The 241,318-nt window shown below is 40.0% G+C and overlaps 1 protein-coding gene across 1 annotated transcript; it reads right to left on the bottom strand.

Moving 5' to 3' along the window:
* Positions 1-2,291: 2,291 nt before the first annotated feature.
* RAPGEF5 (Rap guanine nucleotide exchange factor 5) lies at positions 2,292-181,391 on the bottom strand. Its single transcript, XM_060782104.2, has 26 exons — positions 180,991-181,391; positions 135,439-135,489; positions 135,005-135,111; positions 131,413-131,534; positions 129,230-129,398; positions 127,320-127,386; positions 114,402-114,450; positions 105,777-105,853; positions 101,520-101,645; positions 69,598-69,716; positions 69,074-69,162; positions 36,532-36,610; positions 36,017-36,161; positions 33,297-33,394; positions 31,676-31,706; positions 30,912-30,990; positions 29,608-29,757; positions 27,075-27,172; positions 25,942-26,064; positions 24,426-24,604; positions 19,109-19,199; positions 17,234-17,284; positions 16,868-16,955; positions 10,591-10,655; positions 8,208-8,262; positions 2,292-6,998 (listed from the first exon to the last, which is right to left on the bottom strand). The coding sequence occupies exons 1-26, from the start codon at positions 181,153-181,155 to the stop codon at positions 6,880-6,882; spliced, it is 2,592 nt and encodes an 863-aa protein (XP_060638087.2). The 5' UTR covers positions 181,156-181,391; the 3' UTR covers positions 2,292-6,879.
* Between the last annotated feature and the right edge of the window lie 59,927 nt (positions 181,392-241,318).

Genomic DNA, 241,318 nt, shown 5'->3' with positions numbered 1-241,318 from the left:
AAGCAGAAGTAGATCAGTTCTATGAGGATCTGCAGGACCTACTGGATAATACACCAAAAAGAGACATTATTTTCATTACAGGAGACTGGAATGCCAAGGTGGGAAGTCAAATGACAACTGGGATCACAGGCAAGCATGGTCTGGGAGAACAAAATGAAGCGGGACGCAGGCTGATAGAATTCTGCCAGGAAAACTCGCTGTGTATTACAAACACTCTCTTCCAACAACCTAAAAGACGGCTTTATACATGGACCTCACCAGATGGTCAGCACCGAAATCAGATTGACTACATCCTTTGCAGCCAAAGGTGGCGGACATCCATCCAGTCGGTGAAAACAAGACCTGGGGCTGACTGCAGCTCAGATCACGAACTTCTTATTGCCCAATTTAGAATAAAACTAAAGAGATCAGGGAAAATACACAGACCAGTTAGATATGATCTCACTAACATTCCTAGCGAATATACAGTGGAAGTGAAGAACAGATTTGAAGGACTAGATTTAGTAAACAGAGTCCCAGAAGAACTATGGACAGAAGTCCGAGACATTGTTCAGGAGGCGGCAATAAAGTACGTTCCAAAGAAAAAGAAAACCAAGAAGGCAAAATGGTTGTCTGCTGAGACACTGGAAGTAGCCCAAGAAAGGAGGAAAGCAAAAGGAAACAGGGATAATAAGGGGAGATATGCCCAGTTAAATGCGCAATTCCAGAGGTTAGCCAGAAGAGATACGGAACTATTTTTAAATAAGCAATGCATGGAAGTGGAAGAAGACAACAGAATAGGAAGGACAAGAGACCTCTTCCAGAAAATTAGAAACATTGGAGGTAAATTTCAGGCAAAAATTGGTATGATAAGAAACAAAGATGGCAGGGACCTAACAGAAGCTGAAGAGATCAAGAGAAGGTGGCGAGACTATACAGAAGATCTATATAGGAAGGATAACAATATCGAGGATAGCTTTGACGGTGTGGTGAATGAATTAGAACCAGACATCCTGAGGAGTGAGGTTGAATGAGCCTTAAGAAGCATTGCTAACAACAAGGCAGCAGGAGATGACGGGATCCCAGCTGAACTGTTTAAAATCTTAAAAGATGATGGTGTCAAGGTGATGCATGCCATTTGCCAGCAAATATGGAAAACACAAGAATGGCCATCAGACTTGAAAAAATCAACTTATATCCCCATACCAAAAAAGGGAAATGCGAAAGACTGCTCAAACTTCCGTACAGTGGCCCTTATTTCTCATGCCAGTAAGGTAATGCTCAAGATCCTGCAAGGAAGACTCCAGCAATACATGGAGCGAGAGTTGCCAGATGTTCAGGGTGGGTTTAGAAAAGGCAGAGGAACGAGAGACCAGATTGCCAATATCCGCTGGATAATGGAGAAAGGCAGGGAGTTTCAGAAAAACATCTACTTCTGCTTCATTGACTATTCTAAAGCCTTTGACTGTGTGGATCATAATAAATTGTGGCAAGTTCTTAGTGGGATGGGCATACCAAGCCACCTTATCTCTCTCCTGAGGAATCTGTACAAGGACCAAGTAGCAACAGTCAGAACTGACCACGGAACAACAGACTGGTTCAAGATTGGGAAAGGCGTACGGCAAGGCTGCATCCTCTCACCCAACCTTTTTAACTTGTATGCAGAACACATCATGCGATGTGCGGGGCTGGATGAATGCAAATCTGGGGTGAAAATTGCTGGAAGAAACATTAACAACCTCAGATATGCAGATGACACCACTCTGATGGCCGAAAGCGAGGAGGAGCTGAGGAGCCTTCTAATCAAGGTGAAAGAAGAAAGCGCAAAAGCCGGGTTGCAGCTAAACGTCAAAAAAACCAAGATTATGGCAACAAGAATGATTGACAACTGGAAAATAGAGGGAGAAACCGTGGAGGCCGTGACAGACTTTGTATTTCTAGGTGCAAAGATTACTGCAGATGCAGACTGTAGCCAGGAAATCAGAAGACGCTTACTTCTTGGGAGGAGAGCAATGTCCAGTCTCGATAAAATAGTGAAGAGTAGAGACATCAGACTGGCAACAAAGATCCGCCTAGTCAAAGCCATGGTACTCCCTGTAGTCACCTACGGATGTGAGAGCTGGACCTTAGGGAAGGCTGAGCGAAGGAAGATCGATGCTTTTGAGCTGTGGTGCTGGAGGAAAGTGCTGAGAGTGCCTTGGACTGCGAGAAGATCCAACCAGTCCATCCTCCAGGAAATAAAGCCCGACTGCTCACTGGAGGGAAAGATACTAGAGACAAAGTTGAAGTACTTTGGCCACATCATGAGGAGACAGGAAAGCCTAGAGAAGACAATTATGCTGGGGAAAGTGGAAGGCAAAAGGAAGAGGGGCCGACCAAGGGCAAGATGGATGGATGGCATCCTTGAAGTGACTGGACTGACCTTGAAGGAGCTGGGGGTGGTAACGGCCGACAGGGAGCTCTGGCGTAGGCTGGTCCATGAGGTCACGAAGAGTCGGAGACGACTGAACGAATGAACAACAACAGGTCATGTGGCCAGCATGAAGCGGTTTGCATGTTTTCGAACTGCTAGGTTGGCAGAAGCTGGGCCTAGCAGCAGGAGCTCACTTCATTCCCTGGATTCAAAATGGCAACCTTTCGGTCAGCCAATTCAGCAGCTCAGCGGTTTAATCAACTGAGCCACCGGGGGGCCCATAGGTATATTATCCATATGTTAATCAACCATCTTAATCTTTGCATTTGCTATGTCAAAGTTGTAATTTTAGTCCATCTCTGGCATCATAAAATAGTTTATAACTTAATTTTGATTAGTAGTTTTGGCCAAGTGGCTTCCGTATTACCTTTGGGATTTATCCATTGCTTCATTGAACTGCCTATGGAGTGTAGAAAAAAACTAGTAAAATGTGGAAAGAATGAGAAAATGGTCTAGGAATAACTGATTGGTTTTTCTGGTGGAATTTAGAACACAACTAATCAGGGAAACCAGTTGACTCACATTATTACCTTACCGGGTTTGTGAGGGCAAAGAATTGGTGCATTAGAGCTATTTTTAACTGTAGAAGAAACAACATATTTTACCAGCAAATATGTGCCAGTTAATGTACATGCAAGGGGGAGAAAGCACTTGCAGGTAAGACTGACTACATATGTATTGTCAAAGGCTTTCATGGCCGGAATCACTGGGTTGTTGTAAGTTTCTAGGGCTGTATGGCCATATTCTAGAAACATTCTCTCCTGACATTTCACCTCTGAGGATGCCTGCCATAGATGCAGGCAAAACATCAGGAGAGAATGCTTCTAGAACATGGCCATACAGCCTGAAAAACCTACAACAACCCAGTGACTACATATGTTTTTCTGTTCTTCTGTACCAAGCTCTCAATCAATTTTGGCCCGTAATTGAGCATATCATCTCTTGAGTCTGGAAAGGAGACGAACGTATTTTTCAAAAACACTTGGTACACTTTCTGGGGTAAACTGTAGGTTTGAGGAGTTTCTTATTATTTTTAGATTCCCACTTTCTAGAAAAACTTTCTTAAATTTGGTTTACAATGTTGTACAGGTTTAGCAACTGGCCTAATTGTCCCTGCAAACGTTACTCTGCACGAGGCAGGCATCATGCAATCCCTTCTTTTGCAATATTTACTTCTATTCTCTGAAGGTCTGGTTTGCTTCTATACTTTTTAAGAGTTATTTACAACAGTTTTTTAAATAAAAGTTTGTGTGTGAGAGCAGAAATCATGCATACAGCCAAAATGTATAGTTCATCCACTGCAAAGGATATGTGCTGCCATTCAATTAAAAATATCTTGCCCCTCCAGTTAGGTTGCAGTAGGATGTTTAACAGAAAGCTCCATTCATTTGCTAGAATAGTTTATCTAATTTCCTACCGAAAGATGCAAATATCTGAACAACAGATATTTATCAGTTTCCTCCCCTTTTTACCAGGTAAATGCTATTCAGAGAAATAATATAATATATCCATTACAGAATGTACAATAAATTACATTTCTGAAACATACATTGTCTTTACATTGTATACCTGTACAGTATTTTCACAATTTTCATATTGGTGAAGCCAATCTTCACTGCCCAAAAATTAAAAAAAAAATCTGCCAAACCCTACCACTTAAAGCTTCTTTTTAATATAACAACATTTATGAAGGTGATGCTCTAACAACCACAAATAACAAGGGGAAAGAGTTCAAATTATTCAGAAGATTTGTATTTTAGCTAAATCTTCTCTCCTGCAAAGCAATATACACACACTGCTGCTATAAAGGAGTATGTACAAAGTTACATATAAATAAATTCGGACCGTGAAATATATTGCCTTGCATCATATCTACCAATCATTCTGTGCAAAACTCAATGCTACAGCAATGAAGGTATTCTCAATTAAAATGGAAAATACATATATGATTTCAGGGAACATTAACATGTTGCTTTGATCTATAAAACTGAAAAAAGATGTCGAAGAAGGAGAATGATTCAGATGGGAATGTTCACTCCTGAGTCATGTTTTGAAATCCCAGGATTTACCTTTTGATACAAGCACCTGGACAAGGATTTGATATGTGTTGCATGGGAGCCAGGTGTCTCAAAGAGCTTTTGCTTTAACACTGTCATATTTTCCCAACTGGAAAAGTGTGCTGGTTGAAACGAAAGTGTCCAAAACCTAATGGCAGAACCCCTGAAATCACACGTGCCCTACCTCCCATGTTAGAATAATAGAAAATAGAGTTGGAAGAGACCATAGGAGCCATCTAGTCTAACTCCCTGCCATACAGGAAAAAAAATCAAAATACCACCAACAGATAGCCATCTAGCCTGTTTAAAAGCCTCTAAGGAGCTTCTGTCACATTGTATCATATTACTTTTGTTAACAGCAGCATCCGTCTTTCAAAAAACGCTGACCACTCTTCATGATGAAACCCTATCTCACATCAGATTAAGGTCCAGCAGTCATTCTTCAAATTATGTCTAAGTCATTAAGTTGCATCCTAATGAGAGAAATATGACAAAGACTTTACATCAGGCTTAACCCGGGGAGTGGTTCCAAAATCTTTCCCTTGAACATGCTCCCAATTTGGTTTTTGTTGGATTTTAGCTTTCGTAGTCTCAACATTTTACATGTTTTATCCTGGACTCCATATTCAGCATTCAATTAAGAGGAGCCCCCAGTGGTGCAATAGGTTAAACCATTGTGCCAGCAGGATTGCTGACCAAAAGGTCAGCAGTTCACATCCAGGGAGTGGGGTGAGTTCCAGTTTGTCAGCTCCAACTTCTCATACGGGGACATGAGAGAAGCCTCTCACAGGATGGTAAAACATCTGGGCATCCCCTGGACAACGTTCTTGCAGACAGCCAATTCTTTCACACCAGAAGCAGCTTGCGATTTCTCAAGTCACTCCTGACACACAGAAAAAAATAAATTAAATCGCTCCTAACCAGTAATACTATCTCCTTAAACTCTGAAGAGGAACTGGCGGAACACTCACACAAATGTTTAAAATCAGTAGGGTTGAGGCTTGAACTAAGCCCCTGAATAATCTCTGAGGTCTTTTGGTATTTCAAAATGGTAGAATATGTGCACAGCAGATTCAACATAGTAACACAGTAAAATATTACAGGCCACTTTCAGTGACTATTATGGAAACCACAGAGAAGCTTAACTGTCATGCAGTAAGTGTATATTCCAGTTTCGTATAGATGTTATTTTTTGAATGACTGCCATAGGACTTTTACAGTAAACTAGTTCCAAGGGTGCATTCCATGTATATCCTTGAAGGGCAAGGCATAGGTTAAACAGTCTGAAAACACTCTAGGACTGAGGGCAGACATTTTTCTTCTGTGAAATCATAAACTAAAGGTTGCTGCTATTTCATCTAATTACACCCTTACAGTAAACCCTCTGATATATTCTTGCCTATCTAGTTAGCCACTGTTATGAGACAAGCTGGCAGCCATATATAGGCATTGCAGTCGCTGCCTAACCACACAGTAATCAGAGAGCAAAACCTACAACATTTATTTTTCACAATGTTCACTTCTGATAGCAATGACACCTGAGAATGTGACCTCTAACAAAAGCTAGTGTCTCACTAAATTGAAGTGAAAATTGGATACCGGAATTAAAATAATTGAGCAAGGAGGTGGGAAAAGAGGATTCTGTAATTTAAATAGCACTCGCTATAAAAATGCTCAAAGCACTGTTTGACTCAATCCAGTATAAAAGCACTGTATGTATTACCACAATACTATGGGAAGTTTGCTGTAAATGTAAGGCATGCTAAAACAAATTATTAACTGGTGCTTAGCTATAATTTTACAATTCGTTTAAATTCTGTTAGTAAGCTGGTCTCCTACAAGTTGTTGTTTGTCAATATTTCAGTTGTGCAGTGGTTGACACATACATACCCAAGGGAAACTACTCAGAAGCTCCATTATTACTTTTTGGCAACAGTCAATACTTTGGCAGCTTAGAATCAGACAGGTGCTCATCCTTATGCAGAAAATCATCTGCACCTTTCTCACACAATGCTGCTTGTTGAAAAGTCCCTTCATAGCAATATGACATTTTATTTCAATTTAACACTGATGGAATCTGAACTGAAAGCTACTCTGGACCAAGATATATTTCCAAAGAAGCCATATGTCTGAAAGTGGAGAATGCTGTTCCTTTTTTTCTCTGTCCTGCAGTTGAATGTATTTGGCATTCCTTCCTCACAGAAGGCTGCTTCAAAGAGCTCCTCTTCTTACTTTCCAAGAGATGCATGCACATTATGGCATCAGTTACTGATAAAACTCAGTAAACCATCTCTCTCCTAGGGAAGCAACATGCTTGGCATAAACATTCACTTAATTGAAAGTGCATCAGTTAGGTGAGTCCGCCTGGGTTCACACACGAGGCTCTATCCTATGAGAAAGCTCAAACAACATCTGCTGGTTATCGATGATGTGCAAGTGATGGACGTATGACTTCAGCTCTTGATGCTCTTTTGCGGGCACTTCGTTTCCTGAAGTTTCAAAAAAAAGAAAAGAAAAGAAAAATTAATAAAATAGTAGCAACTTACAGTTTTCACACCTCAGAATACATACCTCAAATGCTAACCACCATAATTTGGAATATTCCTTTCATTTCCAGTGACATTGACTCCTATGTATTATTATAAAGTTTATTATGTACTAACTGATATACTCAGAGTTGTCAGGTATGCATTTTCTAATGCTGTTTATTAGAAATACTCGTTGTTAGCTTTATGATTTTACAAGCAGTCCTATTAGGAAATGTATACCGATATAATAGGATCTTTTCTAAAATTGTGTAGGTGATGGATTAAAATTCCCATTAGCCCAAGACATGGTCAAACTGCAACTTCCATCAGCTTGAGATTTGTCAGATAGAACGCCTATCAGTCCTAGATCCGGCCAGCTGCAAATCCAATCAGCCTCAGATCTGGTCAGCTGGAAATAGTCCAGACCCATGGTGTGTGGGATTCACAAAGCTCTCTGTGGATTCCCCAGGATGTTAAGTTGGTCATGATGGGCATGTGTGCCATGTTTGGTCCAGATCTGTTGTTGATGGGTTTCACACAATTATCTGGATGTGGGTGGACTATAAGTCCTATCATCCTCTGTCAATGCCCCTGAACCCCATTAGTATTTTAAGTTGATCAGGACGGGTATGTGTGCCAAGTTTGGTCTATTGTCGGTGGAATTCACATGGCTCTCTGGATGTCAGTGAACTATCAGTCCCCCACAAAACCTCATCAGTATTTCAAAATGGATCATGATGGGTCTTGTGTACCAAGTTTGGTCCAGATCCATCAAGCCATCTAGGAGCCATCCCAGAATATACTTATGTACATATAAGCATACACACATGTTTTCACTTTTATATATAATTGCATATTTATTATTATACATACATGTACATGTACTGTATGTTTTAAAACTGTTTAATGTATTTTAACTCTAATTAAATGTCTGTAATTGTACATATCCTATGGCTTCGTATGGTTGCCTACATGTAAGCCGCCTTGAGTCCCCTCCAGGGTAGAGAAAGGAGGGGTAGAATTGCCATAAATAAATAGATAAATAAAATCAATATTCTTCAGAGTTTTTATCATGAACTACCGGACAGAATATCTACAAAAACTAATATAAAAGTTGATCTCTTGGTTTTTCAAAGAACAAAAATATCCCTAAGAATGCAATTTACTCACCAAACTGGTTGCGCCTGCAATGTCTCAGTGATCGGACCGTGTCTGCAATCATGTGCTTTGGAAATGAAATATCAGAAAAAATATTATGTGCATGTGTGCCATAAGTATTGTTTTCAACAGTTGACTAACAATGCAGCCTTTATACATTTTGTTGATCATGAAACCGCCATTCAGATAAATAGATCTTCCATTTAATGTGGAACACACACATAACATTAAAAGGCAAAGGATTCTTAGAGTAAAAGAAAACACACCTTCTGTTATGCCTTAGGAATTGCAATGGCTTAGTATAAATAGCTGCTGAGAAAATATTTCCTTCCTATGCTGTTCTTTTCCTAGGCAATATAGGTCACAGATGGCTGCACCGATTAGAGAAAGAGGGAAACCTTTTCAATTTCACTGGATGTGTATAGTCAGATCTCAGGATGAGTTGAACTGGCACGACCCATAGAACTATATTGATTTATTCCTGTTGAGGGCTTGGTCTAATGTTTTTTCTGCAATTATTATTTGATCACAGTCGCAATCTAAGCAGTGGGTGCAATCAATTGGACCAAAACCATTTAACTTTCCAGAATAACTAAACTGAAGCAACCTATTCTGCAATTTTAGCCAAGGCACACTGGTGGAAAAGAAAGAAAAGGAGAGGTAAAACACTGCTTAATATCTTAAAAAAAATAAAATTACTTAGAAAATTGAAGTATGTTGTCGAAGGCTTTCATGGTCAGAATCACTGGGTTGCTGTGAGTTTTCTGGACTGTATGACCATGTTCCAGAACATGGCCATACAGCCCAGAAAACTCACAGCAACCCAAATTGAAGTATACATTGTTGTAAGTTAGCCATGTTGCAGAAGCATTCTGGAACAGTTTTTCGGGCCAAAAAACTTACAACAACCCAGTGATTCGGGTCACAAAAGCCTTCAAAAATACAAATTGAAGTATGTTTGGTTTACTGTAACATGATAATAGTTTATTCCACAGAAATAACATGAGTTACAAGAATGCTGTTGAATATAATAGCTGACAGTCCTGTGGAAATGTTTCTTCTGTGGAAATGTTTCTTCAACAAACATCAGATTTCAATTTAAGGTGAAACCTGATAATCACTTCATATAAATATTTTCAAATTGTTTGTTAAACCATGTTTCCACAATTGCAATATATACTATTTCCATTCACATGTTGAGATTCCTAATTTCTAAATTCAACAGAAAAATGAGGAGGGAATGACAAAGCTTATTGAAACCCTAATTCGTCAGCAGAAATACCAAAAAGGCCAACAGGACAGTGTGAGAATAAAGTCATAATAAGCAGTTCATCAAAGGTCACATACTTTAAAGAGGGGTTCAAGAATATTCATGTGGTTTTGTACATAATAGCTAAAGGTGACACTGTATTTGAACAGGGAAATGTTTAATTTAATGAACCCTTTTGTCAGCCTCATAACAAATTTCAGTGGCAACACAAAAATGTCTATTTAATGACTTCCTCATCTCTTCCAAACACAAATGCATAAACTCAAACTAAGAATAGCCTTTTCGTATTTGGTGCAGTTCAGATGCATTGAACTATTAGACACTTGGTCTAATTGAAGCAGGGTCCGCAGCAGTTTGGCAGGTTAAACTGCTAGCTGCAGAAAAGCTTGCTGATCGGAAGGTCAACACTTCGAAGCCATGTGTTGGGGTGAGCTCCCAATGTCAGCCCTTACTTTCTGCCTGCCTAGCAGTACAAAAACATGTAATGTGAGTAGATGAATAGGTACTGCCTCAGCAGGAAGGTAAAAGGAGCCCTGCAGCCATGCTGGCAAAACATGAACATGTCTATGGGCAATAGGCTCCTTGGAAGGGAAAATGGAACAAGAGCACCACCTCATGACCAGAGTTGAGCATTGCCTCCAGACACTGGAGTTAGAAAGAGAAACCTTTGCCTTGTTTGTGTATTGTATGCCATTGCTCACTGTATAAAAGGCATTGAATGTTTGCCTATATATGTATATACTGTAATATGCTGTGAGTCCCCTTGGGGTGATAGAGGGGAATACAAATAAAGTGTATTATGTATTACTATAAAGTTAATTAATCTGCCAGAGAGTTGGAGTGATGTAATAGTTTTAGGCGTCAGAGGAAGGCAAAGACAACCCCCTTTTAAGAAAACTTGCTAAGAAAATCCTATGACAGTTGCCTTAGGTCAAAAATTACTTGAAGCCACAAAGCAAGCAAAAGAATCTGCTAATACCGAATCACAATGAAACTCACACATGGACTGAACCATGGTTTTCAAGGGGAAAACGAAATAACATTACATGGATACAAAAGGAAGGAGGGGGTTAACATTATGGCAATAGCCTTCTTCCCCATTAATATATAGTTTTCAATACATACCAGTTTTTCAAAGTTAACAAGGTTATCCAGAAATGTTTTATTTCCTTCATGTATAAATGTTACATCTAAAAAGAAAACACATGTTTTTAGTTACATTTTTTCACTTTTATGCACTGTAGGATTACATGATGACAGGAATGAAGCACATTAGTTAATACTGTTAACTGATCTCCATCTAAATGAATGATACCTGTCTACTTTTATTATTTATTTATTATATTTATTTATTTATTTATTTATTTATTTATTTGGGACATTTCTATCCTGTCCTCCTCACCTCCGGATGGCTTACAGCAGGCAGCCAATTAGAGCCCCCCCCCCCCCCCAAAATACATTAAAACACACAGTAACAATTAACACAATCAAGCCAATTATAAACATTCAATTAAAACAGAAACATGCCATTTTTAAAAAAAGCATTTTTATGGGAGTAGACACTGGAAGTTCATTGTTTGTAAAATGATATAACTGTGTTCACTGAAATGCTCCACATTTCAATAAGTATAATTGATGTGTTTGTTATTATATCACTTGTTAAAATAATTCCCTCTGAAATCCACAATTCATGACCATCTGCTATTTCCCATTGGAGTGTTCCTCCCATCAAACATAATTCAGATTCTTTAGAAGATGGGCATCGTAGTACTATTTGAATGTTATTATTTGACACCACCCACATTCTTTAATCTTTAGTAACTTTATTTACGTCTTGGTTTTCTAGCCAAATCAGAATTCAAGGTAGAGCATTCAAACTAAAAGAAATAGAGTTGTCCCCAACAATAAAATTATCCTTAAGCAAGATGAATCCGTGACATATGTAGATTAAGTCTGGTAATTTGACCATGAGAAAGTATTATAAGAGCTGCAAAGGCTAAAACACAGTTACGATGACGTTAAGGAGACTCAAGTTAATTGTTTACTCAAGACAGAGATCAGCACCTGAAAGTCATGAGTAAAACCAGGTCGGTTAGATTATATCATTTTAGGCTAGATCTACACTGCCCTATATCCCAGGATCTGATTCCAGATTATCTGCTTTGAACTGGGTTATATTAGTCTACACTGCCAGATATCTGGGATAAACAGATAATCTGGGATCAGATCCTGGGATATGGGGCAGTGTAGATCCAGCCTAAGACTACCATTTGCCAGCCCATTAGTAGAAGACACCTGTAGTTATAGCTTTGTTAATACAAAGTATAAATATTTTCTTTACATGATCCTGCAATTCTCAAGCTGAATCCTAAGACCATGCATGTATGGCACCATTCCTCTGACCAGATTTTCAGTACCTTTATTAGACTACAATACCTTGTATCCTGTACTGAGTATATCTGATGGCTAGGAGATGCTAGAAGCATGGTGTCATGATTTGAATGTTGAACTATGGCTCTAGAAACTAGGGTTCAAATTTCTGCTCTGAGTGATCCTGGGCAAGTCATCCTCAGAAGAAGACAAAGACTCTCCTCTGAATGAGTCTTGCCCAGAAAATCCCATAGTAAGTTCACCTTATAGGATTCATAAGTTTGTAATGACTTTAAGGCACATGATGACAACAACAGTAGCAGTTCAAAAAAAAGTAAACATTGCAAATTTTGCTCCCAGATCAGTGTAAATGATGAATCTCTGGAAAATGCAGTTGTAAAGAAGACACTTTTCTTTCCACAAATGAATTAATCATAATGAATTCATCACCCCTTCCTGTTTTCCCCTTCCCCCCTTTTATCTTCTGCTTCCAGTGTTAGCTTCAATATGCTAGGCCATTGTATATAAAATGCAAATGTACTCTTCAACGCTTTTGCTTTCTCAAGTTCTTTCAGAGTTGGCTCCTGACAGATGGATACCTTGACTCCTGTTCACCCAATTCCTTCCTAATAGACTTTCTTCAGCCTTCACTCCCAAAACCATTTCATATAAGGCACCCCTATCACAATGGATCCTATGCGTTCTTATTACCAACCCCATCACTAAAACAAATGAAGGAGTCGAAACTGTTACTGTCAATGCTAATAAAGAAGGTTTTCTACTAAAAAGCCTGGGCAGGTTATTTTTCTGCTTGCTCTTTAAAGATAGCTCTGAGAGCCTTGCAAGCATTTCCAGAGGGGAGAAATGGGGGAGAGGGAAAAAGGAAATAAATTTTCTGCACTGCTGACAACTATGAAGCTAGATAAATTCAGTAGAGCAGAAAATTGCATACGAGCTACGCTGCATGAGCAAAACAGTGCTTTATTAAATATTTGAAAAATCAGCCAGGTTTTCAGAAGCATCATCGTAAAACATCAGGATTTGCTGTAGAAATTTTATAACCTTAAAGAGGACATTGCAGTTAAAAAGCATTATTTCGTATTTCTGTTGAAAGTCCATATCGCTTATTTATACTTGGGACATGTTAATTTCTCTCCTTTCTCCATCTCAGGTTTCTTTGGAGTCCCAACACAAGGCTAATCAACTATGGAACAGACTCAGTAATAGATACAATTCAAGGACAGAATCATGTTAGTCTGAAATATCAGTATGCAGAGGGGTCTTGTAGCATTATAGAGCAGTGTTTCTCAACCTTCCTAATGCCGCAACTCCTTAATACAGTTCTTCATGTTGTGGTGACCACCAACCATAAAATTATTTTTGTTGCTATTTCATAAGTGTAATTGCTATTTCATAACTGTCATGAATCGTAATGTAAACATCGGATATTCCGGATGTATTTTCATTCACACAATGGAATTTGGCACAAATACCCAATACAACCAAATTTGAATACTGGTGGGGTTGGGAGGATTTATTTTGTCATTTGGGAGATGTAGTTGCTGGGATTTATAGTTTCCCTACAATCGAAGAGCATTCTGAACTCCACCAATGATGGAGTTGAACCAACTTGGCACACAGAATTCCCATGACGAAGAGAAAATACTGGAAGGGTTTGGTGGGCATTGACCTTGAGTTTTGGAGTTGTAGTTTACCTACTTCCAGACAGCACTGTGGACTCAAACAATGATGGATCTGGACCAAACTTGGCAAGAATACTCAATATGCCCAGATGTGGAGTTTGAGGAAAATAAACCTTGACATTTGAGAGTTGTAGTTTTTGGGATTTATAGGTCACCTATAATCAAAGAGAACTCTGAACCCAGCCCACAATGGGTCTGCACCAAACTTGGCACACTACCTACATGACCAACATTAAATACTGGTGGGGTTGGGGGGGCTGTTTTTGAATTCTGGGAGTTGTAGTTCACCAACACCAAAAAGGAAGAGGACAGGTGGAGAGATCTTCATCCTCTCTGCCAAAAAGGTTCCTAAGACCATCAGAAATATGTGAATCCCTCATGACCCTCTGAATCCCTCATGACCCTCCCCCCGGGGTCCCTACCCCCAGGTTGAGAAACAGTGCTATAGAGAATGAGAGAATTAAGGTGGTAGCATAAGCTTTCATAGATGTACATCTACTTCCTGAGATGCAGATAGACACAAGACAGACATAAGAAATATAAGCTGTATAATCTCAAGTTATAACCTAAAAAGTAAGTAGCACAGAGCAAACTTTCTAAAGCTAAGAATGGTTCTGGTGAATGCATCGAAGCAAGGCTTCATTTAAATCCTAAGCATATCTGTAAATTCTTGAAGAATAGGTGGAAGTTAAACATAATAAAGGGAGATCTAAAATTGCCAGAAATGCTTCATGCATTTAGGGCAATGTCAAACATGATTTGAGTATACTGCACAGCAACAGCTGATATCCATTTCTGCACTGTGGAATCTCTATATTTTCTAAAGCACTGTCACATTGATCAGGCTATTCATGTAGAACAATTCCACACCAGCAGTGTCACTGCTACCTAGGGCTGCTGCCACAACATTTCCTCATGACAGGTCTTGAGCAGAAACTTTGGTGAAGAAGAAGTAAAGTATATAAAAAGCTATATTTAAATGTCTCCCTGGCCACTCACATGATACAAAATGCATCTGGATTTACTGTAAGTAGACAACACTCACAAAAAACCGACCAAAGCTTTGCAAAATCTGCTTTGCAACCCAGACTCACATGGAATCCAGAGACCTCCTGAGACCAATAACCATGATATGACATGTTAGGATAATAACAACTAGCTTTAATGCTATATTCTAATTATATTTCCACTTTGGTAAGTTTTTTGAATTCAGACTATAGCCAAAGTCTAGGTACATTGCCGGAGAACTTCTGGGATAGGCTACAGCTTAGATTCTTATATGAGATGAGACAAAAGGAGAATATAATGCAGCAGACCCCCTTTAAAGAATGCACTCTAGAGCTAAGGTGAAAAGATCTCTGTATATCCAGCAATTTTTATCACTTTGCAAACTGGTCCTGGTAAATTGCAAGGAAATCTTATATTTTTAAGGACATTGTGTTTGTATTTTATTCCTTTGCCCAAAGGAGAAAAAGATAAGAAAAGGAAGTGATTACAATATATGACCTTATACCACAGTCCTTTATTTCTCTTCCTTTTTCCCAATGCTTACTCATCATACAAAGATCTACATACATCTTGCCTTTTCCAACCCCCCAAAACTGTTAGGGAAGAACAAATAAAAGGGTTATTAAAACCATACAGTAAACCAGAACTATTGAGGGAAGCAGGATACTCTGTGGTAATACTGAAACTGCAATTTGGTGATGCCCTGTCAAATTGCTGGAAATCCTAGGACAGTCTTGCACAACATATGGCCCATGGGCTGCATGTGGTCCCCCAAGGGATTTTAGGTGGCATGCGGCAGCTAACAAATGGAACACGCTCTGGAAAACAACACTATGACCAATGCCAATGCCACCTCTCTCGTCGGGCGAGAATCAAGAGCAAGGCTAGTGCCTCCTCTTCCCCGCCTACAAATGGGGCTCCTCACCAGCTGCCCCCATTGTCATGCTTAATCCCTATGCTTAATCCCAACTACAAAGTTGCTGCTGGAGATGCTGAGCAGTCAAGCTGGCTGGCTGTTTGGCTGTCCCTCTTCTGCCTGGCAGCTCAGGCTCCTTTGGGCAGTGTGTACCACTCTGCAGTGCCGAGGATTGAACACTAGGGTACAAAGGGCAGGGTGGTGTGTGGGCTCAGAAAAGGTGGCTTTCCTAGTGGCCATGGAGAGCTTAGAGGGAGCTCTGTGCTCAGGATTGCAGCAGGAATGCCGAGGATTCTGTAGACAAGTTCCCCAAGTGCTCCCCTCAGCCCTGTCCTGGGTATGTGGCCCAAAGAAGTGTAGCCTATTTCAATTTTATCCTCTTACTTCTACTGAATTGTCCAGGCCTGTCCTGAATGTACAACCTTAGGCATGTCAAAGCACCTTGGACACATCTGGATCGGAGGCACACACAGAGCTACCCATTATTAGCCTCTATCATGGAGGAAAATAATATGAGAACAAGAACAAACAGGATTGAGTATGGCACATGATACAATAGCAGAAGACATGCAGAGAACATTGCTAAATCCCAAGTTCATTAGGGGAAAACAAGAGAGAACCCATGCAAAGACTCTTATTAGTAAAGGTAAAAAGGTAAAGGTAGTCCCCTGACATTAAGTCCAGTCATGTCTGACTCTGGGGTGTGATGCTCATCTCCATTTCTAAGCCGAAGAGCCAGCGTTGTCCGTAGACGCCTCCAAGGTCATGTGGCCGGCATGACTGCATGGAGCGCCGTTATTATTAGTAAAAGCTACCATATATTGATGTGCGCACAGTAGGATGACATTCAACTGTAGGGTACAATTTTCACTTAAACCTGGAAATCTAGCAATTCAAATACATGAACAAGGAAATTATTTTCTTCAGGCAAAACACAAAACACTGTGTCTATAATAGATTGTGATCAAACGAACAACCTTGCAGCTCAATAAACCTGTAGCTCAATTAAAAGCTTCTACAAAGGCAACTTAGTCCTTCTCATCTTTACAACATCCTGGTTCCATAATTGACCCTCCTGGTTAGCCAAGTACAAGACCTAGCAATGACCTACAACATGCGCCACATATTCATTCACAATATGTACACAGTTCTAGTATAAAATAAACTCTTAACAAAACAACAACAACATATAATAATAATAATAATAATAATAATAATAATATACAATCCTACCTACATCCACTGTGTTGAGTAGTTCTTAAAAAACATTTATCTCTTAAGTAACTAAGATTCTAATCCTAAACCTTTTTAATATGTCACGAACCAAACTACACATGAATCATCATGGGTATAGCCTTTGTACTGTAACTGCATTTAAGGAATTGATATGGGCAAGTAGTATTACCTTTCAGGAGTAAAGGCATGAAGGGAATTTTTGGAGACTTCATTTTCTTGAATGTATCCCTGTAGGCTTTATGATTCAAAGAAGGATCCTGTAAAAATTGGTTGCAATGAAAAGAATGAAGAAAACCAGTAAACTTTCTAAGAAGGGCTAGTTCAACTCTACTACATATTCATAAGCTTAACATAATTTAAATATAAAAAGTTTCACTGAAAAATGAGGGAGACAGGGAAAGAGGACTAATGTGCATTCATTCAGTTTTGGGATGAATCCACACAAAGACATGCACCATTTAAGATGATATGAAGCTAGGAATAAGATGACACAAGTAGGGAAATGGAGATCTTTTTCCATAGAAAGCCTACTTACTGTCAGACTTTCAAGTTCAGTGAAGAGCTTCTTAAACTTTCCAGGGATTCTCTGTGATATAAGGGGGGAAATGGAATAAATGTGAAAGAAATATTTAATATTTCTTTTAGTGACTCATATGTGGCACATCAAGTAAAATATAAAATCAAGAAGCTACTTCCTCTAGCAGTGCCTGCTTTTCTTAGTACTCAAATTCCCCATTATGAATAATGCTTAAGAGAGATGTAAACTTTTTGTCTTTGGGGATTCCCCCATTCACAATTTCTATGATCATTGTTTCATGACTTGTCTCCAACTTCTTTCCTCCCTGTGCCATTTGTCTTATAATTGTTTCGACGGCTGCAGTTTTAGCAGTGCATTTGCAAAAAAAGTATTAGAGACAACCTAAGTTTGCAATAGTAGGTCAATATACTTGAAGAAGAAGTACAAGTTGTGTTCCAGATGACATGGAAGACCTGTTTGATGGTAATTATGGAAGTTCTGATCTTCAGCTGTTTGGTGGGATTGCCTTCCAGGAGCTGGGAGTGCAGGAGAGATTGAGGCTAAAGTCCCGATTGCCAAGTCTTGCCACTGCTGTCTCGCCTGTCAATCCCTCAGTGAGATTGCTCTCCAAGAGACAAGGATGGTATGCAGCAGTAGCAGCATGTCCTAAGTGCCAGGTATTCATTCTTCCTCTTTCCTGCTAGAAATGTGTGGGCTGTGGCTCATTGTAGGAAGGAGGAAAGAGCAGAATCACCACTGCAGCTGAAGCAGAAGGAACGTGTGCCTGATGCTTGGGCTTTACCATTGCAGAGTGTGCTACTTATTACCCTGGGACCAATTCTTAGATATCCACAGTTTTTCTTATCTTCAGGGAACCAAACTCCTATGGATACTGAGGGCCCAATGTATAATATATTACCAATTAAAATTATCATTTACTTTGTCTAAATTAATTGTTACAAATTTTACATCAATTGCTTGCCCCTGTTCCTAGAAGGTTATAATAGCCCTGATTTAAATATACAGTGTTCCCTTGCTACTTTGCGGTTCACTTTTCGCAGACTCCCTGTTTTGTGGGTTTTTGCTTCCCAGTTTATGAATGGTTGCCGTTGCCAGAGCGGCACTCTAATCCCGCCTTCTGGATAAATGAGGGACCCGTAATAAATGAGGGAACACTGTATACTCCCCCTATCCAAATCTTGGATGCTGTGAGGACAATGTGCTGAACACGAGAATAGTCTATATGATTTTTATATGATGTTTTTATATGATGTGTTATGTGTTATGTATTGGTTGTTGATTGTTTTAACTGTGGTAATTGTTTTTAATTATGGTTTTGTATATTGTGTGTAATTTTGTATAGGCATCAAATCGTGCCTTTTCTGTAAGCCGCCCTGAGTCCTCCTTCGGGGGTTGAGAAGGGCGGGGTAAAAGTACCCGAAATAAATAATAAATAAATAAATCCAGGTGTAGCCCCGCTACATAGTTATGATAACAACCCTTATCAGAAAGGCCAGCCAAAACATCCTGCTTCGCCTGGCTTCTGGCGAGGAAAGAGGGAGCAGCGGGGAGCCAGTACAATATAAGAAGCCACCCATGTTGGGATGAAAGCATCCGGTGATGCGTTCATTCCGATTAGGGGTGGGGCCTACGCCAGAAGTCACACGATGCCGTGTGATGTCTGGCATCAGCCTCTGTCCACTAGATAGGGTGAAAGCATCCTAGGACACAGATTTCACCCTGTCTGATGAGGTCACAAGAGTGACTTAAGAGTGACTTAATTCCATTGTTTTCAGTGAATCCTTTTAATGGATTACTTAGTTTAAATACAATCCAAAATAACAAAAAAGAAATGTCGACCAATTAAAAACAATAATGAAATACTGTTATTACCTCCCATGTCTGAGAAAGTCGGCTGACTGATGCAGTGTTGAGACCCATAACAATGGCAAAAAATGAATTCAGGTTTCTTTGGGCTTTGCAGCTAAGAAATTAAAAAAAGAACATGGTTTCAGCTCCTTTTAATATAAAATCTTTAATTACTGAGTTGCAGAAATACACAAGATTAACGGATCTAATTATAATAACATTGATAGAAAGTTATTCGTTGTGGTGACTCATTTAGATGTGCTGATTTAAGTCCAATAAAGTTTCCTAAGATTTTTTTAAATTTCTTCAACTGGAATAACACTTTTATTAAACCAGCCTTTGTGTTGAAATAGTAATTTGCTTCTGACACATATACACTGACAGACATAGATCAAATAAAACTTCTTAGGCTTTTTAAATACAAAATTGAGTTTCACAATCTTTTTGGGATCTCTATGGAGCATATGGGCCTGTACCAGTGCTTTTTTGTGCCATTTGAGAGAAAATGGAAATGGGTTTGCACATTGTCCACCATGCCCACACAAATTTGAACTGAGAACTATTCATAGTCCCCCTTTCACCCACTGCTGTGAACATTTAAAAACCCAAGTTTGAAACCATAAATATGTCTATTTCTTTCCTTTTTTTTAAAGCTACCCGTCTATTTATAGAGATTTCTCACATTGTCTTTGTCAGTTGGAACTGGATTTCTTTTCCAGGTTCATTCTTGTAACACAACTGCATTTTTTTATATTTTCTCCTCCAAAATAGAAAGATTTTGGAAGGTCGGGGGAAAGTGTGTCTTCCACCGTACCAATTTACTATTGTAGTTCTTCCCTGTAAGTGCACCTCCAGTCACAACCATAATATTTTTTTCATCCAGCTTCTCTGCCCTATTATATGACAAGTATACACTAAAATACCCCATCTTATCTTTTTAAAAATATGTGCCCAAAGTGTGCAATTATAGCATTTCTCCATCATAGCACTCTTTAATATCCTTTCAGTCATGTGTGATAGCATCTATTTCTGAAAGAAGAAATAAAACAGGTGCCTCCAGTTATATATGTTGCTTTATTTAATTTTTTTAAGTGGCTGAAATGTGTTGTTACACCATGTCAACCGTAAGACAGCATGATAGATGGAGCCAAAAATTCAAAGGCACACAACTGCAGCACTTTGCCATGCTCCAACTGATTCCTGACTTTGGGAATTCAAAAGAAGTTTTTAATTTCTTATGGCTCTCTGAAAATCACAGTGATTTTCCCCAATAAGGCTAAGATCACTTCTTTTTCTACCAGTCAAGACGGCATAACACTTTGATGTAAAAGAAATTTCATGTAAGGAGCGACTTGAGAAACTGCAAGTCACTTCTGGTGTGAGATAATTGGCCATCTGCAAGAACATTGCCCAGGGGATGCCCAGATGTTTTACCATCCTAGGGGAAGCTTTTCTCATGTCCCCACATGAGAAGCTGGAGCTGACAGATGGGAGCTCACCCCACTCCCCAGATTCGAACCGCCGACCTTTCAGTCAGCAGTCCTGCTGGCACAAGGGTTTAACCCATTTCACCACTGGGAGCTTTTAATGGATCTAATTATAATGACATTGTTATAACATTACTATGAACGTAGACTTTTGGTAACCCTTGTGCTGTTGAATCATGCCAAACCAAACTGGGCACACACCAACACTAACTATGACTGTTTGTTTACCTCTCTGATTAGAAGTGAACTGAGAAACCTTTCATGGTATACAGTATGCATGTCCATCACATACACCACTCCCACTGAACACTCCCCAAACAACTATCAAATGAACCTGAAAGTGCTAAAAGTAGCATGGCTCATTGGCAAGAACTAAAGAAGCTGAGCTACAATTGACCTAACTTTGGTTCCTAAAATAATAATCTCCTTGGCTCCTGATTGAAGCCCAACACATTTGGCTCTTAAAATGATATAACAATTGCAGTTAACATATTATTGTCTCCTAAAATAATATTTTATTTTAAGAGTCTATAATAAGTTATTGTAATTATTTTAAGAGCCAAAAATGTTGTGTTTCAATCAGGAGCCAAGGAGATTGGTTTTGGGAGAAAGATAGCATGATATGAAAAACCTGGCTGGAGTTGATGACTGATGTCATAGACTTTTTCTGTAGAAAATGTTTTATATTAAGATAATTTGGTGTTGTTTTTTTAAAAAAAATGAATAATAGAGATAAACAAGTGAGAAGCTGGCAGGGCTGAGTGAGTGGTGATCCATGAATTAGTGAAATCACTGAAAAGTTCTGAATGGGGATTGGATTGAGAGAATTGGATTGAGAGAATTTGATGCAGTGAGTGGGGTGAATGAGTGAAGCTTGAAGTTAAATCAATCAGATTTAGGAATCAATGAGTGAGATTTAAAAGTCTGACTTTGTAGTTTTAAGAAAAGAATGAGAATGAGAGTGAATCATTTGCTTTAAATGTATTGAATTATTAATCTGCTTTGCTCAACTTCTGTTAAGAAAGTTTTTTTGTAACATGCTTTTGGCCTCTGGGAATATGAAAAATGTATGGGGTTCAGATACTGTGTCTGTATTGGATAGCAAAGGGCAGAGAGTTGGTGGGAATAGAAGTTGCATAGTCTTCACATGAACCTTGAGGATATCTAATAGGTGCCTTCAGTGGTGACCACAGATGTGGAGCTTGAGAATGTCTTTATGTTGGTAGTAGAGATGGGGATAAGGGAAAATGTTCTCATGGAGTGGTAGCAGTAAGGTTGTGGAGGGTTTCATATATGGTGGCAGCAGCAATTTGGCAGATTCTTACATTTAATGGGGTAAATAATGAAATAAAGTGCAGGGCTCTCACAATGCCATTTCAACCCACCAATACAAATATTTAATGAGTTTTTGGGTGTCTACTGGTCTCCCAAAAATTGCTGGAGTGCTTTTCAAATGGTGCTAAAATCCCTTCCTCCCTCATTCCATTTGGCATCAGTTGGTTCACTGACTGTTCAAATGTTTGGCAAACTTGCACGAAAAAGAACTCAGTCCTTATTTTATGTAATTAACACTCTTAAACATGAATCACAGACATAGAGGAAAGTATGAAGCATTCTTCTTTCTAACGCTTAATTTCTCCGTTATTAACACTTAAAGATCATTAATACACAATCTTGTTCCTCTTCCTTTACCCTATTTCTTTACCTTGCAATTAGTATTCCCTGGCTGCACAGCTTGGAGTTTATCTAAATTAAATCTTGCCTCACTGTTGCTTGCACATGCCCTTACAATCCTTAAATCACCCTTCATTTTGTTTTTCTACATTTTTCAATATATTATGCAGGGATTATTTTTACTGAAAATCTAATTAACATGAAATCTTTAGATTCTGTTGAGTAGTTATTAGATATACTTAGTCACTCACATAACAAGCATTATAAAAAGGTGTCTTTCTGATACTGACGCAGACAGTAGTCCACACAACAATTGTATTAACAACTGTAGTGTCATTTGATGAGATAATATTACTTTTCTATCAACATAAAATTTCAGTTTGTGTGCTTAGAAAGAGTACTATTCCTGTAGAAGTAGCAATACCTTATAAGAATCTGCATGGGTATCATAAGTCAAATAAATTTCATTTGAACATTATATTCAACCATAAAGTGACCATCTGAAAAAAATATTTACTTTAGCTTACCTACAAGGTTTAATTCTAGCAATAAGCTATTGAGATCTACATTTCTACTTCAAATATTTGTTCATACTATACACTTCAACACCGTCCAGGGAAAGGGTGTAAATGTAATATGTACTTCCATAATAGAAGGTATGCTTAAAACATTTTAAGTGAAGCACATAAACTGGTACAGGATAACTGTCAATATTGTATTTTCATAACTTTTAGTATCTGGACCTCTTGCTAATTATTTATTATTATTTTAAACAGTGTGAAAGTGAACATGAGATATGTGCATTCCCAATGAAAATTTTATTGCATCAGTTTCTATAACATTAATGAACAACATCAATATTACAACCTGAATGAATTATTAATTATGTATTAATGCCTACATTTATATTCTTAATATATTAGAAATATATGGAATACTCTGAATAAAACACAGAGAAAATGCAAGCATGCTTCATCATCTGGCTGACAACTGACCTCTTCCCTAAGAGACTAAGCTAACAAGGAATTTCTACTTTCACCAGACAAACTCTATCCATCTATTATCATTTATTTTTTTTAAATAATTGAGATATGAAATAATGTAATATAGCACTCTACAAAATCTGTATGCAAATGAATCAAACTTCCTATTTGATAAATATGGAAATGAATGTGCTGCTCAGTGGCATGTTCACAGACAATTGCATTTCTGAGTGATTTATCAGAAGGCTCTCCATGACAGATTTTACTTTTGATGACAGAACATTCAATAATTTTTAAGTACTATGCTGAAACAGATTATTAATAGATCTTGGCAGCAGGGAATATAATTCAACAAATGCATTTTATTTATTAATAATGCTTTAATGAGAAGAGGCTTTTTATCCAACTTCTGGCCTAAATTCATTTAGACTGATAAAATATATTGTTGTTCTAGTTCAGTGGTTCCCAACCTTTTTTTGATCGGAGATCATTTTGATCAGGGACCTCTCCAACATTAGTACCAAAGGGGTTACGAATCGGTTTTTGGTCAACTTTAGATTCGATTTGGGGTGCTGATTCAGAAAATTGCATTGGGTAGACCACATCAGCTCTAGTTTCTGATACAGAACATATGGCATCCAGTAGTTGCCATCTGCCCGCCCACAGGAAACCTTATTTAATAATCTAGTGCTGATGTGGCCTATCCAATGCAATTTTCTGAATCAGCACCCCAAATAATCCCAGGAACAGGTTTAAAAATGAAGACACCAAGGTGCCCCTTCTTCCAGGCGCCACATGGAATGGCTCCGCTCAAGGGAGGAAGAGAAGTAGTCAGGAGGCTTGTTGTTGTGCCTTTTGTGAGTAGTCAGCCTCTCCCCTCCCGATATCCCCATTGCCTTGGCACTATAAAAGGGTTTTGCAAGGCCAGTCACTCTCATTGCAACGGTGTAGTAACAATGAGGCCACGGACCATATTTTAGTTCTTGGGGACCGTTGCCGGGCCATGGACCACAGGCTGGGAACCAGTGTTCTAGTTGCTTGCTATATACAGTATAATATGAACCTTACAAGGCAAACAAAACATGTGGTATAACAATATATTTTCTTTTACTGTCTTCCAAATGCATTTTGAAAATATTAAATATTTTCAACAACGTAGCTTTGTGGCAACATTCATGGAGCTGTTGTTTTACTTACTGAGCAGCAATTTTAATGAACTTTTTCACAAGCTGTACACGTTTACAGAGCTGGTTGCAGAGCAATATTTCTGTGGCAACCCAGAGTTGAACTTCATTGCATCTTTGAAGGAGAAGACTAAGATTCACAGTGTTTTCCCCACTGCCCTGCCTGCTGAAGGTGAAGTATATCAGCTCTTGCTGGAAGACAGTTAAAGAGTAATTAGGCCTCTAAAATGCAAATAAGTATTTAACTATCTAAAAATTGTAACTGTTGATACTTGGTCAGACATCTCTTTTTAAATAATTTATGAAGATACCTCAAGCCATTCAGAAAGAGTTCATAATAACAAGTAATTTGGGGCATTTATCAGCAATTACTGCTCTAGTTGCAGCTATGAAAAAATCAAGAATATTTTGTTTCTGAATTGGCATCTATTGCCGTCTATATTCATGTAGAAGTCAACCTCATGCACAAATCAAGGACAGACTTGAGAGCCAATATTTTGTATTTTGCTATGACCAGTGAATGAGTTAATGATAAAACTTAGGAGCATGTGACAAACATATATTTTCTTCTCCTTTTAAAAATGTATAGAGGGATCATACTTAGAAAGAGCTAAAGGCAAGGAATCCATTTTATAGGCTATACAGTGGGTGTAAATTAAAATGTTTACTTATCTACAAAAAAAGATAGAGAAATGAATATACATAAGAAGAAAAACATGCTCCCATCCCATTATCCCTCCCTTGTCCAACCAGAGAAATAAATGCAACCCCCTCTTCTTCCCTTCTTCCTCACCTTCTCTTTCACCCCACACTACATTTAGCTGCAACCATCTAAACCCTTGAAGTAGAGTGGTGACGGCCATTTTTAATAGGACTTTTCTGTAATCTCTCTGCAAACAGCAAAAGGCTTGCAGTCAGACGGCAAAGCCTCATGAAATGTATACATGAAGACTCTATTAAAAATGGCCACAGACCTCACTTCAAGAGCCCAAAATAAGATGCAGCACAACACATTTCTAGCACTGACTCAGGTTTTTTGGATTATTTTGGTCATTTTATACACATTCATTCATTCCTTTTCACTTACACAATTGGGTTGAGTACAAATGTATCCATATTTACAACAGATTACAATGATTCCATTCTAAGCATGACTAATTCTTCATTCCACCCATCAATTCTAACATAAATGTTGGCATGCATTTCATTCTAAACAGAAGTCTAGAATAGGATCCCATTGGGTACATCTGCAGATACAACTGAGTATATCTATGTACACCAGACATTACACTTGCTTTCATTCCCTGCAGCCCACCATACCACATAAATCCCAAACCTGGAAGGTTTTTCAACCCTCCAAAAGAAGATGTGTGAAGGTTGTGCAGAGGAAGTAATCACCACTTCTTAAATCTACCTTCTGCCAGCAAATGTACCATATGCTAGTACATTATATCAAAATCAGCCCAAATTCAAAGAGAGTACTACTGAACAAAACTTAAGAGTAAGCATATGTAGTCAGTTCACCTCACCTCATGAACCAAGTTGAAAAGATTCCAGTCAAAATTTGTTAACTCCAGAGCAAGGTCCCAAGTGTTAATTCCCAGAATCCTCACTGAACGTTGCTGAGTTTCATCATTTTCAGCAAAAGGATTCTAAACCAATGGACAGATGGAAAGAGATCCCAAAGAGTCATGTACAACTGAATATCAGCCATAAAGCTAAGTAACTTACTTTCTCTAGCATTTTTGTCATGAAAGAATTATGGCCTCTCAAGACTGAAATAGTTTCATTATTAAAATGAATCAATGCATTCTTGTTACCTTAGGGAACACCACCACTCAAAGATCAATTATTTTTTTAAAGGCATCAACCAAAACCACAACAGCAAAAACCATAATAAAATTAACTTCTCAAACGGTTCATGGTTTTTCCAATGCATGTGCTCAATGTGCCTTCATTTACACACTTCATAAAACTGTCAATTCTATGATAAAAGTTGCTTGTTCCAAATACACTTGACAAGCAGAAATGAAAAATGAAAAATTATGCTTCCAAAGATATAAAGCATCTTAATACATTATTAGAAAGTGCAACAGTACTATTTAACAGTCTATTAATTTTGCTTCAGTCTCATCAGAGAGTTATAATTCTATAGAAAATGAAATGAATTTTGTATATTATTCAAACAAAAAATAATCTTCCAGTCCAAGCTATCCTATAGATCCCATTAACCTAAAATGTATGTATTCCTAGGTAAGCATGCATAGGATCATAGTTTTAATAGGCTACAAAATAATTTAGAAGTACTAGAGATATTTATGCAGATACATTTTGTTGAAAATGCAATGAAGTTATATGTTTTCCACACAGGAAATGTGGATTTTGCACAGAAACCTTTACATATTTTTATACACACACAAAAAAATAATCCTCCGGAACATTTTGAGATGTTCAAAGGAAAATGCTACAATAATTATTCATCTTCGTTTGCCAGGACTACATAGTTGAAGATGTACATCATTTGTTCATGCTGATGCTTGGTGAGATAAAATGATGATACAAAGAACCAAATATAGGTTACAGTGTCATTTTAGCAATTTGTGCCCCTCTAGGCTTTTCAGATGGAGCAAAAATCTGTAGAATTCATAACACGCATACTTACCAGAGTATCTGTCAGATCCTTTCGAAACACAAACATGCGAGCAGATAACTCAAGGGATTTGGAAATGGCATGGTCATTTGGTTGTAACTCATGTTTTTCTAAAACAACACAGAAAAATATGTTAATGTTTTTATGTTAATGTTTTAAATTGTATTTATAGTATTGTGGGCATTGAATTTTGCCCTTGAATCACCTGAGGGCTGAGAAAGGCGGTATACAAATACAGGAAGTAAATAAGTAAGTAAGTAAATAAATAAATAGTTTAAAAATCAAACGTTACTTAATCTATAGTTACTATCCAATTTCTGAAGCCATCAGGTCTCCTGGAGATCTATTAACACCTAATCTTACTCATTTCATCTTCTTTCTTCTACTGGTATAGATAAGCACTGCCTACCTAGAGAAGGAATGGACTGCATGGCATCAACACAACACATGGGCTCCATTCACTTTAACATGGGAGAAGACTGCTAAATGCAACATTGTCCCATGTTTAAAAAATAGTCCAAAGCTTCCCTGAAGCCCTGGAATTCATCTGTGGTTTTGGCCAATATAAACAGTTGGGCTGTTTCCTATTCAGAAGTGGTTGCAGTTGTTCACACTGCCACCCTGCTTTCCCTGGGCTCGAGCAGCATGGGGACAGGGGATGGCACTTTCCTTCCCCCATATTCTGGCCTTAGCAGCAACCATCTATCATGAAAATGACAGAGATTGCTGCTATAGTGATGATAGCCAGGGCAACAAAGGGATGAGAGAAGGGAGGGTGGAAAAGAGAGAGCAATTTGTCACTTCAGCTATTGTCACTACAGGCACTGAGTGGTGACTACTACTATTTTTGTGTCTGGTAGTCACTGTGAAGATCAGATTGACACGGGGAAGGTAAGGGTGGTGGTCCAGCAGTGCAAAACCAGTTCACCCCCCATGCTGTCTTAACCACTTGGAAGATGAACTGGCTGTGCAGGGAGCAGATCAGAAACTATATAGTTGAATCAAACAAGAATTTATTAACTGACAAGAAGTTTAGACTTTCTCTTCTCCTGAATCTTATGACAAAGTCTTTATGAGGAGAGGTAAAGTCTTTGAGAGATAGACACAGTTCTGGCCAAACTAAGGATCTTGAATCTTTATTTCTTCTTCTTATCTCTTTCATGTATAGTGTTCAACTGTCTCTAAGATGGTCTCAAAATTTAACTCCAACTGGATTTGCTATTCTGTAGACCTTCCAGCCTTCCTCTCTCTTCACCTTCCAGTCACGAAAAGGCGGACTCTTCCAAGAACCGGAAGTGCCTTGTCTGGGGCTCCGCCCCTGAGGGGATTCTTAAAGGGATAGGCCGACAGGCTTCAAATGCAAAGAGGCTGTCTAGACTGACCCCCAGAAATTGTAGATAAAATATTAATCCCTATAACTAAAAAGGGCTCATCTAGGGGTAAACAGTGAGGGTCTCCATGAGGCACGACAAACACTGCTGGGTCATATGGATGTCATTCAGCCACAGTATGGACACCTGCCAGCCTCTGAGATGGCTTAGTGGCTGGCAATGCGGGTGTCAATGGCACCAATCTGGAGTAACCTACTCTGGATCAGCACTGCCATTTCTGGCACATGTAGAAATGTACCTGTCCAACCTAGCCTCCACAGACCCCCAGGCTATAAGGAGATACAAATAATCCCTTCCCCAAAGCCAGGCATTGGAGAAATGGGCCACTGAATGCCAGCAGGCTTCCCTGCTGATGATAATAACCTTGGCTTCATCTTTGCTCTACTCAGAGCCTTTTTCATCCATCCCACAGCACCTCCATATATGCTGAAATAGTTATTTCAGCATAGTATCCCAGCAGAATTTCTGCCACAACCGTTTTCTCCTTGTTTAATATTTTGATGAAATAAAACAGCATTCTTGAGACTCTCACAGTGTTACAATAAAAAATGAGATCAGGCAGTTCAAAGAGATCAAGAGCAGAAGCACTGCATTACAAAGAGACAGGAGACTGAGCATTGCATTTTATTTAGTTTATAATCAAAGATTTAAAAACTATAAAATAGTATACAAGTTCCTGACTAAGAGTCTTTTATACTGAAAGAGGCATTACTTCCATTTCCTCCAATTTGACAGAATATATATATATATATATATATATATATATATATATATATATATATTCTAGTGATCCTATCTGGTTGCCTTGATATGTGACAGATATAGTCAAATGTATCTTCAATTAGCTTCACAGCTTATTTTAAAATTATGAGGTGGGTGGCATATCTGTGGTGGCAAGCCTTGCAACAGGAAAAGTCCCTCACGATCCAGACCTGAAGTGGAAACGCATTATCCAACAGTACTAAAGATTTAGAGGTTGTCATGGAAACTGCTCTGCTTAGCGGCTTCTTCTTGGAGCTCGGCCTTCCAGCTGCGGGTCTGTAAGAGAACGGCCCTCTCCTCCTCGCACTACAAAATGCCAGCCTTTCTCTAATAGATAAGATTCAGAAGGAGAGGAAGAAAGTGGGAAACAGAGATAGCCGAAAACCATTTACCTCCAGAGAACGAAAGCGCCACTAGAGCCAAGTCTTCCTGCGAACACTGGAGCTTTTCTGCCACTATTTTCAAGATCTCCTGCGCTGAAGTGGATACTTTAGTTTTTACGCTGACATAAGAATGTTCTGTTATATACACGCGGCAAAAAACTGCAAAAGGAGAAGAGGGAATGCCATCAAAAGAAGGAGCTAAACTTTACTGAAGTCTGAAAGGTCTGCATAGACCTGGCACATTTTTTTCTAACAGAAAAATATAAGCATAGCAATATACTCTTAATATTTTCAGATTCCAAAGTACAGTTGGTATGCCGTACATACAAGAAATAGCTTTTTAAGATCTACTAGCCGTCCTCTGCCACGCGTTGCTGTGGCCCAGTCTGTGTATATTTGTTTTGTGTATGTATGTCTGTATATATGTGTATGTATGTGGTTTTGTGCATGCATTGTAATGTATTTTTTAATTTTTGGCTTTTTAAGTCCCTTCTGCTATGTTTTCCAATGTTTTAATGAGTGATGGTCACTTGTTGGCCTGATAGGTGTATTGTGTCCAAATTTGTTTTCTTTTTGTCCAGTGGTTTTTGAGTTATGTTAATCCCAAAAATGAACATTACATTTTTATTTATATAGATAGGGATATTTAAAGGAACACCTCAGCAAGCGAGAGTCCAAAAGTGGCAGCCTAAAACCCAGAACCTCAACCCATGGTTGATACTGGATGAGAGACTCCCTGCCGGGCGCACAGAAGACTGGGCAACTTGGAAGGTACTGAACAGACTGTGCTCTGGCACCACGAGGTGCAGAGCCAACCTTAAGAAATGGGGCCACAATGTGGAGTCCATGACATAGGAGTGCAGAGAAAAGCAAACCACAGACCACCTATTACAATGCAGTCTGAGCCCTGCCACATGCACAATGCAGGAGCTTCTTATAGCAATACCAGAGGCACTCCAAGTAGCCAGCTACTGATCAAAGGACATTTAGCACAATGCCAAGTTTTTCAACTTTTTTTGTGTTTTTAAATACATTACAACTGTACCCTTGGTTCACTTCTGATACAATAAATATGCCATACATGCATACATGATGGTTACCCTTCTTCAAAGAAGACAGCTAATAGCTACTAGACACAGGCATGGGCAAACTTGGGCCCTCCAGGTGTTTTGGACACCAACTCTCACAATTCCTGGAGGGCCCAAGTTTGCCCATGCTTGCATTAGTGCAACTACCCGCCATTTTATTATTATTTGTATTATTTCCAATATGAACACACAGATTAATAGGTAATACAAGTATTATTTTCTTACCTTCTTCTGTTTCAGTCACAGTCCCTCTGTTCTGAAGCCAGTTCTCCTTTAGGCTGAACTGATGCAAAATGGCTTTATGCTATGGGAAAGAAACAGTAAATGCAATTCATTAGCTAACGAATATAAAATAAGTATTTCCTCCTGCCCTCTCAAATTGTTGCATAGGTTGAAAAAGAAAATGGAAAGGAAACCAACTGGGGAGTTGTATTTGAGGATAAAACAGATAGCGCATAGAGTAGACATGAAAAACAACTGTAAATACGTTCTGTAAAAAAATTACTTCTATCCTATTTTCTTGTATCTGTGTACCTGCATCCTATATTTTAAAGGTTAGTGTACCAATGTGCTTTAATTTAGTTATTTAAAAAAAATCACAACCTACATTTTTAAGGCAAGACATTTGCGTCGAAATTTTAAGGAACCATTTCCTCTGCATTACTTGTATATATGCTGTCTCTTTCTTTCTTGTCACTATCCAACATCCTTCACTCCAACTGAGTACTTGACATTTGCAATTAACATCTCTGCCCAGATTTGTTCAACCAAGTCTACTTGAATTCGAAGCTGTCTAACTAGATTGACAATGATATGCTGATTGATTTCTATGGGATCCTGGCATCTCAGAGCATACCTATTAAATACTAATAATGGCACAGACACTTTGGGTTAGTTTTATGAGGCTTGAAAGGGAGCTACAGTGACAAGAAAGAACAGTTGTAGCAATGCTATCAGCCTAACCCAGGTTTTGTTTTATGGTTACTTGCCTTTCTGTGAGGTGAATATTCATCAACAGTGCTGAAATAAAAAGACAATGTATTACTTTCTGTCACCCAAAACACTCTAAATGTAATAGGTACAGAGAGGAGATGACATTATATCCAAAAAACAAGTGTAGACTGGTGCTATATGTGTTTCTTGGGAAACAATTCCCACTGTATTCAATGGAATATATTCTAATATATGTATTGGGTTGCAGTCTTAGAAGTGTGGCTGAACATGACACTAGAAGTGACCTCAATTGTAGGTAATCCAGCAATGCATTGTATCAGCTCTCGCCCTGAAAGAGCAATTGTTGCTATCAAGCAGAAATGGTTATTTATTTATTTATTAGGAACATTTCTATCCCATCCTTCTTGCCTCCGAAGAGGGACTCAGGATGGCTACCAACAAGCACCATTCAGTGCCAAACAATAAAACAAGCATAATATACAATTAACGTACATTAAAAACAATTATAGATACATTAAAACAGTTTGCCATTTTGCGTTGCCTTCCAAATCAATCTAGAAACAACTTGAAGGCACACAACAACAAAACTATGTAATTGTGGATGGTGAAAGAAAAAGGAAATAAATCAGAAGGACTGATGTGTGGATGAAACAAAGAAGCAGCACTGCACAAAAGTTTAGGAACCACTAGTAGAGTTACAAGAGAATTAAAAAAAATAATGAGGAATATGACCTTAGTGGTTAATGGTTATCAAGCAGCTATCTCCTTTCAACAAAGGTTGGCAGTTTGAAGCCATGGGTCGGGGTGATCTCCCACTGTTAGCCCTAGCTCCTGCAAACCTAGCAGTTTGGAAACACATAAATGTGAGTAGATCAAGAGGTACCTTTTCAGCAGGTAGGTAATCTGTGGGAAGGTGTCTACAGACAACAGGCTCCTCAGCTTGGAAATGGAATAACACACCTCCCCATGGACAGAGTTGAGCACTGTCTCCAGAAAGCCAGAGATGAAAGGGGAAGCCTTTACCTTTGTTCTGTATATTTGTGTGTCATTGATATTCTACTGAATTAAAGGCATTTAATGTTTACCTATCTGTGTATGTTGTAATCTGCTCTGAGTCTCCTCAGGGAGATAGAGTGGAATATACACAAAGTGTTGTTGTTGCTGTTATGTGATTTCTTGGTTCATACATAATAATAACAACAACAATAAATGTTATTTATATTTCACCCTCTTTCCCCAAGGGGTGAGAGTAATAAATTTCAATTCTGATAAGAATCAAGCATTACAGTATTCTATGTGCAGAAATAAATTACAGCCAAATCCTTCTGTCTGGAAAATACTCCCTGTAAGTATTAATGTTTTAAAATGCAAGGACAACTAACTACAAATCTTCTGTTTATGGTAATAGCCATAGTGGAACATTAAATTATTGTTTCATGGTATATGAATACTCTTTCTGTCAGCACTGTGTGCATCAAAAGTGTCATTTCAAATAATTCCTTTGTGGATGTAGAAAAAAAGCTTATCTAAACAAATATTAAGTGCATGAAATTGTACTTCTACATTTGGCACCACTTCACTCAAATAAAAAGAAAACAAGTTGTCAACACAAAATTAATTATAACTTCCCAAAAATATTTTTAAAATAGAACTCACTGACGACGGTGCATTCCAAGTAATTTCTGGAATTCTTTCAGGTCCTTTTCAAGCATAGGGTATTCATATACATCATCTAACACATTCCTGTATATTGTCTTTAAAACAGAAAAAGAACAGAGAGAAAAAGAGATCAACCAACCTGATCTGAGGATAAAGTACAAAGAATCATACAACTGTCTTTCAAAAGTCTGTTGCTTCAAAATGGCTTTCAAGAAAAAAAATCTTGATACATATTTTCTGTTTTTAAAAATATACACCAGTCAGTAACAATTGATGCTTTAAGAGGCAGTCACTGCGTCATCCCTTCGTAAATTTGTCAATTCTTTTTCGTCTGTGCCAGTATTATAAAATAACATTACTTAAACCCTTCCATTAGCTTCTAACCATTTTTCCTTTTGACATGAATACACTAAAATCACCACATTACCCCAGTTCAGCAATTTGATGAGTTCAATGTCTGAAACTTAGGAATTAATTTTAAACCCTGATACCCTGATTTAGATTGTTTAGCCTTACAAGAACATGAAGAACAATACACCCACCCTAGCTTTAGTTTGTAAGACTTGTAGCTTTGTTTCCCGGGCAGAAATTAACTTTGCTCATGCTTCCTCCTCTTTATTGCTATAACCATGATGCTGTATGGCTCTACATAGCATGAAAAGCCACTCTAAGATGTATCCTATGACTTACTGAGGCTGGATCTACACTGCTATATAATCGAGATTATTAAACTAGATAATCCAGATTATCTGATTTGAAGTGTATTATATGAGTTTACACTGCCATATAATCCAGTTCAAAGCAGATTATTTGGATTTAATATGGTAGTGTAGGTGGGACCTGAATGGTCTCTGAAGCCTTCTTTCCCTACACAGCCATTCTATGATTTTTGAGAAGCAGTCTGAAAAGCCATAGTGGGGAAAATATGAAGCATATGGCTATGTTCTGTAGCCAGACAAAAATGATTACAGCAGCACTGAGATGTCCGGTGAATCTCAACACTCATGTCAACATTTCACATCTAGCTATGGGGATATACCTAGACACTTCTGCAATCTTGCCTATCCCTCATATGGTCATGTAGGGAGCTCCAGACATTGTTCAGTAAGTTAGCTAAAAAACTTGAGCATGACAGGAGGAGGAAGGGGACAGCAATCCACACAAGACTCAAGAAGGGACATACACTAATGTAGGGGAAACTTACATGAGCAATTTGAGCAGACATCCCTAACAGGATATCAGCAATGGGTGCTTACTCCCCCTACAAGAGGAAACGTCTCAATGTTTCACCTTATCAATTTTTCTTGGCTGTCTTTTAAAACTTAAGCAGAAATTTAGCCAACCATATAGTCCTGAAAAGCATCTGCTTCAAAGTCTGAGGGGAAAGGAAGTAGCAACTCTGAAAGGTCAGGAAAGGAAAGCGCACAACACAGTCCAGTCATTTGCCTTGAGACTACTATGTGGAGGACACACAAGCTTTAGGTTAATCACTTTGCTGAAACATAATGCCCTTAAAGGATTAAATGACAGAAAGATGGCATACATAATGTGACCACATGTTACAAAAACTGTAATGGACTGCTGAGGAAAGATTGTCCATATTCTCCCTTGAACACAGCCCTAACTTTATTCTTTGATCTGCAATCACTGGGAATGCAAAACTTCTCTTAAGTAGTTGATGTACACATAAAAAACATCAAATGTTTTATTCCACTTGGGTGGGTTTTCACACATTGTAAATGATTTCTCACATATCAGAACTACTTTTGTTATTGTTGCAAAAATATTCCAAATCCCACTTTGTGCAATTTGTTCAAAAGTCAGTATTTGGGGGGAGGGGGGACTCAAAGCACTGACATTCTTTTTCATTCTGGACTTTCCCACTCAGGACAAGATCATTTGAGGATATTCGTTATGCCTTTAGTTACCAGATAGTATAATATCTTAATCCAGGAAAGGCTTTAAGGCTAAGTGTTTCTACAAAATTAACTGGGCAATTTAAAAAAAATGGACACTTATTTTAATATGTTTCAGAATTGCCACAAGTTATTTTCTCACTGGGTTGCTGTGAGTTTTCCGGGCTGTATGCATTCTCTCCTGACGTTTCACCCATGTCTATGGCAGACATCCTCAGAGGTTGTGAGGTCTGTTGGAATCTAGGCAAGTGGAGTTTATATATCTGTGGAATGTCCAGGGTGGGAGAAAGAACTGTTGTCTGTTTGAGGTAAGTGTGAATGTTGAAACTGGCTACCTTGATTAGCATTCTGCCAGGCTGACAGGCAGGAAGCAACCAGTCTTTGAAGCTGCAAGGCGATTCAATGCTAATCAAGGTGGTCAATTGCAACATTCATACTTGCCTCAATCAGATAAGAGTTATTTCTCCCACCCTGGACATTCTACAGATATATAATCCCCACTTGCCTAGTTTCCAACAGACCTTGCAACCTCTGAGGACGCCTGCCATAGATGTGGATGAAACATCAGGAGAATGCTTCTGGAACATGGCCGTACAGCCTGGAAAACTCACAGCAACCCAGCGTTTCTGGCTATGAAAGCCTTCAGCAATACATATTTTATCACTTCCTAACTAAGTCGATCTGCAGATGTTTTGGCCAATCACACTTAAATGTTTTATTTTGCCACTACTTTTTCAAAACACACATATATGTAAATTTAAAAAAACCACACAGTACTGAAAGTAATTTGGGCATAATTACCTTTAGAAACTGCTTTAAATGCTCATCTTCATGTAACCAATCTTTGTAGAGCGAAGTCCACTGAGACACCAAATGTAAGACTTTTCGCTTTCTGCAGGGAACATCCGACCTTTCTTCTTTCCCTTGATGGTTCTTAGCACAATAAGTACACTAAGCTAAGGAACATGGAATCAGGACGAATGCTTCAAAGGTTACACTACAATTTTATTTTATTCTGTATTGGAGGCATAACATTCACTGGGTGAACGCAAACCAGTCTTATTCACTGCCTGACTACCACATGGGATTTAGAGGAAAGCCATATAACACTTTGAGTTCACTGAAAGATCAACAGGATACAACTTGATGCTAATGAAACCACTCAGCAAACACATACCCAAACTGAGGCACTTTTTCTAGTAATCAGAATAACCATGAAAACATTGTAATCAATTCTAACCAATAGAGCCCAGTAAACACAATGTTCCAAGACAGTAAGATTATGAATTCCACTTTATTGTACTATTGAAGGATATTGCCTCAAGAGAGCTTGGCACAAGTCATCCGTTGTCATGAAGACTGTGTATGTGAGAAGAAAGTCATCCAGGAGAGTGTCTGCAAAGAAAGTTACATGTTTGTTTGTTTGTTTGTTTAATTATTTATTTACTTCACTTGTATACTGCTTTTTCTCACCCCGGGAGGGAGGGAGAACTCAAAGCGGTTTCCAATATGTATGGCAAAATTTAATGCCTCACATACATATAAAACCTAACATAGAGCAACCATAACATATATCTTTGAATTAGAGCATAAAAATGTAACAACATTTAGACAATCAAAACATGGAGTAAAAAAAACATAGTAATATAAACATTAAAATCACATAATTCAGAAATCATGATCCAAGGCTGTTCCAAATGTCAAATATCAATGGCACGTAATCCCTGATCATTCCTTGTATTGCTTACTGCCCCACCCATAGCCAAGCTTTTACTTTTTTTCTGAAGGCCAGGAGGGAGGGCGATGATCTAATTTCCATGGTCAAGCAACCACCATTGAGGAGGCCCTGTCTCTCGCCCCCACCAGGTGTACCTGCGAGGGTGGTGGGACCAAGAGCAGGGCCTTTCCAGCTGATCTTAACCTCCAAGATGGTTCATAGAGGGAGATATGTTCCCTGTTCATTTGTTTTTAAAACGCATGATAACTAATTTGTCTATGATAGCAAACATGGCAATAACTAAAAAGAATATTCAGCACCATACATTGGAACAAATACACCTAGACTTTCAAGTACACTGATAAACCAAACTTAAGTGTTATTTCACAACCAAATTCATTCTCTTTGGTTACTCCAAGTCACAACATAAAGAACAACAGCCTAAATATGTAACACTGTATCTTCAACATTTTATGTAATTGCGAATTTGCACATGTACTTGATTTAATAAATTCAAGTTAAATATTCATTTTTTTAAAAAAAAATAGCTGGTTGACAGGCTTATGATAAAGGATTTAAGAGATTTGTGTGTGATCCTAGATTTACTGCTATTAAACAATGCACATAATGAAATTCCTCTGCATAATCAAAATGAGACTGAATGCCTTTTGAAATGTTGAATATATTAATACCTATAGCGTGGCCATCAATTCTACATACGATTTCAAACACTAAATCATCTAGCACTGTCTTTTTACCAGCTCAAATTCAGAAAAAGGTATATTAATTGAGGTTTCATTATTCTGGCAGCCTCTTCAATTCCAACAACTTCAAAGTAGAATTTTCTAGTTTAAACCATCTAAAAGCTTTTATGCTTTAGATAGAAAGAGTGCCATGTTAGAGCCATGAAACTCCATGGGTCCAATTTCCGCATCATTTGCACATTCCTGTTTTCACTGAACTCTACATGTGTGTGTGAAATTGACTGGATAATAAGACCTCAGGAGGTTTAACTTTCAGAATTCCCTAATCACTATTCTGAAGAAGAAGGGCATGTTCTTTTCCAGTCAGTGGGAGTGACCCTCAGCAGATAACAAGAATACTGGCTGCAAATGCTTCCACGGGAATTGAGAGAGTAAAGGAAGTAAGGAAGGACAATTTGAGGGATCACTTTTGATGCAGAGACGGAACAATCCTTATGGTAATCTTGCCCTTTTCTAATACTCTGACCTATGAACCCCAAAACCAATACATGGGCACCATATAGATGAGCTACTCCTTTATACAATCAAGCAAGTACTTCATCATTTAAACATAGCCTCCTTTTCAGATATAAACCTCTTCCAGTCTCAATTTCTTTGAGTTTCTCCAAAATCCTGCTTGAATTTTCTTGTCATTCTTCTTTCAAATTGGGTTGCAAGGCACCATATTTTCTTCCTAAATCAAAGTCCAATTGTCTTATTTATTTATTTGTGGTATTTATATATCACCCTTCTCAACCCTGAAGGGGACAAAGACACCATATTTTCTTCCTAAATCAAAGTCCAATTGTCTTATTTATTTATTTGTGGTATTTATATATCACCCTTCTCAACCCTGAAGGGGACTCAGGGCGGTTCACAGCAATAACTCAGTGCCATCGATAAAAACAGTATAAAACATCAAAATTTACCCTTCACACATCTTTCTGAGGTTGATCATTTTCCTAATGTCTGCACCTTTCTCCCATTACCTAAAGCATGTTTGTGTAGTTATTAAATTATTTCCATTGTAGCTGTTCTCATTTTAAACCATGCACCTTGCAAACATACCAGTAAACTATTACTGTGAACTACTTTTGTTGAGATTATGCAGTCTGACTAAATTTCCATCTATCCTTATTTTTCATCATTGTAAACTACAAAAATTGTTTACAAGTAAGCCCATGATTTATGAGCCAACTTTAAACCTAAACTCAACAATAGCAAATGCTTACTTATTTGTTGCTGGAAAAAAAGGATGACTTAATTGTGGTTTACAAGTGTAAGCCCTTGTCACAGGCAATAAAAGACCTAGCTTGGCAAGCCTTTCTTGTGTGAAAAGAGAAACAATGTTATAGGGAAAAGGTTGCATGTAGGTTCATTATTGTTGTGTTCCTTCAAGTCGTTTCTAGCTTATTGAGACCCTAAAGTGAACCTATCACAAGGGTTTTCTTGGCATGATTTGTTCAGTAGGGTTTATCCTTTGCCTTCCTCTGAAGCGAAGAGTGTCACTTCCTACCTAATAAGTTTTCATGGCCAAGCAGAGATTTGAACACTGTTCTCCAGACTGAAACAACTCCAACACTCAAACAACTACACCATGACCAGGAAAGAAAGCCCACTGGAGCATTGCAGCACACCAAAATACCTGGGAGTAACCCTGGAACATGCTCTGACTTACAAGAAGCACTGCTTGAATATCAAGCAAAAAGTGGGTGCTAGAAACAATATCATATGACTGGCACAACCTGGGGATCACAACCACATACAGTGAAGACATCTGCCTTTGCACTTTGCTACTCTGCTGCTGAGTACACATGCTCAGTGTAGAATACATCTTGTCACATTAAAACAGTGGATGTGGCTCTTAATTAGACATGCCACATTATCACAGGTTGTCTGTGATCTACACCACTGGAGAAATTATACTGTTTAGCTAGCATTGCACCACGTGACATCTGCTTGGAAGTAGCAGCTAATAATGAAAGGATCAAGGCAGTGACATCTCTAGCCCATTCCCTGCAGATATCAGTCAGCATGCCAACACCTTAAATAAAGAATAGTTTTATAAGATCTACAGAGATACTCACAGAAACCCCTCAGCAAGTGAGAGTCTAAAAGTGGTAGGCTAAAATCTGGAATCTCAAGCCATGACTGATACTGAATGAGAGACTCCCTCCTGGGCACACAGAAGACTGAGCAACTTGGAAGGCGCTGAACAGAATGCGCTCTGGCACCATGAGATGCAGAGCCAACCTTAAGAAATGGAACCACAAAGTGGAGTCCACGACATGTGAGTGTGGAGAAGAGCAAACCACAGACCACTTCCTACAATGCGGTCTGAGCCCTGCCACATGAACAATAGAGAACTTTCTCACAGCAACATCTGAGGCACTCCAATTGGCCAGCTTCTGGTCAAAGGACATTTAGGATAATGTCAAGTTTTTAACTTTTGTTTGTAGTTTTTTATACATTATAACTATATTCTCAATTAGCTTCTGACATGATAAATAAATATCCATGCTGGCTCTTAGATAGCATTTAGGTTCATGCCACTCTGTATATCCTAACTTATTCAGTCAAAACTTCTTGGTTTAGTTTTATCTCAAAACACGATAAGAAATATCTTTACTACACCAAGGTAATATGGAGGTTAAAAAAATTGGACCTGAATGGGGCAACTTCTAATGTTCCATGGTTCATTGTACTTTCCCTGAACAATGAAAAAGTTTTATATTTTATTCTGAGACCCTGATGAAAGTATAATATGGGACTTCCTGTAGACTGCTTCAAATACATCTGATGACAGCCTCAGGCTCTTTGCTTTTCTGCAAAGCTTCCACCTTAGCCAAAATAAAGAAGTGTGTTCGCTTATTAAATTTGGATCTGAACATATGCTACGCTTTCATACTTTTACTATTGCAGGAGCTTCTGGATTGTACGCAAAATATAGGAAGAATATTATCTACTTTCCTCAAAAGGGAACTAGATACTACAGTAGACATACAAGGAAAGAGCCAACTATAACTAGGATCTGTGGCTCCCTGAGTAGCAATAATACGGCTATTCATCTTTTTCTCTTTTTCTGTGATGAGGACAAAGAAGTGATGGAAAACCTAGGGGAGGTGGAGTAGTTACAACTAACAGGTGACAATGTCTGAAACCCTCATAAAATCCAGGGAATGAAATAAGGCCACAGTCTGATTAAAGTTATGTATAAAACTGTTCTTTGAATAGAAGATAAAATAATGATAAGACAATATAACATGACATTAAAGTAGAAATAAATATATGTCAAATATTTTGGATGCTTTTGAGGCTCAGCTATAAACATTCTACTGACAGATATTTCACAAGGGAAACTTTATTCATCACAAATTTGCAATTATCCATTCAGTTGCAAGCAATATTTCTACAAAGGAGCAACTTGGTTTCAACAAATAGGAACAGGATTCCAAGAACTGCAGTCTTAATCAGGTATGAAAATATATGCGGTGCCAACTAACAAGTACTTTATGCTCTCTTCTCTTCAGAAGGGAAATTGCATTGCAACAGTTACCATATATTATGGTAGATTTAAAAAGCCGCTTCTCTCTCTCCTCAGGTATGCATTTGTAATACATCATATTTAGAATACAATAAAACTGGAGATAAAATTCTTACCAAATTTGCAAAGCGAATAACATAAATTTAACGTCAATGCCTCACAGTATTTGAAGCTAGTTTTCAGATATACTGTCATGTCTTGCATATATCTTTTACTTTTACTTACATGTTTTAATACAGCGATTACTTGGGAAGGACATTCACATTTCTTCCTGATTTTCTTTATTTGTATGGATACAAATTGCAAAAATAAGGCTAATTTCTAAATATTTTTATTTTGAAGACTATATGAGGCTTTACTAAAATATGTAACAGAAATAATACTACTTAGATTAGTAAGAGGGCCTAAAGCCTAGTCTAACTTGTACCACAGGAAAAAATGAAACCATTTGAGATAAGTGGAAGTTATCCATCACACTTAACACATATATAAACAAAGCAAAAATAGACAAGCCTGTTGATTTATGGTGACATGCAAGAACATAAAAAGTCAAGCAGGATTAAAGAGCCTCAGTGCAAAATGTATTTAGAATAGTTTTATGCTACATATCTCATAAAACCTGCTTGAGAAATAATGTGTGAAAGTGGTAAGGAAAATGCATAACAGAATTTCACAATTTGCCAAATACGATTCAGGCCAAATTGGCAGCTGGGTTTGGGGATGGGTGAAAGTGACTCAGGATGATGTGATTCAATAAACTGAATTATTTACATTCTAGGTAAAGGTAAAGGTTTTCCCTTGACATTAAGTCCAGTCATCCGACTCTGATGGTTGGCGCTCATTTCCATTTCTAAACCAAGGAGCCGGCGTTGTCCATAGATACCTCCATGGTCATGTGGCCAGCATGACTGCATGGGGCACTGTTATCTTCCCATCTGAGCAGTACCTATTGATCTACTCACATTTGCATGTTTTCAAACTGCTAGGTTGGCAGAAGCTGGGGCTAACAGCAGGAGCTCATGCCTCTCCCTGGATTCGAACCTGTGGTTAGCAAGTTCAGCAACTTAGTGTTTTAACCCACTGCGCCACCGGAGGCTTACATTCTACAGGTGGAAAAATGAAACTATGTAATTTTGCTTTGGCTACTATCACACATTCTGTTTTTTAATAGGTTATTGGATCTGTAAGTTTCCAAGTAGAACTCCAACACATTATTCATTTTGTTTTCATATGTATTTTGATGGGACTCTATCTACACAATTTAGATAAGAAGCTTCTGCAAGCAATGACAATGGCTAATAGCCACTGATAGTCCTATCGTTGCTGAAATTACTTAAACCTTTGATTCTCCAGCTGTTTTGGTCTTTAGCTTCCACAATTCCTAACAGCTGTAAAATAGCTGGGATTTCTGGGAATTAAAGTCCAAAACAACTGGAGGACCAAAGGTTGGGAACCACTGCTCTAGTAGTTATTGCAGGTACTAAAGGGTAGTTACCACAGCTATCAAAGGGAACTACTCTCTATCAAGTTCATGAAAATTGTGTGATTTATGCAGTATTTCTTCTTTATGTCTGTCTCAAGTCTACAAATGATCCTATAGCGTGATCCTATAGAAAAAATACAATGTTTTCACTTTTTTAAACTGTGCAGGGAAGGGGTGAGATGAAAAACATGATACGTTTTATGTCCTGGAATTGCCTTGAGGAACCGTGCTGGGATTCCTTTTATGCTTGGCAGGTTTCAGGCATGTTTCTCTGCAAGAAGTATGTATATACATTTCAGTTGCAGCTTTAATCCTTTATGATGGATTGTGACAGAATTAAAGTTTAATGTAAAGAGGGGATAGCATGGCAGAACAGTAGCCAACTGACAGCACAGACATAAAAGAAGCAAAGCTTAGTATGCTGAGGTTTGAAGATTGCCATTTTACAAACATATCTCCTGTGACCCTTAAGTGGGACTGTAGATTGGATATAATTTATCACAAGAATCCCCCAGTCCCTTCCTTCCCTCGGTTGAGCATTTTTCCAGCTTGGACATCCTAATGTTCTACTCCCAATGTTATGAATTAAAAAGGAGTGCGGGAAGAATTCACAACTGGTTTTAGGTAGAGCCAAGCATAATCAGGATTGCTGTATTTTTCTGCTTCTGGGTGCAATTTCTGCCCATTACTACTACAGAGAGGTGGAGCAAATAGAAAACGTGGATGCTGCAGCAACACACAGCCATATGTTCCATTCAAGTTGTATTGGCAGGGCCAGCATCAAGTCTGGAAATGCCTTCTTACTTGGCTTCTTACTCTACATACGAATTAAGTAAAGTAGTGAAACTCCACAGCTTCAGTATAGAGTGGGGCAGCTAGGTCTAACCATCACTTTATTTTCTCAGAATGGAAATACATATATAAGTATTATGGGAAATTGAAATGGAAACTAGACCCAATCTCCTGCTTGGAACCCAAGCCAGTCATCACCTTAAGAGACCACAATACACTACCTTCAAGAAGTGAACACATTGGTTTAATTATATAATCAATGTATTCTCACCCTATTTTCTTTTACAGTGGTATATGGTCTCCACTACAGTTCATAGATGAAGAACAATCTCTACATCTAACTCAGCCACCTCTGCTGAAAGGTTGAAGTACTCTTAAACAGTTTCTGACAAAGTACATGTACATACATGCATCCAATCAAATACAGACTCCCCCCCCCCCCCCGGTTAATTAAGACATGCTTACTTTTGATTAAAATTGATATATAAGATCAATCTTTCCAGTGCTCATCAACCCATTTTTGCAAGACATCAAAAGCAAGACTACAGTCTTACACAGTATAGAGCTGGGCAGCTAGATTTCTGATGGAAATGCACTGATAAGTCACTTCATGCAGCATTTTTAGCAGTTCTGGTCAAAACCAAAATTACTGAAACTAAGTCTCAAGAATGAATTTCCTCTCAGGACAGCCTATATCTTTAAGAAAGAGCACTGACCCATCAACTGTGGTCAAGCAGCTGAATTATTTCCATATTAAGAAATAAGGTTCTGTGAAAGTTGAACATGCAGATCAAGCATTAAAAATAAGAATAGACAAGAGCTCACTTCTTTAGTTCCTCTGAAAAATATTACTTAAAACATGTTCTGAAACAGTCAAATTTCAAGAAACGCCATCATTAATATCAGTATTGGTTCACTGACTTTCAACCTACCAGAACTCTCGAAGTGATGTACAACAGAATAAAAACTGATAAAAACATTCTTTTAAAATACTATTTTTAAAGTTTTTTAAAAAACAAATTAAAAAGTGGTAGTAATAGTTACTACTAATTCAAAAGAAGTTTGGGATTTAAGTAGGTGACGTATTATTTTTCCACTCCATACAACTGCTTTTGCACTCTCCCACCCCTTTTAAAGTAAAAAAAAAAGATAAAAGAGAGGAAACATTCCTTTGAAAAAAGCCACTTAAAAGCTAATAGTAATCCCACTTGTCAATACAAAAGCATGTACTCTAGTTCCCTCTTCCTCTGGTGCTCTTCCTTGTCAGAATACTGCCTGTTATTCTTGTCATCAGATCTCAAAAAAGGGAGGAAGAAAGGAAAGGAGGAAAGAACAACAGAAAGGGAACATAAAAAGTGTTGGAAAAGGTTTTTTAAAAATGAAAAGAGAGTAACCAAAACTATTAGGGTTGAAGGACTTTCCTTGAAATGCTAAGACTACAAAATAGGTTTCTGGATACTAATCACTTACCCTTCCGCATTGACTCCCATATTAAAGCCATCTAAGCTCTTTTCAGAGCAGCTAAGCATAACTCCAACTTCTGGGAAACTAATTAGGAGTTGTTAGGGAGAGATTAAGTCTGTTAGCTTCATATCTTGTCAAGGTTTTCTAGAAGTATTTGATGGTCAACATGGGAAAAGACTTAGTAAAAAAATAAAAGGTTTATATAATTCAAAAAGAGACCAGAGTACAGTATATTACTTCTTATTTCTTCGGTAGAAGAAAAGGATTGGACTTTTTTTAAAACAACACTGCCTAATTTTGGATTTCCAATATGTTTTAAATAAATTAAAATTCTGTATCTGCAAAAGTAATGGAATTGAGAACTGGAAAGCGCAATGCTGACCAATCAATGGTTTCCTGTTTTAGCATCTATAATAAGTACAGTTATAGAAACTTCATTACATCTTATACAGCAAAAACTGTTGTTTGAAGTATACTGGCCACAAGAACATCTTTTGAATATAAGCTTGTCCAAATCAATGAAGAGCTGGAGATGTAATACTGCTAATACTTCTCTACTGAAATTATCCTCCAGTAGACTCATTTTAACAGATGTCATTACATGAATACATTTGATATTAGAAAGATCTTTGATATTTAGCATTATATACATTTTAAAATATGTATTTATTTATTTACCGTATTTATATACCACCTTTCTCAGCCCAAAGGCGACTTAAGGCGGTTTATACTCGGCACAATTCAATGCCCCCCAACATATAAAATACAATTAAAAATATAGCATATAAAATATAGTTTCATAAAAAGTCAATAAAATCATACATCCTTAACGTCTCCTTACTGAAATCACTATTCAATCGCATGTTAAGAGGGAGGGGACTGATCTAGTATCCCTAGGAAGGGTGTTCTACAACCAAGGGGCCACCACTGAGAAGCACATCTGAGACGGAGGCGGGACCGATAGCAGGCCCTCCTCAGACAATCTTAAAATCCTAGATGATTCATAAGGGAAGATTCGTTCGGACAGGTAAGCTGGGCAAGAACCATTTACATATATCTTGGAATTTATGCAAAGTCAAGGGAAATTCCAATAGTTTATAAAGCCCGAAACCAGAAACAACTCAACAACAGAGGTGATGGAACTCATTCTGAGAGAACAATATGAGATGGCCCTAACAGCTCCAAATTGAGGGTGAGTTCAGTGTGACTGACACAAGATTAGGAGGGAGCAATTATTCTCATAAAAACAAGATAAAAAGTTTCCAGTGGAAGCTGGGAAGAGTGTTGAACCTCTTGATTCCCAGGGACTAGTTAGGTCCTAATAGCAGGTGAAGGACCTAAACTGGAAGGAGGAGATAACCTCCCCAGGAAACACAACATCTCCTCCAAAGACTCTGAAAGACCCTCACAGATGGGAAATACAACAGGACGAGCTGACATCTTTGAGCCAAGAGCAATACAGAAAAACTGTTAATCTCTTTTACCTATAGCCTTGAAGGGCATGTAATAACAGACTGCCTTGTTATGGAATGCTCATAAGATGACATTTGGGAGCCTGTGCAGGCTAGGGGGAGTCTATCAGTTCCTATTAAGGTAAATACACAGGAAATGTGGGCTTTAATAGATACAGATTGCAGTAGGACACTGGTCCAAGAAACACTGGAGAAAACTATCCCGAGACCATATTAATCCATTGTGGCTTGGACACAAATGAACATAGGAGGACAAATGGATATTCTATGGATTTGAGTAGTGTTCTGCTTATGTCATAAAGCTGCAGTGGAAAGTAACTGGTCTCATTTAAGAGCTGTAAATGGGAGGGGACAGAGCCACGGTGGTATAAAGGGACAGCTTGCAAGTGGAGTGGACTTATATTTAGACATTACTTCTACTTATACTGAAATACATGAAAAAATCTTTTTCTTCCCATCTCTCTTTAATGTTAGAATATTATAATATATAAACAAGATCCTCATTGCATATTTACTGTATATACATTTAAAAAACATGTGCTAGACTAGATGGGGTCCTGATCTGATCCAGCACACCTCTGTGACTCATACGTTCATAGCAGTCTGGTCCAGGAATAGACTCTCACAAGTAACATTGAAAAAATGGATGGTAGGACACTGTAGCTGAGAAGACAAAAAGTGCTGGCCATGATGTATTATCACTACTGGAAGTTAAAAGAAGAAGAAGAAGCGAACTAGGAATTGGCAAAAATGAGGATGGAGTACTCCGGCATCTGAATTCCCTTTGTGCCAACTGTACTTCCAGTAGTTCCAACAAATAGAACACAAAGTCCTAAATTGAATTTTCTAGGATAGCTTTTTGATAATTGATAAATCTTAAGCATATGGATGCTCCTGCTTTCTATAATTCTATTTATCCATCCATTCCTAGAAATCCCGTTTATGTTTCTTAGATCTATTTGCATATTTTCATTTCAGTAAAAACAATTTCCAATATTAAGCAGCCATTTTGGCACATCCATATCTTAAGACCACCTGGACTGCTGGCAGATGAGAGCTTTATAGTATTTTTACATTCTGCAGAACAATAGCTCATGATAATCAGCTTTCTTTGAAACCTCAACAGCATTCTGAACCTAAGACAGTTTCACACCAGGTTTTCTAATTTCAATATGTAGATGTAATACAGAACTTATAATTCTCATTAAATCTACACAAAGCCATAGCCAGGGACTTAGGAGAGAATACTAACTTGTAATGCGACATATAACAGGCTAAATCAGAAGTATTCAGAAATCATACAAATGACCCAGAACTTCTAATTAAGAGTTTGCCTGAAATACTGGCATTTCCAGAAATACTGTGACTCTTTGAAGCCTATTGCATCTTTTCTTCTCAAGTTCTTGAATATATATTGACCTCCACGCTACCTTTATGCCTTAATACCCACTTATTTGAATAAAGGGAAGTTTTTAAAATCTGAATGAACTGTTAACAAGGAAATTGATGATGAGATTTAGAACAATGGAGCTTATTTTAAGGCATTCACAGCAGTAGATAGAATTAGCTGATATCTCACAAGTTGCTAAACATTTCTTTTGAACTATGTTGAAACTTTGAAATAAATACTTAAATGTATAATAATTTAACGGCATTTATAATATACTCAGGTTTTAGCACTATCCTTTAGAGACTAACAAAGGGGAAGACTGTTTAACTCTGAATGAAAGTCAGAAGGACATCTTTGCTTTGAAATGTGGAGATAGAATAGTGCATTAACATCCTGTGACATATACTGGTAATATTCAAGTGCATCAGTGTAGGTATCTCTCAGTTAATAAGGACTCTGACAAAGAAGCACATTTTTACAAAGTCTTTTGATACCTGCCCAGTCCCACTTCCTTGTTTTCTTCCTAGCTGGAAGTTATTTTAGCAGCACTATTATTGGGAGGATGGTGAAGGAGGGTTGGAGGCATACAGACTTGGGTTGTGGTGTTGGGTTTCAGAAGCATGTCTGCAATAAACAATACATTAAGCTTTAGCTGGGAAAGGGTTTTCAGTGATTACTGTGTGTTTTCCAGGCTGTATGGTCATGTTCCAGAAGTATTCTCTCCTGATGTTTTGCCCACATCTATGGCAAGCATCCTCATCGGTTGTGAGGTCTGTTGGAAACTAGGCAAGTGAAGTTTATATATCTGTGGAATGTCCAGGGTGGGAGAAAGAACTCTTGTCTGTTTGAGGCAAGTGTGAATGTTGCAATTGGCCACCTTGATTAGCATTTAATGGCCTTGTAGCTTCAAAGCCTGACTAGTTGCTGCATGGGGGGTCCTTTGTTGGGAGGTGTTAGCTGGCCCTGATTGATTCTTGTCTGGAATTTCCCTGTGTGTGTGGTTTTTTTTTTTAGTGTTGCTCTTTATTTACTGTCCCGAGTTTCTAAATACTATTTCTTAGGGACTTCACTGTAGCTAATTTTATGATAGCTGTGTGTGCCAGTTGCTCTTTAAAGCAGATAAGGTAATTTCAGATTTTCTCACTGAGCCTTCGTAAAAAGCTAAACAGAGAGAAAAGGAGAGAGCAGGTGTATATTTGGGTACTAATATTATAACAATTAAAGAGAAGGCTGGTAAAATATATATAAAAATCATCCCTTGCTGCATTTCAGAACAAGCTTTCAAATTATCAGTGACATTTCAAAATACTTTGATTTACTTATGCAATGCTCACATGACTTGGTTTTTTCAAGAGATTGATGGCAGAATGTGATAGTATCAAAGCATGTAACTATGTATTATTCTACAGCTACAGTATTAGTAACCTAGAAGGGAATCACATAAGACTTAAGCCAAATAACAACTAGAATATTAGTAAATGATTAGTAAATAATTAGGAAACTAGAAAGGAATAAAAAATTAATCCAAATAAGAACTAAACCTACACTGCAGCATGCAACTTGATACTGACACTGGTTACACTTTGGTCAGTATTAAATAAACCAATCTTCTAATGCTTTCTCATCCTTCACGCCTGTCAGAAATGAATTCCTCCATTTGCTAATAGGTTTTATGTTGGCACCCAGATTAAATAAAAATCAAATTAGCTTGAAGCATAATTAATCAAGATTTATACCCAGCTTGGTTTCAAATCCTTATAAGGCTGGGCTTCAAACCTAGAAGGAACTCTGAGTAGCTTTAATGCTCAGCCCTATCATGAAGATAGGAAAGCAAAATTTCCTTCAAAGATGATCAAGTGTACATCTGGACTGGACTTTCAACTATCACACAGTTATACTTCGTGTTATTTTATTTACAACAGTTTAGGTGCAGAAATGTTATTAGCATTTATACATTTTTGAATATTTGCATAATTATATAAGTACAGATTCTGTGTTTGGGAGAGAAAAAAGCACCCACAAAATTGAGAAAAGCCTATATACCTCTATCTGTGCACTGCTGTCTGTACTGTTAGTGTATAATGGCATTGAATGTTTGCCGTATATATGTTCTATGATCTGCTCTGAGTCCCCTTTGGGGTGAGAAGGGCATAATATAAATACTGCAAATAAAAATAAATAAAGTGAAACACTAGATTGTGATATAAAAAATGTGTGCATAACATAATGAAAAGATGAAAATGACACTGAGAGAAAGGCCAACAACAAAAGGACACCAATGTGTTGTGTGCTGATAACGCATGAAAGTAATTGTTTTATCTTTTAGCAACAAATCTCTATGCACCAAAAGAGCAAGTAATTTGTTTTAGACATTTGAGTATCAGAATGAAGTTAATTTAGTTTGTGTTGCCAAAAATATTTAACAGTAGAGAACACACTTCTGAGAATGCTTAAGAAGCTACTACTCAATGTTTCTGATATTACTTTGAAACCATCGTTTTGAAAAGGAGAATCAACGATCTTCAATAAAGTAATTGCTACTATTAAATACAGCTGCCCAATTCTCAATTCTGTCAACTTGAAAATACATTATCTAATGTTTTACACAACAGTGTAAGCAACATCTTATTATAATTCTTGAGGAGAATGAATACTAGATAAAATATTCTTCCTTAAATATATTCCGATTTTACTGTTTGAATTTTATTTTTATTAACCAAAATTAAATTTCCCAATCAAGGTCACAGTTGCCTGCAGACAACAAGAGAAATGAAAATCTACAGACTATATTTCAAAACTATCAACAGTTATTTAGTACACATATCTTGTAAATACTTCCTGACTAATTTTCACCATTTTGTTTTCATTAGTCATTATACAGGAAAAAATCCTTATTAGTAAAAGTAAAGGTTTTCCCCTGACATTAAGTCTAGTCATGTCCGGCTCTGGGGGTTAGTGCTCATCTCCATTTCTAAGCCATCGACATTGTCCATAGACACCTCCAAGGTCATGTGGCCGGCATGACTACATGGAGCGCCATTACCTTCCCACCAAAGCGGTACCTATTGATTATTTGTTTGTTTATTTATGATATTTGTATACCAACTTTCTCATCCCGAAGGCAACTCAAGGCGATGTACAAATATCGTACTCACATTTGCATGTTTTCGAACTGCCAGGTAGGCAGAAATTGGGGCTAACAGCAGGAGCTCACCCAGCTCCTCAGATCTGAACCGCTGACCTTTTGGTCAGCAAGTTCAGCAGCTCAGTGGTTTAACCTGCTGCGCCACTGCAGGCTCCTTTTTCTTATTACTTTTGAATTATTTCCACATTTCCCAATCATGGAGGAAAGCACCATCAAGTACAATACAAATGAATCACAATGAAAACATGCAATAAAAAGACCAAACAACAAAAAACTGTAAACAGTATACATAACAGTTAAACACTCAATTGTAGTATAATCAAAACCATGTTATTCAATGCCTTTAAGACTTAATGGTAAGCATAACTGGGTGATAGAGGTGAAAGTTTGCCCTCCAAGTGCCTATATGCAGAATGCCTACATATTAAAACTGTAACAGATACAACACAATCCAGATGAAATCCTCCCTAGATCTTAATATCTTGGCAGAAGTGTTAAAGGAGATGTCACTCCACTACGTGTGTAAGTCCTAAACCATTTTGGACTTTAAGCACCAATGCAAGCTTCTTAAGTGTGGCTTGCAATGTGCTGGGGTACAGGGAAACAGATTAGACTTGGAGGATGAGCAATTAAAAGGGCATAACGGTGGATATCACAAGCATTGTGATAACACTTTATTCCAAATCTCCTAATGACCAACTCCAGCACTTTCATATAGATATTGAATAACTTCAGGGCAGAACAGAATCTCTTGAATTTCCACTATTTAAGTGCCACAGAGCCAGGATTTGTCACTCAATGCAACACTCAGGACTTGGTCCAATATGCTGGATTGTAATCACTTTCATACTATGCTCCAAAATTCCAACACACAAGCTTAGAAGAATGGGACATTTAATATGGAAAACAGGAGGAATTTCTGACAATCTACCTCCTTAACAAGCATCTGAAGCTGTGTTGTCACCACATTCTTAAACCTCATCCCTAGTAAGAGGGTTCAAGCAAACAGGCAGCAGCTGTTAAGAGCTTCTTAGTCTCATGTGTATTTCTTAAGGCATCAGACACCTGCTCATCCTGAAATGACATGTTTAGCACATAAGAGACTCAACATATCAGTTGCCTCTGGCTGGTTCAGATGTGAGAACGGAAAATAGTTGAGAGGGCAAGTGGCTGGATTCAGAATCTCAAGCACTGTACCCATTTCCTGAAACTTCAAAAGCTGGAATAGATCCCACAAAACTGTTCTGCTGGAAACATTTAGGCATGCATCAAGTACAACATCTATATTGGAATAAAGAGAAACAAATTATCCACAAAATGCCTTGATCACACAGATAATGCATCACACAGATGTTTGCAAGTTCCAAGACCTTTATTTACCAAAGTGATGTTAGAAGAAGTAGTGATAGGTTGGTGACATATTGAAAAAAATGGCTATCATATCAGAGGTTGCAAGGCTACTAGGGTGGATGCTAAATCAGAAGTATCCCTATTCCGTCTCTATGGACCAACACTAGATACAAATTGAGACAGGAAGTGAGGTAGAGCATCAAGAAGAATTGTTTTTCTTACTGTGTAAAATAAGTTTGACACATCTCTTCTATACCAAAATGGGATTCATTTTATAACATTTGTTTAACTGTCCAGTAAGCTACCCAGAACTAATTCCTCTGCAGAACTTGGAGGGAAGCAACAGATTACATGTGTTAGAAAAAGCACAAAAGATTTGTCCATGTTTTTTACTTTTCTGCTGCAAGCTCTTGACTAGGTAATAAATAGGTTAGATTTTTATATGGCTCTGCTTTTGTTACATCTGGGCATAGCATGCAAAGGGGCCTTATAGGCTTCTTAGTGAAAAAGGTGCTCAGAAAACACTGCCCTGGTTTACCCCAAGCAAAACACACCTCCTAGCCTGTGTATGCTGAATGATTAATATTCTCTTACATCTCTGTAACAATAGAGAATTGTGTAGCCATATTTTGGATGCTCAAAACTTTCAGCCCTTGCTGACTACTGAATAATTCACTTCAGTCTTGTGAAGAGAACTGTATAACCAGGATTTTATTACTGTGCTACTTATGTCCCTTAATTCTGAGAAGGATGAAGTTATGTGTCTCAGATGTTGTCCTCTGACTCACTTGTAAGTAACAGACATCACTGAAAAACTTTCCCAGCAATCAATCATAAGCTTTTAAGTCCAGTCTAACATGAACATTTTATTACTGCCAAGGTTCGTGTGCATAAATATTGCAGTTTTGTGTATACTATTGTCAATATACTTATACTTACTCTATTCTATTCCTATCAAAAATTATCTTAAGTTTTTCATTCATCAGTTTAGAAATCATGAAAGATGAACTCAGATATAAATACAATACAATCCTAGTTTTATCTGAAAATAAAATAAAGGTAAAGGTTTTCCCTGACATTAAGTCCAGTCGTGTCCGACACCAGGGGTTGGTGCTCATCTCCATTTCTAAGCTGAAGAGCTGGCGTTGTCCACAGACACCTCCAAGGTCACGTGGCTAGCATGACTACATGGAACGCCGTTACCTTCCCCCTGTAGCGGTACTTATTGATCTACTCACATTTGCATGTTTTCAAACTGCCAGGTTGGCAGAAGCTGGGATTGACAGTGGAAGCTCATGCCGCTCCCAGGATCTGAACCTGCGACCTTTCAGTGAACAAGCTCAGCAGCTCAGTGGTTTAACCCACTGTGCCACCCTAAATTTGATGGAATTTATCTTAGTAATGCACTACAAGTTTCTTCCTTTTCCATATATTTTAGAAAAGCAGTGATGGTTTCTAAGTTTTTTTAAAAAAAAGACACTTAACAAAGCAGCTATATATTGGTTATATTTGCTTTCACAACTGAGACACACAAAATATTTAACTCTGTCCCACACTCACAAGACCTGCTTTTTGTCAACCAGTCCTACTTGTACTGAAAGCTCAGTTCATAGCAAATGACAGCAAAAGACATTGGCATATTGCTTTTCTTGAGCTGCTATTGACTCCATACTCATATTGACTCCATACTCATATTGATTTAAGACATGGGAGATATATCAGCCAAGAAGCCTTATAATTTAAGCATCTAAGCTTTACCAATTGTTTTGCTCACAGCTGGCAACTATATTCCTTTTCAGTGCAGAAATTTTAAACAGAATAAAGACACTAATGATATGCTGGACAGAACTACTGCCTACTTGTGCCAAAACTGACTTCCTTTAGTTCGAACAGAAGGCATCAACAGCTTATGCCAAAGCCAACAAACAGTGCATTAAAATAAGTAGTATTTGTGAGTCTGGCACTTACAAAATGAAATTTACCAAGTGGTTCCTTTTTGTTCAGCAGGCAGAAAATGATTAGCTCTTTCTTAGAAGAGAAAGCCGAAAGCACAAAACTATAAATAGTCTTTATATTAGACTTCTGGGGTCTATGCTTTGGAACTGAAGCTTTTAAAAATGAAGCTTTTAAAAACTGAAATTAGTAGAAATATGTTTGTTCAAAAGTATTTGGGGAAACCATGCTTTCATCAAGTTATACGAGATTAGGAAGGATGGGGGGAGAACAGGTGCTGAGCTACCCCACCCTGCTATAGTGATTTCTCTCACTGCAAAACCAACTGCAGTCATCTGACATGCTGTATTGTTTCTTTTGTGTTTCCCCAGATAGCCTTTCTTTATAGGGTTTGGGAGGAGAGACAGCACCTGAGACATACAGAAGAACTAAATTCTTTATGAATAGACCAGCTGGACAATGATGGCCAGATCAGTCCAATTACATTGGAATACTCCTGAAACAGCCTCAGGTAACAAAAAGTCAATGTATCCCTGTACACTTTGATGTATCCCTGTACCAATCTAAATCAATGTGATCTGAAGGAATCATCTGTACCACAATAACATTCGCCTCAAGAACTAGAATGGCTAGAAAGTTCACAACACTTTCCTCCATGTGTTCTATGTGTGCAAAGGTGTTCTGTGCAAAGAAAAGCATGGTGTGCCTGTCTCCACTTCAACAATGGCCATGTTTTGTGGAGAAAACCTGAAAGCCTGCATTAGACTTTGACACTTCATCTGAACCCAGCGCAAATTGGTTTCCTGATAGCATGAAGAGCTTCCACACACACAGAGTTGTCTGTACTGATCACCAGTATAGGTGAGCAAGTGAAAGATGAACAACGTAGCCCCATTGTTCCATTTAGATATTAAGAACCACACATAGCCATTATCAATGTGTAAAGTGGGATAAAAGTCTATCACATGAAATTACAAATTAGGATGACTTCAAACACTGGCGTAAGAATCATAGAACCATAGAGTTAGAAGAGACCTTGTGGGCCATCCAGTCCAACCCCTGCCAAGAAGCAGGGAAATCACATTCAAAGTACCTCGACAGATGGCCATCCAGCCTCTGTTTAAAAGCCTCCAAAGAAGAAGACTCCACCATACTCCAGCGCAGAGAGTTCCACTGCTGAACAGCTCTCACAGTTAGGAAGTTCTTCCTCATGTTCAGATGGAATCTCCTTTCCCATATTTTGAAGCCATTGTTCTGCATTCTAGTTTCATGGGCAGTAGAAAACAAGCTTTCTCCCTATGACGTCTTCTCACATATTTATACATGGCCATCATGTCTCCCCTCACTCTTCTTTTCTGCAGGCTAAACATGCCCAGCTCTTTAAGCCGCTCCTCATAGGGCCTGTTCCCCAGTCGCCCTCCTCTGGACACATACCAGCTTGTCAACATCTCCTTTCAATTGTGGTGCCCAAAATTGGAATATTAATTTTGAAAAGTAGTACTGCTACATAATAAACAACTTAAAAAATTGTTTCCCTGAATTACCTAGCTAGCTCCAAGCTAATTCTTAACCCTGGATGTCTATGTACTTGTCAAAGAAATCAATTCACATGAGTTAAAATACATAGGGTCCTGCTTTCCAAACAGATGTCTACATGGGTTAGGACCTGTATAACATGTATAACAAGCTAGAGTCAGTCAACAATATGGAGCTGCTTTCAAATTCTCCACAAAGAGTCTCTTCATATCTACAATGCCTGAAGCAGGTCCTGTATCATATTTTAAAATTAGACCACACTGAAATAACATCCAAAACTATTTTAATTTTCTTTTTAAAGGCCTTCTGGCCAAAGAAAATAATGCATTAGCTTAGCTTCTATAGTTATTCCAAGGAAAAAATGGTCTAGATCTAATCTAAATGAACATCAAACAATAACAACAAAGTAACTAAATTTCTATGTATGCTCTGATTATTCCAATTTAAATTTATTTTAAACCTTGTAAACATTAATGAAGGTATTACATGCATAGTTATTACAGGGGACATGAAACAGTATGGCACACAAATGCAAATATGCCATATCAATGCACGCTAATACATAATTAAAAAGACATCCTGCACTATTATTAATGACAAAGGCATGGAAATACACTGAGACATTTCCTTCCACACAAGAAATCTATGACAGCTTCAAACTATAGGCTAATGTTACAGCCATATACTGATACTGCAGCAAAAGGAATAATAAAGGTCTTTGCTTGTTCTGTTTAAAGATGATACACAGAGATGCAAGCAGGGCAAACATTATTTGTGTTTTACTTGCCTAAGGCTATTCACGACCACTGCCAAAGATACAATTTCAAAGAGAAAAAGCACAGTATTACTATGCAAAGATCCATTGTGCAGCCTTCATTGTTCCATTCAGCCATCTGCTCCACGCAACAGATTAATGCTACACCTTTATGAAAGAGCTCTTTTATTTTGATGCCGGTCAAGTTACATTTCAATCTTTAAAGAGATTTGACCTCAGTTGTATTCTAAACTGCACATCATTGATTTAGATCTCTTGTTGCTTATACAATGCTTTAAACTGTGGTGGGCTCAAATCAGGCAGGTCCAATTTTGGGACCAAAACAAAAAAATCAAAACTGGAAGTGGACAGAAGACCACCCCAGTTATAAAAAAGCATTGTTGTCATTTTATGGTAAACGGCATAGTTGCATACAAACTACTAAAATAGCTACCCAACATTCATGGAAGCTGCCCAGATATGCAATTTACTGAAGGAAAAAAGTGGTGATGGTGCTCATGACGATCTGATAAGTCAATCGTTACAAAACCCAACTACTTTAAATAGCTTATTGTGTCAGGTGAAGTTTCACTTCACTAGCACTTTATGTCTTAAGAATTCTTAATTTTAGAAGTTCCAAAATGCAAGAAATATATACAAATTCTTTCAATCTTGGGAAGGACACTTTAGAACTCTTTCATTCTTGCATGCAGGAATAAAATAAACAAAAATGTATATCCCTACAATATATGTTTTCATTTGCGATTTCTACAATCTTCCAAAGACCAACACTGTCCAAGTAGCACAGTATCTTTTGGAAATAGAATGAAAAATTATCCATCCCTTTCTTCATTGTATAGAAATTCCCTACTGCCTTTTATCCAAGAGGTACCTCTGGTTAAATGCTGAATTTAGAATGGAAAGACTTCAAGCAGGTAACCAGGACTGATTAGCAATAGTCAGAATAGTGACGAATCAAAGAAACAGAAGGAACTAGCAAAAGAAAAAGGATAGGCTGTATGATCCTATGTTGTATGCTGACTATAGTACAAAGATGAACATTTTATGTGTAGGCTTTTCCATCCAAGGATATCAAGAAAATGTCAATCAATGGCAATAACCTTTTAGATATTTCCATATGCAAATTTTGACAATTTTCACACACTGCTTCTAAATGAAGTGACACATGCAGTCTAGATTCCTGTTGGTTAAACCAAACTAGAGAAGACTCAACTGTTGTGTGGTGAGTCAACACATAGCTAAATCTAATTGATTCTACTCTAGTCGAGACTATCAGATTCAGGCCCTGGTCTATAAAGTGAGTAGCTATGATACTGGTCCAGTTATCATTTCTCAGCTCAATTAAACAATCTGAGGAGACATTTCCTGTCAGTGATTCTGAATGTGAAATAAAATATGACACACATAATAATAAGACATGAGAATCAGACCATTTTACCCATATCAACATAAACTCCTCTGTTATCTCGGGAGAAGTCTCACTAACTCATACAGAAGAAAAAATATCTTTTACTGCATAAATGCTGTTCATATTCTTTATTTATTGCATAATATATTTATCAATTCTCTGTTTACTTTCAGAAGCTCCAACCGGAATGGTGAAGGATAAGGAGCTGTAAGAAAACAAGGCTGAAACTAAGGAAGTAGCAGCAAAGTAATCCAATTTTACAACCAAATGCTATCCTGTTTTCATAGGGAGAGAATTCTGTGTGGCAAATGTTACAAAGCTGTGGCTGCTTTCAGAATTCGAACCCAATTCCCAGAGAGAATGGATAAAAATTCTGGTTGATGTTAATACACAAGTTGCAAAGGAGTGGTTTGTATTTAACTCTGCCATTCTTTGCATGCTATGGGAAGGGAATGAATATGCTCTTTTATATTTGACAGAAAACACTACAAACAAAAAACATCTTTGTACTAAAAACCTTTGAGCCTAGACAACACTGGAAACACTGAAATGAATGTACACAATGAACACAGTAACTTGGTTGTGCTGTCAGATTAAAAGTAAGGATTCTGATCTGTAGTTTTTGATGTATTCAGTATCCTTATATACTAAACATATCCTATAATATTCTTATATATATTGCACTAAATAAATGTGGATTCCTGGAACCCGTTCCGAATGAGGCTTTGCTTGATTCTCTGTATGGTGCTGGGTAATATCAGGACATAGATTTCATGTCTGCTTCATTTATAGAAGTCCAGCTGATTTGTGTGTTTTAAAACAGTTGCTGCCACAGTATGCCTAAAGGGTAGGGCAAGAGCAGAATGTTAAGAGATATAAATGACTACCACATGTCAGACGAGGGAATTTGTTTAAGATTAGCAGCAATAAAAAGACATTTTGCCCGCACATACAGCTGGTATTTCTCAATGGAAGAACCATAAGTGCAGGCAACCAGTTGCTGGCGAGATTACAACATCTCCAAAAAGTAATGGCTTGGATGCCTCAGGGGATGGCATTACCTTGCATTCTAGTGACTTTATTGTTGGGGGCCTGCAGATGGAATGCTTAAGGAAGCGCACTACTAAAAGGAAGAAACAGCTTCAAGGCAATCACCCAAGAGTTTGTCTCCACAACAGCAAACTGAATTGCTTGCTGCTCTTGACAACAGCAATCTGAATTTCAATTCACTTTCAATTTTCTTGTAGCACACAATTCAAGTCAAACTGAAGGAGACCTTTTTTAACTTTTAATAATTCAAGAGAGTTATTTCATGACACTGCTGTGACAAAGTATTATTGTTGTTGCTGTTGTTATTATTTCCCCCTCCTTATATCCATTCCAAAAGCTAGTGTGGTACAGTAGTTTAAGTGTTAGACTAGGACTTCAGTAAACCAAGGTTCAAATCCTCATCATGGGAACCTACTGTGTGACCTAAGGCCAGTCATACTCTTTGAGCCTCAGAGGAAGGCAATGGGAAACCCATTCTGAACAAATCTTGCTAAGAAAACACCATTATAGACTCACCTTAGGGTGATAAATCAGAAAAGACTTAAAGTCAACCAGCATCAACTGATATCCATTATGAGTTAACATTTGTACACAGCCTCCCTTTCCCTTCTTCCACGCTGCACTCCCTCTTCTTCATAGTACCACTCATGTTTCCACCTCCTGTACAACAGTGGTTCTCAAGCTTTTTTTTTAATCAGGGACCACTCTCCAAAATTAGTACCAGAAGGGTTATGAATCAGTTTTTGGTCAACTTTAGATTCAGTTTTAGATATTTGGGGTGCTAATTCAGAAAATTGCATTGGATAAACCACATCAGCTCTAGTTTCTGATACAGAACATATGCCATCCAGTAGTTGCCATCTGCTCGCCCACAGAAAACCATGTTGCCGTGGCACTAATAAGAGTGTTTCGCGAGACCAGTCGCTCTCATTGCAACAGTGTAGTAACGGTGAGGCTGTGGACCATATTTTAGTTCTTGTGGACCACTGGTGGCCCACAGACCACAGGTTGGGAACCACTGCTATACAACACTAGAGCTGAATTCCAATTTATCTGCTAACTCCCATTTTCCTCACCTTACAGTTTTCAGAATAATGGATTCTGAAACCTTTATTCAGACCAACATTCGGTTTGCACAGCAACTATTCTCTGAATCATGGGTTCTAACTGAGTTATACTAATTTAATGCTGCAGGCTATTATGATGAACTTATGGTTATAAAACTACTACTATGGATGCTCACTCTAAAGTTGCAAAATAAATGTTTTTACTGCTTCAGGAAATCTTTCAGGATACAAGAGTAGAAGTGGTATTTTCAATTACAGAGAGCAATTTCTTTTCCCAGAGCTAGACTGAAGATGAAATGTGAGAAAAAGAAACAGGGCTCATCATAATATTAGGACATGGAAATAAACTGCCTTTAGGTTGTATTTATAAGGTGCATATTAACATATTTAATTGGGTATATATGTATTTGCAAATGTAGGTATTCTAAAAAAAAAATCCATAATCCAAAAAACTTCTGGTCTCAAACACTTTGGAGAAGGCTTATTCAACCTGTATTGGAAAGAAGCATTTTTGATCAATACTTGGGTTAAAGTATACTACTGAATATAAAGATTACCTGCAAACACTATGTACAAGGGCAAAGTAGGCTGCCCTAAATGCAAAAGTTTTTTTTTTTTCATGTCAGGTCAAACTTGAGAAACTGCAAGTTACTACTGGTGAGAGAGAATTGGCCATCTGCAAGGACATTACCCAGGGGACGCCCAGATGCTTGATGTTTTGTCATCTTGTGGGAGGCTTCTCTAATGTCCCCACATGGGAAGCTAGAGCTGAGACGGGAGGTCATCCCACTCCCTGGATTCAAACCACCAACCTGTTGATCAGCAGTCCTGCCAACACAAGGGTTTAACCCATTGTGCAATCAGGGGCAATGCAAAAGATCAAGACAAGGTATCAGAGAGTCCTAACATTGCTGATCTGATGAGATCTTCACAACAGTGTCATCAATTTTTGGTTTGTTGAAGCCATCTCTACTTTAATGCAGCTAGTGTCTAGAGTTCTCTATAAATGCACATCCCTACATTTATGAAGCTACAATTATCACTGAAGACACCTATACATCTGATGCATAATTAATAATGCTGCTGTTGCCAAAACTAACTTCTGCATACACTTGTTGACATCCCTCAATAATATATATACATAACCCGGGGAGAGCATATGATTAGAATACAGAAGGAATCTAAATATAAGTTGATAAGCAGAGTCCCACTGAATCAGGTTAAAGACCTCTTTAGTCTTCATGGTGGATAAATAGGTCCCTGTAAAAAGTTCACAAAAAGGACACACGCAACATGAAGAAGCACCCTTACATGCATATTTTCCAACAGCTGTACCTTTTAACCTTGTCTAGGGTAGAGGGTTAGCCACCTTGAGTCCCCACGCAGAGAAAGGCGGGGTATCAATAATAATAATAATAATAATAATAATAACAACAACAACAACAACAACAGCTGATGCATAAAGGTGGACTGCAAATATACTATCATAGAAAAGCTTATCCTCACAAATTTGACAACAGAACAGCCTTGAAAGCACCTAATTTGGTGACCTTCACTACAGCATCACAAAGTAAATTCCACAACTCCTGCACTGAATAAAGTAGCATTTCCTTTAATCTGTGCTGAATCCACCATTCAACTTCATGGAATGAATCTGAATTCTAGAATTATAAGTAAAACATCTACCCATTTTCTTGACATCTGGTATATTATATAACTTTATCATATGCTCCCTTTTTTATTCATCCTTCTTATAAAGTAAATAGTTTGAAAACACTGAAATCTTTCTGCATATATTTTCTCCAACCTCTGGAGTATTTTAGTTGTCATTTCTAAATGTAGTAGAGGATAGCAGCAGTGAAGATGCTCAAACAGGAAGCCAAAAATAAGATATACTGCATGCCAAAGACGGACTCAAGATGACTATCAACTTCAACAAGAAAGGTGCTAGTGGGACTCATTGCTTGGGGATATAGAGGCATCATTGTGCCAGCCTGACAAGATAAATCAGGAAGTGTGCTGTCTTCCTCGAAGCACCTATCCAGGATGTCACTGACAACTTGTCAAAGCTCACCAAGAACACAGATCAGTTTCTCTTTCTACTTATTTATGTGGGCACCAATTAAACAGCTAAAAAGACTTTGAACAGATTACTTCTGACAATGAACAAAGATTCAGGTGTCTATAATACCATCACAAAGTTTGGGAAACAAACAAGATGAGCTTGAGGTCTTAGTACAGGAAGGTAAATATGGTTTTATCAGCATAACAGAGACTTGATGAGATTACTCCCATGATTGAAATATTACAATTGTAGGATATATTCAAATAGGTGTGGCAGAAAAAGTAAGAGAAAATAACTTTATATGTCAAAGGCAAATTTGTGCAGAAATCCATGAGAGGGATCAGAGTCAACCAATTTGAGAGCGTTTGGGGGAAAATAGAGAAATAAATAAATGCAATGTTGAGGTAGAGCCACCAAACCAAGCCAACAAACCAAGAAAAGGTGGATCATGCTTTTCAGAAACAAGCTTCAGAAATCTCAAAGGTGCAAGAATTAGAAGTTATAAGGGATTCTGATTAACCTGTTATCTGGTGGCAGACTAACTCTTCAAGAAATTCCTGATGTGCCCTCTAGATAATTGTGTCTTTCAAAAGACAGAGGAAGGAACAAGGAAGTTGACAACCCTGGACTTATTCCTGGTTGGAAGTGACCATGTAAAGCAAAAATTCACAATTGTGTGACAGTGCACAGCATCGTCAAATTATGGAACAGGGAACAACATAATGAAACACAGATTTTGGATTTCAGGAAAGCTATCTTTAAACAGTTCATTTAATTACTGAGTGGAATTCCATTGTTAAATATAATAAAACAGGCATCCAGCAAGGGTAGAAGATTTTGGGAAAAAAATAGTTGCAAAATGCACAATCAAAAACAATCCTATGGAAGAAGGGAAAAGGGAAACATCTGGAAAGGCCAATGTGGCAACACATTAAAATCAAGGAGGATGTGCAAAGAAAAAGAAGGATGGATGGATGGATGGAAGGAAGGAAGGAAGGAGACAAATACAAAGTTCCACATTTAAGCCACAAAAATCAAATGAAGACCTATAGGATGGAGGATATATGATTCAGCAGTACTGCATGCAAAAAATGACCTTGATATTGTTGTTGATCATATGCTGAACAGCAGCAAAAAGGAAGAATCCTGCATTAATATAATACTAGTTTCTGGGTTAAGTAAGATGTATACCATTGTATTCTCTACTGGTCAGTACCCATCCCTCATCTGGAGTATTGCCTCATATTAAGAAGGATATAGACCAGGCATGGGCAAACCCAGGCCTGCAGGCAGGGCGCAGCCATTTAGGGTCCAAATTATGGCCCCCGTCTCCCTCAGCACTCCTCTCAACACATGGAAGCGGTGACCTGATGTCCCCAGACTGAGAGGAGGGCCGAGGTAGAAATACATGGCTGGCGAGAACTCTCCGGAGCTCTCGCCAACCATGTTTCTCCCCCTCTCTGACTGAGAACACAGCAGGCTGCCATCTCCCCAGGCAGCAAAGAGTGCTGAGGAGGAGGCAGGCCACTGCCAGAGAGAACTCCAACAGCAATGGCCCATCTCCTTCTCCCCCCCTTCTCCACCTGTGAAAGTGGCGGGCCGCCATCTCACCAGTCGATAAAGAATGTCGAGGGAGAGGTAGGAGAGAACTCTGGCAGTTGCCTGTCCTCTCCTCCTCTTCACCTGTGAAAGTGGCGGGCCGCCATCTCACTAGTCGATAAAGAATGTCGAGGGGGAGGTAGGAGAGAACTCTGGCAGTTGCCTGTCTCCTCCTCCTCTTCACCTGTGAAAGTGGCGGACCGCCATCTCACCAGTCAAGAAAGAATGTCGAGGGGGAGGTAGGAGAGAACTCTGGCAGTTGCCTGTCTCCTCCTCCTCTTCACCTGTGAAAGTGGCGGACCGCCATCTCACCAGTCAAGAAAGAATGTCGAGGGGGAGGTAGGAGAGAACTCTGGCAGTTGCCTGTCTCCTCCTCCTCTTCACCTGTGAAAGTGGCGGGCCGCCATCTCACCAGTCAAGAAAGAATGTCGAGGGGGGAGGTAGGAGAGAACTCTGGCAGTTGCCTGTCTCCTCCTCCTCTTCACCTGTGAAAGTGGCGGGCCGCCATCTCACCAGTCAAGAAAGAATGTCGAGGGGGGAGGTAGGAGAGAACTCTGGCAGTTGCCTGTCTCCTCCTCCTCTTCACCTGTGAAAGTGGCGGGCCGCCATCTCACCAGTCAAGAAAGAATGTCGAGGGGGGAGGTAGGAGAGAACTCTGGCAGTTGCCTGTCTCCTCCTCCTCTTCACCTGTGAAAGTGGCGGACCGCCATCTCACCAGTCAAGAAAGAATGTCGAGGGGGAGGTAGGAGAGAACTCTGGCAGTTGCCTGTCTCCTCCTCCTCTTCACCTGTGAAAGTGGCGGGCCGCCATCTCACCAGTCAAGAAAGAATGTCGAGGGGGGAGGTAGGAGAGAACTCTGGCAGTTGCCTGTCTCCTCCTCCTCTTCACCTGTGAAAGTGGCGGGCCGCCATCTCACCAGTCAAGAAAGAATGTCGAGGGGGGAGGTAGGAGAGAACTCTGGCAGTTGCCTGTCTCCTCCTCCTCTTCACCTGTGAAAGTGGCGGACCGCCATCTCACCAGTCAAGAAAGAATGTCGAGGGGGAGGTAGGAGAGAACTCTGGCAGTTGCCTGTCTCCTCCTCCTCTTCACCTGTGAAAGTGGCGGACCGCCATCTCACCAGTCAAGAAAGAATGTCGAGAGGGAGGTAGGAGAGAACTCTGGCAGTTGCCTGTCTCCTCCTCCTCTTCACCTGTGAAAGTGGCGGGCCGCCATCTCACCAGTCAAGAAAGAATGTCGAGGGGGGAGGTAGGAGAGAACTCTGGCAGTTGCCTGTCTCCTCCTTCTCCTCCTCTTCACCTGGGAAAGTGGCAAGCTGACATCTCCCCAGGTGGAAAAGAGTGCCGAGGAAGAGGCAGGCCGCTTCTGGAGAGAACTCTGGCAATGGCCCATCTCCCGAGTGGGAGGAAGGGCAGGCCATTGCCGAGAGCTCTTTCTTGACAACAGCCTGTTTCCTCCTCTAAGTTGTGTCTCCTTGCCTTGCCCTTCACTCGGCAGAAGGAAGGGGAAGGCCTCCTCCTTCTCCAGAGATAATAGCTTGAGCCAGGAAGGCAAGCAGCATTTAAAAGGGCTGTGGAGCCCTTTCAGACACTGCGTGCCTCTCACTCCTCCCAGTATGGGGCGTGTAGCCCCATCGTTATGCTGGGAGGGCAGCCTGAGGATGCCCCACCCCTCCCACCACACCCGCCCTCCCTTCTGGCCCAACTCTCCCAGAACAAAAAGGTTTGCCCATGCTTGATATAGACAAACAAGTTCTTTGAAGAGCAACAAGGATAATAAAACATATGGAGAACAAAATATATGAGGGAAGGTTGAAGGAGCTAGGCTTGTTTAGCTTGGTGAAAAGAAGATGGAGGATGAATAATCAATCTTTAAGTACCTTAAGGGGGCAGACCTGTTCTCTGCTGCCCTAGAGAGTAGGGCCAAGTCTAATGGTTTAAGGGGATTTCAATAGAATATTTTTTACAGTAGATGTGGTTTGGCAATCGAACTAACTGCCTAGAGAGACGGTGAGTTTTCCTTTTCTGGGTGTCTTTAAAAGAGGTTGGTCAACTACCTACTGCTGGGGATGCTCTAGCTGGAGATTGCACTTAGCAATGAGTTGGACTAGCTGGTACATGGGGCTATTTCCAAATTGACAATTCTGACCCTAAGGCCCTGCCTAACTTCCAACACCACAGAGCCTGAATGTGACATGACATCAAGCTATATTACTTAATGGAAGACAGGACTCTGGGGAAATCCTAGCTATGATAGCTAGGAAATGATACAATTCAAAAAAGTAGATTTCTTGGAGTCTGGTGTTAACACTATTTTAAGGTAAATATAGCAAAAAGGTAACGGCACTCCATGCAGTCATGCTGGCCACATGACCTTGAAGGTGTCTATGAGCAACGCTGGCTCTTTGGCTTAGAAATGGAGATGAGCACCAACCCCCAAAGTTGGACACAACTGGACTTAATGTCGGGGGACAACCTTTACTTTTACCTAATAAAAGGTAAATACTAAATCAAAACTTCTCCAGGCAAAACCAAATGATTCCACAAAGTCTAGCAAGCAGCATAATTCAAACATTTTATGTGCTGGTTTTGAAATTGTATGTGACACTTTGGAACATGATTTCTCAAAGCAAACTGTAGCAAATTTCAAGGTGAGTAAAGCAATGAGAGCATTTGTTGGGATACTGCCAAAGTATCACTGGGCTCCCAGCCAGGGTTGGGTGACAACTGAAAAAATTGAAAGGCTTGTGGAGACTCAAGTCATTAGAGAAGAATCAGTTCTACATGATCAGTAATCAGGTGTCCTCTCCAACTGACTTCTGCCATGTAAGCAGAAAACAAGCACAGGAACAGGCATTCAGTTGGAAGTCCCTAATTTTTCTCAGAGGTCAAGCAGTGTAAGATATTGAAGCACATTCAGGGAATAGCTTTAAAGAGACTGCATCTGGTCATCACTGAATTACTTAGATCCATCAGCCTGTTTAAGCCAGATGAAGCCATGTCTGTCAAAGGGCTTGGGAAAGAGACACATTCACAGAGAGGCTTTACAAAATTTCATGGGCTCAATTGCCATCACTATTGGAAGCGCCTTTGCAGGTTCCAAAAGTTGCAAATAAGATTGCAGCAACCACCAAAGCCATAGTGCTTTACTTCTGCACATCTTCAAACTTCTTCTAATGTTTATATCTGCAATGTACCCCTGAAATATGCATCATGTTAGCTTCTTGGGCCACTTTAGTCAGTGTACTGTAAGCACAGTAATTAAAATAAAACAACTTACAGTTCTTTTACCGCTCTTACAAGCACACCAAGCTTAGGACAGCATTGACTGTCTGAGCTCTTGACAAACGCAATATGGATGGCAAAATGTAGAGGAAATGAACCAACCACTGAATGCATTATCATCGCTGCCAGTCATGCTCAGATAGCCATTTTTCACCTACAGTCCGTAACAATGAAATGTTAATGAACAGCTGGGCTTAAGTTTGAGAAACAAGGAAGAGAACAATGAATTACATGAGATTTGCTATACATTTAATGCTTAAATGTTTTGTCTTATGTCTATTATAACAGGCTGTGCTGTTTATTTAATTTTAGTTTGTTAAGTTATAATTTGTATTATATGTTGGGTTGTATACATTTTGTTAGTATTGATGTATTATTGTTGTATTGGGCATTGAATGTTTGCCTTTTATGTTTGGAATCTGCCCTGAGTGTCTTTGGGGAGATAGAGTGGAATATAAATAAAGTTTATTATCATTTAAAGGCAGCGAAACAATTTGAAGCAGACTTTCTGGAAGTTAAAGAGTATCTGAGAATAATATAGTACATTAAAAAGGAATCTATCCTTGTTCAATAAAATCCAAAATATATATCAATAAAGCAGGCAGCAGTTTACGTGAGAAGTGAACCATTTGGATACAGAAGACTTCAGAAGGGATACCTCCTGTTCTTTAGGTCCACATAACATAGCCAAAAGTATCCTGCCCTGAACCACCTCTGTTATATAGCCTATCATCTGGCATCAGTGAAATTATTATGATTCACCCTGAAGAACCACAGCAATCAGACAGCAGTGCTTCCTCTGCACAATATATTAATCTCTAGACATAGAGAAGCAGCTCTATGAGAAGCAGTGGAAGGAACAATAAGTGAGATACAGGGTCTTTCTTTTAGCTACACAAATGCTTTTAGCTTAACAGTATTGTACTGATTTGAAGACCAGAGAACCCAATTCAAGAATGCTAAAGGAATTCACAGATGTTATTTCTGCTTTTAATCCTTTTAATCCTGGTAAATGTGTTTATTTTTAGTAATCTCATTTAGAAAAGAGCACTAAGAATGTGCATTGTAGCTCCCCTCAGAACAGGCACAAAACCAATGTCAACCCTATGCAAACCTGCTATATATCACTGCTTTTCTGCAATTATACTAAAAACTCTTAAAGGAGAGCCACAGGACTGCTTTAATTAAAACTATGGATAAATTGCAAGTGATCCTGACAAACTACCAAAGGAGCTCCAGTGACAGCGAAGTGTGCATTAAAGCTGGGAATCAAGCTGAAAAATAACCTGCATGTCAAGCAGCCTGATCAATATAATAATTGCTCCAGGCTGGAACAAAATTACAATCCCAGGTTAAAGACAACCAAGCAATACAGAAGGTTATGATGCATATTGTGCTGTGGGGAAAGTCAAATGCTATACCAAATCACAGGCAATCTGATGGATAGAAAAATGTGAATATATGTGTGTATATATCTGCAAAATAAAATGGATATTAAGTCATCTGACAGATAGCATCACATATGAAGAATCATAAGTGAAGATACTTAATTTCATATTCAGTAAATTAGTTCATATACTAGGGTGCAATAGGTATGAAAAGCAAAATAAGAAGCAGAAACTGATACTGAACATATAAATGTAGACTACTTTAATTGTTGACATTCACATCCTACATCTATATATTTTAGTTCATTACTTCTTGCATGTTACACTGCTATTTCCATTACAGATTGGCCTGCTAGTGAACACATTTTGTTAAGGTTAACTTTTTCTGTCCTGATTTGAGCTCCTATCAAACACATATGAGACATTAACGTAAGATGATTTAAAAAATCAATATAACTGCAGCACGTATGAAGCAACAGTATCCCGAATTCACTCCAACTGTAATTGTTTAAAGTGCAAATGCTGGTATGAGAATGTCATAATACATCATATCTACACAGTAGTTGATCAACTATGTGCACTTAAAAACCCCATGGAGATGTCTGCTTTTCAGGAAATGGTGCAGTTGCAACTTACCTGTCTCTTTGTCCTGTACTTCTTCCAGGTGCAAGTCATTCAAGAGGTGCTCCAAAATCTTCTCGGGAGTCCCGGACACCACCACATATCTGTCAGAAAGGAGAGAGTCCACAGAGTCATCCTCTGTTGAAGACTGAGAGCGACTGCTCCATTCATCCTCTTCATCTTCTTCATCAATGTATTTAAAATAAGGCACATCAAAGGTAGGCAGAGGCAGCTCCCTGCCTACAAGCAAAGCAAAATCTTTCCTTTCTATGGGAGGGTCAAAGATCCTCAGCCTGGAACTTCCCATACTGTAGGGCAAATAACAAAGGCATTCCCTACATGCTGCTCTATCTTCCTCTCTCAGTTCTGTTGCCGGTGAGCGAGTTCATATAGCTGCCTAGTGCTCTGCAGTCGGCTTGTATGTGATAGAGAGAAAGACACACACACACACAGAGAGAGAGAGAGAGAGAGAGAGAGAGAGAGAGAGAGAGAGAGAGAAGGCTGTGGCTCAGCACCCAAGGAAAAAAACCCCTTCTTACCTCCAATCACTTTCGGCACTCCCTGTTGTGGGGGCTGGGCTATGTGACGACACCTTCTTAAGCACCAGCACATCTTGGTCCAGTTCCTTCACTTGAATAGTAGTCACTTCATCATCCAGCTTTAATTTGGAGAGGGGGACAAACAACAAAGAGGGGGGAAATGAGTAAAATCTCCAGGGGACTGAGGAAGGGAAGGGGTGGGAGGAAACCGTGATTAGGGCTACATTTTCTCTCTATCACTGTTGCCATATGCAGCCGCAGAAGCAGCAGCCGCTGCCCTTGATTTATATTCTGGAAATTTTCAATGCACCAGAATCTGAGCAGCTTTTTCAATTCCAGAGGATGTTATAAGCATGTTGTCAGTACAAGAGATGGCATTCAAATATATCAAAGGAGGGGCCAGAGTTAATAAAAGACAGCCTGTCTTTTCTGCTTTATCCACATTATGTTTTGCTGCTTCTGGTCTGGTTGCTTAGCTGTCACTAAACATACTGAATGCAAGCCAACAAGGACGTTGCAACCGTCACTGAGCACTTTATAACATTTCGACAGAAATGCACCTGCTACTATGCAAACAAAACATACCGTCCTGTAGAGCTACTCTCATTCTTGGAGAGAAACCAGTCAGAAAAAAGTATGACATTGTTTCTTGAATTTAAAACTTACTGCAATTAAAATTAGAAAAGAAAACCTTTATGGTTTGCCCCAACCTATTTTTAAAAAAGGTATCCCTAACAAGCTTTCACATGAACTAGCAAAACCTAACATGGTGAGTTTTTCCGACCAAAGCAGCGTAAACGAAAAGGAAGTAAATATAACTATTTTTGCACTTACTGTTAATACTGATCCTCTCAAAGAGTGACTATGCAGAGTATAGGTTACTGACTGAACACTTTGCCATAAAATATACTAACTGGTGACAAGGTCTCATTAGTTCCTTTCATGAGTCTTCAAGATAAATCCCAGTGGCAAGAGGCCTGGTAAACAACCGTAACCGGATAATATTCTAATTACGTCAAATGCTTAACAGTAATTTGATTTGCAATTGTACTGGCTAATATATAAGATGCTTCTTTGTACAGGCTGAAATGATACCAACAATAGATAATATCAAAGCAGTCTTAAATAATTAAACTGGTCTCAAGTAAGGGGGGGGGGACCCAAGTTAGATAGGAACAGCAATTTTGCACAGCAATGTCATTTGATGGTTAACTCTCTTCTTCTCCATTACATCTTAATGGCATGAAGGAATTCAGAAATTAATCAGCAGCAGAACCACGCTCTGTTAGACACGAGTAGAACCAGTACAAGGATATGGTTTTGCCCCAAAGAGCTTTCAATTCAGGAACTTGCCCTTTATTTATTTATTTTATTGCACAGATGTGCACGCACACACACACACACACTGAAATTATTAAATTTCTGCCATGTCAGACATACAGGTACTAAGCCAATTAACATAGGTTATTTGTTGAAAAATTCCCCGGGGACATTAGCGAGACATCATGTTGCAGGAATACTGATGCATAATTGTAATCTTCCATTTCACGGTATATGCATTTGCTGCCTACAATTTACAGCACAGCCATAAAAGAATGAGATAAGCACAGGCTATAACGTAAAATTATTCATTTATAAGAAGTTTCCGCACACAGTTTTCTCAATTTATTTTTTCAAAGTATCTGCATACTTATTGAGAATGAACTGTGATTTATCAATATTTTAGAAAGAAAGCCCTCATCTAAGTGACTGAACCTCTGGTCAAAAGGAAATCATGTTAATAAAGAGAACTGTTTAATCTGATGCTTGAAACAGCTTAACTTTTCCACTGCAGAACTCTTTTCTGTGCTACAAAGTTTGTCTTTTTATGTCTTAAAAATATGCAGAAAGGAAGGAATAGTTACTATTACAATCTGTTAAAAATATGCAGAAAGGAAAAGTAAGGAACTCTCATGATCCACCACCACCACCTTTTAGGTTCAATGACAGAGAAGTTTGACAGTCAGAAACTTCTGTACTATCTCTCCCTGTTTACAATGTTAATAACATCAATTTTCTGCACATAATTAATAAGAACCGAAAGGGCCCAATCCGGCTAAAGTTCCCACTGATGTCAATTGAAATCTAGGAATGTATTTAAATGTCACTCATTGACACTAGGTTGGCCATAGAAGTGATTAACATTGGCACGATCATATTTCCTAAATGAACTGAACTTTTCATAGGGCACAATTTAAATTTAGATAGATCTCATTTAAATAACTAGAAGGGATAATTGTTTCATGAGCTTTAAGCTGGTTGATGAACCAATGCATGAAGGAGGAAGAGAGAGAAGGAGAGAGTGTGTGGGCATATTCTTGAAACTGGGTGACTTTTGTCAGTATTCCAAGGATCCTGAAAATAGCATATGCTATTTTCTTTTCCTAGCACACTGCTTGCAAAAGAAAAAGTATTCTTTTCCTATTTATCTCAGTGAAAAGGATAGAATTCCAAGGTCAGAATTAACCCAGAACCTGAGATTTTAGAGCCCAAGCCTGAGATGATTCCTAGTGATGTTGCAAGAGTTGTGTACCGATGTTATAATTAAGCAGGATACATTAAGTCAGTGGCTCGCAACCTGTGAATCCCAGAAATCCCATCCTGTTTACCAGCTGTTAGGATTTCTGGGAGTTGAAGGCCAAAACATTTGGGGGCCCACAGGTTGACAACCACTGCATTAAGCATTAATCAGTTGTTCAAAGTAAATCATTCAAATCAAAAAATAAATCTAGCAAGTTGAATAAATGAAACAAATACACATGCACATGATTTTTCTAGGGAGTACTCTTGCCCTGAGATTCCTCTCCACTGCCCTGAACACCAGAGAAGGTCAACGCCCTGAGATATGCTAACATTACTGGAGAGTTAGAAGGACATTTCTAATCCTGATAGCCTACGAAGAGTCAGAGGAACAGATAAAGCTGTAACTCAAATGGCTAAATGAACTGAATAAAGCTATACAAGCTTGTAGATCAACTTTCTGAATCATGAGCAATGATTTCGAAATCCACAAAATGTCCTTCATAGCCAGAGGCACCCAACTGAAGTGTTTAGAACATACCAGCCTTATACTGTTGTCATTAGCAAAAGAAGCACCTTTAGCATATGCCAGACAGTATTTGAGACTTTTGTTTTCACAGCTGCATTTGTTGAAACTGATGCAGCCAGCTCAATATTGCTGATGCATCTCTTGCTGATCTGCTTTTCTAATCTTCCCATAATTTGATGCTGGTACCAACACATGACCTTGAGTGATAAAACAAAGAGTACATTCAGAGAAATACACCAGCATATTTGGAAGGTACTAATATGTACGGAGGGCCCCTATTAAAAAGCAGCATGCTCAAGAAAGATGACATATACTACTGGCTTGACATTTCTCTGAAATCTTTGTTATCTAATGATGATTAATACAGGAGTGGTAGTCTTGCGTCTGGAAGGCCTCACAAAATTACATGGTGGTCCAGATTCGGGCCATGGGACTTGAGTTTGATACATGTCTATTAGCACCTCTTTGCACAATGAAGAAAGACGCCATAATTTTCAGTGCCCTCCATTACATTTCAACTGGTGCAATATTTTTAGTATAGTGAGCAGAAATTTGTAGCTTGGTTTGGGGGGGGGGGGTAGAAAAAAAAACAGCAGAAGCATAACAGTATGTCCAAACCTAGATCTCTGGTTATTCCTTTCAAACATTCCAGGAACTTGAAACCAGAAAAAGAGGGCAGGAGTAAGAACAGCTTCAGACAAAGGCTTTCCAGGAAAACATGAAACAAGAAATTCTGTTTCAAACGTAACACTAAGCTTTTGATTTCTGGTTAGTTCAGCTCCTCACAGTGAAAAGAGGAGCAAAGTAGATGCAATCAAATCCACAGATATCCCCCCAACCAAACATTCTAAAACGTAAATCTTGATCTTACCGTTTTCTACAAGGGCTACTATTTTACTATGCCATTGTATACAGTAGACACCAAGGACCTACTGTGATGTGGCCTGATATGATTCTCCAAAATTTTGTATTGTTTTAGACAAAAATGATATATTTACATAGAATGGAAAATACAAACAGAAAGAATTACAACAGAAAAATGTCTGAGTGTGTGTAAAGACAAATGTAAGAGCTTTGGCCATCTTTTAAAAAATACTCATGTAATATAAAAGTTAAAATTTAGCAGAAAGAATTATGGCATGAATATAAAATGTGTGTGTGAATGTGTGCACATATGTAAAGGTATATAATAAATATGTCCGTAGGACATAAATCATTTGTTAAAATAAAAAAGAAGGCAAAGGTCTTTGCTTATTTAAACAGAAGCCAGACATGTTTTAACTTGCAGTCTTCATCAAAAGCTAATGTCAATCCTACACTGTACAATATTTTCTCCAGACAAAAGGTAACACCAGAGTCTCTTTTCCTTTTGTCTTATTATTTCAAATGGGGACATGTTCATTTTGGCACACATTCTAGAAATGTAGGGAACATTTTTATTTCAATTTATTGTTGTTGAAGACATTTTGTCTTTCATGCAATGCACCACAAGCCTGGAAATGTATGGATTTCTCACTGCAAAACTGCATCTCTTCCTATATTTGGCATAGAAGGTGAAGTTCAGGTGAATGCATTTTTTAAAACCCTGATGGAAAGAATTTCTCACACATCCCTAATTAGCATAGTATAAATTAACATCAGAGGAAGTAGGCTATAGCCTTAAAAAGTCGCAGTTAATTACGTTAGTTTTCAAAATAGCACACAACTTTTAAAATTTTTGCAGCAACAGAGAAATATAATGAATCTAATCATTCATCCTATTGGAAAGTTCCCAATTTAGTCTTTTGAATCAGAGGTCCACCAGTCAGTCTCATAAGAAAATTACCAATATACATGAGTACTAACATACACAGACATATCTCCCATACATATCCAGCTCCAATTATCACACCATAAAACTTTTTTCAGAAAACCACAAAACATTGGTTTGGCCCAGACACAGAGAGATCTACAGATAGCTATCACTTTGGCTATGCATGCAGAACTGCCAAAGTTGTGGTCTAGGAATCTACCGCCTGCTTAGTAATGACAGTTTGTTCAATTATAAATAACTAAATTATTACAAAACACTGCATTGTTCAGATCTAACGTTTCTGATCAAATTAACCATAGAAAAATGAGGAAGTGGCTCCTCCTTTTCCATCTTCTCATAAGGCGCCCACAAACATGCATGTTTTGCAATCCACCTTTGAGAGGAATAGTTTAGCACAGTCATGGGCAAACTTCCACCCTCCAGGTGTTTTGGACTTTCACAATTCCAAACAGCCTACCAGCTAGAAGGCCGAAGTTTGTGCTTGCCTGGTTGAGCAGGTTAAACGTTTTGCTCTGAAGTTGAGGACCTAAAAATGATTGTTCCAGTGTACCATGGATACCTTGCCAGGGGGCCAGAGAAAGCTGGAATTAGTGATACAGTCTTCATTGTGCAAGTAAGACTGTGGGGAAGACTGAATCTTCTCAACCAATCCCTCTATATAAAAATATAATTTGCTAGATTAAGGATACTGCTTCCCAGATACCAGTGGAAAATGTACACTACTTGTATTAAAGAGAAAGCTTGTCATGGGGGATATTTAACACCCTCATTGTCACCTTTTCCTTCTCAGTCCCAACATATATTTATAGCGGTCTGAGTCATGAAAAGGCCCGGGACTTTTGTACAAAAACTCCCAAGACTTTGAATATAGTATGAACCCTATTGTTATTTACAGATGTGTTGATTCAGTGTTCAACAAGAGTTTCAATGAGACTAACCAACAAGATCCAAGGCAATGAATTGGGATACACACAAGGGTACAATATTTATCAGGCTACATTTAAGGTTTCAGATGGGAGTGAGAAACACTGCCATCCACCTACTAAGTAGAGAAATACAACCAGCCCTCCATATACATGGCCCATCCTCCCCCTCCCCTCCACAATGATGCTGCCTCCCAAGAATGGGGCACCCAAAGAATACCTGAAAACACTGCCATCCTCAGGAAGGGATATATCACCTCCCTCATCAGTCAGTCATTCCCCATGGATGGGGGCATCTTTGGGACGTCCCAAAGATACCACCATCCCCAAGAGTTAGCAGCAGGGGATCTAGTACACATCCATGGGTGGGAGCATCTTTGGAATATTCCCAAGACACTCCTATCATCAGAAGAAGTTGGATGGGAGAGAACCACTCCAAACTGCCACCATTGATCTCCTGGTGGTGGAAGTAGCTTGGGAATGTCCCCATGCTTTCCTGTTGTCAGGAGGTGCCTGAGAGATGATTCCTCAACCTTCCAGCTCCTACTTCTGGGGGCCTGGCTATTTTATGAATTGTTATGAAAGTGGTCACATGACCTTGGAGGTGTCTACTGACAACGGAAATTAGCACAATTCCCCAGACTTAATGTCAGGGGAAACCTTTACCTTTATTTTACCTATGAATGTGGAGGGTCAGCTGTATACTAATTTGACTCTCCAACCACTTATGAAAAAATCATATGATTGAATCACTATATAATAAGGAGATCTGAGAAGTGAATCTGATATGAAGAAAAAACAAAAAGCTTCTACATAAGATCATATTTCCAAAATGAAGCTAGTTATCTGCAAGGCTGACTTCGGAGTAATCAGATAAAAACATAACCTAGCCTGCACACTCTCTTATCGCCAAAAGCATAGCATGACTCTGTAACTTTGGTTGGAACATAACCCAGTGTACTAAAAATTAGGACAGATATAAGAACTCTTTGAAAGCATGCAAAGAAATGTTTCAAAAGCAAACTCACTCCCAAGTCTGACACTATTTAATAACTACAAAACATACTTGAGTGCAGATAGATACATTACTTCAATTTAAAAAACCCTCATCTTATAACAGCAAAACCCAGCCACCATGAAATATCAACATTAATGAAAAACAATGGCAAGAGAAGAAAATCCTGCTTATCTAAAATAAGTCAAAACTGCTCCGTTGCCAAGATTTAAGGGGAAAAAAACCCTACAAGATCAAATGAGAAAATGTGCACACCAAGCACTTTCCCTTAAACTGCTGATATAATCACCTTGGTGGTTACTTTATAATAAAGGTATTATTAATGAAATCCTTTTAAAGAAAACAAGGACAAAGAGGCCACATCTTCTACACTAATACGTCACTCCAAACTTTTTCAGGAAGAAAAAACCCCTTCCAGTTTAAACACTGTCCACATTGGCTCAAGATGTCATGATATGAAATGAGGTAAACGTGAAGACTATGCCATTGCCCACACCTTAATAATTAATACATCAAAACAGTAATCAATCAATTTGCCAGATTTTGGAAGGGCACAGATAAATAAACACTGGGGCAGAGCTTTCGTGTGAAATCTTATTGACTAATTTATTTTATTTTATTTATATCCCACTTTCTCCCAAAATTGTATGATAACATAACAGTACATATTAGACATTTTAGAAACAATTAGCACATATTAGAGAATCCAGAAACAATGCATAAAGCATTTAACTGCAAATACTACATTGTATAAAACATGAGGATTTACATTTTGCTGAAACACTGACTGAGAATTTTAAAAACCTCACCAAAGTACAGTTCCTAGGATGCCAGAGCATAGAATCTTGGGGGTCAATCTGTTTTCTGAAGTGCTAAATGATTTACTTTTTACAGAAACTAGAAATTAGCATTCCATTGAACAATGGAATGTGGAGAATAATCAAAATTTAATTCATATGCACAGGTTTTTTAAAATGATCAAGAAGTCCCCAGTTTGAAAGTCACCTGTGCCATCCACTTAATAGCTGTGCTGACACAAGCCACTCTCTTAGCCTCATCTTCCATCCTCCATCTGCAATAGAAGGAATAATAACTCTGAAAGTGTTCCCTAAAGCAGGGGTCTCCAAACTAAGGCCCACTGGCCAGATGCAGCCTTCCAAGGTCAGCCCTCAGAATGAAGCCCTCCAAGACTAAAGATTTGAAGGCACACAACAACAACAATCCCAATGAGATTGACTATCTCATCAGACAAAAGTAGACCTACATTTACCATTGAAATATTAATAAGTTTATGTTAGTTAAAATTGCTCTTCATTTTAAATAGTGTACTGTTCTTTCAGGTTTTTTGGACTAACAATAAGATATGTGCAGTGTACATAGGAATCCAGTCATAATTTTTTTCAAACTATTTTCCTCCCAACAGTCTGGGGGGACCATGAACCGGTTCTCCGATTAAAATGTTTGAGGATTCCTGCCCTAAAGCTTTCAGGGGGATACAGGGAAATTTGGCCCCGGAAATCTCTGTTTTGCCTCTATTCATATCTTTAGATCACTGGCAGAATAGAAATGAAATAAACAGATACATTTTAGTTGGTTGTTATAGGTTTTTAGGGCTGCAGTGGTTCTCAATGTGTGGGTCCCCAGGTGTTTTGGCCTATAACTCCCAGAAATCCCCGCCAGTTTACCAGCTGTTAGTATTTCTAGCAGTTGAAGACCAAAGCTTCTGGGGATCCACAGGTCGAGCACCATTGCTATGCAATGACCTGCCTGGAAGCAATACTAACAATGCTATGCAACTTTTTGTGTGTGTCAGGAGCGACTAGAGAAACTGCAAGTAGATTCTGGTGTGAGAGAATAGGCTGTCTGCAAGGACATTGCCCAGGGGACACCCATACGTTTGATGTTTCACTATATTGTGGGAGGCTTCTCTCATGTCCTTGCATGGGAAGCTAGAGCTTGACAGGCGGGAGCTTACGCCACTCCCTGGATTCAATCCGCCAACCTTTCGGTCAACCTGTTCAGCTGGCACAAGGATTTAACTCATTGAGCCACCGGAGGATGCAGCATAATGCTACATGACTAGAAATTGTATAATTATATTAAGGAGAGAGACATAAACAAATTAACTTGGAAATACATCTTAGTGACCTCCATCTATCTTACTTCCAAGTACACATACTTGAGATGTTAACCTAAGGTACATGGGATACTATGAAATTCACTCACCCACCACCTGGACTTTGTTTATCAAGTATCTATGGAACAAAGATAGTTTTTTCACGATAAAGTGCTTAACAAACAATCGGATCACAGCTGGCCTTGGCCAAAGATAAATTCTTAAAATTAAAACATTGCTATTCCATGAAGTCTTTGTTTGCTCACAGCAGTTCCAACATCAATAAACTAGTGCATTCCCTTTCAAAGGAAGACATGATCTTAAAACCACAGTCTCTGAAAAAATGAAAACATCGTAATAAATGCAAAACTGAGCTAGGATCATTTAAAAGGTCCAATTACTTTAGAAACATCAAGGCAAGTTGTGGAGGTGATGGCAAGGGCCTTTTTGCAGCAACCAGTTCATCTCTCAAATACATATCTCTGTTTCCTTTATGTAAGAATGAAAGAAGGATCATGCTAGATAACAGCAAAGGTCTATCTTGTCTTTCAGCATTCTGTTCACAACATAACAAACTGGATCTCTACTGTAAGTCCAAAAGTGAGATGTGACAGAAACTTCTGTAGGAATATATTCCACTGCAGTCCAAAGGGTTCCAGGGTATACATGAACCGAAGGGTGACCTTCAAACCATAAAGACTATTTCTTCTTTAATGACCTTGTCCCACTACACTTTTTTGCACATGCAGGTTTGGAATAAAGGAGTGGGATGCAGCTTTTGACAATTTTACTCTGCTCACCTCACAAAAGCTACTGAAGAACAAGTTTGGCCTGCAATACCTTTGGTAGTAGACCACTTCAGGCTGTCAAAAATTGAAAGACTATGTGCATGGCACAGGAATAGGTAGCAAGAATTGAACATGGAAAGAAATTAGCATCCTGTTCTCATCACTGGGGACCACTCCATCATCTCTTAATCTGTGAAAAAAATGCTTGCTCATATCATTGTGTGATTTGGCATAGCAATGAGAGCTCTGTATCGCTTTCATTTTAGCAGGCACCATGAAGGATATGACACTGAGCTTTCCCCCTTCTTTTTCCTTTGAGAATTAAATGTCCATGCTATTGCATGTCAATCACACAGGCATAAATATGTCATGACAAAAGACTTACCGGATTCTATCATATATTCCTCCGATTTCTCCATTACTTCAGTAATGTAACAAAACATTCCCCTTACATGAGAGCAAAGAATATTTCAAGATTCCTTTAAAAAAAAAAAACACTACCACCATTTGCTATTTGGTGTTTTTTACATTCAGCTGTGCAAGAAATTATTTGTGAAACTGTACACTTCTCAGTTTTTATTTGGTTGTGGGGATTTGGAACTCCTTGTATATAAAACAATGTTAACAAGATTGATGCAATATGACATTACAAAGCTCAGCTCAATAAATCTGACTCCAGTATACCTGCAAAAAAAGGACAAACTGCATTTGTATCAGCTCTGCAATTTCAGCAGCTCTGGTATCCTTCTCCTCCACTAAGATCTGAACGAATTTTGATAGAAGACTACATGTTCATAAAAATTTGTAACACGTGCAAAAAAAAATAACAACTCTTATTTAAAATTAAAAAAACAAGTCCTACTCATTTGTTCACCATTTTCATAGTAGGTGAGATTAGGAAGAACTATTGCTGATGTTTGACACAGCAATCAGCACAGAAACTTTGCTCTCTATTGCCATGTTGTTGTTCATTCGTTCAGTTGCTTCTAACTCTTTGTGACCTCATTGACCAGCCCACACCAGAGCTCCCTATCAGCCATGGCCACCCCCAGCTCCTGCAAGGTCAAGCCAGTCACTTCAAGGATATCATCCATCTATCTTGCCCTTGGTCGGCCCCTCTTCCTTTTTCCTTCCATTTTCCCCAGCATCATTGTCTTCTCCAAGCTTTCCTGTCTTCTCATTAAGTAAGCCATCTTTGCCTCTAATATCCTTCCCTCCAGTGAGCAGTTGGGCTTTATTTCCTGGAGTATGGACTATCTTCTTGTGATCCAAGGCACTCTCACAATTTTCCTCCAACACCGCAGTTCAAAAGCATCTATCTTACTTCACACAGCCTCCATTGCCATGGCCTGCATTAAATGCAGATAGTGAGCAAAACTTCCTATATTTAATCCATACACTCCACTGTAATGGATGGAAATCAAGCACTCTATCCATGCCAGTAAAGAATGTGCACAAGACATTCTGGTGGGAATGAGAACATATGGGCATAAACTACAATTTGTTGTGACTTCTAAAATCCCTCCTGGGGAAAATTATAGTAGAGGAGGTAAATCTAATAATTCTATAACAATGCAATAGTATCTTACTTCTACTAGCATTGTTCCTAATGATTAAATGGAGACAACACTGCAACAAAATAATTTAAATTACTTTATATCTAACATAATTCTCTATCATTTGTAACCCTATCAGTTTAAACAGACCAAGTTTCTTCTCTCTCTGGGCACTGCATTCATTATCATTATGCTGCACAGTAGCATACAACTTCAAGAAGGGGATAAGTTATCCCAACAAGGGCAATCTGAGCATTTATGCAAGTTATGGAATGAAAAATGCATAGCTACCATGGAAACAACTAAGTCACATGGTAGCTGCCATGAATGCAAAGCATCTTAAGTAAACACTGGCATGTTTTGTTTTGTGCTGCTATCTCTGTGAATTTTATTTCCTTGAACAATGCAAAGAGCACTCTAATGAGAGCCAACCTTCCAGGGATTCATTCATATGCCTATAAAAGGATATTTTCCTCATTATTTTGGACAGCAAGAAAAACTTTATAGAATGGTTCACAGATAATCGTGGGCTGTACACATTTTGTCTATTCATTCTTTCATTCATTTAAAGTGTTTATACAGCATCCAACTGTCATTGCCGTCATATCTGTGATCACATTTTTATACTAAAAGCTTAAACAATAAGAACAATAATAAAACAATAATTACAGAAATTTCGCAGCATATCATCTACTGCTTGGGAGGGCATTCAACAGACTGCAGGGGGCAGGAGCAGGCAGTATGAAAAAGCCTTCTTTAGTAGTCATCTGCTGCGATCAGAGAAGATCCTTCAAAATTACCTGAATCCATTGGGCAAGAACACATCAGTATCTTAAATTGTATATGAGATCCCAATAGTAACCTATGTCCAAGAACAAAACAGTTGTTTGAGTGTTCTCTTCCTCTTCTTTTCCCTTATTTTATTCCCTTGTTTTATTTTGTTCCTAGTCTAGTTCAGTTCTGAAAAATTCAGAGCATTTCATATATAATTCCTTTTAGACTGCTTTCAGGACCATTGTCATCTAGCTGAAACACTAGAACTGTTCCATTGGCCTTAAAACCTCTACCTGAGGACAATTTTGGCCTCTTTCACCTTTGATATTATTCATTACTGCTGGTGTTGTGGAAACCACTACAGTATGACCCTCATATCAACAGGGAATATGTTCCTGAATTTACCATGAAAACAGAAAATTGTAGATAATAGCAAACTGTACTGAAATGAATGACTTCCACTGTAAGCTACTGTAGATTACTTTGGAGGACTTTAAAAAAAATCCTAGAAAGGTACCCTATCTAGAAATTTGCTAGGACTTCTCAGGAATTGTTCTCAAACTGTGGGTCCCCAGATGTTTTGACCTTCAATTATTATTATTATTACTTTATTTGTACCCTGCTAGCATCTCCCAAAGGATTCGATGCGGCTTACACAGGCCGAAGCCCCAAAACACAATACAACAATACAATATCTAAAGCAAATTAAAAACAGTTAAGCAGAGAACAGTAACAGTAACAATACCAATATATTCAACTCCCAGAAAGCCTAACAACTGGTAAATTGGATGGGATTTCTGGGAATTGTAGACCAAAACACTTGGGGACCCATAGGTTGAGAACCACTGCTCTATAGGAACTTCAGACAGAAGCATGGTATGGAATCATCTGGAGGATCTAGAAAACTCCTGGAGCAGACATATTTTGTTGAATACATGTAGTTTAAGCCACCAGATACAGTCCCACAAGTACAATAATTAGCAAAGCTAAACCTTGCTTACTTGTTTCCCATAATAAATTAAAATACTTTCTTTCATCAACTCTAAGATGCCAACAATTCTATGACAAGTTCTAATTTCAGTACTGCCAACAGAAAAAAAGTTATCTATATGTACATCGCACCCACAATTTCAAGACACTCACTGTTTTTCGCGATGTTTATTTAGAAGAATGGGTGCATTTTAGAATCGATGAAATACAGTAATTGCTTTCAGTAAACATTAAAACCCTTAGTAAACTAGATGATATTATCATGTGGGACAAAACTGACCAGTCCCCTGTTTCTTCTTCAACATCCACAATGGAACTAATGTTTTGAAAGACTTGCCTTTCACCATGTAGTGTGCTAACAAATATATATATATACACTTATACCACTAAAGTGAATTTATCATTTGTTAAGTCACAGTTGTCATGTAACGTAATTATACTTTTTTCGTTGGGAGAGAATAAGTAATCTGTTACTTTCACACATTGGTACTGACATATTGAGAATTTAAATACAAAACATACAAAGCCATAAAGTCTATTTACCATGTGTCGTCGAAGGCTTTCATGGCTGGAATCACTGGGTTGCTATGAGTTTTCCACACTGTATGGCCATGTTCCAGAAGCAGTCTCTCCTGATGTTTTGCCCACATCTAGGGCAGGCATCCTCAGAGCTTGTGAGGTCTGTTGGAAACTAAGCAAGTGATGTTTATATATCTGTGAAATGTCCAGGGTGGAAGAAAGAACTCTTGTCTTCTTGCTTACTTACTTAGGCGATCCCTCGTTGGACGAGTAAGATGGTCTTCCATTATGGATTTCCTTGTGGGTCCGTAGGTGGCTGTGGAGCCCTATTCTTGCTCTGCATCTTCTTCCACAGTGGGGGCATTGGTTTCCAGGTGGAAGGCGTTCCCGGTCGGGGTTGGCTTGACGCGCCTTCCTCCTGGCACGTTTCTCTCTTTCACCCTCCACTCGTGCCTCCTCGAATTCTGCAGCACTGCTGGTCACAGCTGTCCTCCAGCTGGAGCGCTCAAGGGCCAGGGCTTCCCAGTTCTCGGTGTCTATGCCAGAGTTTTTAAGGTTGGCTTTCAGCCCATCTTTAAATCTCTTTTCCTGTCCACCAACGTTCCGTTTTCCGTTCTTAAGTTCGGAGTAGAGCAACTGCTTTGGGAGACGGTGGTCAGGCATCCGGACAACGTGGCCGGCCCAGCGGAGTTGATGTTGGAGGACCATTGCTTCAATGCTGGTGGTCTTTGCTTCTTCCAGCACGCTGACGTTTGTCCGCTTGTCTTCCCAGGAGATTTGCAGGATTTTCCGGAGGCAGCGCTGATGGAATCGTTCCAGGAGTTGCATATGACGTCTGTAGACTGTCCACGTCTCACAGGCATATAGCAGGGTTGGGAGGACAATGACTTTATAGACAAGCACCTTGGTCTCCCTACGGATGTCCCGGTCCTCAAACACTCTTTGCTTCATTCTGGAAAATGCTGCACTTGCAGAGCTCAGGCGGTGTTGTATTTCGGCGTCGATGTTGACTTTGGTGGAGAGGTGGCTGCCAAGGTAGCGGAAATGGTCCACATTTTCTAATGTGACACCATTAAGCTGTATTACTGGCATTGGAGAGGGATTGGCTGGCGACTGCTGGAACAGCACCTTGGTTTTCTCAATGTTCAGTGACAGGCCGAGCTTCTTGTATGCTTCTGCGAAGGTGTTTAGAGTGGCTTGTAGATCTTCTTCTGAATGCGCACAGACGACATTGTCATCAGCATACTGGAGTTCTATAACAGATGTTGTTGTAACCTTGGTTTTGGCTTTCAGTCTGCTGAGGTTGAATAGCTTGCCATCTGTCCGATAGATTATTTCCACTCCGGTGGGAAGCTTCCCATCAACAAGGTGAAGTATCATAGCGATGAAGATGGAGAATAGAGTTGGGGCGATAACACATCCCTGTTTGACACCGGATTCCACTTTAAATGGGTCACTTTGGGAGCCACTGCTGTCCAAGACTGTTGCCATCATGTCATCGTGGAGGAGCCGCAGGATGTTCACAAATTTGCTTGGGCACCCGATTTTGTGGAGGATGGTCCAGAGAGCGCTGCGATTCACTGTGTCAAATGCCTTTGCAAGGTCGATGAATGCCATGTACAGGGGTTGGTTTTGTTCCCTGCATTTTTCTTGGAGTTGTCGTGCAGTGAAGATCATGTCCACGGTTCCTCTGGAGGGGCGGAAGCCGTTCTGGGATTCTGGGAGGGTGTCTTCTGAGAGGAGCAGAAGGCGGTTTGCAAGGATTCTTGCGAGGATTTTCCCAGCGGAGGTTAGAAGGGAGATACCTCGATAGTTTCCGCAGTCTGTTCTTTCCCCTTTTTTGAAGAGGGTGATGATGGTGGCGTCCTTGAAATCTGCTGGGATTTTCTCGGTCACCCACACTTTTTCTATGAGCTGGTGGAGTTGGTGTGTTAGCTCAGGTCCTCCCTCTTTAAAGATTTCAGCAGGGATCCCATCTGGTCCACTGGCTTTGTTATTCTTCTGTTGGCTGATGGCATTGCTGACTTCTTCCAAACTAGGCAGTGCTGCAAGCTCATCCCTGGTTTGTTGTTGTGGGATTTGTGAGAGGACCTCGTCGGCCACATTGGAGCTGCGGTTCAGGAGGCTTTGGTAGTGTTCTTTCCAACGTAGTGCAATTGAGTTTTGGTCCTTCAGGAGTTTGGTTCCATCTGATGAGCGTAGAGGCTGTATGCCATGGTTTCTTGGTCCATAGATGACCTTTGTGGCTTTGAAGAATCCCTGAGCATTATGGGTATCTGCCAGGTGTTGGATTTCTTCGGCCTTCTTTGTCCACCAGATGTTCTTGAGTTCTCTTGTCCTTCTTTGGACCTCAGCTTTTGCACTAGCATAGATCTTTTTCTTAGCAGCACAGTTGATGTCTCTCTGCCATGCTTGGAAGGCTTTCCTTTTCTTGTCAATTAGCTGTTGGATCTCGATGTCATTTTCATCAAACCAGTCTTGATGTTTCTTGGCTTGGTATCCAATAGTTTCTTCGCAGGCTTGGATGATGGAGGTCTTCAGTTTGTTCCAATGTTCCTCAACATTTTCGGGGTGTTCTGTGGGTAGATGGTCCTTGAGTGCTGTTTGGAGATGGGCTCGCCTGGAGGGCTCCTGAAGGGCTTGGGTGTTCATTTTGCGCCTTGTCTTCCTTCCTTGGAGTCTGCGCTTGGGGGCGATCTTGATAGCCATCGAGGATCGAATTAGCCTGTGGTCAGTCCAGCAGTCGTCAGCACCTATCATGGCTCTTGTGAGGAGCACGTCACGGCGGTCTCTGGCGCGTGTGATTACATAGTCTAAGAGGTGCCAATGCTTTGACCGGGGGTGCTTCCATGATGTCTTGAACTTGTTTTTCTGGCGGAAGAGCGTGTTGGTGATGACAAGGTTGTGCTCCGCACATTTGGTGAGAAGCAGGATGCCATTTGAGTTGCTGTTTCCAACCCCGTCTTTTCCTATGGTGCCTGGCCACAGGTCGAAGTCTCGCCCGACTCTTGCATTGAAGTCCCCCAGGAGAATGATTTTGTCCTCCTTAGGTATCCCCGATAGGACGGTGTCCAGCTGACAGTAGAATTTCTCCTTGATGTCTTCATCAGCGTCTAGTGTTGGTGCATAGGCACTTATGATGGTTGCCCGTTGGTTTTTGGCAAGATCAACTCGGAGGGTGGAGAGACGTTCGTTGATACCAGTGGGTGCTTCGGACAGATGTTTCATCAGATCATTTCTTATAGCGAAGCCAACTCCGTGCATTCTTTGGTCTTCTTTGGGCAGTCCCTTCCAGAAGAAGGTGTAGCCTCCTTTTTCTTCTTTCAGCTGTCCCTCTCCTGCTCTCCGGGTCTCCTGAAGGGCTGCTATGTCGATGTTGAAGCGTCCCAGCTCCCTTGCGATGATGGCAGTTCTGCGTTCGGGGCGTTCACTGCCACTGTTGTCCATCAGAGTCCGTACGTTCCACGTACCGAAGTTCATTTTTCTTTTTTGGCCGCAGGGTGGTGACCCCACTGGACGCGGCAGTCCAGTCAGGGATGAGTGAGGCAGACTATGTTTGGGGCACCTTTTCTAGCCCCCTCCCCATGTGGGGTGAGCAGAGTGGGTCCTCAATAGGGCTGCTCAGTCGTGGATACAGCTGCCGAACTACTCAACTGCCTCGGACCTTGAGGTAGAACGACTGAGTCCGTACCCACCGCCCATGTGCCAGTCTGTGACTAGGGGCTTCCAGATTTCACAGTCCTGCCCCCGTCTCCACTCGCTGATCGCCATGGGACTTTGGTTGGTTGGTTTTTATTTTCTGTGGAAGACGCCTGTGCGTGGATTTTTTTAATGTGTGGAGGTCGGTGCACAACTGATCAACACACAGACTTCACAGAGGGAGGTTCCACAGGTGATGTAGTTTAACACAATGACCGTGGCTTCTCAGTCTGTTGCAGCCTTCTTCCGCCTTCGCAGCCGTTGTAACATGTGCCATGTTATCCTCCGCCTGCTCCGCCGTTGAGGTCTTTGGGTCTTCGGACTGTGCTTGGTCTGGGACCTCCCCCGCAGCCACTCCTGGGAGTGCACGACTCCAGTTGTTGTGCCTACAGGTTCATCGGAACACGCAAGCCCCCTCACCACGACAAGGTGACAGTCCAATGCTAGTCAAGGTGGCCAATTGCAACATTCACACTTGCCTCAAGCAGATAAAGAGTTCTTTCTTCCACCCTGGATATTCCACAGATATATAAACCTCACTTGCCTGGTTTCCAATAGACCTCACAGCCTCTGTGGATGCATGTCACAGATGTGGGCAAAATGTCAGGAGAGAATGCTTCTGGAACATGGCCATACAGCCCGGAAAACTCACAGCAATCCATCTATTTACCATGTTTATTTAAATTTGACAGATTTCAGTATCTACACATACATAGTATCTCACACCAAATACGGCAGTTATAAACACAAGTGATAAGGTAAAGGTAAAGTTTTTCCCCTGACATTAAGTCCAGTCACTTCTAACTCTGGGGGTTGGTGCTCATCTCCATTTCTAAATGAAGAGGCAGCGTTGTCCGTAGACAACGTCATTTGGCTGGCATGACTCCAAGGTTATTTGGCCGGCATGACTGCATGGAGTGCCATTAAATATTTGAGTACAAATACAAATACTAGTCTCACATACAATTCTACAATTACAGACAGTTTTGAGTTATTATAAAGCTAGAAAAGAGTGCTCATTACTAGCATTTGTCTGCTGTAAAATATGCACTTGTACTACTGAATCTTACAAAAGACCTTCAGCTGACCTTCAGAACGGCTGTATCTCATCTGTCAAAAGATCCGAGAGCCCCTGATCTTATCACATCTTTAAGAAGAAGCAGCAGGGAAAGAATAAATATTCAGAAACAAGTAAATCAGAATGGGAAATGGTTTTTACTATTATTCTTTTCTGTTTGTTTGGCAATTATCTTGAACTCCAAATGCTCTGCGGAGGAATGAAAAGCCATCTTTAAAAAATAGACTGAGATGGTCTACTATTGAATGTTCAAGGAAAACATTCTGAAAACTGGAATTAAATCTCACTCCATTTAACTCTAATATATTTACTAAAAGACAATGGCACACAACTGACGGGAGCTTATTAAAGAAGGGCAAACTAATTCAACCAAAGATATTAAATACAGGTAGCAAAGCAAACAAAATCCCATAGTTTATACAATACATCTGCCAGGATGGTATGAGATCATGTGATATTGGCACTGATTCCCCATGATGAAGCATTTTCTCCTAGCTTTCATCTTCATAAAAGCCTTTGCTCATTTCACATTCATTTCCTCTCCTTAGCAGTGCAATACAGCTGATGAACATTAGGAACATTGCCTATGGAAGGAAGAGGGGAGCTTGCAAGGGAGAGCACTTAACATGTACATGGAAAATTGGAATTTGTGAGCTATAAAAAGGATTGGAACCATTAATTGTCCAAAAAAGAAGCAGTGACATGTGCACACTCTACATTCTGACTTTATACAATCCTGAAAAAGCTGGGCTAGTTTTTATTTAAGCATGTTCATGTTTTCATAGACTTTTCTAAGACTGACATGTTGTATCCTATACCCATGTCATACAATATTTATTTATTTATTTTTGCTGTAGTGGCACAATGGGTTAAACCCTTGTGCTGGTTTAACTGCTGACCTAAAGGTCGGCTTTCTGAATCCGTGAGATGGGGTGAGCTCCCATCTGTCAGCTCCAGCTTCCCATGCAGTAACATGAGAAAAGCCTCCCACAAGATGGCAAAAAACATCCAGGCGGCCCCTGGGCAATGTCCCTAAAAACGGCCAATTCTCTCACACCAGAAATGACTTGCAGTTTCTCAAGTTGCTACTGACATGATAAAAAAATACAAGAAACAAGTTTAATTTCCAAAAGAAAATATAATCATAGAATCATAGAATCAAAGAGTTGGAAGAGACCTCATGGGCCATCCAGTCCAACCCCCTGCCAAGAAGCAGGAATATTGCATTCAAATCACCCCTAATGTTCAACATGACAAAAATTATGCAGAGACCTTTAAAAAACAAAAACAAATGAAGACTTTGGTGAGCAATAACAGATGAATCCAGATTTTAATCTGAATTTTAACGAAGATACATAGAACCTATTTTGAGGACAGATTTTTGAAAAAGTTTGAATCATAACATATAGCAGATTGCTACCCCACTAACATTGGAGTAATCTCCCGCCACTGTCCGGTCCTAAGCCCCATGGAATTCCAGAAGGGTCCACAAGCCATATATGAGTTGCTAGAAACACATGTTTCAGGGCAAGTCTTCTTAAACTGTGGGTCTTGACCCCAAATAGGGTCTCCTTAGCTCAATCTTGGGGTCACAAAAAATTGGCAACAGTAAAATGATTCTGAATGCTGAATGTGTTTACGGTGGTTTCTACAGAAAATGCTTCAGCTGTACTTCATTCAAAGAAAAATCAGCCTGCTTAGCAAGCCTTGAAAATACTGGTTTGCTATCAGTAAATGATTGATTTTTAATACCTATTTTGTATACCTAAAGATCCGGTGTCACGTATAAAATTCTTGTGAGTGGAAAAAGTTTAAGAAGTCCTGTTCTAGGAGATATTTTTTGCCTAACTTTTCTCACTGGCCACTGCTATAACATGCTAATAGTCTTTAGATACAGCCTTGATTGAATGCAGCTGTTGTTAAATCTATAAAGAATGCTAAGAGCAGCTAAAGACTAGAAATTCTTCATGTATCAGAATATTTCACAGTAACCAGGATGTCAGAATTTGCTCCTTAATAATAATTTGTTCAGAGACAATCAAAAATGAAATCCATGTTTCTGAACTTTCATTGACTTGCACATGAGTTTTAAAACAAAGACACTGTGGGTGAGTCTGGAAGCAGTAATTAGAAAAGATGAAGAGAAATGTCCACGTTAATTCAATGTATGAAATCCCTGCTGACATCTAAGGACCAATTCTTTCACAATCTTGCACCTGGTGTCATAAAACTTTATAGCCATGCAACTGAAGTACAAAGCTGATTAAAACTGCTAATTGTTGCAAATGTGCTTCACAGATTGAGCACACTCTCAATCAAGGAGAGATAGCAAAAACCTTGGGGCTATAGCCATCTACATCACTGGTGAACCACCACATGATAGCAGCAAAAAATAGCATATTGCAAGGAGTAAGCAGATAGTAAATAGAGTGCCTGAGGATCCTAAATACTATTGAGACACCAAATCCATCTGATCTTGCAAGTTAAGCAGGGTCATCTTTGGTAAGTACTTGGATGGGAGATCACCAATGAGTACCAAATGCTGTAGGCTATATTTCAGAGGGGGGAAAACAATCACCTCTAAGCATTCCCTCCGTAAAGAAATGTGGTGAATTTCAGGTGACTTCCATAAGTCAACAGACAACTTGATGGCACATATACAAAAAAATTCTATTTGCTTACAAAAACTATTTCAGGTACTGTTCCATTATCTAGGTGGAGGCCACTAGGGGGTGCTAGAGAGAGAGAGAAGGATTGTCTATTTTATGGGGAGAGGAGTTGAAGGATGAAAATAATTTCCACTGTTTTTGCTGGGAATTCCCCCTCCCCCCATCACATATCATAACTGAAGGTTGTTTCCACCACAGGAACATGGGGGGGGGACAGGAAAACAGGGGGAAATGGTTTTTCTCATTCAATCCACCTTTCACCCCCGTAAAAAGGACTTTCTTTCTTTCTCTAGCACCCCCTAGTGGCCTCCGCCCAGATAATGAAACATTGCCATATTTCATATCTATACTATCATTTTATAGCTAGAGAGCAGAAGAAAGAAAACTGTTGCCTCCAAATACTGGACTGCAATTCCCATGAGCCCTAGCCAGCATGTGATGATGACTGAAGTCCAACAAACATGTGGGTTCATATACTGTCCACCTCTGCTATACAGTGTATACAGATGCTTATTCGAAGGGAAAAACTACAGATAATAATAATAAAATAATAAAATCTTTATTTATAGGCTGCTCTATCTCCCCAGAGGGGCTCATAACAGATATATTCCATTCCATGCAATTAACGGGAACATTTGGAGCAAATGCAGATCTCTGAAAATTCACATTTTTCTAAATCAGTGATTTGGATCCTCAGTCCCCATGAGTGAACAGTCCTTCTTCCAGAAGGTGGGTGGAAAAGGAATTTTCTCTTATTCTTTTTTTCAGCCCCTACAATACCCTTTCATATCTGCTCTGGATAACCAAGGAACCTTCCAAAATATTGGAGCACCTGCCTGGAAAAGAAGAGCTGGAAATCTGTGAGTTATGGGTTGTTCTACAGTGAGTCTTCCAATGTAGACATGAAATATTCTAATAGACATAGGAAAGCAAAAGCTTTTTCCTTTAGAGTGCCTGCAGAGAAAAGAGAATTTGCAAAAATGGTTTCCCTTGCAAAAAATCCAGTTGACACGTTTTTAACTTGGGGTGATTTAGCATAGGAAGAAAGGAAGGGGGACACAAGACAGAGGTGTATTAAATAATCCATGTTATGGAGACATTATAAAGGAAAAGGCTTTTCCGTTCTTATGTATACTAAACTATTTCACGTCTACATTGGAAGATCCACCATAGAATGAGCCATAACTCACAGATTTCCAGAACTCTTATCTGTTGGAGGCAGGTGTGAATGTTGCAATTGGCCACCTCGATTAGCATTGCATAGCTTTGCAGCTTCAAAGCCTGGGGAGATCCTTTGTTGGGAGGTATTAGCTGGCCCTGATTGTTTCCTGCCTGGAATTCCCCTGTTTTCTGAGTGTTGCTCTTTATTTACTGTCCTGACTTTGGAGTTTTTCAATACTGGTAACCAGATTTTGTTCATTTTCATGATTTCCTCCTTTCAGTTGAAATTGTCCACATGCTTGTTGGTTTCAATGGCTTCTCTGTGTAGTGTGACAAGGTGGTTTTCAGAGTGGTCCAGCATTTCTGTGTTCTAAAATAATATGCTATGTTCAGGTTGGTTCATCAAGTGCTCTGCTATGGCTGACTTCTCTGGTTGAATTAGTCTGCAGTGTCTTTCATGCTCCTTGATTCGTGTTCGGATGCTGTGTCTACCCTATGTAGTCTTGTCCACAGCTGCATGGTATACTGTAGATTCCTGCAGAAGAAGCCTTGGTTTGGACATTTCAGAGAACACAGGTCAACTTATCTCAGTAGCCTTAGCACCAGATCTTGCTGCTTCTCCTATCCTCACCAGAATTACTAAGAAAGCCAGATCTGTGCTTGGATGTTATCAGGATTTTAAAAAATTTACAACTACGTACAGTATGCAATTGCAGAAACAAAATATGTCATTCAAAAGTAACACAAAAATAAAATTAATCTTATATAAAATTGGTGTTATGTTATATGCTTAAAAGTGGTTTTTAACGGCAGGAAAGATGCAGTGAGTAGTCCAAGACCATTAAATCATGCTGATAGATATATATATATTTCTCCTCCTATAGCAAAGACACACAGCACAGACTTCACTGCTTCTCTTGGCAGAGTATTCACAAATGTTTCTAAGATTAAATAAATCATCACTGAACATGAGGGCTCCTTTTTTAACAGGAAAATGAGTCATTCCATCTTTAAAGATAGTCTGCCTGAAATATAATTCTGGTGGAATTTCCTTCTGTACTAGGTTGATGCTCCATATGGAATAACTTACTAATAGAAGCCCTTAAAAGAAGATTTTATTTTGTTTTATTTGAAGCATAGCAATCATCTGGAACAAATCTGAGAGAACAGTTTGATGTTGTAAAGGCAGTAGCTGGACTTGCCCATTTATTAACACTTCTCACATTCTTCAGCTCTCCAGTTATACTAATATCATTGTTAACATTTAATAACATATTTTCTGTTTGAGGTTCAATTTTACCAATAGAAAGAAATTACATAAAACCCTAAAATTTATTATGTTATGGTTCAGGCAATGGTTAGAAAAGACCTACTGTATATACATCTCTCACTGATTTCAGACCCATGTTTGAGTAAATCTTATAAAACCCCAATCAAATGTTGTATTTCTTGTCAAAAGCATGTATTGTCAAGTTTATATACAAAACATTGCTTTGAGAAAATTAAAAGAAGCTAACACAGTGAGATGAACAGAAAGGGGGATCTTTGGATGGTATAAGTAAGGAGTTCTGAGATGTGAACCTGTAGAATGTAGAAATATGTAGATTGCTGATAGCCAAAAATAAAATATTCAGTAAATCATCCTTACAGAATTTGTATAAGGCAATATATACAATTCTTAGGTCAAATGAATACATCAAAAGACAATATACGAGGGTTGAATGAAAAGTAATGCCTCCACCTTCGTAACTCCTCAACAGGTGTCAGTACTAGTATGCGATAGGTACTGGCTTGTTCAGTAGACTCTCCTCTACAGTTCCATTTTGGTAGGAAGTCTTAGCATTGAATGGTTGTGTTGTTAAAGTGTGAAGTATGGAACCCTGCACAGGCGGACGGTCAATGCAACTTAAGCAATGTGCAATCATTGAATTCTTGACAGCAAAAGGTGTCACACCAAAGGAGATTCATCAGAGAATGCAAGATGTTTATGGTGATTGTGTTGATGCGAGTACTGTGCGTCATTGGGCGAGTAAGTTTAAAGATGTTGAAGTGGAAACATCTGACTTGTGTGACAAAGAGTTAGATGTCCTGTGACAGCAACCACTGAGTTTCACAAGAAAAAGGTTGACATATTTGATTCAGGACGATCATCGTATCACTCAAGAGAGAAATTTCAAGCATAATCAGCATTTCACAAGAACATGTGGGTCACATTATTGCTCTGCTTGGCTATCAGAAGGTCTATGCACAATGGGTTGCCGAAACAGAGTGTCGACTTCTTCCATGACGGCTTCAGAAAATGTGTTCATCATTCGCAGAAATGTATCCAGTTGTCTGGTTATTTTGTCAAAAAGTGAATAGTGGTAGTTAAAGAGCACATTCTAGGGATTATTTCTGCATTTCATTTATTAAAATATTCTCATCCAAACCTCAACCCTCGTACTTGCAAATGATCTAAACAAAGTTTCAGTATTCCCAATCCCTGCCACTTACATTTGGATTGTGAGTAGACAATGAAAGAAGGGCAGAGGTCAAATGAGTGGAAAGGGGAGCGGAAGAATATTGCACTACTCTAAATTGAATGAACTTCATATTGTCCTCAAGGAAATGCACTCTTCAGCAATTACAAAGATAGTTGAAAAAAGCATATGCCAAACAAGAAACTGCAGGCTTCTAGAAGAAAGGTTTTTCAAAGGTTGAAAACAGATGCAGGTCCAAGCTGACATAAGATAAGAAAGTTGATTAATAATTTTAAAACAAAACAATTGGCATGAAACACTTTGTTACCGCTAACAGACCTATAAATATCCATGTTTGGGATGATCATATGTCCCCACTCTTTAGATGATGATGAATAAAATTTCACATGTAGTAATCCTGCCCTGCACATACTCAGCCATTCTGCTGAGCAGAACCCTGCATTTCTTCTGCCAAGCTCCATTCTGACAGGACAATGAAAGGTCAATAATGCCTGCAGTAACTGTCAGCTGCTCTTGAGAATTTCAGACAATTTTTCCCAGCCTTATCTAGTGAATTTATTAGGGCAAGGGGGCAGGAATAAACAAAGAAATGGAATAGGTTAGAAGCTATTATCTATTGTGTGTTTATGGGTACAAAAGTGCTGGCAAGCATTTCACATATACATCCAATCAGTGCCTTCAGCTCAGCACAGTGGAGTTTAAGGGAAAGTACAGGGAGGAAAGGACACATTTCCTCATCAGGAAGAAACTATCAAAAAGCCTCGAGAACCAACCTTCTGAATAATGAGACGTTCTGTTAAAAGGGAAATGGGTTACATCCAGTTATGGTTTAAATAGGTAATGGGAACACACAAGAAATGCTTGCTTTCAGTCTCTTTTGAAGTATGTTAACAGGCATCTGCTATTGCTTTAATAAAAACAAAAGAGATTTGATTGGTAAATATTTTACAAACATCAGGGGTTTGGGGCGTTTGTAAGTGTCAATGTGCTTTTTTTAAAAAAAAAACTGATGTTCTACTACCACTGAGCTGCTGAACTTGCTGACCAAAAGGTCAGCGGTTCAAATCTGGGGAGTGGGGTGAGCTCCTGCTGTTACCCCCAGTTTCTGTCAACCTAGCAGTTCGAAAACATGCAAATGTGAGTAGACCAATAGATCAATAGATCCCGCTTCGGAGGGAAGATAACAGGAATCCATGTAGTCATGCCGACCACATGACCTTGGAGGCGTCTACGGACAACGCCGGCTCTTTGACTTAGAAATAGAGATGTCCACTAGAGTTGGACACGACTAGACTTAATGTCAATGGGAAGCTTTTACTTTTTTACTACCCAATCTCTATTATGAATGATGAAATTTTACTGTAACTTTCATTATAATGATCAATAGTCATGCTGACTAGGAGATTCTGGGAAGCGTAGTCCAAAGAAAAGTCCAGGCTTCATTTGACTTCCTTTCTTATCAGATAATACATGCATTAATGCAGATTTTAAGGAGAAACTTTTCAAGCTAAACGTGAATACAAGTCGATGGAATACTGTGTTCCTTCTAACGCTATACATTTAATAACTTATGCAGATTGGGTACCATAACTCTTCTAACAGGCTTGTTTGAACCAGAAGGTACTAAGCAAGCAATATGTTCAACTAGTACAGGGAGTGTTATAATCTGCTGTTTTTCTTGGTAAACCACAAAAGAAAATGAATAATGCCTTTAAGGCACAATGTTTCTTTCAATTATGTTTGGTGTGGCAGAGTTTCTCACACCTCCAGCCTAAGGCAGAAGGTTTATGAAATCTACAGGATTTGAGGCTGGATATAACAAGCCATTCATCTTGATAAGACATCTAAAGTTACCTCAAAAACATCAACACTAAATGGCAAAAATTGCAATATAAGAAAAGAAAATATTTAACTTCTTTCACATTTCCAAGATCCAATTATTTTATATATACAGTACAATACAGAATTCAAAATTTAATAAAATGGCTGCAGGTAAAGCTATGTATTGTGCCAAAGACTGGCATCCTGTGCCAGAGAAACTCAAATTCCGTGACTAGACTTAATCATGTAAATTAAATAGAAGTGCATCCATATGACTATACTGCATAAATTACTCTGCTTGCAAAGCTTAACATATTACTTTTTTTAAATGTTTCCACTAAGTACTTCTATCACATCAGATCTGCATGGTTAACATTTTGTTTGAAGGCACTGTTATGCATGAATTGCTAGCATTTATCATGCTAGTACAAGCTTCACTCTCTGGTGTTTCCCTCTAGCTTGCAGAAAGGTCATATATTTGAATTATAGAAGGTAGTTGTCCGCTTGAAAGACCCATCAGGGGGCAGTTCTTTGTCTGAAGGCATCCTCCATATTAAGGGCTTTCTAGTTCAGGTCTGCACTGAGATACATATGTCTTCATGTGCCTTTAAGTCATCTGTCAATGTATTATGGTGCCATTAATTTCATCAGATTTTCTTGGGCCAGGGGGCAGTCACTCCCTGCAGCACATGGTATTCATTGGTGGTTTTCTATCCAAGTACTAAACAGGGCTGGCCCTCCTTAGATTTAAAGATCAGACTGGATCAGGTGCCTTTAGGATATTTAACACTTATAGACCAGTCGTTCCCAACCTTTGGGCTCCAGGTGTTTTGGACTTCAACTCCCAGAAATCCCAGCCATCTTACCAGCTGTTAGGATTTGTGGGAGCTGAAGTTCAAAATACTTGGAGGCCCAAAGGTTGAGAACCACTGCTATAGACTGACATAAAGAATCATATAAAAGGAGAGATGAGGCCTTAAAAACTGCCCACTAACAGTTAGCACCTCCACAGTAGAACGAATAGAACATAAATCATTTGCTTAGTCTTCCCCACTATGGTGACGTTATTCCTAATTTAATTTTATTGTTTTAAAAAGTAAGTTTATACATAAAAATGATCACATGAAATTTTATGCAAAGTAGTGTTTTCTGCATTTTTGTACCAATGCATTTTCTTTTTGTATCAGTGTTTAAATGACCATCCTTCCAACATATCATTACCCCCCTAGGAATGTACTTAAACATTGTCTGTGTTGCAGTGGGTTCATCAAAATGGCCTTTGCTGTGTCTTTCAGTATATGATTCTGCAATTCATCACTTGAATTAAATTAGTAAAATCACCATAAGGGGACTTAAGCAAATATGTACAAATATGCCTGCCTGGATTCCCTCCCTCCTTTCTCTGCCCCCCCCCCCTTCATCCCACTTTGCTGCCTTGTGTTTTCCAAAAAGGCTACCCTTCGCTGTGGCTCCTCCCTTGGAAAGAAAAGAGAAGTGCCAGATGGCAACTATAAGCTCCCCTGCCACAATCAAAGCAATTCCTGACAGATGGCCATGCCACCTCTGCTGAAAAACCTCCACTAGACTCTGAGGCAGGATATTCCACTGTCTGAAACAACTTGAAGGCACATAACAACAGAACTCCTAATTAATTTGACTCTATCATCAGTCAAAAGCAGGCCCACACTTCCCATTTAAAGACTGGGACTTTTACAATGGTTAAAATTGTTATTCATTTTATAGATTGTATTGTTCTTTCACGGGTGTGGCGGGGTGGGGTTTTGGTTTTGGGGGGTTGCACTATAAATAAGACATATGCTATCTGCATAGGAATTTGTTCATGCTTTTTTCAAACTATAGTCTGCCCCCCCCCCCCCCCAAGCTGAGGGACTGTGAACTGGCCCTTGACTTTAAAAGTTTGGACACCCCTGGTGGGAAGCCTGAGGACAGGGATTTTTTGGTTGAGCCTGGTGTTTCTGTGGGGGAAAGCGAAAGTGTTTTTTCAAGACAATGGGAATGTTTTGGGTAGATATGTTGTTGGGGAAACAGAAAGTGATTCTCATGAGAATTGACCGGGAATTGACTCTGAAAGACATGTGGAGGAGACAGGAGGGTTACTGATAACCCAGCATTTAAAGATCAGAAGGGATAGTGTGAAACAGAGACAAATATTAATGCATAATCAAGCTGGGAAGGGTCACAAGAAAGATAATTCAAACCTGCCATTAAGTTGGATACTAAGTTGTAAGCATTATATACGGTTTGACCCCAGTATCTGCAGGAGATGGATAAATAATAAAGTATGTTATTACTTTAAAAGGAAATAGTCCTTTATCATGCCTCCATTTTACAGAAACTTGTTAAGAGGCAGGCAACACAGGACAGATCATACTCAACTCTGCATGATTTGCAGATTTGCAAGTTTACTGTTTTGGTGGCAATTTGATCTCATAAATATCTATCCATTTTCTATTCATAATGATTTTACAGATGTTAAAAACTTCCGACATGAGAACTAATTTTAATGGCTCAGGAAAGAAGCTGTTGCAAGGATGTGGCCTGGCTAATTTCTTCCATTTTACAGACACCTTCCATACAGCCTTACAGTCCTTTTGAAAATATTACTGTAGTGCTCTTAAGCAATGTTTAATGTAGAGAAACTACAGGCTGATATGGGCAGGATACAAATGTTGCAAATAAATAAATAAACAGTTTTGTTCAGAGAATTGTTTTTCCAGCTTGCCACAAGAACTCCCTAAGACTAGACAGGCTTAAAGCAAATACTGCTGAACATTACTTACATTGCACATATTCAATTACACATCTTGCATTCCAGAATTCAAACAGACTTTGTGTTTGTTTGTTCCCAGGTGGTGAGAGTTGGGGGTCTAAAGTATCATGCAGCTAAGAGAAATAACTTTCAATTTTCCCATCCAAAAACTTTCATAAACATTTTAGAAGGGACAAAACAAGTTATCTAACAAAGCAAGTCTTTTATACAATCACAGTTTGAATAGATGCTATACTTAGGACAACATGTTCTTTCCTCAAGCAAACAAGATAATACAACTTTCATTTCCATTTTGTTTCCTTCATTAAGAACAAAGAAATAAAAATTTCCCCAGTTCTTATATAAACAAAGATTAAGGGCTTACATTAATATTTCTTTGGAGACATAACTGTCTTTCATGATAACTGAGACTGAAGTCTCACCTGCAAAATAATTCATCCTTATCTCAATCCGAATCCTGTATGAACACATGATGTTCTCCTGGTTTTGAAGTGAAAACATTGCTTTCAGATGCCAAAGAGGAATTTAAAAAAGAAAACAATGTCTTACATTCCGGAACAGAGATGAAAACAGGGCGTGTGAAGATGATTACCTTGTCCAGCAAGAGAGATGTCACCATTTTTTAAATGTTCTGAGTATTTATGCAGATAATTGTATATTTGAATGACTAAACAAAGTCTGCCTTTCAGAACTAAGATTCAATGTATGTATGGGTAGGAAGTGTGCAAAGTTCATGGTGGGAAGGGTTCCAAAGAGGTCTTACTTGGCACCCAGCCAGCAAGTGTGACTGAGACAGATAGATTTATTTTTTCAGTTCAGTGTGTGTGTGTGTGTATGCAGATCTCCACTGACTCAAATATCTAGGCACCTCCATTTCAGAATCCCTTCAATGATGTTTTCCATCTGTAAAGTGATCACCCATCTGCTCCCTTCAGGGCTTGACATTAACAAGTGCTTGCAAGGGAGGATGGACCACAACCCTTTCCTGTTTCCTTTCCAGCACTGGTCTCATTGGGTCTGGACTTAAAGACCCCTATTAAAGCCAGACTTATCAAGGTCAACACTGCAAGAGAAACAGGAAGGGGCTATAACAGTGGCTCTCTCCTATTTGCTCCCTCCATCTGCCAAATAGACACCCATCCTCTTCCCATTCCTCCCATCCCATCAGCTTTTGCCCTCCTGCCCAACTGAATGAGCCAGCAAGGATTAATAGGACAGCCAATACACCAGTATGATTTCCTCCCAGCAAGAAAGAAATATCAGGAGGACCAAGCTCTGATTTTTTTTCCCTGAAATGTGGCCACAGATTTACAAACCAGTAATTCCATTATGTAGGGTTTTTTTTAAAAAAAAATCTGGAAGCTCTAACTGTTGTATTGTTGCAAGCTTCATGATGAGGGTGTACAGACCTGCATCAAGGTAAAGAACACCTGAAACAAATTTTTGTACCCAGGGCAAAATCTGTCACCTTCTGATAGTATTCCTCCTCTTTAAAACTTATTTATTTTTTTGGTAACAAACAAGAATCAACAACAACTATCGAAGTGACATAAATAGATCTAAAAAAATAATTTTATAATATAGATATAATGTTTAGTTTTTCTCCCTCCCTGTTTTGAGAAGTAACTGAAGAGGTAATACCATCCAATTAATTCAGATGCTTGATTATTTCATTTTCCTTCTCATTTCAATAAACTTAAATTAAACATGTTACTTTTCTAAATTAATTTTCAATGTTTTAAAGAATTTGAAAAGGCCAGAGAAGAATCACCAATTATTCTCCTATCAGTCTCCCCCGCTCCCCACCCCTCGGTTCCATACCTGCTACATTGACCTGTGTTTTTGAATTGTGATTTCAAACTGTTTTGTAACCTGTTTTTATAACTGCGTTGTGCCCTCTTAGTGCTGGTCATGGACCATAATAAAGGTTGTTGTTGTTGTTGTTGTTGTTGTTGTTGTTGTTATCTCAGAATGACTTGAAAAGACAATTAAACAAAATAGTTCAGGTTGTTTGTTTTTTGTTTTTTTTTTTGAATGACACCTATGAAGTTCACATCAAGCCCATTAGCTTAGAGACTTAAACAATTATATTTTACAAGAGTGATCAACTTTCAAGAATGTTTTATCAAAGAAATCCATCTCTGAATCTTCAGAAGTTTAATTTTTGCTAATTTGTCAGATAGGTCTATTAGGCTTGAATAACCAGAGTGATTAAACCACAGCTGTTGTTTGAAAACCTAAGGCAACTCCTTTAGGATTTCATGGAAATTGCTGATAAGTCTGTTTGTGTTTTTAAACTATATTGAAATGCATTTTCATTTCGAGAAGGATGAATCTGATGCCTAGGGCAATATCCAGGAAAACTTAAGTCATAACTGTCCAATTAAAAGCTTTGGGTAGGAGGGGGAGTATAGAGTATAGGAGTATAGAGTATAGGAGTATGATTTATACAGTTGCATATCAATAAAAGTAGAAGAAAGTTCACTGAATGCAAAACAATATTACTTCCTAATAAACATGCAGAAGACTTCACTGTGAATTAAGTTTCAATGACTGGATGGGAACCAGTCATGATACACTTTGCAGGATTGCATCCAATGACTTTATTAAAAAAAACCACAAACTGGAAAAAATATCCTACCTGATCTGTCTTCTCTGGTTCTTTTTTGTCTCCATGTAGAAGATGGCTATTTTCTTTTGCCAGTTTCTGGACAAGTTCAAGGCGCCCGATATCCTCTCGTTCTTGAAGTTTGCACATAACTCCTGCCTTGAGAGTTGGAGGGAAAGTGAAGAGATACTTAAATCCACAATCCCAGGACATGACATTCACCAACTTGTAACTTTAAAATGAAAATATTGTCTCCATTGTTCTGCCTTAATTCTGCAGTTTTGCACTGAACAGAATGTTTAGGAATATGTCAATAAATGTTCTCAAAGATCCCTCTTTTTAAAGCTAGCCTATCTGCTTTGCAAAATGAGAACAACATGAACTAAAACAGCTACTATTGTGGGTGCAGCTGATATGCTAACTCTGTGTTTGTTCCCGTCAACCTATTTCCTGTTACATAAGAGAGCCATAGCAAGAGGTTAGAAATCCATGGGAAAGTTAGCCAAGAACAGCCCTGGAAAAGGATGGAGAGCAAGAGAGTCATCCCTAAAAATAACAGCACAAACTTCTGTTTCTCACACTCCACCCTTCTTTGTATGCATGGAATATAGTCAGTGAAATATGTTAAATACAAACATCGGCAGACACATACATATCATATTGATTTAGATGGATTACAGATCTCGAAAATATATCAGTGAATGCTTTGTTTTGTTGATATATCAAGCAAGAGAACCAATACAATGTTGTGACTTTAAAAAATCCTCTGCACACATTACCATAAATGTAAACAAATGACAGAATGGCCAGCAAGTTCAACATTTGTCTAGGCTACAAGAAGTCACAAACAGAGAAAGGGTAAATCAACTGAACACACAAAATAGCTAACCTACATAACTTCTCCATAAATTTCAATGTCTCGATCATACCTACAGCATCATGCACAGAAGGCCCCTCTTCTCTTCTACCCTTCATTTAAAGCAGAGTTATTTGTCTTTACTAATAGATTTAAATACAAGAAGGAGATTATAGGGAAAGATATCAGTCAATCTAATGAGGTATAAAAATTACTGTCTGACTAATTTTGTTATTGTGACAGCTTTTTAAAAATAATCCCCATCTCTATATGGTGAAATAGCACAAGTTATACACAGCCACTGTGTGAGCTGCACAAAATACGTGTTTTATACACAAACTGTACTGAAACACTCAGAACACTACAAGGAAAAAAACTACCTGCTACTTTCGTATTTAAAGTACTTGTGGTCCACAATTTGGACAATTCACTTCTAGCTGTACAGCCAGCCCTAGAAAAGACGTCCCTAGAGGAAAGCCATCACACTGATGTAAAAGGAAGTTAACAATGACATGGAGGTGAAATAGTGGATCCTTTGGGAAATAGAGAGCAACTGACTGTCACCACATTCAGCTCAAAATAATGCCAAACAAGATTTAGCCTCAGAGATATTCTAGCTCTGAGAAACTCCTGCTGACTGCTAAAGTAGAGCAAATACAATAATATGCACTTCCATAAACTTAAATCTTGTATTCGTTAACTACTCTATAGATGACCATTGATCATGTGTACAACTGTGACAAGTGTACAATTAACAAGTGTACATAAAAACACTTGGTAAGACAGTCATTTGTATCTGACTGTTAAGTGGAACAGGATCATTTTACATTTTGGCACCTGATCAGAAATCCAGGGAAGCAGAAAACTGTTCCACATTTGGAAATACTGCTGACTGGCTTCCTGCACACACTTACTGAGTTACCATTTGGTAAAAGACCATCAATATTCATCAAAAGTTTTGTCTTCAAGGAAGAAGAAAAAGCTCTATTAGCACTAACAAATGAGCAAATAGATAGTATTATCCTGGGCCATCTTTTTTGTTCCATTTAAATACCATAAATTATTTCCATGAAGTTAAGAAAGGAGAGAAGGGCAACAATGTTTGAGAAATTGTCAAAGTAGCTTCCAGACAAATTGAATGTCTGGATTCAGTTAAATTAAATTACTGTTGTTTTCTCTATTCCACCAATATAATCTTATTAGCAGGCTGCTTATTAGAGCAGATGAATACTTAATTAATTCTTTTGTCTTCAAATCTTGAACAACAAAACTTTGAACATTCATATAAACTAATTGTGATAGGAAGCAGAACCAGCCTGATGGCAATATTTACAGATGTTAAATGCAAAAAAAAATTATAATCATTGGTTATTTCAACTGTTCTCTGCTAAAAACATTTAAATGCAATATGTTCAGTTTGCTTGTGGATGAAATAGCATTCTTGTCATTGGGATGGTTTTTGTTTTTGTTTTGTGTGTGTGTCAGGAATGACACAAAAAGAAACAAAAACAAAAACCATTCCAATGACACTGCAAGTTACTTCTGGTGTGAGAGAATTGGCCATCTGTAAGGACATTGCCCAGGGGATGCCCAGATGTTTTGATATTTTTACTATCCTTGTGTGAGGTTTCTCTCATGTCCCCACATGTGGAGCTGGAACTGAAAGGAGGAGCTCATTCACACTCTCCTCGGATTCAAACTTATGACCTGTTGGTCTTCAGTCCTGCTGACACCAGGGTTTAACCCACTGCACCACTGGGGGCTCATTGGGATGGTGATTACTAATAATTACAGGGTTCCATTATGACATGTTTACATTCAGTTAATTTCGGCCCTCTTCTGAATCAGCTCATTGTTTTTTAAAATTTGTATCCAGTATACAACTGAATACAAAATGCTCCTAGATGATAGTCTATAGTTTCAATAATAAGTAGGATGTCTTTTCACCATGATATTCATTCATTAGTCAACAGCTAGCACAATGAAGGTGAAATTTGTGCTGCCAGATGCTTGTCAAGCACCTTGTCTACTGCATTCTGTACTTGATGCAGTTTTAACCAATTTCAAAAATATTAATGCACAGTTCCTGAGTTACAAACATTTGACTTACAAATGAGTCATAGTTAAGAACGTGGTGAGACAACAGGAAGTGAGAGGAATCTTCCCCTAGGAAGGGAAATTCACTCCTGAAAGTTATCATGGAGGAAAGGTGTCTCAACTGAAGCTTTATCACCAATCTTTGTTTCCACAACAAGCCAAAAGTAAAATAAAATCTGAACAGGGACATAGGGACATAGACAGCAAAACAAACACCACATAGGTGTTAACCCTTTCCTATACTATCCAAAGGTATCAATATCTGTGTGTGTGTATGGCTGGAGTTACAATTAATAATGTACCTATTTTGACTTACATCCAAATTGAACTTAAGAACAAACTTACAGAACCTACCTTGTTCGTAACTTGGGAACTGCCTGTAATTCACTACAATCCCTGTTCCCATAAAATGGTTACCTGTGGTTTCAAATACCAGGATGCAACAAAATATGTCTTTGCTAAGAAAAAGGTGGAAATCAAGAGAGTCAACTCAGGGAGACTCTGTAGTAACCGCTGATGGATGTCATTCACTTCAATAGGGTTCACTAATATCCATAATTTTGTTTTTCCATGATGTTGAGGTCCCCATATATACAGGGGGAGGGGGTCATATAGTACAAATATACCTCGTTCAACAAAGCTTCTGACAAAGCACCTCGTTTTTACAGTCTTTTTAACCACATCTTCATCCTCTTTTCCCCTCATCTTCTACCCCACAAATGTTTTAGCAGCATTGGAGAATGGTGACAGAATGGAAAGCAGCAATTGCCTCCCAAATCCCTTACTGAACAGGCATGAATAGCACAATAGAGAGAAAAGTGGGCAGCAGATAAGCCTGCCTCGCCAGCTACCAATGTTACATTAAGAAAGCATAGATCAATAAGCTTGAATACCAACAGGGGAATCATAAAGAAAATGGAGGTTGTGAAAAAAAATCAAACCATTCCTAGATGTATTTTGAAAGAAACTTTCAAGAGGTCTCTACAAGGTCCAAAAAGTTCAGTTTACTTTTACAAGGTTTACCACCTTGGTTGGTTCACTGTACATATTATTAGTCTGGTGAAACATGCTGAACTGCTTTTTTCTTTTTTGTGTGATATAGGAACCCAATTCTCTTCTTTCCATGCTATTTCTACCTCTAGTACCAACATTTCTATCAAAGAAGTAATACCCAGGAACACATCTACCTCATTAATTGAGGTATATTTATTCTCCAGACATAGTTACTAATGCATTAACCATCATGACCAAGCTATCTTCACAATCATGTTTTGTCAAATGTTTTATTACAAAAGAAGGTCCAATAATCTCAATATTTTATTAGTATTGTCTTCTACCTCTGCATCATGAACATTCTTCTGATCTTCTTGCCGGGTTGCTTCTTCACTGCCATGTTCATCATTATGACTCATTGCTAGTTAGAAGAAATGAGGAACATTTATAAGTTGAGCTTCAAAACACAACAGTGACACAAAACACAACTAGTTCTTTCCCAGAATGAAATTCACAGGTTAAAGTTTTGCAGCTAGTTAGGCATGCATGAGCATTACTAACTTTAAATGTGATTTTATCAGATTCTCCCATATTCAACAAAAGACAGAGCCCATGCATCCATTAGGAAAGTGTGTTTCTCCAGAGAGTGCTGGACAGCAACTCCCATCAGATCTCCCAGTTTGCAGTACAGCCATGTCTTAAAAAGACCTTGGTGTGCTTATCCCAGCTCTTTACTCCGAAATGCTTGCACCTGCAATGATGTACATATATTTACTTTTGTCAAATAAAAAAATAATTCTTTGTAATACTTAAATTTCTGTTATTTATTGCATACATGTGTCACCATTCCTCCAAATAATTCAAAGAGGGATATAGAGGCCTTTTCTCCTTTTATCTTCACTACAATTGTCTGTGGTAGATTAGACTTGAGAAATGCCCCCTGAACTGAGGCCCATCCCTGAGGCATTGGTTGTTGGTTTGTGTCAAATTTCCAGGAAAGAAACCAAAAACCCAGTAGGAACAAACTTAGTGCTGGTCCATGGAACATTAGGGGGGAAAAAATCAGATAGCCTAAGAATCTTTAACTATCAAAATTACTCAAGTGATGTTACCATAAAGTGATCTCCACAAGCTGAAGAAAGATCTCTTTGATTGTAATCCAACACTCTACATTAGAGGTGACTGTGCATATATCAATGAAGTGCAGCACTCAGTATTTCTGGTACATATGTTGGTTAGAGAGCGTGGAGCTGCAGTCTATAGGAAAGCCCATCCCTGTTCTATACTGTAAACAACGACTCCAATCTATCTTAGATATAAATTTACTGAAACTGGCAGCTCTATCTCAAGTGCACAAAGGGTACTAAGGAGAAAATCATTTCTGAAAAGAAATATGTATGTCCTTTTACTGAAAAAGAAAAGAAGAATATTACAAAACAAGTAGAACTGAAAATGAAGGTATATCAGTACCTAGCTAGGCCATCAAATAGAGCATTAACATTGTCAAATTGTCAATGTGCATCAAGTCAGACAAATCAAGCGTATTTCCTAAAATGTTAACAAGTAATTATAGTGCTTTTCACTTCTACCATTTCCCAGGTTTTATTTTGTGCACACACATACCTGTCTCTACATTTGAATAGATACAAGAAAAAAAAGTTTGTGTGAGCAAGCTTTCTTTTGCTCTTTTGATTTATATCACAGCTGGGGCAGCCATGAACACTATTTTGAATTCCTCTGGTTGCACAAGGAATTACGCAAGTTCCAACAGACACTTCTGGGAACACTCTGTGTGGTATAGATACTGAGACAACCCACATTGCAATGTTCTAAAAGAAGCATCAGTTACAGCCGTGAGAAAAATTGAATCAAGGGGGGGGAAAACTATATATGGTGTGTGCTTTTGACTGGAGTCTATCAAAGTATTACCATTTTAGCTTGGCAGAGGCCTGGACAAAAAGGACTGTAGTCAAAACAGAATGGAGGTGGGTGAAAACAGGATGGATAGAAAAAGAGTATTAAACTGAGATATTGGTCTAATAACCACCTTAGTGCAACTATAGGTCTCATTAGTTCTACTTTAAGACTGCAATTTTGCCTGTTCTTTCATATTCAAGTTCAAGTCTGGGAACCATTCAATCCTTCTGATGCTCCTGCACTGCAATCCCGATTATCCCTCATCATTAGCTATACAGGTCAGAGCTGCCTATGATTTGTAATTCAGAGGTTGGTCTGTTGCAAATGACAACCTTCTTCGAGCCTTCTCTAGTAATGTTTATGATCCTGTTGCTTACTGTTGAATGCATGTTCTGGTATGCAGTTTCCTTGATGGTTCCTGAAAAGTAACAAAAGGGGCTGCAGGCCACATGATCGCTTCATGACTACAGCAGACTAGTAGACTGACTGAAGACTACTATAGACTACTTTAGCCTCAGAGCACACACTTGCTTGCTGTTTTGCTGTAAGAAATGTCCTAGCCAGATGGCACAGAGAATTATCTCAAACATATCTGAAACTGGACTAATAAGATTTTGTACCTGTGTATGCTGAACACATGAAGGTTGTGAGTCAACCAAATATATTATTTTTATCAAAGTCCACTTCATTATTGTCTCTTGAGTGCATAATATAAAACAAGTTGTGTTGGGTTTCATCCCTGACTGCACAAGTCTCTAGCCCTCAATGAGTAACTAGCCTTGATAGATTAGAATGAGTGATTCCTTCCCATATTCCTCAAGCATGTTTATGTTAAGGAGGGGCTTAGAAGGCGCTTTGTCTTACTCATCCTGCATGCAACTATCTCATCCCCCTTTGAATACTTAGCAATGTGATCTCTTCAGGGAAAACACAACTTCCTCTTTAAAGGTATTTTATTGCCCTGGTGAGGGCATGTGGTCAATTCTCCATTTTGGCCTCGCTCTTCCCTTTATCTTCTCTAGAGTGAGGAGGCATCTTGCCATTGCCCAGGCAAGATGTAGTAGACATAGCCATTTTGTTATCTTTTTGCTTTTTTTCTTTCCTTAGAAGGTAGCCCAGTGTAGCTAGTTAGCTCTAAGAACCTTTCCTATCAAGAATGGATTTCTTTTATCTTTAATAAGCATATTATTCTGATCCTATGAAGTTGTGGATCTGAAATCCTGTTCCATCCTGTTGGATGGAAACCAATCTTTCCTCATTACATGAAAGTATCTGCTGGCTATGAACTGTGCTTCTGGCACTCTGCTATATTTTTATGAAATCACCCCAAAGTGGGGGTTATTTTGAGCCTAACAGCTCTTGATTCCCAACCAGTTGTTTTCTGGAAGAGTGTGTGTGTGTGTGTGTGTGTGTGTGTGTATAGGCACTGAAAAACACTTCTAAAGCTCTGCTGTTTTTATGCACTGGCAAATCTCTTGTTTTCCTAACAGATCAAAGAGTTACAATCTCCGAAAGGTGTTCTCCAAAATGTTATGAATACTATTTTCCCAAAAAATAATTGCCAGCCCTAAATTTATAGCCCCTGCTTTATTTTGAAGGTGCTGGCACTTAAAGTACTGTAAAGACTTTCGCAGCTTCGGGAGCTACAGCAGGAGCAAGAAGACACCTTCCCATATTACTATAACTCCAAAGAAACCCTTTTCAAAGTCAGAGAAGTAAAGAATGTCTGCTATACACAATGCAACTGAAACCATTGGATGATAGAAATGTACGTCTTTTCATACATTTATATCAAGAGGCATTCCAAGGTGGAAGGAGATTATTTCTTCTGTTTCCTTTAAACAAAGCAAAAAAAATAGCACCGAATAGAAGGATCAATTTATACAACATTCACAACAAAAAATCATAAAACAAAGCCAAAGAACATGGCCGTACAGCAACCCAGTGATTCCGGCCATGAAAGCCTTCCACAACAAAAAGCCAAAGCAGTTGACTTAGCACATAGTCTAAGCCTTGCATCCTCCTTTCTTATACTTCTTGAGAATCGGGATCATAAACCAGTGTTTGTTCTTGGCTTATAGATTCCGGGTTGTATAAAAGGGTGGGATGAGAAAATGCTAGTCGTTTCCTCAAATTCATCATAACTTACAGTCTTTGGGTGGTAGGCAGCAGGCTGAACAGTAGAAATTTCTACTAATTATGCCAACATCAACAGACTTCCTCTATTCATTCTCAAGATTAAAACAAAAGGCAATGCTTTTATTACTTAAACCAAAAAGCTATGCTCATTAGGACCACAAATCTGTTCAATGTGGCACATACAATGCAAGCAGAGTGAATAAGCCTGCAGTCGAAATTATTGCTACCACACACCCTTTCTATACTATTTCTCCTATTTTGTTCATTTAAAAGGTCACCGCGAATAAAAGAATGCAAAGATCTTAAATGGGCATTAGCTTGCTGAAGTGCAATTCCAAATGTGCCCATCTGCAAATGAACCTAAAGAGTTCAGGATGTCGATTTTTAAATGGTCACTTAAAGATCAGGAGGCTATGCCTTGATTTAATTTTCTTGCTCCCTTGTGGGCAACAAGAAGGATTTTTTCTTTCAAGATTCTTTATAAAACCAATAATAAAGTAGAGTCTTGCTTCAGCAGAGGCACTGCATGTACAAAGAGGATTACTGTTCTAGCCACACACAAAAAGGCTTATTAAATTATTTCAGAGATTCCTTAGAGACAGAAATAACCTACTCTAACCTTAATGAAACATTAATTTATGACGGACAGTATAAACATTAATTTATTATAACAAACAATAAGTCTGGTCCACAGTTTCCGCCATTAATCCCTACTTTCTCTTAGTCTACACTTTTCCAGTTTCTAAACAGTTATCTAGCAAATAGTAACAGCACAGTTTCCTGATAGCTTTAAGGAGGCTATGAGAGAAGAGCATGGACTGATATATCGATGTATACCAAACACATTACTAAAACTAAATAAATTCAATAAATTCAATAAATAAAACTAAATAAAATCAATAATAAATTTTCATACATTTCTGTTTCTCGGATTTTGAATAACCCTCTACCTTTTTCATGGGGTTGAAGAACTATATCAGAAATCATGGGTAATATAGCTACCTGACCAATAAAATGAAAGGCATAAAATTTAGCTCTTACCTAAGATAACAAGCTGAACATGAATTGAACCTAGTAGTTATCTTTGAATCCACTTAATAAAGAGTCATAAAACTCATGATATTTGGGTGTTCTACTGCACTGCACTGCACAGAAAAAAATTAAAAAATTACCACCTCTGGCTGAAGTGATAAACTGCTCAACATAAACTAATAAATTATGGGCAACACATTGTGCTGCCAAGCAAGCTGGAACAATAAAGCCAAGGAAGGTGTGAACTTCCTCCCTTTAGCTTTATAGTGTGTTAACAATTAACACTGACCATTCTGTGCTGAATGATTCAGTAGATACACAAAGCACAAGGCAGTTCCCTTGCTGGCAATGCTACTCGGTGAAAAGATCATCCAGTTCTATTGACCCACGCAAACACCAGAAGTATTTCGTCACAATGCAGGGAGGGGATCTCAAAGCATTTAAGACTAATAGGCTATAATGATTTGGAGCAAAGACAATGGACAGTGGGAGGCTCTTTCCTCCACAGCGCAGACTGTGGGGCCTCACAGGATAAAGATAAGGGGAATCATCTCATTTCCAACCAGATGCGACAGATGTTTAAAATATCTGCTAACATTACACAAGTCAGTAAATTTTATAACACCAAAATAAATTAGGATGTTAGCGATATTTCATTTTATAGCAAGGATTATAAAACTGCACAAAAAGAAAGACTCAAAAATTGCAAAGCAACAACTTAAAAATGACTGTCCAGAAGGCAGATCTGGAGTAACAACCTCGGATTTATGGGCCAGGCATTTTTTTCAAATGGTGACTACAGAGGAAAGAAATGTTCAACACTCAATACTATTACTCCTTTCCACCAAGTGCCAAGGATGCTGTTCTGGTCTTGAACCGGTGTCTGTCAGCAGTAATGGATTGGATGAGGACCAACATGTTGAGATACGCCTGGTCAGTTGTAAGGGGGATCAGGGTGTGGGACTTCAGCCTGTTTTGAATGGGATAACAGTCCCCTTGAAGATACAGGTTCACAGTCTGGGGTTAATCCTGGACTAATGGCTGACCCTGGAAACCCAGGTATCAGTGGTGGACAGGAGCACCTTCGCACAGTTAAAACCTGTGCGCCAGCTGTGCCCCTACTTGGAGATGCCAGATTCAGTCATGGTAGTCCACGCCTTAGTCACTTACTATTTGGACTACTGAAAGTTGTTTATACTTTGTAAGGCATTGAATGTTTCCTTTCCCTGTGGGTAAACAGCCCTTAGTCCTTTTTGGGAGAAAGGGGGGTCCAGAAATAAAGTTTTATATTTTATTATACTTATCTTGTATCTTGCCTTTCTCCCAAAATTGGGATTCCATGTAATTTGCTATCTTTAAAAAAGTACGTCAATGAATCAGCACAGTGTTGCCGATGTTGGAGTTCCAAGAGTATATTTTGAAATATAAGCATAAAAATACCCTCCTGCTAGATAGCACACAGGCCACTGGAAAAGTCTTCAGCTGAATTAAAATAATTACCAAACCAGGGATGGGTAATACTAAAAGGTGGATCACTCATTTATTGTGTATTTGCTAAAACACATAGATGGCAGCATCTATGTGTAAAATGTTATGGTTAAATGAATAAAAAATAGTACTTTTCAATGTACAGTATAATTAAAATCTTAATGTAAACTCGTACATAAATCATCTTGTAATAAATACCATTTTGGATTCAAAGATGTGAAATTTATAGGAAATATATGCACAGGGATCTTGTCACATCTGAGCCTGAGAGAAAGAAGTTGATAGCATAAGCTTTCATAGACTTCAGTCTACTTCAATGTGTTGCTAATGCAAAGACTGTGATAAGGTCTTCTACAGTTTGTAGAATGCTAGAATCTATATATGCATCCCTTCTGCATGTTCTTTGCCAGCAGGTATATCATTTCTTTTTATTTGTTTGATTGTTTATTACATCCAGCTGTCATCTCTAACTCTGTATCTTTTATCTGTAGGATAAATATTACAACAACTTCTTTGATGAAGCTGACAAATATCACTGAAGCAAGGGCATTTTTTCACCTTTGTTCTCTAGTATTCTCAATGACCATGGTGTGTAATTTAAATCAATTTAAATATAAATTACTTCAGTGTAATGTTATACTTTTAAATTGACAATATGAAATGTAATGCAATTTTCTATCTCTGGTGTGCAAATGGTCATTAACTTTATTTTGACCCGAGGTGTAAAGCTAATATTGAATTTGCAGAGAAGGCTACTCATTATGCTAGTTTGGTTTCCAGAGAGAAAGCTATTCCCAAAGGATCCATTTCTCAGAAATCAAATAGGAAATAGGATTTTATCTACCCATTCCCACAACTCTGCAAAACACACCTGCACCTTCCTATCACTTTGAGGTATATAGGAATAAGCATTTTATTACTGCTACAGCAGAACATTATGAAAGGCAACTTCCCATGTTGTTTTAAACCCTCAGCAACTGAAATTTAAAAATTTAGACTATCACCTACCTGACACTGTGTTACAAGGAGAGTTAATTAGTGTTCATTTTCTCTATTCTTGTTAATTGACCTCAAGAGAGATGAGCCACAAAATTAAGCACCAGAAACCAGACTTTTATTAGACAGCTAGAAGTATAATACTTTGTATACTGGATTATTATCTAGAATATGTTCTGACTTCTACAGATTTTATATTTATTGCCTGAACCTAGCTTAGAAACCCAGAAGTACTGATGATTTCCATAGTTAAATGCCTAAAAACCCATTATGACAATCAGTTGTGCATATATATACTATGCAATATCACATGCCATGATCATCAGGCATCATAAAATCGTGGAGTTGGAAGAGACCACAAGAGCCATCTAGTCGAACCCCCAGCCATGCAGGAATATACAAACAAAACACTCTTGACTGATGGTCATCCAACCTCTGTTTGAAAGCCTCCAGAAAATGAGGCTCTACCACACTCCAAGACAGCTTTTTTGCACTGTCAAAAAGCTCTTACTGTCCAGGTTTCAAAATCTGGTCTCTAGAGTCATAGTTCAACACTCAAACCACTAGATCACACTGGCTCTCCATATTTTACCTACTGCTCTAATTCCTATACCAACACAAAACACAGCCATTCTAGCATTGCTGTTCATTAATTGTAAAGGAATCCACCTTACTTTGGAAATAATGGTTTTCTAAGTACACAAAGAACAAAATAAAAATTTTACATGGTTCCTTGATAGGTCCTGCTTAATGTGAAGGTAGCCACAAACTATATCCGCATGATCTTTCTACGTACTGCTATAAATCTCAGAAAACCATGTGCAGAAATGGTGTAAATGCATACAAACTCAGAAAAGAAAGAAGAAAAGTTGAGCCTCTTTATATTCCACACAATCTATACATGGCACCCCTTCCTCAAATATACCTTATACCTATTCAGTGTTATGAAAAAGAACTGGCTAACAGGAGCTTGGCAACTGTTGTCCACATTTAATCGTCTTTTATTTTAATGGAATCCTTTGGCACTCTTGGAAAACATAATTCAAAAGCTCTCTGGTTATACAGAGACTCTTTAAAACAATGAAAAAATGACCTTCAAAATCACAACCAACATATTTCAAATAGAGAGAATGCGTATTAAAACATTAAAGCCTATTCAAAGAGGGAAGTAAACAGAACAGTTGATCTGTATAAGAAAGTGGTCGAAACGGCTAACTCGATTATGCTTATTCGACATCAAGACGACATTAACTGAGACAATACAAAAGGAACAATCAGACAGAAGAAGAGCATGCAAGCAAATATCTGTTACTTTCAATTTGCTTTTCATTTTCTGTGTCTGTCTACGGCACACAGTACAATAAGAAAATGCCAAATCAAATGTTTGGAGTACTCACCTGATTTTCTTGCCTTCATAGCAAGAACTGTAGCCAATTCTCTCTGCACCTAACATACCAAAAAGATAAAGTGTTACACTGGTTCTGATAAAACAAAATATTGCAACTGATGCAGTCTAACTTTTAAAACTATATATCGGAACTCGAGAAGAACTAACATTACTCACAATCTGTCACTCTCAAATGGAATTATGCAATCTCACCCTGATTTACCAGGATGCATACCCTTACTGAATGCAGTACTAGAGCACACATCTTAGTGAATGTGCACATAATCATGTTATTGCATCATATTATCTTCACAAAAATGTTTTACTTCTGAACTATCATGATGCATACCATAAATTCAACTGTTGTATTGCCAAAAGCAAAGACAGCTTTCATCAGCTGGAACCCACCTAGAACAATTCTATCATAATTGTTCTATCTGCTGTGATTTTATATATTTTTATGAATTTAACCTGAATGGTTTTTTAATATTAATGATGTTTAATACTGTTTTAATATTTGTATATTTTAAGTTGTATTGTAATGCTTTCAACTGTGAGCCGCTTTGAGTCTCCATATGAAGGGGAAAAGCAGGATATAAATAAACATAATAATAAATAACAAATACATTTTGTTCCAGAAGTATTACTATTTCCTTCTCAATCCTCAAAAGGTTTAAGGATAAGAACTGGATGCTTACTTAATACAATACAGACAAGGAAATTTTGTTTAATGTCCCATAGCACAACTATTGGCTTCCTTACCAATAACAATCACTGAAATGTAATCTGGTAACATGAATGTCCAGTGTTGATTGATACCTTTCAGTTTGTGCAGCCTGGGGATGGGGACAGGATCCTTGGAGAAGTGAGAGCTACCATATGTATTCTAGATCCTTGCCCTTCCTGGCTGATCCAACAGGCCAGAGGAGGACTGGCAAAGTAGGTGAAAGTGGTAGTCAGCGCCTCCTTGGAACAAGGCAAAGTTTCAACTTGCCTAAAGGAGGCAGTCATGGGCCCTATATTGAAAAGTATCCCTGAACCCCTCTATAATGGCCAGTGTCCAACCTTCTCTTCTGAGCAAAGTCTTGAAGCATATGGTAGACTCCAACTCCAGGGATTTCTGGATGAAACAGATTATCTAGATCAGGCATGGGCTAACTTTCTAACTTGGGGGCCACATGGTGGGCGGGCTGGGAGGAAGGGAGTTCTCCCGAAATTCCCTCCCTGCCCTTTCCTCCCCTTCCTCTTCTCTTTCGGAGGCAGAAAGTGAAGGAAAGACAGGAAACACCTGGATCCCAAAAGGGTTAACCTTGGTCAGGATGAGATGATGGATGGAAGAGAAAAAGTATATCCATTAGACCCCATATTGACTACTCCTGATATAGAATCCTAGAATCCCAAAGCTAGAAGAGACCCCCAAGGGCCATCCAGTCCAACCCCCTGCTATACAAGAAGGCACAATCAAAGCACTCCCAATAAACAGCCTCTGCAGAAAATCCTCCAGAGAAGGAGACTCCACCACACCCCCAGGCAGCCTACAACAGCTCTTACTCTCAGGAAGTTCTTCCTAATCTTTTCAGTTGAATCCCTTTCCCTGCCATTTGAAACCATTGCTCCCTTATGCCCTCGTCTCTAGAGCAGCAGAAAGTCAGTTTCCCCCCTCCTCCTCAATGGGACACCCTTTTAAATCTTGAAACATGGTTCTCATGTTCCCTCTCTACCTTCTCTTCTCCCAGCTAAACATCCTCCTGGAGGAAAGGAGGGAGGGAGAGAAGGTGGAAGAGTGGAAGGGAATAAAGAGTAATGGGGGAAAAGAGAGAGAGAGAAGGGGCGAGGAAAAGGAATGAGGGAAGGACAACAGGGTGGAAGGGAAGGAAGGAGGGAGGGGAATAGAGGGGTAAGGAATGAAGGGAGGGAAGGAAAAAGGAAAGAGAGAAGGATAGGATGGTGAGAGAGAGGAGAGCCTGAGAAAAAAGCCCAAGGGGCCGCACCTGCCCCCCAGGCCGGGGTTTGTCCATACCTGATCTAGAACCATTTCAATCTGGTTTCAGGCCTGGCTATGGAACAGAGACAGCTTGGTCACCTTGGTGGATGACCTATGAAGACGGGGGTTGTCCATTCCCTGTAGCCAGCCCCAGTGAGCAACCTGATTGCAGCTCTTTGGACCAGTTGAAGTTTTTAAGCACTCTTCAGAGGCAGCCTCATGTAGAGTGCATTACAGTAATCCAGATAGGATATGTGAACCACTGTGGTCAGATCTGGCTTCTCAAGTAATGAGTGCAAAATGTTTTTGCAATATTTTGTTTTCAATTATCAGTACTGATTCCCCACCCCCACCCCTTCACACACACACACACACACACTCCACTTCCTCAGGTAGGAAAAAAATTAATAATTCTGTAATAAACAAATGTACAAAATGTATTTGAAAATGAATTCAGGGGGTCTTTTGGAGGATATTTCTCCCTACTTTGACCTCTCTAAATCAAAGCAACATAAATTATAAACTGTTAAGGAATATGCTGGGGATTAATTTCTTATCAAAATCTGTGAATTCAAAGATTAGAGGAAACTTTTGTGAGCTTTTACCCTGGTCCCTTGATTCTATGACTACACAAAATAATGCAATTTCCAGAAATATACTCGATAGCCCAAAACTACCTTTTACTATAGAAAATGGAATTTACATATAGAGATTAATGTCAGGTCTCTCAATCATTTAGCACTTCCATATTTTACTTGCAGTCCTCTAAATCACTTCTTTGATATTATCACAATGAACCGCTTAATAATTAAAATACTACAGTTGAAACCTGGCTGGATAACCAAGGTAGAAAAGGTCAGATGCCATGTTTACAATATTAGAGCACACAACAAAGATTAATGTTATAGATCAAACATCCCTGAGGTATCATCTTGAGACTGCTGGGTTTATTAGACATCATTATGAAATCAATTGTCTCTCAAGCAGTTTCTGTTCAATTAATACTTTTAGGGCTGTCCCTGCATCAGCAAGCCACTTGGAGTTAAGGGATAAGAGATTAAATGTGTGTTTGGTCAGCCAGAGAATGTGAAACAGTTTTCTCTGTGATTGCAATTATTTAATTCCTAATTTGTGAAATGTGTAGTTCTCAAATCTTTATTATATCAGGAATTCTATTTAAAGAACAAGTCTGTTTTATTCTAGAAAGATATGAATAACTATATAGAAACAGATATTCAATTCAGAAATTGACTTTTGTTCCAAAAGAGCCCTCTGCAATGTTTCCAAATTTATTTAGAACTTTACAAATTGGGGGAGGGTGGCCAGATATCAAATTATATTAGAGATGGCAGTAGAGAAAGTATTGCAGACTGGTGAAGAAAAGAATTCATTGTTTGCATCCTAAGATATTTATTCAAATTGTTTGTAGATTTGCTTCTTAAAGTCTGCATATCCAAATATTTCCAAAAATCCAAATAATGTATAATGAAGTTATTTTTATGTTCGCTCGTTGCCTAGTTTTCTGAAGATCACTGTACATGCACGTTAGAGCCAGCACAAATGCTTTCAATTTCATTTCCACATTTCAATAGCTTACAATTTGTAGATTCTATTTACTCATACAACTTCCTATTTCTGCCTTATACATTTCAAGCAACTGTCTCATTAATAGGATTGCCATATTAATGTTTCATTCCAAATGTTGAGTCCAGATGTAAATTAAACGCTTTCATAACATCAGTGTTATCCAATAAGTGTCATCATTATGATATGGATGTTTGCTATGAGAAAGCAAATATGCCATCTAAATGACATCCCACTTTAGATAACAATGTCTATTTAAACATTTATATTCACAGGATGGCTTGTTATTATAATCCCATGTGTTTGGAAGGGTTCATCTTTTAAAAGACAATCCTTTCTGTAAACTAAGGTTTATAAGTAGGTGTCCAAGCTGTGATGGGCACACATCCAAACTATGGAAGAGGGAATGGAGTGCTTCCAATAGAACTTATTATTGACAGAGACACATCTTAAGATGTTTTCCCTTCATTCATGCACTCAGATAACACCATAAACCTATTCAGAGAAAACAACAAACCAGTCTTTCTTTACAAACTCAGGATTGTTGTGCTTAAATCTAGCCTATTCTGCCCTGGCCCACAATCACCTCTACTTGTATATGGAGTAGATGAACAAACTATTGGTTTATCATGTTGGGTGGAAGTTAATATCTCACATTCTCTATTTGTCCCCTCCAAACTAATTAAAAACCTGAAGCAAACCATGTAAGAAACAAATCAGAGTATAGAAGTTCTGGAAGCTAAAAGATACTATATCCAGTTGTGGAAAACGGCTTTGGGCCATGCTGATTTGGTCTCACCACAAGGGAGTATGTCTTGCGTGGTCCAAATACAGTAACTGTCTCAGAAATTAAAATACACACCAATAGGACCTCTTCAACTCCTGGGGCCATGCCACTCTTCTCGCAGTTTCAAGGTGTGCAGGGTGAGGCACTCCACATGCCCTACCTTCTTCCCCCTTCATATGGTGGGGACAGGACAAGGCACATTGGCATCCTGTCCCTATCATATGAGAGAAAGCTCAGCAATGTGCATTTCCCTGTCACCTTTCCCCTCATCACTATATTAGCTCTCATTAGACTACTTTAAAATTATCTATGCAAGGTTGCCCTTGAAATACAGGGTTAGTCAAAATGCATAGGCCAATAAGCCATTCAATTGAATGGCTTATTGGCCTATGCATTTTGACTAACCCTGTATTTTTGGAAGATTCAGATAGTGCAAAAGCACTACCAATTTGCTACTGGGTGTATACACCAGACACCACACATCACCAGTCTTATACCAACTGCACTGGTTTCCAATATGCTTCAGAGCTAAATTGATGGGGCTGGTTTTGACTTATGCAGCACTAAACAAGCCTGAAGACATAACTGAAGGACAAGTTTCTCTCAAGTGAGCTGAAAGGCTAGATTGGTGAATGCGCAAGACAGGGCTTTCTTAGTTATAGTAGTAGCTTTCCTTTTGTGGAAACATCTGATAAACCAGCATTTCTCAACCTGTGGGTTGGCACCCTTGGGGGGGTCATGAGGGATGTCAGAGGGGTTGCCAAAGACCATCAGAAAACTCAGTATTTTCTGTTGGTCATGGGGGTTCTGTGTAGGAAATTTGGCCCAATTCTCTCATTGGTGGGGTTCAGAATGCTCTTTGATTGTAGGTGAACTATAAATCCCAAATGTCAAGGTCTATTTTCCCCCAAACTCCATCAGTCTTCACATTTGAGCATATTGAATATTCATGCCAAGTTTGGTTCAGATCCATCATTGTTTGAGTCCACAGTGCTCTCTGGATGTAGATGAACTACAACTCCAAAAGTTGGGCGTATGGTGTATTTGTGCCCAATTTGGCCCAGTGAATGAAAATACATCCTGCATATCAGATATTTGCATGATGATGCATAACAGTAGCAAAATTATAGTTATGAAGTAGCAATGAAAATAATTGCATGGTTGGGGGTCACCACAACATGAGGAACTGTGTTAAGGGGTCACGGCATTTGGAAGGTTGAGAAACACTGTAATAAATAGTAGTAGCTTTCTTTTTGTGAAAACAGCTAGGTCCTTTCCTGCTTGGTAACTAAGATGGCACTGTTTTATATAATCTTCGGTCCTCAAAACCATGATTGACTATATAAATTGTTTTAATTGTATGTGTATGACAGACCAAAACCGTTAAAAATACTGTTTTGGTGTGTTTTATATCAGCTTATTGCTTTTTCTTTGCCATTCAGGGTGATAAATCATAAATAAATATTGTAATTCTTTTTTGGGCTTAAAACTGTATAACCTGATGAACTGTATCACAGAATAGTATCTATAGGCAAAATAAACTGCAGAATGGTGCGCCTTCCTGAAAATCTGACTAAGTAGGATGGGGATTCTCTGGAATAGATTTGGAGGGACATAGGCTGCGGGGGGAGAAAGGAGAAAGTTCTATGGTGCTTGTAATCACATGCATACACATTTTCATATTTCATAGCTAAAAAAGCTGCTGCAAGCAGATGTTAACCCCGTTCAGCATTAACTGCTTCCTTATCAGTTCCTTTGTGCAAAATTATATTTCATCAGGAGTGATGCCATCTTCATAGAGAGCCTGCCACAGTTGCTAGCAATCAAGAACAAAATTACATGGTGTCTGTGTACTAAAAATGGAGAAGTGTCTTTGAATAGATCTGAGAAGGAGTGACGGCAACTATGAAAATATTGGGACTCAAAGCAATGTGCCATAGTAGGCAGCATTAATATAACTGCTTCTGTATTGGGGTTTATGCTTGTGTGGTTTTTTTTGTTTAGTTTTTTGCAAGGATGTTAAGAGCTAATACTAGGCTGAGGGCAAGAAGCATGATAATGAGCCCCTATGTACATTTAGCAACATATAATATACAAGTCACTTACTGGGCTCCTGAGATAACCACATTTATGTTGTAATTTTTTCCTTGTTATTTTTTTTTTTACTGTCCTAGCTTCCAGGAAGCCTATGTTCACTTCTTGGCTCTTTTGGAATATGGGTGGTTCACTGCACAGGGCACCTTGCCTCCCAATTCTAGTGCTAGAGGCTGCTGTTGTAAGTTGCCCAAATACAATTATTGATCCAAACTACAGTAGACCCACTGAATCAAAAGGACCCACCATTCATGCATTGACTCACCAGTCAACAATAGATTCAGTGGGATCACTCTACTTAGAACTGCCAAATATGTTAACATATCTGCAACTGACCCTTGTCAAATGTCCACTCCCTTTGTCCTTTGGCAAAAGTCCACCATCATCCCCAATCCTTGCTTTCAGGATGATTGAGCGTGTCCTCTCAGCTACTCTACCCATTATGGGGATTAACTGTTATATTGGCTTTTTTGTGCTCTTTCTAGACCAAGGGTCCCCAAACTAAGGCCCACGGGCTGCATGTGGCCCTCCAATATCATTTACCTGGCCCACACTCTAAATTTTACACTTGGGGTCACCTAAGTCTGAAACAACTTGAAGGCACACAACAACAATCCTAATTAGCTTGACTATCCCATCAACCAAAAGCAGGTCCACACTTCCCACTGAAATACTGGTAAGTTTATGTTGGCTAGAATTGTTCTTCATTTTAAATATTGCATTGCTCTTTCAATTTTTTGCACTACAAATAAGATATGTGCAGTGTGAATAGAAATTCATTCATTTTTTTTCCAAATGATAATCAGCCCCCTCCCTTAACAGTCTGAGGGATGTGAACTGGCCCTCTGCTTAAAAAGTTTGAGGACCCCTGCTCTAGACATTAAAACCTCACAGGACTCTGACAGTACTATGTTCTATGGAGTCGCATTTCTCCTCTTTTACATACCCTGCCCCACAACAGTGTTTGTGAGGAGTACAGGATGATATGAACTCTCATTTGGAAGGGTGTTTGAGGTCTTGCAGTAGCAAACATACTACTGGCTGTTCCACAAGAATTTTGTGGGGTGGGAGCATTGTGGTGCTATCTTCTTGCATGTTGAGCATGATACAAGATATATGATGCTATCATGTTTGTTCCCTCTATATGTGGGCACTGGGACCACACAGTCCTCAATTATTTGCCACCACTGGTGTTCAGGGAAATGTGAGTACATCAGTTACTTTTATGTGACTTTAGAGATTTTTGTTTGTGTATCTTTTCCTTTCCACCCCCAACGATGTGCATGTATAGAAAGAGCATATCTTCCCTCCAGCAGCCTATAGGAGTATACAATGCTCTATCACTCCTGGGTTAATATTTATTCTCTCAGTGTATTTGAATCTTACATGTTTTATCTATCTATATATCTATATCTATATATATTCATCCAGAATTGCCAGGATGGGTATAAATGTCATAGAAAATGTAAAATGAAAGAAACAAGAATACACCTTTAATATATAGAAGCACCTTAAAAGAATGAGCAACCACAAAAACATATTAAAGCTGATTAGCAAAATAGACCAAAAGACCGCGCCTATCCTTGGCAGAAGAAGGGTGCCAGAAGTGCTTTTTTGACTATTATACTCTCCAACTGTGAAATGCCCTCACATTGCTGATCCAACTGGAATCAACATTGGTTTCTTTCCAGCATTTAGCCAAAAATATCACTTTTCATTAATAAATTATTAAATACTTTGGGGTCTAATTTATTTCAAAGATTACATATACTTGGTTTTAAATTTATTCGATTTTAAAGTGCTTCTAACTGTTGCTAACATAATATGATTTATGCTGATTAAATTATTCATGTATTTAACATAGAGCTGCTTCTATTTGAGTTCCCATGGCAAAGTGTGAGATAAAAATGATTTAAGAAATATTTAAATAAATAAATATTCCAGAATTGCAACACCATCATTGAAAACACCATTTTGGTCCACGGCAACATATTGCACCCCCATTAGCTGCTCCTCCTTCTTTTGGCGTCGGCCGTCATGTTGCGTGGCTTTGCTGCAGCTGGGCGGCGGGCGCTCCTCTGCGCAGGCCCAGCCAGGGAGACCCAACCTTGGCCTCCTTCACTCGGCAAGGCCTGGGCCTCGAATGAGGTGCTGTGGCGGCGGCTGCAGGTGGGCAGCACGTCTGTGGTGCCGAGCTTCCTCAGCGAGGAGGAGGAGGCCCTGCTGGTGGCGGAGCTGGAGCCGCAGCTGAGGCGCCGCCACTACGAAGAGGAGCATTGGGACAGGGCTATTCATAAGTACTGTGAGACAGAAAAATCACATTAGAGCAAAGAGAGCCATGAGATTTTGCAAAGGGTTCGGGATGCAGCTTTGCCACCAGGAGTACCACAACTCACTCAAGTTCATGTCCTCGATTTGGCTAAAACTGGCTACATAAAGCCACACGTGGACAGTGTCAAGTTCTGTGGCTGCACCATTGCAGGCCTTTCCCTACTGTCCTCAAGTGTGATGCGTTTGGTTCATGAACAGAATCCTCAGGACTGCCTGGATCTGCTGCTGGAACGCCGCTCTCTCTACATCCTCATGTATTAAGAAACGTAAAGATTGCATGATTGGGTCGAGTATGTCTATCAAGCTCAGCATCCTGGATCCAACATTTCATTGATGAGACCTGATGGATTTGTTATACTGATGTAGTGAAGTATTGATATTGATGTTTAATGATTTGTGATGCTATTGCTTTTAAATGCTTAATGATTTTGTATTGTGTATACCTAAATTCTTGTAAACCGCTCTGAGTCGCCTAAGGGCAGAGAAGAGCGGTATACAAATAAAGTAAATAAATAAATAATATGACACGGTGGGTCAAACCACTGAGCTGCTGAAGTCGCCTACTGAAAGGTTGTTGGTTCGAATTTGGGGAATAGGGTGAGCTTCCACTTTTAGCCCCAGCTTCTGCCAACCTAACAGAATACTGAGGTACCGCTCCAGCAGGAAGGTAATGGCACTCCATGCAGTCATTCTGGCCACATGACCTTGGAGGTGTCTACAGACAATGCCGGCTCTTTGGCTTAAAAATGGAAATGAGCACACACACACCCAGATTCGGACATGACTAGACTTGATGTCAAAGGGAAACCTTTAGCTTTAGCTACACATCACAGAAATAAACCTGATCACTGAACTAATGTAGGTATATCCTAACATTATTAAATATTAAAGTCAACTGCTCTTACAAATTAGCCCAGAAACAGACAAGCACCCACTACATCTGAAAAAGCACCAGAGCGGAAGATTTCCAATGTGTTCTCCATTTAGCAATCTTGTACCTGTATTATGAACAAGGAATAAAGTGTTACTGTACAGTTTTCAAAAGCAGCCCTAGATATAAAAAAAAACTATTCAGATTTTGCATTGAGTGTATATATACCAATATATACTTCGAAAAGGGATTTTGTACTTTTAAAAATAACACACATACATATACGTTAAAAAGCAAAGCCACTTTTGAAAAATCACAGCACTAAGTATAATGTTATGCTATTAAAATGTAATGCCTCTGAACAAAAGTGATCCCTTTGCAGTTGTGTCCTGCAATCCAACAAACTGAGCACGTTTCAGTAATGACTATTATCATTCGAAATGCTCTTGCCCTTCCATTGTATGTAACAAGCATGCATTTCCTTTGCTAACAAGTTCTGGTCTGAGTCATCCAAAACAATAAAAAAGGAATTGTTCAATTACTCCAAGAAAGTCCTTCCAAAAACTATATTATAGATATGGCAGCTATGTGGGAAACAAGCAGACCAAAGGCCAATGAAAAGCAGTGCCACATGACAATAATGCTGTATTAGAGATGTATGCATAATTAGTTCAGTATGCTTAGTATTTGTGTGCCAGACCAAGTATTCCTGCACCATTTAAGTTGGCAAATTATCTTTATGTGTGCATTTCAACACTGATAAAGACCTTCCTCTCCTTTTTTTTAGACATTTTGTATAGAATTACAACTTCTGTCCAAAAAAATCCATATCCATAAAGTCCAAATAGATAATTAATCATTATATTGCCCATTTCATTTCCCAATAAACAATGACACGGCCACATTTGTCAAGATCAGCTGGGACCTTAGGTCTTAGAGACTTGTGATTTATTTGTACCTTTCGTGGTGAAGCAATCAAGAAAAAAAAGACAATTCCAATCACAAACTGACTTTATCACCTCTCCCCATACACAACACTTGACCCAACAATAAATGTTATCACACTATCCTGTCTTTGTTCAGGCAATAAACAGATCCTCACCTTCCCTAATCTTATTCTAGGTCTATCTATCTAATAAGCTGCTTGATCCTCCAGTAAACTATAGGTCTGGTATATTTTCTGTCTGTGGCTATCCTGGAGGTTCTATGTTGCTTACAACATGTTACTGGCATCTGTGAATCATACAACAATATGAATGAACATTTAACATTTACCTTCAACAAATACTCTATCTTAAAGCCATATAAAATCAATTAGTCGTCACTTCAGGCTTATTCAAAAAAAGTAATGCTGTTACAAAATTTTGTCATAGTTAATGGGCTTGTCTTCAGTTGGGTCTCTCTCCAGGTCAGTTTCTATCAGAGTATATATAAAGCTGCTGTGATGTAAGTAAGCATTTCAAACTTACTTACATCTATTACAAGGTTTATTCCACCAAGATATTTTTCTGGAAGCTTCTTGCCATTTATTTTTGCTCTAACCTGAATACAGTTGTGCATGTTCGAGTCATTTTGATTTACATAAACTCTGATGTGGAATTTTTAAGCAGTGTTTTTATTTCAAAGGTCTGCCATTTATTTCCTCTGAGACTGACAGAATATCATTTGCCCAAGGTTTCCATGGCCTGTCAGGAATTTGAACCTTGGTCTCCAAGAATCCTAAGTCCAGTATTTATTATTTATTTATTTAAAACATTTATATTCCACCCTTCTCAAACATTCAATGCCAGGACAAAAAACCATAAATATACACAAACATTAAAATCATTTATATCCACTTTAAAATCAGTTGCTTAAAAGCCATCTCAGGACACCATTCTATTATTGGCTAATTGCACTGCCCCAAAGACTTGGCCCCACAGTCAAGTCTTCACCATCTTTCTGAAGGACATGGGGGGGGGGGCATTTAATATGGCCAGGAAAGGAGTTCCATAGTTGAGGGGCAATCACTGAGAAGGCCCTTTCTCTTATCCCCACCAAACGCACCTGTGACGGTGGCAGAACCAAGAACAGGGCCTCCTCGGAAGATCTCCATATCCAATCTAATGCTGGCTCTACCTAACCAAAATACTGCAACTCTCAGCAAACTTGACTACCACTTTGGAATCATAAGGTTGGAAGGGACCACAAAAGGCATCCAGTCCAAACTCCTGTCATAAAGGAACATACAATCAAAGCACTCCCAAGAGATGGCCATCTAGTCCAAAGGAGGAGAGTCCAAAGGAGGAGGGGCAGCATATTCCACTGTCAAACAGCTCTTACCACCAAGAAAGGTTCCCTAATGTTTAGGAGGGATCTCCTTTCTTGCTGTTTGAATCAATTGTTCCACATATTAGACAAGCTCCTCAACATGGCATCCCTTCAAATAACATGGTTATAATATGCTCTCTTGATACTCTCTTCTCCAAGCTAAACATACCTACCTCCATGTTAATCTTTGATTCCAGAGCATCACCACCACAAATATGATTCAAATTTGTAGCACACCTATTTCTACATGTGATCCATTTGTTGTGAAAGATTAATCACTTTCACATCATTAGATTTCTTGGCCCACAACCCACTTCTCAGGACCTTCTCAAATTATTTCAATGAGTAAGAGAAATCAAAATCGTATTTCAAGAATGCATAATTACAGTCACTTGGGTACATAAAAGATTTCCCCGCTGATATCTTCCTGCCACTAGAGAACTGACATGAATAACAGTGATTTCTACAGTTGAATAGCAGTGATTTCTACTGTAAATTTAATATTATGCTGGAGAAATTACTCCACCAACAGCATCCCCATGGAAGCCTGCATGTCTCCTGCACTATGGGATAAGACAGAAAATGACCAGATATCTTCCGAAGTGGCATCACAAATTCTAATAAATATCCTTCCAAAACAAGATTCCTTAACTGCCAAGTCAAGGACTTTGAATTTGTCCAGACTTCTTAGATGTTTGTACTATGTGTTTTTAACATTTTAATCTGGATTTATGTAGTTTTAATAACTACAGATATTTCAATATACCATTTTACACTTTACTGTGGATAATTACAACTTTAAATGTATTTTAGTGGTTTAAGGCCAGGATATAAATATACTAGTGATAATTTACTTTCATTCAGTTACTGCAAATACAAAATACTGGAACTAAATCATGAGACTACAGTCCATCTTTAATAAATAATTACTTGAAATAGACGAAGAAAACTGACATAAAAGACATACCGCAGCTGTGAGTCGAGCAAGAATTTCAGCATTTGTTTCAGTGGAGTCTTCTATTTTTCTGTTATTCCTTTGGCAGGGAAGAAGAGATTAAAATGTAAATAAAATGCCTCAAAGCTCCATGAAGTTCAGGAAGAAGAATTGTTCCAGTTCAATAATAGATTTATGTATAAGGTAAGTATGCTAAAAATATTGGCTTGAGATTGTGGTATGAGCCCCTAAACAACAACAGCAGCAGCAGAAATAGCACTATGTAACAAAATTTGGAGAGAGAGAAATCTGTTCCTGGTTTGCAAGTGTTATTTCCTGTTTAATTGTGTGATACTTACTTTGAAAGTAACTTCATTTTTATGGCTGCTACAAACTACGTTGAATTGGTTGAGACTAAGTGGGATATTCATTGAAAAACTATAGCAAATATGTGCTGCAGGATGTCCCAAAATATAACGTTTTTGCAGTTCAATTTAAAAAATTCCCATGTTTTTATAATAGAACCAATTAGGAAACAACATTTATAACAAATGTTATATGCACTTTTTCACTATAGGGCAGTGGTTCACAACCTGAGGGTCCCCAGATGTTTTGGTCTTCAACTCCCAGAAATCCTAACAGCGGGTAAACTGGCTGGGATTTCTGGGAGTTGTAGGCCAAAACGTCTGGGGACCCACACATTGAAATCCACTGCTATAGGGTCTCTTAAAATAATATATTAATATTATTTACATTTTGGGTATAGGGTCTCTTAAAGTATAATCCTATATCCACATGTGACACATTCCGGAACAGACCATGGTAAAAAGAAGCAATGTGTATCAACTTTCATAGGAAGTTATCATAGAATCATCCTGAAAGACTTAGAAAGTTCCTAGAGATGACATATTTTCTCCAATGCAAATACTTGTCCTGCAGATATGGGGGTCCTACTCAATTTAGGCCCTCAACAGACTTAATCTTATCCTGCTTTCACACTATTTATATAAATCTTCATACTGCAACCAAGGCGTGGCATAAGAAAGTGTTTCCAATATTACTACAAACAAGCACCTTTACTTTACCCAGTCATGTCCAGATCAAGGAGAAAACCAGACATAAATCTGAAAGCCAGAGAGTACAGACTCTTATCCGGGTTTATTAACTAATAGCTGCATGCAATAAGACAGAATAGCTACCTTTCCTTAGAAACTGTACTCAAAATAATCAAAGTGCTTTATTTTTAAGAATATAATCATTGACTGGTGGTCATATCTGAGCTAAAAACAGATCCACCTCAAGACTAACAGATAAACCCAGGAATAATTAATGCCCAGTCCAACCTCACTTTGACAGCTTCTTTACATAGTTCATTTGGCGAAGTCATGCAAACTGATTTGTGAGATGTATACCTTCTCTCAATATCTTTTGGCTTCCAGGTCTAAATCAGAGAAGATTTCTGGATTGCTGTTGTTTTTTACCATCTATGTATGTCACAGCCATATTCTCCCTTGATATATGAATTTCAAAAGCTACAGTAGCTGAGAGAATCTTTTCTATCAACTGCTGAGCTGCTCCTGTTGTTAGACCATGAAATTTCTTTACAATTCCATCTTTGCCTGTTTGTGCACTGTATAAACATTGTGTACTCAAGCCCTTGCTTTTTCATTTGTGAACGTTCCAAGGTATCATTTTTGCTCAAATATATACAGCAGGCTTTCATGAATTCTGCTCCCTGCAGATAATATGGGTGCAGTCCTTTCTTTCCAGCCTGATTTGGATAAGAAACAACAATAGCACCATTCCTCCTACAAAATGAATGGTATATTAAATGAATAAGTTTCACAAGCAACTGCCTATTTTATAAACTACATAAGGAACAAAGGTAGGTGGATGTTATCTGAAGAACATTCAGTAATAGTGATTACAACAGATGTACTTACAAATTACACGTGTTAATCCTTGTAGGAATAACAGGCACCAGCTGCAGTAAAAGTTTGACACCATTTTTCCATCCATCTTCTCCTTCATATTCACAGAAAAGATATGTACACTCATCAGCTGAGAACTGGTAGAAAACATACTTGTCCTGGAAGCAAACCTGCCTGTCCACTGTTTAAAGGGAAAGGAAATCGGTGAATTGGTGTATAATATTTTTCCATTGCAGAAGTTAAAGTCCCTACGTTAATTGATAAGGTAATGTTTAGTGATTCATTTGAAACCAGATCAAGCAACCAAATCAGCCATATTTTCTTCCTAACAGCTGTTTTGATTGGAGAAAACACACTGTAAACTGGACTGCAAGTGGATACAGTGGGCCCTTGGTATCGTCTGGACCTTCTAGGGATATCAAAATCTGTGGATGCTCAAATCCAATTATATACAATAGCAGAGTAAAATGATATCACTTATATAAAATGACAAATTTTTGAATTTGTTGGGTTTTTTTTTAATATTTTGAAGCTATGGTTGATTGAATCTGTGGGTGCGAATCTGTGGATGCAGAAGGCCAACTGTACAGTCCAAGGCAGTGGTTCTCAACCTGTGGGTCTCCAGACATTTTGACCTATAGCTTCCAGAAATCCCAGCCAGTTTACCAGCTGTTAGGATTTCTGGGAATTGAAGGCCAAAACGCCTGGGCACCCACAGGTTGAGAACCACTGGCTAGGGTGTCATTTTTACACAATTTGAACTATTTTTTAAAAGTGTGAAACTGTACAGAGTTCTTTTTTACATGGTATTCCAGACTCCACACAAATCCTTATGCCAAATCTTCTCTTCAACCTAAATCTATTACCACCCTTCAATAAGCCATCAGAAACCAAGTGTACTTAACTTTTCTTACAGTCGGACTCAGGCCCGTAGCCAGGATTTTGATTCGGGGGGGGGGGGGCTGAGTTTGATTCGGGGGGGGTGAGTCTGAGTGAAAGAGGGTCTACCCTAGCAAACCTTTTATATCGTTACCTCAATACCCCCATGCATATGGGATATATTGATCATGGTGATCAGATCATGATATGAATAAACATAACAGTTTAAATAATGTACCAGTATGGCCTTCTCGCAGACCACCATGAGACATGCCAGTCCAACATGCCTGGTCGGACTAAATTCTAGATTTTGAATATTCAAAGCAGAGCTTACTCTATGCACTCTGAAAAGCATTTTGCAGATGCATTTAGACATATGTTTCACACAGGCAAAATAACATGCAACTTTAGAAATGCCAATGCAAACAGTTACAACAAAAAACACTGTAGCATGGCTATAATTATACAAAAACCATTTTACACAAACAGCTTGTCGGAAGAGCAATCTTCATAAACTGCATTTTCAGACAACTACAAAGGTTATGAACAAATCAGTGATGAGGAAATAGGATGCCATAAATAAAAGTCCAAGACAATTGAATCGAATGCAGAAATTACACAAAGCCTTTAGGAATGGGACAGACATAGTCACTGCAATGAAAGCAAAAGATTACATTAGGCAGGCCATTCTGAGTTGTCTGAAGGCGAGATGTATGTCCAAAGGGAGACCTAACATGAAAAGAACTACAATAACATAGAAGAGAGATCACTGAGAGATTCTGCAGTAAATGAAGGCCTGCAGCTTGTCAAAGCAATGACAAGACAGGACTTGGCCATTGTTCAGATCTGGATATATAAATGATTATGACGATGGGAGATAACAAGAGAAAGGACAAAGCTGAAGCAGGACCATTCTGCAGTGCATTTATCAGGAACCAATGTATTTATAAATAAGATACGACCAAATTGTGGGGCACCTTGTCTGATCTGCAGAATGTATAACACAGAATTTGACACAAGGAAACAACAAAAGAAAGCAATGGAAGTGGAGACAGTTGTAAAAAAGAGAACAGTATGCACCCAACACCCAATAGCTTCACCATAAAAGGCCCATTGGCCGAAAACAGTAAAATGGATGGTGGACAAAACCTCTGAAGTATAACTACGAATTAAAGCACCAAAGAGAGAGCCTACTTTTAGAACAATACATATTTCCATCTTCTGTATATAAAAAAAATCGGGGGGGGGGGGGGGGAGGAGACCTTTTTCTTTACACCTTCCTAAAACAGAATGGACTTAATTTTCATAAAACTAACCTGATAATACAATTCCCATATTCAGCAGGAGCTGCCAAATACCCGCTGCTGCAGATCTGGCCTTAATGAAAGGACAGTGCTTTAACAGCCAATCTACAAGTTCAGATCCAATGCAGCTTCGCCTGACAAAACAAAACAGACAAAAGTAAAGACCAGGGAGTTTCTAATCACAAACATGTTTAAAATGAGGGTAAATCTCAGTACACACTTTTGAATAAACATATACAGAAATGCAATGGTGAATACCACATAAAATGAAAACCTCAGAAAAATACTTTCAAAATTAATGGAGATACAGAACACATTTGTAATTTTTCTGGCAGTGAGAAAAAGTTTAAAACATACAGAGGTATTGATTCAATATATAATTATGATGACATCCATGTTCAAGGTAAGTTCACCAAAGGGGAATCTTTACTTACTTTCTCATGTTGTTTTTCATAACCCCCCTTTATTTTTATTTTATTTTTACAGAGGCTATCCTATTTAGTCTCTGATAACTATTCTTGCTGTGAAGCAAGTTAAGCTAGGTACATTAAAGACCACAATATGCTATTCCAACATCAAGGCATATTAGCAGGCTTAGGAAGAAACAGGCCATCTAGGTTGCTTATTTAAAATATTTATATTATGTCCTTCAGCAAAATAAATTTTAAAATACAACATTCAGGTAGATCCAGGTATTTAGTGTATATAAAAATGCAAGAAATGAAAATGAACAAAATCTGACTACCAGTATTTTTTTTAAAAAAAAATTCTAAAATCAGGACAGTAAATAAAGAGCAACACTGAAAAAAACCAGGAGAATTCCATGCAAGAATCATTTAGGGCCAGCTAACACCTCCCAACAAGGGATCCCCAGGCAGCAATCATCCAGGCTTTGAAGCTACAAGGCCATTAAATGCTAATCAAGGTGGCCAATTGTGACATTCACACTTGCCTCAAACAAACAAAACTTATTTCTCCCACCCTGGACATTCCACAGATATAGCTCACTTGCCTAGTTTCCAACAGACCTCACAACCTCTGAGGATGCTTGTCATAGATGTGGGTGAAAAGTCAGGGGAGAATGCTACTGGAACATGGCCATATAGCCCAGAAAACTCACAGCAATCCAGTGATTCCAGCCATGAAAACCTTCAACAACACAAGATTTCTAAAACCAACTCCTGCTCCCAAAATGGTTTTGCCAGGCAGATTTCCTTACAGAAATATTTTCATTTATGGGATACCACAGCTAAAAAAGGGCTATCCCTGGGTTTCACCTCACATGGTATAGGGATATAGAATTGGACCTCGGTAGATGACTTTATCAATGGAGGAAAGATGACACATATGTATCCATTAAATACTTGGAATTTAAGATGTTCATTGGTTTAAGTGTTAAAGCACTCTGAAGAGACATCTGCCAAAAAGCAAACTGGCAGCAAGTGCTTGGTGATCCACTAAGGACTGGTGAAATATGGTCTGGATAATATATTTCAAACAACTGCCCTATGAATTCTTTTGAACATGCTTCAAAGGCAAGTCTTGCAGTACATAGAAATCCAAATGGAAGGCTATCAGAAAATGGGCAACAATGGAAGACAATTTCTATTCAAGCTGTAACTTGTGCCTCAGCTATAACTGGAAGACAAACTTTGTCATACAGAAGTCACTTGGGTCTCAATGCTATTTGTGAAGAAAGGAGAAGGTATAAACCTGATACCGCTGTTTCAAGCACAAGATTAACCTTGCGGTTCAACAGCTTGCATGCAGTCCTTCAATACTTGCCTGATCCTCATTATCTCAAGTGTATAAATCATTCCCCCCAGGCTAGCCTTCTACCTGCCTTTTTTGTCTGATCTGTATAGATAATTTGACTTATTTCATCTTTCTCTCTCTCATATACACAGACACATACACTATGCCCCAAACTGTTTAATGTCTCCTAGCTTTGAGCTCTAGTTTTCACACATTAACCACAATCTTCTTTACTAGACTGGGCGGATTATAAACTGCAAAGAAACTGTGGTTTCAGGGGAGGAAATTGATATTTAATCTAGGACTGCTATGTTTTGAAGATATGTCATACAAAATAATGAATTATTTTTTTCTTTCTAATGAAGCACACAATAGCCTGTGTTTTAAAGACATAAGAAATCTGTAAGTAATAAATCAGAAAATGCCAGTCTTTTCTATTTGTCAGGACATGTTCATTCAGTCCATGAAAGTGAAAAGTCACAAGAAGAGGGTTTTTCCCCACTTAAAAATACAATGAATCTGCATGCTATTATAAATGCAGCTAATACACAGTTAAAAGAAAAATAAAACCTAAAAGCATTTTCCTATATTTAAAAAATAGTCTAATTTGGTTGGTTAGCTATTTATCTATAGTTTTGCTCTCAGATTTTTTACTTTGCAACTAAATCTGTTTACATCACTGTGCAAGTGAAGTACACAAAATGTTATAAACTAGGATTAATTGTAACAACATTTATACAAACATATAAGACACATATAGCCACATGTACTGCTATACTGCCTCCCTGAGGGCAGATTCATGTGGACACTTTTCACTTCAATGGCTATTACTATAACATACAATAACTACATCTAAAATCCTGTAATAGGTCCCTTATTGATGCAGGAAACCCCTTCTTCGTCTTAACAAGGTATTTTACAGGAGAGAGGATCAACTCAATGTATTTATCTTTCGAAACACATGTGCATATTAGAGCCAATATAATTTATTGTACCAGACCGTAGGTTTTGACCAAATAATTCTATAAATACTATAGCACAGAAAAAATGGCAGAAGACCAAGAATGAATGCAATTAATAAGAAACACTAAATCCACATGGGCACGATCATATCAATAACTGCCATGAGAAAGAGGAAAGTAGAAAACAAGATCAATTTCTGAATAAATAGGTTGCTGTGAGTTTTCTGGGCTGTGTGGCCATGTTCCAGAAGCATTTGATGGCCTTGCAGCTTCAAAGCCTGGCTGATTGCTGCCATGTCAGACTATGCATATCAGACTATGCACAGAGAAGCAATTAAAATCCACAAGCATGTGGACAATTTCAACAGAAAGGAAGAAACCATGAAAATGAACAAAATCTGGCTACCAGTATTAAAAATAACCTCTAAAATCAAGACAGTAAATAAAGAACGGGGAAATTCCAGACAAGAATCAATCAGGGCCAGCTAATACCTCCCAACAAAGGATCCCCTGGCAGCAACCAGCCAGGCTTTGATGCTGCAAGGATATTAAATGCTAATCAAGGTGGCCAATAGCAACATTCACACCTACATCAAGCAGACAAGAGTTCTTTCTCCCACCTGTTTACAACAGACCCCTCAATCTCTGAGGATGCCTGCCATAGACATGGGCGAAATGTCAGGAGAGAATAATTCTGGAATATGGCCATACAATCCAGAAAACTCACAGCAATCCAGTGATTCTGGACCTATTTGCTGTTCTTTGCTCTCCAGAAAGAAATTTGCTACCTCTGAAACACATGGTAGCCAACCTACTCATCAACATGAGGGAAGGAAGAATGCAAATAGAAAGGCACAGTTTTGTTAAAACAAGGCGAACATGGTTACCTGCAAAGCCCCATGAGAGACATCCTGTCTTTCACCAGATCAGAAGCTTGTAGAACAAAAACATTTCTGAGAGCTCTCGCAGCACATGATGCACCCTCTCCATAAATCTAAAGGAAAAAAAGACAAATTGGGCAAACAATAAATTATTCAAGCATACAAGGCTATAGCATTAGTACAACATAAAAATTACAAGAACACAGCTTGCAAGTATCAGCATGATTTTGCTGAGCTTTTTCGTATCTAAATATGGAATTTCCTATCGGAAAAACTGCAACCTTTTTACTTTAGAATATCTTCACCCACATGACTGCGGTAAGTTCAAACACAAATAAATGTTCTCTGCTTCAGGGAGCATTTAGAAAATAGGACAAAATGATGAAGACAAAAAACAGAAGTTACAGGATGGGGTCAATTTTTAAAATATATATATATACCTTGCTGGGAGGGTTTTCCAGATAGGGATTTGAAATCCTTCTTGAGACAATCTGCAAGAGAAATGCATTATAATTACTTGTTGTCATTTAACTTGACTATAAAGCATATATAGTGCAGCCTCCCTGGTGGCAAAGTGGGTTAAACCACTGAGTTGCTGAACTTGCTAACCAAAAGGTTGGTGGTTCATATCTGGGGAGCGGGGTGAGCTTCTGCTTGTTAGCCCCAGCTTCTGCCAACCTAGCAGGTCAAAAACATGCAAATGCAAGTAGATCAATGGATACTGCTTCTGTGGAAAGGTAATGCAGTCATGCTGGCCACATGACCTTGGTGGTGTCTAAGGACAACATTGGCTCTTTGGCTTAGAAATGGAGATGAGCACCACCACCCCATCCCAGAGTCAGACATGACTAGACTTAATGTCAGGGGAAAACTTTACCTATAATGAAGAGATCATTCTTGTTGGACATTACTAAGGGAATTATAAACTCCTGCTATTAGTATTTTTCTGCATGGAATAATGTATTTCTTTTGATGTTGTTAATATATAAACAGGACCCCCCAGTGGTGCAATGAGTTAAACCCTTGCGCCAGCAGGACCACTGACCAAGAGGTCAGTGGTTTGAATCCAGGGAGAACAGGTTGAGCTCCCTCTGTCAGCTCCAGCTCCCCATGCGTGGACATGAGAGAAGCCACCCACAAAGATGGCAAAACATCAAATGATGCCCACACACATGCATGCACGCACGCACGCACGCACGCACACACACACATAACTGTTTTCTGCTCCTGATGCCCACATGTGCGCGCGCACACACACACACACACACATACACACACAACAGTTTTCTTCAGAAACATTCCCAGCAATTCAAATACTAAATAATAAAAATCTTGGAGAGTTCCTTATCTACAAAAAAAATATATGCTTGGATCTGTTGTCAATGTATTGTTTCCAACTTTCCCACTCAGCATTGCTCAAATTTGATGACAAGAGAGCCCACCTACATGGGCCAAATAAAACAGGGAAGAGGTGACACACACAGCCGATTCACCCTACATACTGGGAAAAACAACTTGGCACAGTCTTGATCAGAGTTAGTTAAAGTCAGGGAATGCCCAGGAACTTCCCCATACTTTAGGAACACATGAAAAGTTGGGCTTGTTGCAATTTGGAGTCAATCGTTGCTGTTTTATACAGCTATCTTCCTTTCCCAGGACTTGGGCAGAATAGGGACAGGGAACAACCTATTATTGCTGCCTTGTTGTTATTATAGTGGTGATCATGGAGCGCAAAACTGCTCCTGCTCATTGCTCGGACAGTAACGAGTCAGCGATGGTAGGAATGGGTGGTCAGTGGCCAGGTTCAGCACTGCTGGAAGGTGTGGACTCCTTCTCGTGACCAAGACATTATTGTGCTAGCTTCCTTCCACTCTGCCCAGGATGATCCAGAGTACTCCATCTACATTAGCCCTGGGTCAAGATCTGCATGGATACATCCTAGTCTCACACAATCTGGCCAGCTGGCATTACACTAGGAGCATTTGGGGGGGGGGGGGGCAATCATTTAATGGGCTGATAGGCAAAAGAAAGTTTACATTCAATCTAGTTCAACTATTTTTGAATCCAGGTTCTCTTACTCTACTTTTACCATTCAGAACTGTAAAACCAAATAATAAAAATAACTTAAAGTACCACAGAAACCTTTTAACTACATTGTTAGAAAAGTAGGTTATGTAGCATCAGCTAAAATTATAACAAAGTAATATTTGTGTTAAAATATAGATCCACAACTAACAAAGCCTCCTGAATTTTGAAATAAGTGGTGGGATCCAATAAAAGATTTTGCAGGGAGCAATGAGCAAGTGCATGCCCACCAAAGGCAGGATCTACTACCTCTTTGTTAGCCACCAACACCTAATTGCTCATCAGGAGGCAAATAGGATGCTTTATAAAAAAAATTGCCTTAACTAAAACAATAGGAGAGAGATATGGAATGCACAACCCATGGGACAAACTGTTCGAGAAACCATTTTACTGTAGAATGTATTGATTTACACAATTATAGTTGCACTTATAAATTGGCATATAACATTTAAAATTTAAAAAATTAAAAACTCTTTAGAATGAGTTGTTAAATAAGACTGTCAGCAGAATAACCCTTAAAGTGAATATGCATATAAATCAAACAGGAAATACTTTTTATATTTGAACTTTTTAGGCTGCTGAATGCTGCACTAACAGATGAGGGGTTAGAACTATAATGAGATATGACACTTACATTTTACACAACATTTCTGCTACGAGCCTTTTATGGAAGTTGGCAGGTTTTCTGAAGATAATTGCCTTTAGAAATTACCAAAGCAAAAGGAAAAATCTCTTTTATGTTTTTCTTTTTTCCCCCCCCTCCTTTTTTTTTTTTTTTTTTGTAAGAAAAGAATATGCATTGTATCCAAACTAGCCTAAGAACATAACTGGCTATTAAAAAGTCATCTGAGTCATATATTTTTAAAAGTCAGTCTGTTTGTTGGTCATTTGTTATAACTGGATTTCTTATAGAGCCAATCTGAGGTATATTGACTATGGCCTCACAACCATCTTATTCAAAGTCCCATCAACATAAACTGGGGAGTGGAGAGAGTAGTTATAGTAAGTTTTGATTACCTATGGCTTTTTTGTAAAATATATACACTCAGCTCCCTACATTAAAGCACAACAGCTGGAAACTGGCCATAGAATCATATTGAAGAACCAAGAGGTGTTCTCTCGGTCACACTGAAGGACCTAGAGATATCTAGAGATAATATTTTAGAGATATCTAGAGATAATATTTTAATCAGGCCTATGAATAATCAAATCCATACAAGTCAAACCCACAAATGTGGAGGTACAATTGTATAGTTAAAAGGTAAAGGTAAAGGTAGTCCCCTGACATCAAGTCCAGTCATGTCTGACTCTGGGGTGTGGTGCTCATCTCCATTTCTAAGCCGAAGAGCCAGCGTTGTCAGTAGACACCTCCAAGGTCATGTGGCCGGCATGACTGCATGGAGCGCTGTTAAACAAGGCAATTTAAGATTCCTGCTTCTATCCTTTAGAGGTCTGGAAGTACCATCTCCTTCTCTGCTCACACCTCTATCCTTGAATGCCAGTGTTTCCATTACTGACACCACCTTTCACTCAGGGAAGCTCCATTATGATATTATAATGACATTATAATAAACACCAATATCTTATATTAACCATGACTAGTTCAAACTATCATTTTCAGATTCATTTCTAAACTTGACAATATACCTTTCACGGTTGGTGGGGACAAGGGAGAGGACCTTCTCAGTGGTGCCCCCCAAGCTTTGGAACACCCTCCCCAGGGAGATTAGGCAGACCTCCACACCGTCCTCCTTCTGTAGGGAATTGAAGACTTGGATGTTTAGACAAGGCTTTGAGAATGTCTAGCTCAGTGGTCTGCAATTAATGATACAGCACTGCACTTTCATCCCATGCCCTTGTTCCTTAGCTACAACTTGCACTATCCCATTCCCTTGTTCTTGCTTACAGTTGGCCATGTTTTGCAACAGTTCTCACCATAGGTTATTGGGCACTGCCCTGAGTTTAAATTGTTTTATATGCTATTTGTTTTGTTTTTGTATTGTACTGGGTAGTTTTAGGTACTTTGTGCCATATGTAAACCGCCCCGAGTCCCGTTGGGGAGATGGAGATGAGGTACAAAAATAAAGTTATTATTATTATACAACAAGATGAGTCCACAGCAGACACTCTGCTGGCTGTTGTATTGGATCACACGTCGGACACTTCCCAAATGTCTAGGACTGTGTGATGTATCGGCGAATAATGCGTGCAGATCCCAATAAGGTAGCCTTTTGCAGCTGGCAGATGGTAATCTTGTCAGCGCTGATTGTGTTTAAGTGCAGGCCAAGGTCTTTAGGCACTGCACCCAGCATGCCGATCACCACTGGGACCACCTTTACAGGTTTGTGCCAGAGTCTTTGCAGTTCAATCTTTAAATTCTCATATCGTGTCATCTTTTCCTGGTGTTGTTGTTGTTGTTATTTCATTGGCATCAAAGGGAACTCTCTTTCTATGCTTAATGGCTGCATGGGGTAGATATTTGTCAACACAGCTAGAATATAAAGAGTTAAACCTCATAACTCTTTTCAGTGTGGCCTCAGCAACACATATCTGGTTGATAACAATACTATTAGAATAATCTCTTGTTTGGCCCCCAAGGCTTTGGTCTTGCCATACTATGCCAAAGTAGGTCCATCTTTTGGGCAAGAAAAGAGAACATATATGGCCCTGTTCGTTGACTAAGCCATGCTCCAAGTGGAACCAGTGCAGGGCAGGATGACCTGATTTGAGGCATTTGCCTGGTTACCTTAACAATGCAAGAACATGATCCATATCCTGTGACTGTGTGTGTCAACAGACCAACAGAACAACCAAACTACCTGATCAAAGTAAAACAGTGTGCTAACCTACTTGCCTCAGCCATAAGGACACCTACTTGGAGATCTCTGCAACTTTTTGAATGCCTCTTAATAAACCTGTCTGCTTTTTATGGATAAGAAAGCACACAATTCAGCTCTAGCTTTTTCTTTCCTTTTTATTATTTTATTCAGTTTCCTTTCACACAGCTCTAGTCTCTTACTCCCTGTACGCTTAGCTTTCTGATTCCCTTTGTTCTTTTGTCACATAATTCACAATTATGCCAAATGACTTTTCTTGCAATAGCAGCAGTTTTATTCATGCCAATGAAACATTATTCCTGAAACAGTTGAGAATGCCCAGAGCTTGAGAAAGTTACTTTTGAGGCAACAGCACCCAGAACCCACCAACCAACAATGACAACACTGCATGAAGGATTCTGGGTGTTGCAGAACAAAGACAATATTTTTCCCAAATTCTGAGACTGCGCAATTTTCTATCTGAAGTAGCAACTAAATGGGACAATTGTGTCAACAATTCCATTAAACTATATTTGAACGAATGCCACTTGAAATTGTAATTGGGTTCCAATACTCAATAATCACATCAGACCAGGAACGGCTTCACACACTGAAAGTCTATCTATGAACCAAACTGCTACATTTCTTTTTTGAATTTTGTTTTGTTTCAACCTAATTTGTTTATTTACCTACTCAATTCACTAATTGTGCTTGCACAAATGCCTCAATATTCTTAGAATTAAAGAATTAAAGGAGGGATTATATACAAGAACCTTCAGTTATTTTTGTTTTTTCTTTGGCACTGTGTTTTTTCATCCAACAGCACTATCATACAAACTAGGCAAATCCACCCACTGCATAAAATACTGGATTCATTAAAGAAAACCGTTAACAGTTGCCCTTTGATCCACTTTCATGGGTCACAGTGATTCATTCTTATATTTCCCATGCCTACTAGTATTTTCAGTACAGTCACAATTTATAATGGCAGCAAAGAAACAAATAAAAAGATCAATATCCAAGTTTCAACATGCTGTACAGGAACATACCTTTCAACTACACTATAAGGAGCACATCTGCTTCTGCAGCCCAATTATTTGCAGCTCCACCCATCCTACTCATGAACATTTAGTTTTGTTCGCCTGCACTTATTTAAATCAAGCAGCTTTGGTACTTCAGATCAAAGTCAATTTTCAAAACATTGCGTAAATCAAATCATATGAGGTTTTTTTTCAAAAGAACTGTTGGTAAGATAGATTGAAAATTAATGATACGACAAAATAGAGATATAGACTATGGTTCATAAATAATTTATATAGGATTTCCAAATAAACTTTTTATTTTAGCAAAGTGAACCAAACTACTACAAACATTACTAAATGAGATTATAGCCAACAGTAAGCATCTTCACCGCAGAACCAAAAGAAATAACTCAATAGTAAAGCATGTGACTTGCATGCAAAAGGTTCCTGGCTTGACATAGATATGAAAAGACTCAGAGTCAGACTCCATTATAGATCTCTGGAAAGCTGATGCCAGTCAGTATCCATCCTTGCCATTGGAGGCCCAGATAGACTCTGTGGCCTGGAATGCTTGATGCCAATTTTGATTGGTGCACCACCTATAGACAGCAGCAGTTCACAAAGTAATAACTTCCTGGTAATGATGTGTTCAGAGCCAATGTGGTGTAGTAATTTGAGCACTAGACTGAAGTGATAATCATGATGATGAAGATGATTGTTTATTTATACCCCATTTTATCTCTCCACAAAGGAGTCTCAAAGCGGCTAAATAGAGTTTAAATTTCCACTCAGCCATAGAAACCCACTAGGTGACCTCAGACAAGTCAAATTATTTCAGTCTCAAAGGAAAGTAAAAGTAAACCCCTGTGAACAAACCTTGTTAAGAAATACCCATGATAGGGTCACCACAAACTGGAAATAAATTGAAGACACACAACCGCAACAACAACCACATGGTCCTTGGGAGACTGATGGCTTAAAAGGTACAACTTAGGTCTAGTGACAAGAAGCTAGTGAAGGCTATTGGAAGCTGCACCTAACACACAAATATACCATACAAGTTATATTCTGTCAGGAAATTGATGCAATTTGCATTGGTTTCAGCTACATAGGTTGGCATTGAATAAGACATGGACCCAGTGACTGAACCAAATGATTCCAAGCATTCATCTCATATTGGACATCTAAGCCAAACTATGAATGAGCAAAGGAGATGGCAATTGATAAGCCATTCAGACATGTAGCCACTGTGTAGTTTTCTTCCATTTGAGACTGAGTACATTCACCACCAAGGAACATGTTACCTATAAGTCACCATCACCAAAGATCCCACAATGGGATCCCATCAATAGGGATTCTTGGTACCTGGGACTTGTCCCCATACCACATAAAACCCAGAGATTGTCAGAGAAGAGTGGTAAGTTGAATTATAAACCACTGAAAATGCCTTAGCAAAGGGAAATGTGACCATTACAAGAAAACCCTGGTAAGCCTATGGGAAGTAGAGAGTGGGCAGGAAGGCTGCCAACACTGGAATGCCTTACAAAATGGAGTATTTACTTGGTTAAATGTTTTTCAGGTGGACCTGAGGGGAAAATATACTCATCAAATTGGGCACAAAAGAGAGGCAGCTCAACCCTTGTAGGCCAAATGGCCACCTCACAGGCACACAAACGTCATGAAGAAACCTGGGGTGAAGACATAATGCCACGCAGATGACAATGGTGGCTTCCAAACACTGGCATGGACTGCAGTTTCCCCCATGGAAGTCTGAGGGAACCCTCATTCTGGACTGGACAATATATTGGTATAAATATACAATTTTGGCCAAAACTATCTAAAAAGCCTGTCTAAGTTTTATGGTCTTTAGAAATGGCTGAGAAACTTATCAGTGGCTCCTAGACTTCAGAGGAAGTATCAAACTGCTTTCTTTTCACCAGCAGACAAAGACCTTCTTGTTTAAGCAAGCCCTTTGACCTTGGCTGGTCAGGATACAGTGATGTGTAAACAGGTATGCTGTTTTAATATACATTGTGAATTTTAGGTGTTTAATTGTTTTGAATTTTAATGTCTTCAAAATAGTGTTTTCCTGTACTATTTAATGCTTTTTTTAAAAAAACATATGTACTTAATACTATTTTAATTGCTCTATTTCATACTTGAATCCTATTTGGGAGAAAGGTAGGATAGCTGTTGAGTGCCCTCAAATTATCTCTGACTTTTGGCAACCCTAAGACATTAGGGAGTTTTCTTGGCAAGTTTTGTTCAGAAGGAATTTGCCACTGCCTTCCTCTGAGGCTGAAAGAGTGTGACTTGCACAAGGTCACCTAGCAAATTTCCATGGCCAAGCAGAGATTCAAGTCTCCACAATCACAGCTCTATGTTCAAATCAGTACATTATGATGGGTCTACAAAAAAAATACGTAGAACTACAAATATGTATGTTGACATGATGTTACTAGTCAAATCATCAAATTTTTATCAGTGAAGTGGTTACAACTATTTTTGAAACATTACTGAAAAAGTGACGTGCATACCAAAGTACAATAGCAAGTTCCTTATTCTTTGTGTTAGCCACAACACATCACTAAAAGAAGGGATTAGTTACATTATCTTATTTCCTACGAGATTACATTGAAGTCATTTCTAGAACAAGGGAAACTTTGGAAGGAAATGCCTACATCAGGGAAGCAGGCAGGGAGGGAGGGAGGGAGGGAGGGAGAGACCAAAAGGAACGTCAGATTGCATTTAGCTAAGAACTGACCTCCAAAGGTTCATACAGAAATACCTCTATTTTTAACATCATGTTCTCTACATCCTATTATGGGCGAATTCATCCAATTCTTTTGACATAAAGAAAAATTAGTTGCAGCAAAATGCACAGGGAATTACTTTCATAAACCTTTTGTAATACAATATGAGAACATAACCGGAGAGAGCATAATCCATTGTAACATCCCTCATAAAGTACACCCAAGCTTTTAACAGGAAGAATCAAAATGGAGATAAAAGAACCAGCAATATTTTCACATTTCCCAATCTAATTTTAAAACCATAGCAATAAAGGCTTCTAAACCTCTGTCAAAGAAAAATGTGGAGTGCTGAAAGTTTTTTAAAAATATATTAGAACTTGATGCTCTCTGGAAGGTTAGTGGGGAGGGGAGATGCAGGAAGCAAGCCTATGCTAACTGTACTACTTACAGACAAAAATGAGTAGCTAAAAGCAAAAACCTCTGCAGTTCCAGAGGGGAAAGAAAACTGACATTTATAATGCCGCCCAGAGTGTACTGCGGGCAACAGAATGAGAAAATATGTATTCATAGAATCATAGAGTTGCAAGAGCCATCTAGTTCAACCCACTGCCATGCAGGAAAAGCACATGCAAAGTATTTATTTAATTTATTTATTTCGAGTACTTCTACCCCACCCTTCTAAACCCTCGGGGGGGGGGGGGGACTCAGGGCGGCTTACAAAAAGTACCCCTGCAAAGTACCCCTGATGCATGGCCATCCAACCTCTGTTTAAAAGGAGCTCCCACCACACTCCAAGGCAGAGAGTTCCACTGCTGAACAGCTCTTAAAATCAGGAAATTCTTCCTAATGTTCAGGTAGAATCTCCTTTTCTGTAATTTAAACCCACTGCTCCGAGTCCTAGTCTACAAGTCAACAGAAAACAAGCCTGCTCCCTCTTCCTTATGGCATGCTTTCATATATTTATGCATAGCTATCATGTCTCTTCTCAACCTTCTCTTCTGCAGGCTAAACATACCCAGTTCTTTAAGATGCTCCTCAGGGCATAGTCTCCAGATCTTTGACCATTTTAGTTGCCCTCCTCTGGACACCTTCCAGCTTGTCAATATCTCTTTTAAACTGTGGTGCTCAGAATTGGACACGGTGTTATTCCAGGTGAGGTCTGAGCAAAGCACAATAGAGAGGCACTATGACTTTCCCTGATCTAAACACTGTACTCCTTGTAATGTAGCCCAAAATTTGATAGCATTGTTATTTAATAACTCCCTTGTCCACAGATTCAATATCCACAGTTTAACATATCTACACTCCAAAAAATATACCACACCTCTAGAATTGTTTGTGGCTTTCGCTATGTCCTCCAGTCCAAGTACAGTGAAAATATAGGGTTCATTAGTTATCCATATTTTAATATTTTCATGTATCCACGGTGAGAAATTAAGCATGTTATTAATGGGAGACTCTGTTGGTTCCAGTTCAAGTATATGGTACATATATTCCATTCATAGTCTGCTAACCTTTTTTAAAAAAAATCCACTAATACTGCCTGATAAAGAGACATCTAACATAATAAGCTAGTCATTACATGTGCTCATTAAGCCAGGTTTCATTACTATAGACTTTTAAATACCACTGAATTCCTTTGGAGGAACTAGCGATGCCTAGGCAAGTGTGCCCTCTAGGCCTCCGAATCAATTATATGGTCAATTTCCACTGGAATTCCACTACAATGACCATACAATTGTGCTGAAGGTACAGAGTGAACACTTCTCTAGGCACTGCTATGTCCTCCAGAGCAATTTTGTGGTATGCTTCAAATAGAAGCCTAAGCTATCATTCATTTTAAGTAAGAAAATAGAGTCCCAGATTACACAAAAATTGCATTACATGAAGAGACCTAGAACAGAACCCTAATATAATAAATGGACCCTCACTATTTACCCCTAGCTAAGCACTTTTTAGCTAGAGGGATTAATATTTTATGTACAGTTTCTGGGGGTGGGTGACGGTCTAGACCAGTGGTTGTCAACCTGTGGTTTCCCAGATGTTTTGGCCTTCAACTCCCAGAAATCCTAACAGCTGGTAAACAAGGAACATGACAGGCACTGCAGACTACTTCAACCAGAGAAATCAGCCATAGCAGAGCACCTGATGAACCAACCTGGACACAGCATTTTATTTGAGAACACAGAAATGCTGGACCACTCTCACAACCACCATGTCAGACTACACAGAGAAGCCATTGAAATACACAAGCATGTGGACAATTTCAACAGAAAGGAGGAAACCATGAAAATGAACAAAATCTGGCTACCAGTATTAAAAAACTCTAAAATTGCAACAGCACAACAACAGAGAGGAAGCAGGCAGGGACATCTAATTACCTCTCAACAAAAGTTTGCTCCAGGCACAGTCAGCCCATTGTATGCTAATCAAGGTGATCAGTTGAAACATTTACACCTCGCCCCAGCAGAAAAGAGTCCTTTGTCTCACCCTGGTCATTCCACAGATATATAAACCCTTTTACCTAGTTCCAACAGACCTCACTACCTCTGAGGATGCTTGCCATAGATGCAGGCGAAACATCAGGAGAGAATGCCTCTAGACCATGGCCATACAGACCGAAAAAACCTACAACAACCCAGCTGGTAAACTGGCTGGGATCTCTGGGAGTTGTAGGCCAAAACACTTGGGGACCCACAGGTTGAGAACCACTGGTTTAGACAGCCTCTTTGCATTTGAAACCTCCATTGCCTTACCCCTTTAAGAATCCCCTCAGGGATGGAGCCTCAGGCAAGACACTCCAGCCTTTTTGTCACTGGAAAGTGAAGAGTTAGGAAAGTCAGAAAATCTACAAAATAGCATGTCCAGTTACAACTGTGTTCAAGTTCAGCTGGAGCTGTATTCAAGTCCATTCGGCGTTAAATTTTGAGACCATCTTAGAGACAGTTGAACATCATACAAGAAAAAGACAATAGAAGAAGAAAAGATTCAAGAGTCTCAGTTTGGCCAGAATTGTGTCTATCTCTCAAAGACTTTGCCTCTCCTCATAAAGACTTTGTAGTGTCACTCAGGAAGAGAGAAAGTCTAAACTTCTTGTCAGTTAATAAATTCTGGTTTGATTCAACTATATAGTTTCTGATATATTCCTTGCGCAGCCAGTTCACTTTCCAAGTAGTTAAGATAGCATGGGGGCAGAACAGGCCTATTGTAGATAAGTTTAATCACTGAAGTGATTAGTCTTATAGATAAAAAGTGTGCCGTTGCAGAACACTTGCACATTCTTAAATAATAGTTATCACTACAGGTTTGCCATGCAGTTGTATGACAGCAGCACACGTTTATGAAACGCACAACTGAAAAAGATGACAAGTCAAGACTGTTGTGAGATGGGAGTTCACAGTCATTTCACCCTTCATTTTAGCAATCTAATTTGTGGTAAGAGGAGAATTAATGTTAATCAATTAACACTTAAAAACCAAAAATCTCACCCAATCTGTTACAAATCAGACAACATTTTGTAGGCAAATCACAATGTACCTTCTGTCTGCTTTCATCCTGATCTTCCTTTTGCCTGCACAGACATCAATCTATGTGATCTTAACAAGGCCCAAAACACTCTATCACTCTAACACTCTTTCTTCATTCACATTCCAAGGCATACTGATATCATAAACCAGGAAGAACATCTGGCTTAAGGAAGCTAAAGCAGGTTATGTACTACTAAGCGTATCACATTTTGCAAAAACAAAAGAAAAGTCATTACATCTATGGGCATCTTTGATCTCATTACCTAAGATTCTTACTGACACTGCAGGCAAGATGAACCTGAAAAATGATCTTGTTTGATTATATCAACTTTTTTTGAAGTCCAGAATTCCATTTACCTTGTGAACTTCTACATAATTTTGTCTTCTTACAAACTTGACATGACAGTCCTCCATAGGTTTTCCCCTGTTGCTTCTCTACAGAACCATGACCAAATGTATATATATAATTTTTTTCCATGGCTAGATGGGTTGGACTTAGGGGACATTTGGTTCCAACAAGACAGTGAAACTCCACACACTTCAAGAGCATCGATGGCTGTTTTGAGGGAACACTTCCCAGAGCGCCTCATCTCAATTAGGGGGGATTTGGAGTGGCTGGCCCGCTCTCCAGATTTGGTCCCTTGTGATTTTTTTCTACGGGGTTTTTTAAAATCCTGTGTTTATGTGAACCGTCCAAGGACCCTACAAGATTTGAAGACCAACAGCCAGGAAGAAATTGCCAACATAATGCCTGCTGTGCTGGCAAGTCATGACAAACACCAGAAATTGGTTTACTCAGTGTATGGAGAATGGGGGACGTAACCTACCTAATTTGATCTTCAAAACTACGTAAAATTAACTTTAGGTATGCGCCTACATTATAAAAAAAATTCTGATTCATATAATGGGTTTTATTAAGTTTTGAAAAAAGGAAGTTATGCTGCTGTACCCTGTATTACTATGTTCATCACATGAGAATGGTTAATTATTTGTTGTTGAACTTTTAGCCTCAATGAAGTGGAAATAAACAAAATTCATCTGACATGGTGTATCTCAACAAAGTGTCTGCTTCCAAGTGGACAACTCTCTTGGATATCACCCAATATCCCTTTGCTTCTGAAGTTGCTAAAGAAACCAGGACGTTACATTTCAGTCGAAAGAAGCAGAGAGATGTCAGAGTCAGGTATAGGTGGGCATAAATGTGAACATAAATATGTGCTGCTATGGAAATGAAGCAAAAATTTTGCAGTTTTTATCCCATATCTGAATACTATTTTGTGCCTTTTAAGGTTTGGAAGGGAACTGAGCAGATCAAAGGACAACTTTTGGCAGTACAATATAAAAGCTTTAGAAAACAGTTTTCAAAAACTTGAAAGATAATGTATATTTTGTATCCCTTCACTGTATTTCGGATAACTGTTCTGCCTTTCAGATGACAGACCAAACTTTTATTTTATCTTTCAGCAGATAAGTACTGAAACCAGAAAACACAAGAACTATTCATTTGTCCTAATCAACAATATACATAGTAAGCATATTTACTCAGATGCCTGTCCATGAGGTTATGAGAACTTGTGCATGAGACATCAGCTTTTGATACACTCTAAACTACTATTATTTATTTATTTATTTAGAAGATTTCTATACCGGCCTTCTCAACCTTGGCGAGGGACTCAGGTCGGTTTACAGTGCATATCAAATACAATCATATAAAACAACAATTACAGGTCAATACATATTAAAATAGTACAACTCAGTACAATAAAAACATCATCATTACATCATTACAATATGCCAAATCGTCAATCCAGTCATAGTCAAAAACATATTCATAGTCACAGTTCATCATAGGTCATCAAAGGGAAGGTTCTAGGTTCAGTCTTCGAATGCCACCCTCCAGAGCCATGTTTTTAGCGATTTCCTGAACGTCAGGAGGGAGGGGGCAGATCTAACCTCTAGTGGGAGGGAGTTCCAAAGCCGGGGAGCCACCACAGAGAAGGCCCTGTCCCTCGTCCCCACCAACCTCGATTGTGAAGGTGGTGGGACCGAGAGCAGGGCCCCCCCAGAAGATCTTAGTAGCCTTGATGGTTCATAGGGGAGAATCCGTTCGGACAGGTACTACTACTATTATGCTGTCCTCTCTTAATCAAGACTCAAAGCAGATAACTAACACTATAACCAAACACAAACATATGGATATGCAAATTTGGGATCAACACTATTTTTAAATACAAAGTGTTCATTCTAGCTAAAAACAGTTCTACGTCTCACTGAAAGCTATTAACTTAGTCAATTAATAGCATCTCTTTTAACTTTTTCAGCCCGGAGCTATCAGTCATAATATCCCAATGAGTTCAAGGGGATTTGCTTCAAATTAATCTTGCATAGAATCATAACCTAGATCACAACTAACACCAACTGGATGGAGATCAAATATGTTATTGCCATCATACTCAACAATCAGCTCACATGTCTTCTAAACAGTTTTGTTGATGTCATTTCCAACTTATGGAGACACTTACCGCCTCATCTCAGTAGAGCATAGATCCACTTTAAATTCAATTGCTGTCTCCTGCAGAATTCTGGGGCTTGTAGTTTAGGGATGAGCCTTTAGACTGCTCAGCCAGAGAGGTCCTGAACATCACTAACCTACAAATCCCAGAATTCTAAAGGAAGCAGCAACTGGATTTAAAGTGGATGCATGCCCTACTGTGATGAGATCCTAAGACAAGCCTATCAGGAGGCTTTCTTGGTAAGATTTGTTCAGAGAGGGTTTGCTTTTACCTTTCTCTGAGACTGAGATAACATGGCTTATCCAAGGTCACCAAGTGAGTAGAGAAACACTGAAAACCAATCCAATCCAATCCCAAAATTGAAAACCATTAAATGTTGTTAAATAGATAAAATTAAAAACAAATAAATAGAAATTTGTTTATGCTCTGTTCAGAAATCATATACAAATTAGGGAAGTTATATAAAGAACTGAGGAGAAAAATTTTCAATCTTGTTTTAGAACTATTGAAATCCTAATGAACTCGGAAGATATTAAACACCATCAATTCTATCCTCCCACTTAAATGTAAGGGAAGACAACTTGCAAAGAGACATATCATACAGTCCAATACACATAAACCAGATACTAGTATAGAAACAGTAGAGACTTGTTAATAAGACAATTGAGCTCAAAGTGATCCAGTTTCCATGGAGGGAGTGGGATAGTCTGATATACAATAAACAAGTGACACCTCTAGATTTGACTAGTAAGTATATTCCCTAATATTGACACATTGCAGGTGACACTTCCGACAACATTACTCACACTGACAAGAGTTAAGTATTTTGATTTATTTTAAAATTAGGTCAGGATTTTTACCTTCAGTATGATTTATATTCTTTTAGCTTTAATAAAATACTAACAAGTAGCAACTATGTCAGCTATTCTTTGAAATGTATGTATTTTGGGGAGTGAAAGCTTATTAGAATTTAATTCTATTCCTGTCTAGCCTTGGCATCCTGGGAGAAACCAGCAAAAAAATCCTGACTTAACAAAAACTGTTTAAGTTTTGAAGGTGAAAGTGTTTTTACAGATGCTGAATCCAAGTTACACATTTACATTTTCTATAAATATTGGTGCACTCAATCATAAATCTCCAACTGAACTAATGAATTACAGTCTGCTTCCCATTTTTAAAAGGTAGGGTATGCGTCTGAAAATGAAATAGGTGTGTAACAGATATATAGTGTTGACAAAAGTTATGGTGATGAGGCATGAGAAGTCACTGAATAGTATCTATGGTGGAAAAGACATGTTCCCTGCAATGTAACATTTTGAGAAATCTTGAACTGATGATTTTGCTAGAAATCATGAACAGACCAAAATACGTTCAAGTGAAAACGTTTCTAATAATCACCACAGTTTATTTTAAGTATACATTTTGAAGGAAATGTTGTGTGTATATGAATAAGAAAAAGTGGGAAAGATTGGCACCGAGAGAGGAGAAGAGGAAGGTGTGTGCTGCACCGAGAAGAGGAAAGGAAGGTGTGTGCTGCGTTGAGAGAAGAGGAGAGGACAGAGAGCTGAATTGCTGTGCTGAAAGGTGAGGGTCCTGGCAGGAAGGCATGGGGCTAAAAGAAGTCTTTCCGCCAGGGCCCACTCCTGAGTATAAGCCAAGTGGGGCTTTTTCAGCCTTTAAAAAAGGCTAAAAAACAAGACTTATACTTAACTACATACAGTACATTGAATTATCATATTTAAATCAGCAGTCCATTGATCAGGGTGGGCAACTTCTGAACCTCCATATATACCATATTTGGACTACAATTCTCATCAGCCCTAGGCAATATAGGCAATGGAAATGGACACCAATAGTTGAGCTCTTCAAAAACCAAACAGTGAGCTCATGTGCTCTAGAAAGAGTGCCTATTTCCTGAGTAACAGAACAATCTAACCACACAAACACAAACCATTTATACAGGTTTTGGACAAAGCATGGCAGAAGGGAAATAGTGAGGACCAGCATTCACTACTCTTCCTCCTGTCATTTTAAAAGGTAGTTGCAAACCTTGACCTAGTTTGGGCTTGCCTTGAACTAAACTAAATTCTCAGCCATATCAAAGATATAGGGGGGGATGGGAAATTGTAGACTGCGCAGACCCAGACCATCCTATCCACTGGCAGCACAAATCCAGTTTCTAAAAGGTAATGGTCTGACATCTATAAACAGAAGGGGGTAGATTTCTCCACAGGACTGGGGTGGAGTTTCAAAGATCAGATCACTAATGTCTACCAAGTGGAAATCTAATTTCCAAATCCATTCCTACCCTGAAGGACTCTGCTGTCAAAACACCTTTTTTCTTCTCTGAAGTTGGTGAGAAATCTCAAAAATGAAGTCCCAACCTCTCACATGGCTCCTAAAATCCATGTATCAGGGATAGAGGATTGTAGCATATCATTCAAAATTGATCAAATTTTTAAAAGGCTGCCAATGAGCACTTATACAGACAAACAAGAAGGAAAGGTAAAGACAGTTACTACATTCCATTGTATACTGAGATGTGTTTATGCTGGCCCCTAAAGTGTGACCTAAAAGCTGAAAGGTACCATCCATATATCCATAATGACAGGATGTCAACGTTAATAGCACTAAGGAGTATATAATCAAAACTATGACTAAGAAAATAATTATGCCTTCATCATGTAATAAATGAAAAATGTATCTTCAAACGAGTTCAATTCAGATAGTCACAAGAATGTCTGAGAATACAATAGATTGATTGTTGCACATTTACTTACAAACGTCATCTCAACAGCAAAAACTTTTTCAATAAGACTCAAACTAAACAATGAATCTGTGTATCCACACTGCCATGCATTGTGCTCTATCTGTAGGTATTTGATTAACAAATAGAAGAGAAACTTTAATATTGGTTTCTTGTATTAAGATATAGTACAATTTTTCTAAGCACTGGAAAGATGTGATGCAGTTGATATAATTGTTATTTGTCACTGTTTCATTAAAGCTAAAGGAGCCAGCACAAAGTACTGGTTGAACCATTGGACTATGACTCTGGAGACCAGGGTTCAAATCCCAGCTCAACCATGGAAACCCATGAGGTGATCTTGGGCATGTCATCATATCTCATTCTCTGAGCAAAGAACAAATCTTGCCAAGAAAACCCTATAATAGGTTCACCTTAGGGTCACTGTACTTCAATGAATACAATAACAACTTTTCTAGAACAAAGCTTTGCAAATTGACTAGAAGAGGTATTTATACTAATCTAGTTGCAAGAAACCTCAGTGCTAACACCACAAATATAGAGTAAGAAATAGAAAAAAAGAAACAGATCAGATATGGAGAAAGCACATGAAATTGTCTCAAATTTTGAGCTCTTAGTCACAGGTGGAAGTGACGTCTTATCAAGTCGCTTTTAAAAAAAATAAATAATTGTTCCAACCCTATAGGAATACTAGTTCTAATTACTGTTATTATACACTTTCCTTTCAAAAACACTTGCTCCCATCCATTTCTTCCCCCTTGGTGCTGTCATTTGGGTGCTTTTCAAGACAGTGATTTGTATCCCCCCTTTGAAAGAAAGGGAATACTCATTATTTTAAAAATGCAGTGTCAAAATTCCAGTAATAACTAGGCTAGTATTTAACAGGCTACTTCGTTATTTTTGCTGCTTATCATTGCTATATTTTCAGCCAGTGTATATCTGGCTGAAAACAAGCTAAGTTCTATCCTAAGGCCTATGGTGGAGCAATAAATAGGCAACTTCAACTTATGACAACCCTACTTCAGCCATCATGGAATCCGCTCGCTATCAAATGGGACTGAGATTTTGGGAATCCCACAAAAGAGCAAATAACTAAGTTGTTGCTACCTACTACACCTGAAACTTAGGAGCCAACTCTAGAATATCTTACAGATGCCATGCCTTCTCAACTCCTTCCCATTTGTTTCATATGCTCAGATGCCAAAAGGAGATGACATGAGAAACAAATGTATACAGGACTTCTGATGCTGGGGAACTTCAACATCTATGCTGAGGCTCCCTATCAAAAATGGCCGCTCATGTTCTCCATGAGACTCAAATGGAATCTGCCCTTACCCATACTACTGAGCACAGTCTTCTAGACCTTGTTTTCTGTAGGAGAATGATGGGAATGAATGAGCTTTCTATTGTTCCATTGTCATGAAATGAACACTTCTTAATCAGGTTTAGACTTGTTGGGACATAGAGCCTCTGCATAGAGGTTGTCTGCCCTAGGAGGGTTATGAATGGATTTCTGATGGCTCATGGGAAATTTCCTATTGCCTTGGCAGGAAATCCTACCAAAACTCTGGTTGATCTCTGGAATTGGGAGATGACCAGGGTGGTGGACACACTCACTTCTCATGGAGTGAAACTAAACCAGCCTTTTGGTCTTCTAAAAAGGTAAAGGTTTCCCCCTGACATTAAGTCTAATCGTGTCCAACTCTGGGGGGTGGTGCTCATCTCCATTTCTAAGCTGAAGAGTTGGAGTTGTCCATAGGTACCTCCAAGGTCATGTGGCCAGCATGATTGCATGGAGCACTCTTGCCTTCCCACAGAAGCAGTACCTATTGACCAGCTCAATTTGCATGTTTTCAAACTGCTAGATTGGCAGAAGCTGGGTCTAACAGCAGGAGCTCACCTCGCTCCCTGGTTTCCAACTGCCAACCTTTCAGTCAGCAAGTTTAGCAGCGCAACAGTTTAGCCTGCTTCGCCCACAGGAGGCCCTATTTGGCCTTCTAAGGAGCTGGAATTAACAAAATAAAAAATTGAGGTGAGAACAAAAGTGGCAGAAATCTCAGTGAGTGTCTGGCTGAAAACATGCTAAGATCTATCCAAAGGCCTATGGTGGAGCAATAAAAAGGCCTTCCTGGCTAACACTATCGCACCCCCCACAGAACTATCAATGAAGATATTTCAAATGGATAGATGAGTGTGTTTCTGTTAGGTCCACGGTACCTCTCAGTGGCTTCTGATATCATCAACAATGGTATCCTTCAAAGACACTTATCTGGAATGGGCTCGAAGGTATTATTCTACATTGGCTCTGTTCTTTCCTGGAGGGGTGCTCTCAGAGAGTGGTGCTTGAGGATTCTGTTCAACACCTTGGCCATTGACTTATAGAGTCCCTCAGGGTTATATCTTCTCTCCAGGGTTTTATATTCTCTCAAATGTCACCAGTATGCTGATAATATCTAGCACTATTACTCCTTTTCCACAGAATTCCATGGAATATATTCCTGTGCTAAACTGATATCTGGCAACTGTAACGGATGGAGAAATGAAGCTAAATCCAGACAAAACCGAGGTACTCCTGATCATTCAAAAGACAGATCTAAGAACAGGGATTCAACTAGTGTTAGACGAAGTTGAAAATGAAGATTCACAGTTGGGGTTTTTCCTGGATTCAGCTGAGTGTGGAGTAATCATTTTCAGCAATGCCCAGGATTGTTTTCACACTGTTGTAACTAGGGCACAACTGCATCATTCATGGAGAAGTCAGATCTGCCACTGTGGTGCATGCCTTGGTTACATTCCACTTGGATTACTGTGCTGTGCTCTACTTGGGACTACCTTTGAAAAGTGCTCAGATAACAAAAGGAACAAAGTTCACAAAATGGCATGTCAACTCCATTCCACATGCCGAAGTTGATCAAACTAGCTTCAACACTGATGCCAAGTCATCACTCCATCAAATAGCTTCCTAGCTTTAGAATGTGCAGTGCATCCAAATCTGTTTTCCAACAATTCACTACATCTTCCCATCTCTCTAGCATCTACTGCCTAGGACTGATGTCCCTCCTTTCAAACAGAATGAATGGCTCTATAGCATGACAATGTTAAGATTTACAGATTGAATTGATTGGAGATGGCAGAGATGCAGACAGGAGCCTAATGAAACAATAACTATTTCACAATTAATAAACCTAGACCTTAACTTGTGTTATTTGGTAAACTGTATATGAAAATTAAGCAACATAATTAATATTGATATAAAGAAACCAGGGATACATGTTCATGTCATATGACAACCCATACTCAAAAATGAAGTGCTAAGATGCAACTACCTACACGATGAAATGAAGCAGCTGTTTATTATGTCTGTAAATGGCCATCATTTCTATCTGAAATGTCCAGGGAAATATTACATAGGCACATGTAATTAGTCAACCTGGAATTCTGCCAGAACTCTTTGGTTAAAAAAAATCCTGTTCAAAATGCCTTGACAATCTTTGGACTTCTCATTTTACAGCTAACAATCTTCTATTGTGTTCTCCACATTGTATCGATTTTGAATGCATTCAAACATTGCTTCTTATACTTTACAGAATAATTCTTTATAAGATAAAGATTTCCCTTTGACATTAAGTCCAGCTGCGTCCAACTCTGGGGGTTAGTGCTCATCTCCATTTCTAAGCCGAAGAACCGGCATTGTCCATAGACACCTCCTAGGTCATGTGGCCAGCATGACTGCATGGAGCACCGTTACCTTCCCACCGGTGAGTACCTATTGATCTACTCACAATTGTATATTTTCGAACTGTTATTTGGCAGAAGTTGGGCTGACAGCAGGAGCTCACACTGTTCCCCGGATTCAAACTTGCGACCTTTCGGTCAACAAGTTCAGCAGCTCAGTGTTTTATCCCATATGCTTTCCCCTGGGTTGTTTTTTTTTGTGTGTGTGTGTGTGTGTGTGTGTCAGGAGCAAGTCGCTTCTGGTGTGAGAGAATTGGCCGTCTGCAAGGACATTGCCCAGGGGACACCTGGATGATTTGATGTTTTTTTATCATCCTTGTGGGAGGCTTCTCACATGTCCCCGCATGAAGAGCTGGAGCTGATAGAGGGAGCTCATCCGCCTCTCCCCGGATTCGAACCTGCGACCTGTTGGTCTTCAGTCCTGCCGGCACAGGGGTTTAACCCACTGCGCCATTATATCCCCTGTAATTGGATATAAAGATGAGCCATTTGGTGACTTGTTCAAACAGACAAATTGTGGTTTGTGTTCACAAGAAAAAAGCCACCTTCAAACCATAGATTATGAACAACACTTACTTGAATAAAACATATACAGTATAAGGTTAGCTACAGTTTAGATTCAAACACACCCTTAGCCACAGTTTAACTAATATAAACATGGAATCTTTTCATTTAGTTGTGAACGATACAAACTCTTTGTATCTATAGATTTCAGAAGTAACACACATGAATAATAAAGTAAATCACAAAACAGAACCTTTACACCGCCCATGAAAAATGATGGTGGTATTCAGTCTCCTCCTCCCTGCCATGCCAAAGGAGATGGGAATGGCATATGCCCAAGGCTGCAGAGACCAAAATCCACTGATTGTGGTAATGTGGAAATAACTAAATTGATTTTTCTTTTTAATATGCCAAAGGCTGGCTTCAGCTCATCTTTAAAATAATATGTGTGGTTTAATATGTATGAAAGAAACATTTATTTCAAAGAGCCCCCAGTGGTGCAATGGGTTAAACTCTTCTGCGGGCAGGACTGCTGATTGAAATGTCAGTGGTTTGAATCCGAGGAACGGGGTGAGCTCCCGTCTGTGAACTCCAGCTTTTCATGCAAGAACATGAGAGAAGCCTCCCACAGGATGGTAAAACATCTGGGCCTACGGCCATACCACCCTGAACACACCCGATCCCATCTGATCTCAGAAGCTAAGCAGGGTCAGGCATGGTTAGTACTTGGGATGGGAGAGGATGGTAAAATATCCGGGCCTCCCTTTGCAACTTCCTTGCAGGTGGCCAATTCTCTCACACCAGAAGCAACTTGCAATTTCTCGTCACTTCTGACACAAAAAAAATATTAAAAGAGACATTCCAAAACTGTAATATTACATACTTATTATGCCTAGGCAACACCTAATCCTGGAGATTAAGACTAATTACTTTAATGAGGCTTGGCAAGATATTATTTTTGGTTCTAAGGAAAACCATACCCCGACCAGAGTAGAAAAGAGAGTCCCACCTCTGGAAGCAATGGATAAAAAAATCCTTTTGAATCTTGGCCACAGTTAAGAAGAAGACCACAATATAACACTACAGGTTAATTAACTAAGAGTGAAAAGAAGAAAGGAAATCCCCATGCCATGTGAGCAGACTGGAGTGGTTATCAGACTGACGCACAAACCAGAAAGCCCCTAATTTGAATCTTGTGTCTGCTGGGAATTCATATGGTTGTCTTTGTCATTATACTCTTATCCTCCAAATATTATTGAATGGCATATCCCAGCATTCAGAAAAGCCAACAGTGTTGAATGCTGTGAGTTGCAATCCTGCAGCATCTGGAGGAACACACATTTCTCTTCCAGCATTAACCATATGGGTAATAATATTTAAACAGCTGCTGCAAGGAGTGAAAAGACGCAACACATGCAAAGTGCTTAAATACATAAAAATGCTACATAACTGTATTATAATGCCAATAATGAGAATGCCTGTAATATGTAGGGCTGTAAAAGAACATTCACACAACAATACAGTGTTTGGATGCATAAAAGTAGATAAAGCATAGCCAGAATAAATACAGGTGTAAGCTCACAGCAGCCGCTCCCAGAAAAGACACAGGACGCCAATCCGTAATCAATCAGGAAACCTTTACTACTGGATGCATATACACAATGAAAGCCAGGATTGGCGCACAGACACAAGTCAACCCTTATATACCCTCCCCCACATTCGAATCCCCTCTTCCCGCCTGACAATTATCCCGCGCAATATTCCCCGCCAAACCACCAACGGCCCCTCCCAAGGTCACCAGCTGCAATCCCTTATCAGTTCTCCATGTCAGGGATCCGGTTTTGTGCGCCAACCTCCAAGGCCAGGAAACCGAGTCCTGACATAATGTCCCCCTCCACCTCTTCTTCTTCCTGGAAGGGAAATATACGTCACCATTATGTTCCTTCTTCATCTAGCGGACCTTGGTATTTTTTCAATAAACTACAATGAAACGTTGGGTGTATTTTCCCCAATACCTTAGGTAGTTTCAGGGTATATGTCACTTCATTCACCTTGTTAGAAATTCTAAAAGGACCGACGTATTTGGGAGACAACTTCCGAGAGGGGGTATTTAACTTAAGGTTTTTTGTGCTCAGCCACACTAAATCCCCTTCTTCCAATTTGTCACCTTCCCTCCTTTTCCGATCTGCAAACAACTTATATTTTCGTTGTGCCTCTCTCAGTGACTTTGCCACTCCCTCCCAGTTCGCTTTCATCTTGTCTGACCATCCTTCCTTTCCCTCCAGTTCTTCCCCCCAACTCGGCAGTTTGGGAAAAGGGGTTACTTCCATGCCGTATACTACCTCAAAGGGGGATTTCCCTGTGGATGCGTGACAGGCTCCATTGTACGCAATCTCTGCAAACGGGAGTAGATCGGCCCAGTCAGTTTGGCATTGGTTTGTGTATGTTCTTAGGAACATTCCCAAGGTCTGTTGTGTGCGCTCAACCCCCCCATTTGTCATGGGATGGAACGCTGAGCTCAAGGTTCTTTCCACCCCCATCAATTGCATGAAACCTTCCCAGAACCTGGCTGTAAATTGTACCCCTCGATCACTAATTACCTGGTCCGGACAACCATGCAACCGGTAGATATGTTTGATAAACAACTCAGCTAATTTCTCTGCAGATGGCAACTTAGGCAGCGCTATGAAATGTGCTTGTTTTGAGAATAAATCCATCACTGTCCATATATAGCGCTGACCCCTGCTGACTGGGAGTTCACCCACAAAGTCCATAGCAATCACCCTCCAAGGTCTTGATGGCTCTGCCACCTTTTGCAATAACCCCGTTGGCTTTTGTGTGGTTGCCTTATTTTGTGCACACGCATTACATTTGGATACATACACTTTGGTGTCACCCCTCATCCCGGGCCACCAACACTGTCGTGCCAACATTTTCAGGGTTTTCGTCACTCCCCAGTGCCCTGCCCCCTTGTTGCCATGGCATCTAATCATCATTTTTTCCCTTAGGTTGCCTGGGATATATAGCTTCCTGTGCACAAATCCCAATCCATCCTTCCATTCCACCTTTTCCTTATTTCTTTCCAGCCACTCATCCTCCCTGCATGCTTGTCTTATCTCCTCCTCCCATCCTCCGTCCTTGCTCTCAATCCCCACCAGCCTTTGACTGCGCTCCTTTTGCGCTCGGGTTTGTACTGCCATGCCCCACTGCTGTTCTGAGAATATGCTCCCCTTTGGGCCTCGTCCCCTCCCTCCATCCTCCGGCATTCTTGACAACGCGTCTGCGACCACATTTTGGTTCCCCTTTTGGAAACGCAGCTTGAAATCAAATCTGCTGAAATACTGCCCCCATCTTATTTGCTTCGCTGACAATTGCCTGGGTGAAGTGAGGTATTGTAAGTTTTTATGGTCGGTCCACACTTCAAAGGGGATGCCGCTTCCTTCTAATAAGTGCCTCCATGTCTCTAGGGCCCTCACTACCGACAGGGCCTCCTTTTCCCACACCGGCCAGTTTCGTTCAGTTTCGCTGAACTTTTTCGAGATGAACCCGCATGGCTTCAACCTCCCTTCTGGGTCCCTTTGCATCAGGGCCGCCCCGTACGCCCAATCTGATGCGTCACAATGGATCACGAATGGTTTGGTTAAATCGGGGTGGATTAATACTGGTTCTTCAGTGAACCTGCGCTTCAGTTCTTCAAAAGCCTTTTGGCATTCAATTGACCAATCTAACTTTGCTCCCGGGGATCGTACCTTTACTGTTTCCCCCCTTCCCTTCGTCTTTAGCAGTTCAGTTAAGGGCACCGTTATCTGAGCAAATTCCTTTATGAAACCCCGGTAGAAATTTGCAAACCCGAGGAATGATTGCAACTGTTTGCGCGTTTGGGGAGGGCTCCACCCCCTGACATCCTCCACTTTTGCTGGATCCATTGCTATCCCTCCCTTGGATATTCGGTATCCCAGGAAGTCTATCTGTTCTTTATTGAACTCACATTTTGGCAGTTTTGCAAACAGTTTTGCCTCCCTCAGTTTCTGGAGCACCTCCCTCACCAATTTGACATGAGATCGTTTATCACGGGTAAACACAATTACATCATCCACAAAGCAAAACACCCCGCGATACAATAGTGGGTGTAACACCTCATTAATCATTTGCATAAATGCTGATCCAGAGCCCCTTAGCCCGAAGGGACAGACACAGAATTCAAAATGGCCGAACGCGCAGGTGAACGCAGTTTTCCATCTGTCCTCGGGCCTTATGCGCAGTTTATGATAAGCTTCGATTAAGTCAATTTTCGTGAACACCCTCGCTTCCGACAATCTCGATAGTAAGTCCTTAGTCAATGGCATGGGGTAGTTGTTGGTGGTGCTCACTGCGTTCAGCCCCCTATAGTCCACGCACAGTCTCAATGAGCCATCCTTTTTGTGCCTAAATAACACTGGGGCTCCCAAGGGTGATTCGGAGGGCCTTATAAACCCTCGGGCCAAGTTTTTATCAATATATTTCCTCAGTTCCTCCATCTCCTTGACTGACATGGGGTACAACCTACTCCTGGGCAACTTAGCGTCCTCATTGAGTTCAATCTTTACTTCGACCCTCCTAGGAGGGGGAAGCTGGTCTGCCTCCTTCTCGTCAAACACATCCTCAAAGTCTCTGTATTCAGGGGGAATTTCCTGCACCCCACCTGCCGTGTTTTCTTCCCCCTTGCAACAATTTCCTCTTTCTCCGCTCTGGAATGTGATGCTGCCTTCCCTCCAATTGATCTGTGGGTTGGCTTCTCTTAACCATGGCATCCCCAGTATCACATTGTAAGTAGCCATAGGGGATACAACGAAGGTTATGCTGCCTTCCCAGCTCCCCACTTTACATCTCACTTCTCCCACTTCAAACCGTGCCGGGGCCCCAGCCGCCACTGACCCATCTAGCTGCGAAAACGCTATGGGGCTCTGCAAGGGGGTTTTCTCACATTTCAGTTCGTCTGCTAGCTCTGGGGCCATAATGTTTCTTGAGCAGCCGCAATCCATGAGAGCTTTGCAGCTGGCCCACTTCCCCTCCCCTTCTAGCCTGATTGGGAATACTAGCATTCCTGGGCTGTGACTCACCAGATCACCCACCGGGGCCCTAGAAGGGGGGCTCTCCTCCGCTCTCTTTCCTGCAGCCGGTTTGAACTTTGGGAAATGGGATTCTCCTCCTTTCCTTTGTCTGCATTCGGCAGCCCGATGGCCCAGGCGACCGCATACATAACAAGGGCCCCTCTGCTCCTTGGGCCCTCCGGTCGGGGCTTTTCCGACCGTGCTTCTCTCCGTTCTCCGACTCTCCTCCTTCGCCCTCGTCTGCTGCGGCGCTGCTCCTTGATGCCTCTTGATCTGTGCCAAGGTCGTCTCGATGCGGCCGGCCAGCTCGATCCATCCACCTATCTCCTCCGGGTCGTCGCGATGAAGCGCCCAGGTCAGGATTTCCTTCCGCAAGCCCTCCTTGAAGATCTGGACCTTGGTGGTGTTGGACCACTCTGGGACCTTCTCCGCCCTCAACCGGAATTCCTCCACGTACTCAGATACGGAACGATGTCCTTGGGTTATCGTTTGCAGCCTTTCCCTCGCCCGGACCCTCTCGAGCGGATCCCTGAAGCGCGCCTCCATCGCAGCCAGGAATCGCCTTGTAGATCCCAAACATGGGTCGTGCCTGGCGTGGAGCTGGACATACCATTCCGCTGCTCCCCCTCTCAGTGCTGCGCCCACTGCTCGCACTCTGCTTGCTTCCGATCCGAAGGTAAGGGCGTTATCTTCTAGATATCCCCTCACCATAGTCAGGAAGTATGCGAGGTTCCCGGCTTCTCCTCCGAACTCGATCCTCAGCTCCTCCCTCCTAGGTTGGTATGGAAGGAGCTGCCTTCCCCGGTTCTCCGCTCGCGGTGGCCCTCCCTGGAGCCCTCTCTGCTCCGGGGGCAATTCCTGACGCCCTGTGCCGCGCCCGGCTCCGGCCGGGGGCACCAGGAACGTCTGCTGGGGCGCCAGTCCCCGGGGTCGCTCCTCCTCCTCATCGCTCTCCGCCGCAGCCCTCCAGCTCGTCTGTGTTTTAGGACGTGCCCCGGGTTCCCGGTCACTCCTCTCCCCTGCGCTCCACATCGATTCCCCTCGGGGTGGTGGTTCCTCCAACAGGGGGGCCAGCCTCTCCATCACCTTTGACATCATCGCGAGGGTAGTCTCCATTGATGCCATCTTTTCCTCCAGGCAATCCAATCTCTGCGGGGAGGGAAACTCTAGCCCACTGCTTTCTCTCGTTGCTGCCCCTGCCCCCTTCACTCGCCTCTGTGTGACTCCGTTGGGCTGGGCATATGCAGTCGATGAAGCCAAGGCATTCACTCTCTCCAGCTCCTCTTCTGCATTTTCGAAAGGGGAGGCTGGTTCTCCCCCTTCCGTTGGATCTTCTTCCCGTTGCATAGGGGTACCTCACCACAGCCGTGGGATGGCACCGATGAATCCTGGCTTAATGTAAGCTCACAGCAGCCGCTCCCAGAAAAGACACAGGACGCCAATCCGTAATCAATCAGGAAACCTTTACTACTGGATGCATATACACAATGAAAGCCAGGATTGGCGCACAGACACAAGTCAACCCTTATATACCCTCCCCCACATTCGAATCCCCTCTTCCCGCCTGACAATTATCCCGCGCAATATTCCCCGCCAAACCACCAACGGCCCCTCCCAAGGTCACCAGCTGCAATCCCTTATCAGTTCTCCATGTCAGGGATCCGGTTTTGTGCGCCAACCTCCAAGGCCAGGAAACCGAGTCCTGACATACAGGCATGTCTATAAGATTTGCAAGTGGTCTGAAGCTTAAACAAAGAAAGGAAATTTTGGTGTCATAACATTGTTTTGGGGTTTTTTAAGCAGACATTCCTTGCTTTCTATGTTTTTGAAGTATGTTTGGGCATGAAGCCATAGCCTGCCAAATTGCTCCACTGTTGTTTGCTAATAATTACAAAGGGAAAGCTTGTGGTTATCCATGTCTGTGAATATGGTTCATCTCAAATTTTGAAAATGCATGACTGAAGTAACATCCCAATCCAACAAAAGATCATGTCTCAACTGCAGTAGCACCAATAAATCAAATTATACACATTACGCTTTGCACCAGAGATAGCAGGGAATTAGCTTGAAGCCACTATAGAGTGAATGCTGAGCAAGTCTAAACAAAGCATTGCATGCAAAGACACTGAATTTGGTGCAAAAGGTATAGAGTTGTTCGTGCCCTATCTTGCTTCTTAAAAATCAGGACAAGCGCACTGATCCAGTCAACCAACATCTAAAGGGGTGTACAGCCCTGACCCCTGCTAGTCTGCTGTCCTCAGATGCAGTGGAGGCCCTGCCTGTTGCCAGTTTTCAAACAGGATTCAACAGCCAGCCCAGTTAGGAAGTGTAATGCAAGATATTATGTCCTTTGCCCCAGGCAGCAAAATGTCCTAGGCTGCTTCTGCGATTATCTGTTTCTAATGTCAGGTCTTACGTTTGGAGTACATTTGATGAAAATGTGTCTAAAGACCTTCAGCAGAATTCATTCACCTCAGTATTAAACATCAGAATAAGGCTCAATATAATATGGGAAAATAATATGAAGAAGAATGAAGAAGAAACCAGTAAAGCAGTGCTTTCTAAATTTTTCATATTGCTACTACGCTTTTTAGACATGCATCCTTTTGTGACATGGTAATTCAGTTTTACTAGCAAGCTGGAGATTAAACCAACACCTTATAAAAGTTTCATACAATATATATTTATATACACATATAACTTTCATATAATCTTTACTATTTAAATTAGATTAGGATTTTTTTTTCCTTTACACTTATGCCCTACAGTTAATTCTTGTGTTGGTTCCTCTATAGCCACTCCATATGTTGACATCATAGACATCACTGTCAACATATTTTATTTTCTTAATTAGAAACTGATCCATTTTAGTGGTAATTACTGCAAGTCAATCATAAAATTGTGCAAATTATAAATGCTATCATAGTACCTACACTTGAACAGCATCAGCACTCCACTTATGTAGTGATTAAAACACTCTGGAGGTTTTAAAGCAGAGGCTGGATAGCCATCTATGGGTGCTTTGACTGTGTCTTCCTGCCTGGCTGAAGGGGGTTAGGCTGGATGCCCTTTTGGGGTCTGTTCCTGTGGAGTCTCCTCCTCTAGAGGTTTTTGAATTGAGGCTGAGTGGTTGTCTGTTGGGAGGGCTTTGACTGGCTTCCTTCCTGGCTAAAAGGGACTGGATTAGATGGCCTTTGGGAGTCCCTTCTTCCTCCTGCTCATTCTTTTTGGCACTACCTTTGTTTGTGGGGGCAGGAGTGAGAAGGAGCATTTTTCAGGCGACACACCTAGGGACTGCAGACAACCCACTAGTCCAGAGGTCCTTAAACTAAGGCCCGAGGGCCGCATACGGCCCTCCAAGGTCATTTACCCAGCCCTCGCTCAGGGTCAACCTAAGTCTGAAACAAATTGAAAGCACACAACAACAATCCTATCTCATCAGCCAAAAGCAGGCTTACATTCCCATTGAAATACCAATAAGTTTATATTTATTAAAAATTTCTTCATTTTAATTATTATATTGTTTTTAAGTGTTTTTTGCACTCCAAATAAGATATGTGCAGTATGCATAGCAATTCATTCATGGTTTTTTTTCAAATTATAATCCAGCCCTCCAACAGTTTGAGGGACTGTGACCTGGTCCTCTGTTTAAAACGTTTGAGGACCCCTGTATTAGTCTGTTCCGACACATAGTTTGGAAAGTTCTGCAGTAAAACTTCAAAAGCTTGCATGATGAAGTCTCTTCATTTTGGCACATTTTGTGGATTGTGTTGTATTTTCCCTATTAGAGACTATTTCTCAGTCAACAGACATCCCAATGCACCTTAAAAGGCTAAGCACTAGCATGATACCAATGAGAATCAGATAGATCCTTAAGAAGGGAACAAAAACAACCACCACTTAAAATGTGGATATTGCTGCTTGTTAAACACACAGACATTTAACAGTAGGGGGAAGCTTAGCTATTGAACAGTTAATAAATATATAATATTTAATCATTTATTCATATTCGCCTACCATTACTGCATAGGCCAGTTAGGAGGAGAAAGGAAAACTGGTAAAAAAAATGTTCATCTTCGTATATTTTATTTGTGGAGTATAAAAGTGGAGGATTACAATAGGAAAATCCCAGTATTATGTACTCGGTCTATTTTTAGTCACATAATGACACCTACTACAAATTACTGAAATTGAATCTCCATGGCAATAAATGCTCAGGCTTTAAAAAGCAAAGCCCACCATTATAAATTATAGCTTTTAAAAAAGTGCTGTGAACTATGCCACAAGTTTCAAATATTAATGGAATTATGGGGATTGGTCTAAATCCACTATCAAGATAGGTGCATATACATAGGTACAAAGTAAAGGAGTCCTCAGCCACATTAGTAAAATAGTGACTGTCACAGCACACCAAAGAACATAATATATTTCCCCCGTTGCTATTTATACTTTCTGTTTCATGTATTTCCAGATGTAATGTAGTTGCTGCAGAGCTACTGTAGTTATACACACTAATGAAGGCTCGTAGTGTGAAATATGAGTGTTAAAATAACCCATCAGCACAAATGAAAAGGTGTCTCTGCACTGTCCACAGTTCAGGAATAATGATCTCTCACTTTCACACAATTTGAGAGTAGACAGCATTTCTCTTAGGAATGTTACAGTAAACTTGATATACACTATCTAGACTTCTCTCCAATCGTTACTAAAAGTAGAAGAACAATAACAACCAGAGAGTTTCATTAGCAACATGCTCGTTACACTCAATTACAATGACATTTTTGTGCACTCCATCTATGAGCTATTATTATCCATTAAGCCTCATCTGATTACATTCCCAAATCATTAAATTGTACAGTCAAACCACAGTTGCATCACTACTGAGCAAGCTGGCATCCCATCTGTCCTATATCTTTTTTACAAGAGTTTGGCACCTGTACTCAATAGCAACTCTTTCCCACACCATGTCTAACAGCTCTAAGAATTACAGTATAAATGAATTATCAAGGAAGGAATTTTAGCAAGTAAACCAAGCTATATTTGTGTTGTTAATTGCTTCCAGGTCAGCTTTGACACTCAGTGTCCCTATTAATAAGAAACCTTCAAGAATCCTGTTCCTCAACAATCCTGGCCAGGTCTTGCAAAGTCAAGGCCATGGCTTCCTCGTTTGCATCTATCTACTGTAATGCCGTCTTCAAAAATTCCTGCCTTCGACTTTACCAGGCATTGTTATCAGGTCATCTCATGGATATGCCCAAAGTGGAAAGGTCTCCATTTGATCATTTTGGCTCCTCGTTCAGACTTGATTTGTTCTTGGACTCATATATATGCTCTTTTTGTGTGTGTCAGGGGCGACTTGAAAAACTGCAAGTCGCTTCTGGTGTGAGAGAACTGGCCATCTGAAAGGAAGTTGCCCAGGGGACAACTGGATATTTTACCATCCTGTGGGAGGCTTCTCTCATGTCCCCGCATGAGAAGCTGGAGCTGACAGAAGGTTCCTGAATTCAAACTGCTGACCTTTCAGTTAGCAGTCCTGCCAGCAAAGGCTTTAACCCATTGTGCCACCAGGGGCTCCATATATGCCCATGGTATCCACAGAACTGTTCTCAGGCATCACATTTAAACAACTTAATTGTCAACCTGTCAATTCTATTCATCTCAGCAGCTTTCACAATTACACAAAATAACCAGAAAGATGATGATTCTGACTTGACATATTTTTACACCTCAGCATCTCATTTACTTCTCTCACAGGAGCCTTTCCAAGTTGTAGAGTCCTGATTTTTTTTTTGGGCTACATCTCCATTTTAATTAATAAATGAGCAAAGAACAAAAAATCTTTTGATGTCTTTATCATCCACAGTAAAGTAAAATAAATCATCTGAGGTCATTATGTTTCCTTCATATTCAACTGTAACCCAGCTTTTATTGGAGAAAACACCAGTAAAACATTTCTGAAAGTCTTTTACCATGAAAGCCCAATAATGAGACAAACCAAAATGACAAGTTATACTTATCAAAATCCATCATGTACAGAGGTATTTGAAATTTGGTCACATTAACCATTCACTGAAACAGAGATTGCTGGCCTGGCACCATATATTCAGTGCCCCAAGGATGTACTTGTGGCAAGATGGTGTATTGCTGCTATGAACAGCTTCCAAGTATAACAATTTAAACACAGTGCCAGGCTTTCCTGTAATTCTTGACCTAATAAAATACACATTTTTGAAAGCCATGTGGACTTCTGGCCAATTTAGAGCCCCCAGAAGATACCAGGATGTAAAGTTGCCCAAATTATTCTATAGCAACCTAAACAATCCCCTCCACCTTCTTCACGTTTTCTTGGTTTTACTGTTTTCAAGTCAAAGTACCATTTCCTCCCATTTCAAATATTTATATTAGGGTAGGAATTACATGATGTTATAGATGTTGCTGGAAAGAAAGTCCTAACAGCCAAATTCAGCAAAGCTAATGTTCAGGAATGCTGGGAGCTGTAGCACAACATTTGGATTGCTGTATTATCTCCTGTCCAGCACTTCCAATGCTCTCGCTGCACGTGCCTACACAAGATAACAATTTCATACAGCAAAACATAATTATGATAAGCAGATCTCTATGAGGGTGTGCCCTTCCTGAAAATAACTCTTAAATAAGTAACCCACTAGAAGATCGTAATCTTGGAATACAGATTTTTTAAAAATATCTTAAATTTAAGATATTTTTGCATTAGTCCTAACTTTCACTGATTGCTCATGTTCTTGATGTGCTCTCAAGCAACATAAGTCTGACAATTCAAGTCTTTCAAAGGTATTCATTGCCCAGTGAATTAAGAAGCAAACTGTGCATACCATTAATATGTATGCACAGCTGCAAATACACACCAAACCCTGCCACCTATACATATCAAGCTTCCCATTTTACAATCTATTTGCATCATAGTTTAAGATACACAGAACAGAAGACGAATAATTAATAACTACTTTCTGAAATACATGACTGGGAGGCAAGGAAGTTGGGCTACATTTCCAGTTGTGTCACTTTTTCTGTCTTTGTGCGTGAATATATGCCTCAGAGTTTTTGTGTGTGTCTGTCTCATGTTGCAACATAAGACAAGCACAATAGTAATTACTATTTCACAACTTGTAGACTAATGAACAACTGTCTTTAACAAGGACTTGGCAAATGTTTTATTTGTGAGCAATCTAGTTCCAAAGCTTCCTGATGCCATACAAGTGTAATTTTCATAATTAATTACTGTTTGCATAAAGGTTTAGGAAGACACAGAATGCTTGAGAGAATTAAAGTGATGACACTTACTTACACCAGTGTTTAAACACTATGTGTAGTTTGTTCCTATAAGGTTTTCTCTGGGTATTTTGAACTACAAGTCCTTCAAATCTCAGGAAACATGACCAATGGCTAGGGATTATGGGAGCTTTAGGATAAATAAAATATTTAAGGACAATAGGTTTGGGAAAGCTACTGTAAGGCATCTAATTTTGAATCTGATTCATTATTCACATGTTCCCAAATGTCACAAGCCCAAGTCTTAACTATGAAGGACTTGTAGTTCAAAATACATTTGTAACATTTTGTAATGTTTCTGAACTTAATCATGATAATTTCTACCATTAAAGTTTCACAGTACCTAAATAAGCAAATTGTTTTAGTTCAGCAGACCACTAAAACAAATCCTTTAGTTAGTAATTATTTTGCTTGAAAACAATAGATCTATCAAGAGATTTCAAAAGAAAGCAGGGCCATTAATAACACTAGAGTGTTTAATTCCTATTTAAAACAAACACTTTAAACAGCCAAAAAGATGTACCTATTGAGTAGCTAAAGGGTTTCCCTTTTTTAAAAAAAAAATACTAGCGTTTATAAAAAACTGCTGATGACAAATACAAAATAAGTATTCTCCCTTCCCTTACAGGACAGGAGAATGCCTCCTCCAGTAAAAGTGAGTACATTATTTAGGAACAAGTGTGCCTCTTGTTTCAGAATCATGTTACCTTATGCAAGATTAGTAAATAGGGCAATCCTATACAAGGTTTTTAAGAATTAACTCTCACTTAAGATGAAGAGACTTGCTTCCATCTATAGGAATGCAATTTAAAACTTACATTGTTACACTTTCTGGAATCAAGCAGATTATAATTCATCAGTTAAGGAAACACTGAACACAAATCAAACAAAATATGATAGAACAAAGGATTAGCAACAAACAGTCCCAGTTATCCTGGAAAGTTCCTTGAAGAGAAGTTAAGAGCCAACATGGTAGCCATGTTTAAATATTTGAAAGGGTGTCACATTGAGAAGGGGGTAAGATTGTTTTCTGCTGCTTTAGAGCAGTGGTTCTCAACCTGCGAGTCCCCAGCCCATATGTTTTGGCCTTCAACTCCCAGAAATCCTAACAGCTGGTAGACTGGCTGGGATTTCTGGGAGTTGTAGGCCTAAACACCTGGGGACCCACAGGTTGAAAACCACTGGACTAGAGCAAGACATTCTACCTAAACATTAGGAAGAAACCATGACAGAGATGTCCAACAGATTAACATGCTGCCTCAGATTGTGGTGGAATCGCTTTCTCTTGAGATTTTAAAACAGAGACTGGATGCCCATCTCTTGGGAATACTTTAACTGGGTTCTTGAATGGCAGTGGGCTGAGCTGGATGGTCCTTGAGATACCTTCCAACTCTATACTACACTATAGAGTCAAGAGCAGTACTAGCCAAAGTAGTGCCAGTCTGTGAGATATGGGGTTCTGATCCATGGAGTGGTTCCCAATCTGTGGTTTGCAAGAACTAAAATATGGTCTCACTGTTACTACACCATTACAACAAGAGCAACTGGTCTTGTAAAACCCTCTTATTGTGCCGAGGCAACAGGGATGTCGGGAGGAGAGAGGTTGATTACCCACAAAAGGGATGACAACAAGCCTCCTATCTGCTGCTTCTCCTCCTCCCTCCCCCTGAACAGAGCCATGCCATGTGGTGCTTGGAAGTGGGGGCACCTTGATGTCTTCATTTTTAGGTCTGTTCTTGGGGTTATTTGGTGTGCTGATTCAGAAAATCACATTGGATAGACCCCATCAGCTCTAGATTATTAAATATTGTTTTCTGTAGTGGTGACTACAGGATGGAATATGCTCTGTATCAGAAACTAGAGCTGGTGAGGTCTATCCAGTGCAATTTTCTGAATCAGCACCCCAAATAACCAAACTGAATCTAAAGTTGACCAAAAACTGATTCGTAACCCTTTTGGTACTAATGTTGGAGAGTGGTCCCTGGTGAAAGTGGTCCCTGGTCAAAAAAAAGGTTGAGAACCACTTTTCTAGAAAATAAATAGCATTTATTTTCTAGAACATAAATATAGTTCAGGGTTGCAAGTTTGTTCCATCAAATAACTTAAGAAGCCGTGCTCTAGACAGCTTTTGCTTCCAATTACAGGTAGTGCCCGAGTTACAAACATCCATCTTACAAATGACTCATAATTAAAAATGGGAGTGAGGAAACTGGATGTGATAGAAATCTACCCCTAAGAAGGGAAATCCACTCCTGGAAGAGTTATCAGGGGAAAAGGTGTCTTCAGTGAAGCTTTATTGCCAATCTTTGTTTCCACAACAAGCCACATTTTTCAAAATCACAAGGACAGAAAGTGTGTTGAAATCTACTGAACGGGGCACAGACAACAAAACAAACACCATACAGTTGTTACCCTTCCCTATGATATCCAAAGTGGATACACACACACATGTACATACATACATACATACATATGACTGGAGTTACACTGAAAAAATGTACCTGTTCCGATTTACATACAAATTTAACTTAAGAAGAAATCTACAGAACCTATCTTGTTCACAACTTAGGGACTGCCTGTACAGGCTGTTTTTATTTTTGTGGATCGTTGATTTAGGGCTGACAATGCTCATACATTCAGCTACAATTTCCAACATTTCAAGACAAGAGAATTGCTGCATTATGTTGTATAGAAAATGTATTTTTTTCAGTGTCAGGAGCAATTTGAGAAAGTGCAAGTCGCTTCTGGTGTGAGAGAATTGGTCATCTGTGAGAACATTGCCCAGGGGACACCTGGATGTTTTACCATCCTGTGGGAAGCTTTTCTCATGTCCCTGCATGAGAAGCTGGAGCTGACAGATGAGAGCTCAATCCGCTCCCCAGATTCAAACTACAGATAGGGGTTCAATCTACTGGATTGGATCTTGGCAAATTGGCTCCCTCATGCTCTCTTTAAGATCCCATCTACACTAACTATTTAATGCAATTTCAAACCAATTTCAAAGAAAGTGTGCAGATGATTATATACGAAATCCTGGAACAGATTTAAGGCCTGGATGGTGACTACACAAACCACAGAGAACAGATGTGCATTAAGGGCTTTCTTTTGCATGCTTTAATGGGAGTTTGTTGGCTGGGTGCCACAGTTTGAAGCTAGTTTCATACTGCATTAAAAGGCCAGTGTAGATGGGGTTTGAATAAACTGACAAATTACGTGAATCAGAAGCCAGTACTGAAGCTTCTTTGCATGTTTGCTTGAAGTCTCATTGAATCCAATAGGATGTACAGCACAAGTAAGCAGCTACATTTACACAGTACATTTACAAAGCACTAATTCAATACTCGCAGACTAGGACTGGGTGATTTTTGTTTACACACATATATGCAAACCATGAAGCCACAACAGTTTTGATTTAGCTTACTTTCAGTTTTGAAACATTTTATCCATTTTAGTGGGCTGCAGACACAAATCAAATTGCACCATTTCGGTGTATTTTTGGTTTAAATAATTTTTAAGAAGTTTTTTGCCAGATTTTTTTAAAATGGTGGTTGCCGACTTTGGCTGTCATGGCAGGGTTGGAAGCGAAAAAAAGGAGTTTCAGCCTGTATGTGGCCTACAGGTTGAATGTTATTCACTGCTACAGTAAACAAACTAGTATTTTGAAGCACAGAGCAAAAAAAGTTGCATCAGATGGATGTGCCAACATTGTCTACCAAAAGCTTGCATTGAGATCAACCGCTAAGTCTCCAACATTTAGAAAAGTACCTCCAGGCCGCTCTTTCAGCAGGCCTCAAAACCAAACAGTTTTAATCTTTTTCACTGTCCATCTATGACAACCCCATGGATTTCATATTATTTTCCTAGGAAAGGTATCCTCAGAGATGGTTTTGCCTGTTCCTTCCTCTAAAATAAGCCTTACAGCACCTGTAATTAAAAGCCTCACTGATTTCTGTGTATTATTCCTCAGCAAACAAGGCTATAACTGGTCAGCAAGCCCCATCATTCTCCAATAAATAAATTTCAAAGGCACATGTGCCAAATTCAAAGCCCATGGGCCAAATTGGGCCCACAATGTCATTTTATATGGCCCTCCAGGTGCTAGATTATACATCCTATATCATTAGACAACTTTTTGTGTGTGTCAAAAATGACTCAAAAAACCGCAAGTCGTTGCGAGTGTGAGAGAATTGACCGTCTGCAAGGACAGTGCCCAGGGGGTGCCTGGATGTTTTACCATGCTGTGGGAGGCTTCTCTCATGTCCCTGCATGGAAAGCTGGAGCTGACAAATGGGAGCTCACCCCATCTCACAGATTCAAACTGCCAATCTTCAGGTCAGCAGTTCAGCCGGCACAAGGGTTTAACCAATTGTGCCACTGCAGCTCCTTGACTAGAGCTAATAGGAGTTGTGATAGAATAACATCTGGAAGGCTACTGTTTGTTCTGTTTAATCAGGATAGTGGGGTTTGTGGGTTATGTTTGACTTCAAGATGTCCTTTCACCAACCTCAGAACCACAAGTGCTGTTCAATTGCAGTCCCAATCCACATAGTGGATAATCAAAAGTGATGAGAGTTGTCATTCAATAACATCTGGGGACAAAAAAACTAAAGAGCAACAAATCACCATGTAAAAAAAATTATAGTTGGCTCCCTGCATTTGAGGATTCTCCGTTCATGGATTCAACAGCTCCTTAAAGGCAACTATAAGGCTGATGTAACCCTTGATGAAAATGACACCCCTGTGCTAAGGGAAATCAGTCGCTTCCTTCCTTTTACAGTCACTCACCCAGGAAATCCATGCAGCAAGGCCAGAGAACCACTGCTCTCTCTTTGCACAGGGGAATACACAAATCTTCCTTCAAGGATCTCAGGGACAGCAACTTCCTTGCCCTGGCACCCTGACTTTCCTGTGGGGTTTGGATGAGGCCATTAATTTGTATGTGGGGCTGATGACTGCAACTGGATCCCCACTACCATATAAAGGCAGTCCCCAAGTTACAAACATCCTGGGCAGGGAGTTCCAGAGTTGAGGGCAGCCACCAAGAAGGTTCCCATTAACGGAGCTTGAGATGGAAGTGGGACCGAGAAGGATGTCTCCTGAAGATCTCAGGGCCCAGGTAGGTTCAAACTCATACAAGGGGGTGCGGTCAGCCAAATAGCCTGGACTTGAACCATCTAGGGAAGTAGTTCTCCACCTTCCTAATGGCAAGACTCCTTAATATAGTTCATGTTGTAGTGACTCCCAACCATAAAATTATTTTTGTTGCCACTTCACAATTGTAATTTTGCTATTATTATGAATAGTAATTTAAATATCTGATATGCAGGATACATTTTCATTCGCTGGACAAAATTTGGCACAAATACGCAATATGCCCAAATTTGAATACTGGTGGGGTTGAGGGAAGGGATTGGTTTTGTAGTTGCCGAGATTTATAGTTAACCTACAATCAAAGAGAATTCCAAAATCCACCAATAATGGATTTGAACCAATCTTGGCACACAGAACTCCTATGACCAACAGAAAATACTAGAAAGGTTTGGTGGGGCATTGACCTTGATATCTGGAGTTGTAGTTCACCTACATTCAGAGAGCACTGTGGACTCAAATAATGATGGATCTGGACTAAACTTGGCACGAACCTTCAATATGCCCAAACGTGAACACTGATGGAGTTTGGGGAAAATAGACCTTGACATTTGGGAGTTGTAGTTGCTGGAATTTATAGTTCACCTATACTCAAAAGAGCATTCTGAACCCCACCAATGACAGAATTGGGCCAAACTTCCCACACAGAACCCCCATGACCAAAAGAAAATACTGTGTTTTCTGATGGTCTTTGGTGACCCCTCTGACACTTCCCTTGCAACCTCCATGGGGGCCTGACCCCCAGGTTGAGAAACACTGGCCTAGGGCTTTAAAGGTCATACACAGCACTTTAAATTGTGCCCATTTACAGACCTAAGAAGAGAAATCCACTCCTGAAAGAGTTATCATGGGGAAAAGGTGTCTTAAATGAAGCCTGAACACCAAACTTTGTTTCCATAACAAGCCACATATTTCAGAATCCAATTCACAGAGGGACAGAAAGTGAGGTGAAATCTTTTGAACAGGGACACAGGCAGCAAAACAAACATCACAGGAGTATTAACCCTATGCTGTCCAAAGTGCATATCTGGCTGGAGTTAAACTTAGAATCATCGAGTCATAGGATCATTGAGTTGGAAGAGACTTCATGGGCCAACCCCCTGCCAAGAAGCAGGAAAACCTCATGTAAAGCATCCCCGACAGATGGCCATCCAGTCTCTGCTTAAAAGCCTCCAAAGAAGGAGCCTCCAGCACAGAGGGCAGAGAGTTCCACTGCTGAACAGTTCTCACAGTAAGGAAGTTCTTCCTAATGTTCAGGTGGAATCTCCTTTCCTGTAGTTTGAAGCCATTGTTCCTTGTCCTAGTCTCCAGGGCAGCAAAAAACAAGCTTGCTCCCTCCTCCCTATGACTTTCCCTCACATCTTTATACATGGCCATCATGTCTCCTCTCAGCCTTCTCTTCTGAAGGCTAAACATGCCCAGCTTTTTAAGCCACTCCTCACAGGGCTTGTTCTCCAGACCCTTGATCATTTCGGTCGCCCTCCTCTGGACACATTCCAGCTTGTCAACATCTCCCTTCAAATGTGGTGCCCACAATTGAACACAGTATTCCAGGTGTGGTCTGACTAAGGCAGAATAGATGTATAGCATGACTTCCCTGAATCTAGACCCTAGAAACGTACCCTTTCCAACGTATATACAAATCCAACTTAAGAACAAACCTACAGATTCTATCTTGTTGGTAACTTGGGGATGGCTTGTAATGCAGTTTAAGAATGCAGACTGACAGAATGCAGAGTGTAGAGCAGGCATTGGCCAACTTTGGCCCTCCAGGTGTTTTAGACTTCAACTGTCACCTTTCCTAACACCCTCAGGCTTAAGCAGCTGAGGGGGAAAAGGAAGGGGCCTGAGGCTGTTAGGAATGATGGGAGTTAGTCCAAAACACCCGTGCCGCATTTTAGCTACTGTAGCTACCGTCCAATCAATATAGGGCACTTATTGCACTTTAGACCTAGCACTTTACTTGTGCACTTTATGAACTATTCGATTGGTGTGGCCGGAACATCGAACACCACCTGTATAGCTGTTATCCATGTGGTCCCCCATCCCCCTTTGTGTACTATCCTTGTTACTATTGTATAGTGTAAGGGACAAGAGAGGAGGTGGGTTGGACCCTGTAAATAAAAATGAGGTGGGGAGGGGGGTAGAGGGGAAGAAAGGATATGGCCAAGGACCGAAAAATCAAACAACGAACAAAGCAGAAAGCAAGATCTTGTCTTTAGATTGCGGCATGGAGGGGGGGAGGTGTTCCATTAGCCGAGGGGCCCCCATAGAGGTCGTGGTGGGAAGGAGGAGATGCGGGAAAAGGAGACCTCGAATTCGGCCTAATTCGGACCGCTTATCCACATTAACAACCCCCAACCGGTCTCCTAAGGTAAATTGGTGTAACCAGGTGAGCGGGCCCTCCGGTTTGAAGGTGGTGTTGTTGAACGCCAGATCTGTCAACGGAAAAACGACCTGGATCCAGGATTTAATCCTGGAGGAGCGGGCAGATCTGGCGTGCATCACGGAGACCTGGCTGGATGAAGCGGGGGGCGTAAATCTCTCCCAGCTTTGTCCTCCAGGTTTCTCCGTGCAACACCAACCAAGAGCCGGAGGACGGGGAGGCGGGGTCGCAGTGGTCTATAGAGATTCCATCCATCTGACCAGGAGTCCCATCCCGCAGACCACAAATTTCGAATGCGTCCACCTGAGGGTGGGTGACAGGGACAGAATAGGGATTCTTGTAGTGTACCGTCCACCTCGCTGCACTACAGTCTCCTTGCCTGAGCTAGCAGGGGTGGTCTCGAGCCTGGTGGTGGAGTCCCAACGGCTTCTTGTGCTGGGGGACTTCAACATCCATGCCGAGGCAACCCTCACAGGAGCGGCTCAGGACTTCATGTCTGCCATGGCAACCATGGGGCTGTCCCAACAAATAACTGGCCCCACCCACTGTGCTGGACACACATTGGACTTGGTCTTCTGCCAGGGATGGGAGCAAGGTGGCGGTGTGGAGGAGCTGTCTATCTCTCCGTTGCCATGGACCGACCACTTCCTGATCAGATTTAGGCTCACTGCGCCCCCTAACCTCCGCAAAGGTGGAGGACCCATTAAGATGGTCCGCCCCAGGAGGCTTATGGATCCGAACGGATTCCTGATGGCTCTTGGGGAGTTCCCCGCTACCTCGGTAGGTGACCATGTCGAGGCCTTGGTCGCTCTCTGGAATGGGGAGATGACCAGGGCAATTGACAGGATCGCTCCGGAACGTCCCCTCTCAAGTAACCGAGCTAAACCAGCTCCTTGGTTCACTGAGGAGCTGGCAGCGATGAAGCGAAGGAAGAGGGAACTAGAGAGCGTGTGGCGCTCGGACCCAAGCGAGCCAAATCGAGCACGGTTTGTGTCCTTTCTAAGGGCATATGCCGCGGCAATAAAAGCCGCAAAGAAAACTTTCTTTGCGGCCACTATTGCGTCTGCAAAAAACCGTCCGGCGGAGTTGTTTCGGATTGTCAGAGGTCTTTTAACTCCCCCTACCTCAGGTGGGAGCCCTGACAACTCGGCCACGCGCTGTGAAGCATTTGCTCGGTTCTTCGCAGACAAAGTCGCTTTGATCCGTTCTGGGCTGGACGCCACATTAAATGCAGTCTCGGTGGATGTGACACAAGCACCTGCTTGTCCTATTTTGATGGATTCTTTTCAGTTTGTGAAACCCGAGGATGTGGACAAGATACTTGGAGGAATGAGGCCTACCACGTCCATCCTAGACCCCTGCCCATCCTGGCTTCTGAAAGAGGCCAGAGGGGGATTGGCTGAGTGGGTAACGGTGGTGGTTAATGCCTCCCTTCGGGAAGGCACGATTCCAGCGAGCCTAAAACAGGCTATTATAAAGCCGCTGTTGAAGAAACCATCACTGGACCCCACCAAATTTGACAACTTTCGGCCTGTTTCCAATCTTCCCTTCTTGGGCAAAGTCATGGAAAGCGTGGTGGCCTCACAACTCCAGGTATTCTTGAGAGACACGGATTATCTGGATCCGGCACAGTCTGGCTTCAGACCGGGACATGGTACCGAGACGGTCTTGGTCGCCTTAGTGGATGATCTCCGCCGGGAGCTAGACAGGGGGAGTGTGTCCCTGTTGGTGCTCCTGGACCTCTCAGCGGCCTTCGATACCGTCGACCACGGTATTCTTCTGGGACGCCTTGCAGAGATGGGGCTTTGCGGTGGCTCCAGTCATTTCTGGAGGGTCGTACCCAGAAGGTGTTACTGGGGGACTCCTGTTCAACGCCACAGCCGTTGACCTGTGGTGTTCCTCAGGGCTCCATACTGTCCCCCATGCTGTTTAACATCTACATGAAGCCACTGGGTGAGATCATCCGGAGTTTCGGGGTGCGGTGTCATCTGTACGCAGATGACGTCCAACTCTGTCACTCCTTTCCACCTGCTACTAAGGAGGCTGTCGAAGTCCTGAACCGGTGCCTGGCCGCTGTGACGGTCTGGATGAGGGCGAACAAACTGAAATTAAATCCAGACAAGACAGAGGTACTCCTGGTCAGTCGCAAGGCCGAACAGGGTATAGGGTTACAGCCCGTGCTGGTCGGGGTCGCACTCCCCTTGAAGGCACAGGTTCGCAGCTTGGGTGTGACCCTGGACTCATCACTGAGCCTGGATCCCCAGGTTTCGGCGGTGACCAGGGGAGCATTTGCACAGCTTCGGCTCGTGCGCCAGCTGCGCCCGTATCTTGGGAAGTCTGACTTGGCCATGGTGGTACACGCTTTGGTCACATCCCGCCTCGACTACTGCAATGCTCTCTACGTGGGGCTGCCCTTGAAGACGGCCCGGAAGCTCCAGCTAGTCCAGCGTGCGGCAGCCATGTTGTTAACCGGAGCGGGACGCAGGGAGCACACAACGCCCTTGCTGTCCCAGCTCCACTGGCTGCCAATTAGCTACCGGGCCCAATTTAAGGTGCTGGTGTTATCCTACAAAGCCCTAAACGGTTCCGGCCCAAAATACCTTGAGAACCGCATCTCGGCCTACGAGCCCACGAGGACCTTAAGATCATCTGGGGAGGCCCTTCTCTCGGTCCCGCCTGCCTCACAGGCACGCCTGGCGGGGACAAGAGAGCGGGCCTTCTCGGTGGTGGCCCCCCGGCTGTGGAACTCCCTCCCTGCTGAAATCAGACAGGCACCTTCCCTCATGGCCTTCCGCAAGGGCCTGAAAACCTGGCTCTTTGAGAAGGCCTTCAACTAAGTGCTATGTTTTTGGAATGACCACCGGAATGGACCATGACTACGAGATTGATTATGACCCTAAACAAGACGAAGCGGATTTTTAGTTAAGTAGCTGTGTATTAGTAAGATGTGTGTTGTGGTCCTGATTTATTGTAACCTGTTGTCCTTTGTGTTCTATGTTCTGTACACCGCCACGAGTCGCCTTCGGGCTTGAGAGTGGCGGTTAACAAGTGCAAATAATAAATAAATAAATAAATAAATAATAAATAAAGGGGCCGTGTTTGCTTACACCTGATGTAGTCATAGAACCCAGTTCAATACCATCCACCTGCATGGTGTGGCAGTGGAGATCCAGTCTGGGGCTGTTAGGAATGATAGGATTTGAAGTCCAAAACACCCAGAGGGCCCAAGTTTTCCCATGCCTGGTGTAGTCACAGAACCAAGCTCAATGCCATCCACCTGCATGGTGTGGCAGTGGAGATCCAGCCCGTGGCTGTTAGGAATGGTGGGAGTTGAAGTCCAAAACACCTGGAGGGCCCAAGTTTGCTCACTCCTGGTGTAGTAATAGAACCCAGATCAATGTTGTTCACCTGCATGGTGTGGCAGTGGAGATCCAGACTGAGGCTGTAAGGAATGGTGGGAGTTGAAATCCAAAACACCCAGAGGGCCAAAGTGTACTCATACCTGGTATAGTCATAGACCCCAGCTCAATGCTGTTCACCTATATGGTGTAGCAGTGGGGATCCAGCCTGAGGCTGTTAGGAATGATGGGAGTTGAAATCCAAAGCACCTGGAGGGCCCAAGTTTGCTCACACCTGGTGTAGAGTCATAGAACCCAGTTCTATGGGTTTCTGGAAGGCCCAAGTTTGCTCATACCTGGTGTCATCATAGAACCCTGTTTAATGCCATTCACCTGCATGGTGTGGCAGTGGAGCTCCAGCCTGAGGCTGTAAGGAATGGTGGGAGTTGAAGTCCAAAGCACCTGGAGGGCCCAAGTTTGTTCACACCTGGTGGAGAGTCATAGAACCCAGTTCTATTGGAACCCAGTTCCAATTACTCAGTTATTGGAAGGCCCAAGTAACGCCGTTCACCTGCATGGTGTGGCAGTGGAGATCCAGCCTGAGGCTGTTAGGAATGGTGGGAGTTGAAGTTCAAAGCACCTGGAGGGCCCAAGTTTGCTCACACCTGGTGTAGTCATAGAGCCCAGGTCAATGGCGTTCACCTGTATGGTGTGGCAGTGAGATCGAGCCTGAGATGCTTCCATCCCTCCGGTTCCTATTCCCGCATCCTGCCTGCTGGTGCTGAGCAGAAGACCCAACCCTCTCTTCCTTCCCTCCCTCCGGCTGCAAAACCCCTTTTTGGGCCTGGCTGGGAAGGCGGGAGGTCTTGGCTGCGCAATACGCCTTCGGAGCCGGGTCTAAGAGGCAGGGGCCCAAGAGGCAGGGGCCCAAGAGGCGCCCCTTCCCTCCCTCGCTCCTTCCATCTCTCCCTCCCACTCACTCACTCACTCACTCACTCACCCGTCCTCCGCCGGTGGAGTTTTTCCTCCGCAGCGTGAGCCCACTCCGGAGCAGCGCCGGCAATTCCCTCAGCTTTTGCCGCAGCTGCACTTGCTGCTGCTGCTGCTGTTGTTGTTCGTGGTCTCGGGCTCCGGCGTGGCTCTGACCGAGGAGCGCGGGCTGCATCTTAACGGAGGAGCAACCCGGAGGGAAGGCGGCATCCCTTCTCCTCCTCCTCCTTCCCTTGCAGCCCCCTCTTCCTCCTCACAGGAGCACCCCGCCACCTTTCCTTTCCTTGCCTTTCCCTCCTCCTGCTGCAGTGGCAAGGGAAGGGCCCACCTCTCCTGCCGTCCACCTTCCCTTCCTCTGCGCCTCGGCCTGAGGGAAGCAGGGAGGGGAGGGGCCCGCGGAGTTGGAATTGCGCGGGGAGGAGGGGCCGGGGAGGGAAAAAAGGCCTCCTTCCCCTTCCACGCCACGCGGAGAGAGAAGGAGGCGGCCCTCCCACAGGTGCGCCCTACCTTGGCCTTCTCCCTCAGGAGAGAAAGGCCGCAATGGCCAGAATGGCGCGCCAAGCCTGCCTCAGGAGCGGGAAGGGGGTCCAGATAATAGCAAGGTGAACTTCTGAAGGCAGCCTCCGTTTGCTTAAAAGGCTCCCGCCTGCTTCCCTCCCCGCCTCCATGCGCTGTTGACTTTCTCTCTCAGTTCCTCTGCTTGCAAAACAAACAAAGCCAAAGCCTGCCCAGGTGAGAAGCTCTGCTCACCACTAGAATTCTTAAAAGACAGGAGTCTCCAGAAAGAGGATTCCCCCCTCTTGCATTCTAGGCCTTGCAATGTTGCAACTGATAATTTGAAGGAGTTCTCAGAATCATAATACAGCAGAGTCTCGCTTATCCAACATAACCAGAACGTTGGATAAGCAAAAATGTTGGATAGTAAGGAGGGATTAAGAGAAATTTATTTATTTGAAACATTTATATAGGGTTGAATTAAAAGTAATGCCTCCACCTTCGTTACTTGGGCTTGAATGGGAATATTTTAATAAATCAAATACAGAACTTGTCGAAGGCTTTCATGGCCGGAATCACTGGGTTGCTGTAGGTTTTTTCGGGATATATGGCCATGTTCTAAAGGCATTTTCTCCTGACGTTTTGCCTGCATCTATGGCAGTAGTTCTCAACCTTCCTAATGCGTGACCCCTTAATACAGTTCCTCATGTTGTGGTGACACCCAACCATAAAATTATTTTTGTTGCTACTTCATAACTGTAATTTTGCTGCTGTTATGAATCATAATGTAAATATCTGATATGAAGGATATATTTTCATTCGCTGGACCAAATTTGGCACAAATACCCCAAATTTGAGTACTGTCGCGGTGGGGATGAGATTGAGTTATAGTTTCTGGGATTTATAGTTAACCTGAACTCCACCAACGATGGAATTGGACCAAACTTGGTACACAGAACTCCCATGACCAACAGAAAATACTGGAAGGGTTTGGTGTGCGTTGACCTTGAGTTGTAATTAACCTACTTCCAGAGAGCATTGTGGACTCAAACAATGATGATCTGGATCAAACCTGGCACAAATACTCAATATGCCCAAATGTGAACACTGCTGGAGTTTGGGGAAAATAGACTTGACATTTGGGAGCTGTAGTTGCTGGAATTTATAGTTCACCTACAATCAATGAGCATTCTGAACCCCACCAACAATAGAACTGGGCCAAACTTCCCATACAAAACTCCCATGACTAACAGAAAGTACTGTATTTTCTGATGGTCTTTGGTGACCCCTCTGAAACCCCCTCACGACCCCCCAAGGGGTCCCCCCCCCAGACTGAGAAATGCTGATCTATGGCAAGCATCCTCACTACCTCTGAGGATGCTTGCTATAGATGCAGGCGAAACGTCAGGAGAAAATGCCTTTACCCTTTAGAACATGGCCATATAGCCCGAAAAAACCTACAACAACCCAAACACAGAACTAATTCTTAGAATGTGCTCTTTAACTACCACTATTCACTTTTCCACATAATCACAAGACAATTGGATACATTTCTGCTAACGATGAACTAGTTTTCTGAAGCCATCATGGAAGAAGTCGATAGTCTTCTTTAGAATATGGCTATATAGCCTGAAAAAATGCCTCTAGATCATGGCCATATAGCCCGAAAAACCAACAACAACACAGTCGACAGTCTGTTTCCTCAACCAGTGTCTCACAGTTCTCTCATCCTGAGTACCCATCATGCACAGATCTTCCAATAGCCAAGCAAAGCAATAATGTGAGCCCCACGTTCTTGCAAAATGCCGATTATGCTTGAAATTTCTCTCTGAGTGATACGACAATCATCCCGAATCAATTTGTCAACCTTTTGCTTGTGAAACTCGGTGATTGCTGTCACACGATGTCCAACTCTTTGTTTGTCATGCAAGTCAGATGTTTCCACCTCTACATCTTTAAACTTTCTCACCCAACGACGCACTGTTCTCACATCAACACAATCACCATAAACAGCTTGCATTCTCTGATGAATCTCCTTTGGGGTGACACCTACTGCTGTCAAGAATTCAATGACTGCGCATTGCTTAAGTCACATTGACTGACTGTCTGCGCAGGGTTTCATACTTTGCACTTTAACAACACAACCGTTCAATGCTAAGGCTTCCTACCAAAATGGAACTGTAGAGGAGAGTCTACTGAACAAGCCAAAACCTGTTGCATACCAGTACTGCCATCTGTTGAGTAGTTACAAAGGTGGAGCATTATAGAATCGTAGAGCTGGAACATACGTCGTGGGCCATCCAGTCCAACCCCCTGCCAAGAAGCAGGAAAATCTCATTCAAAGCACCCCCGACAGATAGCCACCCAGCCTCTGTTTAAAAGCCCCCAAAGAAGAAGCCTCCACCATACTCTGGGGCACAGAGTTCCACTGCTGAACAGTTCTCACAGTCAGGAAATTCTTCCAAATGTTCAGATGGAATCTCCTTTCTTGTACTTTGAAGCCATTGTTCTGTGTCCTGGTCTCCAGGGCAGCAGTAAACAAACTTGCTCCCTCCCCCCTATGACTTCCTCTCACATAATTATAAACGGCCATCATGTCTCCTCTGCGTTCTCTTTCTCAAGCTAAACATGCCCAGCTCTTTAAGCCACTCCTCATAGGGCTTGTTCTTCCGACCCTTGATCATTTGAGTTGCCCTCCTCTGGACACATTCCAGCTTGTCAACATTGACCTTCAGTTGTGGTGCCCAGAATTAGACACAATATTCCAGGTGTGGTCTGACTAAGGCAGAATAGAGGGGTAGCAAGACTTCCCTGTTTCTCAAACTGTGCTTCTCCAGGTGTTTTGAACTTCAGCTAACAGAAATCCCAGCCAGCTTACCAGATGTTAGGAATTGTGGGAGCTGAAGTCCAAAACACCTGGAGGAGCAGAGTCTGGGGAACTCTGGATTAGAGAAAGTGTGAATGTTGCACTTGGCAAGCTTAAATAGCATTGAGTAGCCATAAATGTGCAAAGTAAGTCAGTGAGGGTATCTGTATAGAGGTAGCCTGGACTCTTGCCTGGAGGCATCCTCTGTTGGGGAGGTGTTAACTGACCCTTGATTGCTTGCTGTCTGGAGTTCTTCTGTTTCTGAATGGTGTTCATTATTTACTGTCTTGATTCTGGTGTGTTTTAATACTCGTAACCAGTATTCATTTTCATAGTTTCTTCCTTTATGTTGAAATTGTCTGTGTGCTTGTGGATTTCAATGGCTTCTCTGTGTAGTCTGAAATAGTGGTTGTCAGAGTGGTCCAGAATTTCTGTGTTCTGAAATAATATTCTGTGTCTAGGCCGGTTCATCTGCTGTAGCTTTCATGTCTGCCGTGGCTTTCATGTTCTTTGCGTCATGTCTGGGTGCTGAGTTTGGTGGTCCCTATGTAGACTTGTCCACAGCTGCACGGTACTGTTATATTAAATTGAAATGCTTAGAATACAAGCTGGGGATTTTTTTTCTAGATATAAATGTCTTTTTAAAAAACACTTCTTTTGCTCACACTTTCTTTCTTGACACTTCCAGAGGAGAAATGTGACCAGAGCTTTGCACTTGGGCAAGCTTTGGCTTTCGGCTGTTTGTTTTTCAAACAGAGGCGATTAAAAATAAAGACATTTCTGGCCTGAAAGAAAGACTTCCCAGCTTGTATTCTAGTCATTCCAATTTCACAAATTATAATTTTGGGAGTTCTCAGAATTATTATTAGAAGTAATTGTACTACCCCACTTTTGTCTCTGAGATACAGAAGCTTCAAGCCAACATTGGGTTTTTGTATTGTTGTTGAGCAAAAGAAGCGTTAAAAATAAAGACAATTCTAGGCAGGAAAAAAGAATTGCCCAGCTTGTGTTATAAGCAATGGGCTTCTAATTCTAGCAGTCTTGTTAATTGGCAGGCCTCAAAATAGCTCTGTAAGCTAGGGGCTCCCCACCCGTACTTGCCCTAAAATTGTCTAATGTGCTATAAGTCACCTAAGAGATCTTATCACTGCTGAGTGGGGATTTGAACCCTCGCAAAACTATCTTTTCAAAATTCCAATGGAATTGGTGCTCCTGTTTTGCTAAACAAAAGAAGAAAAGATCTGTTCTTCTATCCACATTCATGGACAAAGGCGGCATCTTCGTTTATTTCACATCTATGAGCTTGGATTTGGCTTATTAGTTGGTAAGACATATAAGTGGAAGAGGTTTCCATGCAGTCCATGATATCTGCAGTTCCCACAGGGCTTCAAGGCCATTCCACATTTTTATGATGACACAGATTTGTTCAGCATGCATTGTTACCAAAATGAGCATGCATTGTTACCAAAACAGTTCTCTTCTGATAAATAGGTGATAAAGCTTCAGTGGAGACACTTTTCCCCATGATAATTCTTGCAGGAGTGAATTTCCCTTTCTGGGGGTAGATTTCTCTCACTTCCTGCTGTCTCACCCCTGTTCTTAACTATGAGTCACTTATAAGTCAGTTGTATTGTTGAAGGCTTTCATGGCTGGAATCACTGGGTTGCTGTTAGTTTTCCGGGCTGTATGGCCATGTTCCAGAAGCATTCTCTTCTAACATTTCAGCTACATCTATGGCAGGCATCCTCAGAGGTTATGAGGTCAGTTGAAAACTAAGAAAATGGGGTTTATATATCTGTGGAATGTCCAGGATGGGAGAAAAAACATTGTCTGTTTGAGGCAGCTGTCAACGTTGCAATTGGCCAACTTATTAGCATTTAATGGCATTGCAGCTTCAAGGTCTGGCTGCTCACTGTCTGGGGGAATCCTTTGTTGGTGGCGATTGGCTTGCCCTGACTGATTCTTATCCGGAATTCCTCTGTTTTTGAGTGTTGTTCTTTATTTACAGTTTGGATTTTAGGGTTTTTTTTTTTAAAAAAAATACTGGTAGCCAGATTTTGTTCATTTTCATGGTTTCCTCCTTTCTGTTGAAATTATCCACATGCTTGTGGATTTCAGCGGCTTCTCTGTGTAGTCTGACATGGTAGTTGTTAGAGTGGTTCATAATTTCTGTGTTCTCAAATAATATGCTGTGTCCAGGTTGGTTCAGCAGGTGCTCTGATGTAGCTGACTTCTCTGGTTGAATTAGTCTGCAGTACCTTTTATGTTCCTTGATTCGTGTTTGGTCAATGCTGCATTTGGTGGTCCCTATTGTAGACTTGTCCACAGCTGAACTGTATACAGTAAACTCCTGAAGAGGTAAGAGGATCCCTCTTGTCCTTTGCTGAAGGTAGCATTTGTAGTATTTCCTTAGTGGGTCCGTAAAGTTTGTATTTTGTATTTCTTCATCAGCTTCCCTATGTGGTCTGTGGTTCCCTTGATGTATGGTAAGAACACTTTTCCTCTGAATTGATCTTTTGTCTTTACTCTCATGGCTTGCTCTTGGCCTTGAAGCTCTTCTGATTTCTGTGGTGGAGTATCCATTGGCCTGTTCACACATGCCTGCAACAGACAAGATTTCTTTCTCCCACCCTGGACATTCCACAGATATATAAACCCCACTTGCCTAATTTTCTAAATGCATCATTTTCTATACCATTTATACCAGTTTTGGTGTATATATAGTAAATATAGAATAACCTATTAAATGCTATCTTTGAATTGGTTATCTGCCATTTTTAACTGAAAGATTTAATCTAAATTTATAGAATTGTTTTCTGAGAGCGCTTGACCTCTACTAACCATGGTGCAGAAATACGTTTGCATTTTAATATATCTAAAACATTGGTCTAAACAGGAAAACTGCTTTGGACCACAATTTTCAATGCCTCAGCTACAAATATTGGCTCATACCACCAATAATATTGTCATTTTAACATATTAGAGGAAGAGGTTTGGGTTGTTATGACCCTTCAGGGAAATTAAATCTGTTAACAATTTTATTGGGAGTCTCTGCCTCTGTGTCATAAAAATGCCATTGCTAATATACTGCACTTGCCCTACAGATCAAGGTTGAATTGCAGAAGAGCATTGCATTGATGACATATTTTACCATTTCTTTTTCAAACACAATTTGTTTTAAGAAAAAAAAATGTAGCATGTACAGCATATACAAAATGCTTAGAAATAAATCAGAGATTTATGACCCACATGATTCCATGTCAATATGTTAAATACATAGGCAATACAAGTGCAATATTAAGGCTTTTTGGGGGGGACTTCAACTCCCACAATTCCTAACAGCCTGCCGGCTGTTGTGGGAGTTGAAGTCCAAAACACCTGGAGGGCCGAAGTTTGCCCATGCCTGTCTTAGAATCATCTCTCCGATCAAGTTGCAAATAGGTTATCAGGTATTACTGATTACACCCCCCACCCACCCCCTTACAAACCTTGTCTGGCAATTAACATATGAATGGCCAATATAGAGTGCATCTACATGTAATGCAAGGTACATAAGGAAAAGGCAGATAGAGGTAAATAACAAGTACGTAATAGAGCTAAAGGATGAACATATTATAGGAGTCAAGAGATGCATATTTCTGTATTACAAATCTGTTATGGAAAATTGGTATGTATAAGAATTTTAAAATACTGAATATGTAACTCTCATAAATTACTTAAATAAATAAATAAACAAATAATGCAGTTCCACACCACTTTAATGCTATGGAATAATGGAAGCTCTAGTTTTACAAAATCTTTAGCCTCTTTTGCCAAAGAACCCTGATGTCTCACCAAACTATAAATCCCAGATACCATAGCATTGAGCATGGCAGTTAACATGGCATCAAACTGCATCAGTTCTACAATGAAGATGCAACCATTAAAAATGGAAGATTTATTTACTCGATGTTTTGTTTTCTTTATCTCACATCCTAAAAAGTTGGGCCAAACAGGGGCCGGGGGCTGCAAATATGTGCAGTTCTGTTCCACTTTGAAGTCATTCCCACCTGCATCCTGGTCTAGAAGTAATCAAAAATATGAAACAGATTTAGAAACCATGAGATCTGACAGCATATAAAAATAGACTTACATTTTACACTTTCTTTTTTAAGTACCTGTAAAGGAAATTGGTGTTTTAAAAGCTTTTCTTACTAGTGTAAATTATATAACGGCATCCAATGTTTGCCATATATGTATCCTGTAATCCATCCTGAGTCCCCTCGGGGAGGTGAAGCGAAATATAAATAAAGTTTATTATTACTATATAGTTTATTATTGCTGGAGATGATGAATTGAAAAAGACACATTTTCAATAAATAAACCCATGGTGGCTAGAATTTTTTCTGTTTTAGATGAAAGAATTAGAACTCCAAAACTCGTATACGTAGCCATAACAAAAGTGATAAACCACCCCAAGTCCCTCCAAGGAGAGAGGGCAGTCTACAAATAAAGTTTTTATTATTATTATGACAATCTCATAATACATATTGTCAAAGGCTTTCATGGCCAGAATCACTGGTTTTTCAGGCTGTATGGCCATGTGCCAGAAGCATTATCTCCTGAAGTTTTTCCTGCATCTGTGGCAGGCAACCTCTGAGGATACCTGCCATAGATGCAGGTGAAACGTCAAGAAATACTTCTGGAACATGGCCATACAGCCTGGAAAACTTGCGACAAACCTCATAATACATAGGCTGTTATTATTTGATACACAACAATTTTAGAACACAGCAAACAAGATCATTATGCTAGCTTTTGTATTCAGTCACACGTCAGACACTTCCCAAGTGTCTAAGACTGTGTGATGTATCGGCGAATAATGCATGCAGATCCAAGTAGGGTGGCCTTTTGCAGCTGACAGATGGTAATTTTGTCAGCACCTATTGTTTTTAAGTGCAGGCCAATGTCTTTAGGCACTGTACCCAGTGTGACAATCACTACTGGGACCACCTTAACTAGCTTGTGCCAGCGTCTTTGCAGTTCTGTCTTTAAATCCTCATGTTGTATAAGCTTTTCCAGTTGCTTCTCGTCAATTCTGCTGTCACCTGGGATTGCAACATCAACAATCCATACTTTGGTTTTTCCCCCATGATTGTGAGGTCAGGAGTATTGTGTTCCAAAACTCTGTCTGTATAAATTCAGAAGTCCCAGAGTAGTTTGACGTATTCATTTTGTGTAACTTTTTCAGGCTTGTGATCCCACCAGTTTTTTGTCGCAGGCAGATGGTATTTGTAGCACAAGTTCCAGTGGATCATCTGAGCAACAGTATTATGCCTCTGCTTATAGTCTGTCTGTGTGATCTTCATGCAGCAGTTGAGTATGTGATCCATCTATTATTATTATTATTATTATTATTATTATTATTATTATTATTATTGTGGTAGTTTTCCATGTTGCTGGCACAAATCTTTTTTAAAGTTATACTAAAGTTATACTTGCAAGTATTGAATTGCTTGCAATTTTGCAGTAAGTCATGTTTGTATGCATACCTCAGTTTAAAATAGCCTAAAAAGAGTTATTGGCAATGCAGCTCATAAAAGGACAATATTTAGACATATTTGTTACTAACCTTCCCCGAAGCAAAAGAAGCACAAAAAAAAAATTCATGCCTCCCTCGGATACACATTAACACCCTGTTTCCTTAGAAGGATTCCAATTTGACAGTCTGCCTTCAGGAAAGCATTGAAGTAGACTCAGCTGGATTCCCTGGGAATTTCAGGTAGCTCAAGCATGTGCGAGAGAAGCTTTCCTAAATGGTAGCTGTGTTTAATAATACAAAAACTGTAGAAGCTCCATCCAAATATTTGTGTTATCACCTTCTATCCAAATCAGGCGCTGTGCAAACAGTCTTCCGTCATCTGCCTATATTTTTGCTTTGTCTTTGCATCTCTGCTCTTGCAAATAATTATATTTCTGAATAATTAACTCATCTTTATACAAGAAGCAATGCAAGAGGGAAAGGACATAGGTGTTGCATTTTTAAAGACAGTCCAGAAAATCCACTTGGTGTGCACTGCAGATATAGCCAGCTAGATCACATACACACAAAAACCTCTGTGCTAACTACACTGTTTGTTAGTTCATTTTGAAACCAAGTTTAAATTGCTAGTTTAGATCTTTCAAAGCAGAAAAAAAGTTTGGATGCCTAACTATAGGCTATTTTTCACCTATATCAGGCTGCTTCCATTCCAAGGTGAGCAATTGAGACCCTTTGTGCTTACATAGTGGTAATAAAAATCAGAGTCTAGTATTACTAAAAACGAACATGTTATTAATGTTAACATTGTGTTATTGAAGGCTTTCATGGCTGGAATCACTGGGTTGCTGTGAGTTTTCCGGGTTGTATGGCCATGCTCCAGAAGCATTCTCTTCTGTCATTTCACCTGCATCTATGGCAGAGGTTGTGAGGTCTGTTGGAAACTAGGTAAGTGTGGTTTATATATCTATGGAATGTCCAGGTGAGAGAAAGAATTATTGTCTGTTTAAGATAGGTGTGAATGTTGCAGTTGGACACTTTGATTAGCATTAGCCATGGCTTTAATAATTTAATTCTTGGCTCTAGTCCTGAAAAACAAAGAAACAACCTAAAATGACTAAAGGAAATATCAATGAAAACAATCCCCCAGTAGCATTAAACCTTGTAAAAATAACACACTGAGCTTCATAACAAAGTTTTCAAGCGAGGCCATTCTCTTAACACTTTATTGTTATGTTCTGATAAAAACACTTGGGTTGACAAGCAAGAGGGAAAATGCTTTTTCCAGGATTGTGAGATGCTCTTCCTGGGGTTCAACAGGCTCCCTTCTATCATGCTTCTAGATGTGCGTTAAAGATCTATTTGGTTCTCCGAGGTTTTTTTTTTTTTTTGAAAAAACAGAGAGTGTTATTACACTGCTATTGGCTGTTTTATCTCTATTTGCTTAGTTTCTTCAAATCTTTTTTTTTTCTGGGTTAAATTGTCTGTTTTAGCATTGATGCTCATTTATGTTTTATCGTGTTGATGTTTTGTTGTTTGAAAAGTAAAGGTAAGTTTCCCTTTGACATTAAGTCTAGTCGTGTCCGACTCTGGGGGATGGTGCTCATCTCCATTTCTAAGCCAAAGAGCCGGTGTTGTCCATAGACACCTCCAAGGTCATGTGGCCAGCATGGCTATATGGAGCGCCATTACCTTCCCACCAAAGCAGTACGTATTGATCTACTCACATTTGCATGTTTTCAAACTTCAAAAGATTGCCAGAAGCTGGGGCTAACAGTGGGAGCTCACCCTGCTCTCTGGATTCAAACCGCCAACCTTTTAGTCAGAAAGTTCAGCAGCTGAGGGGTTTGTGTGTACCCACAGATATCAATTATAAAACCTTTTAATAAGCTGAAATGGTTTATCTGGTTCTCTTTGGAAACTCTACAACAGGCACTGGAGTCTGCGGAACAATTTCCAGCAAGTCACACCAATTTTAGTCCAGTTTTATTTTTGTCGCTTGGGTATTGGTTTAAGTTAATTTGGGGGCATATTTTAATTTATATTCCAGAGATGTGGAAAGTGGAAGCCCTCAAGTCTGTTTGGTGGACCACAGAGTTCCCACAGATACAAAAGAAAATTTCTAGAACTACTACAGTGTATTTAATGCACCTTCACAGTTACAAGGCAGTACAGTGCTTAAATCTGACTCATAGAAGAGTAGTGTTATCTTGACTACAGGACTCATCTGCTGAAGCAGAATGAGGCTAAATGCAAGGTAACTATAGTCTAGAATTAACATCTCAAAACTGCTGCCTTAGTACTTAGCACTTAAGAAGTATGTTTGCTAAAATATTTATGAGAGAGTATGACTGAAAAAATATGCTCGAGTTTTATGAGAGTATGAGGCTGCCTTATGTTGAATTTCAGCTTTGTATACTTTTTCTAAGATCCTTGGCAAAGGGTCATTCCCATCACCTATTCCTTTTCATTAGAAATGTTAGGAACTGACTTACTGCATGACAAGCATGTACATCTGAGGACCTCTGGCTCTACCCTCAAAGTGTAGCTTGTAGCAATCCCAGGCAGTTCCCTAAGTATTGCATCTTGGGGCTGTTAAGCATCTTATAGTAAGGGCTTTTCTGCTCTCTTAATCCAGGTACATTCTTCAGTTAATGAAGTAGATCTGCTCCTGGGTGTCCCTTCTTTAATAGAAACTTTGATACACAGATAGAAATATCATAAAATAGGTGCCTGTGCCACAGAAAAGAATGTTTCAGCAAACTATTTCTCAAAAAATACCCATGTGTGAAATGGAAAACAGGCCAAAGAAGCCATGCGTACATGAATGAAAGCATTTGGGCCTTATGGGGGTCACTCTCAAGAGCTTCTTCCAAATACACATAAGGATTACTTTTTAGTTTACCAGTCTCTACTGTTTGTACAATTTTCATTTTACTAACCAGAGTGAGAGATAGTCAACTTTTACACTGAGAGTTGAAGGGGTCAAAGAAATCAATTTTAAGATCCACTTCATGGACTTTTTCCGCCCTGAGTCCCTTTGGTGAGATAGAGCGGAATTTAAATAAAGTATTATTACTATCATTATCATTATTATACCTTCCCACTTGATACAGTTTACCTTCTCTGTTGCCCCAAATATAAGGTCTTCTACACAATGGTGTTGCTCCAAGTTCTTATATTGCAAACATTTTCCTCTACAGGCAGTCCTTGAGTTACAAACATCTGACTTACAAATGACTCATAGTTAAGAATGGATGTGAGGTAGAAGAAATGAGAGAAATGTACCCCTAAGAGGGGAAATTCACTCCTGAAAATGTGTCTCCGCTGAAGTTTTATCACCAATCCTTGGTTCCACAACAAACCATTTTTTAAAAAATCCAATTATCACAGGAACAGAAAGTGAGGGGAAATCTTCTGAACAGGGGGCCAGACAGCAAAACAAACGCCATAGGGCATTAACCCTTCCTTATGCTATCTCAAGATACATACATACATGCATATACATATATTGACTGGAGTTACACTTTAAAATGCACCTGTTCCCACTTGCAAATAAATTCAACTTAGGAACAAAACTACAGAACCAATCTTGTTTGGAACTTGAGGACTGCCTGTATTGGTAAATCTGACTTCCATTTGTCTTATCCTCCTTTTAACCCAATCAATCTAATGGTCATCAATATTATAATAGCTGGGAAGCCTAATGTAGGGGTTGCTTGCCGTATGACAGTGGAGCAGCTCATCTTTCATTGTATGTTATCAACCTTGGCTAGTTTAGGAATATAAATAACTTCTTTGCCAATTGCAGATGAGTGAATGTGACCTTTTGAACTTTTATGAGTATGTTAATTCCAAGAACATTCACAAGTCGAACTGCACCAGGCTTTCTAGTAAATGAAAGACTATATCATTATCTACAGCATTCTGAGAAATAATTCTGTTCTATTATTTGAAGAAATCTTTCATTTTTTGTTTTTATGATGTGGAAACTGAGTGAATATTTTCAGTTACATATTATAGGAGTTAGGAGTAAACCACTTTTTCTGGGGCAATCCTGTATATGTCTACTCAAAAGTAAGCACCAACTGGTTAAATGAGAATTTCTTTTCTGTATGCATAGAACTGTAATTGTAAGTGCCTTTGCTGCTCCTGTCTCCCAACCAAATTCATGGTCTATTTTTACCTTTGCTATTTTTTGACTCAGTTGTGAAATCTCATTTCCTTCCGTCAGATTTGACACCAGTAATAAAAAAGATACTTTTCAAAATCTATTGTGCCTTGCAGGCAGCCTAGAGTTATTCAACTTTCTGTCTTCTGTTGTTTAATCAAGACTATGACTTTTTTTTCATTTGGCAGATTCCCTGGCTTTTTAAAAATGACTGCCAGAATGCTATATGATCTGGTATATTGCATAACTTTGCATATATCTAGTACCTTTACATATACCTCCTTTATTGAATTGCAAAGGAGCATAACAGGACACCAGGAAGATAGTCCAATGTGCACTGGTGCATAATGTACCCTGGTGCATAATGTGGACAAAGACAAATCATGCATGGAGGTGTATTGTATACTGAAGCACTTTGGACACATTGCCACCTCTAATATATAGTAATGCAATAGCTGCCGTCTACAAGCGTTGAATGTTATGCAACTGTGAGATTCTAATTCCTGCACAAGTAAGTCTACTTACGAAGATGTAAAGTCCCAAAAGCATTATGGTGATTGTGCATTAAGCTCTCTTTCCAAAATCTACTCTCTCTTTTACAAAACCTAATTAGTTTATACATAAACCAATGCATTTTCCTCTCCACATCCTCACCAAAGAGTAGTAAACAGAATTAAAGTAATATTTCTTACCTCCCTTGTCAAAAGGGGAAGCAAAAAATGTGTAGTGCATTCCAAACAATTGGGTTCCAGCCTCTACCTGCTCTCCTAATAGCGTTGGTATCTAGTTGCTTAACCATGAAGTGATAAATCCACTTTGGGTTTTAGTCAAACTTTACCTTTGGAGGGTGTAGAGTTCAGCACTAGATCCTTTAAATTCTGAACAAAAGAACTGGAGCAAATTTGCCAACTGTTAACATAGAAGTCATCAGCTGCCCTTCCTCCCCAATTTCTCTTGCTTCGGGTAATTGGAACCCCTTGGTTTTGCTTTTTCACTTTGTTGTGATTATTGTTAACTGCCATCAAGTCAAGTTCAATTTATGGCAGCCTTATAAATGAGGGATTTCCAAGTCACCCTATTATTAACAACCAGATCTTGGAGACTCAGGAATAAAGCTTTCTTGATTGAGTTCACCTAGAATGAACCTTACCTACCTTACCAAACATTATTGTATTTTCCAGTGAGCAATGTTGTCTTATGATGTGACAAAAGTACAACAATCTCAGTTTAGACCTCTTGCTATCTAGGAGGAGTTCAGGCTTGATTTACTTTTCTTGATATTGCTTGGCTTCAAAAATTTTTTGACTTAGGGCAAATCTACGTTGACTTTACCACTGGGTTATCTTGGAAAGATTTGGTCAGAAGGGTCTTGCCTTTCTCTGAGAATGAGAAAATACGATTTGCCCAAAGTCACTCAGCAATTTTCCATGGCTGATTCAAACCCCGATCTCTAGAGTCCTAGTCCAGCACTCAAACCACTGCTCATTTATTTGTTTTGGTTTCCACAAAACTCTTCTCCAGCAACACATTTCATATGAGTTGTTTTTCTTTCTACCAGTTTTCTTCATTGCCCAGTTTTCACAACCATGCAATAGAAATTGGAAACAGAATGATATGGACAATTCAAGTGTAGTATTCAAGTATATAAACTTTATACTTCAGGATCTTGTCTAGTTTCTTCATTTCTGTCCTTCCAAGACCTAGCCTTTTTCTGGTCTCTTAACTACAGTGTTAATTCTGATTGCTGACTGAGCCAAGTTATGAAAAATGTTGACCTGTTTCAATGTTGTCATCTACTTTACAGCTCTGTAAATAATTTGTGGTTGTTATTTTTGTTTTCTTAATGGACAACTGTAAACCTGTCTTTGCTATTTTCTGCTAGTAGTATGGGGTCATCTGCAATTGCATCTGAAAGTGTTAATATTCCTTCCTCCAATTTTCATACCTTTGTCTGCTTTACATATGTGTTCAGCTCACAAATTACCTTTCATGATGTGCATTACTGGGTATTATGCACAAGCCATTGTGGAAAGAAGGTATGTTGGAGCATTAATTTTCCCATTAAATCCTCTTTGATCTAGGACCCTGTTTGCTTCTATAAAATTGGGCAATGTTTATTAAGCAAAGCAAGAATTTCAGGGGATGCCTATGTAGACCAAAGGAGAACAACTTAAGAATATCTGGTTGGATAAACTCTTTCCTCATCATTAGCTATGCTGGGTAGGGTTGATGGGAGTGATAAGATAACAGTATATTGAAAGCCACAGATGGCATACACCCTTCTATAGACCTCTTCTGGATTGGGCTAATAGCTTGCATATCTACATCAATACACTAATACTCAACTGTTAGTGATATTAAATAGTAATGAGTTTATTCATATATTTGCATAACACTGGACAAGAATGTAAAAAACAGTCTTTATTATCTGATCTTGCTTTCATTTATGAAATGACTGTTGCTAGATTTTTCTTTTCTGATTCTTATAAAGAATATTATAAAACAGGTCAGTGCATGCTGTAAATGACAGTTTCTTCTTACTCAGTTGTGCCTCTCTTTCAATTGAAATGTAACCATAGCAGCATCAAAGAAATTCTACACCTTCGAAGTTTGACGTAAGACCCACAATGCATTCACCACTCCATAGACACATATGTCACCAGCCACTCACAAGAGGTAAAGTCAATGATTTGAGTTTACTATGACAGTGAACTGTCATTTATTTTTAAACCCGTTGAAATTTCAGATCCTTTCACATTAAACAATGGAAACGAACAGATGAAAAAATGGCATTAAGACTATTTATGCCATTAAAAGCTTGGAAACCATATCTAAATGTTTTAAACACATTATTCTAATTAACAAATTAGTTATAATTCATTTTTGTGAGAAGTCCCATATAACTGAAAGTAGCTGCTTTAGTAACTTTTGCACTTACAGAGTATGTGTGATCTTATTACTTATATGTGTTTTATATCACAAACCATTGGCTTGTAACATGATAATGCTTTTAAAATAACTGAAGAGGAAACATTGTTGCGATTTTTACTAATAAGCGTCTGTTTTCCACGTTGCTGCTATTAGGGCGATGACTTTGGGAGGCCTTGAAGCAGCAACAAATGATTACTTTTTGAAAGTAATTTTCCAAGTTCTGTGTGAAACATACACTTCCCAGCAGAATGATCTTCAGTATTTTCTCACATTCTGGCTACGTATTAGGAAAACAATGTAGTTGATAACGGCAGCAACAATGTGGCCTGGAGTTCTGAATAGATTAAAATTTTACCGGGAACAATTCACAGAAGAAGGCTGTCAAGTTGCATTTCCTGTTCTATGCTGGCTGTTTGAATACGACCCAGTTAAGGCAGTAATCTAGAACAGGATGCGAATAGCCCTCAAGGTCAAAGACGCTTACTGGGAGACAACCCACCATCAGCTTCCGACAGCTGTGTCAGTCTCACTCGATCCAGCAATTGTTAAAGCCACACCAATCAGCAAGATACTTGTGTTTCTACTGTGAGCAGGCAGCATACGTTCAGCCCAGCAGAGCCCCAGGCACTCCTGGGTGATTAATTTCAGTGTAAAACCAAAGCTGTAACATAAGGAACAATAGGTCTTTCAGGTCTGTGTGACAAATGAAAAGATGGTGCAGGACCTCCCCTGCCCTTCTGCTCCCCATGTAACAAAAGCGAGTTTGCTGAATGCACACACATTTTGTGTGCATAGCTGTAATTGTAGAAACCTGACAGGTGTGCAACAGCAAATCGGCACCCCCTAAGCCCCAGAACATTTAGTAAAACATATAAATAAACCTTTTGCCCTTGGCTAATTTTATTCCTCACCTCTTTATTGCTTGTCTTGCCTATTGATGTATACTGATTTCACTTTTAACTCAATATCTGGCATATTTTTGGATAAAAGTAAGCTTCTATTATAACTATTGCAAAACAATTAGAATATTTGGATCCATTGTCATGCAAAACAGGCAATGCAACATTGCAAGAATAATAATTATTCAAACAACACTTGTTTATATTTTTATCAACCCTTCTTTCATGTTGTTTAGGGCAGCATACATGGTTCCCAAAGCCTCCAGCATTTCATGGGTGAAAACCAGGACCCATGTGATCAAGTCACATCAGTAAATGGTTAAAATGGCACATAAAATATCAGGAACATCTGCAGCAATTCGATTTTGTCTGAAGCTAATAGAAAGGACTAATTCTCCCATCTTCTTCTCTTCCTGCTGCCAATTGAGAGCAATTCAATTTTTGCACTTCAAACTAGGTTCCAATAACTGTGTTTGCTAGTACAAAAACACTGGCTATACTAGCTAGGAATTGTTATTACAGTTATTAGAATTTTCTAGCTAGCATAGCCAGTGCCGTTAAAAGTGTCGTTTTATAAATTTATTTCTATAGTGGCATCATTTACATACTTTGTCCCCTGGCTCAAAAAGAGAAATTGGAGGAGGTGAGAGAAACTGGAACATTTTGAAACAAAGCAGCTGAAAAAGTAGGATAAGAGAGGATGAATCAGGATTGCCCCTGTTCGATTTGGATAATTGAAGAGTATGGGTTCTTGACTCCATTTTTTAAACCTCCCAGATAACTAATCACTTCATCACATGGGCAAAATTGCCTGTCCTAGGAAAGTTTGACCTCACTTCAGGCACAGAGCCAACTGGATCCCATCACACGACATCGACCTACTTCCAACAGTGCTCCATGACTGAAATGAGGTAAAACCATCGCAAGTGGCATCAGTGAGAACATGGGAAACTTCCCGTGTTCTATAGAAAAGAACAAGGGGAAGCCGGGTGGTGACACTTCCCCATGGGATGAGGTGAGGGACAATGTAGAGGGTTTGGGACGCTGGGTTCCATGATCCATGTGCCACATTTCCTTTTAACATACAGTTAGTTTGTGCATGGAATTAGTGCTTTTAAGACAAATGCAGTACTGAATCCACCTTTAGACTAATACCAGCCTTTCGGTAGACCAAGAAAGCCGGATTTTGCTGATTCCCAGCAATATGATAATATCCTGAAAGACTGCATGATGCCCATTTCAGCACCCTCCTTCAGTGGACGGCCATTTTACATTTGTAAGTTCCTTCTACATTGTGCAGACCTTCTATAGCAATGGTTCTCAACCTGTGGGTCCCCAGGTGTTTTGGTCTACAATTCCCAGAAATCCCAGCCAGTTTACCAGCTGTTAGGATTTCTGGGAGTTGAAGGCCAAAACATCTAGGGATCTACAGGCTGAGAACCACTGTCCTATAGAAACCTTGAGCCTTGTCTGATGCTCGGGTAGAACTGAGGAAACAGCTTTCTATATTAGGTTGGGCCACCTAGTCTAATTTTCAAAATCTTAGGCAGACAAAACAATTTTCTGTGCTGCCTACTTGATTTTTCCATTGGCAATACCAGTGTCTGGATGTGGGACCTCCTAGATGTAAAGCATGTGAGCTTTAGGACCTTTAGATGGGCAGAGGAAATAGGGAGCTGTTCTCCTTCATTCCCTACCATATTTCCCTGTCTTCTGGGATCGCCTCTCATAACATGTTTCCCATCATTTCCCATCCTTTCTCCGCTTCCTCCCAGTGCTCTCTAGTTAGGAGTTGGATAGCACCCAACTCCTCAAAAGGTTCTCTGGTCTCCATTTCTCCCATGCTGCCAAAATTGCGTCCTTCTGGACAGGCCCATAACCAGGATTTCGATTCGGGGGGGGGGGGGCTGAGTTTGTTTCGGGGGGAGGCTGAGTCTGAGTGAAAGAGGGTCTACCCTAGCAAACCTTTTGTATCGTTACCCCAATACCCCCATGCATATGGGATATATTGAGTATGGTGATCAGATCAGGATATGAATAAGCATAACAGTTTAAATAATGCACCAGTAAGGCCTTTTCGCGAACCACCATGAGAATTTCGGGGGGAGGGCTGAAGCCCCTCAAGCCCCCCCTCCCAGCTATACATGCCTGCATCATGTAATGGACTATATGGGACTCAGTTTTGGCAGCATAGAGAAATGCGGAGAAAAAACAAAAAATACTTCATCTGATGAGGTCAGTAGTGCCGCCTCTAAAGTGGATATTGGTATGTCATATCAAAGGCTAGTGTTCATTGCTCCACGCATTCTTCACATTCCAGATCCCATCACTGATCCATAATCAAGGCAAAGCCTTTCCTCTTCCACATGGCTAGTGTTTTTCAGTGTTAGCGTGAGAGGCCTGTGCGCCTGGACACTGTAAGTTTTTTAACAGATGTGCTGGCTAGTGTTATAAATTAGATCATGGTAGCAGGCAGAGTTTGACTACACAGACGTCTAGGATGTGGTGACAATGATATAAGATTGATTAAACATCCTGGATGACCTCATTCAAAGGGCTCTGCAGGCTGCAGATAAGGATCAGAAAACTTGGCTTATAGCCCCAAAAGGGAAAGGAAAGGAAAAGGAAGGGAGGAGAAAGAACTTTCTGCCCATGTGTGTTTCATTGTCCATTCTTGCTTCCTACCACCTGCAATAGTCTGAAACATTGTGGAGTCTTTGCTGAATGCTCTAACTGTGCTTAAACAAAGGGAGCCAAATAGGTCAAACACACAGGTGGATGACAGGCACACATGTAACCTTGCAGTTATGCATTTCAGAGTGTTATACTTCCTCCTCTGGCATATGACTCTCATCCTTGGAACTGCCATTATAGAAGAAAGATAACAGCTTATCTGCGTACTTCATTGAGGATTAATTACCCATGCCGAACCTGGTAAATGTCAGTCCACAGCCTGTGTAAGCAATGGGTTGTAATTATTTGAAAGGACAGTGAGTTTTCAAAGAGGTTTTTAGTATGTCCTGCATCTTTTATCAGATTGCAGGAGCCATTGCATGGGGACTAGATGCCAATGTTAGATGCCTTGGTAGGCCATGTCATCAAGTGATATTCCATCACTTCCAGTTCCTATTCAGGATTGTTTTCATCTATTTCACCCTCTGTTTTGGAGTAGTTATAGAAGGAAATTGTCAAACTGCTGAATAAGCAGGCAATTTCTATGTGTTTTGAGAAGTTTTGCAGTCAGTGTGCAGTCCATCAGTTACATCTTCCTCATCTGTAATAGAAATTTAACAATTAAGGCACTGATGGACAACCGCAGTATGGAAAAGTAACTTTTAGACTATAACTCCAAGAATCCACTGCTGGAAAGACCTATGCTTGTACTGACTGGAGGTTGTGTGACTGTAGTTTTAAAAAGTGACTTTCCACAGTTTTGTAAACAACCAAGCATGCAATGAAAATGGATGCCAATTTGCTGGTTGAACATAGGTGCCGCCTAGGGACACACACTTCTCTATCATTTTAAGCAACTGTAAACACCTCTGAGTTGTAAATTGGCACGTAACTTATAAAAACTTATATCATTACCCATGTGCACTTTCGGAGTCCTGGGATAAATAGAAGTGGGTCAGGGAAAATCTTTAATGAACGCCCCTCGTACAAGGATCTCTTACGAGCCACTTTATCTTCTCAACAACCTTTTGTGGTAGATCAATGGCCTACACATTTTTCAGCTTGGTTAAATCTTACCCAACTAGAGAGTTATCTAGTTGTAAAGCAGGGATGAGGAACAGCATCCCTGATCCCCTATGTTGACTGGAGTTTATGGGAAGTAATGTCGACCAACATCTGGAATTATGCATTTTCTACCTTCAGGATAGTGGGTCTTCAACACACAGTGCAGTTTTGGTTTCCTGTACTTTGTCAATGTGTGTTCTTCAACCATAGATAGTATCCATGAATCATCAGTGATTAAAAGGGACAGGAAGTTCAAGTTTGGGTAATATTTCTGACCAGACAGTTCCCAGTCCTATTCTTGGCATAGCTGCCATTTTCATTTTTAGGGGCCACCTTTGCCATAGGTCCGATGTATCTATATACAGTACTGAGAAATCATAACTGAAGTTCATATTATAACTTATGGTATATTGGATAACTAGAGGCTTATCAGCTGTGGTAATTTTTTTCATGTCAAGAGCAACTTGAGAAACTGCAAGTCACTTCTGGTGTGAGAGAATTGGCCATCTGCAAGGACGTTGCCCAGGGGACGCCCAGATGTTTTGATGTGGGAGACATCTCTCATGTCTCTGCATGGGAGCTGGAGCTGATGGAGCTCAACCCACTCTCTCCGGATTTGAACCGTTGACCTATCAGTTAGCAGTCCTGCCAGCACAAAGGTTTAACCCATTGCACGAACAGGGGCCCCATGGTGACCAATCAGATGGCTGATCAGAAACTTGATTATGGTGACCTGCCATGGACTTGATTAAGCCCCATACTGTGGTACTCACAATTAATTGAAAAAACAATTAACTAGCTGGGGATTCACACTAAAAGGTTAATAGTCATACTCTCTTTTCTTGGATGTGACAAAATGTGCAGGACATAAACTGTATTTTTCTTTTCCTTTTCAGCCATAGCTAAGTTTCACAAAGGCAAGAACCACTTTGAAAAGCTGAATTTATAATCCAAGGCCCCAGACAAGGCAATGCTGCCACCAAACAAAGGCAATTGCTTGTACATTCTGTCTGAGTAATTTAGGGTTAGTGCCCTTGATACTAATGGACAATTGCAGTGATTGAAGTCAACAAAACCATAGTTAAACTTGGCAAAAATTGCATGCATTGAATAGCACTATAGAAACTCTTGTCTCTTAGAAAAGATTGTAAAACTGCAAGCCAAAGAAAAGCACATCTTTGGGTGAAAACAATGGCATGTAATCAGTATTTTAATACTGCAATTCTAATTCCTAAACCGAGAAAAGCACATTTAAGGATGACCTAAACAGACAAGTTTTTTGTTGAAATTTTGCTTGACAAGCACTAATGAACAAAGGAATTGCACTGTCTGATAGGAAAGGAGGCAGAAACGTGTATGAAGCTATAGGAGGAAAGAATAATAATGGCCCAATGGGTAGTTTGGGCCTATACCAGTAGTTCTCAAGCTTCCTAATGCCGCAACCCCTTAATACCATAACATTATTTAGTTGCTACTTCATAACTGTAATTTTCTTACTGTTATGAATTGTTATGTAACTATATGATATGCAGAATGTAGTTTCATTCATTGGACCAAATTTGGCAGAAATACCCAATACGCCCAAAATCAAATACGGATGGGATTGGGGGGCATTGATTTTGTCATTTGGGAATTGTAGTTGCTGAGATTTATAGTTAACCTACAATCAAAGAATATTCCGAACTCCACCAATGATGGGATTGAACCAAACTTGGCACACAGAACTCCCATGACCAACAGAAAATACTGGAAAGTTTGGTGGATATTGACCTTTAGTTTTAGAGTTGTAGTTCACCAGAGAGCACTGTGGACTCAAACAATGATAGATCTGGACCAAACCTGGCAAGAATACTCAATATGCCCAAATGTGAACACTGGTGGAGTTTGGGAAAAATAGACCTTGACATTTGGGAGGTGTAGTTTCTGGGATTTATAGTTCACCTACAATCAAATAACATTCTGAACCCCACCAATGAGAGAATTGGGCCAAACTTCCCACACAGAACCCCATGATCAACTGAAAATATTGTGTTTTCTGAAGTTATTTGGCAATCCCACCATCACCTTCTCGCGACCCTTCCCTCAGGGGTTCCGACCCCCAAGTTGAGAAACACTGCCCTACACCGACCAGCTCTAGGCATCATAGCCAGAAAAAGCTAATTTCAAGCAGTGCGTGTTATCCCCAGAAGATCTCATTAGTTATAGGATTTTCCCATCTACCTTGAGTCTGGAGTTTGGAGTTAAAAATTCAAGAGGTTATCCAGAAAGTGGTGTATGTGCTGTGATCCCATCTACACTAACCATATAATGCAGTTTTAAACTGCATTATATGGCAGTGCAGATGAGGCTGGTGGAGCAGTAACTATACTCTGGAATATAATCCAAACTTCAGCATTTTGGATAGAAAGTGTACATTAAAACTAGAAAGGCTTCACCAACCATCTTTAGTTGTTTCAGAGCCAGAATGTTTCTTGATGTTTCTATTGCAGCAGATTTCACTAAGATGCTTGTAAAACTGAATAGTAGAGCTTTTCTTTTCCCAGTGGAAACAGCTAGAGCAACTTTGGCTCTGTGTGTGGTTCTCCCCTGCATCATCTTAACACTTCTTTGGATCACAGCCATTGTTGATTAATTGTACTGATTAGTGAATTAAAGCTTGAGGCCCTTTTTTATTTTCAACAGAGCCAGCCCATTTCGAGTGGCTGTGTTCGGTTGGGTGATCAGTCTTGCGAGCAAGTCTGACATGTGCCAAGGCTGCAGCTCTTTGCTGGAAAACCCTTTAAAATGAGGGCTGCATGCTGTTAAGAAGAAATGGTCCTTTGAATTGGACCCAAGTTGGGAATTAATACTTCCATTTCAATTTTGGAACAGTTCCCTGAAGGAAGATCACATTTCAAGAGCAGATCTAAAATATAGAAGACAGGTGAAGTAGTTTTATTGCGGAGTAAAAATATAATTATCTTCAAGAGTTTTATTTCATTGGTAGTAGCTTCAGAGCAGCCCAAACACTAGAAATTTCAAGATCTGAAGGAATTCCTGATACTTCCTGGCATCAATCCCTGCAGATATTCATTTTAAACAGAAGTGTAAAATCCACGACCTGAAGCAAACAAACATGATTGAACTGGCTGAAGATTTCAGCAGTTACAGCCAAGAGGTGTTCCTGGGATTTGTTGTAACCTTGTACCTTGATTTCTTCCAGGAATTTTGGATCAAAAGAAGTAGACAATAGAAAAAGGCTTGCTTGGAGAACAGGAAATTGTGTTGATGCAGAGAAAGAAATGTATGCTTCTTTGTCCTGTGTTACTTACCTCAGGCTTAATTTACAAGACAGGATTATTGGCACAAGCACTGAGGCAGACAAAAGTAATTACTTGAGGAATAGAATAGTTGGGGGAAAATCTCTTAAAGAAAAGGTCTAATTTCAGTGATTATCACAGAACACAACAACAGCCTTTTGCACATGGCTAATTTAACAATGGAGCAGGATCAAAACCACTGGGTTAAATTACAGGCTGGACTATAATGATAGCTTTGCTATCCATCCAAAATTTGCTGCCGTTTAGCACTCTCATTTCATATCTGGTTACATATAGCAACTCTCTATGCAGAACTAGAAAAGGTAACTGTTTGAAAAATAATGCCAGTATAGTATATCCAAAGGTCCCCTGATGGTGCAGGGGGTTAAACTGCTAAGATGCTGAACTTGCTGACCAAAAGGTTGGTAGTTCGAATCCGGGGAGCGGGGTGAGTTCCCGCTGTTAGGCCCAGCTTTTGCCAACCTAGCAGTTTGAAAACATGCAAATGTGAGTAAATCAGTAGATACCGCTTCTGCTGGAAGGTAACAGTGCTCCATACAGTCATGCTGGCCACATGACCTTGGAGGTGTTTACAGACAATGCTGGCTCTTTGGCTTAGAAATGGAGATGAGCTTAGAGTTGGACATGACTAGACTTAATGTCAAGGAAAATCTTGACCTTTACTTAGTATATCCAAGTAGTATGGCTAAATATGATTGTGAGAGTTAGTTCTAACCATATAATAGTCCCTCACATAAACACATATTGGAGAAGCTTTTGTTCACTAGAATTCTTTATCAGCTACATAGGGCACATTTACACTGACACTATAATGCGGCTTGGAACGTCTTTGGGAGAAACCCGTTTCACTGCGCAGGTGATTTGATTGACAAGTCTGGAACTGGTTTGAGGTCAGGAAGATGACTATATTAACTACGAAATCTGGCCTCAAACCATTCTGTTGGGGTTTTTTTCACCCATTTCTTGGAGAGATGCACACCAGTGTTCCAGAGTTGGAAAAGGGAAAGAGACAGGACTGGAGGCAGTCAATTTCCCCTCCCATGGGGTCAATTAGACACATACTAGCCAATCATACCCTTGGGGGAAAATTTGTACAGCTCTATTGCTCCGTGTTCGAAATCCTTCAAAACGCTTTGGCAAAGACAGGTATCTATATTGTTCTCCACATTCTATGGAGCTGATTTTACCCTGTGATCTGGGATATATTGGGATCTGCTGCAGCACATTAAAGAGTTTATTTCAAACTTTCCTGCAACTTTCTTGAATGCCCTATGTATCCTTTAATCCACGCTGCAGTGCATATTGGCAACATTAATTTTGTGGCCACCACAGTTTTGAGTTTACTTGGATATGCATCAAATGGTCAGTGTAGATGATACCATAGTGGTTATGGAACAACTGCAGTTACATACCTATGTAGTCTGTGATGGCCCAGTTCCTCAATCCATGTTTACCAGGTGACAGCCACCACAACAAGGGTCTCTTCCCCTATCGATTGGGAAGCAGCTGACTGACATTACGATGCCTTCCAATGAGTGACCTCTGTTGCTACAACAGTGGTTCCCAACCTGTGGTCCATGGACCACCAGTGGTCCACAAGAACTAAAATGTGGTCGGCAGCCTCACCATTACTTCCCCATTGCAACAAGAGCGACTGGTCTCATAAAACCCTCTTATAGTGCTGAGACTTATGAAATACGTTTTTTGTTGTTTTTTTTGTCGTGAGCAGATGGTGATTACTGGATGGCATATGTTCTATATAAGAAAGTAGAGCTGATGTGGTCTATCCAATGCAATTTTCTGAATCATCACTCCCAATAACCAAACTGTATCTTAAGTTGACCAAAAACTGATTCATAACCTTTGTGGTACTAATGTTGGAGAGTGGTCCCTGGTCAAAGTGATCCCTGGTCAAATGGTCACTGGTCCCTCGTCAAAAAAAGTTGGGAACCACTGTGCTTCAGAAAGAAGCAGGGTCATTGCTGTAATTTCCCCTCACGCTAGACATCACTTGCATGAGGGGTGGGTGGGAATATCAGTCAGCTGCTTCCTGGTCAACGAGAATAGGCACACACACACACACACACACACCCATCAGCCATTGTCAAGTAAGTAAGGATTGGGGGACTTTCACACTTTCTGTTATTTCGCAAAACAGCAAATACATTGTGGATACAAACACCAACTAATGCATATCTAGGTTATATGGTTGTAACTGCCATGATAAATCCAGCCTGGTGTCCCTATATTGGCTCTTAAATCTTTAACTAAAAACCTGCCCATATTGGTCATGTTGAAGAATTTGGGCTGTGCACCCCAGAACAACTTCTTCAGGACACATGTGCACAAGCACAACTGACCCAACACATTTTTCTGCTAGAAGCAGAGTACAATGTGAGCCCCTAAACATATGCTCATTGCTCAGTCAAAATGCCACTCTTCCATGTGGCATCAAATCCTACGGCAGTAAATGATGTGCCAAAATAACTAGCACTCTAATGTACTTCCATGATATCCCAAATCTGCTGTCTGAAAAAATCAGTGTTGAATGGTAGGACCAGCCTTTGCCTCTACTTCAACCACACTGACAGGTAGCTAATTCATCTACCACTTTGCTGCCTACAGTTCTGACTCAGAGGTTGGACTAGGCCTCCTAGAATCCTGCAGCCAGCATGACCAGTGGTGGCCAGTTGTGATCTGAAAAAGAGCTTTGCTATAACTGGCAACAGGTCTCCGAGATCCTCAGACGATCAGATGAGACTGATGCAGAGCATCCCCCCCCCCAAGCATTTGTAGTTCGCCAAGGGCCAGACAATGGATTCTGCCGCTTCCTGACCCAGCACACATAACTGGGTTCCTGTTTCCTCTCTGTGAATTCTCTGGCTTGTGCACTGGACCCTGGCCCAAAGATCAGGGAAATGTAGTTCTCCAAAGGACATTGCCCCACTCTCCACCATTTGCGGACTCTTTGCGGATCTTTCTGCCTTCTCTGATTGACTTGGTGCCCTAGCGCCACGGACTTCTTCTATGAACTCCAAACCAGCCGCTTGAGAAGCATGGCCCCCGCCTGTGGGTGCATGCCTTCGTGCAAAGAATAATACTTCAGGGACTCTGATGATTGCCTTTATTAATTGCTGTGGGTTTTCTAATAAACTTTGCTGGGACGGGATGGGGATCTTTCCTATGAAATCCATGAGTTATGAAAGCCTATGAAGAAAATATATATGCAATATGTATAATATGTAATGAAATGTGATGAAATGTACCCTCACCCTTTCCTTGCCTTTCCCCTCTTGAACTTTGCCCTACAAAAGAATATGTGACCAGGGGATTACAGTTTAAGGAATCCAATTTCCTTGGAAGAAACTCCATTCATATTGACATTGCATGGAAAATACTGGCAAATCTGTGGCTTTGTTTTTCAGAGTTCAGACAAACAAAAGCCAGAGATTTGATCAGCCAGAAGCCGGAAAACCAGACTGATTGCATCAATCACGGTGTTTGTGCATGCTCCCTTGTGACAAAGGACCCTTTGCCTGCAAGGTTGAAGATCCAGACATCGCCCATAGCCACCCTCTTTTGCCTATACACATCTTTTTCGGGACCCAGGAAATCCTTTGTTCCCCAAGCCGTTTCCCCTGCTGTGGGGAGACAATAGGTGTTCAATCAGCTGGCAAACGCCTCCCCGGCATTCCGCCCCTCTGCGCTGTCAAACTAGAGCCCGCCTCCTGGCCGCTGATTGGACAATCTCTGGAGGCGCTCCGAGGGCTCTGATTGGCCCTCTGGAGGCAACAGCGGCCGGCGATTGGAGGGAGGGTGGGACCAGCGGCCAAGCCTCCTCCCAGCTGTTCCAGAGCCGGCCAACCAGGACAGAGGGGACTGACAGGAGGCGGGCGGGAGATTCAAGCCAGGATTCCTTTGTTCTGTCTGTATAAATATGCCTGAAAATCACTGTACTGTATGCTTACTTGAGGATTCATCCCTGTAACGCATCCTTTTCAGCTGAATCGCAAAATAAACGCTTCGGTCGCAGATCTCCTCTTCAGCCTTGGTGCGATTGATTTTCAACGTTTTTGCGTCTTTTTGAATTGGCCTCCGCTGGTCGCTTGCCAAGGTCAGAACCCCATTTGCGGTTCTTTGGGTCTCCCCTCGCTGGGAGAACCCCCCAAAAGAGCTCGATATCAAGACCCTTTCAAGTTGGATGTGCTACAACCAAACCTACGACTTCCTACAGGCAAAACATATGTTCTGATGTTCCATACAGCCTCTGCCATTACAATATTCTCTCTGCCGACCAGAAAATCAAAATTGCACAGCAAAAGCCATGTTCTTCCTGCCGGGTTTGTTTGTTTTTGATTAAAATCCAAGAGTCTTGCCAGCTTCTAATATGAGGAGAAGATGAGATTTGAAACAGTAAATTCAAGCTAAACACAATTACGACCATGTCTGCTAAACTATTTTGTAGCTGATCATTTAGTTCGTAGCTTTCCCAACTTGAACTTATTATGCTTAGCTGGGTTACGGAATAGAGGTGTGAAATCTGTGGCTCTCGAAAATCTATCAGACTGCAATTCGCAGCAGTTCCAGGAAGCATAATCAGTGTTGAGGAATGTTAGGAGTTACATTCAAAATTTGCAGGGTGACACAATTCCTACTTGTAAAGATCCTTTCTCAGTTTTATCCTCACTTAAGTCCCAGGATTGTTGATGATATGTTTTAATGCAGGGCACACAGACAACTTGTGGGAGGCCCAGGCCTATTTTTGTGGCTCCCAATACCTCTTAGGGATAAAAATGTTTTATATTAAAATAACTCCTAAAGGGCATTAGAGGCAAAAATTAGGAGGCGTGGCAAGGCATGTGGTGAAAGGGTACAGACCCACAAGTAAGTAAGTTATTTATTTATTTAAAACATTTATATTTTGCCCTTCTCACCCTGGAGGTGACTCAGGGAGGAGCACAACATATATACGGCAAGCATTCAATACCGGGACATAAAACTATAAATCTACACAAACATTAAAATCACTTATATCTACTTTAAAATCAGCTTTTTAAAACCATCTCAAGACACCATGCTGGCTCCAGTCAATGGAGTAGATTTCCTATTATTGTCTCATTGCACTGCCCCACAGCCAGGTCTTTACCATCTTTCTGAAGGACAAGAGGGAGGAGGCTGATCTAGTCTCACTAGGAAGGGAGTTCCATAGCCGGAGGGCAATCACTGAGAAGGCCTTCTCTCTCATCCCCACCAAACGCGCCTGTGATGGTGATCTTAGACTTTGTGGTGGTTCATAAAGGGAGATGCATTTGGACAGGTAGACTGGGCTGGGGCTAATGCAGCCCCTAGCCTCCCACATTAACGACCCAACATTCAAAGTTAAAGAAATCACTAATTCAAGCATGATTCCACAGTCCTCCTGCCATATAATTTTCTATGTCTTACTTTGTGTTCCAATTAATAAATTTTCTTTGCATTGGTTATCTCCTCTGATTTCCTTTGCCTTTGTTGTCCTTAGATGATCTTGCCTCATTTAGATTGCACACATTTGTGAATAAGCCTAGCAGTAATAATGAATGTTAAAATATGCAGATTGCTTTTCCATTACAACTAGCCTCACATTTCTATATGATAGCTAGAAGGCTCCTATCTGAGAGGGAAATAAGAGGGCTGGTCGCTCTCTCCTTGGAAAGGAAGTGCGTGAACTTAGGAAGTTGCTTTATACTGAGTCAAACCATTAGTTGCTCTAAACTAGTCTTGCTAATATTGACTAGTGTGGCTCTTCAAATTTCAGGGAAAAGAGTTTTTTTCCTGCCCTAACAGCTAAAAGCCTTCTGTATGTAAAGGGTGATTAAAGAAAGGAGAATCGTTTTTTGGAACCTGTGGCCTACATAAATCATTTTCTAAAGCTAAGAATGGATTACTTGTATAACGTTACCCAGTGGGTTTCCATGGCCGAATGGGAAATCAAACCCTAGTTTCCAAAGTGTAAGACTGGATCTACACTGCCCTATATCCCAGGATCCAATCCCAGATTATCTACTTTGAACTGGATTATATTAGTCTAAGATGTCAGATAATCTGGAATAAGCAGATAGACTGGGATCAGATCCTGGAATATAGAGCAATGTTTTTAACTGTGATTTTTTTTAAAAAAATACTATTTATATTTAATTCTGTTTTAATATTTGCATATTTGTATATTTAAATTGTATGCTAATTATTTTATGTTAAACCGCTTTGAATCTCTTTCAGGAGAGATTAAGTGAGATATAAATAATAATAATAATAATAATAATAATAACAACAACAATAATAATAACAATAATAATAACAATAATAATAATGCAATTAAGGCCAGGATTGAAAAATCAGCTGATGACCCAAAATGCAGACACTGCAAGGAAGCTGATAAAACCATGGACCATATCCTCAGCTGTTGCAAGAAAATTGCACAGACGGACTACAAACAAAGACACAACTCTGTGGCCCAGATGATTCACTGGAACTTATGTCACAAGTACCACCTGCCAACAGTAAAGAATTGGTGGGATCATAAACCTGCAAAAGCCATGGAAAATGAACATGCAAAAATACTGTGGGACTTTTGAATCCAGACTGAAAAAGTTTTGGAACACAATACACCAGACATCACGAATGTGGAAAAGAAAAACGTTTGGATTATTGATGTCGCCATACCTAGGTGACAGCTGCATTGAGGAAAAACAACAGAACTGCAAAGCCTCTGGCATAAACCAGTTCAGGTGGTCCCAGTGGTCATCGGCACACTGGGTGTTGTGTCAAAAGATCTCAGCCAGCATTTGGAAACAATAAACATTGACAAAATCATGACCTGTCAATTGCAAAAGGCCACCTTACATAGATCTGCACGCATCATTCAAAAATACATCACACAGTCCTAGACGCTTGGGAAGTGTTCAACTTGTGATTTTGTGATACGAAATCCAGCATATAGATCTCATTTGCTGTGACAGACTGTGTTTTTGTGTCAGTGAAATATAATAATAATAATAATAATAATAATAATAATGAGTTGCTGTGAGTTTTCCGGGCTGTATGGCCATTTTCCAGAAGCAGTCTCTACTGACATCTATGGCAGGCATCCTCAGAGGTTGTGAGATCTGTTGGAAACTAGGCAAATGGGGTTTATATGTTTGTGAAATGACAATGCTAATCAAGGTGGCCAATTGCAACATTCACACTTGCCTCAAACAGACAAGCGTTCTTTCCCCCACCCTGAACATTCCACAGATATATAAACTCTACTTGCCCAGTTTCCAACAGACCTCACAACCTTTGAGGATGCCTGCCATAGATGTGGGCGAAACATCAGTGATTCCGGCCATGAAAGCCTTTGACAACACAATAATAATAATAATAATAATAATAATAATAATAATAACGACTACTACTACTACTTCTTTGTTTGCATGCTGCAAGTCGTCTCTGGTTGCTTCTGGATCGAGAGAATGTGGCTCTTAATGAGACATGCCGCATTATCACAGGGTGTCTGCGCCCCACACCACTGGAGAAATTACACTGCTTAGCCGGTATTGCACCACCTGACATCCACCGGGAAGTAGCAGCCAATAGTGAAAGGACCAAGGCAGAGACATCTCCAGTTCATCCCCTGTTTGGGTATCAGCCAGCACGTCAACGACTTAAATCAAGACATAGTTTTCTTAGATCTACAGAGACACTCGCTGGAACACCCCAGCAAGCGAGAGTCCAAAAGTGGCAGGCCCAAACCCAGCACCTCAATTCATGGCTGATACCAGATGAGAGACTCCCCCTTGGGCACTCAGAAGACTGGGCGACTTGGAAGGCGCTGAACAGACTGCACTCTGGCACCACGAGATGCAGAGCCAATCTTAAGAAATGGGGCTACAGGGTGGAATCCTCGGCATGCGAGTGCAGAGAAGAGCAAACCACTGACCACCTGCTGCAATGCACCCTGAGCCCTGCCACAGGCACAATGGAGGACCTTCTTGCGGCAACCCCAGAGGCACTCCAAGTGGCCAGATACTGGTCAAAGGACATTTAACCAAATACCAAATTTGCAAAATCTGTGTGTGTGTTTTTTTTCCTTTTTCTTTTTAATCTGTGTGTTTGTTTTGCTCTGTTAGAATTGTGATACAATGGTTGCTGATGACACGATAAAAAAAAATACTACTACTACTATTTTGGGACTTCCAAATTCAGACTGACAGAGTTTTGGAGCACAATATTCCTGACCTCACAATCATGGAAAAAAACGAAGTATGGATTGTCAATGTTGCAATCCCAGGTGAAAGCAGAATTGACAAGAAGCAACTAGAAAAGCTTACACAATATGAGGATCTAAAGATAGAACTGCAAAGACTCTGGCCAGTAAAAGTGGTCCCAGTGGTGATGGGCACAGTGGATACAGTGCCTAAAGACCTTGGCCTGCACTTAAAAACAATTGGCGCTGACAAAATTACTGGCTGTCAGCTGCAAAAGACCACCTGTTGCATCCTCATGTTGCATCCGCTGTCTGAGCTACAACACCACCTTACTCAGATCTGCATGCATTATTCACGGATACATCACACAGTCCTAGACATTTGGGAAATACCCAATGTGTAATAAAATACAAAAGCCAGCAAAGTGATCTTGTTTGCTGTGTACTTATCTCAATGTGTGTCAAACAACAACAACAATATAGATCTAGCCATAGTCTAATGCTCAAACCACTATGCCTCACTGGCTCTGTGTACAAGTAGGTACTACAAACTTTTATACACAGGAGTCAGACGATCCTAGTGATCGTCTGAGTCAAGAACAACTAGTGTGTATATCTCAAAGAATTCTAACAGCAGTTTGATTTTATGGATCTGAATGCCATGAAGGACAGGCACATGGATGTAAAAGAATAGCAGCAATTCAAGCTCCTCTTTTATTCGGCAGCCTTCCCCAGCTTTTATTCTTCTTCTTTGTCCTCCAAAGAAAGCAGCAAGGAAGCGAGCTCCACCTAGTGTGCACAATTCGAAAAAAGATTTGCGGGTGTCAATGGATCTTTGATGCTGAGTGGACACATTACAATGCTGTTTCCCTAAATATTCGGGTTCAGTGCAGGTATCATCATCTGGGTTTGTTGTGAGTTTTCTGGGCTGTATGGCCATGCTCCAGAAGCATTCTCTCATTTATAATCACCAAGTGAAATGCTAATGTTTACTCTAGTAAAACTATAATAGTAAAGGTAAAGGTTTTCCCCTTGACATTAAGTCCAGTTGTGTCTGACTCTGGGGGTTGGTGCTCCTCTCCATTTCTACGCTGAAGAGCCGCCGTTGTCCGTAAACACCTCCAAGGTCATGTGGCCAGCATGACTGCAATAGAACAATTAAATTTTGGCATTTTTTTCTTAAAGCCAGCACTATCACACACACACACACATTGTGCGAAAATAGAACCTATATTTTGTTCAGTCTTTTGTATTCTACCTTTTTTATTTTGTTGTGCTCTGTGCTTTGGGTATTAAATACGTATGGCATTCTTTACCCAATAAAACATCCGCCTGCCTTCTCTTGCTCACGCACACCTTTTTATGTAGAATATCCTTGAACAAAATCAGCATTAATCAGAGAATGTATTTCCTCTGAGTCAGCTCACTGATCTGGAGAGAATATCACAGTGACATCTTCCAGCGTTCTGCCTGGTTTACAGTTTCATGGAGGAATGAACGTGCATAAAAGCGAGCATAGAAACACAGCACTTGGAACTGTGGTAAAACACAAGACAAAAGATGTCTCGCCTGCAGCTTTATAGACCCAGCGCTTATTTGTTCACTCAACAGTGTCGGTGTTTTATTGAGGGAATTGCTGCATCTCTCACCAGGAGACAGATCTGCCACACCGTTCAGAAGCAACAACAGTGTGGAATTTCTACAGCCGGCGCAATATAATCTAAATTTCTAAAAGGAAAAGCATCCCAACATAGTGTCTATTTATTTTCCTATTAAGCAGGGGGAAGTGAGATCCAATGAGTAGACCATTGATATTTATTTCTGTATTTATTATTTCATTTACTTCATTTTTACCCCAACTTTCTTACGTTACAAACTGTGGCAAAATTCAATGCCACGTGGACATAACAATAAAACACACCCTGTCAAATTATATAACAGTTAAACATATGAACAATTAAAACACACAAACAATAAAACAGTTTAAAACCATATAAACCGATAAGTCTCTGGTCCCAATTCAAAGTGTTAGTTCTCACCTTTGAAGCCCTAAACAGCTCGGGTCCTGTCTACCTTTGTGACCGCATCCCCCCCTATACACAGGCTATAAGATCTGATAGGGAGGCCCTCTTCTTGGTCCCACCACAATCACAAGTGCAGTTGGTAGGGACAAGGGAGAGTGCTTTCTTGGTGGTGGCCCCACAACTTTGGAATTCCCTCCCCAAGTCCTTTCATAGGGACCTGAAGACGTGGCTCTTAGTCCCTAGTTGTCCTATGTAGTAGTTGCACATCCTGCCCTTTATCTCATGCCCTCTCTCCATTCCTGCAGCTGGCATTTATGTTATTCCTGATGTTTACAGTCCGGCCATGGTTATGGTTATTTACCCCCATAGTTAGAGGATCACAGCTTGATTGAGTGAATTAATGTTTCCATATGTGTGTGTTTTATTTTATTGTATTTTATATTGTGTTCACTTTTATGTTTGTTTTTAGATGTAGAGCCCCCGTGATAAGTGAAAATCCGCAAAATAGGGACGCTCCGCCCACTCAGCGGCGGCCTCCTCCTCCTCACCGCCTGTGACCCTGCAGGCTTCGGAGGCCTCTTAGCCGCCGTTGATAGCCCCAGCCCAGCCTGGCAGTGCCATCAATGGCACCCAAGGGGCCTCCGAGGCCAGAGAAGCAGAGGTGGCAAGGAGGAGGAGGCTCCACCCACTTGGTGGTGGCCTCCTCCTCCTCCTCCTCACCGCATGTGACCCTGCAGGCTTCGGAGGCCACTTGGCTGCCGTTGATGGCGCTGCCAGGCTGGGCTGAGATTTTCACTTACCATGGGGGCTCCTGGAAGAAAACCCTCGTGATAAGTGAGGGAGCACTGTGTGTGTGTGTGTGTGTGTGTGCGTGCCATGGATCAGGCATGTAGCCAGGGGGGGGGAGCGTGGGGCTTCAGCCCCCCCCCCCCCGAAATTCTCATGGTGGTCCGCGAGAAGGCCTTACTGGTACATTATTTAAACTGTTATGTTTATTCATATCATGAGCTGATCACCATGTTCAATATATCCCATATGCATGGGGGTATTGGGGTAACAATAAAAAAGGTTTGCTAGGGTAGACCCTCTTTCACTCAGATTCAGCCCCCCCCCCCCCGAAACAAACTCAGCCCCCCCCCCCCCCCCCCCGAAACAAAATCCTGGCTACGGGCCTGCCATGGATAGTAAAATCCATGGGTTCGGACTCTGTGGATAAGGAAGACAGACTGTATTAATCACATTAATCTACAAGAAGAGTCCAAAAGATAAGTATGCATGTTGATCCATCACTCATTTCTGTTTATGTCTCAATAATGGACTAATAATTAAAAAATAATAGTCATAGTAACATATATAGCATGCAAGGCCAGCATTGCTCATCTTAACGCCAAGTTTATGAGGATAAGCTAATAATCACATAAATTGAACAGCCAAAAGGCAGTGGACTTTACTGGTTATCACACATCATAAGCATATCTAATGGGGATACAAGAAGGGGACAATGTGGTGGTGTGTGTGTGTGGAGGGATTGCTGTGTTGTTTTGTGGTGTGTGCGGGGGAAGGCATGTAATTTCATTGTGCAATAGCACAATGACAAATAAAGCTATTCTGTTCTAAAAGTACATGTAAGATCACTATCTATTAAATGATTAATTTCGGGAAAGGCCTGCCAGAAAAGGTTGGTCTTTAATACTGTTTTATTTAGACAGTGTATTCAGCTGTCGAATCTATTCAGGCAGGTCATTCCATAGTCTAGGGGCAGAAAAAGTCCTCTGGATTATTGTTGCCTTGTTTTGGCTGAACTAAGTAAACATGTGCTAGAGGATCTAAATAGACAGGGTGGGTTATATAGGAGGAGGTGATCCCATAGGTAACCTGGACACAAACCGTGTAGGGCTTTAGAGATAATAATCAACACTTTGCCTGGAAACTCATTGGTAGCTGATGGAATGGGTTTAATATACATGTAATATGATCTTTCCTAGATCATTACAGTGTGGCATACATGTCAGCACGTTAAAACAGGGGATGTGGCTCTTAATGAGACATGCCACATTATCACAGGATTTCTATGCCCTACACCACTGGAGAAATTATACTGCTTAGCAGGTGTTGCACCACCTAACATACATCAGGAAGTAACAACCTGTAATGAAAGGACCAAGGCATTGACATCTCCAGCCCATCCTCTGTTCGGATATCAGCCAGCAAGGCAACACTTTAAATCAAGAAATGGCTTTATAAGATCTACCGAGATACTCGCAGAAACACCTCCACAAGCAAGAGTCCAGAAGTGGCAGGTTAAAACCCAGAACCTCAATCAGTGGCCGATACCAGATGAGAAACTCCCTCCTGGGCACACAGAAGGCTGGGAGACTTGGAAGGTGCTGAACAGACTGCACTCTGGCACCACGAGATGCAGAGCTATCCTTTAGAAATGGGGCTACAAAGTGGGGTCCACGACATGCAAGTGTGGAGAAGAGCAAGCCACAGACCATTTACTACAATGCAGTCTGAGCCCTGACACATGCACAATGGAGGACCTTCTTACAGCAACACCAGAGGCGCTCCAAGTGGACAGCTACTGGTCAAAGGAAATTTAGTATAATGCCAAATTTTTAACTTTGTGGTTTTCCTATACGTTATAACTGTATTCTCAATTTGCTTCTGACACGACAAATAAATAAAATAAATAATCATTCCTAGATATTCCGGTAAGCAATCTGGATGCCACTTTTTGAACCCACTGGAGTTTCCAAGTTGGTAGAGATAAAGCCCAATGTATAGCACATTGCAGAAGTGCAGCCTTGAGGTTACCAGTGGTTTCTTTCATCTTTAGCTCTAGGAACTGCTTTAATTTCCCCATCACTACCTGCTGACTCCTAATCCATTCTCAGTACTGAGAGCAGTAGGAGCATAACGTGTAGTTTCAAATGAATGGCTGAGTCACATTATTAGCCAATTGTGTGCAAACCTAACTGACCAAAACAGGAACTGCCAAATGGAATTGAATGGGCAGACATGGGCAACGAATTATTTCCAGCAAGAGAGAACATGAATGAATTCATTGCTTTTGGCAATGTGACATGCAAGAGGCAGGATACACCATAATTTCGGTTCCTTATTTTGTGGCAGGGAAGTACTTTGAAGTCAATTCAGAAACATGAGATCAAATTTACAACAATGAAACAAAATGTGCATAGTCATACACACTGCAGAATGAATACAGTTTGGCATGGCTTAATGCTATGGAATCCTGGGATTTGTAGTTTTACAAATTATTTGGTTTACTCTGCGAAAATGTTCTGGCATCTCACCAAATTACAACTCCCAGGATTCCATAGCATTGAGCCACAGCAATTAAAGTGATGCCCAACGCCATTAATTCTGCAATGTAAAGGCATCCAGTGTCGCAATACAGTGCATTCTGAATTGTTTAGTTTGGCTCCTACGCTGAATTTAATTTAGCGGTTGTTCTAATATGTTTATGTGATTTGTTATGTTTCACATTTTGTATCTGGGTTTGTTCCCGGGTTTTAGATGCTTGTCCCTGATTGGTCGATTCCTAAAAATAAGGTGTCACTTGAAGGCAAAAGCTTTGTTTGTGTGCCAGAAATTTTATGAAATGTGCGGAGGGCAGTTTCTCTGAACTGCACACAGAACGGAACTTTTGCAGTGATCTGTATATCTGTATCTCACCAGTTTTTTTTAAAAAAACTGCTGGTTTCTGGTAGTAGTCCCACGGTGGCCATCTTGGGAGCCTCTAAATCTCAGAACAAAGCATCAAGTCTGAACAACGGAGGCAGAAATCCCAGGACCAACAGGTCTGTATGTGGACCTCTCCTGAAGTCCCAGGATTTTTTGCCCCTCACTAAAACTCGTGATTTAGTGCTGACTGGAAGAACCCTCTGAGTCCAACCATCACTCAAATCACCAAACCATTTGCAAGAGGTAGTTTTCAAAAAAGGAAAAGAAAATGTTGTAAAATTCAGTGTAGAAAGGGTTGAGGACATGTAAAGAAATTTGAAGCAACAAGAAAATGCATGTTGTTCAACATTTGTAAGTTATCTTTGTACCAATATATGTTTCAGTCATACATACAAACAAGAAGCATTGGCCAAAACTGGTAAAATAAGTTTTGTCTCTGTCACTCATTCTTAGAGTATTTTTAAAGGCAATCTGGGTATATTTATTTATTTATTTATTTATTTATTTACAACATTTCTACCCCGCCCTTCTCAACCCTCGAGGGGGGAATCAGAGCAGCTAACACTGGGAACAATTTGATGCTGGAAATATCACAATATAACAATATAAAACCATAAATACACAATAGATTAAAAACAATAACATTAATTATACAGTCATATAACCGTTTCCATTATTATAACAATCATATGATCCAGTTCAATGTCCAAAGTGCCGTTATGCCTGCTAGCCAAAAGCCTGGTTCCAAAACCACGATTTTAGTTTTTTCCTAAGGGAAAGGAGGGAGGACGCTGATCTAATCTTGCTGGGGAGTGAATTCCACAAGTGAAGGGTCACCACCGAGAAGGCCCTGTTCCTCGTCCCCACCAGCATATTCCTTTACTCAGTATGATAATCCCTCTTCAACTGGAAAAACTAACACTATCCACATTTAAGTGAGCTATCAGCAAAATAAGGGGAACCCCATGGTTGCCAAAGTATGACATTTTGGCAGGGGACGACGACTTTAAAATATAAAAAGAAGAACAGGCCAAGGATAATTTTGCATGCTTGGTGTGTATAACATGTTGGTCAGCTTTGAACAGAAAAAAAAAACAGGGAAGGGTGAAGAGTGGAGAAATAAGAATACTAAAGAGGGAAAACTCCAGTGCATATTCTTTTGCATGTTTCACTTGTCATTTTTATCCTCATCTACTTATAATCCCTGGTGGTTCATTATCTGATAAAACAAGGGCCTCTCTCCACAATTTCAGAATGAGATCTACACACAAATGCATGCATATACATGCACATATCGCTAGTTTCCCCAGTTTGCAACCAACTCTACGGATTTCATCACATGCAAGATCTCTGAATCCCACCCATGGGAGAAAAGTGGGAGAAAAAATGAATATAATAACAATAATAATAATAATTTTCACACACTTTTAAAACAGTTCATAGACAAAGCAACACGGACCCCTTCATATGACGTAAGGGGACTTCCGTCTCTCACCCATGCTGCTTTGTCTTTGAACTGTCTGAAGTGTGGGGAAACGGGGAACTTGAGCTGGTTAGAAAGCACCTTATGAGCTCCCAATGCATGTGGAAGAAAGGGGGGGGGGGAAAAAACGTGGGATGGGTTCTGTCAAATTCACCCATGTTGAATCACTTCAGTAACATTGAATAATGGGCATTCATGGGTGGTCCCCTTCTGAGCCTTGATCCATTTCTCATTCAAAATCCTGCATCTGGGTTGGTAATTTTTAATTAATTTAATTAATAGAAATAACACAATCTCCAGATATCACAATTCCATTATTTCTGATATTTCTGCTTCATATTATACCAGGCCTTTGAAATTGTGCTACTGCAGGTTTTAAAACTTTATTTTATTTATTTTTAAAATATACTGAAGTTGTGCCTAAGGTAAAGGTAAAGGTTTCCCCCTGACATTAAGTCCAGCCATGTCCAACTCTGGGGGTTGGTGCTCATCTCCATTTCTTAGCCAAAGAACCGGCATTGTCCATAGAAGTCTCCTAGGTCAGGTGGCCGGCATGACCGCATGGCTGGCAGAAGCTAGGGCTAACAGTGGAAGTTCACCCCGCTCCCCAGATACCTATTGATCTCACATTTACATGTTTTCGAACTGCTAGGTTGGCAGAAGCTGGGGCTTACAGAAGGAGCTCACCCTGCTTCCCAAATTCGAACCACCAACCCTTTGGTCAGTAAGTTCAGTAGCTCAGAACTGGGCATAAAAGAGACTTTGTAAAAAAAAGATCTTTGCCCAGAGGCATTGTTAACTGAGTTATGGGTGTGCTTTAAAATCTAGCAACAGCTCTGAATCAGTATTTCTAAAACTTTTTGACACCCAGGTTTGACTTATGACACAAACACAAAGACAAGTCTAGGCATGCAAATATAAGTTATGGACTTTCCCTATTATACCATACTGAATGGTTTAATGGCATTAATACCTTTTGAGAATGTTGTAATGACATTAAGGGTCACTTTTCCAACAGAACTGCAACTTATAGAGGAGGTCAGCCAGAGCCAGAAGGTGCTTTTAGAATCTAGACAGAAAGCTCCACATTATACAGCATTGTGCAGTTTCCTGACTTTCTCAAAATGTGAAAAAGTTACATTTTGTTGGAAATGGCAACCTTCTTCAAGCCTCCACTAGTAATTTGTTTGTATATGATTCTGTTTGCTTACTGTATTGTATATGTATGTTTTGGTATGCAGCTTTCCCTTGACCCTATGTTTCTTTAGGTTGTGGGAGGGGTTGCAGACCACATGATCAGATCTGGGACTGCTCAGACCTCAAACTCCATTTTAGACCAGAGACGCTATTAGACTTTGGACTGTTAAGAGCAAACTCATGTTGCTGTTGATTGTAAGAGAGATGCCCTGTGTTATCTGCACAGAGAAACTATTTCAAATCCATATGTAACTGGATTGACAAGTTATGTACCTGTATTCTGAATATATGAAGGTTGTGAGTAAACCAGATATGTTACTTTTAATGAAATCTACTTTATTTTTGTCTCTTGGGATATTTTATGGGAGAGTAGATGTTTTTGGGCACTGAAGAAAACAATTATGAAGAACTGCTATATTTTGTGCATTGGCATAATCTCTGTTCCTAACAGATCAGAGATAACCAAGTTTGCATAAGTCCATGTGGTTATGTACCATTGAAGAGAAGATTTTACTCAAATTAGTTTTTTGGTTCTTCTCTGAAAGATCATACTTTTACAAAAGGTTATGCTTTTCGAATGGTTGTGAATGCCATTTTTCTCCAAAAGGTTATGGAGATTCTGGCTTTCCAAAAGGTTATGATCTCTATAAGGTCATGCCTTTCCAAAACATTTGGAGTTGGTGGGCTCCCAGAACTCCCACAGTCACACAATTTCCATAATTTCTAATCCCCCCCCCCCCCCCCGTCCATAATAGGTTGGTAAGGAAAGAAAAGAAGAAAGAAGAAAATACAGGAAGGTTACGGGTGACGTCTCACCCCCACCATCAAATTTGTGAACAGTGCAAGCTGACTACATAACAAAAGACTTATCTAAAAATGCATGTAGATCGGAAACAAAAAGCAGTTGATTGATAAGGATCCACTGAAGTTGCCTTCTTGGAACGATGTATTTTTTCTCAACTGATTTAAGCTCAATATGTCAACCCTGAAAGCTATTATCCTTATTGTAGTGAAACTCATTGTAGTCCCTAAATGTTCTGACCCTCTCCCAGAACAGAAACTTTCTTTGCAAGAGGGTGGAGTGAAGTAAATAGTATGGAAATGAAGGGTTTAATAGCGTCTCCCCCAATATCAAGTCCTCATCTCAATCTGTTGCTACATAACTGCAAAAGTTCAATGGACTGGGTATACAGTCATGTTCCTAGAGAAGTATTAAATTTGCTGGAATAACTCTAGTCTTGTCTGACGAGAGGTCAACCCAAAACCAAGTCAGTTTTCTGACCACTGAACAGCATGAGCTCATCTAAACAACAAACAATCTGGACCGTGTTTTCCAGGGCAATCCCCTAGTCAAAATCTGAATATGCAGCCACTAAAAAAGTGCATGAGGACAATCATCACTGTGCAGGAACTGACCACAGTATATCTGTCACATATTTTCTACAGTGTCAGCTGTCTCCCCTTCTGCTTTGTCTCATGAGAGAGAGAAAAGTGACATTTGCTTCCATCCAAGCCATAGTAATTCTTGTATTTCTAATCATTCAATCATAGAGCCACTTGTCACATTCAGAGCTTTGGAAGACATTGATAGCTGGATAATTTTGCCATTGTAATCTTAAGAAGCAACTTACCTAAGTTTTTCCTTGAATGACATGATGATAACATGTAAGGTGCTGGTCTCTTGCACATCATCTTTAAATCTACATGTATGTGTTATAGGCATATAAGCCTACAAGTCATTTTTGACTTATGATTCTGAAGCAAATTTGTTTGCCTTTGCTTCCTCCTAAACTGAGAGTGTGTTACATGTCCAAGGTAACCCAACAAATTTCTATGACTGATTTTGAACCCTGGTCTTCAGAGTCATATTCCAATTGTTAGTCAACTACACCACACTAAGATCCCTGCTATACTGCCATATAAACTCCAGATTATCTGCTTAGAACTGGAATATATGGCAATGTAAACTCATATAATCCAGTTCAAAGCAGATTATCTGCTTTGATAGCCTGGATTATATAGCAATGCATATGGGGCCTTGGTCTCTAAACTTTACCTAATTTAGGTGCCTTATACACTGCCATAAAAAATCCAGGTTACCTGTTTTGAACTGGATAATCTGCCAGTATGGACTCATATAATCAATTCAAAGTAGCTAATGTGGATTATCTGATTTGATGATCTGGATTATATGGCAGTGTAAAAGGGGCCTCGGTTCTAATTCTTATATCAGCATTAGATTCAACTAGTCTATTGCTGCTGTTCGTTAATGGCAGAGGACTCTATCTCACCTTAAAATTGAGGTTTTCTAAGTACAAAATAGCACAAATTAAATTCTGACATGATTCTATGGCCAATTTTATACTGCAGTATAATCCAGACTATCAAATCAGACAATCCACATAATCTGCTTTGAACTACATTAAATGAGTCTACATTGCCATATAATCCAGTTAATCTGGATTTTATATGGCAGTATAGAAGGGGCCTATGAGAGGTGCCACTTATGACCTCATCAGGCAAGGTGAAATCAACGTTCTAGGATGCTTTCACCCTGTCTGGAGGATGGAGGCCCATGCTGGACAGCACATGATGTCACATGACTTCTGTCATAGGCCTCACCCCCAAATGAGGTGAAAGCATTGCTGCGTGCTTTCACCCCAATATGGGAGACTTCCCCACTAGGGCGACACATTCCCCATGTGATGGGAAAGTGTCGCGAGAGGGAGCTGTGCATGGGGTGACAGGGTCACCGTGTTCCTTCCTCTTTTGTGGTGGAAGCCATGTGAAGTGGGGTGCTTAGCCTAGGCTTTCTGATACAGTCGTCTATTATATATGCATTGTCTTCAGTTAAAACATTTTGGTCATAATTATGAAGGATAATTTTTCCCTGTTGTTTTTCCATGCTTTCCTTTGTGGATATAAATCTCAGAAAGCTAAATTCATACAAGTGAGAGAGAGAATAAAATTTGAAAGAAGAAAATTGTGACCCACACGATCTACACTCAAAGCATCTCTGGTTCTACTTCCAACTCATTCTCCACCAGCCATGGAATATCTGCTGAAGGATGTAGTGGCTCAACATAGGGAGGGAGGAAATACTAATATCTGCAATAAATAAAACAAAAAAGACATAGTCTGTTATAAGGTAGGCTTATGTCACTAACAGACACCAGTCATTATTCCCCACTGCATAACATCCACATTCTTGTCATGTACTGTACATACATGACATATCAGCAGCAGTCTTACCTGGGATGCCTGCCTCTGCTCTTTCATGGGAGTTCTGTGTACCAAGACTGGTTCAATTCCATCATTGGTGGAGTTTAGAATGCTCTTTGATTACAGGTGAACTATAAATCCCAGCAAATACAACCCCCAAACGCCACCAGTGTTCACATTTGGGCATATTGAGTATCAGTGCCAAGTTTGGTCCAGATCCATCCTTGTTTGAGTCCACAGTGATCTCTGAATGTAGGTGAACTACAACTCTAAAACCAAAGAACACTGCCCACCAAACCCTTCCAGTATTTTCTGTTGGTCATGGAAGAACTGTGTGCCAAGTTTGGTTCAATTTCATCGTTGATGGGGTTCAGAATGTTCTTTGATTATAGGTAAACTATAAATTCCAGCAACTACAACTCCCAAATGACAAAATCAATTTTTTTTTAGTGAAGGACATACATTGGGTTGTTAGATGTCCAGCGGTTTTTGAGTTCTGTTAATCCCACAAACAAACATTACATTTTTATTTATATAGATTTATTTCCTATATTTATACCCTGCCCTTCTTCCCCCCCCCCCCCTCCAAGGGGACTCATGCTTACATATTCCAAAAACCACTTTCAAAAAGACAGAAAATAGAATGCTTTCCTCATTTTAATTGGAACTATTATATCTCCAGAAATGCTAAAACGATGCTTTATGTTCAGATTGTAACAATAAAAATACATCATGCATATCAGATACTTACATTACAATTCATAACAGTAGTAAAATAGGACATGTGCAGTGTGCATAGGAATTTGGTCATCTTTTTTTTTTAAAAAAACTATAGTCCGGCCCTCCAACGGTCTGGGGGACAGTAATCCGGCCCCCCGTTTAAAAAGTTTGAGGACCCCTGCCTTAGATTATGCTGACTGTGATTGGAGATATAGACCAATCTAGAGATGCCATATCTAAATATCTAGAGATGCCATGTTGCTAGTTCAGTATAGACATTTCTACATTGGGATCATAAAGTTAGCTATTGTCTAAGTGATAAAAGTAGTTCCATTATAAACTGACTTAACACCTGCCCTTTCTTATTGTAACAAAGAAATTAGAAAATACATACCAGCATATCAGCTCTGTCACACAATAGGCACAAGAATTTAAAAAACAACAATAACATGCTGTCCTCTTTGACAGAGTTTGGGGATAAGCTACTCTTAGGAATATGTGAGTTTACAGCTCATGAAAATACTACCTTTGTACACACAAAGCATCTCAGGACAAGCTCTGTTACTGTAACCATAAGGGAAACTAAATGTCTGCTTTCAGAACATGAATCAGGTATGATGCATCAGAAGGATAATATTTACTTCACTCTTCGTAACGTGTTGCTAAATTTTCCGTTTATCCATGCAATCATCTGGGTTGGATTGCCTAAGTCAACAAAAAAATGATTCCCTAGAGAGTGGTGCATTTCTTCTGGCAATCTATCACTTGGCTTTAAATCTGGGCAGAGAAGAACTTTGCAGACTGGAACTCTTCATTCATGGAACCGTTTTTTATTGTTCTTTCTCCCGCCTACAGCCTCCTATGACCACAAAGATCTGTCGGGAGGAAAGGAATGAAAGATTGTGATGAATGATATGTTATAATAAAAGCAAAACTCCTACAGCATTTGCAATTTACTGTTTATTTATTTACTGTATTTATACCCCTTCCTACTCATACTGAAGGGGAGGAAGAGCGGCTTACAATTAAAGTACTCTTTGCAATCTCTGCAAGAGATATCCTGTATGTTCAGCCCTGGGTTAGTAACCTGGATACAAGATCACATAGGAATAATCTGTGCCGTTTTTCAGGGGAAGGGACTTGGAAAATCACATATGACTATTCTTTTCCTAAGAAAACCGTATGAAATTTGGGTAGTGTCTATAAGTCAATAGGGAATTTCAAGGCACATACACATACTCTGTGGGAATTCTGCCAGTGCTCTACTAAATCAGTTAAATGCATTAGCTAAGGATCCCTTCACATTACAGAATTGTAGTGCTATGATTCCATTTGGTCATAGTTATATCCCACTGAATCCTAGGGGAAAGTATTCAGAATCTCAGATGGTAAGCTGTAATACATCCACAAATGACATATCCCAGGATTCCAAAGGAATCATCCATGGCAGTTAAGGTTTATTTATTTTGTATCAATAGCATTGCATAAATTAGTATAAAACTGATAAAACTAGAAGGAATGCAGGCGGCTAAATATCTTTTGACCAAAAACGGGCGACAGCAACAGCATTGTCTGTAGCCTCCAACGATTCTTCCTCTGTACATGAGGCAGGGCATAGTGGAGTTGTCTGTTCTGCTCCACAATCACACAAGGTGGGGGATTCTTTTAGGTAGTACCATTTTGTCAGGTTGTCTTTTGATCTGCCCACTCCACTTCTGAGTCTGTTCAGGTACTTCCAAGTTGCCCATTCTTGGTTTGCCCCTGGAGGAAGACCCTCATGGGGAGGCATCCAATTGGCAGTTAAAGTGAAATCATATATAATTACAGTAGAGTCTCACTTATCCAACATAAATGGGCCAGCAGAACATTGGATAAGTGAAAATGTTGGATAACAAGAAGGAATTAAGGAAAAGCCTATTAAACGTCAAATTACGTTATGATTTTATAAACTAAGTATCAAAATATCATGTTTTACAACAAATCAACAGAAAAAGCAGTTCAATGCATGGTAATGTTATGTAGTAATTACTGTATTTATGAATTTAGCACCAAAACATTGCAATGTATTGAAACAGCTGTGGATCCGGGCAGGAGGCAGACTGCGTTGGATAATACAGAACGCTGGATGAGCAAAGGTTGGATAAGCGAGCTTCTACTGTATATAGTTTAAAAGGGCCCTTAGTTAAAGCTGATTCTGTTAAACTTAATTTGCAAGTCTCTGGGTGTGATTTGGTGCCTTACTTATACTGTTTCTTCTTTACCTCTGTCCCATAAATTTCTTTTGAAATATAAATATTTGGATATGTTTTGAATAAATATAAAGATAGACACTTTTGAACTGTTTTGCTGGAGGAAAATTCTGAGAGTGCCTTGGACTACAAGAAGATGAAACCAGTCCATGCTCCAGGAAATAATACCTGGCTGCTCACTGGAGGGAAGGACATTAGAGGCAAAGATGAAGTATTTTGGCCACATAATGAAAAGACCAGAAAGCTTGGAGAAGACAATATTGCTGGGGAAAATGGAAGGAAAGAGGAAGAGAGACAGACCAAGGGCAAGAGGGATGGATGTTATCCTTGACTGGCTTGACCTTGAAGGATTTGGGGGTGGCGACAGTCAACAGGGAACTCTGGCGTGGGCTGGTCCATGAGGTCACAAAGAATGGGAAACGACTGAACAAATTAACATGTTTTAAAAGGTGTTTTTTCACTATAATGTTTTCTATATGGAAGACAGCAGTATTACTGAGCTACCCATTATGTTCTAAGTTTATGTCAAAACACTGTTAATCCTGTCACTTTTGAGTTTGAGAAATCAATTCCAAAACACTGGTAGAAATTAGTAAGAATGTCTTCCCTTGAAATACATGGGTATTTATGGACACTGAACTGTGTCCTGTATACCAGTTGTAAGTTTAGCCAAATTTGGTAGACTTTTCCCACAACTTCAAAGACATTGATTTAAGAAAACATATTTTAACTTGAATGCTAGAATGAAAGCAGTGTTGGCACCAACTGGGCCTATCAAGGGAGGGCATTCTACACATCAGAGAAGGTGCTCTCCTACAGAAAATGTCCTTGCACAGTATACGTCTCTCATATTTCCTGTGCACCTTCATCACGTAAAACTGCCCCCTTCTCCCCCCTCCCACCTACCCATGGACCACATTAATGACATATTTTATATGGAACTTATTGGAGATGATATTTGCAACAGGCCTCAGGCAGTGACCACAGCTTATTTATTTGTGGACCTAGATTATGTCTAAAAGTCTAACTTTATTATATGCAGATTCTCAAAATTTCAGGGGACTGGGGCAGGAAATCCTTGTAAAGAAGGGAATCTACCAGTAGGGAAAATCTCCCACTCTTGGGGCTTTTTTCCTACATTCTTTTATACTTCTGCAAATATTGAAGTTTCCCCAAAATTGTCGGTACCTCTCTCTCTTGTGTATGAATAGTGCTATTTTGGAAACACAAGGACTCAAATAATGAGTTTGCTTTTGATATATGCAGAGCAACAAGGCATTAAGAGATACAGCCCTCATGTCCTGGATGTAAAATCAGGTTGAACACGCTTCATGTTTGACACACATGTGTGAAGGAGGACCTGAGGCTTTCTGACTAGCCTTATATCATGCAGTTCTCACTAATTTTCCAGAAAGGGCATATCAAGTATACATATATGCTTCATTTTTATGTGCTTTAAAAGTACACAGCTGAAAAACCAAAACAAAAGTAGATTCTATTCTTAGATAAATTGCTGTCATACTTTCTCCCAGAAAGTGGCATTAGTTCAGTGATACATTACTTGATACATTACTTGATTACTTGATACAGTACTTGGGCCGGACTTTAGCACAGCAGGTTAACCTCCAGCTGCAGTAAATTTTGCCAGTTGAAAGGCTGACAGTTTGAAGCCCAGGTTGGGATGAGCTCCTGGTCCTTAGCCCAGCTCCTGCCTACCTAGCAGTTCAAAAACTAATGTGAGTAAATAAATAGGTACCGCTTTAAAGCAGAAAGGTATTTAAGGCATCCATAAGGAAATGCCAGAAAATGCTGGCAATTTAATCAAGGAGGAAGCTTGCAAACAAAGTTCTTTGGCAGCGAAGATGGAGCGACAGCACCCCCCCCCCGTGGCCGGAACCGAGCACAGCCTCCAAGATGCCAAAGATGGGAAAGCCTATATACACCTCTATCTATGTACAGTTTGTCTTATCAGTGTATAACGGCATTGAATGTTTGCCGTATATGTGTTCTGTGATCCACCCTGAGTCCCCTTTGAGGGGTGAGAAGGGCAGAATATAAATACTGTAAACAAACAAACAAACAAATAAATAAATAAAACTTCTGGGATACATATTTTGCTTCTCAGACTCAAATTTTGAGTAATCCATGGGACCTCAGAGCACAGGACAAATGAGGAAAGATGTCATAACAGGGAACCACACTGTGCACTCTGAATCATGCATGAATATTATACTGCGAAGTTTGCAAGGAAAAATTGACCCAGTGGGAGGAAGCATTTGCTACATACTGTAGATGTGAGCAGTTGTATTTTTAAACTCATATGCTTCACAAATTGAGCAGTGCTGTGAATTTCTTTTATGACAATCCATTTTCTCTTTGCATGAAATCGGTACATGAAGTAATAGCCCTTAGAGGCTATTTAGTATACTTTAGGGCCCTTCCACAGAGCCCTACATCCCAGAATATCAATGCAGAAAATCCCACAATATCTGAGTTAAAAGGAGATATTGTGGGATTTTCTGCCTTGATATTCTGGGATATAGGGCTGTGTGGAAGGGCCCCTAGAGGCATAACTATTTGGTCCAGAATTAATAGGGTTGTTTTTAAAGTCTTCATTTCAAGGGAAATGTGAGATTGGGTTAGTTCACTAGTTACCTATTGGAAACAACACCTCTTTTGAGAATCAGACTTTATCATTCACAAGCCATTAACTCTCAACTTACAAATAATGCACTAAGAACTATCAAGGGGCTTGATTTTCTTGAAACTTTCCCCATTTTTGTTCTACCTTTCCAAGACTGCCACAGTTTGAGTTTCATTCTAAATGAATGAAAGCTTTTTGGTCAGGCAGATTAAAAAAAAAACAGAAAAAGGAAGAGAGCCTGTTTCTGCCATTTCTCCCTCCTTCCTGTAGTGTAGCCCTATGTGCCATCCACCATGTAGCCACAAAGAGGACACAGCACTCCAGGGCTTGGAGGCAAGGTAACTGTGTTTAATTTTTTTTCTGTGTCAGGAGCGACTAGAGAAACTGCAAGTCGCTTCTGGTGCAAGAGAATTTGCCATCTACAAGGACGTTGCCCAGGGGACGCCCAGATGTTTTAACATCCTCTGGGAGGCTTCTCTCATGTCCCTGCATGAGAAGCTGGAGCTGACAGACAGGAGCTCACACTGCTCCCCAGATATGAACCGTCGACCTTTCTTCCTTCTCTCTTTCCTGCCTCGGAATGTGGTGGAGTCTTCTTCTCTTTCCTTCCCTCTTTCCTCCCTCCTTCCCCCTCTCCCTCTTTTTCCCCCCTTTCTTCCCTTTTGTCTTTCCTTCCTTCTCTTTTTCTTCCCTCCCTCCTCCTCCTTCTTCCATTCCCTTTCACCCTTCCTTCGTTCTCTTCCACTCTTCCTTTCTTCTTTTTTTCTTTCCTCCTTTCCTCTTGAGGGATGCTTAGTTGGAAGAAGAGACGGTAGAGAGGGAACATGAGAACCATGTTTCAAGATTTAAAAAGGTGTCCCATTGAGGAGAACAGGGAAACTGACTTTCTGCTGCTCTAGAGACCAGGACATAAGGGAGCAATGGTTTCAAATGGTAGGGAAAGAGATTCGATTGCAAAGATTAGGAAAAGCTTCCTGGAGAGAGGGATATGCTGCCTCGGAATGTGGTGGTCTCCTTCTCTGGAGACTTTTGGCAGAGGCTTATTGGGAGTGCTTTGACTGTGCCTTCCTGCATGGCAGGCGGTTGGACTGGATGGTCCTTGGGGATCTCTTACAACTCTAGGATTCTAGGATTCTATATCAAAAGTAGGAAATACAGGGTCTCATGGATACACTTTTTCTCTCCCGTCCACCATCTCATCCTAACCAAGGTTAACCCTTTTGGTATCCAAACATTTCCCGTCTTCCCTTCACTTTCTTTCTCTGAAAGAGAAGAGGAAGGGGAGGAAAGGGCGGGGAAGGCACTTGGGGAGAACCCCCCCCCCCACTCTGCTCTGGCCCACCATGCAGCCCCCAAATTAGAAAGTTTGTCCATGCCTGGTTTAAACTATTGTGCCATCGGGGGCTCCCTAAAGGCAGATGTAAAAGGGAGTTACATGTTGGAAATAACACAAAAGATTGTTTTAAAGTGCCATTTTGTAAGTTAAAAGTGCTATTTTTTGTTGTTGTTCATTCGTTCAGTCGTCTCCGACTCTTCATGACCTCATGGACCAGCCCACGCCAGAGCTCCCTGTCGGCCGTCATTGTAAAAATTAATTAAAAAATAAGAAAAATAAGAAAAACAACAGTAGACTTCCCTTCAAACAGAAATTGACATGGGGCAATTTATGGAAAGGCATCTCAGGAAGCAGTAAAGACAGCTGAATCACAACTGATTAAGTGTTATCTGAACTTTACTTGATCATGAGAGATGTTTTGGGAGGATCTTTTCTATGGAAAAGGCATTGCTAATAAATTATAAATTTATGAATCATATGTAAAAAGATAAACTGTTAAACATAACATGTAACACAAGCTGTCAGTTCAGCAGGGCAAGGTAGAATGAGACCAACTCTCATTCACTGCTGTCTACACAATATTGTGCTTTGATGACTGCTGAAAAGATAGGAAGACAAAAGAAACCCTCACAAATCTGTAATTCCTATGACATTATATTAACTTCCAGCACTCCTCTTCTCCTTTGGGTTGATCCAAATGACTCGTGTTCAAAACCATTGCTGGTACATTACACTAAATACAATGGTATTTCCAAAAAAAAATCTCTTTCTATGGATTGTAAAATTATTTTGAACTGGAAAACAAGTTAAGCTAATGGAGAAGAACATGCTGAACTTTTAAAATGCAAAGATTGCTCCACCAGAAAAAAAGAAAAAAAAAAGATTAACTACTAAGTAGTGAAAGTAAAAGTGATTTCTACAAAGTACAGACAGCAGGACATGAATCATAGAAAAATAACTGAGCATTTATGTCACAGGAGGAGAAGACATCAGCAGAAGAACAGAGGAAATTGTAATCATACATGTTTATCTTGTACAATCACCTATTTTTTGTGAAATTTATTAATACAATTTTTAAAGAGTTATACAAAAAAGAGAAAACATAATAGAACAATCGTAAAATGCAAATGATGTAATAATATGTACAGTAGAGCCCTGATTATTCGACCTCCGCTCATCCAACACTCAGGATTATCCGACGTTATCACATGGCCAACTGGAAACATTGCACCCTTTGATATGTGCTCATGAGAGCAGGTGACTTTCTTTCCCATGTACAAAGGAGGAGGAGGAGGAAAGCACATCTCCAAAGGAAAGGGAGGGAAGGGGGGTGAATCAAAAGAGAAAGAGGGATGGGAGGGAAAAAGAAGGAAGGGAGGAGGGAAAAGGATACGCAATGGCTCTCATTCTCTCTCTCTCTGCTCTTGGCGAACGCAGAGCCTTGCTCTCCTGCTTTGGAGACTTCTCTCCAACTCAAACTTATTTCCAAATGGAGAGTGGGGAGGGCTTGTGGCTGGAAGGCAGGAAAGAGGGAGAGGAGCCTTGTTGCCTTGGTGGGCAGATGATCCCCCCCCCCCCGCTTTCTTCCTGCACACACAAACAGACTCACACACTTTGCTCCAGATTCTCTCTCTCTCTCCCTTCCTCCTTCTCCCCCCCCCCCCACCTCATGCACTCTCTCTGCTTCCTCCTCCTCCTCCCTCTTTTACCTCTGACAACCTAGAATCAGGGCCGTAGCCAAAAAAAATTCAGGTGGGGTTGAAAATTTCAGGGGGGGGGTTGAAAATTGGGGGGGTAAACCTGCCTCCTAGCTCACACTGAAACAAAGAGCACTGCAGGGGGCAGAGCAGCCTTCAATAGCCTTCAATAGCCTGCAGCTCCACCCCTGTCAACCACCTCCACCAAGTCTGGCCTCCTTAATGAGAGCATTCAACATTTCCTCTCCGTCCAACTTGGTTGCTTTTCTACATTGGCTATTGCTGCAAGTAATGACAGTGTGAATAAATTGTCAATATTTGCTTGAGATAGTGCTTACAGTTCTGGAGGGACTCTTAATTTTTTGCGTCTCATAGACTTAGCATGGGGATTTGGTTAACCAGTTAAAATTCATGAGTAAACTAGGGGTTTTTTAACCTGAAAAAATTCCGAGAGGGGGTTGAACCCCTAACAACTGAACATCAATGAAGTACTGAACCTATGAGTTATCTGGCAGTTTGAAGATAACATTTACAGATCCACTGTAACTTTGGCCCCTTGTTAAGTGCTAATGAATACTTTTCAATTTGTACAGCTCAAGGATTTATATTACTCCACTATGTTGATCTCACATCCATGGATCCCACTGTATAGGAAAACTGTTGGCCAACTATTAAGCATATGGTAGCCTCCCAGTTCAAGTGATTCCTGGATGAGATAGATTAGATCCATTTCTGTTTGGCTTCAGGCCTGGCTTTGAGATGGATAGTTTGGCATGCCTTCATGGATAACTTATTCTGGGAACGGTATAGAAGAAGTATGACCCTGTTAGTTAAACTGGACCCCTCAGTGGATTTCAATATCATTGACCATTGTATCATTCTGAACAACTTTGATAAGATTGGACTTCGGAGTACTGTTTTATAGTGGTTCAATTTCTTCCCAGAGAGATGAACACAGGAGGTTGTGATGTTGATGTCTTTACCATTGATCAATAGAGTCCGTCAAGCCTTTGAAGGCTAAACATTCAAAATGACTGGGTTTGCAGAATTATATATTTATGATTATTTGTTGTCTTTGACACTTATATTTTATACTGCTGTTAATTGTATTGGCAGTTTAATGATAATTTTAAACTTTTATACTTGGTACATCTAACTGTTGTAAATTGGGGAAAAGATGAGATATGAATACAGCAGGAGCAATATGATCATTCAGTGTTCAAATTCCTCACTCCAAATCCACAAAAGCTACCAGTTACCATTCCTTCTAGCTTTTCAATAATTGATGAGTCAATTGTGCTTCTAATATGGGGTAAAACTTCTCACAGAGCTTCTCAAACTGCGTTGGATCAATTTCTCCATCTTGATGTCTTCAGGACATGATGACTGGGTACTATGCCCTAACATAGGAGTGAGGATTGTCTAGAGCCAGCAGCTCTCAGTCCCATTGGATCTGTTAGCTAGTAATTCTGAGGCCTCTTCTTCATTGCCATATAAAATCCAGGTTATCTGCTTTGAACTGGATTATATGGCAGTGTGGACTCATATACACCAGCTCAAAGCAGATAATGTGGATTATCTACTTTGATAATCTGTATTATATGACAGTGTAGAAGGGGCCTGAAAGAAAAGCAGTCCAACAACATTCACAACGTAAATTTCTCACTCCTTTCATTATAACTATGTTGTCTAGGGATTCTGTGAGTTGCTGCCTAACAACTGGAGGAATAGATGACTAACAGCTCTGTTTTAGTCCAGGCATCCAATTGGAAAGGTTTTAGTAAGGCATCCAATTGGAAAAGCTTGTTTTAGATAAAAATACAAATGTGAGCAATAGAGATATAATCTGACCTACAAACTAAAGGAAAAATATGGCAAATTCCATCATAACCATATCAGAACATGAAAAATTGGTTTTGGACTACAATACCCCAAATTTCACCATTGGTCATGCTAGTTGAGAGATATAGCTGAAAAAAGTAATGTTTTCAAGCTGATATCGAGCTCTTTTTAGCGGGCCTCCCGGCAGGAGAGGTCCCTGAAGACCGCTAAAGGGGTTTTTGTCCTCGGTGAGCAGCCAGCGAAAGCCAATCCAAAGAGCGAAAAATACTAAAAATTAATCTCACCAGAGGCTGAAGAGGTTCAGTGACCGAAGCGTTTATTTCTGCGATTCAGCTGAAAAGGATGCGATTGCAGTGATCATTCACATACAAGCATACACTCACAGAAGTTCCAGGCATTTTTATAGCATACAGACAAAGGGAACATTTTCAAAATATCCCGCCCGCCCTCTGCCGGCCGGCTTCGCCCTGATTGGCTGGCCACGGAACAGCTGGGAGGAGGCTTGGCTGCGCGTCCCACCTCCTGCCCAATCAGCGAGCTCTGCTGCCTCTAGGGGGCCAATCGGCGTCCTCCTAGCGCCTCCGATGATGGTCCAATCAGCAGCCAGGAGGCGGGACGAAGTTTGACAGCTCAGGGGAAATGGAGTGCCCAGGGGGCATCCGCCATATGTTGTTTAGCCTTTGTTCTCATCGGCGGGGTGGCAGACAAGGGAAACAATGAGTTTCTTGGTCTTATGATTGGATTTGGGAGGAAGTATGAAAAAGTGAAAGAGGGAGCTATTGATGGTATTCGGACCTCGGAGTCTTGTAAACAAGGGGGCCTTGTAAACAAGAGGGATCAACAAATACCAAAATGTGAGTTAATCAATCTTTCTTCCTGAGTTTTTGTTGACCCTTCCCGCCCTAGGCTGTCCGCTCTGAAAGCCAGTTGAGGAAGGGCCAACCCTGCGGCTCATGCAGATGTAGATATGACCAGTTTCGAGAGGACAAAGGATTTCCTCTTTGCAGTAATCCTAGGTCACATTCCTTTTGGGGGCGAAGTTCAGAGGGAAAGGCGGGGAGGGGAATCAGGGTACATTTCATATGATATCCCACTACATACATTTTATATATTCCAAATACTTCATACATCTCATAAATGAATTCCCATCCCTATCCCAGCAAAGTTTATTAAAAAACAATAATGATAAATGTATTTCATTTCTGTTGGAACCATAGTCTTCTTGGTAAAGGCGCACATAGGCTGAGGCTGCTTGTCCCTCCAGGCAAGCCCGGTCTGAGGTTTGTGTCCAAAAGTATGGCAGGGAAACAGTCCAAGACAACAAGGCAGAAAGTCAATAAGTGAGGGCAAAAGAGTCCGAAGAGGATTTCCAAACTGTAAATGGTGGGGCAATGTCCTTTGGGAAACTCTATCTCCCTGGTCGGAGCCCGGGACCCATGCCTGGCCCCCTCCCCGGGGCTCCTACGGCCGACCGCCGTGGGTCCCAGGCTGCTGGATTCAATTGGGAGCGAGCGCTGCCGCGGAGGAGCGGAAAACCCAGTCAAATTGATAATCAGCTGTTTCTCTGCAAGATAAAATACTTAAAACAAAACTAATTTTTCCCCGGGTGAAGGAGCGCAAAATGAGAAAAGGGGAATGGCAGTTAGTCTTAGAATTAGTTGTAGAAAAATATAAAATTGGAACGGCGGCGATCCGCCATCTTAGGTGTTTTCGTGGATAAGGGGGTCTGAAATGGTGGTTTCCGTATCCACGATCTAGGCGAACGCAGATTCGGGGTCCGGGGGGCGCCCGAAGGCGCCTCCCGCGGGCTCACGGTTCTCCGGAGCCCAAAAAAGGTCTATTGCAATGTTATTTGGTTTGAGTCAAGAAAGGATACAAAAGTAGCATGCGGAAAGATAGAAAGTTGCAAGTTTCAAGTACTTTTATTAGGGGAAGGATACAAAGTAAAGGGAAGGGGAAGGCTGGGTGAAACTGCAAGCATTCCTGGCTTTTGAGCTAGCTGCTGGGGCGCATTTCATCTGTTGGTCCCAAAAGCTTGGTCCAGGAACTGCGGAACTCTCCGCTGCAGCTCACACCAAGGTGAAGGCGGGGCTCCCCGCTGCGCTCGGGCTCAAAGCTATAAAATCTTGGAAAACACAAGGGCATATAGTAAAACTCCCTGCTATGAATGTATATATTCAGAATTAAACTGAGTTAAATAGCTCTTACTCTCTGGTAATTAAATACGTATAAGATTGTAGAGAGGAAACATGAGAGTTTATTTTCTGTCTCCTATTTCCCAATCACCTCGTTAAGATCCAAGCAGCAGCAGCAAGGAAAATTTCAGTAAACTGGCAATCTAATTTGCTCCATGCATATGTAATAATTACAAATAGCCTAATCTGTGCTGTTTCCTGCCCAACCCCTACCAATTATGTGAGTACTCATAAATAGCATAAAAGTAGGCCCCATAGTGAGTTTTATCTATTAAAATTGGGTAATAAGTTTTCTCTGACCCTTGCTCATCTCCCTTTCCAGCAGCTTTGAATTTTTGAGCCATTAATTTCAGATAGAAAAGGAGAATCCACAATCTATTAATAAAGGGGAAAGGGGTAGAAAACTCCCCATCACTTTTAGTTTTTTAAGTTAGTATCTGAGATCTTTAGCTTCCTGTTGAAAAAAGAAGAAAAATACATTTACGTTGTACCATGCTTTGGGGTTTTGACATTCTATCCGCTTATCCTTTAATTGATGTCTTATGCTGCTATGTTGCAAATATTCCATTGGTCCTCGCACTGGAAGAGTAGACGTGAGAAGTCCGGTGTTAGGAGGGAGAGGAAATCAAACCACTATTCATTTTCAGGATTTTTCATAATTTTGCAATCACAGCTGTCTTATTTTATTCAATTACCATTTCCCCTTCTGTAAGTATAGCATCTGTTCAAAACAATTATTCCTTCTGAAGAACAATATCCTGTATGTGAGCATTCCTTCTTGATTTTCCTGAGAAAGCTTAAAGAGAACCATGTAAACATTTTCAAACACAATGTTTTATTGCTTAATATTAAAAAATGATATGATGTAAGGTTCCTGTATCCACAGGACACGAAGTCCAAGACTTTATGCAGATATGTGAAATTATGGACAATAGGCTTATGCATGGAATCATTTTGGTTGGTTCTCTTTGGCCAATCCGGCTTGTTTTGCTTTTTCGATTGGTCATAACAATAAGGGCTTAGCCGCCACGTTTTTCTTTTTGTCCGGATCAGCTGCTCACAGCTCCTCCTCCCCTATTCAGCACCATCCAGCGCTTGGAGAGGTTGCTGCATGCTAGTCGTTCAGGATTTCCCTGTGAGCCTTTCCTGTTGGCCAATCAGAATAGAAGAACACTGTGACATGTCTAAATTAAGCTGAGGCAAGCATCTCTATTGCTCTCAGTTGCCTCCTGGCTCTAGAGAGGTGCTTCAGTCCTATTGCCTTGCTGCTCGCTCTCAGTTTTATTTTTTGGCTTAGCTTGGGTTGGCCTCTCTCTAGCACTGATTCCTTTTGATTTTCCTTTATTCTTTCTTTTTAGTGAGACTGACTGGGAGTTGGGAAAGTCCAGAACGGGTAGGTAGGGTATGTGCACATGCGTTTGGGGACTTGGGAGAAAGAAAGAGTATCTCTTTGCTCTTAGTGTGCTTTTCTTTAAAAAAAAATATTTGGGTGGCTCTGGGAGACTTGTGTCACCCTTTAGCTTATTTTTCTCCTCCCCTCCCCTCCTTTAGAAAATACTTTAAAAAGATAATAATAATAATAATAATTAATAATAATAATTAATAATAATTTCAGCAAACAAACAGAAAAACCTCACTTTCAGAAAACTACTTCCTAGTTACCTACCTACCTATAATTCCATTCCTTTGCAAACAAGTTGTCTTTGTTTATATTTTTCTCTTAGCTGTCTGCCTTCTGAATTTCAAGTAGTAGTAGGAGAAGTAGCAGTAGTAGCAGTAGCAATAATAATAATATTAATAATAATAATAATAATAATAATAATAATAATAATAATACTGCAGGACTTTCAAATCCAGACTGACAAAGTTTTGGAACACAATTCACCAGACATCATGATTGTGGAAAACAAAAAAGTTTGGATTATTGATGATACCGGGAGACAGTCAAATTGAGGAAAAACAACAGGAAAAACTCAGCCATTATCAGGACCTCAAAATCGAACTGCAAAGGCTCTGGCATAAACCAGTACAGGTGGTCCCAGTGGTCATTGGCACATTGGGTGCCGTGCCAAAAGATCTCAGCCGGCATTTGGAAATAATAAACATTGACAAAATCACTATCTCTCAGCTGCAAAAGGCCACCTTACTTGGATCTGCACACATCATTTGAAAATACATCACATAGTCCTAGATGCTTGGGTAGTGCTCGACTTGTGATTTTGTGATACGAAATCCAGCATAAAGATCTCATTTGCTGTGACATACTGTGTTTTTGTGTCAGTAAAAGAAGAAGAAGAAGAAGTATTAGTAATAATCCTTTAGCTGTTGCCAGTAATAAGAAGATCTACAAAACTTGTGGAGAAATTACAAAATCTGTGGAGAAACTTTGCCACAACCCATCGTTTTTTGTGAAAACAAAAAATGCAAAAGCTTTGGAAGAAGTTGCTTGCTGGTTTTTTGAATTAGTAAAGAAAGTGTATAGTGGGGCACTGGGCTGTGTGATGTGGAAGTGCATCTTTGACATTTGGCAAGAAGGAATGGTGCCCTGCTGCTGTTCCTGGAGAAGTTAGAGAGCAGGGCCATCGAGGGGATACTTTTTGGGGAATGTTTTTAAGGAGATTTTATTTCTAAAAAGAAGATAAATTTCTAAAAATCAGGGGATTTTTAGAAATGTTATGAAATTTGGTGGGCTAACAGTGGGTGATGTGTCCTCCAACTGTGGTCATTTTAATCCTGGTAGCCTTAAAAATGCCCTAAAAATGACAAGAAAGCAAGCCCGGGAACCCCCCTCACCCCATTGCTGCTAGTGGGTCGGATCTAGCCACATTTTTTGGGTGTGGACCGAAAACGGCTATCTAGTTACCCACCTGTCTTCAGGAGGCATGCAAAATGGATCCAGAAGTCTCCTAGAATTTGATCAGCAGAAACGGATCAAGGTTTAGCTGCAATGCACAAGCCTAATGGACAATAACAAACCCTACTCAAATGAAGGACATCTGGCCCAAGAGTCAAGTTAGAGGCCCTAGAAAATGCCTACAGATTACTTATTTTGTCAGATGTTGATAAATGAAACTGCATTAACAGTCACAGTTACAGGTGTCATACTGTATTACCAGAATCTTTTTCGGACCATTGGAATCTGCCATGGATATGAATTCTGTTTGAACTACCCCATGCCCAGCTCTTTTTATAGCCTGGTCACACTCATCACATTACTAGTTATTGGTTGTTGTTGAGCATTGTTTTGACTGAGTTTCAACACTGCTGTTTTATATTCTTATGTTTAATTTAATTGTGTTTTTTATCTGGATTGTTATATTTTTCAATTGTGTTTTTGCTTTAATGGATTGTTTTGTATTTATGTCTTGTGGGCATTTTTTCCCATATTTAAGACACACCGAGTCCCTTCGGGGAGATGGCGGTGGGGTATAACAATAAAGTTATTATTATTATTATTATTATTATTATTATTATTATTATTCTGTGGTGAGAGTTCTGTTTGTGCAAATTATACACCCCCACCAGATGCTTTTCACCTGTCTGATTTCTAACCAAGTCCTGTTTAAAACATCTTCCACCTCTTTAATATAGAACAAAATATTAATCTCATGTGCAATCAATAGTTTATAATAAATTAGATATATAAATAGATTGAAAAGTGATTCATTTCCTTGCATTGTATGAAGCTGCCATAAAGAAGAAAAAAACTAATGTTATAATGCCATGAATTAGTTATGAGGAATGGACATGGGCAATAAACAAGAATCAGGTACATGACAGTTAATAAGATCAAGCATCAGGCCAGACATTAGGATCAGACAGATTCAATTTGTTGTGATATGCAAATGATAACATCTAA

This window comes from Anolis sagrei, chromosome 6 (genome assembly GCF_037176765.1).
Source record: "Anolis sagrei isolate rAnoSag1 chromosome 6, rAnoSag1.mat, whole genome shotgun sequence".
In the NCBI taxonomy this organism is placed as follows: Eukaryota; Metazoa; Chordata; class Lepidosauria; order Squamata; family Dactyloidae; genus Anolis; species Anolis sagrei.
This window is presented reverse-complemented; position numbering and strand designations above follow the sequence as displayed.

Excerpts from the sequence above, each read along its gene's own strand:
- RAPGEF5 (XM_060782104.2), bottom strand. The coding sequence starts at position 181,155 with ATGCAGCCCGCGCTCCTCGGTCAGAGCCACGCCGGAGCCCGAGACCAC. Across the intron at positions 135,490-180,990 it reads ACTCCACCGGCGGAGGACGG|ATTGTCTCAAGAAGGATTTC; the intron begins GTGAGTGAGTGA and ends TTTCTCTTGCAG. Across the intron at positions 114,451-127,319 it reads TTGCTCGACTCACAGCTGCG|GTGCAGAGAGAATTGGCTAC; the intron begins GTATGTCTTTTA and ends TTGGTATGTTAG.